Genomic DNA, 282016 nt, shown 5'->3' on the forward strand with positions numbered 1-282016 from the left:
GAGACAATTCAGAATTTGGAAAAATAAGAAATAAAAGAATTTCCAGAAGGATTCTCAAATTTCTGGGTGGATTTGCAAATCATTTGGGTAAACATAGACGTCATCCTTTTCTGGCAAAGACCAAAGCTGAGAACACTGCCTGGCCCCAGCTGTGCTTTGCTGCCTGTTTCAGCCACCAGAGTGGGTACATGGCCTTTCCATGCTGCAGGAGCACTGAACCTTGCCCTGGCCCTTTTGGAAAACATTGGAGTATTTTCAACCATACTTTTGATGAGTTTTGAGACATTGTTAATGCTTCCTGGCTTAAAAGGGCAAAAATGTTGGTGTTTTGGCTTCTACTATTTGGAGTTCAGCTGGTGATTCCAGGGGCATCAAACACCTCAGAGATGGGGGGACTTAAGGATTTGGGATCATGGAAGAACTCCTGGCCTTATCCCACAGGGAAAAAGGAACAAATAGAGCAAGGTGTGAGCTATGCAAGCCCACAGCCACATGTATACACACCTGTATTTCACACCAGTTTCAGATTAAATTTATGCAAAGGGCTGCTCTTGGGTCTTTAACTGATGGTGGGTTTGTGCAAGGAGGAATGAGTAGGGCACACTAATTTTGTAGCTTTCATTAAGCACACAATTAATCCATGTCTTGGAGGAGGCAGTTCTTTCTTTGGCTCTCTCTGCTGCTCCTGCTCCCCTGTTAATATTCAGCAGGCTCTGAGGGCTGAGCTGCTCTTTGGTTTCAGGCAGAGAACAGCTCCCTGGTGTTATCTGATGCCCTGTGAAGTTAGTTTGGGATGCAGGGCTGGGAAACTGTGGGAATCCTGAGCTTCCCTCTGGCTGCCCTGGCAGGTCTGGGACCCTGGCAGGGGTCAGGAACCCCCCTGGACAGAGCCCCCAGAGACACTGGCTGTGATCTCTGGCCATGGAAAAGAGTTTTCAATTTTACAGGATGAATTACAAGCTCTGAGTGTTTGCTATAAGTAATAATTAAGTGTGGCACAGGTACAAAAGTAAAATTTTAGGATTCTAGATGAGGGGTCCAAAGGGGACAAGCTGGAGGAAATTGGGTGTGCCTTGTCCTTTTTCTCCTTCTTCATGCCCTCCATGTTTCACTGTGGTGTTGGCATTTTTCTGTTGGTTCAGGCTGGGCACACACTGTCCAACGTAGGTGACAGATATTGGCACGTTATTGTAAATCCAGCCCAGGGAGTTTCTGGTATTGAATGTTTGTCACATCCCACTGAGGGCAGAGCCCCACACGCTGCCCTGCAGGACAGAGCTGGGCAGGGCAGCAGAACATGTGAGAGATCAACAGAATAAACAACCTGGAAACCAGCACAGACCAATGATGGCTTCTGCTTTGGCAGGGGGCTGACAGACAGAGACTTTTCAATCTCGGGATCATCAATACCTCAGATTCCGACAGGACTCAGCTGCTTGGGAAGAGCTCAGAGCCTTGCTTGTACCTGCAGGCTTGGAATGATATTCCCTTATTGCTGCCTGAGCTGAGTGCTGAGGGACGTGTTTGAAGGAGAAAAAACCAACTCCAGCCTGGGGTGAGAAGAGAAAGGCTTGAATGAAACATCTCATCATTCAGAGATGACCCAGCAGTGACAGGAGCATGGCCCACAGCCAGTCCCTGACCTGGGGGTGCCTTTTCTCTTGGCTTTGTTGTGCTGATTTGACAAAAAATCATCACCAGCCCTTGCTGAGGCAGCACAAGCTTCACACAGGAAGGGCTGAGGCTGTGTGTCCTTCCAGGGAAACAGGGAATCCCAGCTCCTTTCCCTGGATATTTCGCATGGCCTTGTGCCTTCAGCACGCTGCTCAGGCTACTTTCAGCGTGCTCCCTGCACTGACAGAGCCATGAAGGGCGTTGTGCAAAGCTTTTCTGTGAGATGGATTGCTCAGGGAGGGTTTGGAGAAGAGAATCAGAGCAGAGCTGCTGAGGGTGAAGGGGTCAGACTGAATAATTGAAGGCAGATCTGCTCCAATATCTTTCAGTAGCTTCTGCACTGTCTGCATGGGTGGGTGAGGCCTGGATGAGCTGAGATTTGCAAACCCCCTGTCACTTTGACTGTCTGATTTTAGGCACAATGGACAGTGCTTTCTAAAGGCTCAGGCTGCAGTAGCTTTCATTCACAAGCATGGGAACTGCTCATCCTGAGCTTTTCTGATTCTTCCTGGGCAAGGAGAAGCTAAAAATGCCATTTGAGAGAAAAAAAATAAGGCTAAACTTTACATTCTGACTTGTGATAAACCCCTGACTATACAAGTGGAAAACGGATTCAGGAAATTAGATTGGATATCAGGAAATTCTTGGATATTAGGAAGAATTTTTCCATGAAGGGGTGGTCAGGCATTGGAACAGGCTGCCCAAGGAGATGTGGAATCACCATCCTTGGATCCTTGGAAGTGTTCAAAATGTGTACAGTGTATGTGGCACTGGGGACATGTGGTGTATGAGGTGGTGCTGGTAATGGTAATGGTTAATGTGGTGTGGTTAATGGTAATATTTAGTTAATGGTAATGGTTAATGGTAATGGTTAATGGTAATGGCTGGACTTGGTCCTGAAGGTCTCTTCCAATCTTTGTGATTCCATAACAAACCTCTTCACCCCATCCATGGGCCCCCACTCCCTCACAGAGGGCTGAATGGTCTCTCATTAACATGTCTCCAAGGCCAGTGGGGCTTGGAGACAAGAAATGGCCAAATCCATGGTATTCCTGCCCTTCAAGAGACACAGTCTCAATCTATGCCAAGAGAAATATAGGTTGGATATTAGGAAAAAGGTTTTTCACAGAAAGGTGATAAAGTTCTGCAATGTCTGCCCGGGGAGGTGGTGGAGTCACAGTGATCCCTGTTTAAACCAGCCTGGATGTGGCACTGAGTGCCAGGATTGAGTTGAGGTGTTTGGGCTGGGTTGGACTGGATGATCTTGAAGGTCTCTCCCAACCCAGTGATTCTGTGATTCTGGGAAGTCTCTGGGGTCAGTGGGAGCTGCTGGCACAGTGCACAGCAAGCAGGCTGCAGGTAAAGCACCCTGACCCCAGGAGCACTGCTGATGGGGCTGGGAACAGCAAGGCCCTTCCAGCTCCTGCAGCAGTTCAGCAGCAGAACTCATGCACCAGAGCCCTCTCTCATGTGTGAATCTTCCCCCATTCATGACAAATTTCAAACCCATGCATGGAAGAGGCAATGACTTCTCCACGTGTATTCCCCAGGGAGGCTGCGTGCAGATTTTGCTCTGTGCCCAATGAGCAGTGGCCATTTCAACACCCTGAAGGGGAATAGATGGCTAAATCCTGAATTCAGGCTCAGTCTAAGCAAACAGAGCAAACAGAGCTCACTGCCAGAGGGATTTCACACTGCAGTTCTGAGTTTGCTGCTCAGCATTCATTTGGTTCTAATTGTGTACCTTGGCTGTGTTGGCATTGCATCCTCACATCCCTGCTAATGAGGAAGCAGGGCTGCTGCAAGCAGAGGAATCCTGTAGGGATGTTGGCAGCATCCCAGAGAAGGTATTTTAGACTCACTGGGGAAGTTCCAGACATCACAGATTATATATTTATACTAATTATGCCTTATCACTGGGGAAGGCCAGGACAGGCAGCGAATTCTTGGTGTAGGCAGGACTATGTTTTTGTAGCAGAAAGGCAAAATCACTTCCAGTGAAGGGAATAAGTTATCTCCCTAACCAAGAACCAGCACTTTTATAACTGGAGTATTAAGCACTACAGAGAACATTGCTTTGCCCAGGAAAGTCACACCTCCTCAACCCCCTCCTCTCCCTCTGTCCTTTCCTCCTGGACTTGGTGGTGCTTCAGGTTGGATGTTGCAGTTTGCCAGGAGATGCCCTGAGGACAGCCACGTCAGAGGTTCCCAATTCCTCCTCAGAGGAGGGCAGAGGGTGGAAATGCTTGCCCAGGACAGATGATGCTGCTCCTCATGGGTGTTTGGGGTCAGTGCAGTAGAGATGCTGAGTGTTCCCTGCCTGTGGCACTGTCATGGGAAGCCTGGGCTGCTGACAAGGACCATGGTGTAATTCCACTGCATGCACCTGTGTGACTGGAGAACCCAGCCCAGTGCACAGACAGGAGTGCAGAATAAGTGTGAGCATCACCCAAACGAGGACAAGCAACCCTGGATATGTCTCATCCACCTTGTCCAGTCCTACCCCAAATGCAAAACTGCATGGCGTGTCACAAACATCAGCTGCTTTTTCTTTATTTCATTGTCTTCAGCCCTCATACAACTACAAATTTAGCACTGCTGCTAAAGAAAAAAAGAGCAAACTACAGCCATTCATGGGGTAACATAATTTAAAACGTTGTGAGACAGCTGATACTATTAAAAATCATGGCCCTGTTACGGGCTTTCATTATTGATGGCTACTTGAGGAGACATACACTATAAAATATAAAGATAAAAAGTGAAAGGCTATTTAGATAGCTGTTCAGCTGAGTGCTGCTAGCATCAAATCAGTGGCACTGGAGAAATGAGAACAGACACACGGCACAGCCTCTGGACTAAATGTGTTCACATTCTGGGTCTGCCAGGGCTTCGCCTGCACAACGTACACTTTAAATCAAAGCAACATTGAAGTCAGTATTGATTGTTCTTGGAGATAGATTTTACCTTCAGGCACTGCTGTTTCCCAAAGGAGCGTGAGCAAGGACGTAAGTCTCTGTGCAGTGCTGGCTGCTCGTGGACAGGGATCTCCCTGAAATCCTCTGAAAACGATTCCTCCTCTGGAAGTACCCACTGCTGCTGCTGAGGGAGCGCTGCCTGTTCTTCAGGTACTCCCGGTAGTTTTTGGTCAGCAGGGTGTAGAGGAAGGGGTTGATGCAGCTGTTGCTGTAGGTCAGGCAGGTTGTCAAGTAATTAATGTTCTTCATCACCTTGGGAGACAAAGGGAAGGATTCATAATACTGGAAGAGGAGCTGCCATATCCAGAAAGGCAAGAAGCAAGCCCAGAAGACCAGCACTATGGTGAAGATTAAATAGAGCACCTTCTGGTTAGGCAGCCTCTTGGTCTGCTTGAAGGAAGCAGTCTGGGACACCCAGTAAATCTTAGCCAGGCGGATGTAAAGGTAGCCAATGACCACCCCCGGGCCCACAATGCTGGTGCCAAAAAGGATGGTGAGATAGACTTTGTAGGACAGCTTGCTCCAGGTGGGCAGGCAGATGCTTTTGTTGTCCCTTTGCACCAGCTGGATCATGATGAGCATGGGCAGGGTGAGCAGCAGGGACACCAGCCAGATCAGCACAGCAATGGCCTTGCGGTAGCTCTTGGACCTCTTCACCGTGTCCAGGGGCTTCAGCACGGCAAAGTAGCGCTCCGTGCTCATGACTGTGAGGGTGAAGATGCTGGCGTGCATGGTGAGGAAGTCCAGGCTGAACAGGATGCGACAGCCAACGTCCCCAAAGTACCACTTCTGAATGAAGTAGGTCCCGACGATGAAGGGGATGGTGAGGAGGTAGAGCAGGTCGGCCAGCGCCAGGTTGATGATGTAGATGTACATGGAGGCAGAGGAGCGCAGGTAGTGGCACATCACCAGCAGGGTGTAGACGTTGCCTGTCACCCCCACCACGCACATGAGCGACAGGATGGCCCCGATGGTGCAGATGGCAATCATGTCCTCCGTGGAGCCTGCGGCCCACGCGCCGTCCCCGGTGGCGTTGGCGGAGACATTGGGCCTGATTCTGAACACGCTGCCCTCACTTGTGTCTGTCACCATGAAGGGGGTGGTGGAGAAGTGGCTCTCCAGCTCGTCACTGAGGGACATCCTCCTGGGTTTAAATGCCAGAAGCTTTGCTCATGTCACAGGGGTCGGAGGGGGTTCTCTCTGCTCCGAGAAACGCGGCCGCTGGGAGCTGTAGAACCATTTCTTAGCGGTGTCTCATCCAAGGACCATCTGCATTCTCCACTAGAGGAAAGACATCAAAACCAACATATTAGAAATCTGCCAGAGCAACACAAAAGTTCATTTAGAAGTTACCTGTCCCTGAGCACGTATCTGCACTGCCTGAATGTACCAAAGGTCTTTGGCACCGAGGCCACTCTTGTAGGGCTGGTGCTGTCATTGCAAGAGCCCAGCTGTGAGCTGTGTCCATGGAAAAGAGACAAAAAAGGTTGTGTGGATCACTGGAACCACTTACTGGAGTCCTTAGTTTGGGGTTAGAGGAAAAAAACATCCTTCCTAAATTTATAACGATGATTTAGAGCTATCAGCATGATTGTTTAAACCTCTTTGCCACATTCTTAACTCTGAAGGAGCGGAAGACCCCTAAAAAGGGAAAACAAACTTCAGATTTATCATTTGCAGCCAAATTTTCTGTTCTGAGTTAGTGATGCATTCAAAGTCCTGTCCAGCATTCCTGCAGCGTTTTCACAGAGCAGCTTCCCTTGAATGAGAAGCTCCTCCTCTGTCCTGCAGTTTCAAACAGCATTCGAGTGATGGAGAAAAAGGCACTTCATAAAGCAAAGTGCAGTTTCCCTGTGGGATTTCTGTGTCTGTAAACACAGGGTTTTTCACCCTCTCTGTCCAGTGTGACACCAGAGATGTCCATGTGCTGTAAAACAGATCTGTCTCAGCCAGAGCTGGTGTGAACCTGCCTCAACAGCCTTGAGCAGCGAGGTGTGAGGCAACATGTGAGGAAACTCTGTAGGTGGGAGCCTCTGCTTAGCTCACACTCGGTGCTGCACAAATCAGGACTCTGTTGCTCTCAATTCACTCTAGGTGTAGGCAAAAGAAGAGCAAACCTTCCTCAGAGAAAGCTGAAGAAGTAGCTAAAATGCCCAGATTTTAAAGGCATACCAAAAGCCTGTGCCATCCTAAAGGTCACTGCATACAGAAGTGCATTTGCATTGTGTGTTTTACAGCACTCAGGCTGTCTCTTTTTCTTTGGAAAACGCTGAGGAGGAGGGGTGCTGGACTGCCTTGTCCTTATAGGGCTCAGCAGGCAAAAATTTCCCTCTGCCTTGTTCCACTGGGCAGGCTGGATTTGTTTAATCCTGGGAATTTGCAGCGTTTCCCAGTGAGTTAGGTGTCCCTTTCCCTCCTCACCAGCTCTGCCTCCTTTTCCTCTTTCCTCCCACTGTCTCCTTGGCAGGAGCATTACAGTCCCCCGCTGCCCTTGTGTCACCCTGTCAGTGACCTCTGTGGCCTTGAGGATGGACAATTTTCATCCTCTTCATGACCTGCCCTCACCTTCTCCCCATTACCTGCTGAGGATGGCGGGTGCTACAGAGATGTCATAAAAAACTCTGGATAAGAGAGGACAACTGAACGCAGAGGGAGATTTCCCCTCACGTAGCAATTGGGATAAAAGTACAAAAAAACAGAGAAACACACAGAGCCCGTGTCCCACCCCAGTCCCTTGAGTGCAGGTGAGAGATGAGCATGGTTCTGCAGTGCTCAGTGCTCCTTCAGGACAGTGCTGCTCTGGGCTGTCTCCACAGCTTCACCAGCATCAAGATCCATTTCTTGGACCTTGCAACTCCAAATCTTCCCCGTCCTGCTCCTGCTGTGCCCTTCTGCTGTAGGGCAGGTGTGGCCAGTCTGTCCCACTCCCTCGGTGTCCCTTTTATCGGTTGGTGTCCGAGCTGGCAGTGAAAATGACTTCCAAGCTGCTCCAGGATCTGTGGCTGCTCCTCTGCCTCACAACCAGCAGAAGGGCACAGAAATGAACAGCTCTGCATGGGATGCTCCAGCTGAGCCCGGAGCTGGTCCCACACGCAGCTCTCGGCTCGGTGTGCTGGTGATAGCTCATTTTCAGGAGCGTTATTTCCGTGCCTCAGGTGCTGCCTCCTTGCAGCTGCCTCATTTGGCATCCCAGGGACTTGTAGCAGATTTGTGCCATGCTGGTGCCTGTCTGTGCAGCTCCCTGGAGTGACAGCTCCTGCTGGAGAGAGCCGAGCCCACTGCATCTCCCTGCTCTGCTCCTCTTCTGCTGAACCTGCCTTCTGCTCCATTCATAAAATTCCTACAGCACTATTTCCATTCAGACACTTTGCCCATCTCCAGACAGAGCTAGAAGAGGAAAATTAAGCCAAATGGGGAGCGCTTGCATAATTTTAAAGTTCCCATCAATGCTGCTCTCGTACACAAACACACACTCACATGCACACACAACAGAGAGCTTGTTATTCCAAGCAGCCATTCAAGCATCTTACGGTCCAGGCGGTTTTCCCAGCCAATCTTGCCTTTCCCTCTACGATATCATCCCACAGGAGTACCATGCACATTTACAGCTGTAAACAGAAATGAATTTCTCCTGCTCAAACCTTGCTTTTATATCCGTCAGATGAAGTTTCCTACGAGAAAGAAAATAATAATAATAATAAAAATATATCTAGTAGTATCAAAGCTGGAACTTAAAGAAAGAAAAACTGAAAAAGAGGAAAAAAAATAGAAAGAAGAGAATCCTTCTTCATGGGCAGAGAGCGAGAGATCCCAGGGCTGTGTCGCATCTGGAGCGGCAGGGGCAGGAAGGGAACGTGCTGCCAGCCAAGAATGTTTGAAATCTGGGCGCTCTTAATACTCTCATTCCCCTCCCTCCACTCGTGCTGGCTATTTTTGCTCCCCGGTGACGTGAGGCATAGCGTGGCTGTGCTGCAGCCAGCGAAGAGCCTGTTTAAAGCAGCAGGGTTTGATAAGCCTGGTTATCAAGGCTCGCTCAGCTGCATCCCCCTGCCCCGCTCTGGGCATTGAGAGGCTCGAGTTGTTCCATCCCAGGAGTGCTGGAAGGCAAAGAACCCTCCGGACAGCACACGGAGAGGGAGAATTCCCAAATTCCCAAATTCCCAAATTCCCAAATTCCCAAGGCTGCCCGAGCAAAGCCAGCACGGCTGGGGAAGGAGAGTGGGCCAGGGAGGGTTAAAATCCTGCAGGAGGGTCACATTCCTGCGGGAGGGAAACAGCAGAGCTCCTTGATTTGGAGATCCATTCCGAAGCCAAGCTGAAGTTTATTTGGGTTGGATGGCGTACCGACAGATGAATCCGTGCAGCGGGATCACACACTGCAGCACCTGAGACATTTCAGGCTGGCAGGAACAAAATATTGCCAAAGTTGTTCAGGGGCTGGGTGGATCCCTTTCCCCAGTGATACTTGTGAGAAATGCTACTCACTTTCAAAAATTTGAAAAAGGTTTATTAAAACCTTTCAAAAATTACAACAGAAAACCGAATAGAGAAAATAAATACGGTGCTGGGAGCAAAGGATTTTCCCCACCATGTGCTCATCCACACAATGGAGGTTTTGCCTTTTAACCCTTTGGTCCCTCCCAAAGTTCTGTCCATTGACTCCTTTGCTGTCCAGTGGTGGAGGTCACATCCTTACATCTTTTTCAGAGGTCCTGTGTTGCCATAGTGACAAGCCGACCCTCCCAAATATCCCAAATACCCAGGTCACCCCATGATAACAACACAAGTGGGGTAAAACACAACTATAAATCTATAAAGTTTCTCTTAACATATATACATGATATTTGCCCTTTAATTTGGAGAGTCGACGATTTCATTACTCATTTATCACGTACTCAAACACAGAGATCAGCCCAGCAGTGTTTGGATGGGACTGGTGCCGGGAGATGCTGAAAAACTCTGGATTGTTTTGTGAGCAGCTGGACGTTGTGCTGGTTGCTTGCACACAGTGGGATTGCTCTTGCTCCCAGTTTCCTGCCTTGTCTCTGAGGGCTGCAGGGAATCGCTCCTGATCCGTGCCAGGGGGAGGTGAGGAGCCCTCACCTCTCCCAGGTGTCTCCTGCAGGACACAGTGTGTGGGAGATGCTGGCAGCCCCACTGCCTGCTTCTCTGGGCACCCACAGTGGGCAGGGGATGCTTCCAGCCCTGGGCTCCTGGGAGAGACCAATCCATCCTGAGTGCTGCTCCCTCCTCTGCCTCTTTCCGTGGATACTCAGGTTATTTCTTCTGTGTTCTCAACTGTCTCCACAGGCCCCCAAATGGGTAATAATTAGCATTGACTCCATGGCTGCAGAAGGCCGATCTATTGCTTTATTATTATCTCATCCTATACTATATTATACTATATTTATATTACACTATATTACACTAACAAGAATTATCACTCACTATAAAACCCACGACTCTCTCTGCTGAGAATCCCAACACAGCTGTTGGATCCAATTGGTCAATGAATCCAAAACACCATCACCAGAATCCAATCAAGCAATCACGTTGGGTGAAAAACCTCACAGCACATTCCACGTGGGCACAAACACTGAGCAGCAGTGAGATAAGAATTGTTTTGATCATTCTTTTCCCTCAAGAAAATGCCTGGGAAAGTCTGTGCCTGCTCTCTGTGGCCAGAGAGCTGCTGCCATAATCAGCTTTCTGCACTCTGGGTGTCTGGAGGTGCATCTTGTGTCTAAGGGCAGTGGGAGCCCAGTTTGGCTCCAAACTGGGACAGCTTGGTGACAGCTTGGTGGAAGAACGTGGACAGCTTGGTGAGCCCTGGCTGTGCCTGTCCCCACAGTTGGACAGCTGGGCTCTGCTCAGGGACAGCCTTTTGAGATCTTGGCTTAAGAAAAAATCCATGTGGAAGCTGGATTTTACTGTAAAAATAGATCTTTGCAGCTCTAGCAAGAGATGGCTGAGAAACCCCAGCCTGAACACTCACATGTACGTTTTGCTCTGACTTTGCTTTTTGTGTTTGGTCCCTGGAAATCTTTGGAGAAGTGTGGGATGGGAGCTGCTGCTCAGGCTGTCTTCTGAGGAAGATCCAAATTCCTGGATCAGGAATGGTGTGGCCAGCAGGAGCAGGGAGGTCGTTCTTCCTTGGAGAGATTTGAGTTGGGCTAAAGCTCTTTGGGCAGTGCTTATAGCTGGGTGCTGCTAATTCACATACACTGGTGGCTTTCTGTGGCCAACATGGCACAGCTGCCTCTTTAAACTTTAAATTAAGCCATCTCCAAGATTTTGTGGAGACAGTTGCCCTCTCAGTCTACACAGCCCCATTTACACTTTTATTTGCAAGGTTTGAGATGTGCTATTGGATCTTCTCCATCCTTTGACCTCCTCACCTTCTCTTTGGTTCCTGGAATAGCTGCAGTGAGTGTAATCACCAGGGGGAAAGCAGCAAGCTCTCGGAGGCAGAAGAGATCATTGCTTCCCTCCATCTGCTGAGAAAAGCTTCTCTCACAAGTGTCTGTTGGAGAAGCTCTTCAGGGACAGGATTTGGCTTGGGTAATATGTCACATTTTCCTCATTGCCAGTTAAAATCTGATCATGTCTTTGTGAACAGTTTTGAGAGCTGGGATAATGGTCACAGACAAATGTTAATTAATTCTCTTTATTGCAAAGCATTTGAGATCAACAACAAAAATCACAGCATAATTCTCCTGGAAATCCCTCAAATCATCATCAAGAAAGCCACGGATAGTGCAGACACACTGAGGCACACCTTCCATGGGCCAGAAGCTGTTGCTACACTAGACACAAAAGCCTCTTTGATATTATTTTCTGTCCCAAATATCCTGGTCAGCACCTCTGTGCTCTGCTCTGCCTGGTGCAAACCACACAATTCCTTTGCAGTTTGGTTCCATGTCCTCAGCCTCTCCTCCTCTGTTCAGCTGAACAGCTGCCCTGCTCCCTCTTCGACACCATTCTGTATTCCTCAGCCCTCATAGCTGGGAATTAGAAGATTTAGGAAAGTGCTCTGGGGCCAGAATCCTGTTAGGAAAAAGTCAGGCTCCATAATTTCCAGCTGCTGCTGCTGATCCCAGGGGTTTTCTCAGCACGGAGGGCAGCACACATCCTCAGCCTGGCAGCAAAGATTTCTGCTGGAGCTCTCAAAACCCTCTCACAGGAGACAAGAGATGGAGTGTGAAAAGTTGTCTGGCAGTGCATAAAGAGCAGCAAATGTCACCATGCTGAGTTTGTGCCACTGTGGGCTCGGGGGTGGCATTTGCCATCCTGCACACAGTGGGGTGGGGCTGGGGATGGTGGCAGCTGGTGCTGCTGTGGGTCACCTCTCTGGAGCAGCAGATGCTGATTCAAATGCTCCTTTTAAAAGCTGCTTTTCTACAAGAAGTCACATTCCCACATAATTTCTGCCCTTCCTTACTCTGATAGGTAACTTCTACCCCCAGTGGTGGTGGCTCAATGCTGGCTTTCAGTGCCTGTCTTCACTTCCTAGAGGAGACAGTAAAGGAGACAATAAAGTCCTTTTTTCCCCCTTGTGGCAGCATCAAACTGAGCAAAGTCCTCCTGATGCTGTCAGCCCCTCTGGGGCTGCAGCCCCTCTCTACTCTGCAGGTGGGAACAGCTCTGTGCAAGGGCCTTGAAAAGGAAAGGCTTGCAGCTAAAAGCACTGTCAAAAATGACAGGTGCTAGTTAAAAGTATGTGCCAGTTTTTAAATAAAGCATTTTGCCCTCCATGGGTTGCTTCCTGGGATGAAGAACAGGGAACAGATGCCTACTCTGTGCCAGTCCCTCTCTGCAGGGACATCAGTGTCACCAGCACAAGGTCTGGGCAGCAGAGGACAGGGCACAGGAGGGGTGGCTGTGCAGTGTTTGTTCCTCTGCTGGAACTTTTGATGTAGGAACAGGCTGGATGGAGGGTGCTGGCTGAAGTGAGCAGTGGATGTGGCACTCCACCTGTGCCACACTCCCTTGTGGCTCCTTCTTTCATTTCCCTTCTCTCAGGGTGCAGCACTCCCCTGCCCACTGTCCCTTCCCACCATTGTCTGCTCCTTCAGAGGGAAGTGCCTCCTGGCATTTTGTGCCAGAGGGAAATTCCTCTGGAAATGGCCCTAATGTAGAATAAATGGCTTAATTCCCTGGTCAAAAGCAGTGGGAGGACTGAGCAGGTGCCTGGTTCCACAGTTGGAAAGCATGCTTGATTGTCTCAAAATGCTTTTCTTTGCCTTGGTTTGGTCCAAAGTACCACTTTACCTGATGGAGGCTTTTTTGTTCCCAGGTGCTGCCCCACTCAATGGGAAGGGGCTGCCCACAGCAGATGGGGGGGCTGAGGCTGGGCTTGGGGTTGCTGAGGGCTCCCCCCAGCCCTGGTGTGAGAAGGGGGTGCAGACAAGCCCATGGAACTGTATCAGTGCTACGGTGCCCAACCAACAGGGAGAATGATGTGCAGAACTCCATGATGTCAGAAGGATAATTAATTACTTTATTGTATTATACTAAAGCTATATTACACTATATTACTAACAAGAACTATCACGAACTAACTTACAAACCTGTGACTCTCTGCCAAGAGACCCAACACAGCTATGAACTAATTTGTCAATGAATCCAAAACACCAGCACCAGAATCCAATCAAGCAATCACCTTGGGTAAAAAAAATCTCCATAATGCATTCCACAGGGGCACCAACACAGGAGCAGTGTGGGAACTCAGGATATCCTCCTGGCTGTCTCCAGACCCTGGCACAAAGTCAAAAACTCCTGTGGCTTCCATTTTAGCCCGTGGAAAAAACTGCCAACTTTGTATGAGGAATTACAAGCCACAAAGGTTTGAGTAGTGTGGTAGCTGAATTAGCACAGGGTGGAAAAGTAGAATCTGGACCCTGAGAGGGCAGCAAATGAAGTAAGAATTGTTTTGATTCTCTTTGCTTCTCTCACAGCTTCTCTCAGGATAAATCCTGAGACAACTGAGTCTCTCTCTGTTCAGAGGATGTGTGAACATCACAGAACAGCCCATCTGCAGCCCAGGCCATGCCCTTGTGCCCCTCTTAGACTGGCTGCTCTGGTGCAACTCAGTTTATTTTGAGTTTGCAACACTGTGGTGGCTGAGGCCACAGCAAGGGAACCCCTGACATGCCCTGTGCTGATCCCACCTGCCTCCCTTCCTGCTCTCATCCATGCTGAGCTGCTCTGTCAGTGCCCTGAGATCATCTCCTCTTATTCCTCAAGCACTTGGTATGGTACAAACTCCTCTCACCTCACCCTGTGTGTGGACACAGCACCTTCTTGGACTCACTGCAAATATTTAATTCTCTTTGCAGATTTCCCACGCAAAGCACTGAAAAACTTGTGGCAGCAGGCACAAAAAAAACCAGCAGCAAGACATGGCATGAAAGTAACATGAAGCTGCAGCACAAAATACCCTGGTGGTACATTTTTATTGTACATTTTTGTACATTTTGTTGTACATTTTTTGTGGTGCAAAATTGGAGGTCTTTGCATTTAAAGCAGATTGTTCCCAGTGGGCTGGGAACTGCCTTTGGGTGCTTCATATGGCTGAAGATGGGGAGGGGTTTGAGTTTGGGTTTTGGGAGGGGTGTCAAAGCTGTTTTATTGGGCAGACAAAGGGAACAGCATCCCTTGTTTTCCAGACTAGTCAAAATGTACAAACACCTGTATAATGAAAAAAAAACATCCCAAGGGATAAAAAAGGCCCCACTCAGTGCAGAAGTCAGCAGTAGTTTGAAATTTTCTCGTGTGTCTCCAGACCCTGAGGACGTCACCTCTGCTTTCCCTTCAGGGTGCTGTGGGATGCAGTTCTTGCCCCCATGATGGAGCTGCTGTCTCTGGCAGTGGCTGCTCCAGCTGTACTGGCTTTCTGCTCTTTAATCCTGTTTTGCATCCCGGGGCTGTGCAGATGAAGAGATTGAGGTGAAATGAAGTGCATCCTTTCACATGCTTACACACCCTGGCTGTGCTCCAAGCCACCCTGACTCCACCACGTGTAAACAAGGAGGGAATATTGCCTCTGAAGTGTGTGCTCAGAGCTGCAGGGAGCTTTCCTGTTGGAATCTGAGCTATTGATGATCCTGAGATTGTAGGAAGTCTCTGTCTGTCAGCCCCCTGCCAAAGCAGAAGCCATCATTGGTCTGTGCTGGTTTCCAGGTTGTTTATTCTGTTGATCTCTCACATGTTCTGCTGCCCTGCCCAGCTCTGTCCTGCAGGGCAGCGTGTGGGGCTCTGCCCTCAGTGGGATGTGACAAACATTAAATACCAGAAACTCCCTGGGCTGCATTTACAATAACGTGCCAATATCTGTCACCTACGTTGGACAGTGTGTCCCCAGCCTGAACCAACAGAAAAATGCCAACACCACAGTGAGACATGGAGGGCATGAAGAAGGAGAAAAAGGACAAGGCACACCCAATTTCCTCCATCTTGTCCCCTTTGGACCCCTCATCTAGAATCCTAAAATTTTACTTTTGCACCCGTGCCACACTTAATTATTACTTCTATCAAACCCTCAGAGCTGGTAATTCACCCTGTAAGATTGAAAACTCTTTTCCATGGCCAGAGATCACAGCCAGTGTCTCTGGGGGCTCTGTCCAGGGGGGTTCCTGACCCCTGCCAGGGTCCCAGACCTGCCAGGGCAGCCAGAAGGAAGCCCTGCATTCCCACAGTTTCCCAAGCATCTTCTGTGCTCAGAGCACTTCAGGCTGCTCTGGTCCCCTCCTGAGCCCCTGGCAGAGGAGAGCCTGTCCCATCCCTGCCACCCCAATCTCCACAGTTCAGTGTTGGCCCACACCCTGGCTATTCCCGTGTTGCCAGCACTCTTTCTAGCAGGGCTGAAAAGCCAGCACTGTCTTTAGCAGGGATTTTGGAACGAGGTGCTTCTCCAGGCTGGGGCACTGAAGTGAGAAGCAGCCAGGCTCAGGGGCTGGGCTGGCAGGGAGCCTCGAGGCTCTTCCCACTTTGCAAGTTTGCTGTGTTCAAGCCAAATGAGAGAGGCTGGGCACCTGCTGCAGGGGAGGATGGCTCTTGAGAGCCTTTAAACACCTCCAGTGTTAAGTGCAAGCAAAACATTCCAGGATTTTGGTGGCTTGAAGTTCCTTTTGCCAGCCTGCATTAGCAGCGCGTGACTCAATTTGCTAATGACTGCAATTAGATATCCCACAACTTTGCAAAGAGGCTCTGGGTGACCTGTGCTGGCCTTGGCTGAGTTCCTGTCCCCTTGGGATATTATCCAAGTGATGGTCCAGGACTCTGTGCCAGTGCAACATCTGGCTGTGCCTCCTCCTCTCAGCGCAGCAAGCAGAAATCCCTCGCTGTGCATAAAAAGAAGTGGGAGCTGGCAGAACTTCACTGGGGCAGAAGAGAAGGGCAAATTTTTACCTTTGCTACCTGTGCCACCTCTGCCCAGCAGTTTGAAGCATTTTACCTTCAAACCTACCTGACCAGAGCTGCTCCTGGCATGGCTGTGTCCTGGCAGCCCCACTGCCATGCCCGGGGCACAGTCCTTGGCTGTTTGATGCCCACTGATTACATGGCAAGGGCTTGGCATGGCCTTTGGGAGCACATTTATTACATTGCAAGGGCTTGGCATGGTCTGTGTGAGCACAGAAGAGCATTTCTGCTGGCAGTGCAGCCCTAGCTGGGAGCCTCAGATATTATTGGATCAAGAAGAAAACCTTGAGATAAGAAATACTGACTTAGAAATGCTTAGAAATGCCATGGAGCAGGACAGACATTTCTGAGAGAGAAATGGAGCTAGAAACAAGTTTCCAAGGATGGCCTTGCAAATAAGACTGAATGGATACTTTGGAGAAATAGAACCATGAAAGATGCATTATAATGGGACCCATGAGGGGTAATTTTAGATTATTGGCTTTAAGACATTTACAGCATGGTGTGGCAAAAGCTGAGAGGCCAAGAAATGCTTATAATGTATTGTAATTAAGAAATACGATATATACACAGATATATAGAGAGAAATAGAACTATGAAAGATGCACTGCATCAGGACCCATGAAGAGTAATTTTAGATTATTGGCCTTAAGGCATTGACAGCATGGTGTGGCAAAAGGTGATAGGCAAGAAACATTTATAGAGAATTGTAATTAAGAAAGATTTGGCTTCTGATTGTGATGGCGTGAATTATAACATCTGTATTGTCTCACCTTTCAAAAGAGACTGAAAATGGAATAAAAGTTTTTAAAACACCTCTCAGCTGGCCCAGAAAAGGACCTAATGTGACACCCTGGAGCTGCTCAGAACACGGTGCTGTGCTGCTGGGATGGGCAGGCTCCCCATGGAGGGAAAAGCAGACAGGCTGAGCGATGGGAAGCCTTGGCAATATCAGCTTGTGCACTGTAAATCAGGAGCTGGCCTGTCCCTTCATCCCTCAGCTCGCTGCTGCTCCACACTGCTGTTACCAGCCCAGCTGTGGGCAGCATAACTTACCCAAATCCTCCTGCCACCTCCTTTGGCCACGCCGTGGCTGTGACAGCTGTGCTGACATCCCACACCTCATTCTCCCATTGCTCAGGTTAATGAACTCAGCCCTCAGCTCTGTGTGCACTGAATAACAGAATAACCACAGGCCAACTCTTTGCAGCCAGTTCTCTTGCATTATTTATAGAAGAGGAGTAGCACACTGTCCTTGAGGCAAACGTATGGACTCTTGGCTGTCAGCCTGTCATACTTGTGTCTGGACTCAGGTATCTCTTTTTCCCATCTCCTCTTTCCAGTAAAGTTAGCTTAAAAAAAAAAAAAAAAAAAAAAAAGGCCAAAAAATGATGAGCTAAAAATATAGCTGATAAGACTTTGACTTCAGAAAGACAAGCCCTTGTCCCACTGGTATTGACTTAGCAGCTACCTGAGCTGAAACCCTTCCTGTGGCTGCACTGAAATCCCTTCAGCAGGGCAGTCCACACATCTCAGCTTGTCTTCTTGCTCTAATTCCTGCCTACAGATGATGCAAAGATGACACAAGTGCCCTGTTGCAATGCTGCTCTCCAGGCCTGAGATTTCACAGCTCAGAGCTCTCCTGTGGAGTTAATCAGTAATTCATACACCTCCTCCAAATTCCCAGCCTTCTTCAAAGCCTCTTAAAACCACGGATCAGTAATGTTAGAGAAAAGACGCTTCTGTAATTAAAAAATGTGCTTCCACTGATATTTTACATGGTAAATATTAATTGTGACAGTAACTTTTAAAGGATTTTTTCCTGTTGCTTCACCTGAAGCCTAAGGGTGTCAGTATTTAGCAAAATACTGTGATTTAATTCCAAACTTTCTCACCCAGGGCTCCCTAATGTCTCATTTTCCAGCTCACAAGAGACCTCAGCATTTCAACTTTCCATTCTTGTTTGGAATTGAAAGTAATTTCAAATGCCTAAACTCCTGGTTTCAATTCCTTTTTTGGGGCTAAGTGATGATTTTCCTTATAAAAGTCTTCTATTCTCTTTTCTGCTAGGTTTTTACTGATGAATGTGTGGAAACATTTCCCTAATCTAAAGAAAATCAGCATGCACAAGAAAATTTATATTCTTCCTTTTACCCTGTGCAGCTTTAATTTCACCCAGCACCAGCTTCTGCCTCGTGCTTCCCAGGGGGAATTGTGAGGCTCGTGGTTTTCTCAGCATTACCTCTAACCAGGGAAACAATCCCATAAAAACAATTTGGTTTATTTAAGAGCCTTAATCATAATTTTATGTCTAGAGAGACAAATACAAATGCTGTCAAACACAGCTTTCCTCTCCCCCCTGCACCTGGAGCCTGGCTGATCGATCGTGGAGTCTTTGCTTCTTTTTTGCCAGGGTTGGGATTAAATGCACAAGATGGAATTTCTTGTTTAGACTCAGATGTTTATTAATTTTTATCTCTGTTACAGTCTCACAAACCCTGAGTTCTGCAGCACAAGGCTTTTGAAGGATAAACTGTCAATTAAGAAATGACACCTAAATAATTTTTAGTTTTAACCCAATAACCAACCACCCGTGGTCCACAATGTGGACTTTTTTATCCAATTACACAAAACCACCCAAACCGGAGGAGGAGGAGGAGGAAGAGGAGGAGGAGACAAAGAAGAAGAAGAAGAAGACACCATGCTGTCAATGCCTTAAGGCCAATAATCTAAAATTACTCTTCATTGGTCCTGTTACAGTGCATCTTTCATAGTTTGATTTCTTTCTATATATCTGTGTATATATCGTATTTCTTAATTACAATACACTATAAGCATTTCTTGGCCTCTCAGCTTTTGCCACACCGTGCTGTAAATGCCTTAAGGCCAATCATCTAAAATTACCCTTCATGGGTTCTGCCATAATGCATTTTTCATAGTTCTATTTCTCCAAAGTACCCAGTCTTATTTGCAAGGCCATCCTTTTAAACTTGTTTCTAGCTCCATTTCTCTCTCAGCCATGTCTGTCCTGTTCCATGGCATTTCTAAGTCAGCATTTCTTATCTCCAGGTTTGCATACAGATGCAGACACTGTGTGAGCCTTCTGTCAGGCTTTGAGGATCCTCTACAAATCCATTTCCCTCATTTGCCTACCAGGGGGGCTTTGTCTTGGCCAGAGGTGTCTGCCAGGTTCTTGCAGGTCCTGGTGTGTCCTGGCTCACCAGCAGCTCCCAAGGGCAGCACTGGGAGCTCCCCATCCCTGCAGGCAGCAGCTGGGCTGGGATACTGTGAACAACTTCTGGAGAAGCTGCTGCATTTTCCTACTGCAGATCCTGGGCGTGTTTTGGGTCAGGGAGTGCTCCTGGCTGGGAGGAACCACAGGGCTGCAAAGCCTGGGCTTGGTGCCCCTGCCCTGTGTCACACCACAGATCCCTGCCCTGGCACTGCCCTCCCACGAGGAGCAGCAGTGCCCAGAGCCAGACCCAGTCCTGGCACTGGCTGCAACATCTGTGATTGCTCCTTTCTCCGAGCTCCAGAAGGGCTTGGAGGCATCTCCTCATCTGGAGCTCATCTCTGGCTCTGAATCTTGGCACATTTGCCTGAGCAATTCCCTTCCTAAGCTGGAAACCTTAATCCAAGAGGGCAGAGGAGTGTGGTAGGGAGAGGAATGTGGGGATGGGGGACTTTGGGGTTTGTTTGATGGGTTGGGTTTTTTGTTTGGGTTTTTCCCCCCAGGTTTTCTGTGTTATCAGCACATGCCCAGCAGTGGTACTTGCTTAAGCAGCTATAATTTCCTCATTCCTTCTGGTGTAAACCTGCCCAGCATCTCAATGCTGCCATTTGATGTTTTCTCTGAAGTATGAGCGGCAGCAGCAGTGAATAAAATCATCCTTTATATTGGTGGACCTGCTAGTCAGGATTAGGGGATAATCAATTCTTTATTTATCTCTGCCACCTCTTCCAAGGTCAGGATTTACACTATTTTTTTAAATTTTCCCCCCTCTTTCGTAGATCTGTCTCTGCTTTAAAAAGCCTTGAGAGCATGTTGCAGCCAGTTTCACTTTGGAAGGTGCTGAATTTGAAGCAGCAGACTGAAGGCACAAATATATTAATCCCCCAATTTCCATGCAGTTATGCATTGGTTGTCAGCAACCTCAAGAAATGCAAACCAGGCTGCTTTTTTTAAATGCTTGTGAGCATCAAGAGGCAAAGATGCTCTGCTGCCAGGGTTTGTTCATTTGAGATTTTGTTAATTTTGAGATTTCTTTGTTAATATATTAATGAGTGTGGTGGGTCTAGTGTTGGTTATTAGTGTATTCACTTCTTGTTGTGAGGTTGGATTAGGAGAAAGGTAAAGTAGGTTTAAAATTTTAAAAGGGTATCAAGAAAAAATTATTAATAGTAATTAAAGAGTAATAAGAATTAGAATAAAACCTTTAGAATAATTATTTTCTCTTTATAACTTTTTAAATTGATAATGTAAAGAAACAAAACTTAAAATTTTAGTTAGTTTACTACTTTTAGAATAGGATTTTTTTTATTTATTTAGGGAGAGAAATCTTTTTGTTAACATTATGGAGACTTTTCTATAAGGAAAATAGTTACTTTGTGGTTTTTAATTTTTTTATGACCAGTAGTTGTTTGTGGAAATTTGTAATTGTGAATTTATTTTTTTTTTAATTTTCTAGAAGTTTTTTAATAGTTGTGTTTATGGTTTATGTTAATTTACCCAGGGAACAGTCTGTGGTACTTCATCTCACCTGGGCAAAGGTTTGTGGGATAAAGGCAATGACCCCATGGGGCTGTGTGAGCTCCAGCCACCCTTGGGCTGCTGCATTGTTGGCCAAGGCTCTGTGACTTTGACTAGCCAAGGATTGCAAGGAGGGATCAACATTGGTCCTCTAGTTTTTGAAGGATTTGCTTTATTTTGATTATTTTTTTTAGTGCTTTGCAGTGGCTGCTGCTCACTGAGCTTTGTAGGACCCTAAGGGTCCTTTGTAGGTCCTCCTAAGGGTCCTACAAAAGGTCCTTTGTAGGTCCTTTGTAGAACCTCCTAAGGGTCCTTTGTAGAACCCCCTAAGGGTCCTACAAAAGGTCCCTTGTAGGTCCTTTGTAGGTCCTCCTATGTCATAGTTGAGATGGAGACAATCCAAAGGAACACATTCCATTTTCAGAAGGCTTCAAAGCGTTTTGTATTTTTTTTTTTTTTTTTTTTTTTTTTATAGCATGGATGCTTTTTATACATTCTTAGCAAACTCATAATTTTACACTTTACTCATTGGTCAGGAAAGACAAAGTGCTCATTGGAACAGGCAGTTGCACATTTCTCTTATTTATACTTCTTTCTTTCTTGGTTTCTATGTCAACAACCTTGGTAGAAAATTCTTTCAGGGGTGAGTATGGATCATCTTATCAATCCTCTCTCTGGCTCACTGTAAAACCTCTTCCTGAGGGTCCTTTGTAGGAGCCTGGTTGTAAAGCAGAAGTTTGGAGGGCTGTAGGGAAGGGCACGGCTGTCCCTGCCTCCTGCACATCCATCTGCTGGGCCATGGGGGTGTGTGCTCCAGGCAGGAGCTTTGGGTGCCAGGGTTTTGGCTGGCTCCCAGCTCCCAGCTCAGTCTGAAGCTGCTGCTCTGGAATCCCTGCCTGACTTTCAGTGGGAATAGAGGCTCAGGAGCAGGCAGGCAACTCTTGGGTGGTTGGGATTTACCTCAACAGCAACTCTGGGTGCTGTAACAACAATAGTTATTTATAGAGGGGATATTAGGAAAAAAAATTCTTCCCTGTGAGGATGGTGAGGCCCTGGCACAGGTGCCCAGAGCAGCTGTGGCTGTCCCATCCATAGAAGTGTCCAAGGCTAGGTTGGACAGGGCTTGGAGCAGCCTGGGACAGTGGAAGGTGTCCCTGCCCATGGCAGGAGTGAAACTGGATGGGCTTTAAGGCCCCTTCTAATCTCAACCTTTCTGTGATTCTGTGATATTCCTAAATAGACAGAGATGAAGGTGATTTGATTAATTATTGTGCCAATTTTGGTTTGCTCCATCCAGCAGCCCTACCCTGCCTGAGCTCAGTTTCGGTGCTCCTGGTCTCAGTGGTGCTCTGTTGCTCTAACCCTGCAGTCTCTTCTATCAACCCAGCATCCGGCAGGGAGGGGAAATTTGGGAAATTTTAAAACTGAATTATCTTTTTTTTTTTTTTTTTTTTTTTTTTTTTTTTTTAATATAGAAAACACTTGTTCAGGAGGGACTGTTTTTTTCTCTTGCAGAGGGCAGTTTATGTGACTCTGTGCTGTAGTGAAATAAAGCCTCAAATTCAATATTTCCCATGGAACATTGTTAATGTTTCCATCTGCTAAAATGGGTTTAATTTGATTGACAAAAATTTCTTCACTGTTGTTAGACAGTGAGTTGACAATGGCAAATAATCCATACAAAATCCCTCTGGATTAGTTCTGCATTTAGGATGCTGGCACTGTTGGCATTACTATTTTTATTTTTTATTTTTTATGATGATTTTTCTTGCTGCAGAGAACTCAAGAGGCTGATGATGTGAATGAGGCACCGAGTTGAGACTCGGGAGGTCTGTGTTCAGCTTCCAGCTCCCTTAATCCTTCTGTAAGATTTATTGAAAAGGATTCAGCTCCTTTAAATTACTTTTGCAAAAACTCCAGGTCGAGCTGGAGCCTTGTGAGCGGATCTGCAGAGAAAGGAGGGTTTAACACCTAATTGGGGAAAGTAGGGAGCTCTTGGTTTTAAAAGTCTCAGGCTGGAAATACCTGGCTGGGAGGCAGGAAAGCATTCCATGAGGAATGCATCTCCCTGGGAAAAGGGTCACTCTGGGCTGGTGATTCACTCCTAGTCCTGACACGGCTGTTCCCATATCTGCAGCCCCCCAAAAGCTCTGGTTCACCCACATGGTGATGGTTTCTATTTTAGGGGTGTTGTTTGAAGAGGCTCCTGCTTTGTCTGGCAGCTGAGCTGAGGCAGTCACTGGGGAACTGGGTGAGTGCTTAAATAGGAGTTTAAATCGTGACATTCAGTAGGGAAGCTGCAGCAATAAATAAAATCTCGTGGGAAATGGAGCGATGACCTTCTCAGCAAGAAGAAATCCAATCTGCTCAGGAAATAAACTTCACAGGTTTGCATTTCCCTTTCCCAGAAAGGTGAGGATTACTTCAATTCCTCCTCCCTGGCTAAGTCCTTGGCTGTTCACTGGGGCTGTGCAGGAGCCTTTTGGGTACTTGGAGTTTTCCCCAGCTGAGGGGAATCCCCAGAACAGCAGTGCTCATCCCAAGGGGGAAGGAGGAGCAGCTCTGATGCCCTTCCTGCAGCTCTCACTGTGAACAAGGGACAAGAACCAAGAGACAAAAGCTGAGGCTGAAGTGAGCCACGTGGGCTCTCAGTCTTCCCAAGAGCTGCCAAAGGGGAAGGGAAAGAAGGTCCAGATTGTGTGATGATGCTGACTGAGGCTCTTCCTGTATCTGCTGGTTCCTGGAGGAAGGAACTGGGTCTCTGCCAGGGTTTGATTCATCTCTTTATCTGCAGCTCCCTCTGGGCTGCACTCTGCATGTGGGTGAATTCCCAGTGAGATGGAGACACCTGGAATCCTGTCCCCACAGGAGTCATTAAATTCTTATCACCCATAACTGCCCTGTGGTCCTGAGGGGGAAGGAAAAGAGCAGAAGGAAGAGAAGGCACTGCCTGCAATGTGGAGGTAGTAATGGGGGTATCTGGAAATGGGGTGGCTTTCCTTAGACACTATTAAGGCTACAAATAAATCTGTCCTTTCCTTGCCCTCTGCAGAGGAACCAGACCTTCCCCTGCAGGGCCCAGGTTTGTTGGGACCCTGGATGATGAGAATTTTAGATTTTCTGTGCTGACAGGCTGTGACCCCCAAGAGAACACTGCATTGACCTGAGGCCATGGAGAAGCTTCCAAAATGGAATGATAGAACTGGGATTGGGGGGGTGGAGTTTGAATAGAAGTGTGTGATATCACAGGGTGGAAAACTCAGAGTGTAAGTGTTTAGAATATAGTAATATATATGAAGAAAGATGGAGGTTTTAGGGCAGAGGCTGCTCCTTCTTCTTCACCTTCTTCCCATGGATCTGGGTGGTTTTGTGTAATTGGATAAAAAAGTCCACATTGCAGGGCATGGGTGGCTGGTTATTGGGTTGAAAGTGAAAATAATTGAGGTGACATTTCTTAATTGGACAGTTTAGCTTTAAAGGCCTTGTAGAGAGAGAGATGGAGCTCCATTTTTAGTTTGTTAGACTGAAGTGCTGTAGAACTCAGGGTTTGTGAGATTGTAACATGGATAAGAACTAATAAACATCTGAGTCCAAACAAGAAATTCCATCTCGAGCATTTAATCCTGACCCTGGCAAAAAAAGAAAAGCAAAGATTCTGCAGAGGTCCTGTCTCCCTTTGGTTTCTGTGGCACTGCAGGAGCACAGGGAGGGCTGGAGGGATGTCCCTAAAGGGCCACATCTGTCCCTGCTCCTTGTATGGCAGCTCTGGATTTTCTGTTTGCTCCTGCTGCTGGATTATGATGAGCTGGGCACTGAGGACAGGTCTTGCATCACTGGTGACTCAACATCCCACTGAGTCATGGGATTAATAGTCCAGAGTGAATTAGCAGGTGGGTAGGAGTGTGTGCACGGGCCAGGAGAAAGTTATTCAGCAGTGATGTTGTAAAGGAAGTGATCTCATTAGCAGAGTGGTGTAAACATAATTTTCACATTTGGGGAACTACTGAACTCTTTGTGTAGGCCTGAAGGAAATATCTGCTGGAGAATAAAAATATAAAATTAATTGCAAGGCATTTGAGTCTTCTACTGTGACGTACAGCAATCCTGATCTGTGATTGTAATGATTATGAGTGCAAGTTACTAAAATAGCTTTAATGTAAAAATAAATTGCATTTATCATGGAGGGAACACTACATTTGGCTGGAGAAGATAAAAGTGTCCATGTTTGATATACATCAACTGCAATTCTTGAAACATTTTTGAGGACCACTCAAAATTTAGAGTGCTTGAAATGCTGCTCCTCCATTACAAGTATTTCTAGGAAGGCTTGTGCAGCTTGGGGTTCGTATGTGTGTAAAATCCTTTGGTGGTTTGTGCCCCTGTGACTCACATTTGAGTCATCAACCTGAGAATCTGCTTAAGCTTTGAGGAGAGATCAGATTGTTATCTTTTACAGAAGCCCTGGTGGCCTGATGAAGTGAGGTCATCAGTGAGAACGTGCTCAATCCTGAGAGGATGTGTTATCCTTGTTATCCTTTTGGGTTCATTACTCAATCCTCAGAGCATGTCACTCTATTTTTCCCAGCTGAATGTCCTTCTTATTAAATTTAATCTCCTTAGAATGTTTGTTTTGTATTCCTGCCCCTCATAGGGGTGTTGCATTGTGCCATTTGTACTTTTGCTAATTTGCTGTCCCATCTTTAATCTCTCTTCTCCCTCAGCCTCTGAATTTGGGAAACAAGTCTTTCAAATATTATGTGGTTAAGAAAATGAGTTGATCTCCACAGATTCATCTCTTCTTGCAAAGCCACAGCTTTGCTCCCGAGGACACATTCTGCTGATAACTGCCTGTGGCACCCCATGCTAAGCTGAGCAGGTCTCAGCTGCTGTCACCTCTTCACTGGCTGTGATTTTGATCTGTGGGACTCTGTGACAGCTGTCACCTGTATTTAGGTCCCTCACTTGATTTGTGTCCCTGCTGGTGTATTGATGGAGCTGGTCCATGGCTCTTTCTGTGCAGGCAGCCATGGGAGCTTAGGGCCAGGTTTGAGCTTGGGAGTGGCACTAAAAGGATCCATGACCAGGGAGAGGTGATCTTGTTGGGAAGGGCCAGACAGGGGAAGTCTGCAGGAAGAGTCTTGGACGTGGCTGAACAAAAACCTAGCAGAAAATGGGAGCAGGTTCTGGGAAGTGAAGTGATTGTTCTGCCTACATTGTGATTGTTGTTTTCATGACCTTTACTCCTGTTTACTTGCTAAGGACTGATGTTGTGATTCTTCTATTACTATGTTTTTGAAAGTGATCTGATAAAGATTATTTTTTTCTTTGGTGTAATAATTACTTCATACCTTGTAGAACACTTGCAGATAAATGCTTACAAAGTCATAATGTGAGGAAGTGATTTTGATCTCTAGTGACTAATGTGATGAATAATTATATTTTTCCTTGTACACGAGTCAGCACAGACACGATGATGCTCTGTTATAAAGAATTGCAAACACAGGTGGTTCTTCTGCATTTCAGGGTATGATTAATATTAGATAGGCTTGGATTGGAAGGGACATTAAAGCCCATCCAGCACCCCCTGCCATGGGCAGGAACACCTTCCACTATCTCAGGGTGCTCCAGGCCCCATCCAGCTTGGCCTTGGACACTGCCAGGGATGGAGCAGCCACAGCTTTTGGGGCTCACTTTCCCAGAGAAGCATTGCCCTGGTCATGCCAATGGTCCTTGGCAGTCCCTCCTGATGGCATTTTCCCTGTCCTGCCTTGGCACAGGACAGAGCAAACTCTCCTTTCACTGCCCTTCTTTGTGTGCCGTGCCCAGCAGAGCAGCTGTCTGCAGCCATGAGATCTGCCTCCTTGGCCAGCTCTTCAGGAATTCTCTGTGACTTGGAAGTGCTGTGTTCAGGGAATCAGTGGCGTGGATTTCTCCTCTCCTTCCTGGCTCAGAGCACTTAAAGGATGAGAGCTCTAAATCTGATTCTGCCATGACTTTCTTTAGTGACCTAGGGCAGAAACATTATTTGCACTCATCTGATGGCAGCCTCTGTGCAGCCAGCAGGACTTTGGGCTTGAGCTGCCCATGGGAGGACACCTCCTGAGGGAGAAGTCTCTTGAGGCTGGTGGTCTTTGTGCAGAGCTGACAAATGCTGATGTCTTTAGTACATTGAAGTTGTATCTCAGGGTCTGTGGTGCTGGAATGACCCCAAGAGTGTAAAAGTCCTCATTTCCCAGCCCGTGCAGCCTAAGGAGTCTCAATGCATAGGATCAGCTTCTCAAGGTTGTTTATTCCTCCTTATCTAGAACATCCTCTCTCTGACCTGCTGAGCTCTGTCCAGCAAGGAGGCCATGGCAATCTGCCTGTCACCTTGGGTGGCGCTTACATTTTATTTCAAAAATTACATGTGTTATGTTTACAATATTGTGCCAAGATCTTTAATTTATGTTGGACAGTGTGTGTCTACCTTAAACCAACAGAAAAGTGTCACCATCACAGCAAGATTTGAAGGACAAGAAGAAGGGGAAGAAAGCCAAGACACGAACAAATCCCTCCATCTTGTACCCCCCGAACCCCATTCTAAAAACCCCAAATTTCTACTTTTTCACCCTGTGTTAATCCAACTATCACACTACTCAAACCCTTGTGGATTGTAATTCCTCATATAGAGTTGGCAGCTTTTTCCACGGACTAAAATCAAAACCACAGGTATTTTTGACTTCATGCCAAGGTGTCTGAGCCCCCTGCCAGGGTCTGGAGTCAGCCAGGGCAGCCAGAGGGATGTGCTGGACTCCAAGAGTTATCCTGCTTCTCCGGGAGCCAAGCAGTGCTCTGCAGTGTGGTCTGCAGGAATCTCACCAAAGGGTTTAACACGCTCCTCTCATAACGAGGTCAGGAGCTGCAACAGACACATTATCCTGGATTGTGCTCATGAGAGGGAGCATGGGCTGCAATAAATGCTGGGGGAGGCTGCTAAGGCCAAGAAACCTCTCTGAATCTCCCAGCCAGGACCCTCCCAGCTCCTGCAAACTGGAGATGCTCCCCATGAGCTCTGGAAGGGCTCTGCTGTCCCAGCTGCCAGCACTGCTGCCAAAGAAATGAGTGGCATCTTCCCAGACAGCTGCTCCATGGACACAAGCATTCCTTTTATGTACATCCCTGCTAGGAGTGTGGGTTCTCTGCCTGTGACTGCCAAAATGCTGAGGGGAACAGGGGAAGTGAGGGAGATGTCTCAAGCTTTCCAAGCCCAAAGCAGTACGTAATGAATCCCATTCAGCTCAGCTGGGAAGTGTTTACCAGGAAAACCTTTAGAAAGCACAAGAAGGCAACAAAACAATTGCACAAACACAGAATCTTCTCTCCCCAGCAATTATCTAATCATCAAAAAGGGAACTTTCAGTTTTGTGTTTCCTCAGGCTTGGGAAGAGCAGATAAAGTCAAAGCTGGTTAGAGCAGCACGACTCATGTTTCCTCCAACAGCCACTTCTGATTTCACCTCCTGTTTTCCCTGGAAAGCAAGGAGACTCTTGTTTCTTTTGGACATATTAGGTCATGGGGATGCCAAAACATTTTCATTTTCCAGTCTTCTATCATGCTTAAATGTGGAAGCAGTGCTGTTGCTTGGTGGGAGATGCTTCACCATCACAGTTGGTGACTGAAGCATGTAGGGCTGGATGTGCTTTGGCAAAATTTTCGGCTGAGTTGTTGGAGCAGGAGAGAGCTGTGGGGCTGGAGGGGTGTTTGGTTTCAGTCCACATCTGTGCACAAACTGTCATGGGCTGTGCTTTCACAGGTGTTGATGTGCTCCTCCTGAACCAAAAGCCTGCTGGTTTAGAGACAATCCCTCAAAACTCTCCCTGTGTTACAGCACCGTGGTGTCTGGAAGTGGTTCTGGGTTTAAGCTGCAGCCTCTTACCCACCTGGCCTGTTCCAGTGGCATCTCTGCAGGTCACTGGATGGGGACAGGGGGAATAAGAGGCACAAGGCAAACTCTGGAGGAGCCAGAGGGCTTTGGCTTGTCCTTTGCAGCACGGCTGAGGTGTGCCCATGAGCCAGATGTCCCCACTGCCCTTGCTGGAGAGCAGAGCCCATGGAGACACAAAGGTGATGGTTCTGGTGGTCAGCAGAGGTGGCAGTTCCTTCCTGGAGCCTACTGATTTGGGAGTATGCTCCTGTTTTAAAATTGCCTTTTTTTCCTGTGGAAATATCCCCTCTGCCTCTCACACTGCCAACAGAGTGATTGTATTACATGGACCTCTGCTGTGGAGTGAGGAAATGTTTGAGTTCCCCCCCGACCTTCTCACACTCACTGCACAAAGAGCAGCTTTAGCTGGTTGAGTGCTCTGTGTTAGCCCCTCACAGCAATGCTAGATACACCTGCTGCAGGTGTTTAAACAAACATCAGTGGCTCTGCAAGAAACCAGGTGCAGCCCTGTAGCTGTATCAACACCAGGATAAAAAGGAAAGTGATGCAAACAACAAAAATAGGATTAATCTGAAATTCCTTCATAGATGGGCTGCAGCCCAGTCAGCTGGAGCTTTGTGGAAAATGAGCTGTGCAGCAGAAAGCCATGGCAGGAAGTGCTGTGGTTTTAGAATCATGTTTCAGGAAGTCTTTAAGCAGATGAAGCTGCTTTGATGGTGCCTTTCCAGGGAAGAGCTGTTCTCCAGCTTCCATCAGAGCTTAAAATCTCTATCTCTTCTTCATGCTGCGTTACTGGCCTTTTTTTCAGTCCCTCTTTTTCCCCCCACTGTCCTGTACACACAGGGGTGAAAGCATGGCTGGGCTTTATTCAGCTGCTCTCAGCTGGTCCTGAGAAACACGAAAAGATTCATTACACCACGAGGATCCTGCAGACCATAAACTATTTGATGAGTAGTTAAAAGACTCAAACTGTGAAGCAAAACTTCCATTTTCCTTCCCCCCTTCTTTTTAGTGAGACAGCCTATGCCTGTAAGGAGAACTTCTGTCCCTTCCAAAATTCAAAATTTTCAAAATTTTCAAAATTCAATGGCTTTTCAAAATCTGTATTTTCATGAACAGTGGTTTTTTTTCTGAATGTGTATGAATATTTCACCTTGACTTCTCAGCAGTTACTGGTGGCCACTTGCCCTGCATTCCTCTGTTTCACCCACCTGCAAATGTCTCCTCTCTGGTATTTCACACTCCAGGCAAGGGGAGCAGATATCCTTAGCACAGGAGCTCTCAGGAGCTTACATCTCCAATGTGCTATAGCACTCAACATGCTGCCTAGGCTTTTAATTACATCTTGGTGATTAGCAGTCCAGAAAATCACTTGAAACCAATTAAATAATGTGCACCTAGCTGAAGACTGCTGCAGGCTCTGGGGGCTGCTTCAGAGCAGTCACAGTTTATTGGGGTTTAAACAGTCCCTCTCTCCCTCCCTGTAAATTATTTACCTACTTCATTATTTTCCAACTCCACCAGTAATTGGTTTTTATGGGTTTAGTAAAGCTGCTATTATTAGTGGCAGCAGTAAAATTTTCTCCTCTTTGTATATGCCCCATCCCATGTCTGGGTCGAGACCCTAAAGTGAGCTGTGGCTTTTCTGACCCCTGAATCACTGCCTGATTTTAATGCTCTCATGCAGAAGTACCACAGGTTCTGCTGCCCAACCTCCCCCTGAGTAAATCAGCCCTACAGCCCAATCTGGCCTTGGAATGGAGCAGCAGTGGATGATGCACATGAGCTCATCACTATGAAATATCCAAACCTCTCCAGGACCAGGCAGTGGGATTGAGAAGAGCTGAGAGCAAAAAGGTTCTTTTCTCCTCCAATTTTTTTAATATATGTAAATACTTTTGCATGAAAATCTGTCCCTGCAGGGGCAGATGTCCCTGTCCCTGACCAAGGGGGCTGAGAGCAGCTGGAATGCCCAAGGGGAGCCTTTCCTCCCACCCTGCTCATGAACAGCTGCTCCTGCAGCCTTGGGGACCCCCAGCTCAGAGCAGCCAGAAAACCCTCCTGGGGAAAACCACCTGGAACTGTGCCTCGTCCCAGGGCCTGGATTTATTCTGCCACACACACAAGCTGGTAGAGAAAATCAAGATGAGGTAGAGGAAATAAAGATGAGGGACACCCCATGCTCTGAAGGCAAATCTGCTCATCCCTTATGGGTTTCCTGCACAAGACCTCGGGGGCTGCTCCCAGCACTGGTGTCCAGCTGGCTCTTCTCTGTCCTTGCAGCTTGGTGGAGAATGTGCTGCAGGGCAAAAAACCAAAAGCCTCCTGTCTTCATGTTTCCCAAGAATCCTCTTGCTTCCCTCAGATACACTTCCCTCTACATCAAGGTGAGTGCTGGCTGAGCTCCAGGATCTCCAGTCTGAGGACCCTTAGAGCTTCATCCTGGTGGTTGCCATCCTCCCCATCACTCCTGCAGGGGTTGGGCTCTGAAAGGAAAGGCATGTTCAGAGTGTCTGAACACAGGGCTCTGGGATGCACTGCAGGGCACCAGGGATGTCCCATGGGGACATGAGGGTAAAGTGGGATCTGGAGGCACCCTGAGGTGCCCAGGGCTATGCCAGGCCTGTGCCCGGGGGGACACCCAGCCCTTCCCTGCCTGGGTGGGTCACTGGGACCTGCTGCTGGAGGCAGGTCCCGTGTCAACAAGCAGTGGGACTAGAAGCAGGTGCTGTGTCACAGTGGGGCTCTCTGTGACACCCCAGTGCAGCAGGCGTGGTCAGCATGGCTGCTGCCCGCAGTGCATGGTGACAGGCAGGAGCCTGGAAGTGACACGGAGCCCCCGAGTGCAGCCCATGTCTTGCCCCACCACCCCTGGCAGCCCTGTGGGGCTGAAGTGTTTTGCCAAAGCTTCCCACGACACCAGCCAAGGATCCCCCATACTGCCTATCCCACAGGATGGAGAAGACACCCCTTGCCACCCCCAGGGAGGCCTGGGAGGAGGACAGCTCTTCCCAGGAGAACAACTGGTCACAGATGGTCTCCTTCTACGACAGAACCACGATGCAGCCGCTGCAGCTCGGTGAGCGAGGGGTCCCGTGGGGCTGGGCAGGGCTGGGGCCCAGCAGCACACCCTGCACGATGCCAGGGTCATGTTTTCCTGGCACGGTGACAGCAGCAGTCCTGGGGGACAGGCAGGATGTCACCCGAATGCCAGGGTGGCTTGGGGCTGGGTGCCAGCCCTAGCAGAGCCTCTCCCAGGTAAAAACCAGAGCAGAGGGGCTCCAGGGTGTGGGCAGTGAGAAGCAGTGGGACTCTGGACCTTTCCTGCCCATATCCCAGTTGTTCCTCAGCCCAGGGCACTGGGGCTTTCCCAGCTCCAGCAGAACAGCTCCTCTGCCCGTCACCTCCATCCACCAGCTGCTCAGGCTGTGCCAGGGCTGTGGGCACAGGGCTGGCTGCAGGGTGGGTGCCCTTGGCTCTCTCCTGTGCCCAGAGCCTCTGCAGCCCCCCTGCCCTTCCCTTCTGACAGATGCCAGCTGGTTGCCTATATACAAAGAATCAGAGGACGCCGTGAATTTCATCCTGGCCTTTGTCAGCAGCCTTGACAAGGTAACTGTGGCCAGCTGGACAGTGGCTGTGCTGGCATTTGCTGGGCTGGCTGGGCACAGCTGTCTTTCTCACAGGGCACTGCACTCCCAGTGCTCCAGTCCCACTGGCGGTGTCCTTCCTCCCACCAACACTCCCTGTTTGTGTCTCTGCCAGGACACCCACAAGTTCACATTTCTGAAGAGCACCTATGTCATGTGCAAAACTGCCTTAAAACGTGGCTTGACCCAGGGCCTGGATTTATTCTGCCAAACATGTGAAGTGGTAGAGAATATCAAGGTGAGGGGATGGGCACACCCCATCTGGTGTTCTGGGGATGGGCACAAGCACCCCTGGCACTGGCACCCTGTGTGGACAGGGCTTGGGTGGGTCAGGGACTGGGTGCTGCCAGGTCCCATCCTGGTTGTGCTCTTCAGGATCTCCTGGAAAAGGAGCCAAAGGACTGGCTGTCCTCACAGTTCCGGTATCTCGCCATGATTGCCATCGAAGAATTGAGGTGAGCCCCTGCCCCAGAGCTCTGAGGCCACCTGCACGAGGCCTCCCAGCACCAGTGTCCAACTGGCTCTCCTCTGTCCTTGCAGCTTGGTGGAGAATGTGCTGCAGGGCAAAACCAAAAGCCTCCTCTCTGCATGTTTCTCAAGTGTCCTCTTGCTTCCCTCAGAAAGGGAAATGCCAAACCAGAACATGTCCCTCTACATCAAGGTGAGTGCTGCCTGAGCTCCAGAAGCCTCCAGGCCCTCTGGGCTGCTCCCTGCTCACCCTGTGCTGCCCCATGACCTGAGATCCCAGGCAGGCTGAGGTCTTGCTGCTGCTTTCCCACCCTGGTGGCTCTGTCCCCTTCCCACGAGCCTGGCTGCTCTGTCCCCAGCACTTTGTGTATCCCTGTGTCTCTCCTGGGCAGCTCAGTGTCCTCGTCAGGCACTGAGAGCTCAGATCAGTCTCCTGGGCATAGGGAAAGAACAGAAGGATGACATGCTGTCACTGCAGGCCCCCAGCCTGTAATAATTAACATCGACAGGTAATAATTAGCATTGACTCCATGACTGCAGAAGGCTGATCAATCACTTTACTGTCCTATCTTATTAAGAAACCCATCGCCCTTACCAACAGTCATGATACAGGCGGACCCACTGGTCCTTCAATCCAAACATCATCACCAGAGGCCAATTAATAAATCACCTTTTGATAAACAAATCTCCATGGCACATTCCACATGTGCATAACAACAGGTGCAGCAAGTGAAGATAAGAATTGTTTCTCATTCTTTTCTTTGATCTTTTCACAACCTTCCCCAGGACAATGCCTGGGACTGTCTGTGCCTCTCTCTGTGGCCAGGGAGCTGCTGCCACAACAGGCACTGCTCTCTGTTGTGTTTGCAGACCCTGAAAGCCATGGACACAATGCTGAGGACAGTGGTGCTCAGCTTTCCTGCCTCCAGCATCAGCAAGGAGCTGCAGGACATCTTTGAGGTGTGGCACAAGCAGAGTGGGAGTTCTGGGGGGTTCTGGGGCTGGTCCTCACCCTGGAGGGGACGAGTTGCCCAGTCCAGTGCAGAGCATGGTGTGGGGAGGGGAAGCAGGGGCTGGCACCAGGCTCCTCTGAAGCACAGTGGCTGCAGAAGGTGGCACCTGCCTGGCCAAAAAGTTGTCCTGGGACTTTTGTCCAGGATTGTAAGGGACCCCAGGGACAGGCAGCCCACTGCAGGTTTGTGTGAGGCCAGAGGAAGCCATGAGGGATGGGACAAGTCTGGCGCAGGAGCAGAGCTGTGTTTGCTCTGAGTGCTCACCAGCAGTTTCTCTCACCCCAGTTGTTGCTGGACTACACCAGATCCAAGAGAGAAGCTGTGAGGGAGAGGGCTATGGGGAGGATTTGTGTCCTGACCAGTTTGCTGTCCAGGTATTCCACTCTGAAGGTAAGGACCACGCACCCTCCAACCAGCCCATGCCCCCCCTCCCTGCCACTCTCCATGCCAGGGCTGCTGCCCAGCTGGTTGCTCCAAGAGATGGGTCCATGGAACCCTGCAAAGCCCAGATTCACCAGGAATCCAGCCCTGGGCACACTCTTGGGTACAGGTTCAGCACCAACACCCTTCTCTTAGCCCTTCTTCTCATGCCTCCCTCATCCAGCCCTCTGTCAACTTTGGAAGAGACAGTTCTGGGCCTGTGTGCCCTGCAGACATCTCAGTCCCAGCCACGGGAAGGCTGGTGGGACGTCTCATTATTTTCCGCTATTCCGAGGAACAAACAAGATATACAGCTTTCCAGGCTCTCTCTTCCCTCGCTGAATTCCTCTGTAAGTAAAAAAGCAAGAGCAGCTGTGGCCTTCATCCCTCTGCACACAGACCTCTCTTGACAGATCTGCTTCCTGACCCTCCCAGCTGCCTCCCGTAGCATCCCAGCTGTCACTTTGCTGCACAAGCTCAAGTCCAGGACCTGTGTTTTACCCTGCTGGTTTGTGGCCCCCACAGCCAAAGCCCATTTGACTCCCAGGTCCCAAAGGCCATTCTTCCCCATTAGAGAAGAGCAAATCCACCACCCTGGCTGGTGCCTCTTGCCTACAGCAAGAAGCTATTCCTGATATTGCTGATATTTCTGGGAGAAATCCCAGAAATCCTGACTGATTCTGTCCTGCTGTCTTGCAAGCAGATCTCAGGGTGGCTTGATGACCTTGCTGGCAAAGCAGCTCTGTCCTACTGACTATTCTGTGTTTGCCCTGCTGTTTAGACAAGTCAAGGCCAAGGGATGGGTCAGACGAATTCTATTGGGAAGCTGTGAGCACCTCCTCACTGTGTTACCTGAGCATTGCAGAGTGTACCCAGGTAATGACCCCCCTCCTTGCTGGGACTTTGTCCATGGCATCAGCAGGGCACTTATGTGAGCAAAGAGACCCAGAATCGGTGGGGCTGGTGGGGTCTCACTGCCCTGGCAAGAAGGTTCCTGGCATCCCTGAGCAGGGACAACACATGGGCTGCACTCTGGTGTCCTGGCAGCAGCTCCAGCCTCAGCAGGCGATCCTGGCCCCCAGCAAGCCCCTAGTTCTCTGTAGGGCCAGCCATGAGCCCTCCTCCCTGACGTGGAGGACCCTCTCTGCTCACCCTCTGCCCCGCAGGGACTGCAGGCACTACTGCCAGCTGTCCTGTGGGGTCTGCTGCCAGCACTGCCAGGAACCTCTGCCCAGCCAAGCAGCACCTCAGGGCACTCAGTGGCACGTGTCTTCCTTCCTGCTGTAGACCTTTGGAAAATACCTCCACTCTAGCGAGAGGACAGATGTCGTCCTCGAGGCCATCGAGGCGGTGAGAGACACCAGCATCCTTGACAAGGAGGTGCCCAGCAGCATGCTGGATGTGGTCATGAAAGACCCGGACTTCTGGCTGACAGATGTAAGTGCCCTGGGGCTGGATTGCCCTGATCTTCAGCCCTGTCAGGCCTTGTTCCTCCCTCCATCCCTTCATCACAAACCCAGGTGACTTGGGCACCTGAAGCCACCCAAAGGTGGCAGAGAGGAATGAGAAGGGCAGCTGAGGACATGGCTGCACTCCAGTGGCAGCGCCATCCTCACCTGTATCCTTTCCAGGTGCCCAAGGTAGTGAACTGCATTTTTGAGAACCTGCTATGCATCTCCACGGAGTCAGGCCGTGCCAAAGTGCAGTCACTGCTTCTCCTGATGACCAGCGAGTACTCCTCGGCAGTGGTCATCAGCCTGTGCAAGATGGCTCTTCAAGGAGACAGGTACTGGCCCTGACCATCTGAGGGGCTTGCTCCATGTGGAGAGAGGGACCCCGAGACTGTGGCTGCCAGATCCAAGGAGTGCTGCAGGACATCCCACGGAGCCAGGATCTCCATCCCACAAACCTCTCCAGCTCTCTTGGTGGGCTCGCAGCAGCCAAAGCTGACCAAACCACTCCAGAGGCAGCTTGGTGCCCCCAGCCCCACAGAGAACTGCCCCTCAGCCCTGACCTGCCTCCTGTAGGACCCTGGGGACCCCCAGCACGGGCTCTGCTCTGTGGGGCTGGTCCTGGCCATGGCACTGTGGCTGAGGCAGCCCCCTGGCTTCCAGCACTTTCCAGGAGCTGTGTGACACTCTGTCCTCCGCGCCCAGCGTTTTGGACAAGGTCCTAACCGAGTTTGCTACCTTGCTGCTGAGCCAGTGGAGCAACCCTCTCGGAGAAGGCGGCCACACCTCTCACGGAGCTGTGAGTTACCAGGAGAGGCCCCAGCCCCTCTCTGTGAGCCCTCTGGCAGCTCCTCACAGCTGTGTTTGCTCCTCCAGCCATCCTTGGGGCAGGTTGACTTGGAGGAGTTGGGTGACGAGCCCGACGCCTGGGACGATCCCGGGCGTCCCCATGGGATGTTGGTCTTCCTGCTGCTGGAAGCCCTCGTTGGGCTGTCAGAGAGAATTGACGTGGTGAGCAGGGTGTGGCAAGCACATTTCTCTCCCTCTCGGGGTTTTCCATAGAGGTGCACAGGGAGAAATGTGCTTGCCACAAGCAGGGTGGTATGGGGGCAGCCAGGGCTTGGGGTTGAGTGGCAGTGGCTTGGCCTGGGCTGGGAGTCAGCATGTGGGCTGACTGCTCCAAAAACCATCCCAGCCATGGTGGGGCCCGGGGTGGCTGCCCTGGGAAGCCTCCAGACATCATATTTTTAAAAAAATGGAAACTCTCTTCTTCATAAAGTCAATAAAATTTGAAGCCTTCCTGCCAAGCATGATGAAGATACTGGAAGCTGGCAGTGAAGATGAGAAGATGAAGATCATTGAGGTCTTCCGAAACGTCCTGGAGCACCTGAAAAAGTCAAAGGCCAGCTCCATCGCTGTGGCACTGGTGGAGAAGATCCTGCCCCTCTTTGACTCGGTGAGGATGCTGTGGGAGCCCGAGCCCTGCAGAAAGCAGCACTTGGAGCAGGCTCAGCCCTCCAGGGATGGATTTTGGGTGCTGCTTGTGCCCGCTCTGGAATGTGCCCCCAGAGCATGGCCCTCACCGCAGGCACGGGCAGGGAGCTGCTGCTTCAGGGCTGCCCTTTCCCCCTCCTGGCAGGAGCACGGCCGGCTGCGAGAGCTCTCCCTCTGGCTCCTCAGGGACCTGCTGAGGTCCGTGGTGAGGAGGGATGAGAAGAAGATGAGGAGGCAGATGCGGGGCGCTCTGATTCCGCTCCTCTTCCGTGTCAGCGACCAGCTCCCCAGCGTGGCCAGGGTATGGATTTGGAGGTTGAGCACTGGTGTGGGGGGATTGACTCCCCCCAGGGATTCTGGGCACTGGGGTAAGGGCTGCTGACATTGGGCAGGGCTCCCCCAGTGCAGCCCCTGGGAAGGGGAAGCAGCACAAGCAGGGCTGGACAAGATGGCTCAGCCATTTTCAACACCTGTCCTGCCTGCTCCAGCAGGGCTTGGCAGCAGCCTGTGGCCACTGAGGCAGCATCCAAGGCTGGAAAACGTGGCTCCAGAAGCCCAGAGGCTTCTCAGCTTCCCCACAAGTGTCAGGGCTTCAAGCCTCACTCAGTCACCCAGGGCTGGCCCCAAGAGACTCCAAGACATTCGGGCTAGGACAAGTCACAGCTTCCAAAGGGTGGGATCACCACAGGAATAAAGCCAAGAGGTCCTTTTCCCCAGGCTCTGGTGCCACCTCTGAGCTAACGCTGTTCTGCAGGCTTCCAGGGAAGCCCTTTTTGCTACTGCAGAGCTTCTCCAATGGACGCAGCTCAAGCACCTGCTGCAGAAAGAGCGGATGTGGGAGCTTGGAGAATGCTTGGTAAGGACAAGCCACAGGGCCCAGGCTGTCCCTGCCCCGTGTCTGTCCCCATGAGAGCCCAGGGGAGCAGAGGCTGCTGGAGGGCTGGGCAGGACCTGGAGGAGCTTGTTCCTGGCCTCAAGAACAGAGCCCCAGAGGCTCCTCTCCAGGCCCCTCTCGCCTTGCTGTGTCCAGCGGGAGGGAGGGCTCAGCGGTGAGGGATGCTGGCAGGAGTGAGCCCAGCCAGCTGGGGAGCTCTGTGACAAACCTGGAGACATCCCTGGTGCTCCCTGCAGCTCATGAGGAGGAGGATCAGTGCTGAAGAGTTCATGCATCAGAGCCTGCCCTACCTGAGGGACTCTCAGTCCTCGGTGCGCCTGGCGGCCGTCAGGTTCATCAGTGAGTCACTTTTGGGCCAGCCTGGCCACCTCCCTGCACTGCAGTGGCAACAACCCTGTGGCTACCCCAGCCTTTGAGCCTCAGCCTCCCTCTGTCCCCTGCCTCGAGCTTGGTGGCCACCTTGCCCAGTCCCTGCTGGTGGCCCCTGGGTCAGTGGGAGTGGGAGGGTGGCAGGGCTGGGGCTCACCCTGCTGGGATCACGCTGGGAGCAGGGAATGACAGAGCTCTGTGCCCAGGGTGCGCCACGAGGCACATCAGGGAGCAGGATTTGGAGACTCAGGCTCACATCCTCAGTGGTGAGTGGGCTGAGGGGAATCTGGGGTGGGGGGGCTGTGCAGGCACAGAGCTTCATCTTGGCTCTGTTTCTTTGGGTCACAGCCCTTCAGCCCTTAGAGGGAGACAGGGATATCTCAATCAGCTCCGTGGCAACGCAGACGGGCATGATCCTGAGAGCTCCAAGGGTGCAGAGAAGAAGATGGTGCATCATTCTACAAGCTCTGTGCTGCTGGTGCTGGTGAGCTCAGCGGAGCTGCAGCTTTCTGTGCATTAATAAAATGAAGAAACACATCCAAGCCCTCGGTATCCTTCAGATGTGTAGTGCCCTGAGTGTGCTGAGCAGACTGTGTCCATCTTGGCCTGCCCCACCAGCAGTGGGATGCTTCCTCCTCGTGCCCCTGCCATCTCAAAATGTCCCCAAAATTGCAGGCACAGGGCCACAGATTTTGTGCAGAGGGTCTCAAATTGCACCGCTGGTACCCCAGAATGTTCTCGTGGACCTTGAATTGTATCTGCAGAGCCCCACAATGTCCTTGGCAGACTTCAAATTCTATTCCATGTATTTCAAAATGCCTCACCGAGTCCTGGAGTGCAGCTGTGGGGCCCCAAATGGTCTCTGGCAGCCCCACTAGGTCTGGAATCAGGAGGGAATGCTCAGCCCTGAGTGGACCTCAGCAGCCCAGAGCTCCTGGGGAGTGCCAGGGGCTTGAAGCTGGAAAGGAGTGAAGCATTCTGTTTTAAATGTGGCATCTCTTTGTTTTCCACCAAATCGAGCCTCATCTACACGTTCTGGGGAAAGCCTCCAGCTCTCCACCACACATCCCGAACAGTGAGCAGGTGATGCCATCCCCAGGCACTGGGAAAAACAGCAGAGGAGAAGAAGAGCGAGAAGGGGTTGTGCAGCCAGGGGAGGAACCAGCGTGCTCCTGCCCTGGCTTTGTTCAGAGGGGCAGAACGTGTGCAGGCTGCGGGGTTTGGGGTCTTTGCACCAAAAACCTCCCAAATCATCGGGATAAAATCTCCCTCTAATACTGTCTTTGAGCATTAGAGAGGAAAGTGTCGCTTTATTTTTGGCCAACAGAGGTGGCCGACAAGTTCTGGCCTCCTCACTGATGCCAATACAGAACTTTTCCACTTATTTATACATTTTTAGCAAAAAAAAAAAAAAAAAAAAAAAAAAAAAAAAAAAAAAAAAAAAAGTTAATCGGTTCTAAGTCACATCATTCACTTTATTAATTTGTATTCTATCCTCTACTGGTTATTGATTTCTCACTCTTTATGTCACTTTGCAACACATTTTGATCCTTTTATCCTCTTTTTCTTGGATGGGGAGTCTCCACCTTTCCAGGCCTCCACCTCTTCTGTATCTTCTTGTTGGCTGTTTTCCCTTGCTGTGCCTCAGCTCTCCTGTGAGTAGTAGAGTTGTCATGCTTTGTCACTTAATAGTAAATCATCTGACTTTAGCTCAGAGGCTTGCCAGTGATTTTTAAGGTGATGTCAAACCTGTCGTTCACAGCAGCCAGGTGCGGGGGTGTCAGGGGACCCCTCTGCTCCCGGCTGCTCAGCTCAGGGGTCCCTGGCAGGTCCCCAGCCCTGCCCTGGCCCCGGTGTCCCTCTCCTGCAGAGCAGGATGGCCATCAAGTGGCTGCTGCTGGGACTGGCACAGGAGCTTTTCATCTCCTCCAGGAGAGCATCCAAATCCCAGTCCTGCTCTGCAGGGAGTGGCAGGCCAGCAAAAGGCTGCTTCTACCCCAATCAGATCAGTAGCTGAGGGTGCCTCTGGATTTTCCTCTCCTGTGCTTGGCCATTGTGAATAAGTCTGCGCTGTCAAATGAAATCTTAATGACCTGAATCTATCCGCTATTGGCAAAATGTGGTTTATAATTGCACAGGAATTCAAGTAGCATGGCTAAAATAATGCTAAAAGGGCAAAACCTAAAGAGTTTGCTTACCCCCAGAATAATTAAGATTTCATAACTGGGCTTGTCCTTTTGATTAATAACAAACCTGGTGAGTTTTCGCTTCCTAGAGTTCATCACTTTAGATATTTTGTAAATCAATCCACTACAAATATTCTATGGAATTTTGGTCTGTACATTGCAGCTACAATGGCTTGGGAGATGCTGCCTGACTTTGGGAAGGAGCTGGAGCAGCCCTGATGGCTTGGGGTGGAGAAAAATAGTAGGGGGAAGGTTTGAAAGTGAGTTTCCAGTGAGGGTTGAAGTCCAAAGCTACAGCTTTGCTCCTGCTCTGCCTGAATTAGGTGTTTGAACCTGGAACATGAGCATGTGATGATTCTCGGGCTCTGGGCTGTCTCTACAAAGAGTAGAAATGGTCCTGTCTGGGGACTTGGTCACGATGTCCCACGGATGGGAGGTTTTATTTCAGTCCTTTGGTTAACTCGTTTCTCAGTTTTCGAAGTGTTGCTGCTTCTGTTTCCATTAAAGATCTGCTCTTGTGACAAAAAACACTGTGAAGGTCACTTGATCCCTGGGAAGGAAAACACAAGCTTTGCTTTTCCTTTCTCTAAAACAATCAATTTACAGACTCTCTCTGGGAATGTCAGGCATTGTACAGACACCCTAGGCTCTAGATGAAAGTTGATGTTGTTTTTTATGAGTTATATTCTCTTACTCTGCAGGAAACAGACATTTGTCTGCTTAATTTTGTTCTAGAAAAAAAGAAATAAGTGAGAAAAGACAAACAGCAGAATGTGGGTCCTGTTTTTCTCTGCTGGATGGACTTACCTGCTTTGCTTTTCCTTTTCCTGTTGTCACCTCATGTTGTCAATCACCAGGGCAAATCTGACAGGTGAGTAAAGTGAGTAAAAAAAAAAAAAAATTACTCACTTGGTGAGTAAATTATTCCTGTGGGCTGGCTGGGGGTGAGGGTACCCAAAAGCCACGGGCATTCTGCTGGTCCTGCAGGAGAGTCTGCTCCACACTGGTGCCAGTGACACCTTCTGGTGCTAAGCTGGGCTCAGAAGAAGCATTGTTTCCTGCCAGGGTGAGAAACTCAGACCCACAGGCTGCAATGCTCGGGCTCTGAAGGCACTGTAAGGCTGCAGATGGTTCTAATTTGCTAAGATCTTTGAAATATGTGGATTTATTCTCTTGTCAGCCCCTGGGAATATGCATGTCCTGACTCTCTGCCAAGGCTCTGTGACCAATAAATGATCTCTGTGAGGTGGCAGAGCACCAGGCATGCATTTGGCAGGCAGGGGTGCCCAGCAGCTCTGCATGGCTCCTCTGCCACCCCAGGGAACCTCATTCCCTGTCTGTGCCAGCTGTGACACAGACCCAGCCACGCCAGTGGACACAGGTGTGCACTGAGTTGGCTCCAGTTTATTGTTTCCTATGAGAAAAGAGACCATATTTTAGCCATTAAAAGAACTCCAGACCAGATCCCAAAGCTTGATGCTTTGCCCTCCAGGCTTCTCCAGGCTTGCAGGAAAGCAGCTGTCAGAGAGCAGCACTAAAAAATCACAGAGTTCTCCAAAGATCTCCTGTCCACCTGCTGCTAGGGGTGTTTCACCCTAAAGTGACTCTAAATTGGACAAAGATGGATTTGATGGGTGCTCCAGGCGCAAAAAACTCTTGATATGTTTAAAGAACTCTAAATATAGGAAATAACCCCATTATTTCAACTATTGTCTGTGGTGGTGACTGTGGCTGTGTGTCACTGACCATGACCTGAGTCCATTTGCATCAGCTCTGCCAAAAATTGATAAAGATAAGTGGTATCATTCCAACTTCATAATGTAACAAGCAAATGAAGTAATTGCTCTTGTAATGGCTCTTAAAGTAGGTGTGGTCATTGATCCATTTTCCCAGAGGGAAGCTGCTGACAGATGTGGCACAATCCTGAGATCCTCTGTAGGATCTGAGCCAATTAAAGATCCCAAATGTTTTCCAAAGCACTTATCATGACTCTTGTCTGCCTGATAAGCTGGGATCTGTTGGTGGAGCTCTTTCCAGGGCTTTTTGGAGCAGCCCCATCTCCACTACCCTCCCTCTGTGGTTGGTTGCAAGTGGCAGCCCCAAGCTCAGCCTTTCTCTGTGTGACAGGGACACCAGGCCTGGACCCCTCTGGGGATCTGGCACATGCAAGGTTTTTAAATCTCCTTGCTCTGCTGTAATTACAACTGGAATTCTGGGGCAGAGATGCCCACATTGGGGATTGCTTTTAGAAGATGACGTTTCAGATTGAAAAAGCTTCAGTGCATGTGCTGGTAGGCTTGTTAATGAGTTTTTCTCTTAGAGCAGGAGTTCATTTTAACGTAGTTAAAACAAGCTAAAACATAACAAAAGTAGTTTTAAAATAATAAACAAAACACTTGAAGCAGAAGTTTTTTGGAGGATATATCATTATTCTGCAGCAGGTAACTGCAGATTATTTTGTACTCCCTGAAAATAAACATCCTTGTAGAGCTATTGTCTGCCTGTGAGTCAGCACAATAGAAGGAAACTGAATTTTAAGAAGTGTGAGTTAAATGCTGGAGATTGAGGAGACAAGGTGAATACCCTAAACATATATGAGAGAAACCTGGAGCTCAGCTCTGGATGGACAGCAGGTGACTTCTCCCTCGGCTGTATTTGATGTTTCATCCTGCACTATAGCCTCTTCCCTTTATTCCTTTTATCTATTGGCTCAAGCTCTGGGAAACCACTGGGAGCAGATCCAGCCCTGGAACTTTTACCCTAGTTTCTCTTCTGGAGCTCCATTAGTGGAAGGGTGAAAGGTCCAGGCTTTTATGAGAAATCAGCCTAATTCCTAACATAATAGAGCAAAAGGAAAGTGTCCCTTAAAGATTCAGGGACCTGCACTCCCACTTGCAATTTTATGATCATATCACATCATGTCAAAAAATGTTTTCTCACTATTTTATGTCAACATGTTTGATTTCTCTCTGCTTTTATTATTTTAACACCAATGGCATCAACAAGCTGTGTTGATGCTGAGATTATGTAATCTATCTATCTATCTATCTATCTATCACGTCATCTATTCCAAGGGTTTCCTATTTCACTGTTAAAACAACAATCATCTTCCTCAGCAGGGACCAGAGCTCTCCCAGGTGAAGCTACGTTCCTGAAAACAGGCACTGAACATTTTGGACTTGATAGGGTTTTTTTGGCTGCTCGATTTTTTTTTTTTTCTCCCCCAGTCTGGGGAAATCTTAAATTTGAAATTAAATTTTTATAAATTTTAAAATTTATAATTTAAAAATTATAATTACTTTTTAATAAAAATTGAAATATTTCAGCAAAAGAAAATATTGATATTACTTCATGGCAAGGGCCAGTTTGAGCTGTTGCAGAGCAGTTCTGTGGCCATCTACAGTCAGTGTAACTTGCTCGAGAGCCAGGCTGATGGCTGAGGCTGAGTGCTTTTCATCCTGGGAGCTTTAATTCTTTTCAGTTGTGCTCCAGTTTGTGGTGCTCACCTCTGGATTGGTTCTCAGCTATTGCAAAGGGATGATTTCCTGATCACCTGAAGCTCTGCTTGGTGTCACTGTCCATCCCTCCAGGTCTTCACAAGCTTGGTTACCTTTGCAAGGGACAGTAGGTCACAGACTGGTGAGAAATAGTGGTATTATTCCTGGTGGAGTAGGGCAGTATTTTAGCATAGAGAAGGAGGAGAATGTCTTGTTATGAAATTTTTTCCTAGATCTTTCATTCCTTGGAGCATCTGTGTAAAAGCAAATCTTGTTTGGGAATGTGTGCAGCAAGTCAGAGTTGTGCAAATGGAAGGGATGGTGTAAAGAAGCCCTGAGGAGAACTGAGCATGGTCTGATAAAAAAATTCATAAACTTTCTGGAAATTAACCTAAAGGAATTGTGGGTGTGAGGTCCTGATGCAGCTCCTGACTGAATGTCTCTTGCCAGTGTTTTGCTGCAGTTTTGTGTTACAAGTTCCAGTGATCTGGATTTGCACCAGTGTTGTGTTGAAATAAATCTACTCTGCATGTGATTTGGATGTTTCACAAATATTTTTAATTTAGTAATTATATTTACATATGTTTATGGACGGAAAAATCCAAATACAGTGCCTTTTGGCTAACCCCATTGTGTTCCATCCATAATCCTTTAGAAACTCAGAGCTGTTTGGATTCAGCACCTGCTTCATCCACTTTCCCTCATGCTCTTCTGAGCAGAAAAAGGAACCAAGTTAAAACTCCAGGCCCACTTATACTTCTGTATATTTCAGAGGCAGAGAACATCCTGACACTTGTGGAGGGCAAACCAGCTCTGCTGGCCTGGGCTGGATCCCAACATCCCATCCCTAAGGATCACAGCAAGTAGCTGGTGTTCCCTTGGGATGGTCCTGCTGAGCAGGAAGGTGCTGGAGACTCCCTGAGCTGGAGTTCACATCAGTGCTGAAGAGCCCTGGATGCTGCACCTTCCTGCCATGGATCTGTCCAATCCCAGATGTCCATTGAGAGTTTCTGGGCTGGCACCTTGTCCTGCAGAAAAAACCCTTCTCTCAATGGTTCTAAGCACAGACCACAGCGATGGCTTTTGTGGACCCCACTTTCTTGTCCTGCAAGGGACAGGGGAGGTGATATTCCATATTTTTCAGGGTCATTTACATCTTCATGGCCATCTCTTTCACATCTTTTTTGTTCCTCTGGCCCTGCAGATCATATTTCCCACATTTCCCTGCTCCCACATTTGTGTATTTTTCAGATCTAGTTTATATTACTGGAGTATGAGCTAATGGCATGTGGATATGCTGTGGCTTTAGTTCTTCTGATCTGTGTTTCCTTCCTAACTCTTTCTGAAGTTTTCACTCAGACAGAACATGAGGAAATGGCCTCAAGCTGTACCAAGGAATGTTTAATTTGGACGTCTGGAAGAATTTCATCATTGAAAGGATTGTCAGGCTTTGGGAGGTGGTGGAGTCCCATCCCTGGAGTTGTCCAAGGAATTGCTCTGGGCTCGGTGACAAGGTGGGCACTGGGCACAGGTTGGACTCAATGATCCAGGTCTTTTCCAACTGAAATGATTTTGAGATTCCATGATAACTGCAGGTATCACTGAGCAATTTTTTGGCACATGATTTCACAATCACAAGAGTTGATTGTGGTTTCACTGCTGTGGTGGTCAGGCACTGAGTTAATTGACCACACTTCCTCAATTCATTTCCCATAAGACAAAACTCCCTTCCTGTTTGTGCCTTCACATCTGGATAACGAATTTACTGCCTTGTCAATAGAAGGAAAAAACTCAGTAAAGACTGCTGTATTTCTATGCCTATTTCTAAAGGGGAATTAAAACGTGAAAGGCTTCATTTGTCCCCCAATTTAGTTTGTACAGTCCCTGCTGGATAAGCAGTCTTGGGGATTAACAAAGCTGTGAGTTGCCAGGGTTGTAGTGCCTGAAGTCATGTTTCTCTCTGAAACAATCTTTTCTGTGTTGCACAACTGACAAGGCTTCAACTGCAAAATGTTAGCAGTAATGAGAAATATCTGTGTGGATCAATAAATGAGTATTTTGTGGGACTGGCCTGTAGCCTGTCAGCATCTGGCTGTGCCTCATGGAAGAAAAACACCTCTAGAGAAGACTGCAAGTCAGTGCTGGAGGAAATGGTATGAGTCCTCAGAGAGCACCAGTTACACCAAATGGAGTTGGAAAATTTAATAAAACTGTGCCATAGGGAAGAGTGAGACTTTGGTACAAAAGAACAACCAGAATTTGTTTGGATAAAGAGCTTCAAGTCATCTTTGTGCTGGGTGGGAAAGAGAAACTATGCTCACATAAGGAAGTCCTTGGTTGCAAACCAAAAAACCCACTGATGTTTCAGAAATGATGTTGCCATCTGCAAGATCCTTTTACACCTTGAGCTGAAATTGCTCCATAGCTGGAATGGAGACCTCAACATCAGCATGGTCCAGGAGGGAGGGCTGGGGGTGAGCACAGCAGAGAGGGAAACACAGAGCTGCAAAGGAAATTTCCTCTTGGTTTTATTGTCTTGCTCAAGCAGGAACTGATGAGCCTTGCTGCAGAGTGTCTGTAGGGGAACTGCTCTGCAGAGAATGCCCACAAATGCCCTGCATTGTTGGGTGCTCCTTGGGCTGCAGTGAGGTTACCACTTTCTATCTCCTCAGTGTGCAGGAACTATAATAAAGGCACCAGCCTTCTCCTTTTGGAGAAGGAAAAAGGGTTCAAAATCTCCAGATGCCTGTACAAGAACAAGACAGGCCCAGTGGTGGCAAGGTGACAGATGTCAATAGCATTAAACCCCATATACATTTATCCTTTGGAACACCTGTAAGAAAAGTGAAACACTGGTTCTTCCTTTCCAGCAGGAAGCACTAATCTTACCTCACTATGAAAGCCCCCTGTGTCACAAAATTCATGTGAGATAGGAAATAGGTGTAAACTCCCTGGTTTCTTCTGCCAGAGCTGAAATAATTTCCTTTGAGAACAATATCCATATTGTCAATCAACCTTGTTATGAATGCCAAATTAAGGACAGTAGAGTTACATGCAAAGCCTGAATCATACAAGGAAGAATACTGAAGGAGGTAACTTTACACTGTTAATTTCTTTTCCCTCTTCCCTATCTGTGTATATTCTTCTTCGTTTTGCACAGGGCAGTAGACTGTACCACGTGAACAGTCTGGTTCATCCTCATGAGGTCTTGCAAACTTCTCCTCTGCTGTCTGTGATGCTGTGATTGCATTCTACTGCTCCTGCTTATTTTTGCAGACTTTAATTCCCCCTGGCAGGTTTGCTTGGTGCTGCTGAGCAGCACGCTTGGCTTTTTGCTAGCCTGCAGTAGAACACCTGCAAGGGAGCAGGGGTGTAAAAACTCCTGAGTTTTGTGTCGGGAGAAATGGTTTAACAACTGATTTCACACATCCTGGGGAGGTGGCTTTGGTTTCTGAGCTGTTGCTGGGAGGTCTGTAGTGCTGGGACTAAGACTGAATATCAGGGACAACAGGATTAAAACTCTGTATGGGGTCTTGAGCTGGTTTTCCTGGTTTGCTATTTCAGCAGTGCTCCCTCCCCTCAGTAAGCAATCTGCTCCCCTGCTCCCTAGGTTTTACCAGATGTGGTGGGAAAGATGTCTCCTTTTGCCTTTTGGATTTTGTTATTCTCTTGGCAACCCCTGAATTTAAATTCCTCAGAGGGCATATGAGCTGCCCTGAGATACCAGGGAACACGTCAGGTGGGTCATTCATTGTCTTTTGAGTTTCCAGTTGTGCTCTTTGCTTTGGAGCAAAAACACAACTGTGTGTGTCTGCATCAGTGGACATGCTCTGCAATTCCTTTGGTTCTATTTTGAGACAGGAATGCCCAAATCCATAGAATCTGCATCCTATGGATGGAGACATGAATGTGAGCAAGTTGCTTGTCTTCTAGAAAGAAGGTGGCTGAGGAGGCAGTGAAATACCTGTCAGGCACACTGACCTAGGAGCAGGTTGGAGCACTTAGTAACTATCCTGGTGGCAGCTTTCTTCTCAGAATCCCAAAGCTGGTTTTGCTTTAGCAGAGGATAAACTGAAACACAGGAAGGGCAGGATTTTCCAGATCCCACTGAGTGACCTACTGTGAGCTGGGATGTGCTGCTGGGTGATCTTCAGGCTTGCAGGCCTCTTGGGTGTTGCAGACTCAAAAAAAGGACATACAACCATAAGTAAATATACAAATTTCTCAGTCTACCAATGCTTCACTGTCCAATAAATGGTCCCAATGGAACTTGTAGCTGGTTATTTCCAGGGTCTGGACTGGAGGAAGGGAATAAAAATAAAATATGTAGTCTGGGAGCCAGCAGAGCTGTTGCTGCTGTTCCTCTCCTGAGTCATGTTCTCTGTTTGATTAAAGACAAATGGGGACAGCATGACAGCTTAAAGCTCATTTTTCTTTACTTGAGTATTTCCCCTTGCAAAAGGAAGACCCCATCCTGCTGCTGCAGGCAGCAGCAGCACTGTGTTTGCTTGGCCTCTGGCAGGGCAGGGATGTGCAGAAGAGCAGTGATTTTCAGCTGGCAGAAGGTGAATGAATCCCTTTGTGCTGGGGTTGGAAGGACTGCAGCACTGTTTTCTCAGACCTGTGAATCTTTTGGTGAGGTCCAGTCTCCCACAGAAGCCAGATGATGGGGTTCTGAAAGCAGCTAAATCTAAAATTGGAATATCAGTCATTCAGACCTGCCCCATCCTGTCTCACATTGTAGAGGCCTGTGCTTTGGAGAACTGGAAGGATTTGCTCATTGCTGTTTCTCCCAGACAGCTGCTTGTAACTCACTTCAAGCTGATGAAATCACTGAAGTGTTTTCAATTATGGTCCCAAATGGGCAACCCCAACTTTCCCAGAGATTGAAAAAATTACTTCTAGGCCATTTGTGTGTGAGACATCACTACAACAGCAGTTTTTATGAGCTGGGCAGGTCATGGCAGCAACCACTTGTATTTTGATCTTTCCTGTATTAGCTGGCTGGGGTTCAGCTTTGTAGTGTTTGCATGTATCACATCCACTTAGGGGGCAGTAATAAAGCAAAGAAAACGTGTGCTTTGCACTGGACTTTGTCTATGCAGTTCAGAATACAACAAATAGATGAAGGAGGATGAGGCTAATTGCAAATAATCCTCAGTAGTGACTTCCAAGGAGTGTTCAAATTAGGCTATGACTGTCACAGGCTCTAGGAAAAAGTAAAGAAATTAAATTTTCCTCTTGTCAGAGTGAGCAGACTCACAGAAGTAGGAACAAGGCTTGGAAATAAAATCATAGAACTGACTGGGCAGGTTGTATTGGAAAGGGATGAGTCAGGGTGGGCAAGACACAGCTCGTGGTGATGACTCAGGCTGTAAATCTCCCCTGCAGCCAAAATCTCAAAGATAAACTTGTGTTTATGTTGCAAAAGAAAACAAACACTGAGATGAAAACCTGGAGTGCTTGAAGAGGAAGAGAAAATTGTTTTTTTTTTTCTGGAGCTCCTTGGCCCCAAGGGAGTCAGAGGGCTGGGCTGGGATGCCCCAGTGGTGCCATTTAGCAGCAGCTTGGTGCCATCTCTGCCTGGTGTCAGTTCTGGCCTTGGGCCTTGTGATTTCCAATGAAATCACAAGTGGGTAGGCTGCCTCTCTGTCTGTGTGTCTGTCCATGAGTCTGTCTGACTGCACTGCAGGATGGCTGCTTTGGGCTCCAGTGCATAAACCCTTGTGGATTTGCTGCCTGTAGGACAAATCTGCAAGTAGGAGCAGCTTATCCCAGAGGGCATTAGGCCCCCTCTACACATCCCTGTGTCTTAGGACAAGATGGCCAGGGAAATATCAAATTTCTTTAAGATGATTTTGAAAGAAGCTGTGTGTCTCCTTTTATGGGCTGCTCAGAGGACTCTTTTTAAAGTCTTAAGATCACACAAACAGAATCACTGGGTTGGAAGAGACCTTCAAGGTCATCGAGTCCAACCCAGCCCCAGCACCTCAACCAAACCCTGGCACCCAGTGCCACATCCAGGCTGGTTTAAACACACCCAGGGATGGGGACTCCACCACCTCCCCAGGCACTTTATCACCCTTTCTGTAAAAAAATTTTTGTAATATTCAGCTTATATTTCCCTTGGCAGGATTTAAGACTGTAGATGATTAGTTAATGCATGACAAGGCATGTCATTGTGTTGTTCTAAAGAAGTCAGAGTGCTGGCAGCTGAAAAATTTAACACAACACCAGTTTTTCAGCTGAGGAGGTGTTTTACAGCCCACTGTATATCTCAATATGTTACAGGGGTTTATAGGATGTTAAACCACAGCTTTTCTAGAGGTTAGGGGAAAGGGCAGGGAAATGATCCATTAAAACTTACAAATTTATGTCGCCACTGAAGAACATTTATAAGGACATCTGGCTGTTACCTTAAAAGAAACTTAGAGAAGGGTTAGACATTTCTCTGTCAGTCAGAAACCCTGGGTACCACATCTGCCACACAGTGGGAATCCCTGACTGGAGGGGGCTGGGGGAGGATGCAGTGTGCTCTGCCTATCCATGGATGCTGCAGAGAATTTCAGACTTTCTGTGCTGACAGGCACTGACCCCCAAGAGAACACTGCATTTGACCTGAGGCCGTGGAGAACCTTCCAAAATGGAATGATAGAACTGGGATTGTGGGTGTGGAGTTTGATTAAAAATGTGTAATATCACAGGGTGGAAAACTTAAGAGTTTAAGGGTTTAGACTATAGTAATAGATATAAAGCAATATGGAGGGTTTAGGGCAGAGGCTGCTCCTTCTTCTTCACCTTCTTCTCCATGGGTTGGGGTGATTTTTTGTAACTGGATTAAAAAGTCCCCATTGCGGCCATGGGTGGTTGGTTATTGGGTTAAAAGTAAAAATAAATGAGGTGTCATTCCCTAATTGGACAGTTTATCCTTCAAAGGCCTTGTAGAGAGAGAGATGGAGCTCCATTTTTAGTTTGTTAGAGTGAAGTGCTGTAGAACTCATGGTTTGTGAGACAGTGACACAGATAAGAACTAATAAACATTTGACTCCCAAACAAGAAATTCCATCTCACGCATTTAATCCCAACCCTGGCAAAAAGAAATAAAAACAGCTATCTTAGAAGGTTTATAATTATCCAGCATCCATTTGCAGAAGGCAGCTTCCTCCACCTGTTTTTGGGTCATGCTCATCTGATTTTTGACCTGAAAGGAAAGGGCATGGGGTAGAAAGTAGAAAACCTGAGCCAAAACCTCTAGGAATGTTAGAAAGAGGCAGCACCTGGAGTAAAGCTTAGGGTAGGTGGGGGAAGTAGATGTGAGAATGTACTGGGGAGTGATGTTAATTCAATTCTGAGTGTGATTATTACCCGGGGTCTCAACCATTCTGTTTTTGATGTCCGGAGCCTGGCACCTGAGTAATGGCAGCCAAATGTCCTGGTGCTGGCTGGAGCATCTCTCTACAAGCCCTGAACTCTGCAGCCAAATTTCTGCTCTGGTGATGCAGAAACCTCAGGGAACAGCACCTGGTGCATCTGGGAAAACCATGCCTGACAACAGCTTCCTTGTGTGAGCAGCTGTCTGATTGTACACAGGTGTTTGACTAGTGAATTATTTGATCACTTGAATTACAAAGATAACTTCTGTGATACTGCCTTCTTTGCCATAAAAATATATGGCCCTCATTATATGTCAGCCATAAATTACTCCATGCACCGTTTTCATGACTACCAGACTAGCAAGGGAGTCCCTTCCAAACATGAAAGTGGAGGTTATACAGGTGAGATTTGGAAACAAAACTCTACATGACTTATTTGCTTTGTCTCATGGGCTCAGACACCTGGTATTTCAGGAGAATAGAAATTTCCTTATGTCCTCTTTAGCTCTAGGGAAACAAAGATTTGTTAAGGTCAACATGGGTTTTTTTTTCATAGATAATCAAAGAAAATATGGGTCTCATTCTGGATTTAATTTCCAGCTTTCTCTTTTCTGATCCTTTTCTTTTATTAAAGAAAATGTAACAGCTGGCTTTGATATGACACAATAAGTAAACAACTTATTCTGATAAATTGTTTTCTTTTTCCTATCACAGAAGGCTTTGAAACTTGTTTTGAACCATGATGGAACTGCTTTGTCCAAAATACTGTTGGTTCACATAATCACAGAATAGTCTGAGTTGGAAAGGACTCTTAGGTGAATATATTTGGGATCAAACCCAAAACCCTGGCATTATTAGCACCTGCTCAGACAACTCAGCAGGTCTCAGGTTGTATCTCTGCAAAACTGGAGGGGTTTTGGATCTCGGTTTCTGTGTATTCTGCTCTCTGGGATGCTGTTGGGTACTGACTGTGCCATAGCAGTCAAGAACAGCTCCCTTGGACATGCACAGAGGGTGCCCCAATGCTTGGAAAAGGTGGCTGTTTCTCCTAAAAAGACATCAAAGCTTTTTGAAGTCAGAGGATCACAACAGCAGATACAGTTCTGGTTTGGCACTCTTGGAAGAGCGTGTTCTAGGAAATGCCTGCCTTTTAGAGGAAGCTCATTTCCAGATTTTGCTGAAAAAAACGCTTTGGAGCACTGCCACAGACACTTAAGCTGCTGATGTGTATTTCTTGCAACACAATGGTTAGTTGCATTCCATACAGTAATTTTCCAAACTCTGCTATTGGAGTTTGGAAAAACAAAACCAAAAATCAGCTGTGGAAGGAAGAGAGGTGCTTTATTCACACTTGCTGTCTCCCCAGACCAGATTACTGTTTCAGGGTGATTCAGCCAATATCTGCAGCTCTAAACGGGCGACAGTGAAACAGAGCACAAGCACAAACAGTTCATGATCTTGTCTTGTAGGGAGAGCAGCTTCTTGGCAGGCTTCAAAATAACTCTCCCAACCACTTAAATTTAAAAAAGAAATAATAAGAGAAGATGCTTAATACTTGGGAAGGTGACTGGATCATCCTATGAACGAATGAATGAGGGAGTTTTGGGTGGCTACACAGGTGCTGGGCCTGGTACAAGCTCCTGGCAGCAGGGGCTGCTCTGTGTGCCACAGCACAGGCTTGGTGGGCAGCTGCTGGGTTGGGCCTTGTTGCCTTGTGATGTTCAAGATCACCTTAATTTGCTCCATCCATGGATCCATCCATGGATCAATCCATGGATGGATCATCCATCCATCCATCCATCCATCCATCCATCCATCCATCCATGGAGCCATCCATCCATGGAGCCATCCATCCATCCATCCATCCATCCATGGAGCCATCCATCCATGGAGCCATCCATCCATCCATCCATCCATCCATCCATCCATCCATCCATCCATCCATCCATCCAATTGTGCTGTTGCTGGAGGAAGTGTTATGGTATCAAGATGATCCTGGTTCAGAAATCCAGCACCCCGTGGATTTCTGGAGCAGGGGACAGCACATGGAGGACATCAGACCATTTCCATGTTCATCAGAAGAAAAGCTGGTGGAAAGTTTGTGCCCTGGCAATGGGGTCCTGCCCTGCAGCCCTGGGAACTAACGAGGCTGAGGATTCCAGACCTACGGGGAGCCTACAAGGGAGACGGAGAGGGATTTTACAAGCACATGCAGTGACAGGGCAAGGGGAAATGGCTTCAGATTCATGGAGCAGCTTTAGATGAGAGATTAGGAGGAAGTTGTTTTGCTCTGAGGGTGGTGAGGCCCTGGCACAGGTATCCCAGAGAAGCTGTGGCTGCCCCATCCCTGGAAGTGTCCAAGGCCAGGCTGGATGGGATTCTGGACAATCTGGTCTAGTGGAAGGTGTCCCTAGGGGGTGGGATTAGATCTTTAACTACACCTCTAAGTTCCCTTCCAACCAAAGCATTCTGTGATTCTGTGATTTACCTTGTGCCCAGAGCATGAGGGCATCCTGAGCTGTGCTCCCCCATGGCACACTGAAGAGGAGCTCCTGTAGCACAGGAGGCTCACCCTGTGGCTGCATCTCTCTTACTGACCGTGACCTTGTTTGGAACCTTAATGATTTAAGGTTCCAAAACCTTCTCCAACTTTAAATATTCTATGATTCTAAGCAAAAGATCAAAATTGTCTACGGTCCATCTGTGCTTGGGGTTAAGAAGTTAATCTCCTCATTCCTGCCCTTGGTCACTCTTCTGCCTCCAGGGCAGCTCCTGGAAGAGGAGATATCCTCATGAGGTGTCCATGGGGGCTTAGCACAAGCTCTTTCTGCCTACAGCATCTTGGGTAGCTGTTGTCTTGGTTTGGAAAGACAGGTGTCTGTTAAGGAAGACAGGAGCCTCCTCTGAAATGGAAAAAAAAAATTTAGACACCCCCCCCCCCCCCCCACTCCCTCCAAATTGTTATAAATTTGAAATTAAGAGAGGCTCTCAGGCAAAAATATGGGAGCAGGAATAACAATTCTTTATTAGGGAAGAAAATATAAAGATAAAATAAACAATGCAGTGAACCCAAACAACACTGACAGAGTCAGAATACAACCTGACACCCTGTTGGTCAGGGTGTTGGCAGCAGTCCAGTTGGGAATTGTGGCTGCAGTCCTCTGGAGTGTCAGGTGTGGCTCTGTTGGAGCAGTGATCCTGCAGAAAAGGGTGCAGTTTTCCTCTGAAGAATCTGGAGAAGAGGCAGCTGTTCCTCTGGGAAATCCAGTGCAGGAAACAGAAACTCAAGATTATATCCAGGTAGGAATGCCTGGCTCCTCCCTCTGGGTGGAGCATCTCACAATGGGATGTTCTAGTTCTTGTCAGCCACGGAGTGACATTCAATATCCCATTATCAGCAGATGTCTCCCCTGAGAGAGGATTGGTTTGTGGAAAAGATAAAGAAAACTGCCCAATTAAGAGAAGATAACTGCCACACCTCTAACAGATGGCAAGTGAATGCATCTTGCCTTGCAATCTAGGACACCGTTGATTTCTTCTGCAGTAATTCACAGGTGCCAAAATAATGGTTTTTCACAGTAGGCTCTCCTCTAATACTTCTGAGCAAAGCTGAATGTGCATGCTCAGCTTTGGAGGGTAACATTTTAACCAAAACCAGAAAACAACTTTATTTTTTCTTGTGGCAGCTGATTGGTGAGTGGTTTGGCAATAAAAGCATTTATGACCCTACAATGGCTGTCATAAAACACTGGGCTTATCCTTTTTATGTTCCAGCCATGCATTACCTTATGTGTCTTGTTCATGTACCTCATTAGCAGGGGAATTTCTCAACTCCATTAAAGTGAAGATAAGTGAGATTTGGAAGCCAAAATCAAGGACAAAGCACACTGAGACCAACAGTCTACTGCGACAAAGACTGTTAATGCTGAGACCTGGGAAAGATCCCTATGCTGCCTTATTACTTTTATTTTCCCAGAACATGAAATAAGAGAAACAAGATGTTATAGTTCCTTGAAACAAAAAGTAATAGAAGCCCAAAACACTTCTTGTAATCATGCATATAGATAAGAAAAACTGAGGTTCTTTTGTGTTCATAGTATTTAACTTTCATATTTTCTGGTTCATTTATCATGTTGAGTTTCTGGGTAAAATTCTGGTTAAAGTTAACATTGGTATTCTGGGCCAATAATTCTGAATTCAGCTAGAAGGGATTTTGTGCTGTCAGGATGGAACAAATAAAAGATTCCTTGGCCTTACGAGAAGGTTCATGTTGGAGATTCTCCCTCTTGGAAGTTGAAATGAAGCCTTGTTCAGGAGTGAAAGTTTGTGGGATTATTACAATATAAATACAATTTAATTAATAAGGAGAAGTTTCTTACTGAAGACATAAATTACTAATACTTTTTTCTATATATCACACGGTTTAGAGTCAAAGGATGCAGTGCAAACTCTGTAAAAACCAAAACTTCTCCAAGCAGTTTTTGGGTACTGATGATCTTTGCCCGTTCCTGATAATTCTAAATTAGGCAGCTTATGTTACCCCTGAATTTCTGCCCTATGCTTGCAGAAAGTTGATGTTTGAGGAACTTGGTATCCCTCAGAGGGAACAGTGAAAATGAAAAATCACATTATGCCTGGGCCAGGGGAACTCAATGTTGTGTCTCTAAGGAAGAGGTGAATCAGAAACAACTCTTGTGTGGTTTATTACCAAATCCTGTTCTTGAACACTAACCCTTTCTGTGAAAATTAATCAAGAGAAAAGAAAAATTAAAATTTTGAGTCATATTCCCAGAATATTGCTATCTTCAGTGGTGCCAGCTTGCACTAGAACAGCTGCTATTTAGTTTGGCTGGATTTGAGTGAAGGGTTCAGTCCTGTTAGCACTCCTCAAACCAAGCAATCTTCTGGGAACCCCCAAACCCCCCAAATTGTATTTTTTTCTGCTACATTTCATAACTGCAGCTTGTTTCCTTGTTGTGATTCACATCCCATTTTACAACATATTAAGGCAGTCCTGGCTGAGCAGTTCAGCCCAACTTCTCTAGAGATGTAGAAAACTTATATATATGGTGAAGGTGATCCTTCTGGGCCAGGGCAGGGTAACAAGGGCACAGGATAAGGGAAACAAGGGGTTTTGTTGTTGGTTTGTTTGGTTTTAGCTGTGTTTATTGTAGAGGTGGTTTGGGTTTCTCTTTGAGAAAATGTTTCCAATTTAATGTCCTGAGCCTGAAACATGAAAGTGAAATGGCAGACAAATGTCCCAGTTTTGGAGCATTTTTTTAACACACAGCTGCTGCCCTGAGCTGGGACTGTGAGAGCAAAGCCCAAATTCACTGGAGGGGCAGTGTGGGTGTGCAGCACACTGATCAAATTGAAGGCTGATCAGTTCTATATGATAAATAAAAATAAATAAATAAATAAATAAATAAATAAACCCCTGAAACTGAGTTTCCCTGAGGGTCAGCCTCCGTTTCTTCCACTACACAAGGGCACAGGTGCTGCAATGCTCAGCATAAACCAAGCACGTGAATCCTTCCAGCAACACTCCTTTTATCCCAGAGCAAAATCTGCAAGCAGAAACTCTTTGAACTTTCTGAGTTGAGGGTCACATCATAAAAACAAGGACAAAGTGCAATAAAAGAGTGGTGCGGTGAAAGAGTGAACTGTGGACTGGGAGAAAACATTGCTATTATGATATCTAGATAAGTTCCTGCAAATTTCCAGCATTTCCTGCAAATTCAACATTTCCTGCAAATTCAACATTTCCTGCAAACTGCAGCAGCTCTGGCACTTACAGCAGCACAGACTTACCTGGTTGGCTTTGCTCTGTGCCACTGCTGGCCTGTACTTCTGAACTGAAAGCGAAAATGCAGTTTCTCATGACACCAGGTTGCATTAAGTGTGGGAGGAGCCAGTGAAATGGGTTTTTCTCTGAGGTCCATTGACTTCTCGTTTCCTTTGGAAGAGGAGCTGAATGATTTGGGATCTGGAAAAGTTGCACAGGCACTTGGAGAAGGGAAGAGGCATGAAGGCATCCTTGGACACAAACAGCTTCTGAGGTACTGTCTTCTTCTTTAGAGGGTCCTGTCTTCCACCCTGTTCTCTTAAAAATTCTTGCTTTCTTGTTTCACAGCAGGCATTCAGAAACAGGCACTGAAATGTCTGTGGCAGGAGGGAAATTCTCAGTGTGCTGCACGTTTTCTGCACAGGGAAGAAACGTGCTGCTGGTGCTGGTGATGTTTGTAGCTAAATAATCCCACATCTGTAGCCCAGACTGGCAACTTCCAGAGAGCTCTGTGTGAGCTCACACTGATTGTGGGAATGCAGAAACCCAACAACTTCCTCTTAGTGTATTTATATAAAAGTGTGAGTGACCTCTGAAATAATAGAATAAATGAATTAACAGCATTTTCCTGTTCATGTAACTCCTGAATAATTTTTCCGTATCCATTAATCCTTTTTTCCTCATTGCTCCTTAGCATGTCCTGCTAATATCTTCTTTTCCAAAAGTTCTTTTCCAAAAGTTCCATCCTGTCATGTTTGCAAATAAGGAAGAATTTGTCAGAAGGGTTGAAGGAGAAATCCCTACAGCTCTTCTTTTCAAGGAGCTGATTGTGCATTTCCCCACATCCAACCTGACTAATGAACAATCCAGCCTGGCAGCTCTGGGGTCAGAATGAAACTAAACAGAACCAAAACAAGAAGCATTAGTGGTTTTAAAATAGAAGAAGTTAAACCATTGAAACACTTAATTCTACTTAATGTACTGCAGGCAGGAAAAAAAAAATGTTACCAAGGTTTTATAATGCTGCAGAAATTTAGTTTCAGAGCAGGTGAAGGAAAGCCAAAATGCGCTTTACACTTAGGATTTTTTGCAGAGATTTCTCAGCTCAACCACGATGTCCTGCTGATTGCTCTGTCTGCAATGCTTGTTGGAGCTGTAGAAACCAACTGCAGTCAAATGCTCACTCAGGAAAAAGCTGCTTTATCCCCTCACATTATTTTGTATTGGTTTTTTTATTTGTCTTTATTGCAAGGGCTTGTTGTTAGTGGTGTACAGCAAACCATGATAAGGAAACGTGAAGGAAATGTGATAAGGAAAGTGATACCAAAATTCTCTTATGTAAACAATTCTCCTTTTCTGAGAAAGAGAGTAGAAAATAAAATCTGTATGGTCTTCCAAAGTTCCTTGAGTTTTATTCTGTTGCTGCCTTACTTCCTTCAATAGTACTATTTTCTCCAGGCTGACTGCACCTTGAGCCTTTCCCACGGGACCTTTAGGGTTCCAGATACATCTTTTAGAAATTCTTGTTCCACCAAGCTGGTTCTGACCATAAACCCACAGACCAAATTGCTCCTAAAGCAATCGAGCCGCGGGTATGTGGCTGGAAGAGAGGTGAGAAAAGGCAGTGTTTACAGCTGGGTTTTGTGTGTCTGTGACTGTGTTTGATGGTTGTTTGGAGAGGGGAGGATGTGAACCCTGGGGCAGCAGCTCTGCTCTGCTGGCTCCTGGGGGTGTTGGGGGGACTCTGCTCTGGTCACTTTGGGGGTCCCCACTGAACTGTGCCAGAGGCAGAAAGCCTGAGGACACACACGGGAAAGGCAGTGACCTGGTTTAACTTGTGCTGGAGTAGGAGGAAACATGGGTCATCAGATTTTAACTTGGAGAGAGAACATTTGCTCTGCTGAAAATGATGTTCATGCATTGGAGGTTGAATTTTCTCCTTCTCTTGGCAAACACTGGAGGTTTTTTTATTGTTTTGTGTTTGTTATGATGCTGTGGGGATAAGGAAAAGCCTGAGAGTTTCAGGTAGTGATGTTTCCCCAAACAGATCCTTTCAAAACCAAAGCCAAAGGACCTTGTTAGGGCACTGCAGATTTCCTGTTAAGTCCTGCTGGTGATCTCAGGTGGGCTGGTTCAGAAAACTTCAGAAGCTCTGATAAGTGAAAGTTTCTATTACTTTGAAAAAGAAAGGGGAACGGGCAAAAAACCAAAAAAACAACAAAAAAAAACCAACAACAAAAAAAACCCAAACAACTGGATGGAAAATATTTTCTGTCCAAAGAATGTGTTTCAGTTTAGATTTAAGTGTTTTATTTAAGTAAATTTAAAACTGATGTCAGGAGCTGTCCAAGACAGCTGGAGAGTCTCCAGATTTTAAGACAGGTCAGTGGGGGCAGAGATTTGCTGGATGGTGTTCTGGCTGAAGCTGAAAAGAAGAGGGGGAGAAGGAGGGAATGTCACCAGAGAGAAGAAGAAGGGACATGTCCTTTGACCAGAATAAGGAGAGGGGTGAGAAGACTACACAAGAGAGGACCAAATAAATGAGGATACAAGATACAAACCTCACACTGAAAACTACTGGGCAAAACCCAAATCTTAACCCCTGGGCAAATAACTCTGCCAGATGTGCTGCAGCTGTTCTGTGCAGCAAACATTCCCTGGGGTACAAATCCTCTGGAGGCATTTAAGAAACAAGAAGAGGTGTCACTGATCTAAGTGGTGGATTTGGCAGTGCCGTGGTAACAGCTGGACTCGAGGGTCTTTTCCAAACTTCTGATTCTGTGATTCCAAGATTGATGTCAATCCCTTGGAACTCTGCTTATCTGCAGGGTAGGAGGGCCAGGCAATGTTAACTGTGCTTTGGAAATCAGGAAATGAGATAAAGTCATGTGTGAAATATGAACGATCAGGGAAAAAAATAATTAAAAAGAGAGGATGAATTTTTTATGCATGGGAAGAGGCAGATGAATTTTTGAGGTATGAATTTTTTATGTAAGAGAAGAGATTGTTGTTGACACCTGGTGGGACCAGAGGAAATCCCTGCAGGACTGTCCAGGTGATCAGGATGAAGTGCACAGAGGTGGTGGAAGAGGGTGTGTCCTTGGGTTGTGTTTCTCCTGGCTCACCTGTTTCTGGGAAATGGGGTAGAACTCTCAGCAGGTCGAGATCTGCACAGATCATAACAGATAAGAGATAAGCATTTATTAACGTCTCTTGAATGTATAATTAGGAATTAGCATATAACTAATCTGGAAAGTTCCTCAAAGTACTCCTCAGGTAGTGGCAGCAAAAGAAAAGTTGTTTTAATGAAAGCTTTTGATGAAAAGCTTCTTTTCATCAAAAGGAGAAAAAGGAAGAAAGCAGTTTGTATTTTCCAGAGCTACTGTGCTGAGGAAAGTTAGGTGAATTTTCTATAATTTTTTCTTATTTGGCAAGTATTTTACATCATCATACATACATAAAGCATACATCACAAAGTCGTGACAATTTTATTTAAATGAAAACTAACTTCTGACTAAATCCAAGGATGTTTTGAAAAGAAATACCAAGTTGTTGTTTGTTTGTTCATTTGACGTGAACAGATATTTCCCATCAGATCTCCTAAACTAAAAATATAATTCGATTTGACAGTAAATATGTCATCTTGGGCCAAGTGAAACATTCATTCAGCATAATTGATTTTATGGATGGATTTCCATTCAGCATATCCATCTTAATTATCTGGTGTGTTTTGGAAAACTGGAGAAAACTTTGGAACTCAGAAACTCAACTTGGGAAAATCTGACAGCAAATCAAGCTGTTATTTGCTGCTCCTGCTGAGGGCTGTGTGCAGGGTCACTGCCTGGGGGAACACGTGGACACGGAGCCTCCTGCCCAGCAGGTCAGGAAGGATTTCCCTCTCCCTGCAGAAGGACCTCGTGTCTCCTGCTGCTGTGGATGAGCCAGAGGTGCAAAGGGCTGGGAGTTGGCCCTTGCAGAGTGCAGTAGCAGCTGTGTGAGCAGAGTGAGGGTTCCTCTGCCTTGCTGCCATCCCACGACCTGGGCTGGAAGCAGCTGCCTGGCATTTGGTCCGTGAGCTGTTATCTTTTTGTCTGGACAAAGAGCACAGAGGCCCTGGGTGCCAAGCACTGCCTTTAATTCCCCACAGGGAGAAGACTGAGGAGAGAGAAGCCTGCCCTGGCACTGTGGAGGATCTGGGAGGATCTGGGCAGCCCCATGGACTCTCCCCATCTCCTGCACTTGGGTTTCCTGCTCCTGGCTCTTGCTGCTCCCCGTCCAAGTGAGTCTCTGTGCTTGACCTCGGTGCTTTCCCCTGCACTTCCATAGCCCAAAACCTCTGAAGTGTTAGGAGAAACTCAGCTGTGCCCAGTTAAAAGCAAGACCATAAAGCTTCCAAAGTGAGAAGAGAAATGAAGGAGGTGAAGGTTGATGTGTCAGACCTGTCACAATCTCCTCTTTTGGGAGGGGTGACAGTTTGGGTCTGTCTGATGTCCCAAAGGACTGACTCTTTCCTGGGAGGGTCTGAGGGAGGAAACCTGGGACACGGCACCCAGACTGGGCAGTGTGGCAGCTGAGCTCGGAGCTTCAGTGGTCCTGGGAGCTGGCAGAGTGTTGGAGGGACACCTGCTGGGATTGTGCCAAGGAGTTTGGGAAGGAAAGAGGACAAGAACAGCAAGAGGACAGCTCAGCAAGAGAAACATCTTTCAACTCACCTCCCAGGTTGCCAGATAAAAACAGAGTGTAAGTAGTGGGTAATTCTATCATGTTTCTACCCCAAAAGTTATCCTGGGAACTGGCCCCAGTACTGTATAAAATTTTCCCATTGGCAGACAGTGTCTCCAAAGCCATGACTAAGCTTGTCCACCAAGACCCATCTTGTTCTCAAACACTAAACATCCAGGGAGAAAACTGGTGGAAATTTTTTTGTTTGTTTGTTTGGTTTTTTTTTGTTTGTTTGGTTTTTTTTATTTTTTTTTTTTTCTGATTTAGATATTGCCATGTCCAGTGTTGGCCCTGCTGACAGGTCACAAGGCAGAATTACGACAATCTACTACTGCAAGGACTATAAATACTGCACATGCAAGAAAGACCAAAACGATTTAAAAAATTTTACAAGAATTGCTGAAATACAAAACAAGAGAAATACTATGTCAGATGTACCAGTTGAGTTGGTGAACAACAAATCACACATCACTGTTTGCTTTGAGAATGCAGATTCCTCTCCTGAAGGAATGTATGGCCTCTACTCAGATGAAACAGGTCAACCAAAAATCTGGTGTGGCAACCTGAATTCTGGAGGTATGCTGTGCTGGGAACCTGGTTATTAACTGATGGAAAACTTACTTCTGGGTAGGAAACTGAACTGTTCTTTATTTGGGCAGACAGCGAGACTTGTGAGTGAATAAACTGGAATGATTTGGTTTCTTCTGTGAAAAACAAAAAAGTCATAAAGTAATTCACAAAAGTAAATGCGGTTCTTTCATGTCAAACATTGCTTAAAACTACACTGGGAGAGATTCAGATAAACACAGATTATTCTGATTTATAAAGATATGTTTTTATTTTAGGGTATTTTTTTAGCAACAGCAATTCCCATGATGAAATTCTGTGCCATGTTGCAATGTCTGAATCCCACCTGCTTCAGCCAGAGCACACCCAGACCTAGGTCCAGCCTCAAGAGCTGCTCTGTGCTGCTCTTCTGTCCAATTCAATAAACACCCAGGAGCATCTTTCCAGCTTCCTCACAAAACTGCCAAAACCAGGAATTCAAACACTTGTCAGTACATGGAGCAAGTGGCTCCATGAGGGCAAAACTTCATGGTGGTTTGGATTGCAGGGGTGTGACTAAGCTGAGCTCCATCCAGGTCAATGACATTTCTATCTGTAGTTGGTTTTCTGAGAGCAGCTTTCAGCACCTCTCCTATTGGAGTTTCAGCATCCTTTCTAATTTTCTTGCTGACGGAAGAGAAGAAAAAGTGTTCTTCCCTGAGTATGATTTTATTTAGCCTAACTATTCCTCCTGTATTTAATTTCTGGTCACCATAAACCATTTCTCTCCTGTATTTATGCTCCACAAAATATCTGCATGCTGTCACTATGGTGTAAAACACTGGTGACACTGAAACATTCACAGTGAAATCTGGAAATTGCTGTAGGAAGGGATGCCTGTGTCCCCTGAGAGGGGAAGGGGTGGATGTATAGGTGAAGGTAGGAGGGAGTTTCCAGTTTCTCTCAGAAGAAGAATAAGCTCAATAATGGCACAGTGAGATGTAGGGTTGGTAGCAGATGCACTCCAGGGGGCTGAGTAGAGATTTACTCAGCTACTACTAGATATTTACAACAAGCTGCTTCCTTGTTCCTCTTCTTTGGTTCCTATGGGTAAAAGGCAGCTGCAAAATATTTGAAGATTTTTTTTCTTGCATAAAGGTAATGATAAGCTCTTTACAGATGTTTTGTTATTCTTAACTGCATGTGAAAACTTTCTTACCTTCTTCAAACATTTCCACTCTTGATCCCCAGAACACCTCATTAGCTTTGGTGGGAGGGAAATCTAATGACAATAATTGATTGGGACTGTTCAGGAATGAAACATCTTCAACTCGTAGCAATCATAGCAATCTCCAACATTTTGTGCAACATTATCCACTTTTTAAATCTATTAACCTCTTCAACATCTTTAGCCCTTCACTGAAGATCTTCTACATGATTCATATTTATAATCAAAAATTTTTACCTTTCATTTTTCTCAGGAAATGGAGGAGGTAACATCAATACTGAGGAGAAGAATGTTTGCTGTGAAGCAGAGGCAGTTGCCTGGAATCACAACTCTCACCTGAACTGCTACATTCAAAAATCACACCCAAAACCCACATCACTGCCAATTGCCATTCCTGAGGAAATTCTAGGTTAATCTCTTCTTGTCTTTTTTTGCCTTGTGCTTTGAGAGGGATTTTTCCAGACAGATTGGTGTGAACAGAGTTTTACATGGGCAGGAGATGTCCTGTACATTCATAATTTGAATCCACACATGCTGCAGCCAACCAGTCTCAGAGACCTTGCCTTGGCAAATGGACATGGCCAGTTCTGGACAGAGATGTCCACAGGCTCAGGTTCCTGTAATTACAAGTGACAGACACAGAGATGCTGAGGGAAGGGGGTACATGTGTGCAACAAGTTCCCAATAATTGACTTTATCTGTAAATAAGTGAGACTTTGCCTCCAGACAAAGAGGACATTTGTCAACTAAAGGTGACATTAGTATATTCAAATTTCTTTCATGGTAGAAACCCTGTCATCTTCCTTAGGCCATGGACAAAAGGGTTTTTAAAAACCACTCAGAATGGTTTTCCTTATTTGAACTCTTCCTCAAGGATGTGGGTCTCACCACTTGTTGGTCATTTCAGATCAGATTGATGTCCAAGGGTATCTGTTGTGCTGAGGTGACAAGAATTTGCTTTGAATGTTGATAAAGTGAGCATTATGCCATCTCTGCAAGACAAGATGAGCCAGAGGCTCTTTGTTCTCTCATTCATCAGTTCCTTCTCTCCCTATCAGACGGGGCCGGTTCCTTTGCGTGGTGCTTACGAGGCAGCTCATGCCTTAGCCCTCCTGCTTGCTTCACTTGGATGCTGTGTTTTCTTCTACTCTGCAGGTAATGCTGAATTTCTCACCAGCAAGAGCAGCCTTGGCATCTTGTTGGCATTCCTGTTTGCTGGGGTTTGCGCAGGATGGGGCACCATGTTTTACTTCTTGCGGTTGCGGCGTCGCCAAGGTACAGTCTGACAAATTGTGTGCTGCCTGTGGGCCCCACACTTGGAAATGGGAAAAAACATAAAAGGGTTTTCCTCCATTTCTCATCTCCATTGTGTTGTTCCTGCAGTTTTTAATGATGTTCACGGGGCTGACAGCTGGGATGAACTCTCCTCCCTGTGGCTGCCGTGACAGTGCCCATCTGGTGGCTTTGTTGTGAAAAATAAGCACAGAAGGGATTTCCTCACTGCTTCTTCCTGAAAAAAGGGGGAAGCACTGGCAGGGCCATGGAGTCACAGGGTTCAGCCTTCCCTCCGTGGGATCCTGCTCCTTGGAGCAGTCCCAGACTGCAGCACTGCTGTGCAGTTTCCCTGGCAGGGATGTGTCCCAGCCAGGACATCCAGGCATGGGCTGACAGGGCCTTCAGAAGAATGGTTCCTTCTCCCAGCCCTGCCCACTCCAGAGCCAGCTTTAATTTAAGAACAAGGATTTCCTAAATGCATCCAGGAGGGAAGTTTGTTTTGCAAACCAATATGAAAGGAGAGAGGTGGGATGGGCTCTGTGGACACTTCTTGAACCTGCCATAATGGCTTTTCTCCTCCACCTCTGTCCACTTGGCTCCAGTGTTTTGAGCACCTTGTCTATGCCTGAGGCTGAGCCTCCTCTCCCGTTCCTAGTCCATCTCCTGATGCTGCTTTTTCCTTTCTGAGAGCCAGAGGATTAAATTTCCAAGTCTGAATTTGCTTCAGGAGGAGTTGCACAAGTGCGTGTACAGCCCAGCAAAGGCAGCACAAAACCAGTCTCACTGTTGTTCCATCAATAGATTAATGGATATATCAGTGTGAGGGGTAAAAAATTTACCATTAATGACTGCCCTGAGGTCCTGCCCTGGGGTGCAATGTCCAGTGATGTCTCAGGTCTGTCCTGCAGCCCCTCTAAGGCAGAAGTTGATGGGTCACAGCACCAAGGCAGGGTCACAGCAGAGCCTTGAAGCTCCCCCCTTTGTGGAGCAAGGGGTGGCCCAGTAGCAGATGGGAGAGGGGAGGTGCCTGGAGGACTTCACAAATACAGGCATTTTGTTCATAATTCTAACTGGAATCTACCAGTTTCTTTGGTAGCCTCACTGATTTTTTTTTTTTTTTTCAATTCTGCAGCTTTTAAGCAAGACAGACAGTCTTCTGACAGAGAAAAGCTCACACATTCATGATAACCATATCAAGGGAGAAAACCTCTGCCAGCAGCATCCTCCTCCTCTCTCACGATGCACAGCGACCAGCAGAACACAGACTGATTTTCCATGAGACCTCCTGCTGTAGTATCCCAAATTGTCCTGTTTTCACAAATGTAGCTTCACCACATCCACACCTTCCCTGAGCACAATGACTCTTGTCCAGCTCCAGGCCTTTGTGAGCAGCACAGGCAGCACCAGGACCCCCATCCTCTGCTGGTACTTGGCTGCAGAGAGTAGACACCCCAGGGTGTGGGGCTGACAGCAGCACAGGCTGACAGCAGCTGAATTCTCTCTGTGACAAAGTGGGGACAGCTCTGGAGCACTTCCCATGCCCTCTGCACACCTTTCACTTTGGAATGCCACAGCAGCACCCAGGTGCCTGTATTGTTTTAATTCTCAGGTCATCTCTGCATTCACCAAAGCTTTTCCACCACCAGCTGACTGGTAGGTTGAACTGGAAAAGCTGGGATGAGATATTTGGTTTTGCCCCCACCTGCAGACTGAGTCTGAATGTTTGTTCCTGTGCAGGGCTGGGAGGGAGGTTGTGTCCAGCTGCCTCAGGAATGGCATTGGGTCTCCCCCCAGACTGCACAGAACTCTGGCATCAATCTTCCTCACAAATTAGCCAGTTTAGACAGAGTGAGATGAGTACAGCCCCTCAGGAATCCCACTGGGTACTTGGTATCCTTAAATCATTCCCCATTCCCACTTGATTTGAGTAAATCCTCAGCTTTTGCATTGGATCTAATTTAGTATCAAGACTGTTGATCAAAAATCAGTGGCAGCACAAGGGAAGAAGCAAATCCCTAAAGCAATGTGAATGTTTGCTGAATCAGTGTAATTTTGTCCTTAAACACAAGCACACACAGGGACAGCTCTTGACTCATTTCTGCTTTGATTGACTGGATTTTGTAGCTTGTTTTTCCCTCAATTGCCTTAACCATCCAGTCAGTAGCAGAGTGAACCTTGGGACAAACTCTGTTGTGCTGGTGCTTAATATCAAATCTGGATTTTACTGATCCCCTTGCTGGTGATGTTTTCAGAGATCTCCAACACTTGGAACAGGTGTTTCCCATTTGATCCTTCTGCTCCTTGCTATTCATTGCACAAGTGCTTCTTGCTCAGTTTCTTGGGATATTGGGGTCACTGAAGAGCTCTAAGGGTCTCATTATACATTTGTATACTTTTATTTCTCAGGATAGCCTGGGCTTCTGCAATCCTTTTTCAGAGAATCTGTATTATCCAATTTCTGATGTTATTAAATGCTTTTATGTATATAAAAAAGTGTGTTTTCTTCTATTCTCTGCCACTTTTCCTTACCTTTGCCTTCCTCATTTAGATCTGACACCAGCTCCAGTTACCAGGCTGAGTTGACTGCAGCTTTTATTTTGATAAATAATAGGATTTTCCTGGGAATCTAAAGAGAGAACTACATTTTCTGTGTCAGTGACAGCAGCCACTTTTTTGTCAAGGCCTTTGAAGCTTGGGAAGGTGCTGAGCTGCTCAGGTCACTGGGCATGAAGGGCACTGCAGGTGCCAGAGCAGCCAAGAAATGACATGTCCAGCATGGGGAGACTGAGGTCCATTCTTACAGAGCAGTTCTGTTGGTGGAGGAGTTGGTTTTGAAACCTTCTTTGATATGCTCAGACCAAGAGGAGCCCTGATATTACAATTTCAATTTCCTTTCTTATTTTTTACATGAAGCAAGTGAACAGTCAAGAGAACATCTATCAGTGCTTGGGAGGGACACTCCATCAGTGTAACTTGCTCAGTGCTTCAGAAAATGAACATTTAATTGCTGGGCAACTCTTTTTCTCAGTGGTCCATTTGGCAAAGATGTGGAGTTATTAAATAACCATCACTGTTTCCATGAAATATTTGGATTCTTGTCTACTAACTTCAGGGGTTCCTGCTGAGTACCTCACGGCTGCCAAGGGACTGCTCCTGTTCAGAGCAGCCACAGATGCAGAAAGGTCTGCCAGCACCTGCACAGGCACTTCCAGTTTCCATAAGGACATCCCTGAGATGGGAGTGCAATAGGGCTCCCTCCTTGTTCTGCAAAATTAGGGGTTCAGCTCACAAACAGGGGGTGCTGTGCATTTCCTTTCCCCAGTTTCTGGCTGTCCTTTGAGACCACTTGCAGTGAAGAACCAGGCCCAGCAGATGATCCCCAAGAAAAAGGCTTGGTGTGGATGCACGGGGCAAAGGGCTGCTGTCTCCTACGAAGGGTGCTGTGTGCTGGGTTGACATTTTCCCCCTTCCTCAGCCCCCTGAACATCAGGCAAGCCCAGAGGCTGTGAGGGGAGGAATATCAGGAGATGGTGAAGATTTCCAAAAGAGGCTCTTACCCCAGATATGTTGGTTCAGCTCTCTTTATTCTGTGGTGTCCATGTGGAGAGCGGGGCAAAAGAGGACGAACAGGAAATGTCAGGGGTCTACATAGGCTTTGGACAGGGTGGGCTTCCCTGGCTCTCCCCAACCCCCCTGGGGCAGGAAGGAGGGTCCAGGGTTATCCCAGAATCACAGGGTCTCAGGGAAGGGGGAATCGAGTGTCCATGAGCTCACTGTGACACTGGGTACCTTGGACTGGGGCTGTGTGACTCCTGTCACTGTCACAGCCCTCTGTGCCTGCTGTGACAGGGAGTGACACTGCTATCTTATCCCTTATCTGCATGTCAGGACATCTGGTGCCATGCACTGGGAGATGGCACCACACACTGAGGCTTGTCTTGGTTTCTTTATGACCTGAAGACTGCCCTGTAGAGATCTTTTCCTTATCTAATAGCAAGATGATTTTCCAGGAGGAATCCCAGGCTGTTTCAGATGGCAGGGAAGGTGCAAGGGTGGTGGGTCAGCTCAGGTGAGCTCAGCAGCAGTGAGATGTCTGCTGCCATGGGGCTGTCAGTGAATCTGCAGCAGTCCTGACTGGGGCTGGCACAGGTTTGTTTGGAACAGAGGCTCCCTGAGAAGTCTCTGTTGAAAAGGCTGTGCTGAGAGCCAAGGTGGAAGAGCAGCATGGAGAAAGGGTGAGCTGTGGGCTGGGAGGAAGCATGGCTGCTCTAACCATGTGTTGCATTTACTGAGAGATAAAATCTAATTTGAGAGTTTTATTCGCCTCAGACCATCCCAAAAAATCCCACCCAAAAAAGAGAGAAGAAAGCAGCAGATCTTACCATCATCTGTACCCTGTGCTTACAGGCCCTGAACTTACAACAGACCTGGGAGCCCTTGCATGGCCAGGGAGTGCCAGACTGGGGAGCAGATCTCAAATCCATTCCCCTCCATCCCCTCCATCCCCTCCATCCCCTCCATCCCCTCCATCCCAGTACCAGAGGGACCAGGGGACTGCCCAGGTACTTCTAAGCAGGTTCCTGGGAAGTTTTTGGGAGTGTGATTGGCTTTTTCCATGTTTGCCCTACTGCACTGTACCACACATCAGCACGGGCTTCCTGGTGTCAATGTTCAGTGACAATGCTGACCTGCACTCTAAAAGTGAAAGTAAAAATACAATTACAGGTAATTAGGCACTAATTACATTTAGTTACATTTTAAAGAAGGGAGGATCCCGTTTCCTGCTTTTCCTCTGGCATCCAAGGGACTTTCTCCTCTCTGGTCAGGGCTCTGAAAGGGGAGATGAACGAGATGGAAAAACTGCACAAGCACTGGGAGAAGGGAAGGGAAGGGAAGGGAAGGGAAGAGGCACAAAGGCTTCCTTGGTCACAAACAACGTGTGTGGTGCTCACACTTTCTTCTTTAAGTGCTCCTGTCTTCGAGCCAATCTCTTAGAAATTGTTGCTCTTTCTACTTGTTAAGAATAGAATTCGCTTTCTGGGTTGAAGGTTTAATTCTCACTTTGAGAGAGCACTTTGCTATGGTGAAAAAGGCTTTATTGTCCTGTAAAGATTGGAACTGTTTATTGTCTTGGCTTTGCAAAGAAGTTAAGGGAGATGAAAAAGCCTGAAAGTTTCAGATAATGATGTTTCCTCAAAACATCAACAAGATCAAAAGACATTGTTAGGCTCCTACAGATTTCCTGTCAAATCCACTTTCTGCTGCTGGTGATGTGAGGTGGGCTGGTTTGTGGGTCAGGTCTGCCCCAGGTGTGAGTGCTGGTGTTTGCTGAAGGAACTCCAGCTCCCTCTGCTTGGCAATTATTCACAATTATTGCCAAAATACAGATCAGATCTGCTGGTGTGTCTGCAGGGCTTGTACAATAATTGAGGGTTTTCCTGAAGTAATGGAGCATCCCTCATCTCCTTTCTCCTTACAAAGCCAAGACTTTTGCATCTGCAGCCATCAGTCTAAGCCTGTGGGAGTCCTGACAAACTGAACTGATGGTACCAAGCCTCTGCATTTCCAGGGAAGCCACAACTGGGAGAAAACTGCCTGATTTTGGCACTGTGAAGAGCAAATTTGAACCTCCCTTTTCTCAGTTGTCTTCAGAGGAGAGGTAGGTGCTCCCCATTGACAACTTTCTACTGCTACCCTGGTGGCTGGGGGATGCTCAGCAGTGAGAAAACAAAGGTGGTTTAAGTGTGAAGAAACACAAGGTGCCCCTCCCAGAGAAAAGGTTTTGCCTCCTCCATCACAATCATTTTCACACAAAAGCAAAACTCTGCTGACTTCTTTCAGTAGGCAGCTCAAGTAACTGGTAGGCAGCAGTGTTCAGACTTTAACTCATTGGTCAGACTGAGGGAGCAACTAAAAAGACCTTTGAAAATGCTGTGGATGTTTTGTCTCCCACATGCATCCCTCCTTCTCCTGCTTCTCCCGTGCTTCCCTGCCCAGGACGGTACGTACAGCATTGATGCTCTTACATTTCTATCTTTTATTTTCTTTTTTCCAAACTTTTCTAAGCTTTTTGTCTTAGCCATGCAGTGCTCTCTATTTAATTTTTCTTGCCTTGCCTCTGATGTAGCTTCTTTCAGGTAGTTCCCATTTGATCTCTCTGTTCCTCCCTATTCATTGCACAAATACTCCCCCTTCATTTTTTTTGGATACTGGGATCATTGAGAACTCCAAGGGTTTCATTCTACATTTGTATGTCTTTGTTTCTTAAATAGATTGGACTTGAACCTTCTGCAGCCCTCTTCCTCTATTGAATCTGAGAATCTGTATTATCCAGTTCCCTGCTGTTATTAAATGCCCCTTTAAAAAGACAAGTGTATTTTCTTCCCTTTTCTGCCTCTTTTCCTCACTTCTAAATTCCTGACTTATATCTGGAACCCATTAACAGGATACTCTTAGTGAAGTTTGTATTTTGAGAACTAATAGGATTTTCCTGGGAATCTAAAGAGAGAACTACATTTTCTGTGTCAGTGACAGCAGCCACTTTTTTGTCAAGGCCTTTGAAGCTTGGGAAGGTGCTGAGCTGCTCAGGTCACTGGGCATGAAGGGCACTGCAGGTGCCAGAGCAGCCAAGAAATGACATGTCCAGCATGGGCAGACTGAGGTCCAGTCTTACAGAGCAGTTCTGTTGGTGGAGGAGTTGGTTTTGAAACCTTCTTTGATATGCTCAGACCAAGAGGAGCCCTGATATTATATTTTCAATTGCATTTCTTATTTTTAGGTGGAGGAAATGAACAGTCCACAGATGTTATCAGTGCTCGGGAAGGAGACTCCATCAACATAATTTGCCCAATGAGTGGTTCACAATATCAAGTGGGGATGTACTTGAGACTTATCAGACAGAATATTGATGTGGCATATTTTCCCAAGGAGGAATCTCCATCTGTCAATCCTGTCTTTGCTAATCGTCTTGAGTCTTCAAAGGAAGGGCAGACTCTCAGGATAACCCTGCACAGGTTCCAGGAATCTGATTCTGAAATCTACGTATGCTCCGATATTTTAAATATCAGTGGCCATCACAAAGAGATACATAGGAAGACAACCATAGTAGTGGCCAAAGGTATTGCAATTCCACCTTTTATCTCATTGGTTAGTAAATACAGGTCTGTATTTCAAATCAAAGATTGGAAGAAGGCACAATGGGAGGGTGAGTCTGACAGGACCTTTTCTGTGTCTGCTCAGGTACAGATTTGAAGGAATGTGTGGGTTGGCTCCCTGAAAGAATGAATAAAATACATGAGGTAGTATGGCACCAAAAAAAACCCCAAACCATCCTACGAGATTCATTTGTGACTCACTCATTCCAGCTACAGATTTTCACATGAGTCACAGGTTTTGCTGCAGCTGTTTAGAAACAGAGAGGTCCCACAGCTCTTTCCAAAACAACTTGTCCAACCTTTTTAAACATCTAGCAGAGCAAAGAGGGGTTTTTTGGTAGCAGTTGTTTTCGCAAATCTCTTTTTCTGTTACTAATTTGTCTTAAATGACAAATTGGTAGTAATTGGGAAGCTGGTGTTAGGCAGGGTCTGCAAGTTGGGCATGAATGAGTAAAGGGTTTTTTCTCTTGTTAGTGAGGAGTTGCTGAATGGGCAGAAGTGCTTCTTTTGGCAGGTGGTTATGGTTGGGGAAATAATTTTTCTGTCTTGATTTTTTTTAAAATTTTCATTAGAAAAGAGTTGAGTCCACACTACTCTTTGGCAGTTTATTCCTCCACGTACTTGTCCTTCCAATGAGACCTTCTAACCTGAGACATCTTTCCCAAAGCTTACAGGATTTTCTTCCTTTCCCGTCCCTGAGGCATGTGAAATTGAATTGACTGCTGATCAGCAACAGTAATTTATATTTATGGAGGATTACCATCTCCTCCCTTGGGCTTCTCCTTTCAAACTTCTTTGCTGTGTTTTCTCACATCTTGTTTATTGTGTATTGTCTCTCCACATTATTATATTAAGTTGCTTTATAGCGCTGTTTGATTCTGATCCTCTTCTCAAATGCTTATAATTTTCCCTTTACAAACCTGATAAATCCTGTCTTCACTCCCTTATCCACATCCATGATAATGTTAAAAGGAGCAAGTCCTGTCCTTAGAGGAACTCAGTGGATTGTATTCCCAGATGGAGAGTGAGTCATTAATGACCACTCCATTCTCACAGACCATTTGAACATTGATGGGACACACACTGTGTGATTTGATCCAGGCTTCAACTCGCTTGAGAAAGCAGGCAATGATGCATGACTCCAGTACATGTTGATTCCCTTAGAGGAGGTCAGTATTTATAATTTTTAGGTCAATAATTTTTAGGACCCTTTGCAAGCAGCTAAACCTGTTGGTCAGTCCTACTTTCAGACCCTGAGGCAGGAAGATGTGACAGGGTGTACTAAAACATATCCTTCTTCTCAAAACCTGTGTAAAGCATGTTTAAAAATTCATTTTATCAGCATTTCTATGTTCTGTCTGCTCTGGTCCCTTGCTCCCCAGTTAAAACGCACTGTGTTAAGCATGTGATAACCACTAATCTCTCTGCTTTTAGCTGGATCCAGAAGAATTGTGGAGCAATCACCACTCCATGCCAACCCCGTGCAAGGCCAGTCTGTCAACATCACCTGCGTGTTGAAAAGCTCACCTGAAGATGAGAAGTTCTACTTGCTCAGGACTCACGTGCAGCCTGGCACAGTTCTGTCTGTGTCAAAGCTCAACGTGTCAGAGGTTTCTCCTGCCTTTGGGAGTCGCTTGGGGTATTCAAGGGAAGGAAACAGAGCTGTGGTAACTCTGCACAAGCTCCAGGAGCAGGACACTGATATCTACAACTGTGCCCAGGATGTGAAGGGTTCCCCTCTGCTCTCAGCCAGTGGCACCATGGTGCTGGTTAAAGGTACCACCCTTTTGCTTGTTTAATCATAAATCTCTGTCGTTGTGTTGTGGACAGAAAGCTTTAGGAACTTTAGTCAGGACAGGCAAACCCAGGAGAGTTTGGAGAGTGAGCTCAGGCTCCTTTGTGCCCTGTTGAGCTCAGACACAGAAACAGATTTTGTGTTTCCACCTGACTTGTATAACCAGAGGGGAATTCAGACCTTGCCATGATCCTGCAGCTTAGAAAAAGGAAAAAAAAAAAAAGTCAAAACAAGGTAACAAACACTTCACTGTCACTTTTCGGATATGGATAAGTACTTTCAGCACCAATTCTTTAACCTTAGCATGACATAAACGGGTTTTAGAAACCATTCCCTCTGGCAAGTCTTGTGTTAAGTAGATCACAGTGGGGAGCACAAAAATCCTCAGGGATTTGCTTCAAGCACCACAGACCACAGCAGAGATGCTCTCACATACCCTTGTTACACAATGAGCACCCTGTGAGCGTGTGCTGCAAAGAGGGGGTTTGATTTTACTGTGTTCCAAAGAGGGAGTTGCATTTTTCTGTGCTCCAAAGATGAGTTTTTACTTTTCTGTGCTCCAAAGAGGGAGTTTCATTTTTCTGTGTTCCAAAGAGGGAGTTGCATTTTTCTGTTCTCCAAATAGAGGGTTTGATTTTACTGTGTTCCAAATAGGGGGTTTCATTTTTCTGTGCTCCAAAGATGAATTTTTACTTTTCTGTGCTCCACAGATGAGTTTTTCACTTTCCTGCAGGATTGTGCTGTACCCATTTGCTAAGCTGAAATCAGAGCCAGCAAGAGAGTGCTTGATTTTGGTCTTACTGGTGGATTTAACCCTGTGCACTGGGCTCTGTAAAATAAATTTTACAAAGGCCTGAGAGTTGCAAAGGATTTTCCTGCAGTCTGAAAAAAGCACCTGTGGTCCTGTTCTGTGCCACCACCCACAGCTGGGACAGCAACTCAGTAAAGTGAGGTGGGGGAAATGGCAGTAGCCCAACAAAGCAAGGGTGTGATTATTAATTAATTGTGTTAGATTATTAATTAGTGTGTTATTCCTATATGGATTAATTGAGGTTTCAGAGAGTTGAAAGCCTTTCCACCAGCATTATTCTTCTCAGTGCATTTCATACCACAGCATCCTCCTGCTTCTGTCTGGATCTCTCACCAGCCTGGCTCTTGGATAATTCAGAGCCCTCAGGGTTGCAGCAACACTGCAGGAAATATTTTCTGCTCCCAAAAGGAGTGTGTGGAAGCTGCCTTTGTGCAATGCTCCTTGCTGAGCCACCTGCAGCCACCCCCAGCCTCTGGAAGAGCACAGGGAATGCCAGTGAGAATACCAATGGAATGACAAATATGTCTCTGTAGCTGCCCATATCCGAAGTTTTTCTTAAACTGTAAAATTACTTTTTTCAGAATAAAAATAAAATTCTGTAGGAAATAGATTTGTAGAAAATTCTCAAAACCTGACAGAAGATTCACATAGTCTGCATATGTATGCAAACCTTGAGATAAGAAATGCTGACTTAGAAATGCCATGGAACAGGACAGACATATTTGAGAGAGAAATAGAAATAGAAACAAGTTTCCAAGGATGGCCTTGCAAGCAAGACTGGATACCTTGGAAAAATAGAACCATGAATGATGCATTGTAGTAGGACCCATGAGGGGTAATTTTAGATGATTTGCTTTAAGGTATTTATAGGATGGTGTGGTAAAAGATGATAGGTTAAGAAACATTTATAGTGTATTGTAATTAGGAAATAGTTTGCTTCTGATTGTGATGGTGTGAATTATAACCCCTGTATTGTCTCACCCTTCACGAGACTGAAAATAGAATAAAAGTTTTTAAAACACCTCTCAGTTACCCCATCTCTGCGTCAGAAAAGAGCTTAATCTGACAAAATTCTGCCTTTTTGTATTTATAATAATGCTGCTGTTATTTTAAATGCAGAAGTGGAGCAGGCATGTGAGAAGAGCTCCTGGGATTCGTATGTCCTTGGCACAGTGGTGGCTCTGCTGTTCTGTGCCCTGGTGTGCTGCACCTTGTACCGTGTGGATGTAAGTACAGTCACCGCAGAAAAATTGGGGCAAACTGATATTATTTTAAAATAGTGCCTGAGTCAAGCAAACATCTGATAAACCTAAGGAATTGTGGCTTCCTCTTGCTCTCCTATTTGCCCTTGTTTAATATCTTCCAGCTGTAAACTCCTGGCAGCTAACACAGCGTCTTACACTTCTGTAAACCTGTGTAAATGAGATATTTATTGTGTTTTGATAACAAACCTCGAGTGAGCTGTGTGGTTGACACAGCCATGTGTTGTGTGTGTATCCCTGAACAAAGCCCCTCACTGTTCTGCTTTGCTTGCTTTTGAAAAAAATTTTTGTGAATTGGGACTGGAGCTGTACATAGCAAGCTTGTAAGAGATGTAACTTGGAGGGGGACATAAGGGCAAGAAAAACTCATAAAATAGCCTGATGTCTGAAAGTAGTGCTGGGAGAAAAAAATTGGCCTCTTTCCAGAGAAAAAAAAAATCAAATTGTTTTCCTTCACTGGGATTATTTCTATACATATACTGCAGAAAGTGCCCAGAAATTGTCTCTGACAAATCCTACTGCTGCATAAATATTACTGAAAATGAAGTGTATGATTCACAGGCTTCTGTTGTCCGTCCAAATGTGGATCCAGCACTGGTAAAACCAGTAGTGTGACATAATTCTGTCAAAGCCCAGTGGGACCTCATGTCCTGTGTTACCAGTAACAGTCTAAGAATGAGAATGAGCTTTATTTATTATTATTATCATTTACTTTTATGTCAAAGCTACAGTTACATCCAACTCTTGAAGGAACTTTTTGTGAAATTGCATCAGACTCATAAAAGAAAGTTAAATAAATAAGCTGATGATTTCCACTTGGTCCTCTAAGACATCACTGGATCATGAGAGGAATTTTAAAAGTGTGTTTCTTCTTCCAACAGAGGATGTAGATGGACTCCTAAGATGGAGAATGACTCCTTGCTTGGGGTCTTTCCAGGGTCTGGTTTGAATGGCTGTTTTCTTGGTTTGGCAGGTGAAGAAATATTTCCAGAAGAAAAAGCCCAATGTGGTGTATGAAGACATGTCCTACAACTCCAGACGGAGCACGCTGGTCAGAAGCAACACCTGTTCCAGAGGTGAATGAACTTCTGCCAGCTGGACCATTCCCTCACAGCCAGCTCTCAGAGCTGCTTTAACCACCTGAACTGAAGTTGCTATCACCTACCTTCTTCAGCGGGTAGAAAATCTTCATTTCCAATGCTGTTTCTACTTTTTTTAATTTTTTTTTTTTTTTGTAATATACAGAAAAAGTAGCAAAATGCAGGTACCCTGGACAGTGTATGCAGTTCAGTGTGAAAAAGCAGCAATTTGGGGTTAAATGCAACATATGGACTAGTTTCTTTGCTAAATAACCCTTTCTGGGATGGGGAGGTCTGGTTCTGAGCATTGCTAAATCTCAGGAAGACCACACGGGTCTGATCAAGAATTTGTCGTGGATCCACACAGGTGTGGATTCCAGTTCTCTCGTGGACCCTTGCTCAAGAGCTCAGGCAGCTAAAACTACTCAGGAGTTACAGCAGGGAAATCTATTTTGCAGAAACTTTGGAAATGTGGCAGGGTGAAATGCTGGCTCCATGTGGGCTCACCTGCTCCAAGGCCATGATGGTCCCACAAAAACAAAATCAAGTCTAGATTTTAGTTTATTGCCTCTGTCAGAGCTACTCACGTGACTGATGGGGGTCTTGATGTGGCTAAGGGACTAAATTTGGGTCCTGTGGCTTCCTGGGTGTCTTGTTTTGAACAGACAGGTGTCAGCTAAGGAAGGCAGGAGCCTCCCTTGAAATGGAAAATGCAAACCCCCTCCCTCTGAATTATTATAAATTTAAAAGAGGCTCTCAGGGAAAGGTATGGGAGTAGAAATAACAGATCTTTATGAGGAAAATTTTAAAAAATGCAATTTTACAGAAAAGAAAACAAACCACTGACAGGGTCAGAACATGCCCTGAGCCCCTGTGTGTCAGGGAGGTGGCTCAGCCCCATCCCAGGGGGGCTCAGCCCTCCTGCAGTGCCAGCTGTGCTTCTGCTGGAGCAGGATCCTGCACAAGGGGGGAGTTTTCCTTGGAGCTCCAGGGCTGGGGGAGATGGGCCTGGGCTCCTCTGGGAATGCAGGGGGAAGGAAGCTGCTCCCCTGGGAATGCAGGGGGAAGGAAGCTGCTCCTCTGGGAATGCAGGGGGAGAAAGCTGCTCCTCTGGGAATGCAGGGGGAAGGAAGCTGCTCCTCTGGGAATGCAGGGGGAAGGAAGCTGCTCCTCTGGGAATGCAGGGGGAAGGAAGCTGCTCCTCTGGGAATGCAGGGGGCAGAGGCTGCTGTGCTGTTCCCAGGTCAGATTGGATCCAGGTAGGAATGTTTGGCTCCTCCCCTGGGCAGAGCATCTCCCCATGGATGATGGAATTTTCTCAGCCATGCAGGGACACTCAGTGGCCATGAGCAGCAGAGATCTCCTGGAGGAAGGGTTGGGTGTGGGAGAGATAAAGCAAACTGCCCAGTGAACAGAGCATAATTGCCCCAGCACTGACAGAGGAATAGGATACCCCCATTTCCAACCTAAGACTCTGGGACAGCAGAAATGTTTGTGATGTGCTGGATGAGTTTCTCCAACCCAGTGACTCCACACTGTACAACACAAGGTGAAATAACCCGGGGTGAAGTAAAGCCAATGCCTGCATTCCAACCTGGGCATGATCTAAAACCCCTTCTTATCAAAGAGATTTATCACAACTCGCCTCAGGCAAGAAGAGGCTAAATTTGGTTTGGTGACAGCTTCTGGAAGAGCTGGCTGTGGGGAGCTGGGCCAAGGAAGGGCTCAGCCTCCTCCAGGGGTGTTTTGGTCCTGCAGGGTTGGGGCCACTGTGGAAAGTCACCAATCTTCCACAGAGGAATGCTGAATTGCCTTGGTACAGGGCAGGGCTGATGGGGGTAAGCTCTGGCTGCTGAGGACAGGCTGGGACTGGAGTTTCTCTCTATGGGTGTAATAGTTTATTTTTTTTAAGGGATCAGGGTCAGTTTGTCTTTGATGAGTGCATAGCTGGAGCAGAGCCAGGCACAAAGGGTAATTCCTCTCCAGAGCTGAGCTCTGACAAGATCCCAGCATGCCAAGACAATCCTGCCCCTCAGGAGAGCTTCTTTCCCTCCAGATATTGCTCATGAAATGCTGTGCACCGGAGCTGAGGGAGAAATCCCCTCACTGTGAGGGGTGGATGGTGCAGGTTCACCTTGTGAGCAAATAGGTGTTGTCTTCACATGGCCAGACCTGGATTAATTGTCTGTGTTGGGGTTTTGTGCAGTTCCTCGATATTTTCATACATATATTAAAACCTTTTTCATATATCTTGCAAATAAATGAGTGTTTCTTTTAGTGGTTTGTTGTGTTTTGTTGGTTTTTTGTAATAGTAATTCAAGGCTTTTTGAAAGTTCTTTATAAGCTACCTCTAGCAGCATCCCACTAGGCAGCATAATAACAGTTTTCCACTTTAATCACAAAATCTGCAAGTGAGGTTTTTCTTTTTAAAACCAAACACTGAAGAAAAGAACCCTTCAGACCCTGTGAATTCCACTCTCATTGCCCAAACTTTTCTTGAATTCTGCTAGACTTGGTGCTGGGACCAATTCTGGCTTTGTCCCTGGAAAAGCCCAGCTCAGGGGTGGGTGAAGAGCTGAGGAAGAACCAACAAATCAGGTACCAATCTAGGAACTGAGGTGTTCATTTTGAATTCCCTTTCATCACATTTTCAGTTTTGGAACAAGGTGCAGGTTTAGTCAAAAAGGGGCAAAAGCCCTGAGAGGCAGCATAGGGAGGTTGACAATTTAATAAAGTGACATTTGAGATCAACTTTCTGTGGAAACACTGCTGTACAGACATGACCACAATGGTGAAAAAAAAGAAACAAGCTGTGAAAGGGAGCAGTGGTAGAGGTGGGTTTGGTTGGGTTTTTTTTCTGTTGGTTGGTTTTTTGTTTTTTTTTTTTTTTTTTGGTGGTTTGGTGCAAACAATTTTTTTAAAATATAAGTAACACCTTTCTGAGGAAAAATTACACACACACCGAGCCATTTCATGAGCACCACAATTAACCCAAGCAGTGGTGAATGAACTGCGGGGGACTTTAGCTCCAGAGTGTTAGGGAATAACTGGGGATTTAATAAAATAAATTTTATTTTAAATAAAGAGGGCTGGAGCATTCTGAAGATGCAGAGTTGTCTCAGATCTTAACTGAAAACCAGAAAAACTGAAATTTTCACCCCCAGACTTGCAGACAGAATTGCTCTGGGCTAATTCTGTTGCTCTTGCTTCTTTTTCTGTCTCGTTTCAGCCTCTGGAGAGGGAGATGGTTTTCAAGGAGAGGTGGGAAGTGAAGTTCTGAGGCTGGGATGGGACCTGCAGCACTGAGAGCAGTATCAGGGTATTGGTGATGCCCCAGCCCCATCCATGGGATAAAAGCCAGGAATTGCAGCTGGGAGCAAAGCAGGCTCAGGTGGGAAGCAGGGCTGCAGCTCCAGTGTCAGGGGAGCAGGGATGGGGCAAGCCAAGGCAGCTGAGCAAGGACAGCGGGGCAGAAGCAGAAATCCAAGAGGCAGGGTACCAAGAGTGGCTGAAATGGCTCAGGGGTCTGCAGGGAGTGGCCTGGGCTGAGTGCCTGGGAAGGGGAAGGCTCATCAAGAATTCTCCTGGCTATTTGCAGAGCTGAAGAAATCAGCCAGCACGTGTGGGTTAGTGCTGATGGAGCCGGTAGACTCAGGGAAAATGAGCTGGAAAAAGCATTTTAACCCCTTGACTCAGGTGTGTGTGACAGGGACGTGCCTGAACTCAGGTGCCAGGGAGGCTGAAAAGCCACGCTGAGCCACAAAATGTTTTGTAGGAGACAGGAGAGAAGCAGGTCCTGCTCTTGTGACATTTTGCAGGACACTGGGATGTCTCCAGTGACTCCTGCAATGCAGTGTTCCTGTGCTCCTCGCAGCTGTGAGCTGCATGATCCATGGCTGCATCCCACGCTGGGTTTGTGCTCTGGGGCCAGGTTCTCCCACCTCTCTCTTGCTGGTGTCTCCTTTTCCATCCAATAACTCCTGCAGGAGGCATCCTGTAATGGAATTCAGAGGATCTGGCCAAAATATGTCCTGTGCACTGCTGCCTCTGCTGAGGACAAACCACTGACTGCTGATTTCTCAAGGTCCCTGTGTTAATAAAAAACCTATTTACACTCACGGTATGCAAGCTTTTGTAAGCACTTGTTTTCCAAAGCATTTAGTTTCTTTTTGAATGCTTTGTAACCCTCAACTTGCATTATATTAGCAGTCAGCTACAGTCAATTTGAAAACATGCAGGGGTTTTTTTCTGGTTCACAGATTTGGTTTCCGCACAGCTTTGAGGTGCTGAAAATGCTTCTTTGGTGCTACTTCTTTAATGTGACATATTTGGTTAATTTGCTCCTGCACTAGTTAATGAGTTCTTTTTCTGCTTTTTGTATAAATTTAACAGTATTTATGTTGTTTTGCCTGGTTTTTAAAACTATTTCAATTCCTTCAGGAATTACTGGTTACTGGCTTTGTGCAACACGCAAACATGCAAGACATTTTTCCAATTTAATTTGGAGTACCAACAGGTTTTATCTTACTTTTTAGAAAATCAATACATTATTCATCATGCATTACTCTCCCAGATAGAGCACTCTGCCTTGTCTACAAAAATCTCACATAATTTTTTCATTTAAGAAATGGAAATAAAGCAACCAACCTAAATACCGACTAAAGGCAATAAACCATTTTGTCCTAACACTAAAATTTTTCAGTGTTGTCACAATCTGTGTGGTACAAATAGATTATCTGTCCAATTGATGGGAGGTGACTCCAATCTGTGTAATTAACTGCTGGTAGGGCTGGAAGAACTCACTGGATAGTGCTAATTTCTGTGTAAATACTTCACAAGAACCATTATTTTGCTTTTGGCTGACTGGCATGTGTCTGAAACTCTCCGTGGAGGACAAGTTCATGGCCCCAGAGATTTTCAGCTGAGATTTTAGAAATGCTCTGCTACACTCCTGTGTTTTCTGCCTGTAATGGGAATAATGTCTGAACACTGCACATGCCAAGTGGAAGATGATCTCTCATTCCTTCTTACTGAATTAGTATCAATAATTAGTAATTAATAACTCTCCAGGAAAGCCTTTAAGTTCATCCCTCTCTGCAGTTCATGACACCCTGAGACATTTGGTCCATCTGCTCTCAGCAGAATCACACAAGTTGTAAAAGCTTATTCTGGGGGTCATTGTACAAGTGATGCTTTACCAATGGTAATAATCATTTCATCCTCAGATGGTGGAATTTATCACTCTGCTCTGGTAGGGCAGAAAAAAAGAGACATTTGGTTTGTGGGCTCTCTCTCCACACACATTATTGCCTTACAGCTCAGGGCAAGTCTTCTAAGAAGTCACTTAAGGCCACTTTACTGTGGGTGGTTTCCACTTGTGTTGTATTCTCTCTGCTCAAAGAAATTTGCTGCAGGCTTGTGGGTGAGTGACATTTAAAGTCCCAATGCAGAGATGCCATTTTGCACAAATGCTCGTGATTTCTGAGAAATAAGATTATTTTAAAAACTCTGTAATATCATTGTGGATTTCTCTGTTACACTCACTCTCATATTTTCTAATGCTCACTCTGAAAGCTTCTCTGGGAAGTCTCCTCAAAGTGATGGCAGTTGGTGCCTAAACTCTAACAGCTTTCGAACACAAAACTCTTCATTTAATTAAAATACCCCAACTCTGAACAGTTCAAGATTTCAGAAGAGAAATCAAGCATTTGTGTGTACACAAATCAGGTAAAGAAATTATGGTTCCTAATGACTTTCAAGGCTAAAATTAAAAACAGTCTTTTCACACAGAGCACACACAGAAAGCCATGTGTTCCTTCTTGCAAGGGTGTTTTGGAAATAAAGTTGTATCATGGATTAATAGCTCATTATATTTCTGTCCTAGCCAAAAGAAGAAATAGAGGAGAATTCCTAGCAGGTTTAGAACTCACAGAAAATCTCAAATGAACAGCCCAAACTGAGGCTTTGCAACTTTTAGACTTGCCCAGGATTAGGTGAAGCAGGAGGGATCCATCACTGAAAGGATGGCTGTTGTCCTCCTGCTGCTTTTGTGAGTAAATCTCACCGTGGTGGTCATGGTGAGCTTGCAAATTGTCTGAGTGGGCTTGGCTGGAGGCAGAGAAGGGCACTTCTTCCAGTGCCTCTTATTCCTGATGCTCAGACCTGGGGGCACCATTGGGTGGAACAAAAGAGAGGCAGAAATACCCATAATAAAAAGAATTACATTCCTTAATAACGTGTTTTCTGCAGCTGGGCTGCTCTCACATCTCAAGACTAAAGTTGTGGTTTTTGTGGTGGAGACAGCGAAGCCTGCCTGCTGCAGAGGGGCCTGGGGTGTTATTTATGTCCAGAAGTGCTAAAGGGGGGTGCTGCTCTATGGTCTGGCCTGTCCCCAGGCTCAGTGGAGAGTTGATGTGTGATATTTATGGCCACTGATATCCCCTGTGAGCCTCTCAGCTGCAGCACTGCATCACTTTATTTGGACATCTCCCCATCAGCCTGTGCACCTCTCCTCTGTACATTTGCTGTCAGCAGCAGCAGCACCCTGGCTCCTGCAGATCCAACTTCTTCTGGGCTCAGAGACTCTGCCCACAATTTGATAATTCCTGATAGCTCGTGTTCCAGCTTGCCTGGCTGTCTCAGCCATCCCAGGCTGCAGGCCATGCAGAAATGCAGCAAACAATGCTCAACTCCCGATGTAGCAGCACTGCCTGCCACAGAACTTGGCATCTGCACAGCTCCTGAATAAATCCAGTGGCACCTGGGATGTTCTGAGCTCCAGCTCAGAGCTGTGCCCAGTGCCTGAGCCTCAGCTGCTGTGTGGGTGTGTTCAGCACCTTTTGGAATCAAGATTTTCTGTCTGGCAGGGACAAAACAGGGAGAAGGCACCACCAGTCTGTGGCATTAACAAAGAACCTGCCTAAGAGACAGAGTAAACAAAAAAATTATGTGCTGGAGGGTTGTTGGTTGCTGATTTTGGGTTTTTCTGTTGTTTGGGGTGGGGGGGGGGGGTGGTTTGTTTTGTTTAGGTTTTTGGTTTTTTGGGTTTTCTTAAGTTATTATTTGAGATTTATTTGCTCTTTTAGCTACTGGAAACTGCTTGCTGGCTGGGAAAATCCACACTCACACATACAGAGCTCTCTGCCTGCTAGGTTCAGAGATGCTTAGCAGTTACACTTGAAGGGTTATAGGGAAAGTAGGGACATTTCTTGCAGGTCTAGGCATTTCAGGCATAAACCCAAGACTCAAAAGATCAGTAACTGGACATGGAAAATGTTACCTGTTAATCTTACTTTTCTGCAGCATTGATCTGTTGCCCCCAGTTCCCCTGAAATGTGATGTGACACGAGCAGCTACTGAACCCTGTCAGTTTTGGGTGGCCCAGCTGGTCCATACCAAGGTTCCTCCTAAAATGCTGATATATTCTTGAAATGCTCTTCACTTTGAGTCACATATGAACCAACCCACAGAGTATTTGTATCTGCTTGGACAACATGTTATCAGTTCTGAAATGTCCTTTGCTGCTTGTGGATTCCTTGCTGCTGGGAGTAAGTTTTCCATAGTAAATAAATATAAAGGCTGCTCAGCTGCACATATAATCATTTTAAGTGACTCTGATGTTCTCACAGTACACAGCTGGGTATAGAGGCCATTTCACACCAGCAGGAAATTAATTCCCCACTTCAGGTTCTCTGCGGTTTAGATGGCCAGATAGTGAGGTGCAGCTGGGGTTTCCTAAGGCACTCATGATGTAAAACAGAGGAGAAAGAAGAGAGGAGGTTGGTTTAGCTGAGCCACTTGCCAGGATTTTTAGGTAAGTGCTGTTTTAGTCTTCTTGGAGGTGTTAGAAAAGCTGTGCAAAGTAATTGTTGAGTTCTGTACTATTTATTAGGGCTTAACAGGCAGGCTACAGATAAGCATCAATTACAGAGAACAATATCTGAAATAAATGTTTTTCACCCCATAATCAAATATAGCTTAATTAGGCAATTCTGAGAGAAGAGTCATAATAAATAGAGTGGGTAAGGCTTGCCTTTATAATTGAGATTTAATCAGCCGACTCTTGTATGTTCATTGAATAATTGATTATTGGTTGGGTGTTGTGTGTTCTGGGAACTGCAGGTTCTACAGCTCTAGGTTAGTAATATTGATATACAGAAATACAGATAAAACACTGTCTAGATTAGAGAAAGCAGCTGGGGTTTTGAGGGAGCTGATCCTGGGCCAGTCCCTGCTGATGTGGGGGCATGGAGCAGCAGTGCTTCCTCCAGCAGCAGCCTGGTCTCAGGAAAAGAACCCAGCCCGGTGTGGTTAACGTGTGAAACACCAGCTCTGTGGCAGGTGCACTGTGACTCTGTCAAGTTGAATTTCTTGTAACTGTCAGACATCCTGGAAAGGGTGGGAGATGTTCACAGCCTGCAGAAGGCAGCACGTGCAGGTGTTCCCCTGCTCTGAGGGAGGGGCAGTTTTGGGGAAGGAGGTGCTGGGTGTTCCAATGTCCCCAGGACGCTCAGTAGCCTGAGCTGGTCTTGTACTCATTCTGGATGATGCCTCAGGTTTGGCTTTTCTATTTTTCACATTCTCTGCTGCTTTAATGTGTAGGTCTGGGCTTCATATCAGGGGATGGTGAGCTCTCTGCACAGAGCAGGGAGACAAAACAATTCCTGCTCCAGCTGGCACCAAGGACAAATGATCCAAATCTCAGCCCAAGAGCACAAACATCGTGGGCTGGAGAGAGAAAAACAAGCAGGATGGGACTGCCTGGGCTAAAGCTGGAGTGGGACAAGGAACTCCAAGGTGCCAATGGAGCAGAACTTCAAAAAATGAGAGATGTCATGAGCAGTTGTGCATTTTGGGACCATTTTCGTTCATTTGGGTGCAGCCCTGGCTGGGCTCTGGTGCTGCCAAGGTGGATCCATTGAGAAGATCTTTTGAATAAATCCCTGATTTATTCTTTAGCTCTGTCCAGCCTCTTCTAGGCCAGCCTTCACAGGGCACCATGGTAGTGCTCTCAGCCAGGCCAGCAAGTGGAGGAGGGGATGTCACAACCTTTTACAACCTTTTGCAGCTGTGCTGTGGTTTAGTTGCACCTTGTGCATCACCTGGCATCCAGCCCCAGGCAGCATTTCTGTCTCTGTGGCTGCTGTTTGTCTAACAGGGCCCTAAATCAAGCCCCCAGGATAACTGTGGCCTTTTCATCTACGTTGGAAGACTTTAAACAAAAAGGCAGCCCCATGCAATCCCTCAAAAACTCAACTCTTCATTGTGAAGTTTTTGTTAATATTTGTGCTGGCAGTGTATTTCCTCAGGAGCAAGTTTAGTTTGTAAGAATTGGAAGCTGTGGGTTTTTTTTGGGCTCCTCCTCCCTGCTTTTGTGGGTGTTTTGGTTTTTTTTTTTTTGTTGTTGGTTTTTTTTTTTTTTTTCCTTTACATTAAAAACAGGATGTGTCTTCAAAAACTACAAATACAAAAGTGTTAGGTCTAAGGTACTTCAATTTAATACATCAGATTGTGGTTAAATCTGCTTTTACTCTGTCAAGCAGCCTGGCCAGTTGAGTGGAAAGGAGGAGAAGGGTTGTGAGTATAACACTCTTTTTAGCTAAAGGAAAAGGAAATGCCAGTCTAAAAGAAGGAAATACTTAATGCTCTGTGGCCTCAAATATCTTTTTTTTTTTTTTTTTTTTTTTTACATCAGTGAAAGCACATTTAAAAGATTTGTAATAGTGAATACTGCAGCAGGAGTTGGCATCAATGCTTAACAGGAAAACATGTGATCATAGTGGTGTTTAATGGGGTAATAGTGTAAAAGGCTTTTATTAATAACTGTTCCTATGCTTAGTTAGACAGCACGTGCCACACCTCTGGGCATACCCATTAATGAGGGAGGGAACTCCCTGTTGTTAAAACCAGGCCATTTTAGGGGACACAGGCTGTTCCTAAAGGCTGGGAAGAGGCACCAGGAAGGATGCTAAAGCAGAGTCGTGGGATGTTTTAACCCTGGTCACTGAGAATTTCAGACTTTCTGTGCTGACAGGCACTAACCCCCAGGAGAACACTGCATTTCACCTGAGACTGTGGAGAAGCTTCCAAAACGGAATGGTAGAACTGGGATTGTGGGTGTGGAGTTTGAATAGAAGTGTGTGATATCACAGGGTGGAAAACTCAGAGTTTAAGGGTTTAGAATATAGTAATATGTATAAAGCAATATGGAGGTTTTAGGGTGGAGGCTGGTCCCTCTTCTTCACCTTCTTCTCCATGGGTTGGGGTGGTTTTGTGGAATTGGATAAAAAAGTCCACGTTGCAGGGCATGGGTGGTTGGTTATTGTGTTAAAGGTAAAAATAATTGAGGTGTCATTTCTTAATTGGGCAGTTTATCTTTACAAGGCCTTGTACAGAGAGAGATGTGGCTTCATTTTTTAGTTGGTTAGAGTGAAGTGCTGCAGAACTCAGGGTTTGTGAGACTGTAACATGGATAAGAACTAATAAACATCTGAGTCCAAACAAGAAATACTGTCTCGTGCAATTAATCCCCATCCTGGCAGAAAGGAAGCAAAAGATTTGACATTGGGTTAGGGCCAGCAAGGTCTAGAAAGGACTTGCACAACTCCAGCTCATAAAATAATTCTGTGTCTAGGTCCAGCCCATCCCAGGAGTGGTGTGTGTGCCTGAAGCCTCCTGCTGGTGGCATCCTTCACAGTCTGTGCTCGAGTTTAATTCCCTTGTAACTCGCCTGAGCTGTGCTCACACCTCAGCCTGTCCCCAGGAGTGCCAGGAACACAAATCTGCTCCCTGGCCTTGGCTCATCTCAGCACTGGGGTTTGGCCCAGGGCAGGGACCTCGAGGAGAGGGACTGGCAGTAAATCTGGGGGGGAGCTGATGGAGCCACCCAAAAGAGCTGTTGTGAGAGGGATATTCTGGGTGTCAGTTTGTGCTGAATAAGCTGCTTTGGGAATGATGCTTTGTGGCAGAACCTGGAAATGCTGCATGTGGAGGGGCTGGAAAGGGGAGCAGGGTGAAGGGAGAGGCTGATGGACAGCACAGTGAGGAGGAGTTTGTGCTCCCTGGCTGGCAAAAGAGCACAGAAGATGATGGTTGTGCTTTTGCATGGCAAAATCTCATCATTTTAGACTCTTGGGTTGTGCATGTACACACAGATGTGTGTGGGAGTGGAGGTGATCAATACATTCCATGCTGAGGCTATTCCTATCAAATATTCATCAGAAGAAGATTCTCATCTGTACATTTTGTATTATTCAGGCTTAGAAATATTTCAGTGACTTTCACGTTGCCTACAGGATGTAGATACCAGGGATAAAAACAGGAGGCTCTTTAATTTTCTACATTTAGTATTTCTGCTTCATTAAAATTCATTTGAAGATAAGTCCTAATGATAAATCTTCAGCTTTGACTCTTGCTCCCAGGAAAAAGCAGCTCAGAGCTGCAAACAGATGATCCCACTCCAGAGGAATCCCTGCCATCTCCCCTTCAGCTGTGGGTGGAGGATGCAGGAAGCTCTATTTCTATTCGATATATGCCTTAACCCAAAGGGGCTGCATTTAGCCCCAGGGTGAAATAGCTTCCACACCCTCCTCCAAGATAAAAACGGGAGTATTCTCCTTAAAGTGATTCTTTCTGACACACTGTAAAAAACCAAATTAGTGAGCCAGTTTGGGCTGAGTGTTAAACATCAATATTCAGTGCTGGTTTTTACACACACAGTTCTGGTTTGTTTTGTTACATCTGCCTGGTTTTTCAGAGACTTTGAAGCACCTGACTGGCTGCTTAAAGAGGCTGTGGGTGTTTGCCATCCTCTGCAAGGCCAGGGTCCTGTTTGCTGCCACCAAACCTGGGTTAGAGGCACATAACAGATGGTTCCAAATTTATTGAGAATATGATAATACTCGGGGTGCTGCGGGTGGAGCTTCTGGGTCCAGTTTACCAGCCTGACTGGTTGAGGAGAGAGAACAGAGTTGTTATTTTGAGGTTCATTATAGCTGGAGGAAAAGGGAATTCCAGTGGCTGTTAGATGGGAGCTGGTACTTAATATTCTGTGGGATTAAAAATGGTTTGGGGTCAAAAATAATTGTAATTACTTTATCAGCATAATTTACTTATAATTACCGTATAAAGGAGCAGGCAGAACTCCTGAGGAGGATCCCTCACTAACAGATAAACCAGGATGTTTGACTTGAAGAGGAAGTCACAGCATCCCTGTGTCCAAGGGGCTCAGATTGTTGTTGCCTCCTGTGCTCCCTTGGTGGCCCAAAGGAGACCAAGAGGCACCAGAGTGGCTGGGACAGTGTCTGTGGATATTTGGGCTGTCAGTGTTTATTTCCTAAAGACCAAATGCAATTAAATTTCCTCTGGTCCCAAACAGGCTTTGGCTGGGGCTGACCCTGCTGCTTTGTGTTTCAGATTTTTAATTTCTTTTGGCAAATTTTTTGCCATTTCTGGCTTGCAGAGGAAGAAAACCCTGAAGCAGATAATTCCCTGATAATGAACAGATGGATAATTCAGTTATGGTATTTTGCAAGTTCCCTTGCTAGGAGGAATCCTGCCTGGGAAAGGCAGAATTTGGTGCTCTCTGAGGAGCTTTGGGGTTGTTTCTGTAGTTCTCAGCAAAAATCTTTCTCACTTCTTCTACTTGTGTTGGTGTCTGCTGCAATTGTGTTTTTGCATTAGCAAATCTTGCTTCGGATTAGCAAACACATTTTAAAAACTATGAGCTGGGCAAATGCTTGTAATGCTGGGTAGTTAGAGCAGGTTGAATGATTTGATCTGAAGAAAAGGAAAACTCAGAGTAATGCTCATTTTAAATCACAGGAAAAGACAGTGGCTTTCATTGCTGGCAGGGCTGCAGAATGCTTTACACTGAGCTTGGAAGAGGGTTGTTAATTAAATAATTAGCTATTTAAAATGTATTTATTAGGGCTTAACAGCCAGGCCAGAGATAAGCATCAATTACAGAGCCACAATATCTGCAATAAATGTTTTTCACCCCATAATCAAATATGGCTTAATTAGGCAATGCTGAGAGAACAGTCATAATAAATAGAGTGGGTAAGGCTTGCCTTTATAATTGAGATTTAATCAGCCAACTCTTGTATGTTCATTGAATAATTGATTATTCAACACATTTCTCAAGGATTAAAAACTCAGTGGCAGATATGCAAATCCTCTCATATTAAATACATCTGAACTTCTCAAATAACATTGCATGCCTATTAACATTTTGATTAAATCTAAATGACAAACACATTGTAGATCTCATGCCTGCAGTTGGCTATTTTATTGCTATTTATCACTTTTTTTTTTCCCCCAAGCTAAATTGCTTGTGTGCTTGTGGCTTTTTAAAAGGATGTAGGAGATGGACAGAAATATGCAGGGATAGTGAAATGGGAGTTGGCACCTTGTGCACTCTGGGATGAGCAAGCTGAGCCTGGATAACACAGTGGGAAATATTTTTACCCTGTCTGCAAGTGAGCAAACCAAGCCAAATTAGGATAACCAAAACCTTTGGAAGATATGGTAATCCTCTGTGAAGGGTTGCTGCCATAATTAGTGCTGAGTGAGAGATGCTAAAATAGCCATAGATGAAAGCAGAAAAAATAAAACCCAAACCCCAAAATAAATTAAAAAAAAATCCCAAACAAACAAGCAAAAAAGCCAACAACAACAAAAAGACAGTAAAACACCTCCCCACCTCCCAAAAACACCCACCAAAAACCCAAACAAACAAACAAAAAAAAACCCCAAATCAAACCTATATGCAGAAGTGATGGAGGGAGCAGTACCAGGGTTACTGAGGGACCAGCTCAGACTGTGTCCAGATGTTGCTGGAGAGATTCCACCTCTGCAAAGCCCAGGAGAAACTGCCCTGGGCCTGCTCAGGAGAAAGGAAAACAGAAAAATTTTTCACTACAGAAAACAGGTTTGCCTCACTCAAGTCATGTCTGCAGAGTCTTTTAAATTTTCTATTTTATTTTTTTTTTTTTGGCCAAGGATGAAGTAATCATGAGAAAGAACATGAAATTGTGGTTGGTAGTGACACTCATTGCTGAAGTGGGGTCTGAGTGGCAGATGGACATCTCAGGTAACAGTGAAAGCCCAGTTTAGCTCACAGGACTGCACCTGGGCAAATCCCCCTTCTCACCTGTACCAGGTGCACCTCCCACCCCATCCCAAAGCTCTGGGCCACAGAGGTTCTTGGAAAAGTCCCAGGCAGGTGGCACACCAAGCTGGTTTTGGTGACAATTGAACAGTTTATAGCAGAGCACTGGCCACAGCAGCTGTGTGAATATTTAACTGCTCTGCACTGATCCCTCCCTGATTTGTGGCTCCAGGCTGAACCCAGGAGCCATGAAGATCTCTCAGGGCTAAGCTAATATGCAAGGGTAATTAATATCCGTGTTATTTTACTTGTGTGGGTATGGAATCACTGCTTTTCACCTTTCACAACTTGTAGAATGCTAAGTGAAGTGGGATTGAGGGATTATTGAATTTAAACCAGTAGCAGCAGAGCACAACCCATTCTGCAGGAGCTCTGGCACCAGCATGTTGGATTAAGCCTTTTTCTGACCCACAGATGGGGCAGCTCAGAGGTGTTTTAAAAACTTTTATTCCATTTTCAGTCTCATGTGAATGGTGAGACAATAGAGATGTCATAATTCATGCCATCACAATCAGAAGCAAACTATTTCTTAATTACAATACATTGTAAGCATTTTTCTTAATTACAATTCATTATAAACATTTTTTGGCCTATCAGCTTTTGCTGATAATGCCTTAAAGCCAATCATCTAAAATTACCCCTCGTGAGTCCTATTACATTTTTCATAGTTCTATTTCTTCAAACTATCTAGTCTTTTTTACAAAGCCATCCTTTGAGACTTGTTTCTAGTTCCATTTCTCTCTCAACCATGTCTGTCCTATTCCATGGCATTTCTAAATCAATATTTCTTGTCTCAGAATTTACATACAGATGCAAACTATGTAAACCTATCAAGATTTGAGAGTTCTCTATAAATCCATTTCCCACTGGGCAGCTCCCCCATCTTGCCCTCAGTGTGGAGACCGCACAGTGGCCACCGTGCAGCTGTGGTGATGTGGATTTTATTTCCCATATTTATTTTATTTTCCAGCCTTTATTTTCCACTTTTGCAGCATTTCTTGCTCGCTTCACTTTGGACACAAGAGGGTGATATTTCCTCGGGAATTTCTGTGTGTTGAAGAGTGAACAGGCTCGTAGGGGAAGGTGCTCTAGAGAGAAAATCACGTTTAGTTTTCCCTTCTATGGCAAGGTTACTCTTGCTCCTGCTTGGCATCACAGCCTGGTACTGGTACACGAGAAAGAACATGAAATTGTGGTTAGTACAGATAAAAGTTTTAAGGCAGAAGCTGGTCCTTCTTCACCTTATTCTTAATGGGTTTGGGTGGTATTGTATAATTCGATAAACAAGTCCACATTACAAACGACAAGTAGTTACTTATTGAGTTAAAAAATTATAATTTGTGTCATTTCCTAGTTAAACAGTTTATCCTTAAAAAATCCATATAAAAAAAGAAATACAACTCCATTTTTTAGTTTGTTATAGTAAAATACCATAAAACTCACAGTTTGTAAAACTGTGATATAGATAAAAACTAATAAACATCTGAGTCCAAACAAAAAAAAAAAAAAAATACCATCTCACACATTTAATCCCAACCTGACAAAAAGAAGTTTTAACTCAACAAGCTCTGCTTCTCATGTCCACACTATTTGTACCTCCAGCTTGGAATGAGGACATGGGTCAGTCTAAACAGCCCCTAAATCACCACTTTTTAGGAAGTGACTTCAGCTCAGCTTGGGAGGTGTTGGTTAAATCTGATGCCCAGGAGGTGAATGGCACCACTGCTGCTCCACCCTGCTGTGCCAGCCTCTCTTACAGGGTTTTGGAAGGAATTTTGAATGAGTTAAAGACAGGAGCTCTGAGTTTTGTAGATTATGAAATTTATTGTTCTTATCTTCTACATAGGTAGGAAGGGTGAGTTTGGCTCACTTCTTCACTGCATGGTTCAGAAGGTGACAAGACTCTCAGTTGCAAGACCTTTAAAGGAGTTATTGACCAATAAAACACTGCCAATAAGGATATTTGTGGTTTTGACCCAATCCTTCAATATTTCATCTTATGGACTCATGCTACAGTGTGAGCTTCCTTAGCCAATCATGTTATGACACACAAACCTACAGTGCTGCATTCCAAACTCCTTGTTTACCTTTGTAACTACTTTTTTTTTCTAGATCTTAAACTCTAAAACTCCAAACTTTCTTCTTCTCAACGTGTCTCTGCTTTAACCTATAAATCCACATTCTCACTTCTAGCGCCTGAGTTTGGGAGCCTTTTCCAAGGTCTCACATCAAATCCTGTGTTTAATTCTAAGCTTTGGCCTACATGCCCAAAGTTCTGAGAATTCCCTGCATTTTGGATTCCAGGATTCTCCCATCTCCCTGGGCTGGCCTGGAGCCTCAGTTCAGCTTTGTGCTCTGCTGGGTCACTGAGGTGCTTCCTCAAGGCCTTTGCTCTGCTTTGGTGTGACAGGTTTAGCTCCAGGCTTAGCCTGGTGACACTGCTCAGCCCAGATGTTCAGTTACAGATGAGCTTTGTCTCCTTTAAAGGTAGAAGCTTTAAAGGTTCTACCTTTAAAGAAGGTAGGAAAAGATGTCACAGCCATTGGCCTCCAAGTGTCTTTTTATCCAACCACGTTCCCCTACCCAATCTTTCCTTACAAACAAAGTGAAAGAGCCTGAGTTGGAAATGGTTTTTTTGCCAGTTGGAGGTTTTTGTTTGTTGGTTTTTGGGGTTTTTTTTTGCCATATTAGGGATACTGTGGTGGCTCTTGTGCCTCAACCTCTCTGCCATGAAGTGCCCATGACTGTGCCCTGGCAGGTAGGACTCTCACCCTGCTCCACACACAGACAGGGATTTGGGATTGTCTCCCTGCCATTCAGCTCCTCCAAGTTGCTGTGCTGCTCTGGACCACGAGATCTCTCAACCTCTGGCAGCAGCATGAGGAGTTGAGTCTCCAAAACTCCAGGGTTTCCCAGAGTGCTGGATGCCTCACTGGATACGTAATTCCTGTGCTTGGACACTGCACAAGACAATGCAAAGCAAATTACTGCAGACTAAATATATGGTCAGGATGTGCTGGAAGTTGGCAGCGTGGCTGGAAGGGATGGCCAGGGAGGGAGGAGAGACATGGTCAGCTTTCTTCTTTTGTGTTCAACTGGATAATGCTTGGGATCCCTTAAAAGACTTTAACATGGGTTTGGAAGGGAAGAGCTGGAGGAGATTCAGCTGTAAAAAAGCTGGATGAAGAATGAAGGGTGCAGTGTGCCTGGGAATTGAGAAGGGATCAGCAGCCAGCTCTCAGAGAGGATGAATTTGGGAGTAGGTAATCTTTCAGAGCAGTCCAGAACACGGCTTTGGCAAATTCTTGGACTTCTGCTCTGATTCCATCCGTGATCCACAGCTCTGTTCTGATCCTTTGAGTTCTGCTGTGTGTTGGCAGCATTTTCTCCAAGGCACCATTTTTATCCTCCTTAAACACCAAACTCAGGATCAATGTCTTTCCTGTTTTACTGTAATTCCTAACCTTGTTACAGGGAAAGAAACTGAAAGTCAGAAAACTGAATTAGAGCTCTGTGCTTTAATGGACTTATTTTTTTTTGTATTTTACCTGGTTTGCTCAGTGATATTAGAGTAGACTCTCCTTTTTCTGTTCAGTCACTCTTTGGCCCTTTGCCCAGACCAGAAGAGCCCCAAGCTCTTCAGTACTGAATACTGATTAGAAGTGAGGCCAAACTCTTCTCTAAAGTGCTCTGCTTTGAATAAGGAGACAGCTGTAATGATCACCGTGACCTTTATTTTTCCTCTCCTACAAACTGGAAAATCCAATTTGATGGTACTTGAAACCCTTAACATTTTTTGTCACCGGGCAGTGCTTGTTAATGTAAGTAGTGCTAGAAAAGGGGAATGAAGAATTTTATCAGCATTCTGAGGGCAAAAGCCCACATGGACACGTTGGTTCTGCAACATTTAAGAGCAGCAGGAAATGTTGGATGGGGTCTAATGGTTGAAATGGCCTCATCAGCTGAGCATCCTGCCTTGGGCAGCACATCACCCACAGAGCTCTGCCACGAGTCATTGTCCCCTTGTTCCTGTTACAGAGAGAGCTTTGGCTCACAGCTTAACCCTGAAAAAAACCTGTGTTTGATCACCTGTGTCCTCTCCCTGCAGCTAGAGTGATCTGCTTATAGATTTTCTTTTAGGCTATCAAAGGTAACCTGCAGCTTCTGGAGTGCTGCTGGGGCTGCCTAATAAATTCCCTGCAAAGATCCCTTTGCTTGCTTGGAGTTCATCCAGCCTGGGAAAAGGCACGGGGGACTCCCCAAATGCTCTGATCCATCCACAGGCACAGCAGCTCCTCTGATAAACTCTTCATCCAGGTGAGTTCCCCCCTCTCCCCCTGCAGGGAAAGGCTCTGTGTTCACAGAAAAACCTTTGTGATGACAAAAAAAACCAAGATAAAGCTCCTCTTCTATTGCCACTGGAGCTGGGCAGGTTTCCAGCCCCTCAGGCTGGACTTGTGTGGGTATTGGAAAGGCTCCCCAAGGTGACCCCGTGCTGTTTCCCAAGGCACCGACTCAAAAGCAGTGAGCACAAACTTCCTGCAGCTGCAGCCCGAGGGCTCTCTCCACCCCTGCCAGCAGCTACTTCTCTGACATTGAATAATTTACTAACCAATATCAAATAATAATAATTTATTAACCAATAATAATTATAATTTATTAACCAATAATATCTAATAATAATTTTAACCAATAATATTAATAATAATTTATTAACAATATAAAATAATATATTAACCAATAATAATAATTTGGTAACCTATATAAAATAATAATAATTTATTAACCAATAATAATAATTTTAACCAATAATAATATATTAACCAATATAAAAATATAAACCATATAACTCTACAAAACAACAATAATTTTTCTTTTGCTAATACATAAACATCAATATAAAGATTGTAATAAAGTATATTACATAAACCTATCTAATAAGTCAAAATCCATTCATAAAAACATACAATTAAAAACAACTAAAATCAAAATTAATAATAAAACATAATTAAATAATCTGCTCAATAAAGTAAACTTTATAGCATAATAAAAATTTTAAAATAAATGTATATATATTCATTATCATCATATTTATAACAATACCTTACCTACTCCAATACGTACAAAAAATAAGTAACAGAACCATCAAAAATATTCTTTATGTAAAAGAATAATTTGTATTTTGTGCATATTAATATGTTAGTAGTATTGAATATTAATATTATAGGGATATTAATATAATATTAATGTTAGTGTTATTGAATATTGATATTTTGGGTGGAGATGCAGGTGGGAGCTGGGGCATGGAAGGGTTTGGAAGAGCTGCAGAGGAGATGGGGTTTGTGCCGTGCTGGGGCTCAGGGCTCAGCTCTGGCTGCTGGAGGAGAGGTGAAAGCAGCACAGAGCTCGTGCAGCTCCTGTGCTCCAGCTTTCACCAGGCTGGGTTGATCTGCGGCTCTGTGTACCTGCCTGCTGGAACATATTGAGCAATAATTGTAAATGACAGAACCATAATCCCTGCTGCTGTTGAAATCTCCTGCTAGCACTCTTATTGTGCACGTGTCGGTGCATGTTTGTGTGCGCGTGGTTTGCTTTCCCTCATGCACATTGAGCTAAACTGCTGAAGGAGGGACCCTTCCTGTGTGTAAATACACACTGTGCTTAAAATGAATGTGTTTTTACAAGATTATTTCCTTTTCATGAGAGAACAGGACCATACTTGCAGCCATAAATAACATTAGATCTCACTTTATTGTTTGCAATCTGCCCACGTAGGAATGGAAGAGTAAATAGATATCAGGTGTTCTCTCCCTCCGTGGCTAAGAGAGCAACAAGAAAGCTTCAAAACCATTAAAAAAGATTATGTTCTGCTCTCCTGACTTTCAAATTGTAGTTCTGCTAAGGAGGAAGGGCATGGCTGTGGGACTGACTACCCAGAGGACAACTCAAAGCTGGAAAAATCCTAGGAGATATCAGAGGATAAGGGACACAATTGCTTCCAGCAATTCTCACCTGGCCACATAAAGCTGCTGAACAACAAGAGCTCCCCTTGTCCTTAGTGCTGTACCAAGACATGGCACAAAGCAATTCCAGCTTCAGCCAACAGCTTGGCATAGCTAATGGATAATTTATTAATTTCTTTGCTGGTTCAACTGGCAGTGAGAGATCAAATCAGGAAACCAAGGGGGGCAGGAGGAAGGGGATTAAGAGCTTAGACTCACCAGCCCCCATTGGGTTTTGTCCCCATGGGCAAGTGCTGCTGAGCATTCCCCATTTTGTTTCTTCACTGATTAAACTAAGAAACCAAACCAAAGGACGCAGGAGAGAAGGGTTAAAGGATTAGGAGATGGTCTTTGAACTGCCATGTGGCAAGGTAATGAGGCATGAATTATTAAAATTATTTCAATTATAACTGGCAGCCACATGCTCTGCTTTTGCATTGGCTTTCTTCCTCGCTGTAAAAAGACAGCTTCGTAAGTGCTCATGGTTTCTTGGAAGAGATATGCTCACCCAGGACTGTTAATTGTATAAACAGTGTGATTTGTCATTGGCCAAGCTGCTCTTATGCTTAGATAAGTTGAAATGCCAATGAAATGGGCATGGCTCAGCAGCAAGACAGATTTGCTCCTCAAAACCCTGGGGGTTGGAGCCACGCTGCTGAGGGGCTGTGGGTACCAACAGCCTCTAATTCTTGAATCAGAATGGTGGACTGAGAGGCACTGGTCATTGTGCTGCTAGTAATAATTATTATAAAAGTGGGTTTGGCTTTAATGGAGGGAGAAATGTGTTTGTAGTTGTGTGTTCTTCTCTTTGTGCGTGGCTTGGAATGGGAGCGGCGGCTGGAGAATGGCTCTGTTCAGACACTGATCAGACTGATTTATGCTCGACCTCTCCAAAGACAGGCACCACACTGCTGGCTGCCTTCCCCATAGTTCTTCGTGGTAAAATAAAAGCCTGCAGAAAAGGAAATACAGTCGCGAACAGCTCCACCTGGTGACTGCTAAAATTTCTGCTCAAAAGCCTGTATTTTGGGTCAAAATGAACAACCTTAGGTCTGACTCCTCGGGAAAACTCCTACGGCCACGAAAACCAAGCTGTACAAGAAAGATTTGAAAGGCTTGGTCCTGCAGATGGCTGTGGAGATGTCCTGGGGAGATCAGAATCAGCTGAATGCTTCAGGAAGAATTATTTACCTAATTGTAATAATTTTTTCCTGTTCATGAGCTGCCTGAAGGGGGAAGTAGGAGAAATGAATCCACTCAGATCAGTGAGCAAATACTGAAATGTGAGGTATTTTTGCCATAACACTATCCTGCAGCTTGGAGCAGTTTAGTTGAACTGTTACTTTCCACTGCTTTTCTCCTCTCCAAGACAGTGTTTACAGGCAGTGTTTATCCTCAGAACTCTGATGTTCAGAGAACAGAATTCTCTGTTCAGAGATGGGGGCTAAAAGCCATGGCCAGGTGGATGCACCTCTAGTTACTTTCTGTAGTTTCAATTTTAGAGGGAAAGAAAAGGAAAGGTAACACGGTGATGCTTGTAGTTGATTTCAGCACACACAAGGACCTCACTGGAAAAAGAGCTGCAGAGTGAAATGGGTTAAAGCCCTTGGGCGATCACTAGGACACCGAGCAGGGGCTGTGGCAGTGGGACAGCACCCGAGGCAGGGCAGGGCAAGGCAGAACAGCCCCTGAGTGCCAAAGAATCCATCAGACAGGGCCAGGGGGTGAGGGCAGCATCTGTGCCAGGCTGGGCTGGCACTGGATGGAGCCCTCGGTGGGGTCTGACCTCTCCATCCCTGCTCCTCGTGGGAACACAGGTTGTTAAACACAGCAACAGAAGGAAGGCTTTTGCACCAGGGCTTGGAGTGCCCCTTTTACATTCCTGTTTTCGCCCCTCCTCGGAGTAGAGCTGTTTCCCTTTGGCCATGGGTCAGGTGAGGGTTTTTTGGAGCCTCGACCCTCCCAGCAGGTGAGTTCCTGCAGCTTCTCCACGGAGCTTCCCTCCCCAGCCCGTGTGGAGATGGAGGCCCGATCCCCCTGGGATTTCGGGATCACAAACCACTTTTTCCGAGTGGTTCTGCTTTGCCTGGTCCCGGGAGCAGAGGGGGATGAGCAGGGAGGAAGCATTCCTTGCTGCTACATTCACAAAGCTCCTGGCACCAGCCAGCTCCTCCTGAAACCACTCCAGACTCTGAATCATTTCTGTTGGGAAACCATTCATGCCCCAGCCTGAGCCCCAGCTGACTCCTCAAAGCCCCCCAAAACCCTGGCAGCAGCCCCTGATGCTGCTTGGCTTGTCTGGGCAGGGCTGAGGGGCTGGGCTGATACCACGACCCTCTGTTGTTCTTGGGCAGTACTTTCCCTGCATCATTTTGCAGTCCTTGCCACTTTGTGCAGAACTGGACTCAAACCCCAGCTCTGTTTGCTCACTTTAATGCTGTGCCCTCAGTGAGGAGAGAGGCAGCTTTGCTTTTTTTGTGTCCTGTATTTTCTCTCTTTCTCTCTGGTGCTGCCTTACAGGGCCTGTCTGCACCATGTCAGCACAAAAAAACCCAAAAAAACCAACCCCCCCCACCCCCCAAAAAAAAAAAAAAAAAAAGCCTACACCAAAAAACATCACAGTTTGTAAAGCTGAGGATATTTAAATAAAACACAGAAGATGAAAATACATATTCAGGCTCTAAGGTGCTTTTCCAGCAGCAAGGCTGGGATTGTGCCCTGTGGGGCCTCAGAGGGTCTGGGCAGGAGCATGGATTGGAGATGTTTGTACAGAACTGGACTCAAACCCCAGCTCTGTTTGCTCACTTTAATGCTGTGTCCTCAGTGAGGAGACAGGCAGCTTTGCTTTTTTTGTATTCTATATTTTCTCTCTTCTTCTCTGGTGCTGCCTTACAGGGCCTGTCTGCCATGGCCTCAGAGGCCATGTGTGTTCAGCACAACAAAACCCCACAGTATGTAAAACTGAGGATATTTAAATAAAACACAGAAAATGAAAATACATATTCAGGCTCTAAGGTGTTTCTCTAGTAGCAAGGCTGGGTGTGCTGTGGGGCTCAGAGGGTCTGGGCAGGAACATGGATTGGAGATGTGCTCCTGCACCTCCCTCCTGCCTCCCCAGGCTGTTGGAATCCCTCTGAGGTGGGGATGTCAGCCCAGTCATGCAGGTACCTGCTGAGCAGCAGCAGGCATGTTTCAGAGTTTAAATCACCTCCCTGCTCCTCTCTCGGGATGATTCATGGTGATTGATCACCCGGAGCTGGCTGTGAAGGCAGCCCTGGCTGTTTCCTTACTGGCACAGCAGAGCTGCAAAGGAAGCTGATTTTTACCTTTAAAGCCACTGCAAAGCCTGTTGCAACTCTGTCTTTTAGATTTGCTCTTTTCACTGTCAGTGGGAGATTCCCCAAGTGCTTTCTGGAGCTTCCCAAAGGAATTTGTACCCAACTGATTTGGAAGTCTTGGGCTTGTCAGCTTTGGGCTTGTTGTGCATGTGTGAGTTGATTGGAAATGAGTTTGGGTTTGGGTTTTGTTTCTCTGCTGTCCTAAATCTTGGGCAGGTATTTTAGCTGCTGCTGGGTAATGGCAAAATGATCCTTTGAAATCCTGGAGTAAATGACATAGATGGAAGCTAAAGAGCAATGAGAAACAAAGCTGTGCCAGTGCAAGAAAAGAAAAAATAACAGTGGAATTATGTCCTTAGCAAGCAAGGCAGAGACACAAGTGAAGGCTGATGCTGGCTGACAGTGTATCACAGATCAACCTGCCCCAGTTTCCAGGAATATTCAGAGTTTTATGTACAATAAAAGTCTAGGAGGAAAACTCTAAAGCTGGGCTAAACCAGCTGCTTTCTGCAACCTTTTTTTGTCTCAGTTTCCCCACCTGTAAAGTTGGACAATAGTAATTTCCTCCCAAAAGAGCTGCCAGTGCTGGCTGGAAGCTGCTCTGTGTTACAGCATTGAGGAAACAGTGGCTATTATTAATCATGCCTCATATTTTTTCAACCTTCTGCATAACTAAATTTTATTTGTTTTGATTTTTAAGACTTGGAATCCATGGCTGGACCAAATTATAGCTGGAAGCTGAGAGCTATATGAAAAGACATCCAAATGCTGCTCAGTTTGCTCTGTAAAGGACAGAACTGCTGAGGCTGCATCACTTGTGGCTTCTGAGCCTGGTGCCAGCACACAGAATTCCCTCCTTACAGCTTTTCCATAGCACGTGCCAAGTATCCAGCTCTTCAGTCTGTAACAAATCATCCCTAATTCTGTAATTGCTTTGCTAGTGATTATAGGCAGACTCTGGTTGATCCTTCAGTGGTTTTCCTTTATCCACATTTTCAGTGGGCTCTTTAATTGCTGATTTTATTTTCCAGTTCCTTGCTCCCCTTTCCCAGTTCTAGCAGGCCCCATGGCTCCAGTCCAGTGTTTTCCCTGCGAGAGACAAGGCAGAGCCCCCTCTGCATTTGGGGCTGTCAGGGGAAGGGGCACCTCGTGCCTCTGGCTTGCAGACAGGAGGAGAACATGTAAGGTCATGCAGGTAGGAATATGCTCTGAATCACTCTCACAGGGCTGGGAGCTGCGTTCAGGGCTGGATTTGGAAATGGTGGCACATTTGAGCACAGCTTGCAGCATGAGTGTGCCATTCCCTGCCTAGCAGGGATGTCTGTGCACAGGCACAGGAGCAGCCCAGCAGTGGTGCCTGGCTTGTTGGCACAAGCTCAGCCTGCAGCCAGACTAGCTGGTGCTGCTGAGGAGCTCGGGAGAGCTGCTGTGTTCTGGGAATCAGAAAAACAGAAACGTTCAGACATTGAAGGATGTGATCTACAGCCTTGGAAGAAGCTTAGATTGATGTAAAAATATAATACACAGATGTTAAGCAGAAAAATAATAAACTTATATTCCTGTAGTTGTAAGTAAGGATATGGCTTAAATAAGTGAAACACTATACTGATAAGATGGTGAAGGGTTTGTAATGTAAGGGTGTTGTTGTATAGAGTAGCTAAGAGTAGCTAAGAGTTTAGAAGTTAGAAGCAGATGTGTACATGTGAGACAGAAGCCCATTGGGCAAAAATATTCACAGTGCAACAAAATTAAGTGAAGATGATAGGTCAGAAAAGCAAAATACACCTTGTGGCAACTATTCATTAGACTAGAAAGTTCTATATTGTCTTGCAACAAAGAACTTGTGATTACTCTAGAGCTTGCTCCTCTAAAATCTCAAGGCCTCTGAGACTGATATTTATCTGAACAAGAAATAATTCTTAGCTCAAAAATAGTCCCATCCCTTCATTTTTAGCAATGATACTGTGTGGTGCCTCTGCTCCACACCTTCTGTGACTCCTGCCACTGCAGAGCAGCAAGTCTGGCTTTTCTGGGCTCCAGCACTGTGCTCTGCTCCCCTTTTCCCCCTTCCCTAGGGATGCACATTCACCTCTCTAAATTGCACTTGTGAAAATGCTCCTGGGGGTTCAGGCACTGGGGGAAGGCCCTGCCCTGGGTTAGGTGTGATGCTGGATGAAAATTAGGGGTCTTCTCACTCGGTGGCAAGTAAGATCCAGATCCCTTCTGTACCACTTTGGAAGGACATGTCTGACACAAAGCTGAGGTTGTTGCTTAGTTCCTGTAGTTTCAACTCAAACTCAGACCATAAAAGCCATAAAGCAGGGTTCTTTATTTGTGAAAAATGGATTAAGCTGTGAGGGGTTTGAGAGTTTGACTTTGACCTGCTTTTGTTTTTCAAACTTGCAGTTAGATTCTGAAGTGCTTAGTTGGCAGTTCTGAAAGCAGCTCAGGGATTTTACAATGATTCTTGGAGGGGGGTGGGGGATGTATTCATGTGGGTCAGCTCATGAGCCACCTTGAAGAGTTTTGTTTTCAGAAACTGGAGCTATTGAAAATGAAAAACACTTAATGACCTTTCATTCAGACTTCCCTTACATTCAGGGATTTTCCTTCCATTGAATGGGTATTGACTACTGCCTTTAAATTTTATTTTGTTGTCTGTTAATGCCCTCTTCAACTTTAATTTCAGGTTGAAGTATTCTCTTCCCTAACCATTCTATGAAAATGGCCATCTGATGTACCTTGTGGCTGAGCAGATGTTATCTTGTTTTGTAATGAAATTCTGCCCTGAGTAATTGGACATTCTTCCTGGTTCCTCATAATTAAGGCAGAAGAAAAGAACAAAATCTGCTGATTTGATATGAGTAATTGCTTCATTAAGCTATTTGCTTCCTTACCATAACCATCATCCAACAAGAGCAGTCTGACCATCAGATTGTACACGATGATCCTTTGGTGCTGTGGGTTTTTGGTGCTTTGTTGTCAGATGGAATCACAGAGAAATGAGATAGGAAACAAACAGCTAAATCATTTACCTCTTAACCATAGGCAGTTAAGGCCACAGAGGGCCTGGCTGTGTCCTAAGCAAATGAATCAACCTCTGGAAAAAAACAGAGAGAGAGTGATGAGGCTTTAGGTCACCACAGCTGCCAGGCCTCCTGCATCTGAGCGTTGTGGATTGATGCTGACAGGCTGAACATCTGTGTTCTCCTACTGTGGAGCAAGAAGGGGAGGGAGCTGCATGAAATCCTGGCCAGGGGCAAGGAAATGTGACTCAGGGCTGGCCTATGGCAAGTTTTAGCAGTGGTGGTGGCTTGTGCCATTGCTGCTGTTTGTGTTTAGCCAGCCTGGGTTTGGGGACACAGGGACTCACAGGTGGCCACTCTGTCCCCAGTGACACTGAGGACAGGGAAACAGGTCTGTTCACGTGTTAAATTACACAGATTTAGCTGAGATCTCAGCTGTGATTTCCAGTAGGAGATTATTCCCCATCCATGTGGAGCTGAGGTGCTCCCACACACACCCCAGCACCCCATCTGCATGGTTCAGTGGGTTTGGTGCTCGTGAAGAACAGGTCACCCTAAACACACTCCATAAACCTACCCCTGATTTCCTAATGGCAAGCTGGAGAGTCAGGCTGCTGCATCACAGCAGCCACATGATTCATATGTGCCTGGAGATGAAGTCAGGGCTTGGAGGCTTTTTGGACGTGAATTCCACTGAATTATCCCCCAGTGCTGCAGAAAGCAGTTCCAGGTCACTGCCAATCAGTCCTGCAGAGCTCTGCATGAACAGCCTGTATGATCCAGGAATGCTATCAGGGACTTTGATCATGGAGCTGATTCCTATCTCCCTGTCCAAGATCTGGGCAGGTATGTTTTTATAAGGCTCCACTGAGCTCGGAGCAGCCAACATTCCTGCAGCTGAAAAGTTTAGGCAGTCACAAGTTAGACAGCCCAGAGTTTTAATCCCAGTTTGGATAACCCTTTCTCAGAGCTGTTAAAAATGGAAATATGTGTTTGCCTTTTTTTTTTTTTTAATAACTAAATGAGGGTAATGAAAGTAAGTAAGCAGTGCACTGTATGGATTAAGTGCCTGGCACAAAAGGTGCATTGTGTGAGTGAATGCTCTGTTAGGGCTGCAGGGGAAAGGGAAAGTCATCAGAGGTGCCATAAGAGTTTAATTTCCTCAAGAAGGTGGCAGAGAGAAGGGCAGATTCTGCCAGTGTGCACTGCTGGTTGCCAGGCTTTTGTCCTTTCTCACAAGCATCTCTCTGTCCTGGGCACCAACAATGGGAATTGTGCCCTGAAAAGGGCACAGAGCAGGGCTGAGCTGGGCCACCAGCAGCCAGGCTGCTGGCATGGAGCTCCTCCAGTGTAAGGCAGCAGATCCAGTGGGATGACTGAACTCCTGACCCTTTCTTCTGGCTTAGTGAATCCCAGCTTTTGGATTCTGGGGTGAGTCAGGTCCCACTGCACAAGCAGCAGTGCCCAAAACCCTCCTTGGTACCTGCCAAGGTCTTAGCCAAACCCCACAAGGTCTCAGCTGCTGTGTGGTGTTCTCCTGCTTCCTTTCCCTTCAATCCAGGGGCTCTCCAGGCTGGGTTTTGCAGGGATCCCCAGGCCAGAGTGCAGTGTCATCATTCCCCTCCTGCTCAGTTTGGCTCAGGTGCCTGCCAGCCCTGGGCTGCTGGGGCAGAGCAGGGTGGAAAAGTCCTCTGCATCTCCTCTGCATCCTCTTTGTCAGCCACAAAAGAGTGGTGGCTCGGAAGGGAGCTTGGAGGATCATGTGTAAAACAAACAGAGCTGGGGGGGATTTATAGTCCTGACACCTGAGGTTCTATCCCTGTATCAGAGATGTTGTTCCCCAGGCTCAGGTCTGCCCTGCTGCACATGGACAGGTCTTTGCAGTGTAAATTCCTGCTTCTCCTTCTTCTTGGACACCCAGGGAGTTCTGTTCTCTCCATGACAGCCACTTCTGCCCACCAGGCAATGCCTTGGAACCCCAGGAACCCTGAGCCTCACCACACCTCTCCTGGGAAAACTCCATCCCCCTCCTCCTTTGTGGGAGAAGCTTGGTCAGAGAGGTGAAATGAGTCAGTCAGAGAGGCAGTGACACAGCCCAGCATTCCCAAATGTCTCAGGATGTGTGTAAATCCTTGCAATTAGCTTTTTTTTTTTTTCCATGGGACTCATCCTTTCCTTACTTGTACCCTTTCCTCCTCACTCCAACGTGCATTCCTGGGTGCTGCTGCCTGTGCTGTTCTCTCTCCCTCTGACCCTTTCCTGGGCCTCTGGCTGCCGGCCTCAGCCCACGGTGTGGAGCTGGCTGTGCTTGCCTCTCCCTGCTCTGATCCCTGCTGTGTTTAGTTTGGGAGATTGTGTTTCTGCAAGCAGGACCCCCACATGCTGGGGAACGTGGCTCCCTGGAGGAGGATGCTGGGGGAGACACAGCACAGACCCCTTGCAGCTGATGCCTTAAGATTTTAGCTTTTATACTTTTCAGATCCTGCACTGCATTACTGCATAACTCTAAACTCCATATGAAGTGTCAGCTGCTGCCTTCACATTTTGGTCAGGCAAAGCAATTCCTCTGGGCCTGAAACTCAAGGACACCCTACAGCCTCAGACCCTGCAAAGTGTAAGAAAAAGTGAATTTTGAGGGGTGCAAACTGGGAGAATAGGACTTCATTACCTGAAGCTGTAATTGGACAATTAACCTCTAATATGTAAGTGGACCAAACTTAAAATCGTCTGAAAAACTGGTGACCATTGTCCATCTTGGGTGTAGCCTCCGGGAGGCTTTTGAGTGCCTGAGGTGTATTTATTAAAGGCCTTTAATAAATCCCCACTTAATTCTTTTACCTGTGTCTAATCTCTGTTCTAGGCAGCCACTGAAGGCTTTTCATGCCTGCAGCAACTCTAACACAGGTGTTGCAGGAAGAACCTGCAACACAGCTGGGCCAGGCTCAGCAGCTGCTGCAGGAGGTGCAACACCTGCAGCCCCAGTGGTGCCACGGGTGTCAGAGCAGCCTGCCCAGGCTCATCCCTCCAAAGGCACCCCGAGGAGGGGACAAGCAAGGCTAACACAGCCTCCCTGAAGGCTGGCCAGCTCTGTGGCACTGCCAGGGCTCTGCTGGCACCCCAGTGCCAGGGTGGGATGTGTTTGGCAGGGGGGTGTTCAGGGCTGGGGCAGGATGGGTGTGAAGCTCACTCAGTGCCTGCCAGGCTGAGCCAGCACTCCAAATCTCTGCTTTCAGGAACAGTAAATTCCCTCAGTGACTTATGAAAGAGCAAGGGGAAAAAAAAAAACAACCTCTAAATGACTTACCTATTTGAAGCCTGTGGGCTCTGCATTGTGTTAAACATTAACCTGCCCTTCTGAGCCAAGCCACTGATTCTCTGGGCAAGTCTGAGGCCAGGCAGGCAAAGAAAAGGATTCTTTGTCAGGGAGTATTTCAGAAAATTATCCCTTCAGCCATTTTCTGTCTCATGGTGTTTGTTTGGCCCTGCAGTAGGACGCCTGCCCCACAATTTGCAGTTTATGTTTGTGCAGTGGAGCTGATCAAACAGCCAGGGCTCTGAACAAGCTGCTCCCACCACAGCAGCCCTGGGACTGTGGCACAGACACCTTGTGCAAGTGTAATCACACTAATACAGGGCTGGACACCGAATTGCACACATGTTAAGTGCACACTAAAGCAGGCACACTTGCACATATCCCCATATTCAAGAAGGGAAAGCTGCCTTTTGAACTCCTGGAAGGTGTGTCCCTGTGAGTGCTGAGTGGCAAACAGCCATGCCCATCAGAGAGGTGCAGGCAGGAGCAGAACAGTGGGATCAGTGACCAGGAGTGGGTTCTGCTCCTGGCTTTGCCCTTACTTTGGTGCACAAGGTGGGGCAAGTTGCACTATTGTTCCTCCCCCATGCCTTGTGACTAATGATTTCAAAAGCACCTGTGGAAAGGGTAATATATCATTACTATTGCCTTAAAGGTGCGCTTGGTTAAGGAACAAAGCTTCGGTGGTTTTCAAGAGGTTTTATTTTGATGGAAGTTTTGTTTGGATGGAAGTTTTTGCAAACATCTCCCCCCTGCAGACCCCAGCACTGGAGTTGTGTCCTGCAGCTCTGATAGCTGTTGTTGCTACAATCTTGGGAATGTGGAGCGCTCCTGAGCTGTTCCAGTGCAAAGTCTGGCTGCTTAGCACTGAATCCCCCAGTGACTTCAGCCAGCTCTTCCAGTTTTGCACTAAAGCTGGAGAGAGACTCAGACAATCCTTTTTCTCATATCTGTTACAGAAGAGATAATCTATGGCTGAGAAATGGTAAGAAATTCTGATAGGATCATATCTTCTTAATCCAGCTCATCTACTGCCTTTCTCTGTCCCCATGCAATGCCAGCTTTGGGGACAGAAATATTTTCCCTACTCTGGAAGAGTCTGAAACCAAGCAGAAACCCTTCCTGTGGGATCCATGCCTTCCTTAGAGCTGGTGGAATTCTCTCGGGTGAACAGGACTTGTGCTCTGCACCTCTGTGTGTGGGTGACCCAGGGAGCAGCCTGGCTCTTCCTCCAGCAGTTCACTCTCCCTGTGCTCACTTCCCTGTGCCCTTAGAGCAAATTAAGAGCAGCTATGACTTTCTTCCTGTCTGCGTTTGCAATGCCCCCGGCTGATTGCATTTGTGTAATTAATTGCCCAACCTGCCTCTCGCAGGGGAGAGATGCCGAGCACCTTCTCCCTCCCTCCTGGCACACGAGGAGCAGTAAAATCCTTTCCCCCACACCTGGAGCAAAGTTTGGGGGCTGTTTCTGGGGTCCGTGCCTCTCTGCCCGCCCCGCAGCAGCGAGTAAGTGAGGTGTGAGCCTGCACAAACATTTTGCTCGCTCCGCAGCCTTGAATGAGCCCAGGACGAGGTGGTTTGGAGAGGAAAGAGGCGTTTTCACGGGTCACTAATGCACTTTGAACCGGAGCCGGGAGAGCAGCGCTGACCTGAGCTGCTCCAGCAGCCAAAGGCTGAATCAAACCCATGGGGTGCGCCGGGTCGGGGGCGTGAAATTCCATCCCTTGCCTTTGCCGCGGCGGCTGAACGCGCCCGGGTTTGCAGGGCGGGGAGGCGGCAGGGCCGAGCCCCGGGGATGCTTTGCGTGCCGCGGGGGTAAGGTGCAGCCTCGGGGGAGGCTGAGCCCCGCTTTTCCCCTGCCGGGAGACTTGGAACAGCCCTCAGCGGTGGCCGAGGTGTGTGCTCGGCTCAGCGGGAGCTGCCCCTCGGCCGCAGCCACGCACGGATGCGGTGGCACCGAGCGCGTCCCCTCCCCGCCGCTGCCTACAAAAGGACCGCGGCACCCCCGGCCCCGCGCACCCCGCCCGGCCTCGCCCCTGCTCCCATGTGCCCGCCCGGAGCGACGGCATGAAGAAATCCTCGTATTCAGGTGAGCCTCGCTCTCCTCTCGCCTCGCCCTTTGTGTCTGTGCTGGGAAAGGGAAAAGGTTCAAACCCCCCGCCCAGGTGGGACGTGCGCGATCCGTCCTGGCTGCGAGCGCTCCGGAGCAGCTCCTGGCTGCTTCGCTGTGTGTGAACAAGTGGAAAAGGCTTAAAAAGCTTAAAAAGCAAAGCAAAGGCACGGGGCGGCTTGTTCCGGGCAGAGCCCGGCACTGGGGGCACGGACTCGGGTATGGGAAGGCACCTGTGCCAGCACGGGGTGACATCCAGCGCCTAGTGGCAGTGTGACTTGGGAACAGGGCTGTGGTGTGTGTGTGACACTGGCTGTACGGGGAACAGGGCTGTGGTGTGTGTGTGTGTGTGACACTGGCTGTCCTGAGAACAGAGCTGTGGTGTGTGTGACACTGGCTGTCCTGGGAACAGGGCTGTGGTGTGTGTGACACTGGCTGTGCTGGGAACAGGGCCGTGGTGTGTGTGTGACACTGGCTGTGCTGGGAACAGGGCCGTGGTGTGTGTGTGACACTGGCTGTGCTGGGAACAGGACCGTGGTGTGTGTGTGTGACACTGGCTGTGCTGGGAACAGGGCTGTGGTGTGTGTGTGACACTGGCTGTCCTGGGAACAGGACCGTGGTGTGTGTGTGACACTAGCTGTGCTGGGAACAGGGCTGTGGTGTGTGTGTGTGACACTGGCTGTGCTGGGAACAGGACCGTGGTGTGTGTGTGTGACACTGGCTGTGCTGGGAACAGGACCGTGGTGTGTGTGTGTGACACTGGCTGTGCTGGGAACAGGGCTGTGGTGTGTGTGTGACACTGGCTGTCCTGGGAACTGGGCTGTGGTGTGTGTGTGACACTGGCTGTGCTGGGAACAAGGCTGTGGTGTGTGTGTGACACTGGCTGTGCTGGGAACAGAGCTGTGGTGTGTGTGTGACACTGGCTGTGCTGGGAACAGGACCGTGGTGTGTGTGTGTGACACTGGCTGTGCTGGGAACAGGGCTGTGGTGTGTGTGTTTGTGACACTGGCTGTGCTGGGAACAGGGCTGTGGTGTGTGTGTGTGACACTGGCTGTGCTGGGAACAGGACCATGGTGTGTGTGTGACACTGGCTGTCCTGGGAACAGGGCTGTGGTGTGTGTGTGACACTGGCTGTGCTGGGAACAGGGCTGTGGTGTGTGTGTTTGTGACACTGGCTGTGCTGGGAACAGGGCTGTGGTGTGTGTGTTTGTGACACTGGCTGTGCTGGGAACAAGGCTGTGGTGTGTGTGTGACACTGGCTGTGCTGGGAACAGGACCATGGTGTGTGTGTGTGACACTGGCTGTGCTGGGAACAGGGCCGTGGTGTGTGTGTGACACTGGCTGTCCTGAGAACAGAGCTGTGGTGTGTGTGTGTGACACTGGCTGTCCTGAGAACAGAGCTGTGGTGTGTGTGTGTGACACTGGCTGTCCTGAGAACAGAGCTGTGGTGTGTGTGTGTGACACTGGCTGTCCTGAGAACAGGGCTGTGGTGTGTGTGTGACACTGGCTGTGCTGGGAACAGAGCTGTGGTGTGTGTGTGTGACACTGGCTGTGCTGGGAACAGGACCATGGTGTGTGTGTGACACTGGCTGTGCTGGGAACAGGGCCGTGGTGTGTGTGTGACACTGGCTGTGCTGGGAACAGGACCGTGGTGTGTGTGTGTGACACTGGCTGTGCTGGGAACAGGACCGTGGTGTGTGTGTGTGACACTGGCTGTGCTGGGAACAGGGCTGTGGTGTGTGTGTGACACTGGCTGTCCTGGGAACTGGGCTGTGGTGTGTGTGTGACACTGGCTGTGCTGGGAACAAGGCTGTGGTGTGTGTGTGACACTGGCTGTGCTGGGAACAGAGCTGTGGTGTGTGTGTGACACTGGCTGTGCTGGGAACAGGACCGTGGTGTGTGTGTGTGACACTGGCTGTGCTGGGAACAGGGCTGTGGTGTGTGTGTTTGTGACACTGGCTGTGCTGGGAACAGGGCTGTGGTGTGTGTGTGTGATACTGGCTGTGCTGGGAACAGGGCTGTGGTGTGTGTGTGTGACACTGGCTGTGCTGGGAACAGGACCATGGTGTGTGTGTGACACTGGCTGTCCTGGGAACAGGGCTGTGGTGTGTGTGTGACACTGGCTGTGCTGGGAACAGGGCTGTGGTGTGTGTGTTTGTGACACTGGCTGTGCTGGGAACAGGGCTGTGGTGTGTGTGTTTGTGACACTGGCTGTGCTGGGAACAGGGCTGTGGTGTGTGTGTGACACTGGCTGTGCTGGGAACAGGACCATGGTGTGTGTGTGTGACACTGGCTGTGCTGGGAACAGGGCTGTGGTGTGTGTGTGACACTGGCTGTCCTGGGAACAGGGCTGTGGTGTGTGTGTGACACTGGCTGTGCTGGGAACAAGGCTGTGGTGTGTGTGTGACACTGGCTGTGCTGGGAACAGGACCATGGTGTGTGTGTGTGACACTGGCTGTGCTGGGAACAGGGCTGTGGTGTGTGTGTGACACTGGCTGTGCTGGGAACAGGGCTGTGGTGTGTGTGTTTGTGACACTGGCTGTGCTGGGAACAGGGCTGTGGTGTGTGTGTGACACTGGCTGTGCTGGGAACAAGGCTGTGGTGTGTGTGTGACACTGGCTGTGCTGGGAACAGGACCGTGGTGTGTGTGTGACACTGGCTGTGCTGGGAACAGGGCTGTGGTGTGTGTGTGACACTGGCTGTGCTGGGAACAGGGCTGTGGTGTGTGTGTGACACTGGCTGTGCTGGGAACAGGGCTGTGGTGTGTGTGTGACACTGGCTGTCCTGGGCGTTTCCAAATGAGCTATAAGAGATGGGATCTCCTCATGCTGGACTCTTTTCTCCCTTCTCCCCCTCCTGGCTTTGCCAGGCTTGCCCTGTGAGGTGAGGGCATTGTGCCCTCTGCTCCTTCCTCCCCGGTTAACTCATGCCTGGTGTCGTTGCTCTGAATTCCCTGTGAAATCCTGCCCCCGGAGGTGCCTGGTGCACACAAGTCTCCTCTAAGAGGTGCCCTGCTCACCTTGTGAAGCTCAGGTGCCTCTGGCAGCTCCTCCAGCTGCTGGACTTTGCTCTGCAGCTGATTTCTGCTCTGCTCCAGGCACCAGCCTGTGGCTGTGCTCTGCCAGCCAAGTTCTGCCCTGGCTTTGCCTGGCCACTGTGGGGACGTGGTATCATCACGTCAGCGTCCTCCTAATACCCCAAGCCACGGGTCTGGCCACCCCTCAAGCATTGCTGGTGGCAGCTGCCAGTCACTTGAGCCACATCACTGCCACAGGGCTCTGCCCGAGCTCATGAGACACAGGAGCTGGAGGTTTGGCTTCACCCAGAAAATTCACTCTCTGATGCTGCTGCCTGTCTATGGTTAAAATTAATTAGCAACCTTTCTCTCTTGCACACTTTTCTTCTCTCATTAGCGTTGCTAAATGGGCTGCCAGGAGGTTTATTAGGGCTTGTGTGCTGGGAATCTGAGACAGCCTGAGTGTGATGATTAGCACCTTGTAATGGATTAAATTGGGTATTAATGGTTGTGTGCTGGGTGTAGGGAAACCTGTTATTTGTTGTGGCCTCCTGAGGTGGTTGGAGCAGTGCAAGGAGAGGTCTGGATACAACTGGCTGTCATACAGAAATGTCACAGTTGAGATGGCCACACTACACAGAGTGTCACCACACAATTCCAGAAGGCTTCAACCCATGCAGAGCAACACCACACCACTTCAGAAGGCTGCAAGCATCACCCTTCTTGTTCTTTCCCCAAATTTCACACCCTGATGTCCACGCACTGCCCTGGGTGCCCTCTGCTCCCTTGGGTGGCTGCTCAGCACCCCTGGGCACTCCCTGGCTCATTGCTGCCAGTGCTGCTCACCTGCTTTGCACAGCTGGAACATCTGGGGATGGGGCTGGGCCACAGCCACTGCCAGGGACACAAACTGTGCCACACAGAGCCCAGGGACACAAACTGTGTGCCACACACAGCCCAGGGACACAAATTGTGTGTCTGCAGAGAAAAGCTGCCAGCTCTGTGACCTGCTTGAGGCCAAGGGTCCTTAGCTGCTTGGCTTGTTTGGGGTGCAGCTGGGGCACTGCAAAGCCCCTGATGTGTCTCTGGTCGGTGCCCAAACCCTCGGTGGCACAGCTGAGCTGACATCTGGGCAGTACCTTTGCTTCAGAGGGGCTGGGGTTGTGTTTTGGAACCACTGCTGTGAGATTTCCCTGGTGCAGCTGTTCAAACAAAAAGGGCAGCCGTGCCCACAACACACTCCTAGGGAGCAAGAGGAGATTTACCCTCCTCACAAACACCTCACACCTTGCAAAGAGCACAGGCAGTGCTGCTGAGCTGCTCTGCCTTGCAAAGGCTTCATTTGGGCGCTGCCCCCAGGAAATCTCCCTGATTTATTGGGCAGAAGGTGGATGAAGGTGAAGGAATCACCCATGGCACTGGGGAGGCCACCTCTGTGAGTCTGAGCCAGCTCTCCATGGCTGGTGTGTTCATAAATCAGGGCACAGCCATGGGCACTTGCTTTGGGGAATTTCCCTGGGAATCCAGATTGCTTTTCCAAGACATGGATGTGCAGGGTGCTGCAGGGCTCTGCTGTCTCTCAGGGGGGCTGGGGATGTGACAAAGTGACTTCCCAGCTGCAAGAGCTGATGCTGACAGCCTCTGGCAGGCTGGAAATGCAGTGCCTGCTTGAGATGCTCCTGAAAATGATGGCAAAGGGAAAAACAAATGAACATCTAAACACCTTTTGAGGCTAGATGCTCATTGTGTCTGCCAGGATTTGTCCCTCTCTGACATACTTTGGATCTCCTTTGTGGTCTGGGTCCCCCTGAACCTTGTCTGACTTCCCAGGGCTGAGCCTCCAGCTCCATCCTCCTCCATGGGCACAGCAGTGCTCTCCTGTTGTGGGGCTGTCCCTTGCCCCAGGCAAGATTTACCTTCCCTAAAGCACTTCAAGGGCAATCCCAACCCATCTGCCGTGACTTCTGAGCACACACCACGTAGGTGGGTCGGGATGAAGAGTTTACCTTGGCGTGTCTCACCTCTTAGGAGCAGAGTGGCTCAGTGAGACCTTTGTGCCATAACCACGGGCACATGTGGCTCATCCTGGCACTGCTTTTGTTCCTGGAACTCCTGGCAGCAGCAGCAGGAGGAGGGGAGAGCATGCAACAGGGATTTTACACAGCAATGACTTCTACTGAAGCCAGCTCTTACATGTGTGCCTTGGGGATGTCTGTTATTTCAGTTGCTGAAGGCAAACTTGCCCTGGAATACTACTTTTTAATGATTTTTTGATTCTCACTTTCCATTATTCAAGCCCAACTGCATAGCCAAAGAAGCAATAGACAGGATTTGTGATAAATGACACTACAAGTTTTAGGTATTTTCAAGGATGGTGTGAGTGGTTTTGGCCAAGGTTGGTTTCAGTTTCAGGTTTATGTGAGATGCTGGCACTCACTAAAATAAGGATCACCAGAATTACAGTACCACCAGAATTATTTGTAGTGGTTATGTGTCACCCACCCTTACCTGAACTACAGACTCCTAATTTATTGCTTAGGCACTTAGGGAGAAATAACTCTTCATATATGAGCTAAAGCTATAGGAAAAAATACAGGAAGAGCAGCAGGAGCTGTGATTCCATCAGTGAAGGAGGATTTTCCCATATTGTGCCTGGTGAAATGATTCCCTATAAAACATGGGAAAGAGACTATAAATCAGATTGGATTTGCTGGTGCTGTCCAGAGAATTTGTGGCTGTCTCATGCCTGGAAGTGCTGAAGCCAGGTTGGATGGGGCTCTTGGGGAAGGTGTCCTGTGGCAGGGATTGCAATGAAATCATCTTTAAGGTCCATTTCAACCTGAACCATTCTGTGATCCCAGCTCAGCTGGAAGCTCTGGGAAACAGCTCTGGCCTCTGATTGTTGCTTTGTGCTGTGCCAGGGTCCCCTCCTGGCTGTCCCTGGAGCTGATGCTGTGCATCGTTGCTTTAAGCCCCATAAGAAAAAAAATGCTGTTCCTGCATGGCAAAGCCTTGCTCTTTTTTGGACAAACACATCTCCAGCCTGTCCATACTCATCTCTCACATTTCTGAACCAGTGAGGAGCAGCTCAGTGCTGACATTCTCAACATTGACACATTTCTCTGATGGGTTTTTATCTCCAACTCCCTTAATTTCTTTACTGTTTTTAACCACTTGATCCATCACAGTGCTGTTCCCTGCTCTGCCACTTCCCCATTGCTGCTCACATGTAGGACAGTGATTTTCATGATCCCTGCTGCCCAGGGATTGTTTTTTGAGCTGTAACAACACTCAGAGATGCTCAGAGGGAGCAGCTACCTTTGTCCAGAGTGCAGGGGGATCCAGGGAAAAGCAGGCATGTCCTTCCCACCCCACATCCCTGAATTTTTCTGTGGCTGGTGTGTGCTGGGTGGCAGAGGAAGAGGCCTATATCTTCTATTCCTATAAGAATAGGGCAGTGCTTCTCCCAAACCACCACTGACAAGAGGCAGCACTGCCCAGGTCTGCACTGTGTAGTTAGCACCTAAAACAATGAACCATTCTTCTGGCTGCTTTTAAAAAGAAAAGGTCAATATTCTTCAGAGAATTTGATTCCTAACACACCTCTCCTCTCTTGTGTAGTGAAGCCTGTAATTTTCTTGAGTGTTACAGATGGTTGTATCCTCTGTTGGATGAAAGCACCTTGATCCCTGGACAGAGTGTTCTTCAGGGCCTCACAGAGGGTTTCTGTGGCTTAGCAGCTATCAAGAACTGTTGATGGCACTTGGCATCAATCCTGGCAAACTTTCCTCAGCCCTTCCTTGCTGCAAAACCCGAGGTGGGAGCATGAGAAGTCCAATCAAAAGGCACAATTGTCTTATTTTACTCCCTTGCTGACAGAATGGATTGCTACAGATGTAAATGCAATGTGCCATCACATGTTTCTGATGGCTCCTGGTGACTGATGGACCCTTGCTATGAAAAACCCTCCCGTGGCAGCACTGTGCTGTGCTGGGGTGGCCACAGCAGGGGTGTGATGGGTTTGGTTGGGTGTTCTGCTCTTTCCAGCCTTGGTGGCATGTGTGGGCAGGGGTAGAGCTTTGCTTCAGGTAAGAAAAACATCCCCACATCTGTTAGAAAACAGTTTGGAGAAGCGAGGAAATCCAGCCCGTGGAGAAAGATAAATAACAAACCACAACACGCAGACGTTTGCAGAACACAATGAGAGGTCCCGTGGGGCCCAGTGAGGTGATTTCTGCTTCCCCAAAACACCCATCCTCTTCCTGGGACCCCCTGGGCTGAGCAGGGAGAGGTGGTGGCCCAGGCAGGGGGGAGATGCTGCAGGCACATCCCAAAAAGCAGCTCTGACAGCACGTGGGGAGCTTTGCCTGTGCCTCTTAGACCAGGGGTTGGCTGCACCAGGCGTGATCCAAATCCAAGGAAACCTCTGTGGAAGGGGAGAGGGATTGGTATTGCAGTGATCTGTGAGCATTTAACCCTCAGATGGGAGCTGACAAAAAGCAGGCAGAGGTGACCTGCAGGGGACAGCCTGTCCCTTGGGGTGCCACAGCCACAGCGGGGAGCTCCCCTGGCATCCTCAGGAGAAGCAGCTGTGCTTGTGCAGCCCTGGCTGCCTGTGCAATCACACAGGCAGGGCTGTGCTGGGAGAGCACAGCCCCTGGGGACCCAGCCCCTTCCCACAGTGACTAGACAGCCCCAGGCACCCTCTCAAGGTTTGGGTTCCAGAGGGGGGCTCACATCTGCTTCCTGAGCCTCTCATGGGGCTGGCATCCATGGGGGATGGCACCAGAGGCTGGGAAAGGAAAGGTTTTGTCCAGTGCTGTGACACTCCTGAGAGCAGCTGACTGTGCTGGGCAGGAAGGGGCTCCTTGGGAAGCTCTTGCCTGAGTTTCAACATTGATCACTGCCCTGCACACTCTGAAGCACAATATCAGTCATTTCCATGACCTGAACTTCTCATTTCAGGTTGAAATCTGATGGCCGGAGCGTGCCACTGTCCCCTCCATCTCCCTCAAACACTCTGCTGCCTTCATTGCTCCCTGGTCAAACAGATGGAAGTTAAACTGGAGGGATGATTGCAAGTTGGAACTAGCAGCAAAAGGGTTTTTTTTCTTCCCTTTGTCCATGCCAGATGAGTATTATTTACAGGAAACACTTTGTACAGCTTCAAGATTTGTTTAGAGAAGGAGTGTAGGGGAGGAGACAGCTAAAGGCAGAATGGAAATTAAAAAGGTCACAGTAATTCTCAAGAAAATCCATAATTTCCTGGAGTGGGAGTATTGCTATTCTGGGGACTGAGGGAAGAGTGGAGCTTGGGCTGCAGCTCCTGGGGGAGAATGTGCTGAGGGACAAACTGACTCCCTTTGGGACGAGCCTGGCCTCATGGGGCTGAGCCCAGAGCAGCTGCTGGGGACAGAGGGTCCCTGACACTGCCTTGTTCCCTCAGCTCCTCCAGAGTCACGTCCGTGGTGACCATGCCAGGGACTCTCAGAACATCCCGGGAACAGCCCCTGGGGACACGTTTGCTCCAGCCTGCAGCGTTGTGGAATGGAGAGAATAAATAAGGAAGCAGGACGAGATGCCCTCAGCCCTGTGGGGTGACTCAGTGCTGAGCTGGGAGTGCCTGGGCACGTACAGAGAGGAGCTGCTGAGGAGAACAAATCTTGGAGCAGGACAAGTCAGGACAAGGGACCTGCAGGGGACAGCCCAGGGAGGTGGCAGGGGCTGTTCAGGGAGCTAAGGAGGCTGCAGGCTCTGTTCTACCTGCAGCAAAGGCTGAGGAAGAGCTAGTGTCACCCCCCTGACTGCTGAGAGCCCTCAGCCTGGCCAGGTTGAGATGGGGGACACAGCCACCAGCACCCTGGAAAGGTTTTTGAGCAAATTTCACCCTTTGCTCTCTGCATTCTCAGCTTCCATCATTCTCCCAAGACGACCTTCAATTAACTTTCAAACTTAAAATCAAAATCTAGGTACATTTTAATTAGTAGGAATGAGGATGAAACAAAATCCTTTGCCAGCATGGAATTGAATTTGAAGCATCGCAGTTGATGATGCCACCAGTCCAAGCCTAATTCTCCTCGTCCTCTTTGCTTTGGGGAAGGTTTTCAAGCTCACTGATTTTCAGTGCTCTAGTGATAAAAGTCACATGTGCTGCAGTGTCCTTATCTGAGGTCAGTTGCTAGAAAAACTATGAAATCCTTAAATGCAGACCTTTGTCATGTGTTCTTGCAGCCCACTCTGCCTCATGCAGGGCTTTTTCCCCTCTGGTGTCCTGCCCTCACGTGTTTTAGAGCGTGCTTTATAAAATTGGTGATAATGCTGAGAAATGTGACTTTGAGTTGTGCCCAAACTGTCTCAGAACCACAACACCACAGGGTTTCAAATGCTTGTTTTTTAATTTATTGATTTTTTAGGGTTTTTTTTTTTAGCAGGTAAGCTATGACTCTCCAAGCTGTTATCTCCTGAACAGCTCAGACCCAACTTAAGGACTGCCATTACTGCAGCTAATTACCCTTTGACATTAATTTCTATCTGCATCTGTGAACACTTTCCCAAAATTGCTGTTCTGACAAGCGAGATGCCCCAGTTGTGGAGCCCCACATCTGAGAGCTGGGGAAGGCTCTCGGGGCTGTGGCTTGTCGGGGATGTCGTGGCTTGGGTGGTCTCCTCATCCTGCTTGGCAGCTGGAGCAAGAGGCTGTGAGTTATTTCCCCTGCTGGGTTTTTGTCAGATAAACCTCTCAGCAGTGATGGGCAATGGTCTGACAGCTGATCCCTGCAGTCAGTGCTGGGAGCAATGAGTTCATCTGGGGAAGGGTGAGCTCAGCTTGATCCATCTGGGGAGGTTTCAGAGCTTCCTCTGCTGTGCATGGTCCTTCATGGACCAGCCACTCTCCAGGAAATCATCATCATGCAGCAGGGGTTTAAATATATCTCTTTTTATGGTGCATGTGGAGGGGAGAGGGGAGGAGGGTGTCTGTGGCTGTGTTTTGTGTTTTTGGCTTTGTTTTTAGAGCTCATCGTGGGAAAAAGCAAGAGCCCAGTGCTTGAGCTGTGATGGGAGAGGGAATAGTAAAAAGATGTTTCATAACATGTGTGGATTCATGCTCAGATCTTCCTGAGCCTTTCATCTCCTTTGGGCCCTGAATACAAATGTAGGAATGGAGATGAGGCAGAAAAGGCTCCCATGGCAATGTGCTGGGTGCTGAATATTGCAGGGTTTTGCACTGAACCCTTCTATAGGCTGCACCTCTTCCTTGGTGGCTGTTTTTGGGCTCCTGTTGGCAGAGGTTGTAACACAGGAGAAGGATCTGGAAGACTGGTACAGGGCATAGTCACACAGCTCCTGCTGAGACAGGAGCAAACCCTCACCTCAGTCCTGGCTAAAAATAAGCAGTGTCCTTGTTCCTAGCCCTGTGGCAGGATTTCTGTGTCCTGAACCCCTCCAAGTGATGGGCAGGCTGCTCCTGGCAGGCACACAGGGCTGAGAAGTGCTTGCCACAGGTCAGGTGTACACAGCAGCGTGGGTCAGTGGGTGGGAAAGGACAAAGGCTTGCACAGGACACCCAGGGAGGTGGCAGGGGCTGTTCAGGGAGCTAAGGAGGCTGCAGGCTCTGTTCTACCTGCAGCAAAGGCTGAGGAAGAGCAAGTGTCACCCCCCCTGGCTGGTGGGAGCCCTCAGCCTGGCCAGGTCTGTGCTGGCAGAGATGTCCCCAGGTATCCAGGAGCTGTGGCTTTTCTCCTCCCTCCTCACCCCCTCCTCTGTGCTGCCTGGGGCTGCCCAAACAGGCTCTGCTCTCCCCAGGGCTGCTCACGCTCTCCTGCTTCCCATCTGGAGCTGCTCTTGTTTGAATTTCGGGGGGAGTACGGGCTGCCAGGGTGGGTTTGTTTGTGCTTCTCTCCGAGCAAACACACACAGGTGGCAGGTGGCACCTTGCAAGGGGCTCAGAGAGCCACAGCAGATCTGCCTTGTGCACACAGCCTGCAGGAGCTCCAGCCCTGCTCGGGGCAGGATGTGGACATTAATCCTCATGAGGGGCATCGCAGGGCCACGTGCTGATCTCTTCACTCTGGTGACAAGTGACAGCACTCAAGGAAATGGCTGGAGCTGGGTCAGGGCAGGTTTAGGTTGGATATGAGGAAAAGTTTTTCACCCAGAGGGTGTCTGAGCACTGGGACAGGTTCCTCAGGGAGGTGGTCACAGCACTGAGCCTGTCTGAGCTCAAGGAGCATTTGGACAATGCTCTTGGGCACATGGTGGGACTCTTGGGGTGTCCTGTGCAGGTACAGGAGCTGGACTGATTTTAGCTTTTGTATTTTTCACATTCTGTGCTGCTTTAGTGTGTGGGTCTGGGCTTCACATCAGGGGATGCTGAGCTCTCTGCACAGAGCAGAGACAAAACAATTCCTGCTCCAGCTGGGCACCAAGGACAAATGATCCAAATCTCAGACTCAGGAGCACAAACACCGTGGGCTGGAGAGAGAAAAACAAGCAGAGTGGGACTGCCTGGGCTGGAGCTGGAATGGGACAATGAACTCCAAGGTGCCAATGGAGCAGAACTGATCCCAGGGAGAGCCCCGGGAGCGCTCGTGCATTTTGGGACCATTTTGGGTCATTTGGGTGCAGCCCTGGCTGGGCTCTGGTGCTGCCCAAGGTGGATCCATGGAGGAGATCCTTTGAATAAATCCCTGCTTTATTCTTTATCTCTGTCTGGCTCTGCTCTGGGTCAGCCTGCACAAGGCATCTCACCCCGCTGGAATCCCCGCTTGGCACAGCACGGGGGCTGGGCAGTGCCAGGGTCAGTGCACCGGGGTTTGGGTCACCCAGGAGTAGCTACAAGTGCCTTTTTTTGTGGCAAGGATTTGCACAGTGGAGGCTGAACATCTGGGTTGTTGGGTGAGTGACTCGGGGGGGCTCTGGATGGGACCCAGGACTCCACGGACAGCTCCGTTACACCGAGCGCGCCACGTTCCATGGACAATGCTGCCTTTCACCAGAGCCACAGAATAGGCTTTGTGCCTCCTGTGTGAGCCTCTTTCTCTCTGGAAAGGCTTCCTCACAGGCTGCAGGCACTGCTGCATGACTTGGAATGGTTTTCACCTTTGCCAGGAGTGATTTCACTCTGCCTTTTGGCAGGGCTGGGCTGTTTGGTGGTGCTGGGTGCTTTGCTGTTCCCTTTCTGGCAGCTGGAGAAGCTCATTAGAAGAAGGAGCTCCATTGGGACCTCTTGGTACCTGGAGAGGGGTGTGTGTAATCATGGAGTAGCCTTAGGAGGTGGTTTTTATATCTGGGCTTTATTTAAATGAACCCATTCCTAATTTTCCTGCTGCTCTGCTCTAGAGCTGGCTACTGGAGAGCATGGCTTGGCAGGAAGGGAGGCGCTGGGTCTAGAATTATTTTCTTCATAGAATCAAAAAATATTCTGAGATGGGACACACAAGGTTCATCAAGTCCAACTCCTGGCCCTGCACAGGACAGCCCCAAAGTCCCACCATGTGCCTGAGAGCATTGTCCAAACTCTTCTTTGAACTCTGGCTGGGTTGAGGCCAAGACCACTGCCCTGGGGAGCCTGTTTGTGCCTCACCACCCTCTGGATGAAAAATCTTTTCCTAATATCCATCTTAAGCCTCCCTTGGCATAGCTTTCTGCTGTTTCCTTGAGTCCTCCCACTGGTCACCAGAGATAAAAGATCAGTGCCTGCCCCTTGTCCCTTACAAAGATTTTAAAGGACAACTCAACAGGATATTGGCACTTACGTATTGATTCCACATCTTGTTTTTAAATGAGCTTACTGCTTCTGTGCTGGGTATCTCTGATGGATTCTGGGACACAGCATGGACCATGGGAACCTGTGAGAATCTGGCCCTTCATTAAATGCCTTGAAATGGTTTCTAGAGAGACTCTGGGGGCAGAAGGGGAGCACACAAGAAATTTAATCTTGGAGCTGACTGGCCCCTCACAGACAGAGCTCTCTCTTCCATCTCCAAGTCAGAAAGACCAACCATGGTCCCAAAACCAGCTACACGAGTGGCTTGAGGGTCATCTTGTAAGATCCAGATGGAATTATACTGAAGTTTGTAAAGGCACTTCTGCAAGCTCCAGTGAAAGCTGATCTGCAGCTTTAGGCACTCAAATATGTCCTAAGTTTGGCTGAAGTTCTGTTCCAACTTCCCTGCTGCGGCCACTATTAAATATAATTGTAAGATACAAGGAAAAACACCAAAGAATGTTATTAGTTTATGAAACTGGGTTGCCTTGGCTACTTCTGAGGTAGAATTATTAGGAGAAAACCCTTAATTGTACGAGGCCAAGGCTTCATTGTAGTTTCAAATTGTAATTTCCCTTCTCTCCCGTTTAAGGACAGCGGACATTATCTCAGGAATCTATAGATAGTGTCTGAGTCATTCTTCAAAGTACAGCTAAAATGTAAAAACATTAAATAATATATCCCTGCAGCTCCTCTGACCAGGGGAAGTGTTTGACACCTCATTTTGCAGGCAGGGAAGAGTATGTGGAGGAGGAAAATTACGTGCAGAGACTCATGTTGGAGTCCTGATGGTGGCTGAGCAGTTGTGACTCCTCTGCTTGCAGCTGGCTTTGCCCCATGGCTGAGCTGGTCCTCCCACCTCAGCATCTGCCCAGGGCAGCATCAGCTCATAGGAGCAGAGAATCAAGACGTGACTGGGCTTGGGGTCAAAGATAAATGTACATTTATGATGTCCCAAAGGAGAAGCTGCCATTCTGAGCTCAGTGGTTTTGTGCAGGGAGCTGCTGAACCACAGCTCAGAGCTTGGGCTTTCTGACTTTCAAGCAATTCTGTGCAGCATCAGAGCACCCCAGGGGCATCACTGTGTGAGCTGTGTGGTGCTGAGTGTGTGTTCAGGCTGCTGCTGCACTGGGGCTGCTCAGGTGGAAGGGCTCTGGCAGTGTTTGCAGCCTGAAGCATATTTAGAATGTATTTATCTGGAGGGATTTATGTGGAGGGAAGAGTGGCCATTGCCTGCTTGATCTTGGTATTCTTCCAAGGTAGCCTGTTCTTGACTGAGTGGCCAGACAGTGGATCCTGACCCTGAATATTCATCTGAGCTTCTGGCTAGGAAGGGATTTAGTGACCATGGGCCCTTGGCTGCTCCTTTGCCTGGTTCCTTCACCCAGGTGCTGCCTGGCTGCAGTTGAACATCTCTTGCGGAGCAGGAAGGAAGAGGACACTTTGTCCAAGTCTGGAGTGAGACTGGGACTTGCACCTAAGGAAAATCCCAGGCTGAGCTTTTCCCTTTGCAGCATCTGCAGAGTCAGACATTGCCCTGAAACCCAAAGGCTGCTCTGTTTGTCCTGCAGCTCTCATGGGGAGGTGCTCACTGGGGCTGGGTGTTCCAAAGTCTGCTCTGGGTGCCCTGCCAAGGACCCTGTGGGTCACCCCAGCTCAGGAGAGCCCTTAACCCCTGCCCTTTGTCATCTGCTGCCCTTCAGCCACTGAGCTGCTGCCTCTTTGTTCTGGGCTCTTCTCCTTTGTACGTCCCCACCCCTCTCTGGGAAAAATCAACATTTGCCTTGCAGAGCCTGGCCAACAGAAGGGGTCTGTATTCCATCCCGATGGCAGCCCCAGGCTTGCAGGGCTCCCAGGATAAATCCAGCAGTGTTTGTTGCCAGGGGGACCCTCTGAAACACAATTTTGGGAGTTCTGTGTGTGTGTGAAGCAAGCAGGGAAGCTGTGAGGGGTCACTGGGGCTGAGGAAGAAAAAAAAAAGTGATTGCGTTGAGGTTAGAAAAAGATGGAGAGAAATTGATTTAAGCTCTAAGTAAGGATGACTTTTTAATTCTATTTTGTTTTTAATCTGAAGTACCACGTTGCTGCTTCGTGTGCTTGAACTGCACAGAGTGCTGGAGAAGAGCAGAGGGGCAGATGCTGGGCTGGGAGGTTTGACCAGGACTTCTCCTGTGTGGTCACAGGCAGAGCATTGCAGGCCTGGGGGAGTGGGGAGCTGAGCTGTGGGGTGGCTCAGGAGTATTTGATCCATATGGAAATACCACGCTGGGCTTCTAAAATCCCTTTCCCCTCCTTCAAATCTGCCTGTGGTTTTCTCCATGGCCATTGCCAGATGAACCTGAGGGAGTGAGGTGCACTCACGAGGCCGAAGCTGTGAATATTGGGGGATTTTGGAGGGTGAAGGACAAGAACTGATTATTTATTTTTCCTTTGTTTCCATAGTGCTCTAAGTGCTGAGCCTTATCCCTTGTCCACTCAGGCTCCTGGGGACACTTGTGTTATTAATGTTAATTAACTAACACGTTTCTAGCTTGCTGGAGCTCTTGTGGCAGCTGGTTAATGTAAGAGTTTGATTATTAAAGTGAGAGTTATTTCCTTCTTTGAGCAAGGCTGCAGCTTGGATGGGTTCAGATGCCTTCCCTCCGTCCTACCTCTGCTGCAGGTTCTGCACATGGGACCAGGTCCAAGCCATTCTTGCCATGAATTTACCAGCTCAAAACTCCCTCATTCAGTGAAAATGCCATGAGGCATCTGTTCATTGAGTTCCAGTTCTTGGGTCCTGCTTCTCTCTCTTGGATTTTGGCAGATAAGCACTGTGAGGAGTGAGGAGCATGGTGAAGACAGAAAATTTAGAGGGACAAGATGTTTCTGGAAATCTGGTTAGGCTCTACAGTGAACTTGGAGGGATTTTAGACTTGACAGTGCTTACCAGATCCAAACCCAACCAGCAGAGCTTCATGAGAGCAGTTTTTACTCCCAATAAACCCTTTCCCCTTGCCTCCTGCTGCTAAAAAGAATCCCCTAAGCCAGCAGAGCTGACAACACGTACAAAAGGCCTGGTTTTGCAGTTCCTTTCCAGTTTGTGTGGACATTGGTGGTGTGAATATTCATCTGCACAAGTCATCTGCTGTGGTGACGTGGCACCTTCACCGCTGCCCGGATTACTGGAACACTCCAACCAGAAGAATCACAGATGATGACTAACACACTTTTTTTTTTTAATATGAAAAACTGCTTGTGCTAATTTTTTTTTAGTGCTTTCATGATTGTCCAGCGTATCTCTGAATGAGTATCAGCTGTGAGGAATTTGTGGTCAGTAAAGAACAGATGATCACGAGGGGTGGTGAAATGATCTTGTTATTGCTATGAAGTGAATATCTGAGGACTGAGCTTACTCACCTCAGGATAAGCTCATGGGGAGAAGAAGGAGTCTCTGTATTGTTTGAAGGCCATTTTAGCTCTTGAAAAACTTGCCAAAGCACTTGAAGTCACTCCAATGTTTTAGTCTTCACTGAAATCGAACGTCTCCAAAAAGCCAAGATTTATTTCAAGCACGAGCTTGAATCCACGCTGACCAGACAGAAGTGTGTGCTGTGGGGTTTGTGGGTCAGCCAAGGCAATTTTCTGGCCTCTAAGCTTTATGGATGCAGCTATTGATTTCCTGAGAATTACTGCAGTTTAATTTGAGTTAACAATTTGAATCAGAGCCCACACTTGAGCCAAGGTTCAAGTGCTGAGCCCCCGTCACCCTCCACCACCACGTGCAGGACTGCTCCTTCTACCTAAGAGCCCTTTGCTGTGGCCAGACCACTGCTGGCCTTGGGGAAGCCTTTCTAACACTGCAAAAATTGAGGCTTGATCTTGCTGCCTCTTATCATCAGCAGAAACTTTTGGAACTTTTTTTCGTGTTAGAATGCTTTTGGCACCTGCTAAAGTAGAGTGTTGTGGTAGGAATAGCTGCATCTTGCTAATGCAAATTTTCCTGTGGTTTCCTTGAGGATGATTTGAGCTCCAGCCTCGGGCTGGGCTCTTTTTAAGTGTGAACTCATGGCTCCATGTACTGATGAGCAGGGTTGTGTGGCTCCAGCTCCCATGGGAGGGAAATTGGTGGTGTTTTAGGCTGTCTGTGCTCAGCCTTTGACCTGGACACAGCTTGTTGGTGTATCTAGGCTGTGTTGGAGAAGGTAGTGGGGCACTCCTGAGTCTGCAATCAGTGCCCTTTGGCCACAGCATCCCTCCAACATCCCTCCTCCATCCCAGCAGCATCCCTCCTCAATCCTCCAGCTTCCCTCCCTCCATCCCAGCAGCATCCCTCCACCCCACCAGCATCTCTCCATCCTGGTGAAAGCTCAGTTTGCTGCCAGAGATATTTGATCCAGAATGAAACCATGCACTAGGGTTGAAGTTTTTTTTATTTTTCTAGCTGTGCTCAGCTCCTTTGTAAAGAGTTTCTGTTACATAGAATCTGGAAAAGTGTCTTTTATTCTTCAGTGCATGTTTCTGATTAGTATTGGAAATGAACATGAAATTTTTCCCCTTTTTTTTTTTTTTTAACTGTATTCCTTTTGAGGTTAATGTTGCAAGTGGATTTCAAGCTAATGGAAGAGAAGCTGTAATTGTATGGTTCACTGGACTCGGAGCAATAGAGATTTTTCTTCTGTTGGCACACAGATATGCCTCCCTTGCCATCCCCTGAGCCCCTGTGTCCCCAGCTGTCTCCAGTGACGCCTCCACGTGCAGGCTCTGCCTCCAAAGGTGATGTCCTGTGTCAGCATGAGAGTTCTGCAGCTCAGCCTGCATGGCTGGGTGGGTTTTCCCCTGTTAACAGCTCCAGGTCTTCTCCAGTCGCTCTTTTTTATGCCTGGAGCTTTGAGGGCCTGTCTGGATGAAGCAGAGTGGAATGCAGCTGTGGGTGAAGGGAATTCAGGAATTCACTGCCCACTCTCTGCATGGCACCTGTGACATGGGCACAACGAGAGGTCACACACCCTGAGCAGGCCTGGGAGTGTTGAGATGGACCTGCACAATGGGCAAGGAGTGGAGAACCCTGTCCCAGCAGTCTGCACTGGTACCTGGGCAGGGCAGGGACATCCTTGCTGTCCTTTATGTGCTGCTAGGTGACAGCAGAAGGGCCTGAGGACAGTAAAAATGCAGAAGACCCCAGCTCAGGGAAGAAATGATGATGTCTGGCTCCAGATCAGAAGGCTGAAGGATAGCTTTATTAAAACTATACTATATTACATTAATATACTATTTAAAGAGATAGTATCCCATTCTACATACTTACTTCTTACTTACCCAACTCAGACTCGTGACTCTGCTGAGACCCCAAGCCACAGCTGGATCCATTCACTGACCCCAAACAACCTCACCAGAATCCAACCCAGCCATCACTGCAGGTGAACAATCTCCACACCACATTCCACATGGGAGAACAAAGGAGCAGAGATAAAGATTGTTTTCTCTTCTTCTCTCTGTGCAGTCCTGAGAGACAGAATTCTGTCTGTCCAGAGAATGGGAATGTCACACCTGAGGAGATGGCAGAGGGCAAGATGGGGTGGAGGAGGTGGGGCTGGGGGTGTGCAGTGCCCAGGGGCTGCAGGTGCTGCCCTGGGGGGAGTCAACCCTGCCAGCCTGTGCTTTAAAAGCTGCTGCTGCTGTGCAGGTGCTGTGACCCATCTGAGGGGTTGTTCTGCTGAGGAGCCCCCAGCACCCCAGAGTGGAACCATCCCGAAGCAGCTCCGTGATTTTCCTTGGAGCTGTGCAGCCCAGGAAGCCAGGAGGAGTGTGGATACCTCCAGAGCAGTTCTGCTCTTGGATGGAGACATCTCCAGAGCTGTGTGGACACCCTGCAGTGCTGTGCTGGTGGAGGAGGAGGCTGGATTACCTGCTCTCAGACCCTGCAGTCAGTATGTGTCACAGGAGCGAGGGTCATGCTGCCTGCTCAGCTGAGCTGGTGCTGCTTTGCTGACTCCAGCACAGTGTGGGATGGCTCCTGCTGGTTTGGCCCATCCCTTTCCATCACCAATTTTGTTTGGCTTGGGTTCTTTGTTTGTTTGGCTTTGGTTTTTACTGGACTGCACAGAGAGAGCGAGTTCTGAGTCGCATCCTCCGCTGTTTGTCCTCTCCGTGTGGTTTCTGTTGATAATGGGAACTGCTCACTTCTCCTTCTTTTGAGTTTTACATCATGTGAGTGTAGCAGCATGGATGGCTTACTGTGAGGAGAAAATCAACCTCACGTGGGCTCTCTTCACTGGTACATGTACCCAGAAGGTTTGGTGTGTATCATCCAAAAACTCTGGTGTGTTCTGGACAATGTATGCATTGGCTTTGTTGGAGATGAGCATCTCTGGCAGATCCCTGGTTAGCTCTAGGTTCAGATTCAGCCAACTCAGCTAGGAAAGTCCCACTGGAGATTTCTCCAGACAATCTGGATTCCATCCCCTGCAGCAGGGTGAGCACCCAGAAGGTGCTTCCATTTCAATACTGGGATGCTTTACACCCACTGTGTTACATCAGCAGCTGCAAGAAGCATCAAGCAGTAGAAAACCTGGTCCAATATTGTCTGGAGGGAGCAATTTAAATGTGAGCCTGGCACTGACACAATAACAGGGGCCATTCTGAGCTTTGCCAGTTGTGAAGGCGACCCCAGAGAAGCCCGGGGGGTTTTGGGTGCTGCTGCCTTTCTGCTGGAGCCCCTGGATCTGGAGGGAATTAATCATTGATTATAAAATGTGAAAAAAAATTGCTCAGCGAGTTAGCCAAGGCGGGGCTGAGCTGGGTTTTGTCCTGCTGAGGCACATCCACGGGGTTGAGCGAGCCACTCTTGGCCTGACTGATTTTAAACTGTTGGGCTCTTCCGTTCTGAATTCCCCCGATGGGAACGAGGGGCAGAATTCCCAATTTCAGCTAAATAAAGCACATTGCACTGTGGTTCTTAGTCCTGTGTGCTGCCGTGCATTTCCAGCGTTGCTCGAGGGCGTTTGCACGGCGCTGGGGGAAGGCTCACAGACGCTGTGGAAATGTTTAATTTTCAATTCACAGCTCAAACGTGGGGCTCAAACTGCTGCTCCCTGGCTATAAACAGAGGTAACCCCAGAACAGGCCCAGCAGCTGATGCTCTCTGCTCCTGCCCCCTCCTCCAGCTCCTTGGCACTGTGTTCACAGCAGCAGATTTTTAGCTGGTGCTTTCTCGTTATTTATTTTATTTTTTTTTGCCAGGCTGCCAGCTTTCCCTGCTGTTTATCTGCTTTCCAGGACTGTATCTGGATCCACCCTCAGTGGAGGGGCAGTGGGGCATCCCAGATAGCAAGCTTGGCTCAGACTCTGCAGCTCTCCCTCCTCTCTCCAGCTTTTCTGTTAAAGTATCGGGCTGCCTGGATGAATTTCGTGTTTGCTCCTTATTTTCCCTTTGTCTGAGAAGGGATGAACAGCATTATTATGTATTATTAATGTTGTTAACAGGCAGTGAAGCAACAGCTGTCAGAAAAACCTTCTCCTGATGAGCAAATCAACTCAGCTTGTTGAGAAAAGGGTGAGAAGGGTAATTCCAGCTCCCCAGAGAAAACCTGGGCACACCAAGAAACCCTCAGAAAGGATAAAAGCCCCAGGCTCAGCCAGGCATGGATGCTCCCATGGCTGTGCTGGATGCTCCAAGTCCTCTGTGTGTGTTTTTCCACTGCTGAAGGGAATAAAGCTTATTTCCTAGATGTGATCCCGTCCAAGCTTGTGAGCTCCTCGTTCAGCTTCCGTCCCGCCCCAGACGGAATGAAGGCTTTGAACATGAAAGGCTGCTTTAAGCAGCTCAGCATGGCTGCAGATCTGCATTCCTCGGCCTGCCACCCATCAGGGATGCTTTTCTCAGGTTTTTCAGCAATTCTAAAAGCTGGGTTCCAGCGCTGCACCTTGCCTGCACACGGGGAACTCCAAGGTGGTGTGTCTCTGCACGGACTGCTCTTGCAGCTGGCTCAAGAAAAGCTCTTTAAAAATCTGCTCAGCAGAGGAAATGGGGCTTTTCATTCTTTGCTAGCATCCAAAAAAGCAGGAGGCATTTGGAGAGGAGAAAAGAATTAAGGAAAAGATGGGTTTAATAGCAAAAATATGTTCAAAATTTAAAATGCACAAGTTCCCAGAAGCTTCGGCCCTTGTCCTGCTGTCAGTGATGGGAAGTGAGGCTGGCTGATGGGTGTAGCACCAATCTGCCCTGTGGCAGGGCAGGTAAAGCTCTTGAGCAGACAGGCTGGGGGTTCATGTGTGGGGATGGACAGTCCTGCCTCTGTTTTTGGCTCTCTGGGGGCAGGGAAAGGCTCTTCCTGAGGAGAGGGATGGCTCCGGGTGGTGCTGCCCATGGCTTCTCCCTGTGTCTCTCTTCCCCAGGACCAGCCCTGTGGTTCAACCACATCACGTTGTAGGCACAGAGGCTTTTTATGTTAGAAAAGGAAAGGGACAGAGCAAACACACACGTGCATATATATATATAAAATATATAAATATATATATATATACAAGCACAGGGTTCTGAGCATGAAATGCTTTTTCCATGTCCAGCTGCCAGGCAGCTCTTTTCCCTTCCCTCCCCCTATCCCAAGCCTTACTGGTATGAAATTTTTCCTGCCTTTTTTCTATATGTATTTATTTATTTTTAATGTATTTTTTTCCTTGTATGATGCACTCTTCTAACTGACAAAATTTGTAAGGTTGTGATTCCCTTACACATCACAGTTTAGAGCTGTCCTGCATTTTAAATTGATGCTGTTTTAATCCCTTTGCTTCAGATCTGGTAGATGGTGAGAAGATAATTTAAATAATATAATTGAATGACATCACCAGCCTCAAATCCTGGGAGTTTCTTACCTGTTTGCAGGTAGAAACCCTGACCCAAGGTTTTTATGAGCTGAGGCAGGGTTTGGAATGAGCTGAGGAGCTCCTGTGGCTTGGCAGCTCCAGCTTCTGGTGCCCAAGGTGATGGATGCTGTCCTGGAGCTGGTGTCCATCCTGGACACCATCCTGCTCCTCCAGCAGGGCCTCCAGAGCCTGGGGAGCCCCCAGACCTTCTGGGAATGTCCATCCCAGGACATCAGAGCACTTGGGAGGATTCCAGGATACAGCATCCCACCTGAGGTGCTTCACTGCATTTATTGTGGCCACTTTTATCGAGGTATAAAACCAGGAACTGAGGCACAAATCCATGTACAGTTTCATTTGGCTGTGTTTTAAATGGGAATTCTGGGGATTTTAGGGAGAATTCAGGTTCTTGCTGAGTGGGAAGGGATTGCTGTGGCAATCATTGTTTTGCAAATAGGCAGCTGGGATGGCAGAGAAATGAAGCAAGCTGATGATGGAGTAATTAATTAAATAAGCTGCTGATGGATTAATTAATTAAACAAGCTGATGATGATCTGGAGCTACCAGACCTCCTGGGAATGTCCATCCCAGGACTTCAGAACACTTGAGGGGATTCCAGGATGCAACATCCCATTTGAGGTTCTTCACTGCATTTATTGCATTTACCACTTTTATTGAGGTAAAAATCCAGAAACTGAGGCACAAATCCATGGCTGTGTTTTAAATGGGAATTCTGGGGATTTTAAGGAGAATTCAGGTTCTTGCTGAGTGGGAAGGGATTGCTGTGGCAATCACTGATTTACAAACAGGCAGCTGGGATGGCAGAGCAATAAACCAGCTGCTGATGGATTAGAAATGTTGCTGTTGTCAGCAGGTGCCATGGCTTGCCTGGAGTCTGGGAGGCAGGCAGGCACCTGGGAATTCCTGAGGACTCTGGAATGGGTGTGGGAAGGGAGGTGCATCCCCTGTTCCAGTGCTCTGACCCCACAGCAGGGCTCACACATGATGTGCCCCCAGCATGTGGGTGCAGTCCATCCACAGAGGAGTCTGTGAGTGCAGATCTCGTGCAAATCCTTAAATTCCTGTGCTCTCCTCTGCCAGCAAGGAAATCTGCCTCAGGAAGTGCTGCGCTTCCATCTAGGATAAAATATCCTGGAGCATGAGGTGAACATGAATGTCCCACGTGATGATTTCTAGAGTCCCCTCTGGTGTTTTTGGAAACCCTAAATACATTTGTGGGTTTGCTGTGTTTGAATCACTGTTTTTGACATCTTCTGGGAAAGGTGGAGGTGTCTCCTGAGCTGTTTTTTGGTTAAAATGATGTGTAACTCTCCCTGGATCTGAGAGATGATTGTACAAAGCAGATTCCTGACAGAGCTGGGCCCTGCCAGGCACAGGGGGGTAGCAGGGAGGTGACTCCACACCCCATAGTCACTCCTCATGGACTCCTCATCCCAACCTTCTTCTTGCTTTAGGAATCACCCGGACCTCCAGCGGGAGACTTCGGAGGCTCAGCGACCAGACGAGCCCAAGTAAGTTGTGAATTCCTCTCTTTGGAACCTCCTCATCCAATTCAAAACAAAACAAAACAAACAAACAAACAAACAAAAAAAAAAAAAGAAAAGAAAAAAAAAATGAAAAGCAGAGGGAATGTAGGAGGTGACACAAATCACATGTTCTGCCATGGTTTGAAAGGCAAAGCTTGCTGCTGATCCATGCAGAGCTCTCTATGCTGGAGAAAGAAAGCAGCACATGGAAAAAGCAGAGTGAGATGTGTGTATATATGTTTTAAATATATCTTTTTAAAAGCCCCAACAAACTATGAAAAGAGAGAGAATATAAAATATTCCTTACTGTATAATGGGTCCAGAGACAATAATTACCAAGCTCCAACCCAATTCAACACAGGGCAACAGAAAGCAGGAATGGCCTGTGGTTGAAATCCATTTTAGTCATTAGTAGCTCTTTTGGACTCTCCTTAGCTATTATTTTTTATTGGATGTGCAGATTTATGGATTATAAGTGCTTGTGGCTAAATTTGCAGCCTTAATTGCAGCTTAATGTTTTGGAAGCTGCTTCTGCTTCAGCAGGAAGCAGGTGGGAGGGTTTGTTTTTCTTGCAGAAGGTGTTTCCCAGCCTCAGGAAAGTGGAATTCCCAGTGCTTGGGAGTACCTGAGGCTGTGTGCTGTTTGTTTTTGTGTGTGCCACGTGCTGGGGCTGCCCAGGGACTGTCCCTGCTGGTTGTCTGCAAGTGAAAAATGCCACTGTTCTCACCTGAAATACTCCAAGGGAAGCTGAGGCAGCCCAGATTTGGGCTTTTCCTTCTGGTAGCCCTTTTTGCTGGCTGTATCAGCCCCTCTGATGAGCCTGTGCTGCTCCCTGGCTCTGACCCCTGTGGGAAGCAGTGTGTCTCCATATCCAGCTGCTTTCTCCATCCCAGACATTATTCTTCATTAGCAGGTGCTTTGTTGCCACTGAAATGTTCCTTCGTGTTTCCTTCTCTGGTGCCACACAGTCCTGTGGTAATTACAATCCCACCTGTAAATTTCAATAAGATGGGCACAGATAATTCTTGTCACGTTTGGGTTTTTCCCTTTAATAGTTATTGGTGTTCCTATTTCTTAGCTGGGGAAAATGGAGCAGCAGAGAACATGAAAGCTTCTGTGATAATCCTACAATGCTTTGGGTTGGAAGGGAGAATCCTACAATGCCTGTGAGAATCCTACAATGCTTTGGGTTGGAAGGGACCTTAAAGACCATCTAATTCCAGCCTGGATGACCTCCCCTTGCCATTGCTGCCTCATTTTCTCTGCTCCCTGTCCCCCCCAACCCCACTCACCTCCTCAGCTCCCTGCTCTGACCACACTTAGTTCAGCTTTCATCCTCTCCTGTCCTTGTGCCACTCAGTTGCTCCCTCCAGGCTCGATTTGCTGCTTCAATGCATCCTCTCAGCCCTCACATCCTGCCTCAAATCCCAGATGGACTTATCAAAACAGCTTTTCCCAGCTTTTCCCTCGGCGTGGGTGGCAGCAGAAAGCCACCCTGGGGGTGCCTTCCTGGAGCAGTGGCTTCAGTGCTTGGCTGGAAGCAGCCCCCAGCACATGTGGGATGGGGATTAGTCAGGGATGGCTGCTTGAACGTGCACTTGGACACCCTGGGAGCTGGGACACTGCCTGCCTGGCCCTGCTGAGCACAGGACAGCTCTTTATGGCACAGGAGAGGGTGGCACGCTGTGACATGGCCGTGACATTGCCCTGTCTCCAGCATCTGGAGCTCCACGGCCTTGCACCATCACCATCGTCAGGGGGAGGATGGAATTATGGTCAGAGCACCCCAAACTGATGTCAAGTGGCAGCAAAAATGCATCGAGTGATGATTATTGGGGAGCCTTGGTGTTGTGGTGGGGGGTTAAACCTCGTGACAGCAAGAGGCCAGGAGGACTGAGCTGCATTTTAGAGCTGAGGCTTCAAAACCCGGCCACCAGCACAGAGCTGGCAGCTGGGAGCTGCAGTGAGTGTTTATCTTGTGCATGTGCACAAACAAAGCTGCTGCCTCAGCCCTGGCACCGCCTGCTCTCGTGTGCAGACAGGACAGAAGGGGGAATTGGTGCAGCTCCAAAGGGAGCTGGGCTGTAGGGAATCCACATTGACAGACACAGCACATTTGTCCAAGCTTGTTTTCCTTAGACTCTAATTATATACTTTTCCACTTTTCTGGTGAGAGACCTTGTAAATTTTAATTTTTCTTTTTTTTCCAAGTTAAAAAAAAAATCAAATGAACAGTTCAGTCCTTCAGTTTACTTTGCAGTAAATATTTATGACTCCATATAACTGCAGCTCAATTTCCCCTTGTTTCAGGTCCAAATTTTCCCCTCTGCACATCTGGCCTTGCACCCAGAAGCTTTTATTCCTGTAAAAGTTAAATTGGTGTTGGGATGACTGAGCAGTGGTTGCAAGTGAAGCGTTGCAGAAGGGGTTTGGTTGCTTTGGGCTCTTTGCCACCCTAAACAAAGGAAGGGGTGAAGTGCATTTCCATAGCCACCAACTCCTGGGATGCAGAGAGCTCCAGAGGCATCCACGTGCTGCCTTGGGGTGTGCAGTGAGGGTAGGACCCTGCAGAGATGATGATGATCTCTTTTGGAATGTTTATCTGCCACTCAGATTCCCTTGCCCCTCTGGAAGAGGTGCTGTGGTGCTGGCATCCAACAGTGCTCAGCCCCAGGGCTTTGGGGCTGTGGGGCTGCTTTGGTTCAAACCTGCAGTGTAGTGCCAGGTAAGCCCCTGGGGTAGGACTCAAGTCCCTCTCCAGCTCTCCTGGAGCCCCTTCAAGCACTGGAAGGGGCTCTGAGATCTCCCTGGAGCCTTCTCCAGGTCACCCCCCTGTTGCTATTGGGTATGAAATGAGTACACAGTACAAGCTTGGTGAGTTCAAGAGAGAAAAAGAGCAAATTTTATTTCTGACCTCGTAATATATAGCATTCCAAAAGTGGATTGGAGGATGAAATTGCCACCTCTCCAACCACACTGGTCAAACCAACAGTCCATCAATTCTCTCTTCTCACAAAGAAGAATGTAAAACAATCATTATTTACATGAACAGTGCGTGAGGACTCCAGTAGAAATATGTAACCACTATCAGAAGGCTGAAGAAGTTCTATGAGAACTTTAAAACTTTCAAAAGAACTATAAAAGAAAACTTAAACACTTTTAAAAATCAGGGCAAGAACCCCCAGCTCTCTCCAGAGTAGAGGAGCTCCAGCCCTTGGAGTATCTCCGTGGTCTCCTCTGGCCTCTCTCCTGCACTTCACACCCTTCTTGTGTTGATGGCCCCAGAGCTGGGGCAGCTGTGCAGGAAAGGATCTCAGGAGGGTGGAGCAGAAGGGCAGAATCTCCTCCTTGACCTGCTGCTCACAATCCTTGCACTGCAGCCCAGGAAATGTTTGGCTTTCTGGGCCAGCAGTGCACCTTGCTGGGTTTTATGGACTCATCAACCAACACCCCGACCCCCCAAGGAATAGTCTGATCCTTGCTCTGCCCAGCCTGTGCTTGGGATTGCCCTAGCCCAGGTTCAGGACACTGCCCTTGGCCCTGCTGAGCATCCTGAGGGTCCCATGGGCCCACCCAGCCTGCCCAGGTCCCTGTGGCTGCTGTCCCACCCCCCCAGTGCTGAGTGCACCAGTTAGGAATGGCATCTCAGGGAAGTTACTCCCACCTCATTCTCCTACAACTCTACCTGATGAATTGGCAGCAGAGAAATATTTGCTGACATTTGCCATGTGGAGCAGTGGTGTGTTCACAGCTCAGCCAAAAAAGAGCCCAGAGCAGTTGGAGTGGAAGGAACAGAGATCGTGTTCCTCTCGGGCAGCCAGCTGTGCTCTACTTTGATTTGTTTCCAGCCTACAACTCAGTTTTTACTAAAGAGGAAGGAACTTCCCTGGCAAGGGTAACACAAGGAGAGGGTCCATGAAAAGGCAGAGTTAGTGATTTAGCTAAACCAGCATATTTTCCCCATGTAGGTGAAGGCAGGGGGGGACGATGCCTTCCAGCACTGCTCTGGCCCAGTGCTATTTGTGCCTCAGGTGCTTTGTTCACGAGAGGTCCCAAAGGGCTGGGAGGGGAGCAGGTGCCTCAGCTTTCCTGTTTCACAGCCTCTGTGTGGCTGTGACACTGCCTGGAGCAGGGGCAGCCTGCCAGGGCCAGGGCAGGCAGGGCTTTTCCACCCAAAAAGAGAGAGCACAGCCCCGCTTCTGCCTCGTCAGCAACAGTTCTTGCTGTTTCCATCCCTTGACTTGGTACCTTTGCCCTGAGGACCATCTCCTCTCTCTGTGCCTGCAGTCTGTGAGAGGACAAGTGTAGAAACTGCTTTCGGTGGGGCTGTGGGTTAAGCAGAGCAGAGATAAACCAAAGGAATGCCAGGAGCCGGGGGCTCCCCGCTGGAGCGTGCATGATGGCTTTACATAAGCAAACCCAGAGGATGTCCAAAGCATTAGGTGTGAGGGGTTTGTCCTCAGGGGACTGCTGTCACAGCTGTCACAGCTCTGCAGCTCAGACCTGGGCACTGCCACTCACAGCACAGCCCCCTGAATATCAGCTAGCCCAGAGGCTGTGAGGGGAGGAATATCAGGAGATGGTGAAGATTCCCAAAAGAGGCTCTTACCCCAGATATGTTGGTTCAGCTCTCTTTATTCTGTGGTGTCCAAGGGGAGAGTGGGGAAAAAGAGGATGAACAGGAAATGTCAGGGGTCTGTACAGACTTTGGACAGGGTGGGCTTCCCTGGCTCTTCGCCAACCCCGTTGGGGCAGGAAGGAGGGTCCAGGGTTATCCCAGAATCACAGGGTCCTGGGGAAGGGGGAATAGAGTGCCCATGAGCTCACTGTAACAGCCCTCCACGTGTCAACGTGGCAAACTGAGCTTGGCAACCTCCTGGAAGCCTTGGTCCAGCCCTTCAGCTCATCCTACATCTCTCTGGAGCCTCCTGGGAGGCAGCTGGGAGTGCAGCACTCCAGGATGCACAGTGTGCTCTGTGCTGCCAGCATCTCCTTGGTGTGTGGTGAAACCTCCTCAAGCTGCACCTGGGGTTGTTTAGATTAGATATCAGGAAAAGCTTCCTCGCTGGGAGGGTGGTCTGGCATGGGAAGAGGCTGCCCAAGGAAGTGTGGAATTACCATCCCTGGAAATGTTCAGAAATCGTGTGGGGGTGGCACTCATGGTTTGGGGATGAACACAGCTAATGGTTTGACTCAATGAACCCCTGGGTTTTTTTATTCTGCTGTGATTCCGTGTTTGATTTTTTTCATTCTTATTCTGCTGTGATTCCGTGTTTGTAGCACGGAGGTGCCTTTTGCTGTGGTGGAGCAGCTGAGGGGTTAACTGGAGCCTGTGGCTGCAGCCTGGTGGCTCTGGATGTGTCCTTAGATGAGGTCACACGGATTTCTTGGGGCAGCTCTGTTCCCCTTTGTGTGAGGCAGCAGAGGGTCACCCAGCTGTGCAGCCCTCCTGCCAGTGTCCCCACCATCCCCTCGTCTCCCTGGGGACAAACCCTGCCTGACACGTGTCCCCTTGTCACACATGGCCCTTCTCCTCACCAGGGCAAAGCTGCAGAGGGTGCAGTTTTGTGGAGTTTTTGTTTCTTCTTTTGTTAAATGTGTGAGATAGTGTTTTTTGTTCAGACTCAAATGTTTATTAGGTTTTGTCTGTATTGCATTCCTATAAACTGTTAGTTCTACAGTACTTTAATGTGCTAAAAATGGAGCCTTATCTCTCTTTCTACAAGGTTTTTTAATGATCAACTGTCTAATTAACAAATTACACTTAAATTATTTTTTACTTTGAACTTAATAACTACTTGTGGCTCACAATGGGGACTTTTGTATCCAATTACATGCTACCCAAAATTATGAAGAAGAAGGTGAAGAAGAGGGACCAGCCTCTGCCCTAAAACTTCTATTTTGTAATATATATATATATTATATATATATATCATTTACCTTTTAGTGCTGTGTGAGCACTGCTTCAGAAGCACACGCCTGCACCTTTAAAGTGAATCCATTACAATTTGCGTGAGTGCTTCAGGTCTGAATGAGAGCAGCTACCTGGAGGTTTTGTGCATTTCAAGTTCAAGTGCATTAAGCACAGTTTGGGTTCACTTCCCTGAGTGCCTCCTGGTGATCTGCCCTGCAAGGAACGGTGCTTTTTGTCCTTCCCAGCCACCTGGGTCTCGATGGGTTAAAGTCTGGAGGCTCAAATGAGCACTGCCCCCATCCCTTCTTCCTTTCCATTCATCTTTTTCCTTTCTCCATCCTTCCCCGGGGTTTTGCCCTTCCTCTCCAGCCTCAGGAGCTTGGCCATGGGGCTGCTTGGTGGAGGCAGTGCAGTGGGGTTTGTGCTCCACGTGTCCTTGCTTTGTGTCCAGCACCTTTGAGATCTGAGGCAGGAAACGTGGTTTGAGCCTGTCAATGGGAAAACATTGCTCATTGTCCTCTGCAGTGCTGGCAAATCGTGAATGAGCATGTTAGAAATGAAAATTTGTCCAGCCGAATTAATATGAAAAAATGAAATATTTATTTTGCAATCCAATTCTATCTAGGCAGCCACAAGGAAAGAACAGAGCCGAGCCCGGGGTCGGCCCTGGGTGTGCAACAAGGAGTCAGCCTCAGCAGAGGTTTTCCTCTGTGCCCACACACCTCCATCCTGGCACAAGTGGTTTTTATAGGGAAAATTCTGCCTGAGGCTAAAATTTCAGCAGTCAGTCTTTTTTTTCTATTCAGAGTCTATATGTTGATAAGATTTTCTTTTTATGGTGATAAGGGAGAACAATTCAGTGTCTGGAGTTGTTGAATCTCTTGATGAAGTTTACGGGAACGCTGCATTCCCATGGATCTGCCTGAGGGTTTCCATGAGATCCATCCCTGGTCATTCACTCGATGATCAGCACCTGGGCTCCCCATATCTCCCCAGCCATGGCCCATCCCCATCTCCTGGCCAGCCACATCCTTTTACTTGTAAATTGGGTTCTAATATACACCAGGTCTCACTTGCGAGGGTGGGGGGACCCCTAATACAAACTTCTATACTCCAACAAATATTCAATATGACATATATCATACTAGAAATGGCGTGAATTATATCTACTACACATAACAAGCGGGATTTGGGAAGGAATCTGAACTCCTCTGCACAGGGAGTAACAGGCTGGGGGAGAGACACATTGGAGAGAACCTTCCCGAAGGACTGGGCTGTCCTGGGGCTGCCTCCCACCGTCTCCCTGGGGATGCTGCCTGGGGGCTGGGCTGTCCCCACCCCTGGGTGCTGGCTGTGTTCCTCCCTCTGCTTTGGGGATGCTGATGCTGCATGTGCTGCTGAACGGGACAAGTCCTCAATGCTGGAAAGTGATAGAATGTCAGGCCAGGCTGTGCAAAGGTTTCAGCTGTGCCTGGAGTCTTCCCGTGGAGGTTTATTCATCCAGCTGGGCAATAACCTGTCCTTCTGCCCATGGCATGAGAGCAGTGCCAGGCTGTGTCACAGCTGTCACACTTGGGTTTTTCCATGTGAACTTGTGAGCTTTCTGGGGCAAAAACTGTCCCTTGGACCATGCAGATCACACAAGGGTCCTGTCAGCACATCTGGCCTGTGGAACAGCTGTGCCTTCCCTCCCAGCATTGCCTTGGCATGGGGGTTGAGTGATTTCTTTGCCAGCTCTGGGGATGGAGGTTGTGCCCTTGCATCTGGCTGGGTGATCAAAGGAAATATAGGTTGGATATTAGGAAAAAGGTTTTTCACAGAAAGGTGATAAAGTTCTGGAATGGCTGCCCAGGGAGGTGGTGGAGTCACCATCCCTGGGTGTGTTTAAACCAGCCTGGATGTGGCACTGGGTGCCAGGGTTGAGTTGAGGTGTTGGGGCTGGGTTGGTCTCTTCCAAGCCGTGAATTCTGTGCTGTTCACCAGGAATCAGCGTGGGATGGCTCGGGAGGGCGGTGCAGGCTGCTGGGCCGGTGGGCAGCCCCCTCTGGAGCTGCTAACGCCGTGTCCCCGCTGCCTGCCCGGCGGCCAAGTGGAAGTTTCCGTGAGGACCAGCCCATCTGTGAGCCGCACATCCCTCCATCCCTCCGGGCACCGAGCTCTGCCCGGGCCCCTCCGGCAGCAAAATCCGCTCTCAAATCCCACCTCAACTCCACCGCCACACCGGGGAGAGGAGCGAGAAGCAGGAGAGACTTTCACTCCCGCTTCTGGCAGGCTGGGAAAGAAATCCTGCTGGGAAATCCTTGCCGTGGGGAGGAGGGGGAAGCGCTGCCAGGGCCGGCGGGGAAGACCCGAGGGATGCGCAGGGTCCCGCCTGGTAGCAGCAGCAGCAGCAGCAGCAGCCCCGTGATGCTGAGCTGGGAATGAAGTCAGCCTTCATCAGCCGAATAGTTTATGCATGAATCGAAACTTCAGAGCTGGCAAAAAAAAAAAAAAAAAAGCGGGGGGAGCGTGCGGGATCTGCGCTCTTTTAAAATGCTGCAGCCAAGGAAGGAGGAGGGGATAGAGGAAATAGCAGGAAAATAAGACTGGGGAAGTGGGGAGAGATTTGAGAAGCTGGATGAGTTGCTCGCTCTGTTATTGTGGGGAGCCAAGCTCCTTAAGCATCTCCTGGTGGATATTAAGAGGGAGCTGTGGAGGCTGGAGCGTTCCCCTGGACACTCGCATGCTGTAGCTTTAAGACTGTTTTACAGAGGACTCGGGATTTCCAGTTTTCCTGCGCCTGGTGGAGTATTTCAGAGAGTTACAGGATTTTTCGGGTCATGTACCCTCTTTTCCTTTCTTCTTCCTCCTTTCTCTTTCTCTCTTACTCTTCTTTTTCGTTTCAAAGAGACAAAGCTACTTCAGTTTGGAGCACAAACATATGATCAGCACATGGAAATGTGGTAATTTGGATGCATTCATGATTGCAACAGATTGAAGAAATTAGACCAGACAAAGAGCTTTTTTTGGAAGAGGAGGAGGAGGAGGCAAGGCAAGGAGGGAGGGAGAGTGGGGGAAAGAAGGGGACGCCACCGAAAAAAGGGACGGCCGTGACACGCGGATGCTAAATATATCCCGTAGTAATGGAGAGGGACCGGATTTCAGGTAGGCTATTGATATTTTAATATGTTATATTCTGCCCCTGCCCTCCTACCTTTCCTGCAGCTTCTGTACTTTGAGGAGAGGAACAGCCCTGCTCCGGGTGGAATTCAGCCGATTCCTTTATTTATTTCCTTTTTTTTTTTTTTTTTTTTTTTTTCTCCTGCAACGCTTCCCTTCTGCATTTTTTCTTTTTTTTTTTTTTTTTTTTTCCTTCCCATCCTCCTGAGCCCTGAGACAGACGGTGATTCCAGCAGAAGCCGGGAGGGGGGCGAAGCGGGGGAAAAGAAGCAGGGCGGGGGGAAAAAAAGAAGAAACTGCTTTCTAGGTCTGGATTTCATTTGAGTGCCTCTCTCTCCCCCCTCTCCGCTCCCATGTGCCGCACGGCGCTGGGGGGATGAATGCTGAGCCTGTTAGCTCAGAGCTGCGAGCCGGGCAGAGGGAGGAAAATCGCCGAGCTCTTGGCATGGAGACACGCTTCTGCTCGGAAGGTTGGCTCCTGGCTGGGTGTGCGTGTGCTGTGCGTGTTGCGGAGGAGCTTTTCCTGCTTGCCAAAGCATCTTCCCTGCGGGTTTTGCCCTCCCGGTCCTGCTTGGATGGGCAGGAGCTGCCTGCTTGTTCCTGTTTTCTGCTAGGGGGAAAGGCTGGAGGGGGGGCAGGCAGAGCAATGAATAATTCCATTGAATTCCCCGCTTTGCCCGCAATTCCCGCCCATGTGGAATGTCCGAGCGCTTCCAGGAGCTGCTCCCGGCTCCGCGGAGCTGCCGGGGGATGCTGCCGCTGCCCGGGGCTGCCTGTGGCTGCTCCATTCCGGTGGCAGGGACAGGGGACAAGGCTGCACGGTGTCCCCCCCGAGCAGGGAAGCTGAGGGAAAGGTGTCTGTGCCCAGGCTGCGTGTCCCTCCTCCGTGCCAGCGCAGGGCACAGCCCGGCTCGCCCTGCTGGGCACCGAGCCTCTCGTCCTGGGCGTTCCCTGCCGGGCATCGGCGCTGGGAGGGAAACCAGAGCGGCCAGAGGAAGCGCTGAAGCCAGGGTGGAGCGAAGCTGTGGCCGGGGAAGGCTGTTCCCACGGCTGGCCCCTTCCAGAGGCACCGTGCAGGGATGTGCTGCGAGCCAGGCTGGCCCTGGGTCAGGATTTACCTGCCGGAGCATCCCGCGCTGCTCTTCAGAGCGCGGGTGGCACCTTCTCGTCCCTCTGGCCATCTCTTCTGCTTTCTCCTCTGCTCTGAGCCACTTCAAAGCATTCCTGAGAGCTGCCTGCAGCTCGGAGCCGGGTGGGTGCTTCAGCTGGAGAGCCTGTGCCACTGGGCAGGGACGGGAGCGGGTGGCAGCGGGGTTGAGCCATCCGTGGTGCAGTGCTGGGGACAATTTCTTCACACAGAGGTGCCGGGCAGCTCTGCAAAATGTGGCTGGGGAGAAAGGGGACTGCCTGGTGGCGTGATCCAGGGATTTTGGTTCTGAAGGAGCACCAAAGGTGGGGATCTCTGAGCCCTCAGGCTGTTCCTTGTGCAAAGAGCACCGAGCCCTGGTGCCTGGGCTGGCTGTCACTGCTCCCAGGGCGGGCAGGAAGACCCCAGAGCATCTTTGTGCAAAGGTGCAGGAGCTCTTGCTAATGCCCTGAAGCAATATTTGCAAAAAGCAATGTCCAAGTGCATCTGGAACTGGTTTTCCTCTGGTTTTCCCTGCTGTGAGCAGGGATGCAGGGAGGGCACGTGGCTGTGCCTGGTGAGCTGGGCCAGGTGTACATAAATGTGGTGCGTGCCTTCACCTGAGGAGGCTGCCAGGATGATGAACACAACCTCTCTGCCCTCACTCAAACGCTGTGTGGGACCTTGGAAAGGTGCAGACCATCCTGGTGGTGTTTGTGAGACATGACTTTGGCATGAAACACGGGATGGGGAAATGGATGGCCTGAAGGTCTGGTCTCTGATCTGCTCCACAGGTCCCTGCTTGAAGGGGTCAGCACAGGCAGGCAAAGCTGCTCAGCTGGGGCAGTGGAAGGAATGACAAACCATGTGTGACAAAACTCTTGGATTCTGGGCACAGAAGTGACAAATAATGGTTGGAATCGATGATTTTAGGTGTCTTTTCCAGCTTAAGTGGTTCTGATGTCACCAGGCTGTGCTGCTGACTCTCAGACCCACGGCGCAGAGGGTGCAGAGGGAAGCTCAGCCCACCCTGGCCCTGCTGATGTGCTCTGAGGGTGCCAGGGGCCGTGGGCACTGCTGGAGGAGGGAGCAGGGCTCAGTCACAGCCAGCAGCATGTGGGCCCTGCCTTGGTGACTAACTGGGAGATGATTTGGATGAAAGCAGATCCGTGCCACGCTGGGGGCCACGTCCCAGTCACTGCTCTGGCCCGAAATATGCTTTTAATTAGTCCTGTGGGTGGGAAGAGCTGACTCCTGAGCCGAGTGTGGGGCTGCTGGATGGGATGAGGGCACTCCAGGGCAGGGGGGATCTGGGTCTGACCTCTTCTTTAAGGTCTGTTTTCCCACAGCTGCTGGCTGGGCTTGTCCCCTGGGGTGTCCTCTGTCCAGGGAGAGCTCGGGCTGTCCTCCCAGAGCCGTGTCCCTGACCCAGGATCCCATCTCAAACACCCTGAGCTGCAGGGAGGTGCGAGGTGAGGCTGCAGGGCTGTGCCAGGCTCCGTGCCAGCTGTGGGGCAGCGAGGGGCTGCCTGCTTTATAGCAAGGTGCCAGCCTCAAGGGACGCCTGGGGGTGCTGGCAGAAGAAACACAACCTCACAGGACCCGTTTGCCTCTTCTAATCCAGTGAACTCATTTCTCACACGTTTCTGAAAGCTGCGAAAGCATGAAAAGCACTCGCTCTGAATGGGTTTGTGTCAGGTTTTGGGGTGGGAGCTGTCTCTGGGCTCTGTCCCTCCGTGCCAGGTTGTGCTGGTGGCAGTGGCCTGGAGATGGCTCTCCTGTCCTTCCCTCTGCCTAGCTCGGATCTCTCTGCAGAGCTTTAATTGTCCATGCCGCGGGGCCTCTTGCCTCTTCTTAAAAGAAAAGGAAGGGTCTGCAGCTCCCTGAGCAGAGGGGTTTGGTTTCTGCCCTGCTGGGGTGAGAGGATGGGCGCAGCTCCGATGTGTGATCTCCCGGTGAAATTCCTCACGTCACCTTTGAAATTGCACTGGGCAAGCTCATTTGGAGAGTTAACAGGTGATGATGAATATGTGATCATAACACCCGGCTGCAGTGAGTGGCATGGAGAGCCAGGCATGGGGGCTGGAGGTGCCTAGAAAGACCATAAAGGGTTAATTAACCCATTGGTGATCACTCTGAGCCTTTCAGTTACATCCACTACAGGTATGTTTATGTGCAATATTCTTAGTTTGGCGTGGTTTTATCCATTATCCTGGGCAGCAGGGGCTGGGTGGCCACAACAAAACATCTTTGATATTCTCAGAGCTGCCTGGGAAGCACTGCATGCTGAACTGAGAAAGAGCCAAGGAAAGCAGGGTGCTGTTTGTGATTGCTGGAGGTGTGAGGGGATGTACTTGTTCCTTCATTTCTTTTAACAAAAGTTAATCTTGTAAAGGTGTGTGTCAGGGCAGAGGGGTTGAGGTTGCTTCTGATGACTTCAGCTATCTTTGCTGCCTCAGGTTTCTCGGTGTCCCTAGGAAATGGCAGATAAAAGCCTGCCATTATTTGCATTATTTTCCTTTTTCTTTTGGCTTGCAGGACACCACACATGGGCCACCAGGCTGGGCATTTACACATGGTTCCACCTCCTGTCAGATCCCCCTGCACCCACCCAGCCCTGGCACTCAGGGACACCTTCCCATATGTCCTTAACCCTTTGTCTGCTGTCAGTGTCCCACTGCTCGTGTCCCATCTCTTGCTGCAGTGCCCTGCAACAACCACCTGTACCTTCACCCTGCGTGTTCTGTAGCGACCTGTGGCGGCCGCAGGTCCTGTCTCAGGGAGCAGAAGGTCTCTCAGGGAAGGGTCTGTGATTTTTGGGGCTCTGGAGCTGCCTCTGCAGGCGCTGTGTCCACGGAGAGCTCCGTGCTGCTCCCAGCCCCTTTGGCTGCCTGGCCAGCGGACGCATCCCCGCAGTTGTCTGGGGCATGTCAAGGTATGAAGCATGATCCATTTCCTGATGTCTGCTCTTAAATCTGCTGGAAATTCTGCTCACCCCCATTAAATATGGTCCCACTGTGGGGCACAACTCATCTCTGGCCTGACAGCTCAGGTAACGCTCCTCGACACCGCTCTGCTGCACTTGGCCAGCCCCAGGGCTGGAGCTCCTCTGCAGATTTTTTACTTTGCTGGATGACTTGGAGCCTCCAAGAAAGGCGATTCCCATGCTGCTGGGGTGAGGGAGGACATTTCTCATGCAAGTCAGGGCTCTTCCAAGGTCCAGCATACCATAATGCTGAGTAGAAGCGAGTACGTAGTTAGGGAAGTATGTCTGGGTCAACACATGTCTTGTGTTGCCTTAATGATCTCAGAAGCACAATCTCTGTGTCCTGTTGGCTTTTCCATGCAGCACTTGCAGCTGTAACTCGTGGACAGAGGAATTTGTTAGAGAGGAGTGCTGTGTTGGGCTCAGGGCTCTATGGCATCCCCATGTTAGGAGCAGTAAATGTAGGGAAAATTCCTTGTTCTGCCCCTGATGTTCCATAAGTCCTCAGGAAAAGGGGTTTATGCTGTCATTCCCCTTTATTTTGGGTAAGGATCTGGTGTCTGGGTCTCTGCTGATGCTCCCTGGCAGTGAAGGGGTGTCAGAATTGCAGCTGGGGGCTGTGAGCTGTTCTGACTCTGCAGCGAGGAGAATCCCCAGCACAGGGTTGTGGGTGGGATCTGGGGCTGCTCCACGTGGGCTGTGAGTGCTTGGTGGCTGCTCTGGACAGATGATGGAGAGAGCATCCTTTATGTGTGTGCTCAACCAATATCCATGGATCTTGACCCATTTTAAAGACGTTTCTTGAGCTCTATCCATTGCTTTTTCTCAGCAGTGTCTCCCTTCCTAAGCACCAACACTGAAAACTTAATTTCCCCTGAAAATGAGCAGGACATGGCCCTGCCTGTCCTCCAGCACTTCAGGCTGCTGTTGTTTAATTGATTTATCCTGATGAACCCAGCTGCTGCTTCTCTGCCACAGGACAACTGTGAGCCCGTGCTGCAGGATGGAGTTTGAGTGCAGGTGAAGTGAAATAGCCCTGCAGTGTAAGGTTTAACTGAGTTTTGGGTTGCTGATGCCAAGAGTGTTGTTAGAGACTTATAAACAGCTCTGGATTGTGGCTTGTGGGGGGAGAATGGGCAGGGGTTTACAGGTGAATAAAGTGCATTAGTTTTACAAGCAAATAATCACACAATAAATCTGAGAGTGTATTTTCCCCGTGGAATGACAGCCCAGGTTGGAAAGGATGCCAAAAGATCACCTGGCCCAGCCTTTTGTGGGAAAGGGAGCCTAAATGAGATTATCTAGCACAGTGCTCTACTACTGAAAAACCTGGCAGTGGGGACTCTGCCATGTCCTTGGGAGCTTGTTCCAGTGACTGATTGTTCTCCCTGTAAAAAAAATGTCTTTCTTGTATCAAAACAAAGATTTGTTTTTTTCCCCATGTGAAGTCAGCGCTGCATAAACAGATCAGCATTAATTTTGTGATCAGATCATGACCAGGTACCTGATAAACTAAAGGAGTTGTCCTTGGAGCAAATTCTGGTTTCCAGGGAAGCCAGTTTGCAGGGGATCAGTGTGGGTGCTTGGATGCAGGCTTTGAGGGGCTCTGCAGCATCTCCAGGTTGCAGCTTTGGCCATGGTGTCACTCAAGGCTGTGGAAATAATGCTGGGTTTGCATTTCACTGCTGCCTGCTCAGCCTGGAAAATTAAACCCTGTTATCAAGACAACCCAAGTTTGGTCTCTGGCACATTGGAGCAGACAAATACTCATAATTTGGTGCTTCTCTTGTCTGATTTTTGACCCATGCTCTCTGGTGTGGCTGCTAATGAAGGAATTGCTCCATGTATTCTCAAATTACTCTCCCTGACTCCCCCAAAGCTGGGTTCTCTCTCCACAGCTGGGCCAGCATCTGTGGATGCCAGCAGCCCAGCCCCTGCCAGCTGGCACTGCCTGCCTGGAGCACTTTCTCCTCTCCCTCCCAAGGCTGCAGGATGTGGGTTTTTTATTTGTTTCAGATGATTTTTTCTTTCCAGGGTTTTGTGCTTCCATGTCTTGCTCATGGTGATGGAGGAGCCTTGGTGTCACAGGCCTTGTTGATAAGAGGAGAAGCTGACATGAGGGGTCTGGGAGCAGGGCTGTGTGCTGGGGTTTTTCTGGGCATTTTCTGGGTTTTCTTCTGGGTGTTTTCTGGGTGTTTTCTGGGTGGTTGATCCCTGGCAGTGCCAAACCTGCCCAACACACACAGCATGGAGTGGCTGAAGCAGCTCTGATGAAGCCAGAGCCTCTGTCGGGGCAATTGTGTGCTTGAATCCATCTGGGTGGTGTAGGGGGGCAGATGGAGAGTTAAAATCCTGACTTGGCAGGAAGACTTGTTTTAAAGGACACCCATGAAGCTGAAAAGCAGCTCCTGGGGAGCTGAGTGGTGTGAAGCTGCAGGATCAGGGCTTGAAGCCAGGATTTGAGCGCAGGGAGAGTTTCTTCTTTAGCTGGGAGAAAAGGAAGGGAAGGAAAAAGCCCTGCAGGTAACCAGCTGTGTTGGGCAGACACATCTTGGTGTGGGCAAGGCTGGTTTTGGTGTCTAGGTCTGGGATTTTGTCCCCGTGCTGCTGATTTTGGGTGAGCTACACAGCAAGTCATGAACTCCCCGTGGTTGGGTGCTTGTGAAATTCTGGCTTGGGCTGTAGGTTTGAGCAGCCCCTGTTTGAGGTCGGGGAGCAGCAGGGTCCTGTGTGGGGCTCTGTGTCTCTGCACCTTCCTCAGGAGCTGCTGGTGCTGCCTGCCTGCCCCATCAGCTGCTGCAGCTGCTGATGCCTGGCTCTCCTCAGGAACTTTCCAGACCTCCTCATCTGAGTGATGTAGAAATGCCAAGCACTGTACTGCCCTGACCTGGGGAATCAAGGCTTGGCAGGCTCATCCAGCCCACAGAGGTGCTGTGCTGCCCACGGGGGCTTTGGGTGGGTGTCTGTCCCTGCTGCTGCTGTGACACTGCTGCAGGGAGCCCAGCTCTGCTCAGAGGGTTTGGGTGATGGTCGCTGTCAGTGCAGCTCGAGGCAAAGTCCTGAGGACTTTTACAGAAACATTGTGATGTCTCTTCACAAGGTGACTTGCAAAGAGTCGATTGCCTGGGGCTGTGCATCTCCCATTTTCCAGTCCAGAGACCTGTTTCCTTGGCTACACCATGTGCAAAGGAGTGCAAAGAGGCTTTTCCCACTGCCTCAGCTGACCTTTCCAAACCTATACCCTGTAAATAACATCCTGAAACTTCTTGAAGCTGCTTTTTTAGCACACACACGTTGGGGGGGATCCCTGCATGAGAAACATCTTGGTTGGCTTCACTACCCACCAGGATGCCTCTAGGAAATTTGTCCCACCTCAGGTGACAGATCCCTGAGCTGATCCTCTGGGGTTGATGCCTTAAGTTTTTAGCTTTTATTTCAGATCCTGTACTGCATTAGTGTAGAACTCTGAGCACCATAGAGAGTGTCAGTAAACTCTCTTCAGTTTAGTCAGACAAAACAATCCCTCTAGGCCTGAGAACCAAGGACACCCTCACAGCCTCAGGCCCTGAAAAGTATAAGCAAAATAAACTGGGGGGGAGCAAAATGGGGGAATGTGACTTCATTACCTGAAGCAGTAATTGGGCAATTAACCTCTGATATGTAAATATACCAAACTTTTAATTGTCTGAAAAACTCATGACCATTGTCCACCTTGGGCGTAGATGGCAGCCTTTAATAAATAGCCATTTTATGCTCTCAGCTCTGTCTGGCCTCTGTTCTGCAGCCATTCCAGGGCACCAGGGTCACCCTGCCCTGCAGCAGCTGGATCCCACAGTCCTGGCTGGCCGGGTGGATGTGTCACATCCCCGGAGGCTTTGGCCATCATCTCTTTGACTCACGAGTCTGTCACTCCCACTGACTCATCCCCATCCCCAGGGATGTGCCAGGGGCCAGGTGGGGGTGGCAGCTCATGGGATGTTGCCTTGTGTGCACATAAAAACCAAAACAATTTTAAACTATTCATGAAGGTCTCGCTGAGCGATGGTAGATGTCAGTCTCATCGCCCAGTCCCAGTAAGCCGCTGTCCTTACTGGGAATTGCTGCCCTGTAAGCCTTTTACCCCATGTTTTTAAGGACACTCTCAAGCCTCTTGCCATGGTGCTCTTGAGTTTTCCTTTTAAGATGGGCTCCCACAAGGTGTAGCTGTCAGCGGGTGAATTACGGGGTCGTGCTGTCCTCACTGGCTGCCCACATCCTCCACCATTTGTTGTGTCATGTTCCAACAGAGTTCATCATGCTCAGGGAGGGTGCAGCTGCCACTGCTGGGCACGGGAGCAAAGTGAGACAGGTCTTAGTTTCATAAAGCTCAAAAATCCATTTATTACCCCCAGGGAGGAGGGGACGGGATGAAGATGAAAAACCTGCAAAGGAAGGGTCATGGGGTTTTTATAGGGTATCACAAGGATGGAGTTTAGGGTGTGAGTCAAGGGAGGAGTTATTAGGAACACAAGAAGGGTAAGATCAAATTCCCACCTGTTTGGAACAGGAGCACTCCACAGGGGGACACGGTCCCAAGTGTGGGACGGGGATGTGCAGCCACAGGAAGAAGTGGTGCCATGCTCTGGGAGCTGTAGATCCCCTGGCTCACCCCTGGGCGTGGAGGGATGAGGTGGGCACTGCCACATTCCCTGCCCAGCCCCCGGGAGCTGTGAGGATAACCTGCAATCCCTGCTCCAGCCTCCTTCCAGCTTCCTCCTGCCCACATCTGCATCACTTCTCCCCTGTCCCAGGGATGTACCTTCACCCTCTGGCTGTCCATTTGAATTTCACCTCTGAAAGGTTGTGTCTGGCTGTAAAAAGCAGGTAACTCTGAGGTTTAGAGGACAGTAAATTCTGATTTATGTCCTTATAGGGAGAGGTTTTATTCAGTAAAATGGACAATGTTTATCACAACACTGCTGAAAGCTTAGGGGTGCCCCTCTCTAAAAGCATCAGGGTTCCCCTCTCCTGAACAGATTTGGTTTTTGGCACAGCTTTTATTTACTAGTGAGTCAGGATCCAAGCAGCAGCAGGAGGGAATGATCTCGTGGCACTTTAAAGTGGGGCTGTTGGAGTCCTCTTCCTGCTCTTCCACTCCTTGCCCTTGTGTAAATCATTTAACACGTGTGCTCTCACTTCCTAGATGGAAAATGAGGTGGATGCTTTCCGCTTTTCCTTGGCACTTCGGGATCTGCTGCTTAGGCAGCTGCGAGGGATTTGTGTTGATAAAGCTGGGAATTTGACCCTGGGATGTGTCAGCACGCCCAGGCAGGGCTGGGCTGAGGCTCCCTGGGGCTGTGGGCAGTGCCTGCTGCTAATTTGAGACGTGGGGCTGGGCTGTAGGTGGACATCAGGCTGGAGAACACCAGTGTTCCCACTGGATCTGTCTCTGCTGGGGGCTGTGGGCCCAAGAGAGGGGTTTATTCCCTGCTGGCAGTGCCCATTCCTCAGGCTGGCACAGGCAGAACTTGCCCTGGAGAGATGCTGGTGCTGCCAGGGCTGTGTTCACAGCCACAGCACCACTGGCTGATGTGTCCCTGGCCTGCCCCTCTCGCCAGCCAGACCCATCTGATCTCCTCTGTTCCCTGGGGAGATGGAAGAGCCCGTAAACCTGGTCATCCCTTCCTTGCTGTTTTCTGCTGAAGTATTTCAACTTTCCCTGGAAATGAGGATGATCCACTAGGGCCCTACCATTTCCCCCAGTTCTCCCTCCCCAGCCTTGAAACTTTTAGTTTTGCTTAATTGTTTTCCTTCCCCCTGTGGCTTTTCTTGGCTCTGTCGAGTGACAAGGCTGGAGCTGCCATTCCAGGAACACTCACCAAGAGGGTTTGTGTTTAATTGTTCACAGATTTGACAAGATAGAAGCAAAGCAGGCAACCTTGAGAGCAGATAAGCTGTTGGACCATGAAGAGGGCTTCAGCACCTAAAATATTTCCCAGTTCTCCCCTTTCTTGCATTCTTTGATCCATTCAAGTGGAGAACCAGTCAAACCTGACTTTGGCTGCCTGAACAGCCCTGGTTGATCTCTCTATTGACAGCTGCTCCTCAGGGAGGGGAGCCTGGTTGGAAACCACTGAGGCTGGCGAGCTGCTGGTTGTTTTGGGGTCGGCTTTTTTTCCAGAATATATGAGAAGTTCCCGGTGGGTGGAGAGGGAAAGTGAACCATGAAATTGTGAGTCTCGTGCTCTGTTGAAACACACCCTGGGGAAGGCATATCCTCCATAAACAGCAGTGTTGGCCACGGACCAGGAAACCCTTCCCTCCCCGCTCCCCTCTGCAGCAGAGCCGAGTGCTGTGGGCGGTGTTTCCACCCAGAAAGGCCATGCCTGGATCCTGTTCCTGTGCCTCTGCAGCCCCTGAGACACCCACTGGAGGAGCCTGTCGGAGGGCAGGTTGTGTCTCCCAGTTTGCTGCAGTAACTGGTGTTCCTGGTGGCACTGGGCTGTGTGCTGGATGGTGCCGAGTCTCACACGTTGCCCTGATGGAGCTGTGTGGTTTGGATCCTGCCCCTGGCCTTGCTCCAAAACGATACAGCAAGAAGCTGTGGCATGGCACCGGTGTTGTCTTGCTGTGGGCACAGCAGTGCAGCAGGGCTGTGCAGCAGCTGGGGTGTTCAGACTGCTCTTCATCTCATGGTTGACCCCCAGATTGGGTAAAACCCACCTCTGGTGTCCTCTGCTCACCTCTGTCACAGCTCCACAGCTCCCTCTTCATCAAAGGGTGCTCAGAGAGGGGCCCTCTGCATCTGGAGAGGAAACTTGCCCTGCACAAGGGCAGAAGTGACAGCCAGGGGCACAAGGGGTGGAGGAGGGGGTATTTGGCAGTGGGTGATGCAGAGCTGGTTTGGTCCTGGGGGCTGAAGGGCTGCCAGAGAGCTGTGGGAATCACACAAGTGCTGCAGGGCTGCAGGAAGGAAAGGTATTTTGGAGAAAAGGGCCTCAGAAGCAGCAGGAGGGGTATCGGGGGGGGTTTGAGCAGCAAGGGTGGGGTCTCAGCCTGAGCTCTGCCTCTCTTGGCTCCTTGCCTTCCTCCCCCTCCTCTCTCTGTGTGCAGTTTCCTGGTGCAGGCCAGCAAAGACCCAAACATTGCTCTGTCTCTGGTAAAGCTCAGCTTTGCCTGCTCACCCAAGATTTGCTCCTCTGCCACACCCTGTGTGTGCTCCATCCCTAGAAGTGTCCAAGGCCAGGTTGGGCAGGGCTTGGGATAGTGGAAGCTGTCCCTTCCCATGGCACAGGGGCTGAAACAAGCTGATCTTAAAGATCCCTTCAACCCAAACCATTTTGTGATTCTATGATAATAAGAAAAGTTTTATTTTGCTGCTTGTTGCTCACATGGAGATGTGAATCCAAACAAGGGGCCGACAGAAGGGCACCCATCTTTCTGCATTGAAGGATTCACCCTACAGCAGTAATTATCCATCAAACCTGAATATCTACTCCTTTTCTCAGCCAGCTCCCTCTCATGTGAGGCTGCAGGTTGTTTTGGTGGCTGTCAGTGCCCTCTTCCTGCTGGGAGCCCTCTGTGCCCTGGCAGCAGCGAGCATTGCCCAACGTAAATTCTGGGAAATCCGTTCTGTGCTGGACACTCTGTTCAAAGGCACCTTGGCTGTGTCAGGACAATCTGCTGACAGATTTCCCCATGAATTAAAATGTTGTAGCTGTTGACACAGGAGTGCATCTGAAGTGTCAGCTTTTCCTGTCCTCCACTGTGCTGGCTTCAAATCCAGTGTGAGCTCAAGGCCAGCTTCAGGGGGCAGAGGTTGCCTGAGCTTTGGCAGAAGTTCATGTTGTGTTTTGAGTTGAAATTCAGGTTGCTGCTTCTTCCTGCATCCCTTCAGGTGGTGATGCACAATCTTCGTGCAGCTGGGAAGGACCAGCAGAAGCAGGACTGGTCCCTGATTGCCTCTGGCCACCTGGGAGAAGCTGAGTTAATTGAACTGTCTCTCCTCTAATTAAACATTAAATAGGAATTGCATTGAACTCTGGAGGTCAGCAGTGTCTGGGGATGTGTAGAGTGTGCTATCTGTGTGAGGATGGTGCAGATGAGCTGTGGAGGCATCACCTCCATCTCAAACCCTGCCATTCCCACCTCTGCGTGCCTGGGGTTCTCAGCTCCCCATACCTCTCACTTGTTTCACTCCAGGTTCTTTACACACTGGCTCCCAGGTGCCTGGCTTGTTCTTCATTGCCTTTTGGATACTTTTAGTACTTTTCTAATGGTTAGGAAAGTTAATTAACATCAGGAGCTGCCAATATTTGTAAAGCTGCTGTTCAAGGCAGACTGCTGCTCACTAGTAAGATTTTCTTTCTCCAAGCAGTTATGTCAGATCCATCATCAAAACAACCCATCAAAAACATTCCCTTCATAGCTCTCTCATGGACTTAAGCAATAAAGCCAGGCTGGTTTTCAGTCCTGTCACAGGCTTGGAAAAGAAACTGCCTTTAAAAAAAATAAAACTAATAACAATGAGCAAACCTGGTGCTTTCCAGCAGAGATGCAGAATTGGCTCTGTGGGGAGCTGCTCTCTCTCAGGAAGCACTGGAAGTGGCCGCTTGAATTTAATCCTCTGCTCATCAGCTGCATCTGCCATGAACAAGAAGGACTTTGCCATTTTCCACGAAATAGGAAGCTGCCCTTTTATCATGGTGAGTTAAGGGCACAGATCTGGGCTGACGTGCCTGTCAGGGCTCCACCAGCTCCCGCAGCTGAACGCGTTCTCCCGGGCAATCCTGCTGCGCTTGGCGTTTTCCGAGGGTTACATAAACATCCTTCTTTCATACCCAAGCCTGGGACATGCAATCTGCAAACTGCTGACAGCCCCTTGCAAGAGGCAGAGCTGCCCCAGGAGCTTTGGCAGCTCCGGGAGGTCGGGAAGGGATGGGAGCCACGTCGGGAAGGGATGGGAGCCACGGGGCCACGGGGATCCTGCTGTGGGGTGTGAGGTGGCTTCGGGCCATCCCAGAGCCCGCTGCTGCTGGAGATGTTGGGAGCTCACCCACACACAGGGAGAGGTCAGCAGGGTCATCTTCAGGAGTTTGGATTTCACCTGCGTGGCTCCACCTGAGTGCCTGACCACCCTGTGCCCTCTCAGCAGCTTGGGATGCTGCGCTCCTGCTCCACCTCAGTCAGGTTTTTCTCCCGAGGAAGGCGTAGGAGTGGAGGTTTCTCTCCCAGCTGGCAGGCAGGGGAGGATGCCACACCTCTGGGAGCTGCTGGGGCTGGGTGGAGTGGGGAGGTGGAGCAGCAGGACAGCAGGACTGGGCTTTGAGGAGCTTCGGTCCACGGGCTTGCGCTGAGGCCAGGGCACACTGAGATTTCCAGCTCCCTGGGGAAGGAGAGGAGTGATAAATCTGGACCATTTGTGACAGGGCTTGGCTCTTTGGGTGATTTCTGACACTCTGTGCCTTTCTGACAGCACATGGCTGTGATCCACAGGGCTTTCTTTGGCTCTGGAGCTGAGGTAGTGCTCACTGGGAGTGGGCTTGGCTGTGAGGAGCTCCCAGCTCTGGGTGTGAGGGTCGGAAGCAAAGGCACAGTTAACACTTAGTGCAGCCCTTTCAGTGCCAGGCTGGAAGATTTTGTTCTCAAAACTGAGGTCTGGGCAGTTTGATGGCTGTGGGATCTTCCAGTGCTGCTCCAGGAGAGCTGCACACCAAAGGGAAATGCAGGCCAAGGAGATCCTGTAAATGCTGAAAATCTGCTGGGTCTGGAAATCCATCCCTGTGTGACTGGTATGGGATGGGGGAGCCCTTGTGATAAAAACACAGACACCCAGTCTGTCTTTGGCTGTGGTTGAAAGACATAGTTATCATCATGTAGAAGATCAGGAGTGGGGATAAGATGCAAAGAGGTACTTGTCTTTGGAGTGAGAAACTTTTGTGGAAGCTCCAGACTGTGTGGAACACTCAGAGTTGTGTCTAGTTTGGGATTTTAATCCCTGGAAGATTCCCAGTTCGTCCCCAGTAACCATCCTTGTGTTACATAATGTGAACTCCACCAGCCCTTCCCAGGCAAAGCCCTGGCTGTGCTGCACTGTGGACAGCCTGTGGCTGATTCCTTATAAGATGAGGGGTTTATTTTACTTTATTCCTTTGTCAGAGGCTCTGGCTGTTTCCTTCTAAGGTGAGGGGTTTATTTTGCTTTATTCCTTTGACAGCCTTCTCTGAGTTTTGCCAGCTCTTCTCTGCAAGACCTAGAAAGAAACCACTGTCTTCAAAATGCTCTTTTAATGCCTAATTCAGGAAAATAAAGAGAATAGTTTGAGAATTGAGAAGAGAAAATAAGAAAATAGGAAAATATAAAGAAAATAAGAAAAGAAATAAAATATAGATAAAGAAAATAAGAAAATAAAAAAAATAGAATAAGAAGATAAAGAGAATTGAGAGTGGCATTGCTGGGGGTGTGTGAGGGATACTGCTTGGTTCTCAGGATGGGGATGGGGTGTCTTCACATCCTCAAGTCTGCTAATGCTCTCCACATCTGGCACTGGGAGAGAACTGGGCTGGACTATTTGCCTTCTTTAGCAACTGGAAACAATCCAGCCTGCCAGTTCCTGCCAAGCTCATCCTGTGGTTTCGTGGATAATACCGATCCTTGTTCAACTCCCACACTCGAGTGCCTTGTGAGAGGGCAGGGAAGGCTTTGCAGAGCTTGTGCTGTGCTGGGACCCCAGCTCGCAGCTGTGGAAGGCAGCATGAATATTCATTGTGCCTCAAGTGCTTGCTCCATCGTTTTAATAAAACATTTATGGTGACACAGGGTTGACTGGGGGATGGTGGCAGGTGGCCAGCAGGTGTGAGGGATGCAGGGTGGCAGCAGGAGCTGAGGAGGAAGTTTCTTTGAGCTCCAGGGATGTCTCCATGAGTTCATTTCCAGGAGTTTGACACGTGCTGCCATTGTGCCAGGACATTTCGTGTCTGTGTGCCCTGCAGCTGGAGGTGGCTGCAGGCAGTGAGAGCACGGCTGGCTGAGCTCAGGAGGGACAGGAGCTGCACAAACCTGTGTTTTCCCAAGCCGTCAGCAAAGCTGCTGAGCGACACAAATGGGAGTGACAGCCACATCCAGGCAGATCTGCAAGGGATGGGCAACCAGGCTTTATTCTGGGAATGCACCAACGTGACCAAAGGTGTCCCAAAGTGTCCCAAATCCTCAGCAGACCGAGGATGAGGGGTGAGGGGCTTGGAACACAAACCCTGTGGGGAACAACTGAGGAAGCTGGGGGTGCTCAGCCTGGAGAAAGGGAGTCTCAGGGTGACCTTATCACTCTACAGCTCCTGAAAGGTGGCTGTGCTCAGGTGGGGTTGGGCTCTTTCTTCAGGAACTGACAGAACCAGAGGACACAGCCTCAAGCTGCACCAAGGGAAATTTAGGTTGGATATTAGAAAAAAGTTTTTCACATAAAGGTGATAAAGTTCTGCAATGTCTACCCGGGGAGGTGGTGGAGTCACCATCCCTGGGTGTGGTTAAACCAGACTGGATGTGGCACTGGGTGCCAGGGTTGAGTTGAGGTGTTGGGGCTGGGTTGGACTGGATGAGGTTGAAGGTCTCTTCCAACCCAGTGATTCTGTGAATTCTGTGATGCTCTGATCCTGTGGCTGGTGAGGTTTTCTCCTGCCCACAGAGCTGGGACAGTCCCTCTCTGACAAGTGCACAGGGGTCGTGGGGGCAAGAAAGTTTCTGTGAGCAAGAGGTGACATTGAGTTTTGGTGCTAGATTGTCCCCCGGTGTTGAGTCTTAACTTCTTTTTGCCAGGGTTGGGATTAAATGTGTGAGATGGAATTTCCTGTTGGGACTCTGATGTTTACTAATTCTTAACCATGTCACAGTCTCACAAACCCTGAGTTCTGCAGCACTTCACTCTAACAAACTAAAAATTGAGCCCCCTCTCTCTCTCTCTACAAGGCCTATTAAGTATAAACTGTCTAATTAAGACAATTGTTTTTACTTTTAACCCAATAACCAACCACCCATGCCCTGCAACGTGGACTTTTTTATCCAATTACACAAAACCACCCAAACCCATGGAGAAGAAGGTGAAGAAGAAGGTGAAGAAGAAGGTGAAGAAGAAGGACCATCCTCTGCCCTAAAACCTCCATCTTGCTTTATATATATATTACTATAAACCCTTAAACTCTGAGTTTTCCACCCTGTGATATCACACACTTCTATTCAAACTCCATACCCACAATCCCAGTTCTACCATTCCATTTTGGAAGCTTCTCCATGGCCTCAGGAGAAATGCAGTGTTCCCTTGGTGGTCAGTTCTCAGGGTTTTTCTGTCAGCACAGAAAGTACAAAATTCTCAGTGACCCGGGCTCCAACAGCCCAGCCTCTCTGCCTGCGAGGCAGCAGGGCACAGATGTGTCCCTGGATGGGCTGTGCAGGTCTCTGAGTTGAAGGCCTGTTTGTTGCAGAGAGTTGGACCAGATGTCCTTCAAAGTCCCTCCCAACCCCATCATGCCATGATTCCATGGCAGGGCACAGAAATTTGTCCCCTTGCTTCAGAGTCAGTTTGCGATGAGCCCCATCCATGCTGCTCACACAGGAGCTTTTCCCCACCTCTGGGCTGAGGCTGCTGAGGCTGCTGCACACCACTGGCCTCCAGCTGTGGGTTAAACTCTGGGGAAGGTGTTTGATGGTGGAGGTTTCAGCACAGAGCACAGAGCACAGAGCAGAGAGGGGTTTGAGGGTGAGCCCTGCGGTTCTGCCTCGCTCAGAGCCCTGGATGTGCAGAAGACAGATGAGGTGAGCGGGTTTTGGCATGGCTGTGGCTGCCAGCAGACACAGATCATGGGTGAAAGATGTGCTTGGCAAGAAAGGGGCTTTCTTGAGGCAGACAGAGGCCTGCTGTGGCTGTGCAGCCCCGCTGCTCCCATGCTAACAGCATTATCAACGTGTTTATACGAAGCTTGGCTGCAAACTGTCTCATTGGCCTCCAGTTTTTTCAGGCTAAATGCTCCTTTTATTGTGCTGCCAGAGGCTCTCCCAGAGGCCAGCAAAGGAGGTGGCCTGTTTGGCCACAGTGATCTCTGGACCCGAGATTGAATTCCTGCATGTCTTAAATCTGTCTCCAGGCTGGCAAGCGACCAAGTGGGCATCTCTTTCTCCAGCTAATTGGCTGTTTATGTGCAAATTGGCCTCTGGCTGCTTCCACGGGGCCTGGCTCACGAGAGCATCCTCTTCCAGAGCTCGCTGAGTGCCTGGGCTGTGCAGGGGATGGTGACAACGGGGACAGCCCAGCCCTGCTCCTGCCAGGGTCACCAGGCTCTGAGCGAGTGCCCAGGGCTTGTAAGCACTCCTCTGCAGTGCAGGGATTGCTGTCTGGCCTCCAGCTGGCTGCAGATGCTTTCCCAAGCTCCAAACCCTCGCTGTGGAGAAGGTTTGTTTGGAAAGCACCTCCCAAAGTGGAGCACAGGAGATGGCCTTGGTTGGGATGTGTTGGAACCCTGGTCGCTGAGAGTTTTGGGCTTTCTGTGCTTGCAGGCACTGACCCCCAAGAGAACACTGCATTTCACCTCAGGCCATGGAGAAGCTTCCAAAATGGAATGATAGAACTGGGATTGGGGGTATGGAGTTTGGATAGAAGTGTGTGATATCACAGGGTGGAAAATTCAGAGTTTAAGGGTTTAGAATACACTAATTTATATAAAGCAATATGGAGGTTTTAGGGCGAAGGTTGGTCCTTCTTCTTCACCTTCTTCTCCATGGGTTTGGGTGTTTTTGTGTAATTGGATTAAAAAGTCCCCATTGCGGGCACGGGTGGTTGGTTATTGGGTTAAAAGTAAAAATAATTGAGGTGTCATTTGTTAATTGGATAGTTTAGCTTTAAAGGCCTTGTAGAGAGAGAGATGGAGCTCCATTTTTAGTTTGTTAAGAGCGAAGTGCTGTAGAACTCATGGTTTATGAGATTCTAACATAGGTAAGAACTGATAAACATCTGATTCCCAACAAGAAATTCCATCTCACACATTTAATCCCAACCTTGGTTAAAAAAGGAGCAAAAGAACCAGCAGGGATGTGCCCACCTGTGGCTGGAGCTGCTGGACACAGTGTCCCTGCAGTGCTTCAGGTCCTTCTTGCAGGAGGGTGTTGCTGACCAGGCAAGGCACGTGTTTTTATTTGTCTCTCAGGAATGTCATCTGGTCGTTGGACCAACCAGCCCAGGGGTTCTGTGGTGCGGGGGGTTTTTCTGGAGGTGTGGGGAGGAGGAAGTTATTCAAGGACAGAGCCCCAGGCTGGCAGTTTATTCCCTTGTGTCAAGGTAAACCTGGCTGTGTTGGTCTGTCTGTGATTACTTGTGTGGCAATAACAGCATCTCCTGAGTTTATAGACACTGCCAGTCCCTGCTGATGCTTAATGCATCCAGCCCTTTCCTCCTGTCCTTCCTTTATAAGGAAAAACATTTCAGATTTAGTTTCTACCTTATTTTAACTTCTCGTAAAAGAGAGCTGTTTAATTCTTTTGGTGGAACATCAAGTCCAATACTCCCTGAGCTGGTGTGGTTATTATGGGCACATGGGTAGAATGAAGTAATAAAAAAAGTCGGCCCTGTAATGCTGAGTTCATCAAAGAGGGAGTGGGTGGCAGGGTGACAATCTGGAGTGGGAGAAGAGACAACACACGACCTCCTTGTGCTTGGTGTGATGGCACCGAGCAGATCTCCTTGGAATGGAGATTTTGCCCTTTGGAGAATGGAGAATTGTTCCCCTTCCCCTGCTGGGCTTGGCCACAGGGGTTTATGGGCACAAAAAGTTGGGCTGAGAGAGAGCCCAGTCCTGGCTGTCGCTGCTCCTTCAGGACATCTGAACTCTGCTCTGCTCTTTTGGAAACACGAGTGGCAGAGCTGACTGCCCTGTCCAGGAAGGGCTGTGTCCCACAGCTGGGGGCAGCTCAGCTGATGAGCTTTTCCCTCTTCCAGCCCCCAGACTCAGCCCAGCCCCAGGTTTTACTGCTTCTTGGGGGGCTGCCAGTGGGAGTTTCTCTCCCCTTGTGTTGCTTGCTGGAAATCTCCCCCTCTCCCTCCTGGCTTGGTGCCCTCTCTCCATGCCTGCTGCTCTGCCCCCAGAGCACTCACGGGCCTCTTTCCATTTAGGGAAACTCTGGATGGCCTCTGCTTTTGGCCTGCTTGCAGCACATCTCCCAGCTGATTTTTTTCCTATGTTTTTCAATCCTCTTCTGTCTCTGGAGGCTGAAATCCCCAGCAGCCAGCCGTGTGTGCCAGTGGTGGCTCTGGGAAAGCTGCACTGGAGGGGGGAGCCCAGGTGTTGTCCTGCTCAGGGTGAGGCTGGGTGTTTGACAGCCTGAGGGGCTGGTGACAGCTTCACTGTCTCTACAACAATGATTTAATCTCAGCAGGAACAAGTGCCCTGCAGCAGGGAAGCCTCAGGCAGGGTCTGGGCCAGGCAGCAGGGCTGAGCAGGGGAAAGGGAGAGGAAACCAAAGGAAATTCCCCTAAAAACATTGACTCGTTGCTTCTTATTTTTTTTTTTTACTCCAGATTTTTAAGTCAGCTGTGAAACTTCTGCATCTGTAGAAGATGCTGAGTAGGCAGTGCTGGGTGTCTGCAAGATGGATTGGGGAACAAAAGCTGCTGTGGGAGAGCTGCTTGGAGGGGGCTGTGCCATTCCCCTTGCCATGCTTTTCCTGCAGGAGAGGCAGCTGGGGTCGGAGCTCCTGGGCTGCCTCCTGCCTTTGGGATGGGTCCCTGGCACACACAGCTCAGGGGTGTTTCTTTAGTGGTGCCCAGCACAGTTTGGCTCCATCCATCACTGGATACTGCTGGGGTTATCCTGGGATCTGGTCAGTGGAATTTACCTTGGGTGTGTCTGGGATTATCCTGGGATTTGGTTAATGAGAATTTACCTTGGATATGCCTGAGATTATCCTAGAATCTGGTTAGTGGGAGTTCCTTTGGATATGTCTGGGGTTATCCTGGGACCTGGCTAATGGGAGTTACCTTGGGTGTGTTTTGTGTCAGTCTAGAGGGCTGTGACAGACTTTTCAAGAGGGTGCTTTAATGAGATGGAACAGCCAAGGCAGAGCCTGCCCGTGCTGAGGGCAGCTGCTCCCCGGGGTGCTTCATCTCTTTCCCATTTCCCATGAGCTGAGCAGTTTAACAACACCAATCCTGCCTGACTTTATGTGTGCCAGGCTCTCCCAGGCAGCAGTGGTGGAGCTGAGGACATTTCCCCTGGTCAGACCATTCAGGGCATCAATTCCCATCTGCATGGGGACACCCCATGGACTTTGACAGCAATTCCTGTCCTCTTGTGCACCTTTCCCATCCCTCTGTGGTGGAGCTGGAGCAAAGGGAAGCCACCAGTGGTGCTCGGTGCGGATGCTGATGATCACACCTCAGCATCCCCACTGGTGCTTTCACTGCTGTCTGCCAAAACCTTTAAAAGGAAAGGAAAATTGTGCTCATTCTTCCTCTCCTTCCTCTCCCCCTGCCCTTGTGTCCTCCTCCTGCTGTGCAGTGAGCTCCCACACTGTGTCCATGCTGCCCAGAGGAAGCTGAGTGGGTGTGGGGCTGCGGCTCCATCTGGGAATTGTTCTTATCAAACTGCTTGATGCCAAAAAAGAATAATAATAATAAAACCTTTGATGGTAAGCAGGGGGATCAGGAGGTACAGCTGCTCCTGAGGCCTGACTTGCAGCTTGTGAGCCTTTACAGGGAGTTTTTGGGTCTTTATGCTGCAGCGGATTTTGCTGTGTGTCTGGAATATCTTGGAGGAACAGGGGGAAACAACAGGGGGCTGGCGCAGGGAGCAGGAGCTGCTGGAAATGGCTCTCTGAGAAGCAGGAGAGAAGCATAAAAAAAGCAAGTTTCCTGCCATGAGGCTGGTATATTTATGACTGGAAAGTTTAGGGTTGAAAAGGTCGTGAGCAGGCGGCTGAGGGAGCAGCAGGGGCCGCGAGAGGCGAGTCCCCAGCTCGCCCTGCCCTGCAGTGGGGAGGGTCCCACGGGGGTCTGGGGGGCACGAGTGATGGGAGAGGGATGGGGAGCACTGGAGGGGTGAAGGACAGTGCCCAAGGCAGCTGGGATGTGTGGGATTTGTGCCCCTGGGGCTGCGGAGGGGCTGGGCTCCCCCCTTGGATGGAGTTTCCAGCCCTGCCTCGGACACCACGTGAAAATGAGCCATGCACATCTGGAAGTGGAGTGCACGCTTGTAGCGCTGCCAGTTTATTTATTCCTGCAAATTCTCCCTAATTAGGGGCTGCTGGGAAGCTGACAGAGCTGGAAATGGCCTCTTTCCAAGGGATTCAGTGTTCTGACTGACCCTCACTTTCTCTTCCCCTCCTGTAACTAGCAGTGAAAAGGTGTTCCCTACCTCTAGGCCCAGGCACTGCAGTTCCTCCTGGAGTCAACCACGCAGGAAGGTTTTCCAAAGGAAACGTGCTGAGCCCTGTGTGTGTTAAACTCATTAAGGATGAGCAATAATGTTTCTGAAGCCTCTTGTTTCTATTAAAACATCTGTGCTGTCATGAGACACTGAGTTCTCTGCCTGTTTGCCTTAATGTTAAAAAGCAGTAATTAATAATTTTTTTTAACAATTAAAGTAATTAAGTCAGTTTTCTGCTTGGGTCCTAAACTGCACCTCCCAGGTGCTTAGAAAAGTCTGACCTGAAACTGAGAAGAACAAGAGCTTGAGACAGAGTTTGTTTTAACTGCCTGAGGTTCCTGATCCTCTTTCCATTTCCTTCCTCTGCAAGCGTGCCCTGCTGTTTAATCCACACCAGGGAGCTGTGCTTCCCTCCCCTCCCCTTTCCCCTCCCAGGCTTCAGTCCCACTCCAGCAGTGGCATGGGGACACCCCAGGAGCCCAGGGTGGCTGGGATGATGTCCTGGCCTGGACTCAGGGCAGCACTTCCCTTTCCAGGCTCTCAGCATGCACAATAGCCAGAATCACTGCCTTGGCATGAAATGCTTCCAGCTGGGCCACGGCACTGCTGGGACTGCAGGGAGCTCAAGCTGTGCATGCACATCTCCAGGTGAGGGGCTGGTTGGTTGCTCCTTGGAGGGGATGAGGCTCAGGGTCAAGGCAGGGAGTTGGAGGGGCAGAGCTGTGCCCCCAGCCCAGCTGTGTGCCCCTGGAGCCAGCACAGAGGATGCTGACCCACAGCATCCCTCCTGCAGGCAAGCAGTGGGATCAGGAGCCTGGCTTGAATGCCACCTCAGCCCTGGGGTAGCTCTGGGTGACCCCATCAATCCCCAGGTGTTGGAATCTGAGGTATTGATGAACCTGAGATTGTAGAAAGTCTCTGTCTGTCAGCCCCACTGCCAAAGCAGAAGCCATAATTGGTCTGTGCTGGTTTCCAGGTTGTTCATTCTGTTTATCTCTCACATGTTCTGCTGCCCTGCCCAGCTCTGTCCTGCAGGGCAGCGTGTGGGGCTCTGCCCTCAGTGGGATGTGACAAACATTAAATACCAGAAACTCCCTGGTCTGCATTTACAATAACGTGCCAATATCTGTCACCTACGTTGGACAGTGTGTCCCCAGCCTGAACCAACAGAAAAATGCCAACACCACAGTGAGACATGGAGGGCATGAAGAAGGAGAAAAAGGACAAGGCACACCCAATTTCCTCCATCTTGTCCCCTTTGAACCCCTAATCTAGAATCCTAAAATTTTACTTTTGCACCCGTGCCACACTTAATTATTACTTATATCAAACACTCAGAGCTGGTAATTCACCCTGTAAGATTGAAAACTCTTTTCCATGGCCAGAGATCACAGCCAGTGTCTCTGGGGGCTCTGTCCAGGGGGGTTCCTGATCCCTGCCAGGGTCCCAGGGCAGCCAGAGGGAAGCCCTGGATTCCCACACCCAGGGAGGGGTTTGGGACCACCAAGGATGAGCACAGTGGGACCAGGACAGACCCAGCTCTGTTTCCAGGTTAGGAGGGTGAGGGGAGGGCTGTTGGTGCTGCCCCTGCCCTGCTCAGTGGAACCACACTTGCTGCATCCCTTGTTCTGAGAAGAACAGGCTGGCACCTCCTCTGTGTGCTGATTTAATGGGGTTAAAGCTGACAGGAAGATAAGCCTTGATCTTCATCTTCTTGATCGTCTGTAGGGGGGCAGAGAAGAGGCTGTGGTTGTCTGAGCTTGTTCCTCACCCATCCAGCTCATGTGGGGCGACTCAGCTCCAGGCTGCCCCAGAACACCAAGTTTGCTGCATGCCCTGATTGTACACTGAATATCTGAGAAGCATCAGGTCCCTTCTCCTTCCTCATGTCTTCTTTAATTTCCTACAAGCAGAAACCTCTTCGGCCTTTTGCTCCCTGGATTTCACATCAATCCTGTTACACCTTATCCCTTTAAAATCTTATTAATTCTGCTCTTATTGATCTGTTTGTGCCATAACCATATTTGGGGTTGGATTGGGGTTTTTTTGTTCCCTTGGTAACGGTGATCTTTGCCCACAGCAGCTCTTCCCTGCAGTGCACCTGTGGGTGATGCTTCTGGCAGCCCCATCGCCTCCCCACCTTCCTGTGGGGTGTGAGTGATGCTGGGTAGTCAGGGTGCCTCATGGTAGAGCTCCAATGGTTTCTGCTTTGCTCTAAAAGTCTCTAATTTAATATATTCTCGGAGTTACTTTAATTTTGTGACATCGGTGGCTTGTGGTCATGCTGGGACCCACTGGGGCAGTGAGGTCCTTTGTGCTGAGGCTGTTTTCATGAGCAAAGTCTTTATTAAAATTCCTTTAAGTGCTGCCCTTCTGCCATTCTTCCAGATTTTGACTTTTTCCTGTTATCCAGTCTTCAAAGTTACTTGACCTTTTCTATGCTTGGTGGTACTAAGGGATGAGATCCAGCAGCATTTTATTAAAAAAAAAAAATTAAAAATCAGTTAATTATCCAGAAAGCTCAAATTAGCCAACCTACTTTGAATTATTTTAGTTTTTCCCATGCTCTGGGTTTCCTTGCAGAGGAAGGGAAGTGTGACTAGACTGAAGTGCATCCGTGCTCGCTGTGTTTCCTCCCCTTGGGAAGCAGGAAGGTCCTGGAGCCTCTTTTGGTGACAATTCCTGCGTAATCAGGGCAGGGCTGACGCCGTCATCCCTGAAACCAGGGGCGGAGGGGATGGGAACGTGTCTGGTTTTCCTTCCGGAGTGCCCTGGTCCCCAGGCAGTGCCAGCCAAGGGCTTGGGGCTGCCAGCCCTGCTCCCTGCCACAGCCACCTCTGCTCTGATGGCCTGCCAGCTCCCTGGTGCTGAGTGACAGCTCTTCCGTGCCTCAGTTTCCCCACCCGTCACATGGAGATGACCGCAGCTCTTCCAGGTGGGTTTGGATGCAGGGATGGGTTTGGGGCAGAGTTTGCAGGAACAGCAGCTGCAAGGAGCAGAGGGGCAGAGAGGGAAGGTGGTGGCAACAGCTTTTATTTTTAGCTTGGAGAGAAGAGCTGTGCCTCACCATTCCTCCCCCTTTGGGTGATAGAAATCTGTCTCTCCCTGTGACCCTGCCTTGGTGCTGCCCAGGGGATGCCCTGAGCACGCTGGGGTTGGTGTCTCAGGCTGGAAGTGCCTCCACCCACCCCCTGCACCTTCCCAGAAAGGCTGGGGAGGAGCTTTCACCTGTGACCAGCAGCAAGAAAAGGTGTTTGGGCTCTCCGAGAAACATTATTATTATCATAATAATGATATTTAGCCACTCCTACACAGTAATTTTGGTCTGTAAGCCTCAAAGCATTTGATGGAGGAGGCTATAATCAATGAAGAGTTTTGTTTTCTAATTAACATTCGAGGAGGAAGGGGAAGATCCTGTGGGTCTTCACAGTTGTCTTCACAATTGCCCACTTTTGTGTAGGAGTTACTTTGAGGCTCAGGCAGCCACAGTGACTCACGGCTCTAACCCAGCCTGATGCTCCTGACTGCAGCAGATTGTGAGGCTGATAAGAGCTGCCGGGTTCAGAAACTTGTGGGAGGAAGAAAATCTGCCTGAAAAACTGCATTCTTAGCAGCCTGCAAGGAAAGTGCACAGAGTGCTGTTTGAAATGGGTTTGGATAGGGAAATCCCTTTTCTGCTTAGCCTGTTAAAGAGTCTTCTAAAGCTGATACCTGCCATCTCCTTGTTTGTTTGGGGTTTTTTCTCTTATTTTTTTTTTCTCCTTGAAGTCTCCTTTCTAAGTCTGGCTGCTTTGTGGTCCCCCATGCCTGTGCCAGGACAGAAGCTGTGACCAGCACTGTGTGAGTTTGAGCTGAGGTCTGGAGAAGCCCTCGAGGCACATCCCTGCTGCAGGGCAGGAGAGCCCAGGAGTGAAGCACCCAGAGAAAAAAAAGGTTAAATTTTCTTGCATCTGCCAGCTCTTGTGGCATCAATCCATTTTTAGCTTGGTACCTGTAACTGAGTGATCAGCAGATTTTACAGACTGCCTTTCTGGGGGCAGGAAATCACTTCTAGGCCAGTAAAACAACTTTGCAGGAAGTTTCTTGCTCATCTGAAGAGCAGAGTGATGGTGAAGGAGAAAGGGCTGGGCAGTCAGTGGTGGCCTGGTGTAGTAAGGAAAGAAGAAATATTTCTACTGTAATGTAACACAGCAAGGAAAATATTTACCTAAAATTCTCCTGCAGCCAGTGCTTTGGAGAGCAGGAATTTTATCTTGGGCAGCAGTTGCTGTGCAGAGGATCCCAAAGGTCTTATCAAAGCAGGAGCTTGAGGGGAGGCTCCTGGTACAGTAAAAACAGTGAGTGAGACCCTTAGTTGTGTGAGCAAGGGGAGCAGCGAGTGATAGAAGAGATGTGATCTGCTCTCTTCCTTTTGAAAAGGGAGTTCTTTCTCTTCTCAGATAAAAATTAAAATGTAATTACAAACACCTGTGATAAGTCTGGAGAAAGAACAGGAAGGCTGGATAAGTGGCTGAAGAAAATCCCTGCCACAAGGACAGAAGGAGCAGAACCTGATGGCTTTAGCAAAGGCAGTGTGGGTGATGTGATCACTGTGAGGGACCTTTCATCAGGAGAACTCTCAGGGTCCTCACTCTCCCTGATCTACCTGGAAAAGGCAAAGCAGGGGCTGTGTCAAAACTGCATTTGGCTGAGTAGTACAACACACGCTGGTGCTATGCCCTAAAAACCAATTCCAGGGGAGGAGGCAGGTTCTCCATCCCTCGGGGATGGGGGCTCAGCTCCCCAGGGTTGCCTGCCTTGCTAGGAGAAGGATTTGGCTAAACATAAGCTTCTGGGTTGTGGATGCAGGTAGGAAACCAGAAGAAGTGGAGCTTGGATATGTGCAGCTTGGTCAAGGGGATGGTTTTTCTGGGCTGATGCTGTTGTAAAGCTGTGCTTCTGACATGGCTCAATGAGATAAAAGAGAAAGAGAGTCCAAGAGAGAGAAGGGTGGGCTTATCTCCTTGGAGGAAAGCTTGGTCCTCTTCTGCTAGCAAGAGCTTGGGGTATGTGCTGTGAGGTGAGCTGTTTACATACCTTGCTGCCTTAAATATGTACTGTTAGAGCTCTGGATATTCTTGTTATTCTTCAGTTGCTGTAATTTTCCATCTTTCTCTCCCCCTCTCAGTGCCTTAGGTGCACATGGGTGCAATATGACCCAGCTGGTTTTAATGAAAAGGAACTCCTACTTCTAGCCCGGATATTTTATTTCACACTTCTCAGGGCTCGCCTCTCGGCCGCTTGATTTGCTAAACTTTTATTAGATCCAGGATGATAACATTGCCTTTGCTTGGGAAACACAGAGTGACCCGGGGAGCTGGGACTGACCCAAACTGCCTCAAGCTCTTCTGCTGAAGGGCTTTGAGCTTCTTCACCAGCTCCACCAGACGTCATTGTGATGCTCCCACCACAGTCCTTCAAGAAGGTTTTGCGGTTTTTTCTAGTGGTTTACTTCTTCTTGCCTCCTGTTGACCTCAAAAAAAAAAGGATCCTCATCACAGCATCACAACAATCCCTATGTGACCACAGTTCAGAGAGTGCCACCAAACTCCAAGCAGGGGCTGTCACATTGAATCTTATGGGATTTGTAAGGGGGTAGACTCTGAACATCAAAAAATGTGCTTGGTCCTTCCTCAGATGGCTTGTATTGCTCTTTTAAAATCTTCTTTACAATAAGGATTTTTAGGTGGTCTTGCTTAGTTCATTTTTTCCCCCGTTTTAAACCCATTCTACAACTCTGTGATGAGGGTGTAGTCAGGATGTTTAACAGATTTTGTAAAAGGCTAATCCAGGTTCTGTTCTTCCCGTAAGCGAGTCACCCATGGTTTTTAACAAAGTGGGACTTGTTTCTTGCTCAGTAACAAGGTTAATTATTGACAGCTACATTTTTACCTGCTGGAAGTGGATTGATGATGTGACCTGCGTAAGAGTGCTTTGGAAGAGAAAAATAAAGACACTTTCTTTCAGAAATCAATGCCAGTGATGAGGGTCAGCCCTCTGTGGTAATGTGCAATGTGGCAGCTGCCACCACTCCCCGCGGTGGGGACAGCAGGGACCTGGTGGTGTCACAGGAGCCACAGGCCCATGGCCATTCCTGTTCTCCTCCAAGCCATTGGGAACAGCAGATGGTGTTCAGCCAGGATGGCACCAAGGAGCTTTACAGGCACTGCATTGCATGGAAAGGCATTTTTATTTGCAGTTGTGATGCAGAGAGATGCAGAGTTGTCCCTCCCTTCTCCGCTCTGGTGGTTTCTGACACCACGAGGAGAGCAAAAAATGAAAGAGCTGAGCACTGCTGCCTGCCAGAGGAGAGGAAACCCACTGTACCTACTTTAAAATATCATACTTCTGTTAAAAAGGTGTTCTCAAGATTATTTAAACAGTTCTCATGTTTTCAGGTAATGCCTTTCTTTGGACAATATGGAAAACCTGGAGCTTGTTGAGTCTGGGAAACTGGTACTGTTGGTTTCATTTTCTGGTTCATGTACACTCTGGGGGAGTCTGTGGTGTTTGCAGACTTTAAATGTGTGAAATTAAAAGGGTGACGTCTGTGGTGAAGCTCACACTTTCTGCAGTAACTGTACTACTGTTTTACATCATTTTCCTTTATGGCTCACCCAAAGTGGACTTAAAGCCCAACCCATTCATTTTTCTTTTCCTGTTGATGTGCCTGGACACGTTTCAGGGGGGTATCATCACTTTAAAATGATGCTATTAAAACACAGGGCGGGGAGGATAAAACGAGGGTCAAGAGGGCAGGATTTGAATCAACAGCGGAAAGGGAGAAGCATCAGATAGCGAGATGCTCAGCCTGAGAGGTGGGGAAGGGGCAGCAGTGTCACGGAAGGGGCTGGTGTCCAAGAGTTTCCCTCGCTGGCTCGGGCTGCAGCGGAGGGAGCTGGGGCAGGTTTTGCATCCCCCGCCGCTCCTGCAGCGACGATTTCCCAGAGGGGGCTGCTCGGATCCGGCAGCGGTGAGGTTAGCACAGTGCTGGTTTGATTTGGAGCAATTACAACACGGAGCGTGGCCGAGTTGCCCCTTCCCAAACAAGGCTAAGCCGAGAAGTGAAAAGCTCCTCAGCGCCGCAGAACACCGGGGCAGCGACCCACCCGTGTGGGGCCGGTTCCTCCCTCCGTGGGGCAGCGCTGCTCCCGTCCCCGGGGCTCCGTGCGAGGGGCTCGGCGGGGCGGGGGATGCGGGAGGCGCCCGGGGGATGCGGGACGCGCCCGGGGGATGCGGGAGGCGCCCGGGGGATGCGGGACGCGCCCGGGGGATGCGGGAGGCGCCCGGGGGATGCGGGACGCGCCCGGGGGATGCGGGAGGCGCCCGGGGGATGCGGGAAGCGCCCGGGGGATGCGGGACGCGCCCGGCAGCGCCCCTCGCACCGCCCGCACCCATCGGGGCGGGGCGGGGGTCCCGCAGAGGGGCCGGCGCGGCCGAGGGGGCGGGTGACGGGCGTGGGGAGCAGCCAGTGCGCGGCGAGGGGCCGTGCCGGGCCGGGCCGGGCTGGGCCGGGCCGGGGGCATGGCTCGCTGCCCGGCGGGGCGGGGGGCGGCCGTAGCCGCTCGCCCTCCGCCATTCGCGCGGCCGCAGCGCGCACCGCGGAGCCGGGGGCAGCGCCCCGCGCCCCGCCATGGCCGACCCGGCCGTCAGCGCCCACCTGGAGGGCATCATCTCCGACTTCGAAGGTGGGTGAGCCCGCGGGCGGAGCGCGGGGGATGGAAGGGGCACCCACGGAGGGAGAAGGCGCTTTTAGGGTGCAGCCGGGAGGAGCGGGCTGAGCTCGGCTGCCGCAGTCTCCCCTGTGGTACCTGCGGGTAGGGAGGGCTGTCGGTGCTTTTTGTCGCTGCTTTTTGTCGGTGCCCCAGGGCGGCATCCCCGGGGCTGTCCGTGCCTTTTGTCCGGAGCGGCTGCGACCGGCCGTATCTGCCAAGTCAGGCTCTTACGGGATGTTTCTCCTTTCCTGCCTTTCCCATGTTGATTTATGTAGTTTTTTCAGCTGAAAACACCCGCCTGAACAGACTGAAAGTCTGAAAAAAAAGGCCTCCTTTTGTTGATTCTCAGCTTTGGGGTGCAAACACAGCCCTGGACTAGCTGGGATGTGGATAACAACCCCAAATTTCCCGAATCCCCGTAGCGGGAGCTGCCTGCCCGGAGACCTCTGCAGTTGTCCCGTGGCAGAACTCCAGCGCTGACTGATGGAGGATCTGCATGCAGCGGATTGGGATGGCTCCTCCGCCTTCTTCTTGCCTGCTGTTCTGCCTTTTCCAGGCAAGAAGATAAGCTAGCGGGGAGCGTGCTGCTGCCAGATGGGTCTGGGAGTGAGAGACAGGCAGAGCAAGGCTGGAGGGGGGGTTGTGCCTGAAGCAGGCGTTGAGAGATCGGCTCGAGGGAGCTCATCTTCTTCCCCAGCAGAGTTTTGGAAGAGCGGCTCCATCCCTACGCACTCGCGCGTCCTGGCAGCGACCCAAGCGGAGCTTTGTGCAGCGGTTTCTAGAAAAAAAAAAAAAAAAAAAAAAAAAAAAAAAAAAAAAAAAAAGAAGTAAAAAAACCCCACAAGACATAGCGGAGATGTTGGGGCCGCGGTGAAAGCTTATCCAGGCGCTGCGTGTGCACCGCTATAGGCTGAGCCTCCACCGCCTCCTGGAGAAGCCAGCCTGACCTTCGGGGAAGCAGAGCTCTGCTGGTTTTGCTGCTGGGGAGCCGAGGCAGCTCAGAGCACAGGGGTTCCTCTTCCAGGTCAGGCAGGAAACGGGTGGCAGAGCTGGGGGCTCTGCAGTCCATGCCATTGGGCTTTAGACACGGCCACCTCCCCTGTTTGCAGCTTGCTCCAGTGCAGCTGGCAGTGGAGGGCACAGCAAGAGGCTCAGGGAAGTCACGTCCCTCGGGAAGATTGGGACTAGCAAGTGTTGGGACACAGAGTGACCCGAATTTGCCACCCCTTTGGGTTCAAGGGCGCCTTTGTGACTGTCCTTGGGGCACTCGTGAGCTTCCCCACCGCAGCTGATGTAATTACCGCTGCCCCAATTGCATTTAAATCTCTGAAGAATGAGTAATTCCCTACTCGCATAGAGAGAGGCTCTGCTGTGGGCCCCGCGGCTGCCTTTTTGGGCTGTGTGTGCTCCTCGGTACCAGCAGCTCCGTCCTGCCTTTATTGTCAGTCTCTGGAGCACTGGCTGTGCAGAGGGAGAGGCTGGGGAGAGCTCCCTGTAGCTGAAGCCAAAAGGTCTGGCCTTGCCCTTGAGCAGGGATCTGGGCTACTGTTTCACAATTTAATTAGCTCTCAGCGTTGCACAGCAGCTTCCCAAAAAGCATCAATTAATCTGCAGCCCGTAGGGCAGGAGATGCAGTGTTCCCGTCTGCTGGGTGGGTACCTCAACCCCACGCAGCCCCTGGCCAAGCAGGAAAGATCTGCCAAAAATACCATGGAGCAGAAGGACCAGATCATCCAGAGCTCTCTTTGTTCCCTCCAGTCACACACTGCCTGCCCTCCCCAGTCACCCTGGCTGTTCCTGCCTGTTTTCCTCCCAGCATCCGTGCCAGTTTTCCTCCCAGCATCCCTGCCTGGTTTCTTGTCCCTGCTGTGTTGCAGCAGGCAGGGAGCTGCAGCCTTGGCTGTGGAGCTGGCAGCCTTGCTGAGCCTGAGGAGGATGCAAGGGCCCCTGGGGAGAGGGAAGCAGCACCAGGTTCTTGATTCCAGTTTAGTTTCCAGGCCAAAGCAACTTTTGCGAAAGCAGAGCAGAGTGTGCTCTTCTCATGCTCCGTGCTGTGATGGGGATGCTCACAGTGCCCATCTTGCACTGCCCAGCAGGTCCTGCAGGAGGGCACTAGAAAAGTCCAGGGGCTTCTGCCCCTGGGAGCTGTGGATGTGCCAGCCCTGGAAGTGTTCAAGGTCAGGTGGGATAGGATTATGAGCAGCCTTGTCTAGTGGAAGGTGTTCTCAGCCCAGGCAGTGGGGTTGGAAATAGGTGATTTGTAAGGTCTCTCCCAACCAAACCCATTCCATGATTCTAATCCCCCTTATTTGACTGACAAAAGTGTCCCTGTCATTAGGTCTGTGGTTTGCCAGGATTTACAGAGCATAATAGCTCTGCCCCTGGGTTTATAGATTCTGGCAGGTTTTCAGGAGTGCTGGTTGAGCTGTGGTTGCAGCAGTGCTTCCCAAGCTCACCTCTGCCTCACAGGGGGCTGTGAGTCCCTCAGCTCCCTGGGGACTCAGGCACAGACCCTGAGCTGCAGGGAGGGGAGGCTGCAGTGCTCAATCAACCTGGTGAGGTGCCTGTGCAGTGTGGTAACAACCCCTGCACCCCAGAGCTCCCTGGTCCCACCAGGCTGGGTGATGTGGCAGTGTTGGTGGTGTCCAGGGTGCCCTGCTGAGCAGGGGGTGATGCTCCTGCTCAAGTTTGGTTGGTTGTGATGCTGCACAGAGATAATCCCACAGCCTGGAACTGCTTTTCCTGCCAGAGGTGTGGAGCTTTGTGCACTCAGTCTCTGCTGCCTGGTCGTGAGACAGGAGAGATCTGCCCCAGTCCCTCATCCCAGGGGGATGTGGCTGCTGCTGAGCAGAGTCCCAGGGTAACTGAGGTGTGTCTTTGCTGGCAGTTTCTGGTGGAGAGCACTGATGCCAAGCACTCCTTGCCTTTGCCAGTGCTCTCAGTCAGCACCAGATTTGTAATTTTGAAACACAGATTGTCACAGTGGGTGTAAACTGTGCCTGCTGGAAATGCTGAGCAGGGCTGCGAGTGTGTGGAGAGGTAGGAGGGTTCCCAGGGGTTCTGTGTGGTGTCTGGGGGTACAGCTTGGCGTGGGCACAGGCTGGCAGCTTTGCTCTGGCAGAAACCATGAGACAGCATTTGTTGATGGCTCCTAATCCCTGATTTTCTCATTGCTCAGAGCCCAGCTCCCTTGGAGAGCGTGTGCTGGCTGTGGGTGAGCCTTGGCAGTGCTGTGGAGCTGGGTGGGGAGCCTCCAGCCCTGCCAGGACATGACACTGCTGATCAGAAGGTTTCTCTGGCTATTTTATTTATTTACTCTTCCTTACTATTGCACGCTTCTCAGACACTTCTCTCTCCACCCAGTGCAGGGTATTTTTAGTACCTCACCAGCAGACATTGCTCCAGTGAGGTACAAACTCGTGCTAAGTTATGTCCCAGTCCCAGTGCCACCAAAAAACCATCACCCAGCTCATTTCCATGAGGGTGCTGCATTATAAATAGACTTTTCTACGTGCTCAAAACTCACAGACTCGTCCTTAAAATTTCCTTGAGCAAATGCCCGGGATGTCTGTGGGACACGTGGCCGTGCTGCATCCCGGGGCTGTGCAGGGCCAGCGTTCCTGCTGCCCCAGGAGCAGCTGCAGCTGCGTGCTGGGACTCACCCTGGGCTAATATTAGCATGAACATGCCAGTGTGGGTGATGTGCCTTGAATTCTGCATGGTGGAAAGCCTTGGAGATGGGACTTGCCTTGTTTTTGTGTGAGTGTCTCTCTCAGGGTCAAGGTGTGTCCTCTAAGCCCAGCCCAAGGGTTTGCAGGATGAGCTCCAGCGTGGCTGGGGGCTGAGTGTGACTAACAGTCCCTCGTGTGCCAGGGCTCAATGCCTGGAAAAGGAAATGCAAAAAGATCTTTCCGATTCACATCTTGGAGCATCCCAGCCCTGGGAGTGAAGCAAAGCACTCCTCAATTGTTGTATTTCCTGGGCTGTCCACAAAAAGTCTCACTGCTGCTGGTCTCTTCTGGAGCTTGTTGTGGCACAGCCAGAGCTGCTCACTGATGCAGCTGGTGCTCCAAGACAGCAAAGTCACCTCTGATGCCCTCAAAGCTGGGCTTTACAGCCACTTCAGTGATCTGTCTCTTATTCCACATCTGTGTTTCTCTACCTGAGACAGAAGGATGGGCTGGATAGGAGTTTTCTGCCAAATCCTCCTATGGTGGGAGAGGAAGGAGCTAGAGGAAGGTGCCTGTGGGAAGGGAAGTTTTGTGTCATCCCCTGCAGAAGTTGTATCTTCCCCTGCAGAACTGGCCTTGGAGCCACAAAGTCAAAAACCTGCACCTGCCTGGTCACAGAGCAGTGGGTACCTGCTGTTGTGGCTGGGTTTTCCCTGTGTAAATCTAATCCTTTGGGAATAACTAGGTTGTGGGGCAGTGGGAAAGGGAAGAACAGGTGATATCTCTGTCCATGTGAACTGGGCTCTGGGGGTGCCTCTGGCCCTGGTTAGGCTGTAGGATCATGCAGAGGTTGCTGGTTACAGCCCTGTCGTGCAGGGTGGGCTGGGCTGTGTGTCCTTGGGGCCGGGCACCGAGCAGTGTCCCCGGCTCTGTGACAGCAGGGACAGCTCCCAGGGCTGGCACAGGTGAGCTCCTGTGGGACCAGCCCTGGGCAAAGTGAGCACATGTTGGAATCTGAGGTATTGATGATTCTGAGATTGTAGAAAGTCTCTGTCTGTCAGCCCCCTGCCAAAGCAGAAGCCATAATTGGTCTGTGCTGGTTCCAAGGTTGTTTATTCTGTTTATCTCTACCATGTTCTGCTGCCCTGCCCAGCTCTGTCCTGCAGGGCAGCGTGTGGGGCTCTGCCCTCAGTGGGATGTGACAAACATTAAATATCAGAAACTCCCTGGGTTGGATTTACAAGAACGTGCCAATATCTGTCACCTACGTTGGACAGTGTGTCCCCAGCCTGAACCAACAGAAAAATGCCAACACCACAGTGAGACATGGAGGGCATGAAGAAGGAGAAAAAGGACAAGGCACACCCAATTTCCTCCATCTTGTCCCCTTGGGACCCCTAATCTAGAATCCTAAAATTTTACTTTTGCATCCGTGCCACACTAATTATTACTTATATCAAACACTGAGAGCTTGTAATTCATCCTGCAAGATTGAAAACTCTTTTCCATGGCCAGAGATCACAGCCAGTGTCTCTGGGGGCTCTGTCCAGGGGGGTTCCTGAGCCCTGCCAGGGTCCCAGGCCTGCCAGGGCAGCCAGAGGGAAGCTCTGGATTGCCACGAGCACAGACTGTGCTAGCCATAAAGAGACCTTGCAGAGGAGCCTGGGTGGGAAGGGACAGGGAGTTGATGGCTCTTTGCACCAGAGCCAGGGCAGCTGCTTTGGTTTTGCAAGCACAGTGCTGGTACCTGGAGGTGAGTCAGGTCCTGGAGCACCGTGCTGGCTCTTCCCAGTCCCTGAGGTCTTGCTAGCACCTTTCCCTCAGTAAGGGACTCAGCTAAAATGCTGCACTCTTTGCTCATTGCCCCTTGGTGGACTGGGGCAGTGGGGTGAGTAGGAAGCACCCATGGGACGTGTTGGGTCAGGTGTGACAGCTCTGAGTGAGCGTGGCTCTGGCTCTTGGACAATACGTGCCAGCAAACCTGGGGCTGAATCACTGCCAGGCATTAACCTGGCACCTCTGGGTGCCCCATGGCCTCACCGGGTGCTGGTTTCATTGCTGGTTTGCTGCCCTTCCTTGCAGGGAGCTGCTCAGCCTTTTTTCCAGGAGCCAGGACAGCAGCCACAAAAACCTGGATGGGGACGTGTCATAAATCCAGAGGCAATCATGGAGACCTCAGAGCCCATAATCACTACAGATATTCACCTTTCTGACTTTGATATTTAAGGCAGCATCTTTCTGCAAGGATATCATGTGGACTTTCCCTCTCCCAACCTCCCTGTCCCCTCCTGCTGCAGTGGACTCTGGCACCTCTTTGGTTTTTAGCAACAAGCCAAGTGACCCTAAATCCTGGTTAAGTTTGTTTGAAGCCTGTAAAATGAGTCGGTGGGTCTGAGTTCAGATCCTGGTGGGGCTGTGCCTGATGGTGGGGGTCAGGGTCCATCAGGGGAGCTCTTTTTGGGCTGTCATGCCCTTCATAGGGATGGGGTTTGTCCTGGCCACCTCTCATTTCACACCTGCAGGGTATTGTTTGGTCCTGGCACCCCTCTGGTGGCACCAGCAGTTTGTACCCAGCTGCTGTGCTGGTGCCATTGTGGGGAGAGCCCTCCTGGGTGCAGGAGACCCCTCCTCACTCCCTTCCCTGCCACAAACAGTGCAGCCCTTGGGCAAGAAGGGGTTTGTTGCTCATCCTGAGCAGCTCTCCTCTCCTGCTGCCTGTGACTCAGGCTTTTACCCTGATTGCTTTTGTGAGGCTCTGGATGCAGCTCAGCCCTTGGCTCTCCTGGGGACACCTCCAGGGCTGTGGAGTGTCCATCCAAGGTGGCCCTTGGTTGGTTTGTGTGCCAAAAGGGGAGATGCCGTGGGTGGTGCGTGACTCCTGTGGACTGCAGGGCAGGGGACATTGTGACATCAGTCTGTGCCACTATCCTGGCAGCAGAGGTGGCAGTCTGGGACACAAGCATCACAAAACTGTGCAGCCCCTTGCTAGGGTGAGGTGGGTGCTCTGCAGCCTCTCAGCCCTGAGGATTAGTGCCACTGGTCACTGCACTGATTTGGGAGACGAGGGCCGGGGTTGGGACTCAGTCTTTCTTTCATCTTGGCCAATGGAAGTAAAAAAGCAGGGAAATGTGCAAAGGATGGATTTGATTTGATTTTTCAAAGCACGTTTCCCTCTGCTCTCTGCCAGCCCTCAGGATGTTTGGACAACAGCTCTGCAGTGCTGGGTGTCCCCTCCAAGAGAGTCATCAGAGCTGGCTGCAGGGACAGCAGGAGTGGGCAGCACTGCAGGGATGAATGGCTCCTGGGTCCTTCCTTTGCCCCTTTTACCAATTTCCCCCTTTTTCTGCAGCTTTTTGACCAGCATGTTGCAGCACCACCCATCAAAGCATCTTCCCAAATGGAGACTTCACTGATTTAATCACCCAGTCCCTGCTCACCCACCTGAGTCACTCTCCATGTCCCTTGCACGGGCACTGGGATTCATGCCACCTGGGGATGGCATCTGTGGCACCAGCACAGGGCAGGCTGGGCTCTGCAAGACCATCTGCATCATACTTTTGTCTCTGGGTAATCGTTTCGAGGCATTTTAGAAATATTAGTGAACCAAACCAAATCTACAGCCCCATGGGAGGCACAGAAAGGATTTATTTCTCTCCTTCCTCCTCCCCCTGTGAAGGGAAACTGGAGCACTGAGCAGAGACAGGAGCTGGAGTGAGCCCGTGGCAGAGGCAGTAATGCAATCTGCTGGGCTGGATACCCTGTGTTTTATGTAATTTTCTGTACAAGTATGAAATGAATATAAGGGATGTAAAATATCCTGGTCTGATCTGGAAGCATTTTGCTGCGAGTTAATGGTTATATAAACCCAAGTGTAACAGAGAATCAAGCTAAAATCTTTAGAGAACTGCATTATGGGGACTGGAAAGATGGGATTTTGTATTAATCTGAGTGTGGATTTTTTTTTTTTTTCTTTCTATTCTTAGTCCTGACTTTGCTTTTGCATGTTCATTTCTGGGAAAGGAGCAGTTTGCTGCATCAACCACAGGCTGTTTTATACCTTGCTGTGAGTGAGAGAAATGCTGCTTTGATTGATGTCAGAGCTCTGAACTTGCATTTATCCCCAAATTTCCACCAGAACTCGCCTCTTGGTACCCTTTACACCATTGAGGAAGGCCCTGCATGGGGACAGCACATTGCCAGCCTTTTCTTGTACATGTGATTCGTGTCAGACCAGGCAGTCTGCTGCAACTTCCTTGAGAACTGTCTGTGAAATCAGAGAAAGGATTTATTTGGGCCTAAACTGTTCGTAACCTGACCCAGGATAGTGTGAGAATCAGGATACAACAGCAGAGTGTCACTATATATATATATATATATATATATATATATGTAATATGTATGTCACTAGATATATTTAGATAGATATAATAGATATATTTTAGATCTATATATATAATTATATTATTTATATATAATATAAATTATATATATATATATATATATATATAGATAGATATAGATATAGATATAGATATATAGATACACTTTATATACATAGTGCAGCAAGTTTGGTTTATTGCTAAAGGAAAGGTGTGAGGCCTCCTGGCACAAGCACAGGGAGGGGCCCCAGCAGCCCTTACTTCTCTTCTTTTGTTATATTACCAGGAGCTTTGGGAAAGGTGCTTTTAAAATTTCCTGCCTTGTTTCTTTGGCTGTAAGAGGGGATCTGAGTTTCTCAGGCTCTTTTGAAGCTGTGTGTACTCACAAAATCCTGCCAGCTTGTGCAGCATCGCTTGCTGCCTGCACTGCCAGGGATTTTCCATCTCAGACCCACGATTTTGACCCCACTGAGGGGCTCAGGGGAGCTGGGAGCACATTGTTGTTGAGGATGGGGTAGAGATATCCTGCTGCTCCCTTCCCTTTCTGCTGTGGGACCTTTAGGTTTCATGCACAGTGGAAATACCCTATAGGTACATGCAGAACCCCCTACTTCCCCCATAACTGAGCCTTCAGCTCACTCCAGTGCACCCATCTCTGCTGTGAGTGGTGGCAGCTCTTCAGTGGCATCACTCAGGGGAGGTTTGGATAAGCCAGACCCAGGTGGCCCCATAGGCAACCACTCTTTGCTCTCAGCCTGGGCCAGAAAAGCACCAGGAGTGTCAGAATCTGAGGTGTTGATGATCCTGAGATTGTAGAAAGTCTCTGTCTGTCAGTCCTGCTGCCAAAGCAGAAGCCATAATTGGTCTGTGCTGGTTTCCAGGTTGTTTATTCTGTTTATCTCTAACATGTTCTGCTGCCCTGCCCAGCTCTGTCCTGCAGGGCAGCGTGTGGGGCTCTGCCCTCAGTGGGATGTGACAAACATTAAATACCAGAAACTCCCTGGGCTGGATTTACAAGAACGTGCCAATATCTGTCACCTACGTTGGACAGTGTGTCCCCAGCCTGAACCAACAGAAAAATGCCAACACCACAGTGAAACATGGAGGGCATGAAGAAGGAGGAAAAGGACAAGACACACCCAATTTCCTCCATCTTGTCCCCTTTGAACCCCTCATCTAGAATCCTAAAATTTGACTTTTGCACCCGTGCCACACTGAATTATTACTTATAGCAAACACTCAGAGCTTGTAATTCATGCTGCAAGATTGAAAACTCTTTTGCATGGCCAGAGATCACAGCCAGTGTCTCTGGGGGCTCTGTCCAGGGGGTTCCTGAGCCCTGCCAGGGTCCCAGGGCAGCCAGAGGGAAGCTCTGGACTCCCACACAGGAGCACCCTGCTGCCTGCCACAGCGCTCTGGGAAGCTTTAGGGCCGTGAGCAGTGAATGCTGTGTTGGGTTTCCGAGGGTTTCTTGAAAGATGAGAGCTGCAGCCTCCCCCTCTCCTGCCTGGGAACAGGAGGTGACCATCTGGTAGCAGTTTAGAGCCAGCCCTGGCTCTCAAACGGTGCCATTGTGTGCTGGGAAATCACGGGGCGCCGCCTGCCCCGGCCCCATAAGGCTCCAATGTGGCCAAAAACCCAAGGAAAGCTCTCTGTGCTTAAGCAAGCAAGCAAATGTAACCCCTGGGTTGCAGAGACCACGCCAGGGGCACAGGATGTTTAATGGGAAGCAGTTGGGGGCCGGGGCTGTGGCAGAGCTGGAGGCTCTGCCTGGGAAGAGGGTCCCGGAGGAGCCAACATCCCTTGCTGTTTATTTTGGTCTCCTCCTGAGCTCTGTGCATAGATGTTTCCTTGTGTAAAGCCTCCCCTGGCCTGTTGGTGGGATATTCTGGTTAAAAAGGGAAGAGAGGAGGAGCAGATGTTGCAGATGTTCCCTGGCTGACCCCCCCAGGGCCAGGCTGCAGAGCTGTGGCAGCGTGCTGTGTGCTCCAGAGCTTCCAGCTGGGGGATGTGTGTGTTGGTGTGTACCTTGTTTTTTTGAGAGTTTTATAATTCTTCTACAAGTTTTCTATATATTTTGATGTTTATATATTTATCTATTTCTACTGAATTTTTTCACACTGCTTATGTAAATAATGATTGTTTTGCATTCTTCTTTGTAAGTGGAGAGAATTGATGGACTGTTGGTTTGACCAGTGTGGTTGGAGAGGTGGCAATTTCACCCTCCAATCCACTGTCACTTTTGCTATTCTATATATAGTGGAGTCAGAAAGTAAAATCCTCTCTTTGGATTCTTTTATTTCCCCTTTTACATCTAGCACCCATGTGTGAGTTATTTCGTGGTGTAGTGTGACAGGTGTGTGTGCTTTTTCCTTTTCATGAACAAGACAGAATGCTGGGGTACCTTCCTTCAGCTTTACTGCAGCATCAGCCTCATTGCGTGGTTGAGACAATAGGAAGATGGCAAAGCCAGCAGCAGCCAAAGATTTCTTTGTTACAGAGCATCTTAAAGACTTTCTAGCCAGTAACATATTGCTAAAGCTCACAGACAGTTGTCCTAACCAATTACACATAAAAGTACACATCCACTTACTTCACACCATGTTTACTTGTATGCTTTCTGTTAACAATACTCAATACTTCATTATTAGGCTTAAAACCTTCTAGTATCTTGCTAAACATATCTTTCTCCAATCTTAAGGTCTATCTTAACCAAACCTAAGAGTTCAACTACTGTTTCATGTCCTTTTGTAACTTTTTCTACCTTCAGACTTTACAACTGCAGCTAATTTGGAGTTTCTCTGCTCTTTCTGTTTCTAAGACCTTTCCAACTTCCTAAAAATCTTCTTACCTCTGTTATTTCCCACATTAGAGTTCCTGTGCAGAAGCCAGATTCCTTCATGGCATCTGGGCACCCTTGGCTTGCCTGGGACTCCTGAGGAGGGACTCTCCTTCTGCACGTGGGAGTCCCCAGTGCCACTCACTTGTGACATCTCTGCAGGACTCTGGGCTGTTGCATGAACTGCTGGGATTTGAACCAGACCTCTGCCCTCCCTCCCCGGCTTAGAAGATCCCTAAAGAGCAGCTTTGACTGCTGGCTGTGACCTCTGGTGCCTGGCTGGGGGGTGACCAGGAGGACACAGCGGCCTCCCTGTGCAGCCATCCCCAGCACTGCTGTGTAAAATAGAAAGTGAAATCAATGTTTTATCCTTTTAATCCCCTGTGCCTGCCTGGGGAGCATTTGAGCAGGGTGAAGGCACACTGTTCTTGCCTCCACACTGTGTGGTGTGGAGCAGGTTTGGGTTTTCAGGAGGGCATGTCCTTGTGCACAGCCAGCAGAGCCACCCTGGAGAGCCCTGCCTCCCTCTTCCAACAGGAGGATGGATGAGCAGTGGTGGTTTTGAGCCAGCCATGCAGAGCTGGGTGGTGCTGAGCAAAGCTCCATGACCTTGAGGGGTTTTGCCAATGTCTGGTCCCAAAGAGAGACTTGGCAGTGAGCAGCTCCCAGCCCAGACATGATGGTGCTGGGCTGTTGCAGAGGTTGCATCTGATAGGAAGCGCGTGGAAATCTCATTTTAGGGGATTTTGGGCTTTCCCTGCCCAGAAGTCGCTGCCTTCAGCAGTGGTGGATTGAGCCAGAGATGTGTGAATGGGTTGGAGCTGGCTGAAAGAAGGACGTGCCAAAGGCAGTGCAGGTTCAGCCCCACGGGCACCTCCAGGGGAAGAAGGAAGGCTGGTGCTCAACACCTTCAGCACCTTCCATGCCCAGCTGCCTCCAACACCAGCCAGACAATGGATGGATGCTGCTGGTGGGGCTGGGAGAGCCCTGCTCGTGCCCAAAACCCCCTGGAAAATACTCCAAGGGGACAACCCTGCAGCATGGCCAGCCCTGCTCAGGGCAGGGACACCTTGTCTGGGGCTCTCAGGGATGTGAGGGGACCTGGAGCCTTTGGGGACACTGAGGATTAGCCACTACTGCCCATGTGGGACCCTGGGATGGGGTGTGGGGCCCTAGAGCCCTGCTTTGCCTTCAGCTGCTGTTTTTGTGAGGAATACAGACACTTCCCTGCAGGAAGCTGGGAGGAGGAGCAGAGGCTGTTTACTTTCCTTTCCTGGCTCTGTGCAGGACACACTATTTATAAGTTTTTTTCTCTTTTTTTGTGAGAGCTGATGTGCTTCCTGAAGGGCCTTCTCTCTTCTCATGCAAGGAGGAGAGAGGCAGTGCTGAGCAGGGAACTCCAGCTTCTGAGGGCCAGCATTGCTGAAGGTGACATTCCTGAGGATCATTATGTTCATAGCAGTGTGTTGCTTTGATTTTTAAAAGTGTTAAGTTTTCTTTTATAGTTCTTTTGAAAGTTTTAAAGCTTTCATAACATTTCTTTAGCCTTCTGATAATGTTTACATATTTGAGAGTCAGAGTTCCCACTCAATTTCATGTATAAATAGAATAGCTTATATATTTCTCTGTAGGTAGAGAGAAATGATTAATTGATCTTTGGACCAGTGTGGCTGGAGAGGTGGTGGTAATTCCATCCTCCAATCCACGGTCATATTTAGAATTCTGTAAATACCAGATGTTTGAATATAACTAGGTCTTTTTCTCTTTTGAACTTACAAACTCCTGTGCACTCATTTTGTGTCCAATAGCAACATCAGTGAGGCTCTGTCTCAGAGGTGGAAACACAAACCCTCATGGTCAGAGTCCTTCTCCTTTCTCCTGCCTGGGATCTCTGACCTTCTCCAGACCACGCTGAGCTCAGGGCAGTGGCCAAATGTGCCAGCAGGACAAGCTGGGTACTGAAACCCCTGTGAAGCCCTGAGATGGTCACCCCATCCTGCAGAGAGGGGAGAGAAAGCTCCTGGGCTGTCCCCAGGCAGCTCAGTGACCCTGCTGGGGAGGGAATGCTGCTGGCACCTGAGGCTCCTCATCATTTTGCTGTCAGGAACTCTGCTGAGCCATTTCTGCCCCTCTCTGGGATGAAGTTTCCCTGCCCAGCCCCTCAGTGCCCCTTCCTGCCCGCTGGCACTGCAGCACCAGGGAGGACTTTGGTTGTCCTGAGACTGTAATCGTGGTTCTGCAGCTCTGCCTGGGGCTTTCTGAACCCCTTTGTGTCTGGGCTTTGACCTTTTTCTCTTTTCTGCAACAGGGCCCTGAAGGACCTGGAAAAAAGCCATTTTTGGTTGTGGTAATTCAGTCCAGCCCTTTGATAAGGGCAGGGGCTGGCTGTGCTCCAGAAAGACCACATGGGTGGCATTGGGCAGGTTTACACTGGGCTTGGGGCACTTTGTGGGGTTTAAAGTCCAAAGAAAGGGGCCATGTAGGTCAGCATTGCAATCGGGATACTCACCATTCCTTTGGGAAGGGGCAGCAGGGCTCCGAGGAGTGGAGATGATGGATGTGCCTCATGTGAGGAACCCTTGTAGGTCAGCAGGGCTGTTTGCATCCAAAGCTCATTAACAGGTCAGAAAGAAATCCCCAAACCACTTGGTACTGAGGGATCTCCAGGACAACGCTCATTAAGGAAAGACTCGTCAGCATTTCCTTTGCTGCCGGGTTCCTTGAGAGCATTTACCCTGTTCCTCAAGACACATCTCTCAGGAGGTTAGAGAGCTGCTTGTTCCAGGGAAGAGGTGGGGGCTGAGCTGGCTGGAGGAGTGACAGGCAGGTTTGAAGAGCCTGATGTGGACAGAAGTGTGATTCCATCCCTCAGGGAGCTGCCAGTGTCCTCTGCTGCTCTTGCCCACCCAGCTTTGCTCAAGGCCAGGCAAGGGCTCCCTGTCGGGTCGTCCCTTCCGCTCTCTTTGTTCCCAGCAAAATGCAAGCTGGGCTTGGCTGCTGCATTGTTCTAAACGTGGGGGTTTTGGGAAAAAAAAACAGCTAAAATGTTAGTTTCTGGATAAAGTGTGTGATGGAGAAGGGAAACTGTAGAAAATCTGTGCTGGAGGGTCAGAGCTCCAGCTTGGGGTTTGAGACCTGAGAGTTTGAACATGTTGAAAGAGCTTTCCAGTGTGGGGCTTTTTTGGAATTAATTATTCTGGGATGCTGAGAGCTGTGACTTGGACACAGACCTGCAGTGCATGAGCTGTGCTAAGTGCAGACTGCAGGGCAGGGACTGCTGCAGGGAGCAGCACCTACTGTCTCAAGCCCCTCACCAGCCTGATGTCCTGTAGGATCTCAAGCCTAGGTTTTTAAAGGCTAAATCTCACTGTTGCTATTCTGTTGATGTAAAGGATGGGTGGACTGGTTGCTGATGTTTGTTTTGGCCATTAGCAGTGTGGCTGTCACCACACCAGCTCAGCCTTGCCTCATGGAGGCTCTCTTGGGATCTCAAGGCTGTGCCTTATCCTGCCCTGACCCTGTGCCTGCCTGGGGGTTCAGGGGGGACCAGAGGGTTTTTACAGCCTGTGGCTTTTCGATGGGATCCAGCAGTGGTTCCCTTTCTGTGGAGTTCAGCCTTTAGTTTCTACCTGGCTGGGTCCTGTAAGGAGCAGGGATCAGCTGTCCCTTTCCTTGTATGGGGGTCTCAAGTTCATGTGCTCAAAACACTTCAGTCTTTGGTTCATGTGGTCTCTAGGTTTGATTTTAATGATATGAGTGTCTGTGGCTGCCAGCTTTGGTTTCTTGCTGCATTTGTATGGATTTGGTGCTCTCCTGGGATTGTTTTCCTGTTCCCAACTTGGATTTGGCTGGCAGTGCTCACAGGAAAGCCTGTGTTTATCTGTGCATCCTTTGGATGTGAGAGGGAAAGCGAGGTGTTGGAAGCTGGATCTCTGTCTCCCCCCAAAGCCAGTGCCCTCTCTGCTCTGCCCTACCATGGTGGGACCCTCTGCTCCCCTCTGAGAGTGGGATGGAGGCAGTGTGGGGATGATTTCTGCTCTGGGGCTGAATTTCCTGTCCCTGATTTGTTTTATTACTGGGTTTTTAACTTGTCTGAAGAGGCATGGCCTTTTATCCCCAGCTGCTTAAACTGATTGTGAGTCCTGGGATGAAGGAGCAGAAATGGAGTTAGGAGCCTTGCGCAGTGTCCATAGACCCTCAGGTGGATGGTAACTAAATCCTGAACTACTTTTGATGTTTTTCAGCTCTGAAAAGATCCTTTGAGGTCGAGGAGGTAGATCAGTCTTCAAATTCCTCCACCCCACAAAGACGGGCCCCGAACACCCTCCTCAGGTCCACCGTGTCCAGCTCCACGCAGAAGTTCCAGGAACTCGGCGCCAGGAATTCGGAGCCGTCCGCCCGCCACGCGGAGCCCACAGTGCAAAGATCCCCCAAGCCCCCTCTGAGGAGAGTGGAGCTCTCTGGACCCAAACTGCCCGAGCCGGTGTCCAGAAGAACAGAAATCTCCATTGACATCTCATCCAAGCAGGTGGAGAACTCCACCTCGGGCTTGTCGCGCTTCGGCCTCAAGCGAGCCGATGTGGGGCACAAACCCCCCGAGCCCACGGCCAGGAGGACCGAGATCACCCTGGGCAAGCCCCAGGAGCCGGGGCTGCGGCGGGCCGAGGCGCCGGCCTCCAAGATCCCCGAGCTGCCGCCGCGCCGCCCGGACAACCAGGGGGCCAGAGCCGCCGAGAGCCCGGCCACGAGGCCGGCCGAGAGCTGCGAGCCTGCCCTGCCCGCCCAGCCCCAGCTGCCAGAGCCAAAGCTGCAGGGCTCGGTGCCCACGGAGAGCCCGGCCAAGAGGGAGGAAGGTGAGTGCAGCCCTGCCGCAGGGGCTGCGTGCTGCTCTTGCAGCTCCTCTGGTGATGCTGTGCTCAGAGGTGTCTGCACGCAGAGCTGTTCCCCTTGGGCTTATCCTGCCTGAATGAACTGTCGAGTTCAATAAGAAATCCTGTCGAGTCTAGAAGGAAAGAGAAAAGGAAATGCCTGTGCTGGCAGAGCAGGTCTGAGCAGTGCTGTGGTGCCAGTGTGGCAGGAGCTGCTGGTTCGTCCCTGTGAGGAGAGGAGCAGGGAATCAGTGTGGGAGCAGCAGGGCTTCATCCAGAGACATCCCCCTGCCCTGTGCAATGGAGAGATCTCGTGGGATCCTCAGCTGGATGAGGCACAGGGGAATCCTCAGGAAAAGCCACATCAAATCTGTCATGGGTGATCCTGCCACATCCCCACTTCCACTGTGCCTCCCGAGGTGCTGGGAAATGCCAGCTCAGGCCCTGTGTGCAGACCCACAGGGCCCTGGAAAGGCTCTGAGGTGTGGGAGAGGTGCTGGCTCTGGAAGTGTTGTTGGGATATCGTTGTTTGGTGGTGTTGTTTATGGCTGTGGGGCAGGAACCGCCTCTTCATTAGCAGAAGTCAGGGTTTTTGACCTTGGAGACAAAGTCTAATAACATCATGGACCAGAGCCACTATTAAACTAGAGACCTGGCTTATATTAGCTCTATCTTGTTTTCAATTAATTCCATATTAAAGCCAGCTTCCCTCCCTTGCCAGCTGTCATTTATTCTCCAGAATGTTTTGGAGATTTTCCTTTCAGACCTTTTAATTACTTTTCCATTCCCCATCGCCCATGAGCTCTCTCCTGCGAGGGACCCCGTGGTCAGGGGGAGGGAACCTCCTCCCTCCCCACCCTGTGCCTCTCCCTGGAGGCTGTGGGATGGGCTGGGGTGGCTGAGCCAGGAGCTGGGAGGTCCATGCCTGGCCCTGGAGCTGGACCAGGGGTTGCATCCCCTCTCCTGGGTGCAGCCCTGTGCTCACACTGACGTGCAGAGAGGCCAGGCTGCGGTGTGTGCTGGTGGACAACCAAGTCAGGAGTCAGCAGGAGAGCTGATGTCAAACCTGCAGGACTCAGGAGGGTTTTTTCTTACTGTGTGTGGTGTAGGCATGGCTTTTCTGAGCTGGGTTTTTTTACAGGTTGGGCCATCTCCAGCTGGGCACAGCTGAGCTCTGAGCCCCAGCCCAAGGATGGGGATTTTGTGACCCCCAGCTCTGTCCCCAGCTGCTGTGTGTGGTGCCCTGGAGGCCCATCCTGCCCTGTGGGTGGGTGCTCAGCCTCATCCTGCTGGCTCGGGCTGCTCTGAGAGCCCCAAGCCCTGAACCCCACGAGTGTTTGGCACTTTAAGAGCAGAAGACTGGCTGAGATGCTGAATGCTCCAGCTGCCCGGGGCAGGGAGAGAGGGGGGACAGCTGCTGAGACGAGTGTCACCCCTGAGCCCAGCTGTCTGCAGTCTGCCTTCAGCACGAGCCAGCCTGGCTCTGCTACAAAAGGGCCTTTCAGTCCAAAAGTCTCCAAGAATCCTCACAGAATGGTTTGGCTTGGAAGGCACCCTAAAGATCATCGAGGTCCAACCCCACAGCCACAAAGACAAAGTTGGAGGGGTCATGAAAGCTCTGTCTCCTTTTCCCTGTGTGTCAGCACAAGGGAGCAGCCCAGGGTCACTGCCAGAGCATGTCCCCTTCCTGACCACCTCCTCCTCCACTGCCATGCCTTCAGGTTGCCCTGGTTAGCTCTCACCCCATTTTGGGACCCCATTTTGGGCTGTTCCTCCCCTTGGTCCACAACACCCACCCTCAAGTGATGCTGGGCAGGTGCATGGCCTCTCTCCTTGTTGCTGGTGCAAGAACACAGAGAGATCTGGGGGGGCTGCACAGGGACCCTCAGGATGTCCCACGGATGAGTGCAGGCACGTTGCAAATCCTCATCAGCTCCACTGCAGCTTTGTTCCCAGCAGAACCCCCCAGATGAAAACGCTGCCCCTCTGATGTCTGCAGCAGGGACTCGTGTGGTGTCAGAATCTGAGGTATTGATGATCCTGAGATTGTAGAAAGTCTCTGTCTGTCAGCCCTGTGCCAAAGCAGAAGCCATAATTGGTCTGTGCTGGTTCCAAAGTTGTTTATTCTGTTTATCTCTCACATGTTCTGCTGCCCTGCCCAGCTCTGTCCTGCAGGGCAGCGTGTGGGGCTCTGCCCTCAGTGGGATGTGACAAACATTAAATACCAGAAACTCCCTGGGCTGCATTTACAATAACGTGCCAATATCTGTCACCTACGTTGGACAGTGTGTCCCCAGCCTGAACCAGCAGAAAAATGCCAACACCACAGTGAAACATGGAGGGCATGAAGAAGGAGAAAAAGGACAAGACACACCCAATTTCCTCCATCTTGTCCCCTTTGGATCCCTAATCTAGAATCCTAAAATTTTACTTTTGCACCCGTGCCACACTTAATTATTACTTATATCAAACACTGAGAGCTTGTAATTCATCCTGCAAGATTGAAAACTCTTTTCCATGGGCAGAGATCACAGCCAGTGTCTCTGGGGGCTCTGTCCAGGGGGGTTCCTGACCCCTGCCAGGGTCCCAGGGCAGCCAGAGGGAAGCTCTGGATTCCCACAGTGTGGCAGCTCCTGCTCCAGGGTTTGGGTCACCAGGAGGTGCTCCTGGAGCATGGGACAGCCTGGATCCCGTGGCTGGTGGCTCTCAGCACAAACAGCTGAGCAGGGGATGCAGGCAGCTGCCTCCAGCTGCCCTCACTCCTGTGCTGGACCTGCCTTCCCCAGCTGTCAGGCTCAGCTGCCTTGCCCTGCTGCTGCAGGCATGCAGGAGAGCGTGCTGTGCAGGAAGAGGCCTGTCAGAGGAGAAAAGCAGTCACAGGGAGCTTGGCAGCTCAGAGCAAACCACAGAGGAAAGGAGTAATTTCAGGGCTGAGCTCCACTAGGGCAGCGTGGCTGGCGGTGTGGGCTGAGCCTGCTCCAGAGCTGGGCTTCCCGAGGTGGCAGCAGAGCAGAGGTGTTTAATGGGGCAAGAAATATTCCTTCCCATCCATGTTATCCCTCCCTGGGTCTTTGTGCTCTCCTGCACTCCCTGGGGAGCATTTGCTTCGTTTGTGCTGGTATAACATTGAATTGGGCCATTAGTGACAGGGAGATGGGACATCCCTGTGGGATGTGCTGCTACAAAGGTGGGGTTTGTGTCCCCAAAATCTCCAGTGGAGGTGTCAATGGAGGTTTTGTGTGCCTGGGCTCCCCAGCTGGGACAAGATGTGATGGGATGAGCAGGTGGTGGGGATTGCTCTGGTTGGAGTCTGCCAGAGCAATGTGAGCTGGGCTGTGCAGTGCGGGCAAGGGGAGGACACACAGAGGGCAGAAGGAGGCACAAGCAATTAAAAATAGCCCTAAAAACAAGGTGAAGGGCTGTGGGAGGCTGTCCTTGCTGTGCAGGACTTACCAAATGTGAATATCCAAATCTGAGCTCCTGTGGGTGGGGGTGACCTCTCCCAGGCTCCTGCTGTGGGCAGCAGTTCACTCCCAGTCCCAGGGCACTGGTCTGGGGCTGGCAGAGGAGGATGTTCCTGCCCTGTGCTGGCAGAGCAGGTCTGAGCAGTGCTGTGGTGCCAGTGTGGCAGGAGCTGCTGGTTCATCCCTGTGAGGAGAGGAGCAGGGAATCAGTGTGGGAGCAGCAGGGCTTCATCCAGAGACATCCCCCTGCCCTGTGCAACGGAGAGATCTCGTGGGATCCTCAGCTGGATGAGGGACAAGGGAATCCTCAGGAAAAGCCACATCAAATCTGTCATGGGTGATCCTGCCACAGCATCCCCATTTTCACTGTGCCTCCCCTCTCTGGCATTGTGCTGGTGTGCTTGAACATTTTGGCCTTCTCTTGTTCCTTGCAATGTACAGCCTCGAGCTTAGAGAGGGAGGAAGGCAGAAAAATTAATGTTTTCAATTTTGTTTTAATAGTCTGTTTCTACTTCCCCCAGTCAAAAGCTGTTTGTGTTAATGGCTCAGCGCTGGGTGAAGGCTCAGCTCTGGGATCTCAGGTGGTGGATTGGAAGCAGTCCCAGAGGAGAGGTGAAAGCTGGTTTGACATGATGCTCCTGTCTGTCTCCTCACAAGCTGCTGAGGTTGCCCAGGCCCTGGGACAGCACTCAGCCAGCAAGGCAGGCTCTGTCCCACCACTGCTCCTGCTCCTGCCCCGTGGGCCTTCATGGCAAGGATGCTCTGGAGCTTGTTTAGATAAAGCAAAGCAGATAAAAACACCTAAAACAGGTTATGACCTTCCTCTGTGTCTATGCAAAACAATCTGAACCATCTCTGAGCTTTCAGCTTTGCTGGATGTTTTGTCCCCTGTCTCCTTTGGGACAGGCACACAGGGTGCCAGGTGTCTCTCAAAACTCAGCAGGGTCCCCCCATCTATTTTGCTGCACAACAAGCAGGGCAGCATCAGGAGTGCAAAGCAATTAAATGGTTTTCATTCTTTTTTTACACCTAGAACCCTTATGGGAAGACTTTTCTTTAGAATTCCTATAGGGTTGGGTTAAAATTTAAACAGTTAAACAACACTTAAAAATAGAAAGAAGTAAATTTTGAGATCCACTGAAATCCTTGTAAAAACCAAGGACCTGTTGCTGTGTGGTTGTGGTGGGGGATGCAGTTTCAAACCCCTGTCCTGCTATGGACACCCAGGGATGGAGAAATGAGGCCACACAAGCCTTGGGGTGACTTTTCTTCTGTCCTGGGCTGCTAGGGTGGCACCGAATGTGGGGCTGCAGGGGTTGTAGGGATTTGGAGAGCTGATAACACAGTGAGGCTCCCTGGGATGGAGAGCCCAGGGCTGAGTGAGATGCAGTGAGTCACCGTTTCCAGCTCTTTAACTGTACAAAGAGATTAAAGCTGTAGGGAAATGTTTCCTCCAAAACCAGCTGACAGATTCAGGCTAGGTTATGGGTAGTCTTTCTTTTTTCTTTTTTTTTTTTTTTTTTTTTTTTTGTTATTATTTTTAATGGGAAAATTCCTATAGCCCAGGATTCCAAATGGAGGGGCTGAGTGGGAAACACTGAGTCTAGGTTTGTGGACACTGGTGCCAAAAATGAAATAATCTGGAAAAATCTAGACCTGCAGGCCTAGTGACATGGAAGGAAGAGTGGGAGCATGTGTGGGGGAGAGGAATGTGTCCCATCATGGAGACACTGCCTGCTCCCCATCCCTGCATGTGCCCTGTGCCTGGCTGTGCAGGGGGCAGCCACTGCCCCTCGGGGTGTTTTGGGGCTGGGTTTTGGGGCTGTGTATTTGGGGTTGTGTGTTTGGGGCTGTGTATTTGGCTGTGTTTTAGGGCTGTGTATTTAGCTATGTATTTGGGGCTGTGTTTTAGGGCTGTGCTTTGGGCTCTGCCTTGGGCTCTCCTTTGGGTTGCAGTGTGGGCACTGAGGATGCCAGCAGGAGGCTGGGTGATGTGCTGGTGCTGCACATCCCTGTCCCCAGGAATGCTGTCCCCAAGCTCGTTGTGTTGTGTTATCCCTGGCACACTCGTGTCCCTTCTTTGCGTGGGCACACTTCGTGTGGGTGCTGTCCCATGTGGAAGCTCCAGCTGGGCAGGAAACACCCCAGGAAATGAGGCTGTCCACTGCAGGCAGCCAGAGCCTGGAGGATTTGTTTGCTGGAAGTCCCTGAGGGCCTGTAGGAAAAGCAGTGACGTCCCCAGTGGAGCTTCACTGTGCACAGGGACAGTTTCCCATAGGAAACACCCTTTGCACTGTTCCCACTTCCTTTCCCTGGGGTCTGAGACCAGGACAGGGCGAAGCTGGGGATGCTGCATCCATCAGAAGGATGTGGAGCTGCTGGAGTGAGTCCACAGAAATGCTCCAGGGCTGGAGCCCCTCTGCTCTGGAGCCAGGCTGGGAGTGCTGGGGGTGTTAACAGAGGAAAAGGCTCCAGGGAGAGCTCAGAGCCCCTTCCAGGGACTAAAGGAGCTCCAGGAGAGCTGGAAAAGGATGTAGGACAAGGAGCCTGCAGTGACAGGACACGGGGAATGGCTTCCCACTGCCAGAGGGCAGGGCTAGATGAGATATTGGTATTGAATTTTCTCTGTGAGGGTGGTGAGGCCCTGGCACAGGTGCCCAGAGAAGCTGTGGCTGCCCTTGGATCCCTGGAAGTGTCCAGGATCAGGCTGGATGGGGTTTGGAGCATACTGCATAGTGGGAGGTGTCCCTGCCCATGGCAGGGGTGGCACTGGGTGGTCTCTAAAGTCCTTTCCTACCAAGCCAGTCTGTGATTCTGCTGAGCTGCAGAGTGACCCTGGCCTTTGACACCTGGCAGGTCTCTGCTATGGCTGGCTGGGGTCTGGACAAGGCTGTGCATCCATCCAGGTCATCTCCTCACCTCCTGAGCCTTGCAGGAGAGATCCTGTGGAGAGCCTCCTGTTGCATCAGAAGGTGACTGACTGCAGGGTCACCTGGCTGTGGCTCAGGGCTCTGTGCTCCAGCTGTGAGCCCTGAGCACTCCTGGCTCCTACATGTCCCCCTGGCCAGAGGTGTCTCTGCTGGCTCAGAAAGGGGTGAGTGCTCCTGCCTGCTCTGTGGGATTTGTGCTCATCCAAGTGGTGCTGGAAGGCACAGGGAGACACAGCCCTGGCTGAGGGGGACATGTAGGAACCAGGAGTTTCTCTGTTTATCCTGTGGTATTTGCATGTCTGGAGCCCATGGCAGCGTGCTGGGGAACATGCTCCCCACCCATCAGCTCCTTTGGATCCTCCAGCTTTCTCACATTTAGGTTAATCATCCTACAGGCTGATAAGGCAAATAAAATCCGTTATCTTGAACAAGATAAAACAAAGAGTGTGCTTTGATCTCCTGCAGTAAGGCCTGGCTGCTTGTTTTGTGACTTCTCTGCTGTCTGCTGAGGGAGGGAAGTGATGGCAGTGGTGATGAACCTTCTGTAATTAAGGAATCATTCTCTTTTAACCTATTTCTAAACTGCTGTCCCTGCCCGAGATGTTTCTGTTGGCCAGTGGTTGCAGGGACACCATAGGCTGGGTGCAGTGCCAGCTCCATAAACTCTGTCAGGGGACTGAATTGAGATTATGGAGAGAAAACATTGTTTTGAGAAGATCAAACGATCTGTTTTGAGCAAAAAAAGATAAGATGACAGCAGTCCATTTGTGTTCTTTACACTCCTCCAGCAAACAAACAGACACAGAGACCCTTCCACATTGTCCAAAATGCCTTGGTGAAGCTGAAGTCAGTGTGGCTATAAATGGAAAAAGCAGCTGGTCTTGGATTGCAGCCTGTGCTCAGACTTCTTTGAGCCCAGTTTTTCTTACATCTGTTGAGGTTTTAAAGGAGGGATGTGTGGAGAGAGCTGCTTTGCTTTGAGTTGGTTAAATTTGGGTCACTCATCTCACTGATCTTCTGAACTGGTCTCTGCACAGAAGTTCCCAGGGTTTCTGTAGGGTCACACGCATCAGTACTTCACCCTCTTGAATCATCTTGGTTTATCCAGGCGTGCTGGGAGACAAAGCTGGACCCAAGGGTCTGCTCCAAAATAAATAGACATAAATAAAAATAAATAAATAAATATAATAAACCAACAAAATTTTGCAGATGTTTATGCATTTATGAAAAGCAAATAATTTTAACAAACCACCTAAGGTTTGACAGGGTGGGCATTTGGGGTTGCTGGGCTTGTACCAGCTGCAGTTTGTTCTGCGTGGAAGCTGTAGGCTGGTTTTTGCATGGCAAAGGCCATTTGTCCAGCAGCAATGAAGGATGGGTGAAATGAAGCATTTTTTCAACACCTTCAAGTTCAGAGGCTGATGATGCTCTGGCACATATGAGCATAACCTTGGATTTATATTTAGCTTGTCAAGCCTTGAGAAGACATCCAGGGTTTGTCTGTGTCAGGTGGTCTTACCAGGAGTTCTCCGGTATTATTCCTAGGGGAATGGAGGTGAAAAGGGATTTGCAGCAGCACAGAACTGGGTAGGGCATTAATCCCTTGTTCTCATGAGTGCCTGACAGCCCCCAGACAGCCTTGGGTCAGGTTGTCCTGTTGCTGTGGATGTTCACTGGCTGAAGTGTGTGTGCCAAGCTTTTCTTTGATGCTTATCCATCTGGTGCAGGCTGAATGGAGAATGGAGAGTACCTTGGAATTGTCCAGATATGTCCTGGGAAAAAGGAGCAGATCTGAGCCCCTCTTCTGATAAAACACAATTGTTTAGACAAACTCTGGCTGAACTTGCTTCCTCCTGCATCCCAGCATGCAGATAAACAGGGTGGAAGTGGGAGGCCAAGTTCACAGGCTGCTGGGGCCCTCCCTGGGGTCACACCGGCCTCAAGACCCCCTGTCCAGCCCTTTTGGTGGCCTTGGAGAAGATGAGAGGATGCAGTTGAGTGCTGAGGGTGATGCCCTGGCTTTGGGTAGTTCAATGCTCCGAGATGTGATGGGAACTTTGATAAGGCAGCACATCAGGGGTGTGGGTGGTCCTGGGGGCAGCAGGGAATGCAGCATGGCCCGGCTGCAGGGGCTGGAGCTCGGCTGGGTGCTGCTCTGTGGGATGCAGGAGGTGAATTTGCTCCAGCCCCGTTCTCTCCAAGCCTGGCAGTGCTGGGTGTGGGGTGGCTGGGCAGCTCTGTGCCCCCGAGAGATTCCTGTCTGGGCTGGCAGTCAGGATTTGGGTGGGACGTGGCCACTGCAGAGGTGTTGTGGCTCCTGCCGAGGTCTCCAGGAACTGCTTTGTGGAGTCAGATGAAATCTGAGATCCTGCCATAACCCTGATGTTCCTCCCACCATTCCTCAGGGAAACAGTCCTCCTTGCCCTACTTTGTGTAGTAAATAAAAGTTTATTTACAGCCCAGGAGTGCACGTCCTGAGGCTGGGAGGTGAAGGGTTCCTGCAGGGCCCTGGAGGAGCTCTGGGATTTCCTTTCTGCTTTGTGGTTTTGGTTCAGGAAAGTCTTGGGAAGGAACAGCCATGTGAGAGGGGAGCAGAGCCCTTTGCTGGGCCCTGGGGCATGGCTTTGTTTCCCCATCCCCGTGTCCCTGTGTGCCACCTGGAGAAGAGCTGAGAGGGGATAAGGAGAGCTCCCAGGTGGGCTGGAGCAGCCAGGGCCAGCAGCAGGAGGGGACCTGCCACCCATCTGTCCCCATCCCTGGCTGAGGCAGCTGTGGGGCTGAGCTCTGCTCACCTCTGGGCTCTGTGGGGTTGCCAGCTCTGCCCTGGCACTGCCCAAAATTCTTCTGCAGGGTGTCAGGGAATGAACATTTGTCTTCTCCTCCATTTGGAGGAGTGGGAAGGGTCTCTTTGGGGTGCTTTCAGTCCATGTGTGGGACAGATTATTTATGGGGCAAGCAAACCAAAGCCATGATTTGGGCTCCACTGAAAGAGCAAAGCTGAGAAATCTTCAAATCGTGGCTGCAGAGACAAGGGGAGACATGGCTGTGGCTTTCTGCTGGGGACCAGTGTTGTGTCCCTTGGGAGAGGCACAGAGAACATTGTTTGGAGTTTTTGCTTTGCCTTCTCATTTTTCAGACATGCAAGATTAATTGCTCTCTTTTATTGTCTGCAGCAATATTTATTTTGCTGCTCTGCAGCAGCAGGGACTGGATAGGTTTCACAAGCTGAATTTTCCCTGGTCAAGCCCCTCCTCTGATTTCACACTCCCAGCTGCCAGGCTCGGTTTTAAAACAGTTTGCACCGAGGCTGAAAATATTTGAAGGGCAGAGCAATGCCTCGCAGGAAATGGCTTAAGCTTCCTGCTCCCAAGATGGTGTGAGTGTTAAAACAGAACTGGAGAAATATTAGACATCCTACATCCGGCCTGGCTGGGGAGGTGACCCTGGGGTGAAGGGATGGAAAGCCTGGACACTCCCTCCCCCAGCTTCCAGCAGGACGAGGGGCCCCGAGGGTCCCCCTGGCCCCCATCTGTTGTAAATGTAGGTGAACTTGGTGGGAAGAAATGATGATGTTTGACTTTAGTTCAGAAGGCTGAATTGTTTATTTATTATAACTATACTGTAATACATTAATATACTATGTAAAGGAAGATACTAAAACTACAAACCTGCTTGTTCTAACTACCATATCTAACTCACACACCTCCTGACCCTCTCTCCAGTCCAGACAGAGGTGGGTTGGATTTGCCATCAGGCTCAAACATTCCTCACCAGAATCCAATCAAGCAATCATCCCAGGTAAACAATTTTCTAAACACATTCTACATGGGGAAAACAAAGAATAAAAATAAAAGTGGTTTTCTCTTTTTTTCTTCTATGCTCCTCTATAAAAAATTCCTAAGGAAAAAAAAAAATGTACCTACCACACTCATCCCTCTGACTTTATGGGAAAAACTGGTAAATTGTTTCCTGCTCCTCGGGGCTTTGCACATTTTGGTTTTGTGGGAGATGTTTGGGGCGAAATGTCATCAGAGTGAGTTTCCAGCAGAGGATGGGATCTGGGGAAACAGCAGTTCTGCTGAAATATTTGCAGCAGTTTATCCACCATCTCCCAGGCTGAAGTGAAAGTCTGGGAGAGCTGAATCTGAGTTTGTTTGGGGTTGGAGCAGGACTTTCCTCAGTGAAAATCCCTGCTGAATTCTTGGCTCAGCAGAACCCTTCCAGCAGGGAGGAATTCCCGCTTGGTGCTGGCTGAGCACCATCTACCTGGCCAGGCAGGGAATAGCAGCTGCTGTGTGCCCAGGACAGACAGACAGACAGGGCTGGGACAGAATGTCAGCCTGGGGAAGGGCAGGCACAGATGGGCTCCTGTGGGCAGGGGGGACCTGGTGGCTGTCACATCTTCAGCCCCCGTGGGTTGCTGCCCTGGTATGAAAGCTTCTCCAAACCCTGCTTTGCTTGTTGGAGCGTGGAGATTTAGGGAATTTTATTCAGAATTTTATTTTTAGGGAATTTTATTCAGTGGAGATTTAGGGAATTTTATTCAGAATGTTGTCGGTTTGATAAAAAAAAAACTATCTGAGCCATGTCTGGGAGTCTGCAGGTGCAGGAGGAGCGAGGCTGTGGGCAGAGCAAGAGGAGGAGTATGGTCTGAGCTCACCCACAGTCACTTCCTCCAGAAGTCACTGAGAATCCTAAAATCGCTCATAATGAAGGCACAATTGCAGCCATGCTGGGAGCTGAGTCCCTTTGGGAGGCGTGTTCAGCCGCAGCAGCAGCAGTGAAGTGTGTGGCTGCATTTTGGGGTGGGTGCAGCATGGATGGAGCATTCATTCTCCTGCCAGCCTTTCCACCCTTCTGCTCCCTTCCCTGTGGGATGGGGGCAGCCCTGGCTGCCCTGCAGAGCACGGATGCAGAGGGGTGAGTCCCATCCTCAGAGGCAGCTCTGGGCCTGGGGAGCTCAGGCTTTGGTGCCCCCTTTCCCCCAGGGCACAGGACCCCCTCAGCCCTGAGCAGCGCAGCCCTTGGGGCTCGGGATGTGGCCAGGCACACCCTGTTTGTTCTCCCAGGTTTTTCCATGGGGTGCATTTCCTGGGAAAGATTTGGAAGACCTAAGGGAGGGGAAGATGAGGCTGATTTAAATCCCAGAAGCAGGCACAGCTGGCTGAAAGCTGCGTCTGCAGCCTGCAGTACATCAGGAGATGTACTCTTTCTTGGGGAGCCAGTCCTGGGGCTGCCACTGCAGGGTGTGGGGGGCAGGAGAGGAGGGCTGGGCTGCAGGACTGGAGAGGCTGGGGCTGTTTTGGGGACAGAAATGCAGTTATTTGCCCTGGAGTCACCCCCACTGGCCTGTGCAGGGACCAGCAGTGTGGTTGGACATGGTGTGGGGCAGGGGATGTGTGTAAAGAGGCTGTGTTGCCCCAAAAGGTGCTTGGGTTTAGGGCTGGTTTTATCCTCCCTGCCCCATCAGCTGGTGAAGCAGATAATTGTGCAGCATCCTTGGATGCACAGGGCTCCATGTGGGGTGGGGGAACGGGGGGGAATTTATGGGGAAAGGGAACATCCTTCCCCAGGAGTGTCCTGGCACCCTTCAGGCAGCCCCAGACTGTGCCAAGCAGCTGTGGTGGAGCTGTGGGGCTGCAGGAAGGAGCAGTGCTGCTGTGCAATCCCTGCATGGGGGATTTCTTTTTCTTCTCCTGCCTGGCTGACCCTCACTCTGCCCCTGCCAGCCCTTCCCTGCGTGTCCCTGCGGGTCAGGGTGTCCCTGTGTGGGATGTGCCCTCCTTCCCACGGCTCCCACAGAGGGACACGCAGCCCTGGGGCTGCAGCACTGGGAGAGGCACAGAAAGGGTTGGGAAGAGGTTTGGAAAGGGCTCCTTGAAAAGCTCTGTCCAGGGCAGGGGGCAGTGCTCGTCTTGCTGAACCTCTGCAGGGAGGCCAAAGTTTGGCTTAAGTCTTTATTGAAGCTTGTCTTAAATCGGAGATGAATGGGGGCTCTGGAGTCCAGGGAGTGAATTTTAGCCAGTCTCTGTGAGGCTGGGGGTCTGCCTTGCCCTGATGAGCTCTGGAGGAGCATGGATTGGGATGGGAAGGGCAGGGATGAGAGGGGGGATGTGCTGGACCTGCCTGCATCACTCAAGGGATGGATCCAGCACCCAGCCTTTGCCTCAAAAGCTGATTTTCCCTGTTGCTCTTGATCTAGAAACTAAGTTTCCACCACAGCCTTTGCTTGAATGGTCCAAAACTCTGGATCTGGGGTCTTAAAGCCTTCAACGCATTTTCTTCAGGTTAAAAAATGTCACTGATGGTTGATAGATTCCCAAGTGTTCTCGTGGGGTTGTTGGGGGACCTGGGCTCCCAAGAATAGGCTGAAGTCAGCAGAACTCTCTGCTCTCAGCTTCAGGAGGGTGTCAGACATGAGAGCGGCATCCTGCAGAGCTGAAAACCTCAAACCCCTTTGGGGCCCGTGACCTTTCAGCAGCAGTGAGTGTCACAGGGCAGAGCCTGGGCCTTTATCTCAGCTCACAGCTGGGGAGGAGGCTCTGAGCAGAGCTGGGGAGCTGGGGGGCTGCCCTGGTTCCCCTGGTTGGTGTTTGGGAGGCAGTGGGGCTGCCCTGGTTCCCCTGGTTGGTGTTTGGGAGGCAGTGGGACTGCTCTGGTTCCTCTGGGATGTGTTTGGGAGGCAGTGAGGCTGCCCTGGTTCCCCTGGGATGTGTTTGGGAGGCAGTGAGGCTGCCCTGGTTCCCCTGGTTGGTGTTTGGGAGGCAGTGGGACTGCTCTGGTTCCTCTGGGATGTGTTTGGGAGGCAGTGGGGCTGCCCTGGTTCCCCTGGTTGGTGTTTGGGAGGCAGTGGGACTGCTCTGGTTCCTCTGGGATGTGTTTGGGAGGCAGTGAGGCTGCTCTGGTTCCCCTGGGATGTGTTTGGGAGGCAGTGGGGCTGCCCTGGTTCCCCTGGGATGTGTTTGGGAGGCAGTGGGACTGCCCTGGTTCCATGGAGTGATGGGGCTCAGCTTGGGGGTCACTGGGTGCTGGCCAGGCTGAGATGAGGGTTTGGGGAGCTGCTGGGGAGCACCAGTGGCACCCAGCACCCAGTGGCACCCATTGCTGTGGGGCAGCACATGCTGTTCCCTCCTGGACTGCTCAGGGGGGCCCATGGGATTCTCAGTCTGGAGCATCCCCCTGACACTTTCTCCAGTCCTGTAGGGAATGGAGGCAAGGCTGGGAGGACTCTTGGTGTCCAGAGGAGCTGCCCTGTGTAAGGTCTCCAGGAAGCATGACCTGCTGTAACCCTGTCAGGTTTGTGGGTGCTGTAAAGGTGGGGATTGGGTGTAACAGAGCCAAACAGGTACTAATGAACCCCAAAAACACTCACCAAGCATGCATGACAGCCCTGAAATGTTTATTTCAGTCACACCTGAAGCAAAGCTCTGCTTTCTTAGAGGTGGCTGCCACAGAAACTCCTGTGATGGTTCCTGATATTCCTTTGAGAGCTGCTGCAGCAGCTTCTAATTCAGGTCTCTCTATTCCCCAGCAAATGTTTCTGTCACGTGTGTGTGAACACCTGCCCTTGGTCTGAGTGCTGGTCCCAGTCCTTGTAATGCCCTGCAGGGTGGATGGTGATGGAGACCTGAGTGCTGAGTGCTTCATCCCCCTCTTGGTGTGATTATGGTGCTGGTCTGCCCAAAACATCTCTCAAATATTGATTCTTCCATCCATCCATCCATCCATCCATCCATCCATCCATCCATCCATGGTAGGCACATTCTTTTCTCTCTTCAAGATTTTTTCATAGAAGAGTACAGAGGAAAGAGAGAGAAAACATTTTTTATTTTTGCTCTTTGTTTTCTCATGTAGAATGTGTTTAGAAAATTGTTTACTTAGGGTGATTACTTGATGGGATTCTAGTGAGGATTGTTTGAGCCTGATGGCCAATCCAATCTAACTGTGTCTAAACTCTGGAGAGAGGGTCACAAGTTGTGAAGTAGTTAGATATAGTAGTTAGAAAAAGTAGGTATGTAGTTTTAATATCTCCTTTAAATAATATATTGAGGTATTGTATTATAGTTATAATAACAAATCATTCAGCCTTCTAAACTAAAGTCAAACATCATCATTTCTTCCCACCAAGTTCACCTGCATTTACAATATCTATCTATCTATCTATCTATCTATCTATCTATCTATCTATCTATCTATCTACCTATCATTTTCTGCAATCTCTTGAGAAGTATTACAGCCTAATTACTAATTGCTAGGTGCCTAAACACCTTCTAGGATGTGTGTCTTGGCTCTCCTTGTGCCTCTGAACCCAGCACTTGCTGGGAGGGCACCAAGCCCCACGATGGGCTCAGTCCTGGGGATTGGGATGCTGGGAGCAGCTGGGTTGAGGCAGGAAGAGGCAGGATGCCCCTCTTAGACCTCCAGGAAATGCTGCCACAGCTTCTTTCACGTTGTGGTGGAGCCCATTGCAGGCAGGCATGGCGTGACAGCTCAGCACAGCTGATTTGCTGGAGATTCAGTAGGATGAGGTGTTCCTCCAAAGAGCAGCTCAGGACATCTCAGCTCCAGGTCTGCCACCCCACCTTCCCTAGTGCTCTCTCCAACAATTAGGCAGCTTGAATCCATCCAGCCCTTCATTTAAACTCCTCCTTGAGCTACAGGATGTCCTGTGAGATTACTGAGTGCTTGAATGAGGGGCTTTCTTAGCTTGGCAGAGGCTGAGCAGACCCCAGAGAGCTCCCGTGCTGGGGGAAGAGGCTGCTGCCAAGTCGTAGGAGGAATTCCCACGTTCCTGTTCCTTCCTGCTGGCTGCCAATGCTTGTCCTGTCCACAAAAGCTGATGGATTTGGTAGGATTTAACCTTTGCTCACAGAAGTGAATAATGGAGATCTTTTACTTTTGGTTTCTGCCTGTAAATTCACAACTCGGCGCTGGGTTTGCATGCACAGCACGGCCCTGTGGTGGGAAAAAACGGAGGAGGAGGAACAGAGAGATGCTTCACTTGGTGAAGTCCTCTCCAGCCATAGCTGGGAGCCTGCAGAGAATTGCCCTGATGAACCCCAAACCAGGCTGTAGGTGCCAACCAGACCTCACCATTTACAACAGAAACACAAAGGCAGCCCTGTGGAAAGCAAAATTTGGGATTTCTCATGCCCAGAGTCGTTGCAGGTCCTGCCTGGACAGACAGACAGGCTCCCACGTTTTCCCTCTTGGCAGCAAGCGTGTCCATGGTGTTTCAGGGAGTAGAAAAGCTCTGTTTTGTAGCTTCTTTTCATGCCTACAGCAGAAGTCACAGCTGACATTGTTTGCTCTGCCTGGACCCTCATTTTGTTCTCAGGTTTTTGTCCTGTGGGACAGCCCTGCTGACACTGGTGCTGTCGTGTCATCAGCAGCACCCAGAGCTGCTGAAATGGGGTGTGAACCACAGCTGGGCACCTCTGTGTGGGGCTGACCTGGTCTGGGGGAGGGGAGAATGGCCCAAAGCTCAGCTCCCAAATCTGGGCAAAGAAGAAAAGTAAAAACCAGCAGGTCCAGGCATGGCCTGAACTCATTTTTGGAGGACACCATCTATGTCCCACGGGTGGGATCAGCAGGAGGCAACCCTGCACAGAGAAGAGAGGTCTCTGAAATACAATAATGAAGGTTTGGGGCATCTCACAGATCTGACATGCTGAAGGTATTCCAGCAGATCCCTTCCTTACTTGGGCCCCCGTGTTTGCTGCTTGGTGGAGCTCCAGAGGGATTTTGCAGCTCGGTGGTGCCTGGCACAGCCAGGTGCTCCCCGTCCTGGAGAAGTGTTGGGTTGTGCCACAGTGGACAGGGACAGGCCATGAGGCAAAGCCCCACATCACCCTGCACCCAGCAACGAGCCAGAAGCTGCCCTGGTCGAGGTCAGCCATCCATCAGGGCAGTGTGTGGCCTCCAAAAAGCTGGAATGAATCTCCAGTGCTGCTCCAGGATTTGGTTCTAATTAAAGGGACACCCATGTAGGTGACCCCAGGGCACTCCTCCCCATAGGGGTGGGGAGAAGCTGCTGATGGATTTGCTTAGGAGTGGGCTTGCAGTGGGACCCTGGGAAGCAGCATGGAGAGGTCCAACCTTACCAGCATTTGCTGTCCCTGAGCCAGCAATTCCTTCCTGGAGCTAAAGTTCCGTGAGATCAGCAGAAGCAGGGGTAAAACTGAAGTGTTTTTTGCTGTGAGCGTGTAGAAATCAGACCCACAGATGGATGGGAATTGGAGTAATTGCCCCCAAAATGACGAGGTGCTGATTATAAGCACAGCCCGTGGCACTGCAGCTGGCCCAGGGGTTATGACCAGTGCCATAACCCCACAGAATTCTCTTTTCTTGCCTATCTGTGTAAATCTCTGCTCTCCCATCAGTGCCTGCCCTCAGCACTCCCTGAAAATTGCCCAAAAATTCCATCTTGGTGCAATTTAGGATACGCTCCAGCCTGCCCCGAGCACATCTGGTATCTGTGTGTTGGGTGATATTAATCACAGCATGAACACAGCCAAGTGCTAAACAGCAGAGCCCTCCCACCTCCCCCCTGCAAACCAGAGTTTTTTCCATGCTCCAGCAATAAAATGAAGCCAGCATTCCCGGGCAGGCGGTGATCTGGCAGGAACAACTGCTGTGTGGGATGGAGGGATGAGGAACGCTCTGAAACGGGCCAAGAAACCATGTGCTCCTAGGACTTTTTGAAATCCCTGAGGTGTTTGAAGCTATTTTCTAGTCCTCCTCATTTTCCGGATCCGTGGCTGTTCCTGCTGCATCTGCAACTGCTCCCTCTGCCCCGGAATTTTGTTGTTTTGGGTGTAAATGCTGCTCCCTGTTTCCAGGAAGGTAAACACCCCTCCCTCGCCCTGCTTTGCTGTGCAGATATCAAAATGCTTTGCCAAGCAGGGGTAGATGTTGTTTTTTTTTGTAGATGGGGTACAGGAGTTGCAGAGGCTGCTGAGAAACCCATGGGAATCTGCTCACTTGGAGGGTGCTTGTGGTTTTGCTTCAGGACACTTAGTGGCTTCTTTAATGCTGGGCAATGAGCAGGCAGGACTGGCACAAAGGATATTTTTGCTCCCCTTTTCCTGGGGTGACCACACAGCAGACAGTGGGCAAAACCCCACCAGACCACGCTGGTTGTGTTGTCCCCAAAGGAGAGCCTGGCCCAGATTTGCCCCCGAGTTCCCCAGTTTGTGGCTGATTAAAAAAAAAAAAAAAAAAAAAAAAAAAAGGACAAAAAGAAAAAAATTCAGGAAAAAAAAATCAAAACTGTGTTTTCAGCACAGTTGGTGCCTCAACCACTGAGGTTGCTGTGCTTTCAAGGGAAAGCACAGCACTGGTGCCTGGGAGGAATGGGGGGGTGAGAACTCTTGTGTGGTGCCTTTGATGTTGGAGGCTTTTACCCGCGTTACCCGGGGAGAAACTCGAGTGCTTTTCATGTCTGGTGGTGAGGGAGGCAGAGAGCCAGGAGGGATCTGCTTTGTGAGACCTTTTGGAAGGGAATTGAGGAAAACTTTGCAGAAGTTGGGGGCAGGCTCTGTGGGGCAGCAGCTGAAATAGGTGCTGAAGCATCCTTGGCTCTTGCCGGGCAGCGTGCACCGTCCTCATCATCATCCTTGGCTGAGTAAGTCTCTGCTTGAGCTCTGCCCAGCCTCAGGGAGGAAAAACCTGTGGCAAGGGCTGTGCTGGGGTCTCCACAGCTGTGGAGCCATGGGGATCTGTGGGGTGGGGAAGCTGAGCGTGGCTGTGCAATGAGAGCGTGGGGGTTTGAAGGGGAAGGAGGGGAAAAACAGAGCAGTGGCTTAGCAGGGGGGAAACACCAGGGCTGTGGTGGCAGGGGAATGCCTGGCAGGGCCTGTGCTGAGGGAGGTGGCTCTGCCACTGCTCAGGCTCCCTGTGGGATGGGATGTGCTGGGCTGAGCCTCTGCACCACCTGAGCAGGCAGAGAGTGAGGCAGGGGAGTCACAGAGGGTGGCATCGTGTCCTGGGGGGGTGACACGGGGTGGCAGCAACCCTGGCATGATCCAGGAGGTGGGGGCTCCCTGGGGTGCCAGCTGCCAGCAGAATGGGACCTTGCTGCAGATGGGCCATCCTCACCCAGCTCCTGCAGCCCTGGCTGCTGGCAGTGCCAGGGAAGGGGAGGGTGCTGCCTCTCGTGGGGTCCCTGCTGAGTTTGGGGCCCTACCCCAGCTGGAGGGACCAGGTATGGTTTGCATCTGTGCAGGTAATAGGAAATAAGTTTCTAGGAAATAAGTTTCTAGAAAATAAGTTTCCACCACAGCCTTTGCTTGAATGGTCCAAAACTCTGGATCTGGGGTCTTAAAACCCTCAATGCTTTTTCTTCAGGTTAAAAAATGTCACTGATGGTTGATAGATTCCCAAGTGTTCTTGTGGGGTTGTTGGGGGACCTGGGCTCCCAAGAATAGGCTGAAGTCAGCAGCACTCTCTGCTCTCAGCTTCAAGAGGGTGTCAGACATGAGAGCTGCATCCTGCAGAGCTGAAAACCTCAAACCCCTTTGGGGCCCGTGACCTTTCAGCAGCAGTGAGTGTCACAGGGCAGAGCCTGGGCCTTTAGCAGGTGGGAAGGGGCTGCCACAGCCACCCCAGCCTGGCAGAGGTGTGGCTGTGAGGGCTCTGTGGGCTGCTGGAGCTGCTCTCACATTCCTGTGCCATCCAGGGGAGCGTGTAAGGGAGGTCTGGCAGCCCAGGGCAGCCTCACTCCTTGGTTCCTGCTCTGGAAGTTGGCTGTGATGTGGAAAAGGAACTTCCTGCTGTTTGATGGCCTCTTGTCCTGATGAACGGTGGGGAAAGCCCACCTCCTGAGCATCCCTGTGTGCTCTGCTGGGTGCAGGGCTCCTGTGCCCAGCTCTCAGTGCCTGTGTGGGAAGTGTTCCCCAAAACCAGCCTCCTGCTCCCCCCTTCTCTTGCCCATCCTGCCCCATCACTTGCAGCAGCCCCCTGAGCGGCAGCCTGTGCCCAGGTCACACATCCCCTGTGCACTGTGGGGTCCACTGGAATCACCCAGAGCCCCGGGGACATGCCAGCCCCCCAAAAAAAGGGCAGGGGTGTGGAGATGCCACAAGGAGGGGACACTCTTAGCATGGGGATACCACAAGATTTGAGACACCAAAGGGATGCTGACACTCCAAGGATGTGGATGCCATGGGGGACAGCACAGGGAATGGGAATGTCGTTGGAATGTGGACACCACAGGGTTGGGGACAGGGGACAGTGGGGTGGCCTGCTGCCTGCCAGGGCAGAGCTCCGGTCCCGCTGCATCCCCGCAGTTTGTTCTGTGCTGTGTCGCAGCCCTGGGGCTCTGCAAACCAGCCCAGCTTCGAGCCTCACTTTTTTCTCACTTTTTTTTCTTTTTCTTTTTCTTTTTTTTTCTTTTTCTTTTCTTTTTCTTTTTCTTTTTTTTTTTTTTCTTTTTCTTTTTGTTTTTCTTTTCCTTTTTCTTCTTTTTCTTTGAACAACCCCTCTGCATCCTTGTCTCACCATCCTGACGGCTGTTTGCCCAGTGGCTGTGACACAGATGTTTAGATGATGCTCTGGGACCACCTGGACTTGCCAAGCACAGGGGTTCTCCCTCTTGCCTTTGTCTGGCAGAGGTGGGGGCACTGGGCTGTGTCAGTGTGAACCCCCAGGAATTGCTCTTTCCCTCTGTATCCCAGTTTCTCCCCTCTGGATCCCAATGTCTCCCTGTCAAACAGCCCTTGGAAGCAGCCGGGGCTGCAGGAAAGGCTTCACGCCAGAGGATTTCAGGCTAGGCTTTTTATATCCATCCCAGTGTGACCACACTTCATTTAGGGAAGGAGCATCCGGGATGGATCTGGGCTGACGTATTCAGGACTGAGAGTGTCTCAGCTCTGCCAGAGCAGATCTGGGCCAGGGGAGCAGCTGGGATCCACCGGGGCCGGTGCTGCTGCCCTGTGCTGTGACTCCCAGCACACTCCGAGCTGTTTGTATCGGATTTCTTGGCCATTTCATCCGTGTTTGTGTCCGCCCTTCTGTAAATAGCAGGTCATTCCATCTCTCCCCTAAACCCTGCTTTGGAACCACGGCTATCCAGCCATCCACGAGCTGAGCAGCCTTGTGCTCTGCACAGCACCCTGGGCTCGCTGCTGCTGCTGCTCCCCGGGGTCAGCTACAGGAACACACGGAGCAGAGGAGTGCAGGAACAGCCTCCCATAGCACCAGGCAAGTTTTGGGTTAAAGTTGCTGAATTTTATTGAATTCCTGCTGCTGTGGATGGTGGGTGCGGCGGAGGGAGCAGACTGGTGGAGCAGCTCTGGGGTGGGAGGGGATTTTGTATTGCTGTTGGATATGTGCTGGCTGAGAGTCCTGGGTTTCCTGGTGCTAATTAATGACTGTTGGTTGGTGGACTAAATTCCCCTGGGACATAGGTGAGCCAGGCAATGGGGCATTTGTGTGTGCACGCAACACTGGGCTGAGCTTTGGTTTTGAGACAAGGTAAAAATACAGTAAAGCAAGAACTGTGATTATGTGTGAACCTCTAAGCACTGCTGCCTTGTCCAAGTGTTATTCCAGATTGTAGGATACAGCATCCAGGAGGAATACAGCTGTCCAGGGTGTGTGCCCTGCTGTAAGTGCGTCCTGAGTGCAGATAAGGACATGTCACAACAGACAAAATAAGTTTGCAGCACACAGAGGACTGCATTAGCCCTGGGAGCTCTGACCTGTCCCACGCTGTTGTAGCTGCCATCCATGATTTCCCATGTTGAGATCAAAATGCCTGTGTGGCTGTGGGGCTCGTGGGTAGCTCGGTGGTGGGGTTTGAATGTGTTTGACCCCAGAGCCCCTCAGCACGTACCCTCTCACCGGGATGTGCTGGCCACAACTCAAGGTATGCACATGTGGCACGGTCTGATGGCTTGGTGGCCAATAACCCGACAGAGCAGTTCCTGCACGCTCTCCATGGGGAATCCAGACTTCCCTTCCATGAGCAGGGTGGAATTTTTATAGCCTGTGGTTTTAAATGCTGTGATTTCCACATGCAGCCCTGTCAGAGCCGTGCTGGGGCTGGGTGAAACACGGGCTGGAGCTGCTGCTCCTTGGGTAATGTCTGAGCTTTGCTCCAGTACAGGGGAAAGGCTGGGCTGGGAAAGGGAAGGCTGGCTCTCCTGGGCTTGAGCCTGCTGTGATCTTATGGCTGAATTCAACTGGACTTGATTTCATTTATCCCCAAAATTTGTCAGGCTTTGTGGAGTAGAGTACAGTGAAGCAACCTCGTTTGTTCAAAAATAATCACCAGGGAGTGAAAGAGTTAATTTTGAAAGTACAGCTCAGTGGCATCCTGGAAGTGACTGTCCAAAAATCAGGAGGGGAGTGGGCACGTAGCATTTCAAGGTACAGGGTAGAGGGGCCAGGCTGGCAAACCCCACTTGCCACAGGGACACAGCTGTGACTCGGGCAGGGACGTGGCACTGTGGGATGTGTGCCCAGCTGGCAGCTGAGAGGCTGAGAGGGTTCGTGCACATCTAGAGGGTGTGAGCACTGTCTGCCTCCCAGCTTTGTTCCCTGGGTCCCTGTCCTCATGGGGACGAGGCAGAGTTTTGCCATTAACACTGAAAATCTCTTCTCCCTCATCCTTATCATCCCCAAAATGCCAGGCAGTGCTGAGGTGCTCACAGGTTCCTCACTGTGATCTCAGCAGCTGGTGAGAAATCAGCAGTGGTGCTTTCTCCAGCCCCTGATAAATCCCCCGAAAACCACTGCCCAGATCTGGCTGCTCTAGGGATGCTTTGGGGCCATTGGATTTTCCAGGCTGAGACATCCATGTCCCTGTGCTCCTGCTGCAGGGATGCTGCCTGGGTCCAGCTGCCTCCACCCAGCTCTCCCTTCTCACAAACTTGTGGAAAAGTGATTTCCTTTCCTATTTTCTGGCCCCTTCTCAAACTCAGACTGGGTTAACTCTTGCTGTAGATGCAGAACTTGCTGGAGGGCCCTGGTCAGGCGGGGCTGTAAAAGCCACATTTGCTTTGGGAATCGGATTAAGGCCCCTTTTTCTTCCTGCAGTGTGGGTGACATGAAGCCTCTCTTTGTCCTGGTTGGTATTTCTGGCCCAGCTGCAGTGGGTTAACCCTTTGTCATCCCACACAGTGCTGGTGATGAATGGCCCTTTGCTGAGCAACAGGGGCCTTTTCCTGGGGTGGAAGCACTGTGGGGGCACTGTGGGCTGTGTCCTCTCCGTGCCCAGCTGGGGCATGAAGTGCAAAGCCTTGGTGCCTGGCTAGGGGACGTGTCTGTGGGACAGGGACCTTCCCAAACGATGCTTCCCTCTGCCTTTCTTTGCCATTTTTAGTCTCTCTTTATTCCCCAAGATAAATGGATGGGACTTTGCACCCCAGTCCTGCACTGGCACCAGAGGTGTCTCCATGCTGGGGCAGCCCCAGGCTGCCTGCAGGGCACAGAAAGACATGGAGGGAGAAGGAGGGGGCCAAAATGACAGTGAGAACAGAGGCCAGGCCAGCTGGCAGAGCACAAGAACTGCCTGTGTGCTCCTTGGAGGGCAGTGACCATGTCAGTGGGGCTCCCTGGGCACTGGGCTGGGGCAGGAGCATCACTTTTCCTGGAGAGCTGGAAGGCTGGATAACCAGCCAGGAGCAGGGTGATGGCAGGCAGAGATCATCCACAGATATCCCAGGAGCCCGTGGCTGTGGTGCCCAGGATCCAAGGAGGTGTCTTGGTTTGGTATTTGGTGCTCGGCTCTGTGGCCAAGCAGAACTGAAGGTGATTTCCTGACCATGCCCTGCAGTCTGGTGGTTGTGGGCACCTCACACCCCAGGCTTGGGTCCATTTTACTTTTTTTCCCCACTGTGCTGCATTGTTGCATCACCTTGGACCCATCCACTGCTGCTGTGAGCCCGGCTTGGCTGGTTTGTTTATGCAAAAGCCAAATGGTAGCAGGAAAAGTCCCTTTCTGGTGGCCTGGAAAAGCTGCCAGGGGCACACAGCTCCCTGCAGCCTGATGCTGTGCTGTTATCAGGGAGCCTCCTGATAAGGGCAGAGCAGGGATTTCCCCAGAGGAGGTCCTGGACTGCATCAAAGTGGCATCAGGAGCTCCCCAGGCCTTCCAGCAGTGTGGGGGAGAGTGCAGCCCACAGAATTCTCCCTGTGTCCCTCTCTCTGCTGAGTTTTAGGACGTGATCACCCCGAGGCTGATGAAGGGGTGCCACCATCTCCCAGAGCTGACCCAGCAGCAGATGGGCACCGAGCAGGACTCGCTCACGGCGTCGGGAACTGCAGGGAAACAACACATTTCCCTCCCAGCCGTGCTCCTCCTCCCCCCCATCCTCCTGACCTTTTCCCATCAAAACACAAAGCACTATTCTTTGGAGCAAGGCACCTCCATGCGAGGAGACAGCTGGCGCTGCAGCAGCTCGCTGGGGATGGGTTGTTATTAATTAAGCTGCAGGAGACAGCCCAGCAGCTTGAATGGAGTTTTCCTTCTTTTCAGGCTTAGGATGCCCTAAATTCTTTCTTCTTTACCTCCAAACGGCGTTTATAGGTTTAAAAAGGGGCAGCAGACAAAGGATGGAGAAGGGCCCATTATGTGCAGCTTGCAGGGACGTGTATCCCTGCACGTGGCCTGCAGGGACTGTTAGGGCACTCCAGCAACTTCTTTGCAGCTTGGTTTGTGCCAGGGGGTTGCTGTGACCCCCGGGGATGTCACTGTCTGGGCAGCTCCCCATCTAGAGAGGAGATGCCACTTTGGGGTGAAATGGTTTAAACTACTTGAACAAGTTTGGGGTGACTCAGGCAGTCGAATTTTTCACTCCCTGCTGTTTTCCCTTGCAAAGGTGATTTATTTTCACCAAACCCATCCTCTGCCCCTGCTGCTGGGCCTGCTTTGACCGTGCTGCTGGTGGTGAGAGGAGCAGAGGTGGTGGTGGGGCTCTCTGAGTGCTCCTTGGTGTGTGAGCTCTGTGTAGGCTCCATCTGCTCCCCTCTCCACAGGGCAGAATGCAGGGCTTTGGTGGAGTGGGGTGCAGGGGTGCTGGTGGGGGAAGGTGCAGAGTTTTGCTTTACCCCTTTTGGGGATTTTTTGTCCTTTGTGATAATCTGTGGGAGTGGCTGGGGGAGCAGACCATGCCCTTGAGGAGGAAGGGTGAGGATTGCTCCTAAGCAGCCAAGCGTGTTTCCTTGGGCATGGCTGGGCTGTGCCATCTGCAGAGCTGGCCCAGGGATTTAAGCAGCAGTGTTTTGGTTCCAAGGCAGACCCGTCCCTGCTGAGCAAAACCTGTGCTCAGAGCTGAGCCTTGGCAGTGCCTGAGCGTGCTTTGTGCCCATCTAAACCAGCATGGCAGTGCCCCAACCAGTGCCCCTGTGAAGGAAGAGAATTTTGGGAGGAATGGGGTTCTTTGTTGCTTTTTCCAAGTGTTTGTGACTGCGGAGTGCCTTCCTGGCAAAGCCTTTTTTTCCCTTTTGGAAAATGCTGGGTTGCTCAAGCACGGTGAGGAGCCTCCTGCCTCAAGGGAGAAGGCACTGCAGATCCTTTGCAGGAGGGATGTGCCGGAGGAAGGGAGGCTGCTGCAGGGACACTGCTGGGATGTGACACCAGGAACCCGGGCACGGCCTCCCCAGGGAGAGGGTGACTCACGCCGAGGACACGGTGCCAGCTGCGCGTGATGGTTGGTGACAGCGTGTGAAACAATTCCTTCCTTCCTTCCTGGAGGGTGGGAGCGGCCTGGAGATGTCCAGCTGGAGGAAACTCCGGGTTCTGGTGTGGTGGAAGCTGGGGCACTCCTGGGTGTAGTGTGGATTCAGCACAACAGCCACGGTGCAGTGATGCTGGAGGCTCTGGGTGCTGCTCCTGGGCAAGGCACGGAGGGCTGGCTGCTCCCTGTGCTGCCTCAGGATGTCCCTGAGCTCTGGAGGGCTCTGGGATGCTCCTGGCAGTGCCTGCATCCCTCCTTACTACTGCTCCACTGCCTGCTCTTTCCAGGGAGATTTAAGCCACCAGAGCTGCTTTCATGAAGGAACTGATGGGATACCTGCAGAGGTGTGCCTAACATGGGCTGCTCAGAGGAGCTACCAGGTAGCTTAAAAGAAAAAAATCTGCATTATCTCTGGACTTGGGAGTTCACTACAGCCAGAGGGAGGGAGATGTCATTGATCTGTGAGTCTTGGAGGTGTTCTGGGAGTTACCCTACACATGCTGAAGGGACCATGGTGGCTGCCTGCCAGAGCCCTCCCCGGGTGGTACCACTTGCAGATCTGCAGTCAGGCTCTTAGAAAAGCTTTGGGGTTGTTTTTAGCTGTTCCTGGCATTGTGGGATCCTTTCTGTTCCTGCTAGAGGTGATGGTGTCTCTTTCAGTGCTAAAAAGAATTACATTTTGGTCTTGTGATCTGCAGGATTGTGTCCTTTTCTTGATCATGGTACTTTCCATTGAGTTTGCTTGTGCTCTACCAAGGTCTCTGGACGTGCTTTTCATTCTGCTATTGATCTGAGATTATAAATATAGCTGGCAGAATTTCCATCTGTCTGTCAAAGTCACTGGGGACTGGCAGGTAGTCAGCATTGCAGCAATACTGAAAGAATTAAAATTATTTCCTAAACCCTAATGGTGCACTTTTAACTGGGACATGCTGAGGTGCAGTAAAATTGGAAAAAAAATTGTCCCTTCAGCATTCCTGTGAGAGAACATGTCCTGCTTGTGCTGCCTGTGCCCAAGGGATTTGATGTTTTCTTAAGAGCTGGGCAGCTTGGGATGGAGTGAGTTTGTTGGCAGGTCTGCCCACAGGCTGGGTAGTGCTGGTGAAGCTGCCTTCATTTGCAGATCTTGGTTATTCCTTAAAGCTGGGAATTTGTGGTTGGAGCTGGCTGAGGGAAGATAATTGCTTGGCATAAGGGAGTGCTGCTGGGGGACATTGTTGGGCAGTTTTCTGCTGCAAGGGACAGTGGTTGGGATTGTCCCCAAAACTCAGGGACTGTTGAAACCCTCGTTGGTGTACCCCTGAGCATCACGTTCTCCAGTGAGCCCTACCAGCCCTGAACAGTGTGTCTGTGACTTGGGAACCTGCTTTCACATCAGGGATGTCCCATAAAGCAGGACAGATTTGTGTAAACTAGGCAGGAATCTTCCTCAACATTTCACATTAGTTGCAAGACTAAAAGCTGGATCTGTAGTTAGTTCAAATCCCTTGATACAATTTACAACAGCAATAGGCCTTGTTAGAATTGCTCCTAACTCTGATTATGAGGTTTTTCTAAGAGAAGAACAATGAGTTTGTGATTTTAAAACCCTTAATTAGGGGATTTGGATCCAATTCTTGGCTCTGCTGTAAGATTTCTGTGTGACCCTGGGTGAGTCACTTAATCCCTCTCCAGTTCATCAGCACTGGGAGCTGCTTCCTTCCTCTGCCTCTTGGTCCTGCCTGTGCTCAGAGCCAGAAATGAGCAGTGGGAGAGGCACAGGCAGGAGCATCTTACAGGAGCATCTCCTGTTCTCCTCACAGGAATGGAGATGCTCCTGTAAGAACAAATCCAAGAGTTTGGGAATTGTTCTTACAGGAGTTTCTTTGTCACTCTGTGGGTGTCTCCTGTGTGCAAACACCCCAAAGTCCCCAAGAGCCATCCTGGAGACCAGCAGTGCTCCCAAAGCTCTGCTGCACTTGCTGGGAGGCCAAGGATGACACTTTGTCCTTCTGAGCTGCTCTCTCACCACATGTTGCTCCTGGAGAGGAGGAGATAGGAGCTGAAACAAAATATTTTCTATTCATTAATATGGGAAACAACTTGTACACAGTGTTGAGTTCCCATGTGCCCTAATTTTTTCCCTGAGGGTGGTGAGGTCCTGGCAGAGAAGCTGTGGCTGTCACATCCCTGGAAGTGTCCAAGGCCAGGTTGGATCTGGTCTAAGGGAAGGTGTCCCTGCCCATGATGGGTATTAGATGGTCTTTAAGGTCTCTTTCAACCAAGCCAGTCTGTGTTTCTGTGAAATATCTTTGCAGAGCTTCAGTGACCGTGGGGAGAACTTTTCTATGGTTATTTTTATTCCCTCACACGCAAGACTAAAGTATGGTCATTATTTTAATCTGAAAAAAAAATTAAGTCAGAGGAGTGAGGAATTGGTTCACGTGGCTGAGCACGCCGTGTTCACCCCTTTGCTGGTCTCAGTTTGGGCACGTGAACCCTGTGCTAATGCTCAACTCCTGCACAGCCACAGATGTGATCAACTTAATGGCAGGGACAGGAAGCCATCACACCTGAGATCCTCCTTTTACTCTTTGTGTAAGCACAGCACCTAAGTGAGCCCAGCACACCCTTTTCCTGCCTTTCTCCAGCTAAACAAGGCTGGAGTGACTTGCAAACAGACCCAGCTGCTACTGGGGCAAGCCTGGTTTGGGATCTAGCATTGGATTTTCCTGGAGATTAGAGAGATTAAAACACTAATGCCCATTGATAGGGGTTAGAGCTTTAATAAGTCATAAAAAGTGGTGTAATCTGGCAGAAATCGGCACGCAGCTGCAGCATAAGCAGATTGAGGCTGGGTTTCCTGCCTGGGTGCTGGGTGGAGGTTTCTCAGAAACTGGGATCTGTGGTACTTGCTGAAGTGGGGAGATGTGGGTCTTACCCCCCCTCAGCACCCATCATTTGCAGAGCAGCCTGTGCCAGCCTTGCTGGGCATCACAGGAGTAGTGCTGCCAGCACAGTGTGGTGGGGAGGGCTGCTGCCAGCCTGGTGTGGGGTGGCTGTGCTGGGTGGAGGAAGATCTGCTGCAGCTGGTGGTCTGGAAGCAGAGAGGGAAGGTGACAGCCAGGCTAGAGCCACAGGCAGGACACGGAGCAGGGTGGCTGTGGTGCCACCGGCACAGGTGGCAGGGCTTGCATCAAGTGCAGGAATGTGGCAGAGGCTGGTGAGGCTGGTAACAGGTCCAAAAGTCAGGGCTTGCAGGCTGTGCAGGGGCTGTTCGTGGGAAAGGGAGTCTTCTGGGTGTTGACGACTGCAGATGTGCACATCTGTCTTAACCCTTTCATCACCTGCAGGCCTTCCTCTGGGAATACAAATCTGGGAACCGAAGGGAGAAAGCCCTGAGGTCATATAGGGTAGGTCAAAGTAAGGTGTCAGACCCAGGAGCCCAAAGGAGGGAGGTTGTGACAGGAGAGTCCCAAGAGCACTGCTGGACATCACTGAGGGGACGTCACCCCACCCCAGGGTGTGTGCTGGAGGGAGCAGGGCCAGGTGGTGCAGCCCAGCTTCTCTCTGCTGCTGAGAGAGTGCTGGGACATTCTGGGATCAAGGTATAAGGCAGGAAGGAGTTGTGGAGGCAGCTAATTTCTTCATTCAGCCTCACTGACATCATTTTTAGAGAGCAGCCATGCCCGTGGGGGTGGGTTGACATCTCGTCCTGGCAGATGTGAGCCGCAGCCCAGACATCTTCAGGCAGCAGCAGAGCAAAGTGAGCCCACGCTCCCAGCACTCACACCCACCCGCGACTGCCCTGGGGGCTCTCTGCTGGAGAATTTCGGGATGCTGGGGAGCAAAAGGCTTCCCTGCGCTCAGGATGGGGATGTGGATGAGACCCTGGAGCGGTGGGTGAGCTGGGCTCTGCCCCGCTTGTCTCTTTGGCGGTGGAAGTTTCCCCGAGGAGCCGGGGTGGGACGTGCCCCCAAACTCTTCTTGCTCCTCACCCCTTGCGGGCCCCCACGGGAGCCCGGAGCAGCGAGGGGGATGGAAACCGCCCGGGGGCGAAGCAACTTCCCGGGAAGAGGCTCCATCCCCCCGGGCCGGGCTGGAGGGGGAGGAGGCAGGGTGATGGGGGAGGAGGAGGAGGAGGAGGAAGGGCGATGGGGGAGGAGGCGGAGGACAGCGCGGGAGGAAGCGGGAGCCGCCGGCTGCCGGAGCCGCCGCCGCGGTGAGTCTGCGCTGCCCGCGGGCGGGGGCTCGGTGCGGCAGCTCAGGGGGGGATTATGGTGCTGGGGGAACGCTTTTATTTTATTTTCGTGAGGTGAATTATCCTGGGGAAAGGCTTGAGAGAGCGGGGGGGTGAGTGCTGCGGCTCCCACGGAGGGCAGTGTGGCGTTCCCGGCTGGGCAGGGCATGCCCCGGGCGCTGAGGGCTTTTCTCTGCCCTGCACCCCCCTTTTCCCTGCCCTGCACCCCCCATTCCCTGCCCTGCACCCCCCATTCCCTGCCCTGCACCCCCCTTTTCTCTGCCCTGCACCCCCCTTTTCTCTGCCCTGCACCCCCGGTTCTCTGCCCTGCATCCCCCTTTTCCCTGCCCTGCACCCCCTTTTCTCTGCCCTGCACCCCCGGTTCTCTGCCCTGCACCCCCCTTTTCTCTGCCCTGCACCCCCTTTTCCCTGCCCTGCACCCCCTTTTCTCTGCCCTGCACCCCCGGTTCCCTGCCCTGCACCCCCTTTTCCCTGCCCTGCACCCCCTTTTCTCTGCCCTGCACCCCCCTTTTCCCTGCCCTGCACCCCCTTTTCCCTGCCCTGCACCCCCCTTTTCTCTGCCCTGCACCCCAGGTTCCCTTCTCTGCACCCCCCTTTTCCCTGCCCTGCACCCCCTTTTCTCTGCTCTGCATCCCCCTTTTCCCTGCCCTGCACCCCCTTTTCCCTGCCCTGCACCCCCTTTTTCCCTGCCCTGCACCCCCTTTTCCCTGCCCTGCACCCGCCTTTTCTCTGCCCTACATCCCCGGTTCCCTGCCCTGCACCCCCCATTCCCTGCCCTGCACCCCACATTCCCTGCCCTGCACCCCCCGTTTCCCTGCCCTGCGCCCCCCTTTTCCCTGCCCTGCACCCCACATTCCCTGCCCTGCACCCCCTTTTCCCTGCCCTGCATCCCTCGGGACCCTCTTGTCCCCTGTCCCTTCTCCGCCTGCTGCCCCCGCTGAAGGGCTCGGGGGTGCGTCTGGGGCGCAGCTGCTTTTGGTAAGGAGGGAAAACAACAGAAACAAACAAAGAAATGAAATAAAAATCCCTGCCACCCTGCCCGTCAAAGAACAAAACCAAGCGGGGGAAAAAAAAATTGAAAAGGGAAATAAAAATAGGAAAAAAAAAAAAAAAAACAAACCTGAACTGCAAACCCGAGGATGTGAATCCCTCTGGCTCGCTCCTCTTTTTGCCCTAGCTGCGGTCGGTGCCGCGTGCGACGGGGGCATCAGTCCCGGAGTGCAGCTCTGGGCACACTCAGCCGTGCCCGGTGCCCATTCCTGGGGCTTGGCCCGACTCATTCCTTCTGCAGTGTTGTCTGGACAAGCTGAGTTTGGGGATCGCTGCCTGGCTCTTTGTTTACACAGCACAGAGCTCCGAAGAGCGCTGGTGATAGGAGTGAAGGGTGCTGTCCCTTGCCTGGGGGCTGGAGAGGGTCCCCATGTCCCTCCTGGGCTGAGTGCCATTGTCCAGGCTGGGTGGACAGGGGTGGGAGTGGATCCCATCCTCAGAGCCCCCATAGAATCAGTTTTTATGGGTGTCTTTGGACCCTCCTGGGCACAGGCACCCTGAGCCTGTCTGCAGGGAGCAAGGGCTGTGCTGGCCACTGGCATGGGCTACATGGGGCCTGTTGATGGAGCAGCTTCTGCTGAGATCTGTGTGCAGGAAGGTTCCTCTCAGTGTGTGTTCCCAGTGAGTTCTGAACCCTAGGGTGTTCTTTGGGGTCAGCCTTGCTCCAGCTCCACGGGAAGAAGCTCCTTATGGAAGGTGATCAGTGGGGCCGGATGGTCAGAGATCTCTGCATGTCCAAGCTGAGGCTTGGGGTTGTTCATGATAATCTCCTTTTTAAACATGGAGGAAAACAGCCTAACAACTCTCTGCAGGTTTTTGTAAGCGGTTTAGAGCTGCTGTCTCACGTGGTTGGAGGAATGAGAATGTGGCACTGTTGATTGTGCTGCCAGGGCAGGGTGGTGGTCAGCCTGGTGGCCAGCTTGACGCCACATCTGGGAGCCACAGGCAGCAGCTTGAGGCTGTGGAGTTGGCACCATGGTTTGATGGAGCTGGCTCCTCCATCCCAGCCCAGAAACGCTGGTGAGCAGAGCAGCAGCACCTGGGGGTTTGAGATGGGAAGGGAAGCAGTGATGGGGAGCCCTGAAGCATCCATCTCTTGTAAATAAAGGAGCCACGAGGGCTGAGCTGCAGAGGGCAGGGGACTGCTGGGCTTCCGGAGCAGGAGGGGAAGCACACAGTGAGTGAGTGAGTGAGTGAGTGAGGACGGAAGCACGCAGCTCGATCAGCATGTGATGTGTGCCCGTGGCTTGTGCCTCAGGGCTGTGGCTCGGACTGGTTGCCTGTGGAAGCACTCACACCACAGGCAGGAATCATTGCCTCCTTTTCTAAACTCTGAAAACGGGTTTATTCCCCACTTGAGTAAAATGCTTCAAGCCTGGAGCATCCTGCGTGCTCAGAAGGCACCTGGCCACCTCTCTGACAGCTCTTGGATGGGTGTGGTTTAATGAAGCAGAGTTAAGCACACTCTGCTGTTTTTGTGTTGTTGGCACCCAGGTGGGAATGCAAGCTGAGAAGGAAACATAACTAGTTGGTAGGTGGGCCTGGGCTGGTGGCCAGCCTGAAACTGTAGCCTAGGGATGCAAGGGACAGACAGCTTGGGTCTGGCAATGCCAGCCAGCTGCTGGTGATTGCAGCTGAGTAATAGGAATGTCCCTTAGGTATTTTGGTGTTGCAGGGTCTGTGGCACTGACTCTTTGTGCCAGGTTGAGCCATCTCAGCTTTGGAGTGAGCTGTGCCTCACATTCCCTGGCACCCACACATCCAGCAGGGACCTGCCGCCTTCAGCACCAGGGGGTCCCGTGGCAGCTGAAAAAACCAGCAGTGCCTGGGTCATGCTGGGATTATATCCAGTCCTGGCTTTGCTGAGACTTGTCCCATCCCCTCGGAGGGGAGAACTGTGCCCCTGTCACCTCCTCTGCAGGTTGGATCCATTTCCACAGCCTGTGGTCGCTGCTCAGCGTGCCAAGGGGAGAGGCCCTGGAGGCTACGTGTGCCGCAGTCCCCACAGCCAGCTGTTCTTATCCAGGAGCTGTAGATTCTCTCTTTCGAGCTACAAATGTCTTTGTGACACCCTACTGGCACGATTCTCCAAGAGAGCTGCTCCCAAAACTTGAAAGGTTAAGATGGTTCAAACTTCTCCTGTGAAAACGTCTGTGAATACTCAGCTTGGTCAGCTGTGCTTTCCCACCCTGATACACCACTGTTCACTGCTCTGAACCTGCTTTCTGTGTTTGCATGAACCCATCCCACAAATCTGGAAGCCCATGGTATTTCCATCCTCTGTTGTGTGGAGGGAAGTTATCCACAGTGTCCTGCTCTTCTGGGTGCTTGTAGCTCTGCAGAACTGGTTGCAGCATCATTGAAAGGTGGCCAGTGCTTGGTGTTTCCTGGATTTACTCCCCAAACATTGCCATTTTGCCTCTGACTGTGTGTGCATCCCTAGAGTGTGAGGTGGTTTGGATCTATTAATGGGTGGCCGTGGCAGAGGTGCTCCTCCTGGCCTCTCTCTGGTTCCTCTGCAGCCACTGAGCATCAGGTCTGTGACCAACCCCACTCCAGATCACCAGCAGAGCATGGAGCTGCTGGGTTTAGCCAGGCCTGGGGTGGGTGAGACATTCCCAGTTCAGCCTCTGCGAGGGTCCTTTAACCCTTGTGTGTCTGCAGTCCTGCAGATCCCTGTCCCAGACCCTCAGGGAGGATTACCAACCCCTGGCTTTGGGATTTTGGGGAGTCCATGGCTGTCCTCACATGCCCTCCCCGCAGTGTCCCAGGCTGTGGCAGCCTCGTGGCACCAGCACAGGAGCTCCAGCAGCCCCTGGCCAAGCCCATCCCAAAGCACACATCATCCAGCTGGCTGAAGGAACAGGAGGGTCCCTGGGGGGCTCCCAGGGGCTTCCCTCCCTGCGGGGTGGCTTTCATCTGCTGCTTCACAGATGTTGGCTTTGGCTCGTGTCTGACATGCATCAATTACAGAGCAACAGCCCCGAGCCTTTGGCAAGATCAACTTTGGAGCAGCTGTCCTGAGTCAGCCGTGCCTGAGCCGGAGCTCTGGCTCTGTCCCTGCTTGGTGCAGTGCTGCCCTGGCCATCTCCACATCTCCTGTGCCCACGTGAACAGGGTTTTCTTGGCAGGGAAGGTCTAAATATGGCACAAGCACTTGTTCCCATGTGCTTGATGTTTATCCAGGAACACTTTAGTGCGAGAGAGCTGCAGGCTCTGAGCTCTCTGCCCTGTCAGTGAAGTGATGGCCCCTTGTGTGAGGGACAACAGTTGGGTTAAGGTGACTATGGTGAATCATGTGAGGTCTGGTCCTGCTCTTGCCAGGGACTCGGTGGCACTCAGGGATTTCAGGCAGTAATGGGGTGTTTGTTAACCCGTCCTTCCTTGCAGTGCTCCAGAAGGGTCAGCTTGGTGACACTGGCTCTGACAGCACCACAGATTTCACATCATCCCCTCAGAGCACAGCAGGTCACACAAATCCAGGATGTGCCCATGATGCATCCCAAGAATCCTCTGCTCTGCTGCAATTTATTTCTAAGATCTTTATTTTTTTAGACAAGTGACTCCTGGGAGTGCTCCCTGCCACTTGACACAGAATCCCTGTGTGCCACTGAGTTGTTCTGTGCTTTGGCTGCACTCTCCTTCTGCTGGCACAAACCCCTTGGAGGCCAGTGTGACACTGGAGTTTTGCTAAGAAAAGGCAATCTCAGGACTGGGAAGCTGAAAAAAAAGAAACAAAACTGCACGTTTGAGCTGTGGCATTTCCCTTGGGAATTTGCTGGTGCTGCTGGGGCATCCATGGCTTTGTATCCCTGCTGTCCTGCAGACACTCCTAGCTGCAATATACTGATTTTATTGTACTTTATCCCAGTCAGGACCCAGGTGCTTTAAATCACAAGCTCCCCACAGACCAGCTGGAGCACATGGGCTGCCCTGACAGGGGTGCTGCTCTTCCTGTGGCTTTGGTCTGGCTGGAGCCTGGTGACCCCTGAGCCCTTCTCCTCCCCCTGAGGGCAGTTTGGTGAGGAGTGTCTTCTCCCTGTGCTGGGGACAGTTTTCCTGCACATCCCCCTGCCCAGGGACAGGTTAGCCCCTCTGCACACTGCCAAGTTCTCATTTAGGTGCTGGAGATACTCTTGGCTTTTATTAAGTGGAGGATGGCTTTCTGCTCTATTTAATCTCTTATTTTCTCTGCACCTTAGCTGCCCGATGTCCCAGTTTGCTGTCCCATCCTTGGGGCTGTCCCATGCACACAAGTGGTGCCTGGAGGAGTTAAACCCATTGCATAACCCAGTGTTAATGCTGGTGGCAGCATATTTTCCACATGATTTAGTTGTCGTTTTGTTGGGGTTATTTTTAATGTTATGCAGGGATTTTTTTTTTTTTTTTGCTACTTTTGGCCTTGCCATTTTGGAACGGGGCTAATTTGGGATTTGTGGTGAGGCCTCAGGCACGCTGGGCTGGTTGATTTTGTGAAGGGCAGTGTGGCAGTGCAGTTCCAGCTGTGCAATGTTCTTGCTCCCATGGCAGTGCAGTTCCAGCTGTGCAGAGTTCTTGGGAGGAGTGGGATGGTCCCATGGCAGTGCAGTTCCAGCTGTGCAAGGTTCCTGGGAGGAGTGGGATGGTCCCATGGCAGTGCAGTTCCAGCTGTGCAGGGTTCCTGGGAGGAGTGGGATGGTCCCATGGCAGTGCAGTTCCAGCTGTGCAAGGTTCCTGGGAGGAGTGGGATGGTCCCATGGCAGTGCAGTTCCAGCTGTGCAATATTCTTGCTCCCATGGCAGTGCAGTTCCAGCTGTGCAGGGTTCCCTGGAGGAGTGGGATGCTCACATGTCTCTCAGGGACAGCATGTTTGCTCTTTAGAAGCTCTGTGAGTAATGCTCAGCTGCACAGCTGGGACTGAAGGTTGGAAAAAAGTCTTCAAAGTGACCCAACAGTCTTTGGGATTAGTTCTAGACTTTTTTTTTTTTTTTCTTTTTATTTTCTGCTTTGCCTATATTAAGCATGTGGAAGTGTGCTGTGCTTGCAGGAAGAGTGTGGTTCCACCTCACAGACCCCAGCAGGGTCCAGTCTGAGACAGCCAGAGGAAATGGGATGATGGGCTTGTGTTTGGAGGAGCCCCTTTGGCCCAGCCACACTCCTACAGAGAGAGGGAGGGAGAGAAGAGCAGGCAGCACATCATCAAAGGCCAGGAATAAGTAGGGTGAGATGAACTAAGAGCTGTGTTACTGTCTGGAGGGGTGAGGACTTTGCAAATAATAATGTTTTTATTCATAATAATAAATGATTAAAGAATAATAAATAATCATTGCAAAACACTGAGCAACAACAAAATGCTCACTTAGGCTGGTGGTGCAGGGACCCAGGCACTGAGCTGCAGCAGCCTGGGGTGGGGAGGACTCTTAGAAGTGTGTTTTCCTAAAACCTCCCTCTGTGCCTGCATCAGAGGAATGAGCTGCATGTGGCTGATGCCTCCAGGAGCTTGCAGGGGACTGGGATGATCTTGTGCTCACTCTGCCTTTGGGATATTTGCTGTATCTGCTGTGGGTGATGCAGAGCAGCTGAGGCTGGCAGGGGACAAGGCCACATCACCAAAGTGCACCTGGGGCACTTTGTCCTTGCTGGCAGCTCCTGCCTGGTGCCTGGGGGAGTAGATAATTCCCTCTTTTTTCTTAAAGAGCCGTTGGCTGAGGCAGTAGTTTTAAATTTGCTTCTCTTGAAGAACTTTGTTAGGCTGGAGCATCTTGCAGGAGAGACAGGCAGCCTGTCTCCGAGGGAAGCTGAAGGGTTTGGGTTTCTGAGCAGATATGGACAGAACGGGAGCGAGACCACAGGAGCTCCATGGCTGCGTGGGTGTTGTCTGGCACAACATGTCTCGATGCAAATGTGTTGGGTTTTCCACAAGCCAGGGCCGGCAGCCTCTGATCTGCGTCAGCTGGAGCTCGAGGAGGGCACGTGGCAGTGGATGCCAAGGACTCCCTGTGTCTGCAGAGCCAGCCAGCTCCCCCAGAACGTGGCTGAGCCTGTTCACACCGGCAGTGTGCACTGTGCTGTGATTCCAGCGGTCTGGAGGAGTGGGATGTGTAGCTCTGCCAGCCTTTAACAGCTGTACCTGGGCACGGGGCTGTGGGGTAAAAGCCTTTGTCACTGCCAGATGTGGGCTGAGGATTTTCTGGGTGCTGGTCCTGCTCTGTGGCAGCAGATCAGCTGCTGGGGGATCTGGTGTGCTCACACCCCTACAGCAGCATCCCTTTGCCATGGCAGGTTCGGTGGAGTGGGCAGGGATTGAGTAAAAACAGTCAACAGAGAAAGAAAATCCCAAATTTAATGTAATTATTATGGAGGAAGATCCCACACACCTCCTCTCTCCCAGCCTGCTGGTACCGTGAGTCTCTGCACGTGCTTTACTCCTGCTTTGCTTGCAGCAGGCAGCTCCTTGCCAGGAGTGATGCCTTGTGAGGCTGACCTAGAACAGAGACTAGATGAAATTAAAGAATAAAGCAGGGTTCCATTACAAGGTTTTAATGAGTACACCTTGGGCAGCACAAGAGCCCAGCCAGGGCTACACCCAAGATGGACCCAAAATGGTCACAGAATGGGTGATTGATCATGGGGTCTCTCACTTTTGTAAGTTCTGCTCCATTTGCATATTGGGAGTTCATTGTCCAATTCCAGCTTTAGCCCATCAAGTCCCATCCTTCTTGTTTTTCTCTCTTCAGACAACGTTGTTTGTGCTCTTGGGCCTGAGATTTGGATGATTTGTCCTTGGTGCCCAGCTAGAAGGAGACCAAGAAGGAATTGTTTTGTCTCCCTACTTTGTACAGAGAGCTCGCCATCCCCTAATACGAAGCCCAGACCCACAAGCTAAAGCAGGAAAAAAAAAAAAGCTAAAAGAGAATCTGAAAAACATAAAAGCCAAAAGCTGAGGCGTCAGGAGCAGCCCCTCTGAGCAGCTGTGTTCTGTGTCTCCCCCCAGGTGCAGAGGCCGTTCCCAGCCACGCTCCTGCCATGACGGACGCTCCGCGGGATGCCGGCCCCAAGCCGGCGGCGCCGGCGCGGCCGGACAAGCCGGCTGCGGATTTCGGCTACGTGGGCATCGACGCCATCCTGGAGCAGCTGAGGAGGAAAGCCATGAAACAGGGCTTCGAGTTCAACATCATGGTTGTGGGTGAGTTGTGCCTGCTGCCTGCAGCGTGCTCAGCCGGGTGTTGTCATTGTGCCACCACAATGTTTGTCCCCTTTGGAGCCGCCTCGGGAGCAGCGCTGAGAGCTGTGCCTTGGCAGTCAGCAAACCCTGCTCCTGAGGAGCTGACTTGGGGTCAGCTGGAGTTAAAGATGTCTGTATGATGTGTCCTCATCCTCCTCCATCTTGGGGTGCTTTATCCATAGGCACATCCAACAGGAAAGCACCTTGAGGGATGTCAGGGCTCACAAGAGCTCCCTTGACAGACACAAAGAGACCCACTGCCTGGAGCTCTGGCAGTGTGTCACCCTGATTTCACCTGTCCCCAGTGTGCCACACAGCCTTCCCCTCTCCCCAGGTGCTCCATTTAACAGTGAGCAGGGGTGCACTGAGAGCTCTGTTTTGGCTCTGCATGCCCAGCTCCAGGCCTGTTAGTGCTTGGCCCTGTGTGTTTAGGCAGCAGAGGACTGGGAGCATTTCCCCCAGCCTGGTCCTTGTGTTTCTTACAGCCCCACAGTGACAGTCAAAGAGAGTTTTCCTGTGCTGGATTGCAGCCATTGGTGATGTTGCAAGCTTGGTTCTAAAATTGCTGTTTGATTAGGGAGTGGCGTGATGCCAGGAGATGATGCTGGTTGGTCCTACCATTGGCTTTGGCAGCCTGGAGGACCCTGAAGGATGTGGGTGAAACCCTTGCTGACTCTGCTTGTCACTGTGGGACAAGGGCATGCTGGTGGCAATGCCATGATAGTTGGCTGTAATGTGTCGTGGCAGAACGGGGCCATTGGGTCCCCATGGTGTGTGCAGGATCTCTGCAGTGTTTGCAGGGGGCTCTGACCTTTCAGGAGTTAATATTTTTCTGCTCCCTGGGTTTTGAGGAGTTAATTCTGTTTTCTGTACTCTGGAAAAATTGTTCTCCAAGCTCATGGGACAGCTGTTCCTGGAGAGTCAGGAGCTGCTGGTGTCCTTTCCACACAGATCAGCATCAGCTCTGGGATATGAAGCATGAAAATGCTTTTCTAAAAGTTGTTTTTCTAAAGTTGTGGAATCTCATGTGCTTCTTGGGCTGTTGTTTGTGGGATTCAGAGAAGCTCCTGGCATGGACCTGTGTCTGTGCAGCCAGCTGGGCTGATTGCAGCAGCAAGTTTGTCAGGGAAGCAGCAGCAGATGCAGCAGGCCTGAGGTTTGGAGGATTGTTGCTGCTGTTAGTCCTGTCCAGATAAAGGCTTGCCAAGCTGCTCCAAAGCCTTCCCTGTGGAACTGGACAGAGCAGACTGCAGGAGAATGAAGGCATACTTGGGATGCTTTTTCCTGGGGTTTCCTGATCCCATTGCCCTGCTGAGCATCACCACAGCCCTTCAAACATCCTCAGCACTGTCTGCCAGTCCTTGGGGTTGCTGGGGTTTTTCCTGGATGCAGGGAACCAGCTCTTAATTTGCTGCTTTGGAGCCAGGGAGGGGCTTTGCTACCTGCAGCATCCTCCTGGCTGGGCTGGACTGGAGCTCCTTGGCTTGGGGGGAGCTGCAGGGGGCAGCTGCTCCTCATCCCTCCCTCCATCCCTCTGGCAGATCTGGTGCAGGCTGAGTCTGTCAGCAGCCCCATCTCCTGGCCCCTGACAGAGCAGGGAGTGCTGACTCTGGGTTATCCTGCTCTCTTCCAGGTCAGAGTGGCTTGGGGAAATCCACGTTAATCAACACCCTCTTCAAATCCAAGATCAGCCGGAAATCTGTACAGCCAGCTGCTGAGGAGAGGATCCCCAAGACCATTGAAATCAAATCCATCACTCACGGTGAGGCTCTGCAGGTCCCACCTGCTGCTTTGGCTTTAGGTCCTGCTCTGCCTTGTGTCTCTGGGGACTCACAGAGTTTTGGACCTCCATAAACCTCCACTCTTATCTCTCTGAATGGGTTTTTACCATCCAGAGATGCTTGCAGGGCTGAGAAAACATCTGTTTTTTATTTATTCATCAGCATTGAGTAATTGTGTTGGAAGGGACCAATGAGGTGGCTGTGGGGGTGGCATTTCAGGGTGGATAAGGGCTGGATCCCTTTGGAGGGCTGATTGGTGTCTCTGAGGAGCTGTGAAGGTGCATTTCTCCCCTGGGAGCAAGCTCCATCACTGCAGCTGATTTTGGAAGGGTGGGCTTGGCCAGAGCACCCATCACGCAGCAGCTTTCCTCTCTTCCAGAGATTGAGGAGAAGGGGGTTCGCATGAAGCTGACAGTCATCGACACGCCGGGCTTTGGGGACCACATCAACAACGAGAACTGGTGAGCTGCCCCTCTGCCCTGGCTGCAGGGGGAGGGCAGGAGAGCCCCAGCACACCCTGACCCCGTGCCCAGGGCTGGAGCCTGGCACTGCTCTGTGGGCAGGAGGAAGGAGTTTGTTGTGGTGGCAGAGCAGTGCCATGCTCCCCGTGAGAGCCACAAACATCCTGCTGTTCCAGCCATGAGACAACCTTTGTTTGTGGCTGGGAGCAGCTGTGTGCCAGCAGGGCCAGTCCCCAGACCCTGCTCATGTGGCTCTGGAGGCTGAACTCTTGCCCAGGATCCCTGGCACAGTGTCTGGCTCTGCAGGATGGCCCCCAGGCTGGCAGGGCTGGCCCATGGCAAGGACCTTGTCCCCACCACCAGCTGGCCTGGGCTTGTGGGCTTTGATTTGCTCATGCTCCTGTGCTGCGGCATCCTACAAGGAGCCAGGGCACGGTCCCAGCACTGCTGCTCCGCAGCTGGGTCCACAAGGAGAGAAGGGAGCACTTTTTAGGCACTTGCTTGTCTAAAGCAGCCAGTAAATCCCCTCCTGCAGCAGTGCATGGAGCTGCTAAGCAGTGAACACCTGGGGTTTGTGATTTAGGAGATGCTGAGCACCGCGGGCTCTGCAGTTCTCCTTCATGCAGAAGGTCAGGGTGATCCAGGTCCCTCACACCATCCTGTGTTGCCCTCTCTCTGCAGCTGGCAGCCCATCATGAAGTTCATCAATGACCAGTACGAGAAGTACCTGCAGGAGGAGATCAACATCAACAGGAAGAAGCAGATCCCTGACACACGGGTGCACTGCTGTATTTATTTCATCCCAGCCACGGGCCACTCGTACGTACCTCGCTGTCCCTGCTCCCCTTGGCCTTCCCTTGCATGGCCCAGCAGCTCAGCCCTCAGGGTACTTCTGCCCAGGATTCTCCCATGTTTTTTGGGGCTTGAGGAGCTCCAGGACAGCTTGAAGCCATCCTCAGGGCTGTATCATCTGGAGGCTTTGCAATAACCCAGCAGAGCTGCTGTACCCCAGAGAAATGTGGTATTTCCTCTTCTGAGGGGCCTTGAAATCCTCTCTGAGCTCTTGGGAGCTGCTGCATTTGCTGTGTCACCTGGCTTGATTGACCAAGGGTGGACACATGTCTCAAACTGGATGGAGAGGCTACTTTAGCAAGCAGAACATTAATATTTTTTTTTCTTTGTCCCTGACATTGTAAGGGGAGAAGCCAGTTTTCCTTGTGCTTCCAAGGCAGCAAGCACCCTCACCCTGTAAGGGTATTTTGTAGGTTGTTTGACTAGTTTGCAAGTGGGATGCTGTTTATTCAGCCCAGAGTTCTCCTGGCTCTGGCACTTTTCAAGTGACAACATCAAAAGACCCAGATCTCACTCTTATTTTTTTTTCCTTTTCTGTTTTATTTTTTTCCCTCCTAGGCACACAGCCCACCCTGGAAATCTGGGACACTTAAAATGTCTTGAAAAATGTGACTTAAAGTATCACAACAGAAAACGAGACCTAAGTTTCCTTTTGATTTGTGTCAATTCCTTCCACTTCTGGCTCTGTCTGCATTGGGGATGTTTTTGGGTCTGTTTTCAAAAGTAAACTTAAGCCTCCAGCACTGTATTAATGTCAGCCTTTTCCACTTCCCCATGTGGAGATTTATTCCAATAGAAAAGACTTTGTTTTGCTTCTGTCAGTGGGTAGACCAAAAATGCATCCTTCACTGGAATAAAATGACTGCATGGGCCAGTAATGCCCCTCTTGTGTAACTGATCAGGAGCAGAGGGGCTGATGAAACATTTATGGTTGAACACAATAAAACAGAGAAGGTTTCAAAGGGAAATGACATTTTTAGGCCAATCTAACGTGTTGCTCCCACTAATCTCAGCCCAGATCTGCAGCCCCTGCCTCGGCAGGTCTGACTTGCAGCTTTAGCTGTGCTCCAGCTTTTCCTCAGCCCTGTGGCTGTTTAACTCTTGCAGAACCCATCAGATGCTCAGAGGGCTGGGCGTGCTGGGTGCCTGGCAGTGCAGGAGGGGATGTGGAGCCCCGTTCCGTGTCCCCCGGCGGAGCCTCTCCAGCCGCGCTCTGGTTTCCCTCACCCGCCGGCCAACAGCAATTGTGTGGATTTTCAGCTGCCTTTTTTCCTTCTCTCCAGTGAACATGTGTTTCCAATATCCGAGCGAGCCCGGCAGTTGGGGGCTGTTGTTGCTGAGCCCTGTGCTGATCCTCTTTCCCTGCAGGCTGAGAGCCTGGCTGGGGCTGTCCCCCCCTGTCACCGGCTCACCCATCCCCTCCTGCCACCTGAGGGGCAAACCCCACTGGGAGGGGGAGGTTGATGGGAAATTCTGCTTCTCTGAGAGCTCAAGCAGGCTTTGGAGTTCCTTTCTGCTCTCTTGTGAAGTCCAAATGATGTTTTTCATCTCATCAAAGGGTGACTTGGGCAGCTCCCCTGCAGGAGCTGCTGCGACAATGCTGTGGGGGAGCCTTGTCCTGGGGTTGTCACACACAGCTGGGTGCAGGTTTGTGCCCTAGCCGAGGCAGCAGGGTATGAGAAGGGCATTGAGGTCCTTGCTGTGGTGCCTCTGTGTTCTCCAGGGGTGACTGGGAGGATGGCAGTGGCTGGTAGAGCTGTAGAGACCTGCACTGGGCACGTTGTCACCCAGCTCCAGAGAAGCCCAGCATGCCCCCATGGCACCATCCACTCACCATCCCAGGTGCTTGGTGCTGCCCTCCTGGGATGTACCTGCACAGGGTGTTTGTGTTGCCTGGGGAGATGCTGCTGATGTAGATGGGCATGACACAGGGCTCTCTGTAAGTGCTGCAGGCAGCTGGGTTAAGCCTGCAGTGAGAGCTTGCTTTTGCCTAGATAAAAAGGAGTGAGGGATAAAAAACAGCAAAGTTGGGGCAGAGATCTGGAGGCCAGAGTATAGGATTGCTTGGCTCAGTTTCAGTCTGGCCCTCCCATCCAGGCAGCTCCAGGGTTAATTAGCAGAGAAATTTCTGCTGCATGAGGGAGTTCACAAGGGAGTTCAGGACAGGCTTTGCAGCCCATCCAGTTCACACACAGCCTGTAACACTCCCATGTAACCGTGCCTGTGAAGGCTGAGGATGGTGCTGGCAGGGGCTTCCAGCTGCAGCTGCACAGGCTGGGCTCTGCCACCCAATAAATATCCCTGCTCTGACCCCTGCAAAGCCCTGTTCAGCTCAAGAATGGCTCTGGAACTCTCCCTGGCCTCATCAGCACCTCTCCTGCCTCTGCCTGAGCTGCTGGCTCAGGAACTGCCACCTACTCTCTCTTTGCCCTCTGGCTGCCCCTCTCAGGTGCCCAGCAGCTCCCTGGAGCAGGTGATGGGGCTGGGCAGCAGTTGGGTCCTCACTGGTGTTTGCTTAACACACAGCTCAAATTCCTGCTGTTAGTTTGGTCTGGGGCACAACCAAAAGGAAATAACTTCACAGCTCACTGTGGATTTTCATTCCTGTAACAGCACTTCAGGGGAACCAGCAGGAACGAGCCTGTGCTTAGATCCTGTCTGTGCACAGTGGCAGAAATAATGTGTGTCCTGGGCACCACAATGTGTGCCCAGACCTGGCAAGGTCTGCACAGCCTCCCCCAAGGCCACTGCAGGAGGGGATGAGGGAACAACCAGCACCACCTGGAGTGGTTTGAGCCCATGCTGCACCTCCTGCTCCAGCCCATCCACTCCCCTTTGAGCACCTCCACCCCTCCCAGCAGAACCCAATACATTTATAAGTTCATAATATCAGGGACCACTTGGAGAAGGGGAGGAAAATAGGTTAGTTATTTTCTTGAGCCTTCCTTTCTCTTCTGTGATGCACTTGGAGCAAATAGCACTTGTCACCACCTTAATCCATGGCGTCTTCACATGAATGTGATGTGTAGCTACAGGCAGGCATTGTTCTTAGTGAAAAGGTTCATTTCCTTTTACATAATTAAGGTTTTGGGGAAGCTACCTACCTAGCAGGAGTTGATAGTTTATCTAGAAACTTGCAGAAAACCCTAAAAACATACAGTTTGCTCTGCTGGGGAGTCTCAGGGTGGTGCAGGAGGTGACCTCCGTGGATGAGGCACTTGCAGGAGCCTATGGGAGCAGCAAGTTGTGTCAGAGGTGCCTGGGGGCAGATGGGACACGGTCACTGTGCCTGGGGGATGCTGCTGGACACAGCAGGGCTGTGGGCAGGCCCTGGCTCTGCCTCCTCTCCTGGCTCACTGTGGCATCCTCGGGATGAGTGAGGGATCTGAGGGATGGAACTGAGCTTTTAACATGTAGATTGAGCAAATGTCTGCCTGATTGTGGATTCATCTGCATTGGCTCCCTATGCATCCTGGTCTTTAAAGGAAAAGCTGATGAAAGAGGCAGGAACACAGGCTCAGTGGGGAAGAAGCTTTTAGAGAAGAAAAATTATTTGGAAAATAGCAAAGAGAGAGGAGGGAAAAGAATTCTGCTGGGAAAGGAGCATTACTGCATTACTTCCTTGGAGGTCTGGGAAATACATTATGCAGAGCTCCAAACAATGTTTGCCAGCAGCAAGTCAGCTTAGATGTGTCCATGGGGGGGTTCCTTGTGGTTTTTTCTATTCTTTTTCCCCTTTAATAGCCAAAATCTCTCTTTCCTGGGGCCCAGGGTGATCTGTGACCCTGTGTTTGTGTTAGGACCTCGTTTGTCCCTGTGCTAATGATGTGCTCGGGGCTGTGTGTGTTGTTGGTGTGTGGGGACAGGATCCACCTGGCACAGTCCAGCTCCATCCCTGGGAGAGGGGATGACCAGGGGAGGGTTCAGCTGGGTCACCAGTGCTGCCTGCTCTGGGGCAGCCTTGAGCTGCTGTTTTCAGGTCAGCTGGAGCTGAGTGGGTCTCTCTGGAGCTGAATGTCCCTCCCTCAGCACTGGAGCCAGGTAGAAATGTCCCTGTGGGATGGGGACACTGCCTGGTGGCTGCTGAGGGGCAAGATCAGTCCCTTCCCCTCTGCACTCCTGTGCCTGGGTCTGCAGGGGTCTCTGAGCCCTTTGTAGGGGCTGAGGAGACCATGGTGGGGTTTGGCTTGAGTGTGCTGGCAGTGGGTGCTCTCCTGGCCCTTCAGTGAGGGCTCATTTCCATCACCTCCTGCCCAAAGGTGATCCTTGACCCTGGGGCCTCCAGGTTTCCTTTTCAAGGCAACACCTACTCAGCTGTGCTGCATGTCCCTCCTCCTCACTTTCAGAGCCACCGAGTGGAAGCTGCAGCACCTGGAGGTGCCCCAAGGAGGGTTTTCTCCTGGTTTGGGACCCCCAGCAGTTGAAACATCTTCAGGGAGGACTGAGGAGCAGGGAGGGGGATGATGGCCAGGTGCCTTCATCGCTGTCTGCAGGCCTTGGATGTGGAGCAGTGTGGAAGTGGAGCTGTGTCAGTGCTGTCAGCAGGGAGGGATTTCCCGAGGTGCTGATCACTGGGGTTATGCAATCCCTGCAGCTTTCCTCTGCTGAGACTTTTGTTGTAGAGATTTTCTGACATTCTCGCCCTCTGGAACAAGCAGCATCTCTTTTGTGCTCTGTGAGCCCCTGGAGAATGTCCAGAGCTTTTTTTTAATCCCAGCTGATGAATGTGAGAGGCACTCCCAGCTTGTGCATAACCACAGACTTTAGGGTTTACTTTAAGTAAACCCTTTCATACAACCTTTTTGTATGACCCTTTGAAAGAAATGTAGAGACCAATATGAATTATGATTGTTGTGTGACATTGATGGAGAACTTAAAAGTTTCCTAAATCAAAATTTTGTGCAGGTATATGATAAAACTTCAGCATTGAGTTTTCTGGATAAAGTATCTATATCACTTTGAACAACATAAATATTAATTTACATTTTATTGCTTTTGTATCACCAGTGTAACAGTTGCTTCCAAATACTCTGGGAGCAAATAAATGATGAAGCAGATATTAAATGGGGTATGCAGAAATACTCTCAGTAAGTTGTCCCAAGCAACTACTGCTCAACACAGCGGGGAGTGTGAGCAGGGACAGTCATATGTGGCCATTTCCAGGTTGTGCTGTCCCTGGATGGTTGGTGACAGCTTGGCTAGAGCTGGGACAGGTTTTGATTTGTACATGGCAGCAGGCTGGCCCTGCAGCCAGCACCGCCCTGCTCTCACCCCAGCTCCACCAAGGACACCAGTAGCTCTGGGCAAGTTCCTGCAGTCCCCGGTGGCCCTGCAGAGATAAAAGCCCTCTGCCACTTCACAGGGCTTTGGGAGGGTTCGCAGGCGATAGCGGCAGCTTTGAAAGGGAAATGTTTAAAGTGTTGTCAAACCCTCTCTTTGCTGTTGTGCTTTTAAGAAAATGTCTTTACTTGTCCTATCTGAAAGGAAGAGATTCCCTCTCTGTCTGCATTTCCAATGTCCCTCCCTGCCAGGGGATTGCAGCAGCCTGGGAGTGCAAATCCCCTTTTTCCTGCTGTTTTCAAATCCCCTTCTTCTTGCTGTTTTCCAGGAATGCAAATCCCCGTTTCCCTGCTGTTTGCAAATCCCCTTTTTCCTGCCGTTTTCAAATCTCGTTTTTCCTGCTGTTTTCCAGGCTCAGGCCGTTGGACATCGAGTTCATGAAGCGCCTGAGCAAAGTGGTCAACATCGTCCCGGTGATCGCCAAAGCCGACACGCTAACGCTGGAGGAGAGGGACTACTTCAAACAACGGGTAAGGGGCTGCTGCCCCTTCCCCGGGCTCCCAGCTGTGCTAGCCCATCCCCTGCTGCCTCTGCCCCCCTCGTGGCTCTCCTGGCAGGGCTGTGCAGGCAGGGCCTGGCCGGGAGCCCAGCGCATTCCTCCGGCTGCAGCTCGGAGCGATCCCGCGTGGCCGCAGGGTAGGCCTGCTCTCCAGGCACTTCTTGTGTTTCTCTTGGATCTTTGTCAGTGCAGGATAAGTTTGGGAGCTCCAGGCCTGCTTCTCCTGCCTCCTTTTGTTGTTGTTGTTGTTATTTTCAGGCTGGTTTCTGTTATTTTGGGAGGTTGATGCATGTAGGGGCTAGAGAAGCCTCTCTCTGCAGCATCGTGCACTGATACAGGAACCAGTCAAAAACATGTGGGTTTGCTGAGCTCAGCTGGGTGAGGTTTAAGAGGGAAGCAAGGTATGAAATTCCCGTGGTTGGGAGCTGAGGAGGGTCTGTGAATGCACAGCAAGGCATGGGCTGTGCTCTGAGAGGTGGAGGTGGCCCATTTGGGGGTTTGGTAAGGCCCTGTAAATCCGTTTGTGTGGGTGGTGGATGTGGCTGCAGGCGTGTTGGCCTCAGCATTCCCTGCAGAAGTAAAAACCACCAAGCTCCTTGATCCATGAGTCTGACCTGGGAGAAGTAAATGGAAAGAGAGTCTTGCCAAAAGGGTAGTTTTAGGGGCCACTCCTTTGGTTATGGACACCTTAGCCAGGGGTAGTCCCATGCCCCTGAAATACCCAGCCTGGTTTTGGGGGCTGATCCAAACTCTCCAAGCAATTTCCTTGGCTGGAGGCTGGCTGGGAATGGAGCTGAGGGGTGACCCAGGCTGGGCTCCCTTGGCTTGTCAGGCTGTTTGCACAGAGCTCTGCAAGGAGCTGGTGAGGGGACACGGAGGGGTGAGCCCTTGGTGCCACATCTCTCTGTGGTGGCTTCTGCAGGCTGCTGGCTCCACTCAGAGGTTACCAGTGCTCCCATCCCTGTGTCTGTAGGTGAGTGGCTGGCTCTGGTGCTACAGTCAGTCTGGGACCTCAGATGTCACCTGGGCACCCTTGGCTGCTGATACCATGGAAGACCATGGGGACAGTGCCTGGCTCTCCTGCTCTGCACTGCCTCAGCACAGGACGAGCTCATCCTATCTCTGATTGCTTCCTGATTATAACCAGACCTTCCAAATCCTTTCAGATGGAGGGAGAACACGTAGCCACATGGTGTGTTTGCTCCCAGGAGATGAGAGGGCAGGAAATCAGACCAGCTGGGCACAGGCTGGGATCTTTTCCACTCATTCATTCCAGTGTGCCTGCATGTGTGCTTCCAAAAGCAGAGTCCTGTCTGCATCTGGGGTGTAGCTGGTTCAGAAAGATGATAGGTTTCAGGTTTGGATGGGGTGGGCAGGGGATGTGAAGCACCAGCCTGGCTGCAGGTTGGTGCCAGTGCTGTGCTGAGGGAGTAGAATGTGCTCCCTGGAGTTGGCTTTGTTGGGTTGTTCCCCTAAACCCAGTGTGGGGTTTGGTGGGGGGTGGGAGGCCCAGCTGGGGGCACCCCCTGGGCTGGATCCACTGCTTTGCCAGCCTGCACTGTAGGACTGGTGTGGAGTTGTTGCCACAGGAAGTGGTGGGAGCTGCTGCCAGCCTGGGTTTGGGTTTGCAGCATCGTAGGAGAAGGTTGATCCTTCAAAACTCCCTGTGAGCTGAGTCTCCCCCCAGGAATCAGATTTCAGCATCTCTTGGCCTTGCACAGAGGCAAAGTCCTTAGAGTCTGCCCTTCCAAGCTGTGTCCTTGTCCCCCCAGATCACACTTCTTTTCCAAGAAGTGTAAACAAACCCCAGAGAGCAGCAGCTTTTCACCTTTGTTACAAAGCCCTTTCACCTTTGTTACAAAGCCCTTTCACCTTTGTTACAAAGCCTTTTCACCTTTGTTACAAAGCCTTTTCCCTTTTGTGTTACAAGCCTGGCAGCTGTGTTCCCCTTCGCTTGGGCAGCTTGGGTTGTCTTGTTTGTCTTTTCCAATCCCCAAACAACATCCAGCTCATGTAGCTTCATCTCACTCTCTGCCTGAGCTGTGCCTTGGCACCAGGACCTTGCAGAGGTTCCAGGGCAAGTTCTTGGTGGGTGTGTGGCACAGGTCTCTGTCCCCCAGGGTGGGCCGAATTTAGGATGGAGGGGGAGGATGCTGCTGCTGTGACTGGTGGGCATCACTCAGAGACCCTCTGGTAGCAGCTGCCATGGTGGGAGTGCATCTCCTGTGCCTGCCTGTCCTTCACCTGTCCCTGTGCTCTTCCCTCCTAGATAATGGCTGATCTCCTGGCCAACGGGATCGACGTGTACCCCCAGAAGGAGTTTGATGAGGACTCTGAAGATCGGCTGGTGAACGAGAAATTCCGGGTCAGTGCAGGGGCTGTGGCTGGGCAGACCCTGCAGCTCCAGGGGCTGGGCATGTCCTGGGGGTTTCCTTCCAAAAGGCCTCTGTTTTCTTCCCAAAGCTGCTGTGCCCTGTCCATGGGGTTTGCCCAGCAGCAGGGATCCTGCCAGAGCTCAGGGCAGGGGTGGAAAGAGGGTCGGAAAGGCTCCTGGGGAAGCCTTTCCATACTCTTTTCCCATCTCCACCCTGCCAGGTGCCCTCAGCAGAGGGGTCCATGGCCTCTTCCCCTGCCCCAGGCTCAGGAAACAGAGGTGCCTGCCCATCCCTGGCTAGGGCAGCAGCCTTCCCAGCACTGGGGTGGAATTTCACCTGTAGGCTGCCTGCAGCTGGCAATTCCATGCTGCAGGAATCAGCCAGCAATTTTTTTGGCACAGTACAGTGGATTGGACAAATTTGAGGAAGAAAAGCATCTTTTAGGGACTCTGAAGTTCAAAGACACTAACTTGGATCAGGAAATGAGTTGGCCACAGGTTGCCAGATGCTGAGGGAAATTCCCAGGGAAATTTTGGGATCCCTTTGCTCCAGCTGTACCTGGTGCCTGCCAATGAGGGACTTGACCAGGCTGGGTTTGGGCTGGTTTTAGGCTGGGCACATGTGCAGGAGATGCTGGTACCCAGTCCTGGGCTGCCTATGGGCCCTGGCAGGCAGCACTGCTCAGGAACATCAGGGGCAAACCAGCTCATCCCATGAAACCCCTCTGGAAACAGGAGGATATCAGACTTTGGTCACTGGTTTGGTTTCCTGATCAGTTCTCAGAAGAAATCACAGCCTTGTTTTTCCCTTTCCACAGGAAATGATCCCATTTGCAGTGGTGGGCAGTGACCAGGAGTACCAGGTGAATGGAAGAAGAATCCTTGGGAGGAAGACCAAGTGGGGCACCATTGAAGGTACCTCATCCTTGCCTCCCCTCCTGAGCCCACCTCCCTGCCCTGGCAGAAGGCAATAAAGTCCAAAACCAGCAGTAGAAGTTGAGCTGGATGTGGTGCTTCTCTGCCCCTCCAAAAAAAAGATAATTTTCCTGATGTTTGAGGACAGGAAACCCTTGGCCAATGCTCCTGTGCTGGGTTCCTGGGCCTTTGTTTGGGGGGCTGCTGAGTGCTGGAGGGGACATTTCTGGGGGTCTCATGGCCTGGCTTGTTCTTCTTGTACATTTAATTGCCTGATGGCAGGATTTGAGGGCACACCAGTGACATCCCCACGTCTCAATCCCCTGTTGGAACCTTCCCCTGGGATCTGTACCCCCAACATGCCTTTGGTTGGTGGCTGTGTGGGATCTCTTCCCTCTTTCTTTTTCCCAGCGGCATCTCCCTTTTTTCTCCCCCATTTTACAATAATGGTTTAAAGGCTAGATGAAAGCTCCTGGCTCCAGCACATCTACACATTTCCCTGTTGATGGTTTCTTGCAGCCAGCTGGCTCATCTCCAGTGCCACCCCTCTCATCTTCCTCCCCTTCACTTCACAGGTTCCTCTCATTTACGAGTCTTTTTAATAGGAATCCTGTGTTGAGGGATGGTTTAACAAAGCTGGCAGGAAAATCAGTGTATTTTGGAGCTCTGCTGCCCTCTCGTGCTGTGTCCCTGAACATTCTGAGTTCAGTGGCATTCATTAAACCCTCACTTTCTACTTGTGAAAGCATCTGCCTTCAGCACAGGGAGATCCCCAGGACACAGCCATGGCCACAGGCAGCCTTTGCACAGCAGTGTTTGTGTTTTGCCACTCCTGCATGATGTTTAGTGGAGGAACTCAGTGATCTTAGAGGTCTTCTCCAACAAGAAGGATTATACTATTCTATGTACAGGATTGTTTAGGTAAAAAAAAAAAAATTAAAGAGGAGTTCTTCCTCTAAATTGAGTAAAATTAGGGGTAAAATAGCAGCTGTCAGACTGATTGTGGTGGAGCAGCACCCCTTGATTTTTCCCTATTGCTCCTTCTGGCAGCAGAGACCTTTGCCAGCAGGAGTTCATGTCCTTGCACAGCCCTGGCAGCCCTCAGCAGCGTGCCTGGGATACTGCAGGATGCTCGTGGCTGAGCTACAGATGAAACTTCAGTGGAGACACGCCTGGTGCTCACTGCACAGCTCACCACAGCCCTTCCCCTGTCTTGTCTGGGGTTCTGGGGCTTGTGCTGGGGGGCTGCTGGGAGCTCCCTCCTTGGTGGGACACTGGGAAGGGGCTGTGGATGCTCAGTCTGACCTCACCAGGGCTGAGCTGGGGCAGGGACCTGCTGATAGCTTTACAGCAGCAGCAAAGAGGACTCCTGAGTCCTGCACTTGTACCCTGAGCCCATCTGAGGCCCCCCACAAGCTGGGGAAGCCCCCAGGTGCTGCTTGGCTATGGGGGCTCACTGATGGCTTTCTGTCTCTTGCCAGTGGAGAACACAACACACTGTGAGTTCGCCTACCTGCGGGACCTCCTCATCAGGTCAGTGCCCTGTCCCCAGAGCCTTTGGTCACCAGCTGGCATCCAGGGAAAGGGGACAGCCCAGCACAGCTGGAAGCAGCTGCTGCTTTGCTCTGCTGCTCATCCCTCCATCCCTGCCTTCCCTCCCAGCCCGCTGCCACACTGCAGCCCCTCTGCAAGGGGTGGCCCCACTCCCTGGGGACTGAGTTCAGGGGGGAGAGGAGCAGTGGAGGGGTCAGGACACACTCCAGGATTGCTGGCAGTGTGTGGCTCCAGCTCACCTGCAAGCAGCTTTTGGCCTTAGTGCTCCCTCACCAGTGCCAGATCCCACCCTCAGTTCAAAGACATCACCCTTCACTGGGGTTTTGTTGTGGGGTCTGGGTACCTCTTGAAAGAAGTGTCCCTTCTGTGGGGGAGAGGGAGGCTGAGCCCCCTGGGCTTGTTAGAGAGGAGGCATGGGATTCTCCTCAATCTGGCTGCAAAGTAAACTCTGGACACATGATCTGTTGCTGGCAGAGCTGTGTGGGGCTACAAAACCTCACCTCAGGACTGGCAGGGTGGGGAACTCCCTGGGTAGGTGTTCTGCAGCCACAGGTCCTCTGTGCCCAGGCACAAGTGAAGGCTTCAGCTCCTGCTGCCCAATAATGCTGCCATCATTGCCTTTACTTCCCTCCTGTGCCCTACAGGCCCCATGAACCAGCAAGGCAGGAGGGGACATTGGGACTGGGCGGTGTTTGGGGTGACGAGGGCTGGGGCGCAGAGGCTGGGCTGGTGTGATCTCTCCATCTCCCTTCCCTGCAGGACACACATGCAGAACATCAAGGATATTACCAGCAACATCCACTTTGAAGCCTACAGGGTGAAGAGGCTGAACGAGGGCCAGAGCTCTCTGTCCAACGGCGTGGCTGACAAGGAGCTGGTGGCCAACGAAATGTAACCGTCCCTCGCCGCAGCCAGGACCTCGCTCGCTCACGCTCGCTCTTTCTCCCCTCTTCCCCCTTTATTTTTATATAAATCCTCTGCCACTGTCCCTCTTGCCCTGCTCCCTGACCCCCCTGCCATGTAAACTGACCAAATAACCAGACGTGCAGCGGGTGGCCGCTCTCCCCCCGCTGCGTTCCGTGAGTTTTGTGCTCAGCCCCCAGAGCGGCGTCCCTGGCCCGGGGACCGGCCCTCTGTGGAGGTCGGGCTCTGGCTTGGCCCCAGCTGTGGCCCCCCAGCCGAGCCCAGGGGAGCAGATCTGTGGGGCCAGCAGGGTTGGGGTGCCCTGGGAGCCCTTGCAGCCCCTCCGTGCAGAGGCTCCTCTCCGTCCATTGAAGGCGAGGGCTCCTCCAGGTGAAGGCAGCCTTCGGAAGCAAGGTACGGTGGGATGAAGAGAGCAGCCAGTGCCATCCTTGTGTCCTGCTGCCCCTTCAAGCCCTCTGCAGCCCTCTGGGACCTTCCAGCCCCCAACCCAGCCCCTGTACCCTGTCTACATGCAATAAACTGGGAGTGTTTAGGTGTCACCTCGCCTGTCACCGACCCCCGGCCAGGCAGAGCGACCTGCTTTGGGAGAAGTGCCTTTTCAGACTGAGACCTTGCAATAGTGTGGGAGAGGGGAGGGAGGGTCTGCCTCGCCTGTCTTTGCAGCCTCCATAGAGACTCTCCTTCCCTCTCCCTTGGGCCAGAGCCATGGCTGATGTCCTGGGAACACTTGTGTATTTATTTGTCACTTAGCTGGGTGGGTCTTTGTCCTCTGAAGGCTCTGAGTGTGTTTGTCCTGAGGGGGCTGAGCGTGGAACTTTGTCTCTGCAAAGCAGTGGTGGGAGGCAGAGGGTTGTCCTGTTTGACCCTTGTGATTCTTGGGCTTTTCCCCACAACAGAGGAGGCTCTTGGGTATCTGTAAATTCCTTTTCGTTTCCTGGGTCCCTCTGTGTGTCCAGGGAAGATGCTCCTGTTTTGCTGGTCCTTGTGCAGGGGGTCTGTGCATGTGCTGACCGAGCCCTGCAGCTGTGGGGGGCTGGGGGGTGTTTGTGGGTGCTCCCCCTGCTCTGCCCCCAGACCCTTCTCTTTCTGTGTGTCTCCAATAAACCAGACCCTGCAAGCATTAGGTAGCACTGTGACAGGAGCAGGGGGTCCTGGAGCAAAGCTCTGCAGTCCTGCCCCTCTCCCCAGCTCCTCTTGCCTTTCTGGTGTCTCTCAGTCCTCTCCAAGGGAAAAAGACTTCTGCAAATCACCCATTTTTGGGGGCACACACTGAAGTGGCAGCGTGTCCCATCCTCTAGCACTGGAAGGCACCTGCAGAGCCCACGGGGGACAGAGGCTGGCTCAGCACAGGTGACCAGGAGGAGGCAGGAGGTTCTCTCCCCTTGCTGGGGATGCCCAGGTTTTCAGGGGCTCCCCACACATCCCCCCCAGCAGCCAAAGGGGTGTGGGCAGGGGGTGCATTGTGAGAATCCCTTCTCCCCTTCACTCATATCCCCCCTCCACAACAGCCCCACGGAGCTGTTGGGGAACAGCAGCTCTCTACTTGCTGACTTGCTATATTTTAGCAAAAGCAACAATGAAAAATGTATTAACTGAAAAAGAAACTATATTTCAAGTGTTAAAAAAAAGACTGAAAGGGGAGAAAAACCTCTCATGTGAGGCACTTCTGCAAATGCCATCTTAAACTTTTTTTTTCCTCTAGTTGGTATCTCAAGCTGGGCCAAGCAAGACACGCCGCTTTCTCCTTTGTAACCTGGAAGGAAAAAAAAAGAGAAAATAATACAATAAAAAAACCCTTCATCCAGATCTATTAAAATGGCCTTTTGGGGGTTATAAGCATTATGAAAATTTAGTCCATTTTTGTATAAATAATAGTGTTTAATATGTATTTCCCAAAATAAATGTTTCGAATGCAAATAGAAGGAGGCTTGTTTGGAGATGTCTGTTCCCAGCCTTGGTGGAATCGTTGCTGCATGGACTTTGTAGGGCTGGGTGTGATGGGAGAGTCCAGCCCCAAAACTGCCCTGTTTAGGATGAAAGACAGTTCCTGACCCCCTTGACTCATCCCACCTTGGATACCTGCCCCAGGTACTCTCCAAACTGCTGGAGCTGATTCTGCTGAGCACCTTTGGGCTGATCCTGAGGGAGGCAGGTGGATCCTGTCCCTCTGCTGCCATGGTGGAGCTGTTCCCAGTCTGCTGCCTGGTGCTTTTATGGAGAAGTGGGCTGCCCCTAGTTCCAGGGCAGGCAGCAGCTTGTGTTTCACACCAATGTGTGCACAGGCAGATGGTCTTTTAAACCCTTCAAGGCTGCAGGGTTAGCCTTGGAAGTCGGCTTCCCTTGGAAGATTGGCCATCCTAAAACCACGTTTTTCCCTGGTGTCACAGATCTGACACTGTCCCCTCTGGTTTAATCTCTGTCTCATGTCTTTATTGCATTTTTCCCCCTGAGTAGTTGAACTCGGAAGCCACCTGGAGCTCTAAGTGACCCTGCTTAAGCTGGGGCTGGAGCAAGTGACTTCCAGAGGTCCTTTCCAGCCTCAGCCCCTCTGGGATTGTGTGGCTGTGGGGCTGGATGAGAACAAACCCATCAGGGCAGCACTCAGGTCGGGTTCCTGTGGGGCTCTAAAGCACAGAACAGGTTTATGTGCATTTTAACTCTGCTTTTCTGTTGGCACCTGGGTTTTGGTGCAGTGAATTGTCTCATCTCAGTGAGGGGTGCAGTGATGGGCCCCCCTTTGCCCCAGGGCCAGACCCATCCCCATCAATACCCTTTCCTTTTCTGAGCTGCACAGCAGTTCTGTGCTTGCCCTACCCCAAATCCCCCTCACCCCCACAGCTCATAAAGAATTCCAGGTGAGAAGCAGCAAAGTCGAGCTGTTCTCACTGCTGTAACCAGAGCAAGACCCAGAACAAAAGCTCCTAGGGAGGGAGCAGGGAAAATCAACATGTAGTAAGTACAAACACAGGCCATGGGCCTTGCTCCTGGAGGAGCCTACAGCAGCTTTTCCCCATGTTGTGGTTTTCTTGTGCTGGGATCTGGGTTTTTTTTTTGCAGTTTTCCTCACTGTTGGTGTCTGAACATGTGAGGGAGATGGGACAGAGGATGCTCTGGGGCTCTCCAGGCAGCTGCTGGAATCTGAGTTGTCCATGGAGGGATGGGGGACAGAGGATGCTGTCCTGGTGACACGTTGAGAAATGGTTTGTGGATGGAGAGAGGGAAAAGCAGGCAAAATTCCCCAGCTCAGCAGCAAGGGCAGCTTTGTTTAGGCCAGAGGAGGAGCTCAAGGGGTCGGAGGTGCCTTCATGGGAATGGCTTCCAGATGTCGGGAAGCTCCAGACAGGTGGGGATGGTGAAGGGAGAGCAACACCAGATGCTCTATGGAACAGGGGCTTGTGTGGTGCTGTGGGAAAAATCCCAGCTAGGGGAAGGGCTGGCCATTGCAAAATTCCCCAGAGTGTCCCAGGAGTGACCTGGAAAGGGCTGGATGGGGAGGGTTTGGGCAGAGGAGGAGGGGGCAGGCAAGGAGCTGCTCCCCCTGCCCACACCCTCCAAGGGAAATGTGCCTCAGGATGCCTTGGCTGGCAGAAAGGACCTTGCACTAATGGCTTATTGAGTGGCCTCACTTAAACAAATGAGGGAAATGAAGATGAGTGAGAGTTTAATTACCGGGCTGAGCAGCTTGCCACAGCAAGGATGTGCCCTCCTTGCCTTGCCTGGCTCTGGGAGGGAGAGGGGTCCCCTCAGCACAGCCGGGCTCTGGGGTGCCTGGCAGCCCTGGAGGGGGTGGCTGCTGGGCCAGGGAGGGCTGGAGATGGGTCAGGTTCCAAAGAGCATCTCCATCCGAAGAGGAGGACTATAAATAATAAGAATAAAAGGGAGTATAAATTATTAAAACAGCTCATAGCGAGCAGTTCCCGAAACGTCTGCCTGATTTAAAAACTAATTACTTGGAGGGTAATCACCACCAGAAGTGCACACATTTACCCACAGTGCTGCTCTTCCCTCCTCTTCCTTTCGCTCCCTTCTCCTGATTGCTTTCCCAGGCACCGGCACAGACTTATCACTCACCCACAGTGCACAATAAACGGGCTTGTACTCGTCCATCTCCCTGATTAACACCAGTACTGGAGACCTGCTCAGGGAGGAATAAATCCTCTCTGGGTAGGTGCCAGAGCTCACCCTGGATTGGGGGTGGCTCCGTGTGCTGGAAAAGTCTCTCCTCCAAGCTGTGCTTCCAAAAAAAAGCTCAGCAGTCCCTGTTGTTGGTCCCAAGGCAGTTTATTGCAAGTTATCTAAAAGATTTTCTCCTTGGGCTGCTGTGGTTTGCTCAGAGCTCAGGCAGAGGCACACACACACCCTGACATCCTCTCTGACTCCGACTGCTTCTTCTCTCCCACCCAGGGCTGCTGCTCTCTTTTATATGTACATTACATGTGACATGGTTACAGTTTTTCCCCAATGCCTATTACCTATATTAAATGGTGATTTTCTATCTTTGATATGGTACATCACGTGTTACATGGTTACAGTTTTCCCCAATACCTATTACCTATATTAAATGGTGTTTTTCTATCTTTTATATGGTACATTACATGTTACATGTTACAGTTTTCCCCAATGCCTATTACCTATATTAAATGGTGCTTTTCTACTCTAAACCAATCTGTGAGTGCCAACATCACCAAGAACATGGAGGTAAGGAAGGAGAAAGAGGGAGGACAGGGCAGGCCCAAATCACAAATCCATCTTAAAACCTCTGACCCCCATGTACAAAACCAAAACCCCCCTGTACAGCACTCAAAAATTCTTCCCTCTACTTTGTGACTACTTCTACTCTAATATCTAAACTTTTGTGACTTCTTGTTCTTCCTGCAAGGTTGGTAAATCATTCCATGGCTCAAATCCAAAATCACAGCTGTTTGCAGCTGCCTGCCAGGGTCTCAAATGCTTCTGACCAGGGCCTGGAACATCCAAAGATGTCTGAGGGACATTTTGAGCTCCTCAGGTAGGAGGCCAGGTGCTGGCAGGAGGGGAAGCTGTGGCACCTGCAGAGCCCAGAGGAGCTCTTGGGTGAAGCTGTCCTGCCCAAAACCAGGGCAGCAGCGAGCAGCAGGAGCCCCAGGGGGATGTGGCATCACCTGCTCAGGGTGTGCTGCTGCCCAGGGGCTTTTCTGAGCCACCACTTACACACTGGGGTGTGATCAAACCCTGAATTCCCCGATGTGGGAGCTGTCCTCTGGGAAACATCTCCCTGTGATGGGCTGCAGCAGGCACAGGCAGAGCTGCAGAGCTCAATTTTTAATTGCAGGGAAGCTGCTGCACTGCAGCTGAAAGCTTGGGGGGTTTTGATCATCTTCACTGTGTCTCCAGCAGAAAGGAGGATTTATCCCTCCACCCCCAGCTCCTCACTCACACAAAGCACTGGTCCCAACCCTCCTGTTCCTTCTCACAAACCCTTTTCTTCCATGCCCACAGCAGGCTCAAGTTTGTAACGCTCTCACGCAGTTTAATTTGTATTTATTTGCCTGAGCTTCTCTCTGGACCTTCACAAATGAATAAATAATTCTCACCATCAGCCTGATTTAGGAGCAGCATTGCACAGCACTGCTTCATTTAGGAAAACAGAATAATTTACTCCTAACTTATGGGATTCAGGAGACTTCCACTCGCAGCCCATGATATTTTCTCATTAACATTACCCAGCTAAGCTAAAAACTGCAATTTCATAAGTCATCCTTCCTTCAAAGGTACATTACCAGCTTCCCAGGGACTCCAAAAGTTTACTGAACCTTAAAGACATCCCTCATAGTATGCAGAAATGTGCCAAACCCTTCCTTCTTATTACTACTGAAACCATCTTTCCTGCAAGTTTCCCTGCCCTGAACTCTTCCCATCAGGAGGATGTTTAAGTGAGTGATGCTGGGCAAAAGATAGCACCGAGTTACCCTTTAACAAGAAGATAAAATGAAAATACTTAACTGGGAAACAAAATAAAAGTCCTTTATCCTCTGCTCTAGGGCATATCTGTAAATGACATAAGCCCAAATATTCCCTTTTTGTATTTTTTTTTTCTCTTTAGTGCTGGGGGTTGCCCACAGTGAAAATGTGGGGTGGAGGACTGGGATACAGGGGGATGGATGATTCTGTGAGAGGTTCTTGCCACAAAGGACCAGCAGGACTGAGCAGTTGTTTCAATCTGTGCACCATTTGTAAAGCAGGTCGGTTTGGTTTGGTTTTTTTTGGTTTTTTTAAATTTTTTTTGTAAATCACAGCTGAAAGCTCTTGCTGGCAAAGTTTACATACCCTGTACTTTCAAAAGTAACAATTGTCACCTTTTAAGACCCATGTCCCGAGACAGCTTTACAGAGGACAAGGACAGGGAAGCAGAAAGAGCCTGGAGCCCCTGGGTACATCCAACCACCCCACACTGCATCAGCCCCACTTCCAGCATCCCCCCTTCCCTGCCCTTCTCCTCTCCTGCCACCAGCCTCAGAAAAAAAAAAAAAAATCAAGATTAAAATCATATTCCTATAGCAAAATTACACATTGGAGACTCCAGGGCCCTCCCGGGAGGATCAGGGCACTCCTCTACAAATATCTGCCTCGAAATGTTTAATTTGCAGATGGAATTAAGGCTGGGAAGAAAGGGAAGGATGTCTTTTCATGTGTGGGCTGTCCAGCTTTGCCTTGAATATCAAAGTGAGGCACGTTACAAAGCAGCAGCTCCACGGGATTATCTGAGAAACCTTGTAGGTCCCAGGTGGCAGAGCTTTCGGGATCAAAAGGTGTGGGACTTATGTAGAAAGCCAGGAAAAGGCAGCCCCAAAGAGCCAAAAAATCTCAGGTCAGTTGGCAGAGCTCAGAGATTTCCAAGGAAACAAGAAGGTAAGTGAGGAACCAGGAGAGGCTGGGCTTTCACGTGGACTTTGGATTAAATATTAACTCTCTGCAGTGGGTTATGAGGATAAATATTTTCATTAATCATGTATGTGCTCATTATGATGGTGAGAATAGACTATTCAAGATTCATCTGCATGGGATTTTCAACTCAGGCCTCTCATTTTCTGCCTGTAGCTTTTGATAAAACACCATCTTCTGTGCTTGCCTTCTTCAGAAAACTTTTCCGCTGCAAACAGCTTTATTGGTTTCAAGATTTTATTGGTTGGGCTTTGAAAGCAGCAGATGAAAAGATTTAGCTGGAGGGTGAATGGAGAGGAGAAAATGCAGCTCTAGTTTAAACAAGGGATGGTTTTGAAGTGGCCCATGGAGGTGGGAGCCTGACCTGGGCTGGGAAACCAGAGCTCACCTTCCAGGGATCTGCTGCCACGTACCAGTGACACCTCACCATCCATTTCATTAAAAATCAGAATTTTTCCTGCTTTCCTCCGATTTCATTGAACTTTTCAATCATTATAACTTCCCTTAGCTTTCTTCCTTTCTGCTTTTAGCAGCTCTTTTCAATTACTTGGTGCTTTCCTTTTTATCCCAGTAATTTTTTTTTTAAAGACTTGTCTAGGAGGAAGAGGGAAGACAGATTAAAATTTATACTAGAACAGAAAGTGAATGTATGACTGAGAGTCTAAAACCCTGTCATTAGCAATATTTAATAAGGAACAAAATTACTGGGCAAGCTGAGATGTCTCCAAATTACTTCTGAAACTCTCCAGGATGGAAAGGACCCTTCTCCAGCAGAAAGATTTGACTGATGGATGAAGATACAGAGGATTTGGAAGGAGCATCTCTCATGTCCCACCAAAAAGATTTATGGATGTTCAGCCCAGCTCTGAGGGATCCATCTCTGGGTGAGGGTGAGACCAGGGCTGATGTGGGTCTCAGATTCAGTCAAAGAAAGAAACTGAGAGTTTCTATCCAGGCAGAAGCCTGGGAAAGAGCTGGAGAATAATGTAAATAATCCTTTATCTGTCTTGTTGTTCACATTGTTTATAGTTAAGTTCTATCACTGTGTGTCAAGCACTCTGCACCAATTCTGTGGGTTGTTTTCACTTCAGAACCTGAAGTTGTGGTTCTGGTTTGGCAGACTGGATTAACTGGTGGCCTCACCCCTGTTAAACCAGGGTGAATGTATAGAGCAGACAGGCTGTTATTTATCACAGCTTATAAACACATATTTCACACTGGTCTGGGGCTTTGTTTCTGTCGAGGCTTTTGTGTGAAACCTGGTGCAGATGGATGTGAGAGTGTCTCTAAACCCCCAGAGCTGTAATCCCTTCATGCTGGGCACTTTCTCAAGCATATTGGTGGGAATAGAAACTGATCCCAAGTCAGGCCTGTGAGCTCTGCCCCTTTTCTTTGGGGTCATTTGTGGGGAATGGAAAGATGGAAACTTCTACAGGTACAGGAGGGTTTGGTCTGCTGCCTTGGAAGGAGCTTAGAGTGATGGAAAAATAAAATATACAGACATTAAGCAGAAAAATTATAAACTTATGTTCTTGTAGTTGTAAGAATAAGACTTAAGTAAGTGAGAAACTATATTGATAAAATAGTAAAGAATTTATAATAGAGGGGTGTGGTTGTATAGTGTAAGCTAAGAGTTTAGAAGTTATAATAAAAACATGTATAATGTGACAGAAACCCATTGAGCAAAAGTATCCACAATACAACAAAATTAAGTACAAGTGATATGTTAAAAAAAAACCAAAATAAACTTTGTAACCACTATCCATTAAATTAGAAAGGCAGTGATGAGAGGCTGCCCCAGGCCCAGGGCTGGAAAGCCTTGTTTGAAATTCAGTGCCACATCTAAAGGGTTTGGAGGGCTCTTGTAGCTCTGCTCCTCTGCTGCAGCTGCTCTGGCCTGTGGCTGCTGCCTGGCAACCAAAAAGCAGTGGCTCCATGCTGTTCCCTGAGCCTCACCCTGCCCCAGCACTGCTGCAATTCCCAAATCTCTTGGGGCTGGAGCTGTGGCACCCATCAGGTCAGTGCTGGGCGTGCCCAAGGTCCGGCCGTGGTTGTGTTGAAAATCAAACCTGCTGAGCTGGCATGGGTGGGACTCCAGTCACAGGTGCCCACCAGAGCTCTGCATCCCCTTGAAATAAAAATGGGGTTGAGTTTAGAGCACAAGACCTGTAAAACCCCCAGCAGTCCCCTCAGAGAGCTCTGACCACGGCCATGGTGAGCTGGAGATGGTCCCCACAGCCACAGGTTTGGGCAGGGATGGAGATCCCTCCCTCAAGGTGGCTTTCCTGGAGGATGCCTCCATCCCTTCCACTCCTTTGCTTGTGAAGAGTGATCAAAGTGCAGCTGTTGGATTTCATAACCTGAGTAAATGCTCAAAAAAAAAAAAAAAAAGAAAAAGAATCTCTCCCAAAATATCGCAGGGATGGTGTTTTGAGTTTTGGCTGCTTTGCCTGAGAAACAGCCTCCTCTGATTCAGCTTGTTCAAATTGTCTTAGCAGTTCTTAGCAAGAAAAAACCCTTTGTATCCTGAAGGCAAGTATATTTGGGCAGAGCAATAAGAGAGACTTGAGGAGGTTTGGAGGTTACAGTGGGAAATAGCAGTTATTCCCAATAAGCAGTGTTAAATGAAGTGCTGCTGACAGTAGCCTGAGGCAGGTTCAAGAGTTCCAAGATTTGCAACTAAGAGATTAACCAAAATAGATGTCTTATTACAGGCAAGTTTGTATCTAAATCATTTAAAGTACCTTTAGATGCTGTAATGTTTTTCCTCCTAAGTGCTCAGAGTGTATCTGCAGCTTCCTCCTGCTTTTCAGGGGCGAGCAAAGAAAGAACCTTGATCTTGGTGAGTTTAAGACCCTGTGATGAGGGAACAAGGTTCCCTTTTGATGGGAGGTTGTTTGAGCACTGATTTTGTTTTACACAGAGGAGGATCCAGCTCCTCCTGTGGGGTGGCTGACAGGCTGGACGGACCCAGGAGCAGATTTTGCCAAAACTTTGGGTGTAAAATTGCTCAGGAAGAGGAGCAGCAGCATGGCTGGGAGCTGGAGTAACTTGGCTCATAATTTCCAGAGGCTGTAGGTTTTCAGAGAGCAAGTGCTGTGTTAGGGATGTAAATAAGAATGGCTCAGGTGAGTACAAAACATCTTCATCTTTGCCAAGGCCTGAATCCAGCTGCTGATATCCAATCTCTGCCATCCCGTGGGACTTCCACGTGCATGGATCACCCACCAAAATCTGTTTGGGATGCAGGATGTTGGGTTTTTTCTTCTGTGCTGAACTGGAAGGAGGTTCAGTGTAGGGCCAGCAGCATGGGGGTTATTAGAATAAATTATCTGCCACCAGCATGGGCAGTCACTGGCACAGAGCCTTGGCTGCAACATGGAGATCCTGACCAAAGGATCCCCAGCAGAGCTGAAAGCAGGGAAATGACTGGAGATTGAAAGAGGATTTCAGCTCTAAAATATGTGTTAAATGGGCAGAAACCATCCTGGAGCAAGCCTGGCAGGGCTGGGTGGCACCATGTCATGGGGAGTTACTAAAGCTGAGCTCTGGGAATTGAGTCCTCCTGTATGAGGCCACCTTGAGCCACACTCAAAATATAAAATACTGCTCCTTCTCTTTTCCCTTGCTTGCTTCCAGCTTCTCATATTGGTGACATTTCTGTGTCACGCAATAGACCTGAGATTGCAAGGATTTTTCTCCGTGTGAACAAGGAAAAGTGTCACCAAGTGTCATTGCATTATTACCCTTTTTTTTTTTAAAAAGTGAGTCCATGTCCCTCCAGGCAATCAGATATTCACGGCGACCTGGTGGCAGTGGCACCTCCAGCAAGTGTGCAAGATGTCACTTGGAAAGGAACAGAAAGCAAATGAGAGTTGTTTCATTTTCAGCCTCGCATGTTGGGCAGGCTGGTGGCAGTCACCTGCTGCACGTGGACAGAGAGAGGTGGCAGAGCGTGGCCTCACCTCCCCTCTGGTGTAAATGGCTTTTCCAGGGGTTGCCAGGGAACGGTGCAAGTGTCAGGAATGGATTGTGGCACCTCTGTGAACTGAGGAAGGGCTGCTCTGTCTTGTGCCTTGACAGGTGAGGGAGCTGCATCCCAGAAGTCCCGTAGCCACTTTTCCCTTTCAGAGCCGTGGATGCTGTGCTTGCCAAGGCTCTTCCATGGAATTTACAATGGATATCTGGATGACAGCCACGCCACAAACCCCCTTTAAATGTAATGGCAGGCCCTGTGCAAGGGGATGAAGGAAACGAGGATGGGATGTGTGCTGAGTGTCCTGCTTCTGCAGGACTTTTGCCAGTTTGAAGGACCAGGTTGCTCCAGGTTTTTATTTCCTGTAGTGGAAGTGCAAACAACAAACATTAATGGGAACAGAGGGAAACCTGGCTTTCCTGGGGGCTGCTGAGGACCTGCCACAGTCGCTGCAGCTCTGTGGCTGTCACCAATTTCCCCCTTTGAGCTGCCTTCCCTCGTGTGCTCCATTGCCTTGTTGGTGTGCCTGCCCCCCTCACGGGGCTGAGGGTTTAACTGTGGAATATCAAAATTTTATCTCCTCTTCTCTTCCTTAGTCCGGGTGGGGATTGGAAGCACTTGAGATGGTATTTCTGCTGGAGACCTGACATGGACAGAAAATGTCTAAAGGGCTTGTCCACCTCAGGATCTCCTTTCTGGCCTTTCCCATCCAATGTTTTGGAGTAGGAGCTAAGAAACCTGCTATAATCTGCCTGGAGGAAAGGCTTGTCCCAGTTAGGATCCAGCAGGTTTCATCCTTTGCATTAGAGGAGTGTTCAAATAATTTAACAGTGGATGTTCTCATCCCTCATCTGCTGGCAGAGTTGTTTTTGTGGCTCTAAAGCTTGCCTGACCTCAATAATGTCTCCTGCGAGCGCGTTGCTCAGGTTAATTATGCATTAAGTTTACATAAGGCTTTTCCCTTTTTAATCAGTTCCAGCCCCGCCGCCTCGGGCTGCGCTGGGTGCGCTGACATCGGGGGCTGGCAGGAGGGCTGCACCCACCTGCCCACCCTGCCAGCCCTTTTCTGTGCCCTGGGGTGGCTCCTCTGTTTGTCACCACGCTGTGTGACACCCCTGGGGCTCTGGCTCTGCTGTCACCAAGAAGGGAGGTGGCTGCTGCTGTGGGTGAGCTGTACTCAGCTCCCTTTCCTTCTCCACGGGCTGGAGATGTGTGTGTGCACTCTGGCAGAGGCTTGGGAGGTTTTTCTTCTCAGACTCTGTCGCCCTGATTCTTAAGATTTTCTAAAGCCTTCTGAGTTTACATTCTGTTAGAAAACTTCCTCACACAACTGTAAACAACATATTGTTTTGCATTCCTTCATAAGGGTGGAGAAACTTGATGTACTAGTCGTTTATCCAATGTCATTGGAGAGGTGGCACATTCACTCTCCAATCCACTGTCACCTTTGGAAAAGTATAAAAGTTGGAGTCAGAAAATAAACAGCTTTTTTTTACCTTACAAATAGCAGTAACTCTCGTTGTCCTTTCACATGTCCTGTATCAACACTCTGTCCCACGAGGCCTGAGTGAGTACAAGAGTGGGTACAAAGATGGTGTTTCACTTTCTCCTGGAGGTCTGTCTCTCTTCTCTTTGCTTTCCTCTGTGTCTCCTCTTTGGTTTCATTGCAATCACTTCGGAGCTGGATGTGCTTTTCTTCTCTAAGACCTTGAAAGTAAAGGTTATGGGGAGGTGGCATAGGAGAAGTTGGATAACGTGATTCTTTCTTCAAGGCAAGCGCTCCTGTTTGCAAAGTAACTTGGCAGCCGTGTGTATTTTGGATTTAGGCATCCTGGTGCATAAGCCAAAGCTAACAGATATTAATTAGCTGGAGGACTGATACTGTAATGAGAGCAGTTGCTCACATAGGTTGGCATTTTTATTTTTAATGCAAGTAATTAAAGGAAAAATTGTGTTGAAGAAGTCAATGCTTGGAGATGTTGTATAAATAACACACCCTGGGTGGTGAGAGCTGGGGAGGAACGTGAGGGGAGAGAAGAGCAGCTGAGCTGCTGGTGTGGTGGCTGCTGTGATGCCTGGCTGTGGAAGGAGGGATTACTCCTGTAGCAGGGGAAAAAAAGGAGCAAAAGAAAAGTGTGGCTTTAAAACCACGTCAGAGGAGAAGGATGGTGAGTTGGAAGAGCCTTGGAACTGCACAAGGGTGTTGTATTATGCAGCCTGGTGTTTAAAAGTGGTTCCCAAAAACACTTCCCAGCCAGTCATCCTGCTGAGATGGCTCAGGAAGAAGTTTGCATGGAGAAGTGCTGAGTGAAACCAGTGAAACACTGGCATGACCTGGGAGACAGGGATGGATCTGTGGAGCTGCTGGAAGCACAGCCACACCTTTGGTTTGTGGTGCCAGGAAGTGTGTGTGATGTGAGGAAACAGGTCTGGATTTGAACACCTGGCAGGGGTGTCCTGGAGATGCCCAGACTCCCTGGACCAGGGAATGATGGTCTCTGTCCTGTTAGCCCAAGGAAGCTCCAGCTGGGTCTGCAGCTGAGTTTCTATGCCCTGCTGGTGATGAAACAAAGCCTTGGTTATCTCCAGGGTGTTTGTCTCCAGCCTTGAGACAGAAAAGAGACTTGAAACCACACCCAGCCCCCGTGAGCAGCCATGCAGAGGAAAAGCTGCAGTGCTGAGCAGCTCCCATTGCACGTGGGCTCTGCAGCCTGCATTTCCCTGTCCCTGGCACCCCACTGCCACTGGCCAAGGCTTGGCAGAGCAGGCTTCCCACGGGATCTTGTCCTTCCCACAGAGGTCAGGGTCTGGCCACCCCAAACCTCACCTGGAGCAGGCTGAGCTGCCCCAGTTCAGGTGAAGGGACCAGCATTTACCTGAGGTGCTGTGATGTGAGGCTGGAAGTGCTAAATCACTGCAGTCATTGCTGGAATTTTAACCATTTTTTTCCTTTCTCCAAAAGCCAGCTGTTGGCAGTGATGGCCAAGTCCTTGCTCTCCTCCGGGTGGTGCATTGTGAAGGAGAGAGTGGGTGAGGAATGCAAATCAAAACTAAACTAAACCATGCGCTTTGCCATCCTTTTTTTCTTTTTTTTTTCCCTTTAAGAAGCTTAATATATTAGCTAATCATGTGTGTAAACAATCTCAATATGCAAACTGAAAAGTAGCATTCATCCCCCCAGCATCAGCTGGGTTGAGCTTCCCCATTAACCTCTCCAGAGCAAAAAACCCTTCCTGAACAGCCATTTTGGAGTGTGCAAAATTGATTTTGCATTCGGCCTCCGCAGTGGGAGAAGATGGCGGCGTGGAGCCGTGGGTGCCTTTTCCCTCCCTCATTTTTTTGGGATGTCCTCCTTTCCTTGGCGGTGGAGGACGGGCAGGTCTCGTGCCAGCGGGTCGCTCCCTCTGCCTGGGCATGCAGGTTCCCCCTGGCGCCTTCTCCTGAGCAAAAAAACAATAAAAAACAAATTTATGGCAGCCCCTCCTTGGGTAATTTCCACAGCGCCAAGACCCCCTGCCTCCCACCCCCTTCACGTGCATCTTCTCTTAATTAATTAATTAATACTGCATTCATCACCGCTTAATTCCCGTTTCCGAGGCGCCCGGGGAGGGGGGCTGCCAGCCCAGGCGGGTGCTGAGGCAGGCTGGAGCTGCTGTCTTAGTGCAGGAGCTTAATTAGCCCCCGTGACAATATGGGCTCGTTTGCCACAGCCCAGGAACGATGGGTGGCTTCAGAGGGCTCCTGGTGCCCAGCAAATGCAGCTCCCGTCCCCGTGCCAGCCCCCAGGCAGCTGGGCTGAGGAGGAAGGGTGCTCTCCTGCAACAGCTGCCCAAATTTTACAAAAAGATTAATCACAAAATGGTGTCCTTTTGAGCTGGATGGGGGACAGGAGGCAAAGCTGACAGGTTTGGTCTGTCTCGGTGGTTTTGGGGACCAAATCCCATCGGGGTGTACAGGGTGCAGTACATCCCTCACTGCTCATGACTGTTTTGCAGGGGTCCTGCTCTCCTTTTCTTCATTTTTTACCTTAAACACCACTTGTTGGTGCTTCTGATGCCTCCTCTGTGAAAACACCTCGCTAAACTGTCTGCAGCCCTGGTGGGACATGGCTGGGGAGCCCTGTGGTGCTGATGGGGCAAACCAGCAAACCAACCAGCAAACATGAACTGCTGGGCTGACTTTAGCAGAACAGAACTTTTTGAGGACTGCCTGGAAGGAAAGATAATGTGCTTGCCAGTTGGCTTTGTGGTGTGCATCAGTTTAGATGGATGACAATTTTTTTTAGGGTTTTATCTCCCAGTCTTTGAGCTCTCCTGCCCTCCACAAAGAGGAAAAACCCCTGTGCCCCCTCAGCTCGCTGGGATGGCGACCTCAGGTGTGCTGTGCTCGTACCCACGCCGCTGCCACCTGCCTGGGCACCACGTTTAGGGGGAGATGGAGAGATGCAGACTGTGTGTGTGAGGACAGGGATCCAGAACATGTGAGGACAGAGATCCAGAGAGTGTGTGTGTGAGGACAGGGATCTAGAGCGTGTGAGGACAGAGATCCAGGGAGTGTGTGTGTGTGTGAGAGGACAGAGATCCAAAAAGTGTGTGTGTTTGAGGACAGAGCTCCTGAGCATGTCTGTGTGAGGACAGAGATCCAGAGTGTGTCTGTGTGAGGATAGAGATCCAGAACGTGTGTGAGGACAGAGATCCAGAACATGTCTCTGTGTTTCTGTGTCTGTGTGTGGGGACAGAAGATGGAGAGGGAACAAAAGCAGCAGATCCGCCGCGGTGCCGGGCCGGGCTCCTGGCCAAGAGCAGCAGCAGCAGCAGCCCTGGCCATGGTGGTGGCTCCCTGCTGCCAGCACGGTGATGTCCCTGCTGCCCTCTCCTCTGGGGCACAGGCTGAGGGTGGCTCTGGGCTGGGATGAGGGCTGCTGCTGTCGGGATGCTGATGTTGGTGTTGTGTCGATGCAGGGATGTCCCCTCAGCCATGCCCTTCCCACGGTGTGTCCCTCACGGCTCATGGCCACAGCACAGCCATGCTCAGCCAGCGTGAGCACTGACACCAGGCAGGGCTTGGGTGTGGGACATTGGCTGTAGGGGGTGGTTTCTGCTTGATTTTTTTTTTAATCTTTAATTTCCGCTTCCTGCCACTCTTATTTTTCCTCACTGCCAGCACTGGCTGCCTTGGTGGTGGTGGCTTTGGGAGGGCCGGGGTCAGTTGGCACAGCAATGGCTGCTTGGGGACAAAAGGAGGCTTTTTTTCTTTTTTTTTTTTTTTTTTTTTTTTTTTTCTTTTTTATTTTTTTTTTTCTGCAGCGACAGTAGCAGCTGCCAGCCCGAATAGCAAATCCGTGCGACTTGGCACCACTCCAGCTTCCTTGAGGGTTGCAGAGGGATGGTATGTTGGAGGGTAAGACTAGCTAATTAATCTTCTGGCAGGGAACAATGTAATATCAGACAATTACAAAGACAGACTGAAATTGCTATAGTGGGAAGGCTGGCAAATGAATCTCTCAAAGGGTCCATCCCTCAGTCCTCTGCCGTGGTACTTTGTATGAGGGAAAGGCACCCAGTGTACATTTGTGAGGGGGTTTTTGTGGGATTTACATTGTGGGTTTGGAGGAGGGGTGAGGGAAGGCCGGCTTGCTCACAGGAGAAGCTTTCTGAGGAGCAAAAGAGAGAAAGAAAAGTCCTTCTGAGACATGTCCCCACCAACCGCTGTCCCAGAGGACACACCTGGTGCATCGCCCATCCTTCGGGCTCAAGGTTTTGGTGATTTTCCCCAGTTCTTTTTCATGATTGCACTGTGGTGTCGGATGGCTAGGGCTTTTAGAAGGAAGGTCTGACTACTGAGCAAAGGGGGAGGGATTTCCTAGAGCCGTTCTTCACAGAGAAACCTTCAAAGAGCTTTGGAGCTGCTGAAAGTTCTAGGGGGAAAACACCTACTAGCTCCGCCGAGGTAATTGCTGATAATGAGTTGTAATCACAGCTACCTACAGTCGGGACGTGGTGATGGATGGGGCAGTGCCAGCCGCATGGTGCAGGCTCCCCGTCTGTTTATTTGCAGCTGGGAAAGAATTAGAGAAGTCTCATTTATCCCGGAGCACAGGAAAGCATCATCGGTGGGAGATCAGCCTGTGCAGGATTAGCATAGGAAAACCCTCCTCTCTTCTCCTTGTCCTCCTTAGGGATGAGCTAATGACTCTCCTCCCTCTGCATCTCCCTCCCAGGATGAAACTCAAAGCGGTGGGATCTCTAGAAGCGTCATTAAAAACCAAACCAAACCAAGCCAAAAACAAACCCCGCAATACCAAACGTGGAAACGGCACCAGGCAAATTCTTCCAGCGATTTTGCGTCTGCGTGCCAGGAGCTGCTCCCAGCCAGGACGGGAATTGGAGCAGCTCCAGCTCCGTTGTTCTTCCTCCCAAGGAATTCGAGTGGGTTTTTGTTTGGTGCCTGCACACATCAGATGGTGCAGAGATGATGTTTAGAAACCACTGCAAGCCCCCCTGGCAGCCTTGGCTGCTGGGTTGGGCTGCCAGTTGTCACTGGAGCCTGTCAGAATCTGTGGTATTGATGATTCTGAGATTGTAGAAAGTCTCTGTCTGTCAGCCCCGTGCCAAAGCAGAAGCCATCATTGGTCTGTGCTGGTTTCCAGGTTGTTTATTCTGTTTCTCTCTCACATGTTCTGCTGCCCTGCCCAGCTCTGTCCTGCAGGGCAGCGTGTGGGGCTCTGCCCTCAGGGGGATGTGACAAACATTAAATACCAGAAACTCCCTGGGCTGGATTTACAAGAACGTGCCAATATCTGTCACCTACGTTGGACAGTGTGTCCCCAGCCTGAACCAACAGAAAAATGCCAACACCACAGTGAGACATGGAGAGCATGAAGAAGGAGAAAAAGGACAAGGCACACCCAATTTCCTCCATCTTGTCCCCTTTGGACCCCTCATCTAGAATCCTAAAATTTTACTTTTGCACCTGTGCCACACTTAACTATTACTTATATCAAACACTCAGAGCTTGTAATTGATCCTGTAAGATTGAAAACTCTTTTCCATGGCCAGAGATCACAGCCAGTGTCTCTGGGGGCTCTGTCCAGGGGGTTCCTGACCCCTGCCAGGGTCCCAGACCTGCCAGGGCAGCCAGAGGGAAGCCCTGGATTCCGACAGGAGCCTTTGGAAGGCTTAGGCTGAATAAATGGCTCCTTTTAAAGGAGTAGCAGTGTCAAGGGCTGGACTGGCAGGCTGGGGCCCTTTTCCAAGATGCAGATGAGGAGGTGCTGCCCACAGCTTAGTCCTTGATCAGTGCCCTGAAAGCTTCTCTGGTGGGTGCCCATCTGTGGGTGTTTGCCTGAATATTTTTCAAGGCTGGCTGGATAGGAGGAACATTTTCCATTGGGTTTTCTTAGTGATGAAGGTCCCAGGGCTGGGTCCCATCAGAAGTCCCTTGGTGTGGTTCATGCATATGTGTAGCTCCTTCTCTGGCCATATACGTTCCCTGTGAGACACCACAAAATCCCAAAAGAGATGGACCCCAAAACCCAAGCCTCATCTGCTGTACACTCCCTGTGTTTGCTCTGGGCATCCCAAGCACTCAGGGAACAGTGTTGGTTCCTTCCCTGGAGGCAGAATGGAAGCATCACCTCTTTCTGGAGGATGCAGAGCTCAGCCCAGCCATCCCTTGGGTTCCTGTCCTCACCCACCCCACCCCAGCCAGCCACATCTCCAGAGCTGGAGGAAAACTCTTTCAAGACCAGCCCATCTACTGCACCTGCAGAAGGCCCTGGAGACTTCCTAGCCAGACAGTCATGCCTCTGTTAATGGATGCTGATGAGCAGGAGTGAAGAAACGGAAGTTATCCCAATCATTTCATAAATTATTTCAGCCAGAGATGATCACATTCAGCCCTGCCAAGGACTCTCCCTCTTTGGTCTTGTGCCCAGGCCCAGCCTTGCCCTCAGCTCTGTACAAAGTCTGAGCCAGCAGCTCCTGCATGGGAGTGGAAGAGACAATCTGAACCTCTTCAGAGTCAATAATTGACACCAGGGATGTTTTCGTAAATTAATGAGTAGATCTTCTTGACTGTACTTCAAAGTTCTCACTTTATGAATATTTTATGGAATTCTCTACGCTGGGAGAAAAAAAAAAAAAAAAAGAAAACAACAGACCCTTGTAGTACTGAAATTTTACCTTTGAAAATGATGCAATAATAAAAAAAAAATTACTTAAATCCCACCCTTTCACAATCAGTTGACTTGAGAAAAATCATCCAGTGGGTTGCTGTGTGCACACTGTGGGGCTGAATTTGCCCATGAAGGTGGGTACATCCAAACAGGCCTGTGTGCTGAAGGGTTAATAATGATCTGGGCACTCTGTCCTGAACCTTAATGCTGCCAAAATTCCCCCCTTGCAGCTGAGTATGTCCCACCCCAGGATGTGCTGAGGTTGTCCAAGGAAACTTCTGGAGTTAAGAAATTTAATTTGCAATAAATCAACACTACAGTACAAGTAAATCTGCTTCAGTGGCTATAAAAATTAATTCTTTATCCTAAACATTATTATATAGCTTTCAAAATGAATTGACTGTGGTTGGTAGTCTAGTATGTGCCATTATTGGTAATTAGTGTAACAAAATAATGTTGCTGTAATATTTCCTGTCTACCCCTCCCCCAGTTGGGAGCTGTTTCATATTAGAGAATCAGAATTGCAAATGCAAGGCTTGTGTGCAAGCTGCTGGCTTTGATTTTTTTTTTTTTCCTCCTTTTTTTAATAATAATTTTGTGTGTGTTGGAAGTCAATCTGTTCCTGTCTGGGGTTTTCTGGGAGGATTTCCTTCTGTAAAAGCTTTGGAATGTCACAGGGCACCATGAGGGGGGCTGGGTGCAGCCCAGTGCCCTTGGAGCCCCTTTTGAGCTTTTCCTTGGGTGCAGTTCCTGCTGAGATCTGAATCCCAGGATGGGTCAGGTTGGAAGAGAGCCCAGGTGGGATCATCTGGTCCCACCTCCCTGCTCAAGCAGGGTCATCCCAGGCAGAGGATTGTGCCCAGATGGTTCTGGAATACTTCCAGTGGTCATTCCCATCTCCCAGGATGTGCCATGTCTCACCCATAACTTGTGTCTCAGTTCTTTCCAGTGATCCACCACATCCTTGTCTTTATCCAGAAGCTTGGCTCATCCTAGAACACCTGATGTTTTTCCTTTTTTTTATTCCTCAATTTTCAGCTTGGAGCGTTGCCTTTTGAAAAAAAATCCTCAGCAGCCATGGTTAGAAATTTGATTCTCCATGGAATCAGAGAAAGGTTTGGGCTGGGAGGAACCTTGACGATCATTAATTCCAAATTTCTGCTATGGGCAGAACTAAACCAGGTTGCTCCAAGCCCTGCCCAGCCTGGCTTTAGGGAAGGAAAGTTCAAATTCTCCTGTCATTTTCTGGCTCTGGGATTTTTTTTTTTCTATGAAATGGCCAAATGAAAACAGCTGTGTCATGAGAACCTGGGAGCAGAGAACCAGGGAGCTGTGGGGAGACTGGATTCTTTGTGCTGTCCCCAGCATGGAGTTATTTCTTGAGTTCTGATGACATGACAGCTTCAGAAGCCTGGAGATATGCCCAGTATTCAGCCACCCCATTTATCACAGAGCTGAAAAATGCAGAAACGAAGCAGTGAAACTGAGCAGGAGATGTATTTGCCATCCTGGAAAACATTCAAGATGTTGATACAGAAGTAATAAAAAAAAATTAAAACATTTAAAAAAAATAAAAAATAAAAAAATTAATAAATAAAATAAAATAAAATAAAATAAAATAAAATAAAATAAAATAAAATAAAATAAATAATAATAATAATTGGCCCAGATGAGACTGGTAAATCATGATTCCTAATATCAGCAAGTTCCAGAGTGAACAGGCTGTGCCATTTGATTTGGTCCAGGCTGGGTTTGGGACTGAGCCTGGGGTTTGTGCTTTGGCTGCAGCTGGACAGATGCAGTCAGCTTCAGCTGCAGGATACAAATTCCCCCCAAGCTGAGGGGGGAAAATAAATTGCGTGTTGGAAGTGATATAAACATGATTTCAGGACTTTCTCCAGCTTTTTTTTTTTCCCCCAGGGGCAAAGGATATTGAAATGATTCAAACCAGGACTTTGCTGGGAATTAACTGAAGGATTTTTTTCAGTAGAAGGAACGAGATTTTCAGTTGCAGGATGAGGGCGATGATTTGGGTGGTGTTGGGACTGGCCAGGAAAATCAGGATATTTTCTTCTAATTTCCTTATTGAAAGGTCTATATCTCTGGAATTTAATATTTTTAATCCCTTAGACCAGTTCCTCCCATTCTCTTGCTTCTTAACTTAAAGGTAACTTTAAAAGTTACTTTTCTGGGCTGCCAAACAGTTCTTCCTACCTGGGAGTTTGGTGGGGTTTTATCAAAAATCAAATTTATTCAATCAAATTTATTCCAGCTTCATCCTTGGTGTGGGACCAATATTTCTGTATTTTTTTAATGAACCATGTAACTGTGGTGGAGAGAAATTAAGTGAATGAGTCCTTACTGGAGATAACAGAAAGCAGAACTCCTGTTTGCATGAAAACCTCTGCAAGTCTGATTTTTCAAGTGAAACCACTCTCAAAGGTTAAAAAAAATATCTGAGACAATATTTTGAGTCAAATTAAATATTTAATTTCAATAAAATCAAAGTATTTCAAACAGATTTCTTTGTCCAGTTAATATTTTATGAGAGAAGCCTAAAATTAAACACAGAGTTGTTTCTCTGGGGAAAAAACAGAAGTTGTTTTTGTATGCTTTAAAGAAAAAAATATATCCATCTAGTAAAAGTACTTTTTTTTTTTTTCCCAGAATAGTTTTATTTTTTTTTTAAACAATGTGAGGATTTCAATGTGAGGTTGTCACTGCATCCTTTGCAGAAAGTTGGTGACTCTGTAGCTGACAGAGCTCCTGGTGCTCCAGGCACAGAGATGAGATTTGCTGCTGCAGTGGAGTTTGGAGAAATAGATTATTAATTTATGATTTTTTTTCTTAAATTTTGAGATTTTTTAAATCAATGTGTTGATGAGTGTGGTGGGTTTTAGTGTTATTTAATTATTTATGTATTTATTTCTTTGTTGTGAGGTAGGAAGATAGGATTAGGAGCAAGGTAAAGTAGGTTTAGAATTTTACATGGGTATAAAGACTTTTATTATTATTTTATTAATAGTAATTAAAAGAAAAAAGTAGTAAGAATTAAAATATTTTTTTAGGTTTTTTTTAATTGCGAATCCCCTGGGTCCAGGTGTCCCAGGCTCAGCAAGTTTGGGAGCTCATGGAACTCTTCTCGTTGCTAAGCTGAGCTTCATGTCAACAGGCACAAGGGAATGGGGGTGAAATTAAAGTTATTGCAGCCCCCTGGCTTGGGAGGGCTCCGGCATCAGCACTGGAAAATTCAGATTTGGGGGGGAACAATTCAGATTTGGGGGGAAAAAATAAGAATTGGGGGAAAAATCAATTTGGGGGGAAAATTCGGATTTGGGGGGAAAATTCGGATTTGGGGGGAAATTCGGATTTGGGGGGAAAATTCAGATTGGGGGGAAAATTCAGATTGGGGGAAAAAATCAGATTTGGGGGGAAAATTTAGATTTGGGGGGAAAATCAGATTTGGGAGGGAAAAGGGAGGCTCGGCTCCTCTGTAGCTTCATTCAGGACACTTAGTGTGACGCTGCCTCTGCTCCCCAGGTGCCAGGGAGCCAGATGTGCCATGTGCTTCCAAAGGGAAGCGATTTCCCAGGAATTTCTGCTGCCATGGAGCCACCCACTGTCACCTCGGGCAGAGCAGAGCGGAGCCCCACAAGCAATCCACACAATTTCCAGCCCTGCTGCAAGGATGCTGCCAGGAGACCCCGCAAATGGGCACATCAAGGGAATCCGGGTGGGAGCTGGGAGTGCCCTGACAAACACAATTCTCCCTTAATTTAATAGACCGGTCCATTCAGCAGAGAATATATTGTAAAGCACTCTCAGGTTGGATGGCCTCCTATTGTGTCTGGCCTTTGAAGTGCTGATTAGCTGGGCTGGGAACACGCTGATAAAAAGTTAATTTCTATTTGCTGTTGCTTTGTAATTGGATGAACACGAAAGCAATTAAATATTAAAACATACAAACAAATAACGAAGTCACTGTAATTAGCCAAAGTTTGATCACTGTCATATTTATTTAGGAGGAGATGATACGTCTCAGCAGGTGACATTTTAAATACCCTTGGCTGCTTTGGTGTTGTCTTCAGAGAATGCTGAATAATGTACGGAGGATTTAATTAAACCCCATTGTAAATCAGCTGTGATGACAGGGAAGTGACAGCCACATGTTGAAGAGAGAATTAGGCTGCAGCAAGAGAGATTAATTAAGTATTTTCCGCAGAGTTCAACCTAGGGGTTGTGCAGGGAGTTGGTCTGAGGAGGAGAACTTGGTTTTTAAGTTGTTCCACTTGAGGTTGGAGTTGGGTGTGGAGAAGGATTCTCTGTACCCAGAGACATCACAGGCCCTTAAAGGGGTGCCTGGGATCATTCCTGGGTCTGGAGTGGGAAACTGAGGCACACCCACAGGGCTGCAACTTGTGGCTCTCCCTTCCCTTTGGGACCATCCCTTAAGGCAGAAAATTCTTCTACCTCGGTGGTGAATCACAGAAATCCTGAAACACCCTGGGAAAGCTTCTTCCAGCTCTGAAGCAGGAGGGGAAGGGAGGCTGGGGGTGTCTGCTCAGGGTTGGCTGCACCAGAAAACCCCAAAGTTTCTCAGCCAGGGTCATCTGAGCTCTCTGATTTTGCAGGACGGGATTCCTGGAGCTCCATTTGGCACTTGTGAGTGTCAGTAACCAGAGATAAACCATGGTGGGACTCTGCTGGGTCCAGCCTGGTGAGTTTTGGGTGAAGAGTTCTTGCTGGCCCTTGCCTTTGGCAGCTCTTCCCTGCAGCTTGATGGATGTGCTGCTGCTGGGAAAAGCTTCCAGAGCCCAGGAAAGCTCGGGAGGAAGGTGTTGGTGTCTCTGGGAAAGGACAGGATGGGGAGAGGAGCTGTTCAGCTGGAAGGGAACATGAAAACCCTCAAAAACCTTCCACAATAGCTGGAGAAGAGTCAGGAAAATGGGGAAAGCAGTGTGAGATGGAAATGAGAGAGAGCAGGGAGGAGAGAATGAGAGGAACTAAAAAGTAAGGATGGGGGAGGGAAAGGGATGCTATGTGTGGTTAATCAGCACCATTTGTGTTTAGAGATTATCAAGGCTGTGATGTAATAACCTTAACTAATTTGGGCACTTCTAAAAGTGCTGCTGCCTTTGCATGGCCCGTGGGGCAAGGAGCTGGCTCAGCTTTCATGCCAGGCAAAACCTGGCCAAGCATTTTATCTCTGGCACCCCCAAGAAGCTTGTTGGGGTGCATAAAGTACTGGCTCCCATTTGCAAGAGGTATTAAACCACACCAGGCTATTCTTCTTTTCTTCTCCTATCAAGGGATAATATTCCTACCATGAGGTGAGAGAAAACCTTTCCCAGCTGCCAGCTCAGAGTGGGCTTCATCCATGTTTGTGCACTCAAAAAAACCCCAAAACCAAACCAAAGTAATAATAATAAAAAAAAAAAAAAAAACACCCCACAAAAAAAAGAAATAAAACAAACCCAAAACAAACCACAAAAAAATCCCCCAAAACAAACAAAAAAGCACCTAAATGTATTCATGCAGGAGGAAATTGAGCTGAAGAATCTTAAACTAGCAAATTGGGCTGAAAACCCCCAGACAGTCTCTGTGCCAGGTTTTCCTCCTGCTGTGCTTCATGCTGGGGATGTGGTTAAGAGCCCTGAGCTCGGAGGTGGAAGTTTCAAATAATAAATGACCTGGGCAGTGGAGCTGAGGGGGGTAAATTGGAGAGCCCTGCAAGGGCAGCATGAGCCATGGGTGTGTTTTTATGGGATGCTGCTGTGTTTTTGGAAGGCACAGGGGACTTTGCTCCCTTACTGAAGGATTTTATTTATCTCCTGTGGCAGAGCCATCGCTGATCCCCAGGGCAAGGCTGAGCCTGGATGGCTCCTGTGAGTTCCTTCCCTCCCAGGTAAGATGCTGCCTCACCTGGGATCACAGCACCAGGGGAAGCTTTTGCTGCTGGAGATGATGATTTTTGCACAGACCACTTTGCATTTCAAAGCCTCAGTCTCCCCTTCTCTTACCAATGAAAACAGGGAGTAATTGTACACGTTGCCAGGAAAAATCCATTTTATTCCCAGGGGTGTAAATTAATTGATTCAGCTCAGGAAAAGGACCTGGGCACTGTTACAACCAGATCCCCAAGGGCTTTCTCTTGGTCTGATCAAAAATGCAAATAAGATCTTAGGAGGGCTAAGTAAAGGATGAAAAGTAAAAAGAAAATATAATAGTAATGATGTGATTAGTTCTTTCATCCTTAAATACAATATAAAATATTGACTTCTGGTCCCCAAAATAGTCTTGTGATTCTTCTGGTTGAAATGAAATTAGTGACCAGGGGTTGGAAAACGCCCTGGCAGGACAGAGTGAAAGGCTGGTTCTGCCATGGTGAGATTCACCAGCCCTGCAGCAGGGGAGCTGAAGCTCTGCCTCTACCAGAAACGGGGGATGTGAAGCAGCTGGATCTGAGCTGCAAGGGTGTCAGAACTCAAAATGTCCCTCAGACATTTTTGGATGTTCCACGTCCAGGTCAGAAGCATTTGAGACCCTGGCACAGCTGGAAACAGCTGTGATTTTGGGTTTGAGCCATGGAATGAGTTACCAACCTTGCAGGAAGAACAAGAAGTCACAAAAGTTTAGATATTAGAGTAGAAGTAGTCACAAAGTAGAGGGAAGAATTTTTGAGTGCTGTACAGGGGGGTTTTGGTTTTGTACATGGGGGTCAAAAGTTTTAAGATGGATTTGGGATTTGGACCTGCCCTGTCCTCCCTCTTTCTCCTTCCTTACCTCCATGTTCCTGGTGATGTTGGCACTCACAAATTGGTTTAGAGTAGAAAATCACCATTTAATATAGGTAATAGGCATTGGGGAAAACTGTAACATGTAACATGTAATGTACCATATCAAAGATAGAAAAGCACCATTTAATATAGGTAACAGGCATTGGGAAAAACTGTAACCATGTCACACGTAATGTACCATATAAAAGAGAGCAGCAGCCCTGGCAGGGAGAGAAGAAGCAGTCGGGGTCAGAGAGGATGTCAGGGTGTGTGTGTGCCTCTGCCTGAGCTGTGAGCAAACCACAGCAGCCCCAGAAGAAAATCTTTTAGATAACTTGCAATAAACTGCCTTGAGACTGAACAACAGAGACTGCTGAGCCCTTCTTTAGAAGCTCGGGCTGGAGGAGGGAATTTTCCACCACACGGAGACACTCTGACCCAGGGTGAGCTCCGGTACAAGGGCAACCACAGCCTGAGCTCTTCCCCTCCTGGCTGGCTGTGGTGGCTGCAGCCTGACTGAAGTGTCAAAGAAGGGATTCATCCTTTCTGTGAGGAATTCAAAGCCACAAGGGTTTGAGTAGTGTGGCAGTTGAATTAACACAGGGTGGAAAAGTAGAATTTTAGGGTTTTAAAATAAGGGGTTCAAGGGGACAAGATGGAGGGATTTGGGCTTGTCCAGATCTTCTCCTCCTTCTTGCCCTCCATGTCTTGCTGTGATGGTGACACTTTTCTATTGGTTTAAGGTACAGACACACTGTCTAAGATAAATTATAGATATTGGCACGTTATTGTAAACATGGCACAGGTAGTTTTGAGTATAAAATGGTAACACCAGCCCAAGGGGGGTGGGAGTCTGTCACAGACTGACCTGCTAGACAGATCACAGCTCCTTGAGAAAGTATGTTCTAGATAAGAGAAAATAAACAACTTGAGAAGCCAACCCTGTGCATTCAGATTCTTTTGGCCATGCGTGCTGGGAGAAAAAGAGTTTTTACAATCTCGGGGTCATCTTGACCACCAGACCCCTGAGAGTTCTCCTAATCAACAGGAACTGTTATTTTTGGTGGCAGGACCCCAGTCTGTCCGTGCTGCTCCTTCCTTCTCCTCCTTTGGCCCATTTTTTGCTGAGATTTCTGGTCTTCTTACCCAAATTTTCAGCTTGCCAGAGGTGTGTGAGGGAATGCTTTGTGGTGGGCTGTGTTATGGGGAAGAGATGGTCTCTGGGAAGATCCACAGTGTAAATTTGGCTGCCCCAGGCTGAAGGGATTATTTAGGCTGTGGTCAGAGATGACGATCCCAGAGGGATGATGGAAAACCACTCTGCTCCACAGTAGGTTTAAGAAGAGCCAGGGTTATGCAGATTTTTTGTACATTAAAGTCAGCAGAAGGTTCTGGGTCTCTCTGGAGCTCATGGGGCAGCCTGGAGAACTGCAGCAGTGTAAAAATGTGGAGAAGCTTCATGTCAGATGAACCCCAGAGCTGCTGGGCTCCCCTGAGGTGCCAGATGGGCAAAGCTGGGGACTCACAGCCAGCGGTGGAGGTTTGCTGCAATGTATTTGCAAGGGTTAAGCCATAGTGTGCACCAGCCCAACCTGCTTCTAAATTGGTTAGCAAAGCCTCAGGAATTCATCAAGGCTATTAGAACATAAATTGTGCTAAATTAAGAAAGAAGAGGCTGAAAAACTGAATACCAAGACTGCAAGAACTAAATAAGAGGACTGTGAAATGCCTGGACTGTAACCAATCACACACTCTGAGAAATGCAGGCAGAAAATGAGTGAAGAAGACAAAAGCACCAGTCCAGAAGTGTGTACTTAGTAGTTTGTAGAATTTATAAATATGTGTGTAATGTAAACAGTAAACAACTTCTGCTTGATCCTATTAGTTGTACAGGAATCCTGGATTTCCCACAACAGAGGTTGTGGATGTGGTGCCCTAAAAAGCTTTGACTTGTACAGCTCTGAAAAATGGGTCCTTTCTGCATCTCAGCTGGAGCACCCAAGCCCAGCGTGCCCTTCTGGTTTTAAACTGGCCGTGCCTGAGTTCTCCAGCTGCACAAGAATAATTCCACTCTCTTGCAGGGCTGCTCTCAGGCAAATTAATGTTTGCAAACCACTCGGATACCGCGATAATAAATGCTGTGAAAGCCCAGGAGAAAATTAATAGCTCATTATTTAGCCCAGGACTTCAATAGCATGCCATGCCCAGGACACAGGACTACATATTGAAGGATGAGGATAAAGAAAAATATTGAATAGCTGCTCATTAAGAGAGCACTATCCATCTGGTGTACGAAAGGGGCTTTTTCCTGCAGGATAAAAAGTACTCCATGATCTTATTATTCCACTGTGTGTTGTGATGCACCTGTACAAGGGGACTGGCCTGGGGTTATCTGGATTCTGGCATTTTTCAGGCACTTGACTGCAACCTGAGTGCTGTTCTAACACCGGGGTCGGCTTTAATTTATAGCAAAGAGATTAAAATGCCAGTAGATGGCACTCCAGAATATGGACCATCATTGCTGGCTCTGGGAGACCGATGAAATGTGGTGGTGTGTGCCACAAATGGCTTCCCTGCTCAGCTCTTCGCTTCTTCCACCTTCTTCTGGCTCGAGTTTGGGGCACAGAGCAAAGGAAGAACCAGTGGGAGAAGCAGCAGACGTTGTTTAGGTGGTCTCTGTGCTCTCCTTTGATCTCAGTTTTGTTTCTGCCTTTTGGGTTTAAATTACTTGTCTGGAAACCCTGGGCTCTGCTCTCCTCATCTGACCCTTTTTTTACTATTTGCTTACAGCTTGTCTGTAAAATGAGATGAGAACTTAATTTGAAAGCTGTAGTTAATTGACCTAAATAAGCTAAGAACCTTCTGTTAGCTTTAATGCACAAAAAAACCTGCATAACCCTGGCTCTCCTTAAAGCCACCGTGGAGCAGAGTGGTTTTCCTGGTGCATTTTCCAGCTGTGCTGTTTGCTAGCAGTGGTTTGTGGTGTGGAACTGTCTGCAGAGCCCTGGGGAAGCTGAGGTGCTCAGTGCTGATGTGCAGGGATGGAGAGGCAGCACCAGCCTGGAGCAGCTCCATTTGGGCAGGACAGATGAGGGCAAGGGGTCTAGATCAGGAAAGGGTCTGGCTACAGGCTGCTGGTGGAAAGCAAATCCTGGAGCTGCAGGAGGATCTCCTCACATCTGCTCCCGTACCTGACCTGGCCACAGAATATCCTGAGTTTGAAAGGTCCCTGTGAGGTTCAGAGTCCAACCCCTGACTCCAAACAGGGCAACCTTGAAGCTGAACCATGTGTCCAAGAGGGTTGTACAGGCTGTGCTCAAACTCTGGTAGGCTGGGGGCCATGCCACCTCCCTGGGGATCAATTCCAGTGCTTGATCACCCTCTCAGTGAAAAGTTCTTTCATCACAGACAATATGACCTTCCTCTGAAGCAGCTTTGAGACAGATTTCCAGCCTCCATCCTACACATACAGCCAGGTTTGCACAGTCTCAGGTGCAGAATGTGGAAATTGTTAAATTTAATTCAATTCCTGCTTGCCCAGAGCTCTGCTGTATCAATATCCCTCCGTAAGGCCATAATGTCTCTCCTCTGATGGACCTTAGGAGCTCCATCACTGTTGGGAAATTTACTTGGTTTGTTTTCAGCTCCTCTGGTAACTGATAAAACACAAGAGCATGGGCTCCAAAATTGAGAACAGTCTTGATGGCCCCAGCCCCACTTTCTGGTGGAGCCTGAGCCTTCACCAGCTGTTTTGTACATGTCTAGCTGCCTGCTGGACACCTTGTCCCCAAGGTTACTGTGAGAGACAGCACCAGGAGCTTTGCTAAAATCCCCAAAGCCCAGACCCACGGCCTCCCTCTGCCCGCTGGGAGGGTAATTTTGTAATAAAAGGATATTCAGGGAGTGTCAGGCCTGGCTGCCCCTTCATCAACCTTGGTTTTGTCCACTGACTGAATTGTCTCTCAAGTGTTTTTCAATAACTCCTGGAATAATCTTCTCCATAATTTCACCAGGCACTGATGTGAGACTGACAGGCCTGTAATTACCAGGGTTTTCCTTCTTGCCCTTTTTGAAAATTGGAACGACATTTGCCAGCTTCCAGTTGACTGGGACTGCTCTGGGTTCCCAGGATCATGGATGGATAACTGGGAGAAGGCTCACAACAACAGCAGCCAACTCCTTCTGTCCCTTGGGATGAATTTTATCAACCCCATTGTCTCCAATGCATTCAGTGGCAGCAGCAAATCCTGTACAATTTCAAAGCTAACAGCTGTCTTATCACTCCCTGAGTCAGGATCCTCCAGCCTGGGGCTCCAGGGAGGATAAAGAGAGAGGTGAAGGAGTTAAATGTCTCTGCTTTATCTTCATCCCTTTCTATGAGGTGCCCAGACACCAAAGGTTGGGGTTTGGAGGGAAAAGGATCACAGACCCCGGGCTGAGAGGGGTCCTGGGGGTGCCTTGAGCCAAACTGCTCAAGTGGGGTCACGTCAAACCTCCTATCTGCTGGGAAATGTGGCCAAGGATGGCCCCTTTTGGTGCAGGGAGACGTCCCTGCTGTGGTAATTGAAATAATGACAGCAGAGGGGAAATCGCTGGCCGGGGACGTCGCCTGAGCCAGCAGAAGGAAACAGATGTTCCCCACTACATTTGCTCTCTAAGTGGGAGCACAACAGATGCAAACCAGCATTAAAATGGTAGCAAGGTTGTAAATACAGCTTCTAATTACTGCACCAGGTAATGTCAGTCACAACAATCCAGATTTCTCCCAAGGATGCTCCGCGAGCAGGTGGGATGTATAAAGGCTTTAAAAAAAAAGGATTTGTTGGGTTTTTCCTCTCCCTTTAATGGCACAGAGTTAAACTTGCTCACTTAGGGCAGCAGAGTGGAGCGTCACAGCCTCTCTGCTTGGCGTATCTTTGGTACGTGGTGCTCAGAATAACCGAGGAGATGGGAACAGATCATCAAACACAGATTTGGGGACGGGGAGAGGTGGGTGGAGGAAGCTGCCTAGATTGGGAATAGTGAGAGCAGGAAGGGAAAGGAAGGAGCAGCAGTGAAAAGCTCTGAGAGACAGCATGAGTGACGGAGGCAGAAAATAGCTCTGAGCTGGGTGGCCCCAGCTGACTCCTCAGAAGTTACAGAGAGGAGCAATTTGGGATTCTCTGGGCTCTGGCAATGCCTGAGTCGCCTTGGTGGGGACGTAGTAAAAGGCAGTTGGTGGAAATATTCCCCCTGGTTCTCTGCTGTCCACTCTGCTCACCAAGTCTGGTCTGGGGTTTGTGACTGCTGAACGCAGACTCAGCATCTGTGACACCCTCACAGCACTGGAGATTCCCCTGCACATTCTGTGGTCCTCCCCTCCCCACTTTGGGACATGCAAGTCCAAAGGAGTTTGGTTTGTACTTCATTTTTCTTCTAAAACAGGAAACACTTGTTTCAGAAACGTCTTGGTTTGGAGGGGTTGGTAGAGATCTCCTGTGTCACAACACTGTCATTTTTAAGGTGGAAAGGCCTTTCCAAAGTGGCTGTCACAGCTCTTTCTGAAGCTGGGAGGGTTGTGACTGCCCAGGTGAGCCTTGGGGTCACAGCTGTTGGGTGCTTTGCAGCTCCAGGTTGGGATTTCCTGGGGCTGGGTGTTGCCTGCTGGATATTCACCATTAGCATCATCCTGCTGGGGCTTGGGGCTTGTAGAGGATCCAGCCTTGGAGTGGAATATCAGCAAAGCCATGGGATAGCCTGGAAAGGAGATGTGAATCAGCATGGACACACTTATGTCAGCTTCTAAAAGAGCTGGTTGGTGATTCCTGCATTGCTTTAACAAGCTGGGCAGGTTCCATAGAAAAATATGGATTATAGAAAGATATATGGAGTCTGGATAGATCATGAAAGGAAGAGGCAAATACATTTCCTTCTCTTCCTTCCTGTAAATGCTTCTCTAGTTTTGTTACTCTCTCTCTGCTGTTGGTGGGAATAATGTGTGGGCACTGAGGTGAGAACCTTCAGGATAATCACATATTACAGGCAAGTGTGAAGGGCAGCGCCTGCCTGGAGTTTATTTTGGAGATTATCGTGTATTACAGATATTTCTGGAGCTGATGCTCAGCTTTCCTTTTGCTCCAGAGCTGCCTTGCCCACCCAGGTGCCCGCAGCCCTTGTGTGGAGATGGGGAGGCAGAAAGAAGAGGCTGAGCTTGAGGGGGATGTGGGGAATTTCTCTCGGGGTCCTAAGATCTGGGTGACCCCGAGAGATCATAAAGAGTCTTTGCTTCCCTAGCCCAATGAAGCCAAAGAAGGAGCCTGGAATGCGTCCAATTGCGTTTTCAAGGTTGTTTATTTTTTCTTATCTATAACATTCTTTCTCTGACCTGCCGAGCTCTGGCCAGCAAGGAAGCCATGGACGTTCTGCCCTCGAGTCTCAAGCAGCTCCCACCTTATATACTCAAAACTACATGTAGTATGTTTACAATTTCTTCACTAATTCCTGTTATGTATGTTAGACAGTGAATCTCTACCTTAAATAAATAGAAAAGTGTCACCATCACAGCAAGACATGAAGGACAAGAAGAAGGAGAAGATCAGGACACACCCAAATCCCTCAATCTTGTATCCCCTTGAACCCCATTCTAAAAACCCAAAATTCTACTTTTTCACCCTGTGTTAGTTCAAATATCACACTGCTCAAACCCTTGTGGCTTGTAATTCCTCACACAAAGTTGGCATTTTTTTCCATGGGCTAAAATTGAATCCGCAGGTGTTTGTGACTTTGTGCCAAGGTCTCCGAGTCCTCTGTCAGGGTCTGGAGCAGCCAGGGCAGCCAGCGGGATGTGCTGGACTCTGACAGGGAAGGATGGTCCTCCTGCTTGCCTGGAGAAGGCAGGGGACACCCAGCCTGTCCTGCCCTGGCTGGGACATGCCACAGCCCCACGGGAGCAGGGATGTGGCACCACATGCACAGACCAGCCCTGTTACAAACCAGGAAACAAAATCCACCCCCCCCTTCTCCTCCCAAACAAATTAAGAGCAGAGAGCAGCAGAAAGTGCATTAACTAATCAAACTGTGGTTTCAAATTGATTATTGCAAATTGCCAACCATAACAATCCTCCTAATGGCAGCGATTTAAAAATAAAAAATAATAAAAATAGAGCCTGCCTTAGGCACTGGGCTAACCCTGTCCTTGCTGGTGGGTGAGGGCTGGCTGTGCATCCTGACCCTTGTGCAGGGCTCACTCCCAGGCTCTGGAGACGTAGCTTAGCCCCTCATCTGGGCACTGTGGGAGCAGATGCTTGGCTGGCTGCTGCTTCTGCTCCTTCCACCCTGGCCTGGCAGGGCTGCAGGCAGTGGGATCCTCGCTGGCAGCCGTGGTTTTGGTGCCCAGATGTGGGCAGCAGCCCTCTGCACTTTCCCAGTGGTTTCCCTGGCAACCAAGTCATCCTGCCAGCAGCCTGCAGTGCCAGGAAATAAAACAAGATGACACTACAGCACCTCAAAAAGAAGAAAAAAAATAAAAACAACAAGCCAGAAGAACACCAACAACCTGTGTCCTCTTTTCCACAGCCCATGCTTTGGCATCTCCTTCCTGGCTCCAACCTCTGTTGGTTTTTCCTTTGCCTGGGGAGGAGCAGAAAGCACTTTGAAGGATTTCAGTCTGCTCAGGAGGGCTGAGAAATGCCCCTGGGGTAAAGGCCCTGGTCAAATTTTGGATATGGTCCTCCATGCTTATTCCCTGGCCACCTGAATGGTTTGGCTGTGAGTGCTGGGAGCACCATGGGGAAAGGAGTCTGAAGGCACCTGAGCTGCCTCAGGTCCTGCTTTGGGCACAGCTGACAGCAGCTGCAAGCAGGGTGTGTCCATCACTTCCTGGGCTCCCCGCTCTCCTGTTGTCATGGCCAGCCTTGGGTGGCCTTTGTGCTGCCTCCAGTGATCTGAGGCCTGAAGGAAGGGCTCCTTTGGCCCCTGGTTCTGAACCAGATTTCCAGGCAAGATGTGTTCCATTTCCCATCTGTGTGGCAGTTGTCTTCTTTTAATTGAACAATTTTCCTTTTCCACGACCAATCCTCTCTCAGGGGAGACATCTGCTGATAATGGGCTACTGAGTGTCACTGAGTGGCTGATAAAATTACAGCATCCCATTGTGAAAAACTCTGCCCAGAGGGAGGAGCCAAGCATTCCTACCTGGATATAATCTGAGTTTTGAGGACATCAGAGGCAGCCTTCCCACAGGTTTCCAAGAGGAATAGCTGGGTTTTCCCACTGGACCTTCAGAGAAGAGTACACCTTTCTGCAGGATCACTGCTCCCACAGAACCACATCTGCCACTCCAGGAGAACTGCAGCCACCCCAATTTGGACCAACACTGTGACCAACAGGGTGTCAGGTTGTATTCTGACTCTGTCCCATGGTTTTTATTTTGAATTATTGCATGTATTTTGTTTCTTTTCCCTTTTCCTAATAAATTGCCTTTCTGGCTTGGAGTCTCCCACTGGTTTTGCTTTCAGACCAGAGCAGGTTCACTCAGCAGTGAGCTGGCTGTGTGCTCTGTGGGGTACGAGCTCTGTGTGGTGGTGGCACCATCAGGAGCACCCTGAGAAGGTGTGTGAGGTAGCTCCATGTGCTGGACACCCACCTGTGGTTATTTTGGGTTGAGCCCTGCTTGCTGCCCAGAACAGTAGGTGCCAGTTCCTTCTTTTGGATGAAGTGAGTTGATCTTGTTGGACAAATGGGATTATCCTCTCACTTTGCCTCTCTCCTCCTTTCCAGCTCTTGCCTCAGTGAAATGTTTTGCTCCAAGAGCATTGGTACAAAATCCAGAGCATGCATTTCCCACCCTGTGTTCCTTTCCAGCTTTGTGAGAGCTCTGCCAAAGACATGAGCTCCTCATGAGGTCATGAAAAGTAGCTCTGAAGAATAAACGTGGCTGATAACAAAAAATTAAATAATTTAGACCTGTTTTCCAGTTTTGAACAGTATTTAGGTAAGTCCTTGAGTAACATGCATGGCCTTCCTACTCTGAGCAATGCAGAGGTAAGGCAGGGGTATTTTTTAAATCCACTTCTGGATACAACTGAGTATGTAGGGATTGGAAATTTTAGAAAGTGGGACAGAGATCTCTGTAGTGGAATCTGTTGTTCCAAATAACACCTCCAGGGTTGGGTGTGTGTGGACACTTGCAGAGATGCTTTTTCAAGGTTAAAATAGTGTTGGGGATTGTTTTGTTTCTTAGGCCATGATGTCTTGGGTTTTTTTCCTCCTTTTTTCTTTTTTTTTTTTTTTTTTTTTTTTTGTCTGTAAATACAAAACATCTGTTTGCAGGCCTGTTTGTCTGACTTTGCCCAGCCCAGTGTTCCTTTTCTGAACTGTTTGAACAATTCCTGCGGATTTTGCAGGACAGTCTGCAAAATCTGCAGGAATCTTCGTGTGTGTGCCTCATTTCCGGGTGAAGCAAGGCAAGACCTTCCTTACATTATAAACTGCAATTTTGTGTAATATAAAACTTCTAACCTCAATGAGTGTCTCCTCCAAGACAGTTACACTTCCAAGAGTAAAACCTCAAAACTCCTCCTTTCTCTGGGAGACATGAGGTAAAACTGGAGAGCTCCTCAGTTGCACATGTTGGGTAAAGCATGTGCTCATCAAATTTGTTTATCTAAAGCAGTTTTTCTTGGATTGATCAAAACACTCCACTGCCAGAGTTGTGTTTTGGAACAGAGGTCCTACTTTCATCTGCTACTGATGCCTCTGTTTATATCTAATTGCCTTTATTAGTCCAGGAGCTCATAATCATGAGTACTTGTGCCCAGGTTGCCTAATACTTGTGCTCACCCACTGGGGTCAAATGTAATCACCATCTCCCTTTGATTACCATAAACATTTGATAACCTGGCAGTTGGAGAGGTTTTATCACTGTTCTCCAGGGAGTTTGTTCCTGTGGCTTGGGAGCACCCAGCTAATGTCAAGGAGATAATTTCTATGGAGAAGCTTATCCTGTTTGTGCAGGACAAGTCTTGGGGCTGTAGAGTTTGCAGGTAGGTTCTGTTTGTCTCTGGGTGAGCAAAATGTTCCTGAGGTGGGCAAACCATTGTCTGATTGTGTCAAGGGGCACTTGGAGGGTCCCATCCTCTTTTTCCTTTCTCTTTCCTACACAGAGGCCTGGAAATTCCCCCTGGCATGTTTCCAGGGAAGGCAAATGAGCAGGTTTGGTGATCCTCTTCCAGTACATGTCCAGCTTTGGAAAGAATAGGTGATTGTCCCAATCATGTCCCATTAAAAGTTGTCACTTCCTTGTCACACAGCTCACGAGCTGCATCCTGCTCCCTGCCCAGGCCTGGTGCATGCTGCCTCCTCCAGCTCCTTGCCCCTGGGATAGAGCAAAAGTTCTGAGTTGTGAGGAGCAGCTGCCCCTGGAAGAATGGCAATGGGGCCATCACTGCTTTTTCCTCTTTATTCTTTTCTTTTCCTTCTGTGGCTGTAGAAAGAAGAGGGGGGAAAAGTGAAGGAAAAAAGAAAAGATGAGGTGAAAAATATCTGAAATAATAAATACAAATTTCTCTGAGGGGAATATAGAAAATATAATAAAAAAAAAAAGTAGTGGTTTATTCAGAATACAGACAACAAAACCAGCATCTTCATATAGTCTGTGGTATTTTTTTCTGGTTCCCTCCTAGATCCATTAAAACCCCAACAATATACAGGAGTCTTTTAAAGATTTCCAAGATGAAACCAAGTTTGGTCATTATCACAAATGGCTCTTTGGTGGGCTGTATGGGAGGAGTGAATGGTCTCGCTGTGGTTCTTAGTGGAAACATGCCTGAACTGCAAACCTGGGATCTCTGCTGGACTAAAGATGCTGCAGGGAGCCAGGGGTGAGCCTGACTCTTCTGCTGGCCTGAGCTAAACCCCTGCCCCAGGTCCTGAGAAAGCAGAACCACTGGAGTTCTTCTCTGGGGTCAATCCTTTCAGTTTTTTTCTGTGAATCCCCGGGGAAGTCTGAACCGTGGCCACTCCTGCTGCTGCCACAGAGCTCTCCTGGGAGCTGGGGCCCAGCAGCTTTCATCTGCACTTAAATCAGACCATTACCATGTGTTGTTTAAGCCTGCACATCCCTTCCCCACACAGAGAAAGGCTGATGAGTGCATGATGAGTGCAGCAGTTCTGGCAGCCTTTGCTCCCTTGTGCCTGGCTTAGGATTCTCACCTGTGGAGTGCAAACCTTCCCTTGCAGCTGGGTGCAGCCCACGGGGTGGTGATGGAACCTCCCACCAAAACCTCAGCAGTCCTTAACCGTGCTCCCCACGGCCAGGATTCAAAGCCCGCTTGTCTTCCTACTGGTTGAAGAGACCCCAAATGCATCTCTGGGATTGACTGATTCTTAGAGAGAGTCTTTTTAATCTATGAAGCCAATCCCTCTGTCACTTTGCCTCCTGAGAAGATGGGAGAGCCAAATTTAGACCTGAGAATGAGGCATCTCTATGGGATAGCAACAAAACCAACTCTGCTTCTTGGAAGTGAAAAAGAGAGGCAGCAAAAGAAGAGATTTGCTGGGATCTGGCAGTTTATACTGTCATTTTATTTGGTCTATTGCCAAACAGCCACAGTCTGTGCTTGGGGAAAACACAGGGATGAGTCAGTTTTCTGCACTCAGGTTGTTACAGGCACTTCTTGCAGGCTCTAATTTCGACTCTGCTCAGTGGATTTCAGTGTTCAGTTCCACAATCTCCCACTGCCCGTGGGAGGACAGGTCTTTGGCCACAGGGTCTGGACACCTTCACACAGCCAAGGCTCATCAGAGAGGGGGAGTGAAAATCTCCTTTGGCTGATGTTGGGAAGAGCTGCCCATTGCTGAGTCAAAGTGATGCCTCTGGTTTTGGCTTTTATGTTTTTCAGATTCTGTGCTCCTTTAGTGTGTGGGTCTGGGTTTCGTATTAGGGGATGGTGAGCTCCCTGCACAGAGCAGGGAGACAAAACAATTCCTGCTCTAGCTGGGCACCAAGGACAAATGATCCAAATCTCAGGCCCAAGACCATAAGCAACGTCTACTGAAGAGAGAAAAACAAGCAGGATGTGACTTGATGGGCTAAAGCTGGAATGGGACAATGAACTCCAATATGCAAATGGCGCAGAACTTATAAAAGTGAGAGACCCTGTGACTGTTCATCCATTTTGGGACCATTTTGGTTCATCTTGGGTGCAGCCCTGGCTGGGCTCTTGTGCTGCCCAAGGTGGATCCATGGAGGAGATCCTTTGAATAAATCCCTGCTTTATTCTTTAGCTCTGTCTAGTCCCTGCTCTAGGCCAGCCTCCACAGGGCATCAAAAGGAGCAGCCACATTCCCCTGCTAGGGGCTGTCCTCAGGAGGGATCGGGTCAGTGGCAGGGGTTTGCCATGCCCGTGTGGCACTTGCCATGCCTGGTTCTGGGGCAAGGAGCAGGGCATGAGGATGCCCAGGGTCGGTGCTGCTGTGCCAGGGCTCGGCTGCCCAGCACCACTGACAGCTTTGGTTTGTGCCAGGTCCAAACCTCCCGATGGGGCAGCCAGCCCTGCCAGGGGCAAACCTGCTGCTGTCCCTCCCAGGAGCAAAGGCAAGAGGACTACAGTCCAGGAGGGATTTCTAAGGGCTTTTTGTGCGAGCCAGCCCCTAAGCCAGCAAGGCTGTCTAAGAGATGCAGCCTCACGGCTGAGTCACCCTGCTGCATTCAGGTCATGCTGGGCACAGCTGCTGCCCTTCTGAATTTCACCTGCATGGCTCTGGAGGGGTCAGTGCCCACCCTTTTGTGTAGGGAGATGCTGTCCAGGCCTTGTTCTGACAGCTGCTATAGAATCTTTTGTGGTTTAGGTGATTGTTTTCTTGCTTAGAAGGAAGATTTTTTTTTTTTTTTTTTTTTTTTTTACTACTGTCCCTTACATTTTAATGGCAACCAGCTGGTGGGAGGGATAACGTGGACCTGTTGGGATGCTGGTTGTTTGCACCATCTGAGCCCGTCTAGAAATCCTTATGGGAAGCTCCCTGAGTAAATATCCTTGTAAATTTGGGGAGCACGAGTAGGTCTGTGTGCTCTGTGCCCCCACAAAGCCACAGCAATGGGCGTGCTTGGACTGCAGGGCTCTGCATGTCTGCAGCTGTGCTGCTCTGAACAAGGGAGCCAAACCTGAGCCTGTGTGGAAAATTTTCCAGACTTTTTCATCTATTACTCATAAAGTTTTGATGAAGAGATTGTGATCCAGAGAGCTGCTATTCTCTGCATCACACAGCAAGTCAATGGACAAGGACAAAGTTCCTGCCTGGCCAACCTGCTCAGAAAATGTACCTGGTTCCTTTTGTGCTTCCTCTGAGCTTTTCTTTTCTGTATGTACAATTGTAGCTGCTGTGGGTAGAAATAGGAAATTATCTCATACAGAGTATGATATAAAATAAAAATAAAAGGAAGGGAAAAAAAAAAGTTTCATTTCAGTGTTCCCAGCAGAGAACTTCATCTGGCATATTTTACTGCAAATAGCAATTCCAGTGGACTTACAAAAAATAATTTTCTGAGCTTAGTTTCTGCTAAAAAGCAGGTCTGAATGCAAGCTGTTTTTTTAATTAACTAGGTGGTTTGTAATCAATTCTACCCTGCCAGAGACGAAAGTGGCTGATTCAATGTCATGATTGTGAAAATCCTAGCAGGAAAATGTCTCTATACCCAGACAAAAGAATTCTCCACAAACAAGCACTCGTGTCCGAAGCTAATTTGAATGTTAAACACAAAAGATATTAAGAGGGTTTTTTTTTTTGATGTTTTACTCTTATTTGGACACTTGTGCTGCTTAACTCTGCAGCTACCTGTTTGTTATTGGGCTGAATTAAGCCCTGCTGCATTCGTTAGCATATACAAGAGCTTAGTAATACAATCAGGCACTAATGCATTCATTTTCTACTTGACTGCTCATTCATTGAGATGTTAGTACATAGGAAGAATATGATCAGGGTGACTGTGGGATGAACTAATCAATTCATAATGAATAATCCAAAAATACAGATGTCCTCGGCACAGACTGAATTCAGCAGAGCTGGAGGAGACCAGCTGGAGGAGACCCCAGCAAGGGAAGGATGTTCAGCCCTGAGTTTCCACAACTTCATCCCCCCACCCCAAAAAAAAACCCAAAAAACCAAAAAAAGGGCAGAACTCACTGGGAACCAGTTCAAAAGCTGCAAACTGGAGGAGCCTTGGGCTGCACAGACCTGGTGACCTTCATTGGAGCTGCAGAGATCTTTATTTGCAGGGGCTGGCAGGGGACACCTGCCAGGATTTCCTCAATGACAACCACTCCTGCTTTCTGTTTGCCTCTCCTCATCCCAGCCCCTGCCAGGAATTTGTCATCTGTTGTTTTGTTGGTTTTTTTTTTCTGGTTCTTAGCTGCTTGCTCTTACTGTTTTCACTTTAACTTCTCTCTTGGGAGTTAATTATTACAGATAGTTCTGTGTAATCCTCCTGACTGCAAATAAGAAAGCTGAGCTGTGGCCAGAATCCATTTGAAGCTGGGGCAGCACAAACACTTGTATGGCAAACAGAGTGGGTGCAGGTCATTGTATCTGTGTGTCTCAAGTGACAGCAGAGCTTTGGAAAGCCACATTTTAAACTGCTTTGGCAACTCTCATCCAGCCAGCTGAAAATGCTGTTGTGACAGGACTGAGCAGTGCTCCTTCATCACCACTGCTCAGTAGAAGATGGGGAGAACAGAAAAAAGGGCTGGAGGATTTCCTGAAGCTGCCTGGATGTATGCCACAGCTGATCCAGGAACAAGGGGGATTTTCCCCTGCAGTCCCCCTGGATCCTGGCTGCCTCTTGTAGGAGTCTCCAGCTCTTGCAGGAGAGTTGAAGGCAACTATTACAGTAAGGCTGAATGAATTATTTGCCTGTTTGCAGATTTTCATCCCTCTGCTTTGCAAACCTTGGATTTCCACTCCACACTCAGCCCTCTCAGTACTGCTGGTGGCTGCTTCCCACCCTTGGACTAGAAAAATCTCCTTTTCATTTCAGCACCTCTGGTTCCTAGAGACAAGAAGGTGACCTGGGTTACTCTGACTGGAAAGTGGATGTGACTGGAAGCATTTCCCTTCTTGAGTCTTGGCGTGTTCAGGATTTCTTGGGAACAACCAAGATTAGGAGCTGTGCCTCACAGACATTCCTATTTCCTACCTGTTTGTGCAGGGCCATGGAAGGGATGTGGCAGCAACTGAACTGCCTTTGTTTCCAAACAAACCAAAAATCCCCTCTGGGAATGGGGCTTGTGATGGCCAGGAGCAGTTCAGGGGTGCTGGCGTGGAATGATTGCTGCAGGCAGGGATTGCTGTGGGTGGGGGTGAGGTGATTAATGTCCCTGTGAACAACCCCAAGTGATGTGCAGGGCTGCCCTCCCACCCTCCTGTGCCAGCACTGCTCTCCTGAGCTGCTTTCCCAGAGGGATGGGGCTGGAACCCTGGTCACTGAGAATTTCAGACTTTCTGTGCTGACAGATTCTGATCCCCAAGAGAACACTGCATTGACCTGAGGCCGTGGAGAAGGCTTCCAAAATTAAATGACAGAACTGGTATTATAGGTGTGCAGTTTGAACAGAAGTGTGTAATATTACATGGTGGAAAACTTAAGAGTTTAAGGGTTTAGAATATAGTAATATATATAAAGCAAGATGGAGGTTTTAGGTCAGAGCCTGGTCCTTCTTCACCTTCTTCTCCCTAAGTTTAAGTAGTATTGTGTAATTAGATTAAAAAGTCCACATTGAGGCTCACAGGTAGGTAGTTAGTAAGTTACAAATAAAAATAATTTAAGTGTAATTTAGAAATGATTGTGTGGATAAGATTATCCACTTGGGGAGTGAACCCACTCCTATGTGATGCTTCAATCACCTTAAACCAAAAGATTTGCAAGTAAATTACACAAAATACAGGGGTGCATCTGTCCTGTAGGGTGGAGGCAGAAGGTCAGGGGGATTGTGGGCTCAAGGAGAGACATTTTCAGTAAAAGCAGGGGAAGTTCAGCCAGAGCTGTGTGTGCATCTGAGCATTCCCCACGCCTGCACCGCTCCTTGTGTGGGATTTTTCCTTCCCCTTCTTTCACCGCCCAGTGTTCTTTATTGTCTCTTGCAGGTAGATCACTCATTGCCATAAATTTTCTTATCTCTAGTGCTTTTCCAATTATGGATAACAACAGGAAAGCAGTCATTGGTTTCTAAAAGGTCATCAAGATATAGGGCCCGATTGGGAAGGGGATGACTTATGGAGTTGGCTTGTATAAATCTGGGGAAGTTTTATGCACAAGTCAGGCACGAAATGTAAGTGAGATTCATAAAAAACAGAGATTTACATTGGCTTCAGTTAGCAGGAATCAAAATGGTTATGAAAATTTGCCATTCTCTCTCTGCCTGTAAGCTTTAAATGTGTTCTTCACGTGCCCGTGGTACTGGGGAAGGGCTGTCCTGCCCCTCTGGGTGATGGACCAGTGCCTGGCCAGAGCATGATCAGGGTGCAGAGAAGTGTCAATGGGAGCTTCTCCCACACCTCGCCTTGCCAATCATCCAGAGGTGACCTCCTCCATGCACAGGAGGGAATTTGGTCCCATCTGAGTGCTGGCAGCACCCAGTGACACTGAGAGCTGGGGCAGAGCCACTTCTCAGGTTGATGCCTCAGGTTTTGGCTTTTATATTTTTCAGATTCTCTGCTGCTTTAGTGTGTGGGTCTGGGTTTCGTATCAGGGGATGGTGAGTTCTCCAAGGACAAATTATCCAAATCTCAGCCCCAGGAGCACAAACAACGTGGAATGAAGAGAGAAAAACAAGCAGGATGGGACTGCCTGGGCTACAGCTGGAATTGGACAATGAACTCCAATGTGCAAATGGAGTAGAACTTATAAAAGTGAGAGATCCTGTGAGCGGTCATGCATTTTATGACCATTGTGGCTTCACCTGTAGTATAACCCTGGCTGGGCTCTTGTGCTACCCAAAGGAGATCTATTAAAGCCTCCTAATAAATCCCTACTTTATTCTTTAACTCGTCTAGCCTCTGCTCTAGATCAGCCCTCACAGGGCATCAGATGGCATCAGGATTATCATCTGCTGCTGTCTCTCTTTGCACCCACAAAATCACTGCACATCTTGGCTTTTCTTCTGGTTTCAGGAGTTCAAAGGATGCCAAAGTGTGACTAATTTAATGAAGGATCTCCTGCAAGCAATGAGCTTCCAAGCTGTAAAATTAAGCAGTTTGTGCAAAATGCAATAAATAACAGGCAACAGTTAATGGGAGAAGGGGGAGGGCTGCTGAAAACTGGTCCATTTTAGGCTCTTAGCTGAAGTTGAGAAGTTGAGAAGTTGAGGCTCTTACTGAAGTTGAGAACCTCACCAGGTCAGCTCCTGGAGAGTGAGAGGGGAGAGAGGAAATTGCCCAAGAACAACTCATCCTGTCTGGAGTCCTAGATGTGTGTCTGGAGACCTAGATGTGTGTCTGGAGA

At 49.5% G+C, this 282016-nt stretch overlaps 4 protein-coding genes and 1 long non-coding RNA gene across 12 annotated transcripts; 4 read left to right on the plus strand and 1 right to left on the minus strand.

Annotated features, from left to right (window-relative positions):
• Window positions 1–4211: 4211 nt before the first annotated feature.
• LOC110473343 (urotensin-2 receptor) lies at window positions 4212–8172 on the minus strand. Its single transcript, XM_077787422.1, has 2 exons — window positions 8127–8172; window positions 4212–5930 (listed from the first exon to the last, which is right to left on the minus strand). The coding sequence occupies exon 2, from the start codon at window positions 5787–5789 to the stop codon at window positions 4641–4643; it is 1149 nt and encodes a 382-aa protein (XP_077643548.1). The 5' UTR covers window positions 5790–5930; window positions 8127–8172; the 3' UTR covers window positions 4212–4640.
• A 29908-nt stretch (window positions 8173–38080) lies between these two features.
• LOC110473341 (uncharacterized) lies at window positions 38081–38874 on the plus strand. The gene is made up of 4 exons (XR_002465867.1): window positions 38081–38093; window positions 38369–38471; window positions 38708–38767; window positions 38850–38874. It is a non-coding gene; the product is annotated as an uncharacterized LOC110473341 (long non-coding RNA).
• Window positions 38875–57508: 18634 nt separating this feature from the next.
• On the plus strand, window positions 57509–66397 carry LOC110473340 (uncharacterized). Its single transcript, XM_021535794.3, has 6 exons — window positions 57509–57616; window positions 61490–61621; window positions 62332–62640; window positions 64092–64247; window positions 64994–65113; window positions 66246–66397. Exons 2-6 carry the CDS (start codon window positions 61558–61560, stop codon window positions 66296–66298), a joined length of 702 nt encoding a protein of 233 aa, XP_021391469.1. The 5' UTR covers window positions 57509–57616; window positions 61490–61557; the 3' UTR covers window positions 66299–66397.
• Window positions 66398–69780: 3383 nt separating this feature from the next.
• Window positions 69781–77461, plus strand: CD7 (CD7 molecule). Its single transcript, XM_021535793.3, has 5 exons — window positions 69781–69838; window positions 71892–72230; window positions 73702–74043; window positions 75993–76099; window positions 77109–77461. The coding sequence occupies exons 1-5, from the start codon at window positions 69781–69783 to the stop codon at window positions 77217–77219; spliced, it is 957 nt and encodes a 318-aa protein (XP_021391468.3). The 3' UTR covers window positions 77220–77461.
• A 31654-nt stretch (window positions 77462–109115) lies between these two features.
• SEPTIN9 (septin 9) lies at window positions 109116–240616 on the plus strand. 8 transcript variants are annotated; one of them, XM_077787336.1, is made up of 14 exons: window positions 171051–171141; window positions 173195–173205; window positions 177548–177561; window positions 182580–182614; window positions 185800–186408; window positions 223764–223955; window positions 225628–225756; window positions 226155–226236; window positions 226918–227055; window positions 232781–232898; window positions 235197–235292; window positions 236120–236216; window positions 237698–237749; window positions 238530–240616. In XM_077787336.1, the coding sequence occupies exons 1-14, from the start codon at window positions 171051–171053 to the stop codon at window positions 238663–238665; spliced, it is 1800 nt and encodes a 599-aa protein (XP_077643462.1). In that variant the 3' UTR covers window positions 238666–240616. The 8 variants fall into 8 exon arrangements, with proteins under 8 accessions (XP_021391487.2, XP_021391490.2, XP_077643461.1 ...); XM_021535812.2 differs by lacking the exons at window positions 171051–171141; window positions 173195–173205; window positions 177548–177561; window positions 182580–182614 and adding exons at window positions 109116–109152; window positions 132275–132331; XM_021535815.2 differs by lacking the exons at window positions 171051–171141; window positions 173195–173205; window positions 177548–177561; window positions 182580–182614 and adding an exon at window positions 109116–109152.
• Window positions 240617–282016: the final 41400 nt, after the last annotated feature.

Source organism: Lonchura striata, chromosome 19, assembly GCF_046129695.1.
Source record: "Lonchura striata isolate bLonStr1 chromosome 19, bLonStr1.mat, whole genome shotgun sequence".
Taxonomy (NCBI): Eukaryota; Metazoa; Chordata; class Aves; order Passeriformes; family Estrildidae; genus Lonchura; species Lonchura striata.

What these genes read in the sequence shown, in the direction of transcription:
- LOC110473343 (XM_077787422.1), bottom strand. Translation starts at nt 5,789, where the DNA reads ATGTCCCTCAGTGACGAGCTGGAGAGCCACTTCTCCACCACCCCCTTC.
- LOC110473340 (XM_021535794.3), top strand. Translation starts at nt 61,558, where the DNA reads ATGGACTCTCCCCATCTCCTGCACTTGGGTTTCCTGCTCCTGGCTCTT. An exon ending in TCTTGCTGCTCCCCGTCCAA is followed by an intron (nt 61,622 to 62,331) that starts GTGAGTCTCTGT and finishes TTTCTGATTTAG; the next exon opens with ATATTGCCATGTCCAGTGTT. An exon ending in GCGGTTGCGGCGTCGCCAAG is followed by an intron (nt 65,114 to 66,245) that starts GTACAGTCTGAC and finishes TCAATTCTGCAG; the next exon opens with CTTTTAAGCAAGACAGACAG.
- CD7 (XM_021535793.3), top strand. Translation starts at nt 69,781, where the DNA reads ATGTTCAGTGACAATGCTGACCTGCACTCTAAAAGTGAAAGTAAAAAT. An exon ending in AAGTAAAAATACAATTACAG is followed by an intron (nt 69,839 to 71,891) that starts GTAATTAGGCAC and finishes TCTTATTTTTAG; the next exon opens with GTGGAGGAAATGAACAGTCC. An exon ending in GCACCTTGTACCGTGTGGAT is followed by an intron (nt 76,100 to 77,108) that starts GTAAGTACAGTC and finishes TTGGTTTGGCAG; the next exon opens with GTGAAGAAATATTTCCAGAA.
- SEPTIN9 (XM_077787336.1), top strand. Translation starts at nt 171,051, where the DNA reads ATGTGGATAACAACCCCAAATTTCCCGAATCCCCGTAGCGGGAGCTGC. An exon ending in GTTCAACATCATGGTTGTGG is followed by an intron (nt 223,956 to 225,627) that starts GTGAGTTGTGCC and finishes GCTCTCTTCCAG; the next exon opens with GTCAGAGTGGCTTGGGGAAA. An exon ending in CTGCGGGACCTCCTCATCAG is followed by an intron (nt 237,750 to 238,529) that starts GTCAGTGCCCTG and finishes CCTTCCCTGCAG; the next exon opens with GACACACATGCAGAACATCA.